This window comes from Podarcis raffonei, chromosome 10 (assembly GCF_027172205.1).
Source record: "Podarcis raffonei isolate rPodRaf1 chromosome 10, rPodRaf1.pri, whole genome shotgun sequence".
Taxonomy (NCBI): Eukaryota; Metazoa; Chordata; class Lepidosauria; order Squamata; family Lacertidae; genus Podarcis; species Podarcis raffonei.
In genome coordinates, this window is record NC_070611.1 from 49,397,357 (window position 1) to 49,685,714 (window position 288,358).

Genomic DNA, 288,358 nt, shown 5'->3' on the forward strand with positions numbered 1-288,358 from the left:
TATTCTGACTGCTGGACTTTGGTTGTGTGGCTTGACCCCTGGTCTTTGAACTTTGAACTTGACATACTGACTTGCCGCCAGGTAGGCCACTAGACAACCTTGGGCCAGTCACTTCCTCTGTTTAACCATTTGTACAATCCTGGAATCTTCCTCTGGCTCTCCTACCAGAAATCAGAGCCAAGCACTCCTTGAGTGTTGTGGACAGGTTCTTCTCTCATCATCTTAAGCCTAAACCAAGTGATTTCACTACCCCAGAAAGTCTTTAGTCACCAAGCCACTATGCCTTCATCTCAGGTCTTCTTTCTTCTTCCTCAGTCTTCTTCCTGTTACTGTCTTACATCCTTTTACTGTCTTTCTACCAAAAACACCTACCAACAACAAACAGACACTCTCCAAACAACATGGACTGACCGTGACTGACTAGTTCCATCAAATATTCACTTCTTCTGACTTTAGTCAAGCCCCAACCAATCACACAATGTAACTGAAAATTCTAAATCTGTGGTGGTAACCAATCAAAATATGGATACTTTCTATCCTTCTTTGGTATAATGAGAGTTCTCTCTCCAACCCATCCTCAGCTGTCAGTTAAGGTCTCCCAGAGACAGTTAAGCCAACTTCTACCTGACCAGACAGAATAATTTCCCCATCAAATACACTTCAATTAGAATACTACTGACAAAATGTATTACACAATAGCCATTAAACCCCAATTTTTAAAATTCTGCTGAAAATTGCGCTTCAATGACTGCTGTTTACTACTGAACATGCAATCTGCAGAAAAGATCACCTTGTGGTGCAAATAATTTTGTGTGGGTGATTTCAAGCAGTAAATTGGAACAAGCCCCAATCTAGATTGAGAGCACATTCTGGATCAGAGCCACAAGGCTGCTTTTTTCTTCAAAATGAAAGTGGCTAGAAAGCGTTTTTTTACAGAAAGCGTTCATATCACATGTTGCTTGATCGTATGTTTACATGGAAAAAGGAAAACAAGACCCTGGGTTCCTACAGAAAAAAATATCAACTTTGATTTAAATAAACAGCTTTTAGTCTTTTACTACAATCAAGTGGTATTTAGTTTTTTTTAAAAAATTAAATTTTTTCCCCCTTGAAAAACCAGTCTAGTGCTGCTGTTTTTTTACTTTGAAGTGCTCTGGCCAAAGTCTCTGTAAATTGGGTGCCACTTCTGAGTGCTCACACCTTCAAAAATTCACATTGTAAGACAAACGGTCTGCCTAATATTTCACAGCAAAACTAGTACTGATAATTAAATGTGTGGAATGGGCAGTTTGAATGAAAAAGGTCACAGCCAACACATTTCCTGCCTCAGGGAGTACAGGCATCAAAGCCTGATGGCATAATGAGGAACACAGAAAAATTCTGCCAAAGCTAAATGTGATTGCCAAAGATATGTAATTTCAAGCAAAGCTGTATATGGCAAGTTGTATTACTCATGCACCTCATGGGGTTGCAAACTGACTCTAACCACTCAGGAAGTAGACAAATGTCATTGTGGTTGCTCATCAAACTCCGCATAAAATCTGAACTTTCACAACAACAACAAAAAAGATTCTGGGGGAAAATTAAGCCATTTGAAAACAGACCATTTTCTTGTTTACTACAAAGTAATCATTTGGAATCACCAGGTTAAGGAGGCTGTTTGACAGTTACTATATTTGCCATTACACCTTTGGGACAGGAAAATGGAGAACTTACAACAGTGACTGTGAATTGTGCTTTTGTAACTGTACCTGGCACAGATGTTATTGAATTTCTGCATTTTAAAGATACCAAAATGTTTCCTTTTTTTAAAAAAAAGATCCAGCAAAAGTAATGTGGCATGTTTTTCTTCAAGGTTGCATCTGTCTGTAAGGATTATACTTTCACCTATTAATGATAAGACAAATGGCATAGACTTAAAAGCAGCATGAGTCAAACTTGCTTCCCCCCCCCCCCAGATGATGCTTTTACTGCAATTATTGCACAGGTGTTATTCTGCTGTTGCATAAGATCCAAGTCACATGCAGCTTGTGCCCATAGTTCGTGAGCACCCAGGGACATGAACCCAGAGACAAGATCTGGACAAGGTGAGGGCAACCGAGAGATCTCAAGAGCAAGCAGTGTTTGTCAGCTCTGTCCAGGAATCTGATGCAAAGGAGAAGCGGGACAAAGGCAGAAACAATGAGAGAAGGTAAGAAGAGACAAAGGTGAGAGAAGTAGCCTCAGCTTTCACAGCGTATGACAGCATGGCTAGAGGGGCAGCAGAGCTAAGCTGCTTAGGAAAAGGGCTACAGGTAGTCCTGGAATGAGAAGCCCGCTGCTTGCCATCCATCATCCACTCTGTGCTGCTATTACAATAATGCCAGAATGGGAAACTAATGGCAAATATTTCCCCAAGGGCCTCTATCAACCATGGTTCACCACAAGCAGATCTCCATTTTTGAACATGGTGCACACTTCCTTTTTGCTCTTTATGTGCATGTGGAATTGTCTTCCCCTGGGCTTACCTCCCAATGTTGGAATGCAAACAAGGGCGGGGGGAGTTGTAAATAAATAATAGTGGGAGTGTCTTTGGGCATATGCAAAGTGCAACCCTAATCATGTCTGCTTGTAAGTAAATCCCACTGAGCTCCTTGTTTAAGAGTGTTTAGGAAGCACTGCAGCCTTAGTCTGTACAAATCTGGGTTTAGGATTAATGACTCCCAAGCCAGCAAACTTCAGCAGTGGAACCCTGCCTCCTTTTAGAAAATATGTGGAAGCACCTACTGTTATATCTAAATAAATACTCAAAGGAGCATCTTTTCCTATATCAGCTTGCCTGTGCGTTAGTATCTGTGGAGGCAGCTTCACTGCAGGGTGGGGGGAGTTTTTCAGTCTAAGGGCCACATTCCCTAGGGCAGGAATTTCCAAACTTGGGTCTCCCAACTGTTTTTGGACTACAATTCCCATCACCCCTGAACCAGGAGTAGGGGCATATCCCAGCGTTTGGCAGGGCCAGAGGCAGAAGCGGCTGGAGCAATGAAAGTAAATCTTACCTTTGTACACTGGGCTAAGTTTCAACGCACACTCGTGCAAGGGCCAATTTCAGCTAGGCAAAACCAACAAGGATGGCACAAAGCAAGAGTCAGTGAGCAACGTGGCGTGAAGAGTCTTACCAAGGGCTGGATAGAGGACAGGGGTGGGCCTGGGGCTCCTGTATCCACACCCCAGTTAGGGGACACTTACTCCAAGGTGCTGCAGGAGTGTTTTCTCCATGATGGCACCCAATTTGTGGAACAACCACAGGAGCTGATATTTTGTGGAACAACCACAGGAGCTGATATTTAAGCGCCATGTTAAAGCTGACTTATTTTCACAGGCGTTTTAAGTGCTTTTTTTTTTTTTAGTGGGCGACGGTTTGCTTTGCCTTTCAGTCGCTGTTTGTTTGTGTTTATCCTGACGGGGTCGCTTTATGGTTTCGTTACATTGGGGTCGCGCGTAATTTATTTCGTCTCTCGGGCCTCAGCCCTGATGAAATAAACACAGAGCCTCTCTTTCAAACAGAGCCCCGCCGCCAACCTCAACAGGGGCGGCGGCAGCAGCAGCAGCAGCAGCAGCGGGCCTGGAAAGAAGGAAGGCCGCCTTTCTAAACGAGGCAGCTCGTTTAACACAATTTCCTAGCGCGGGGCTCCTTGTCAAGCAGCTGGGAATAAATCCACAAACGGTTGTTTCCGTGAGCAGAGGAAACGAGCTCGGGCACTTCAGCACATGGGGGCGACCCGAAAGCCGAGCGTCGCCTGGCGTTTATTACTGGGGGGCCCCTTTCCTCCGGGTCTGAGGGAAAACCGACTCCCTCAGGCAAAGCCCTCCCTTCTCCCGCCCAGCCAAGAGGCCTTCAAACGTCCGAGCCCTCCAGGACCTCTCCCAGGCCCCGCCCTTTCTTAGAGCCGTGGCCCCGCCCACCTCATCCCATTCCCGAAGATTGCCGAGCGGGGGAGAGAGGAGGAAAGGGGTGGGGGTCGCTCCGAGTCGCGTCCTCGCTCCCATACGGCGTTTCCGAAAATTACCGAGGGGCTTCGGCCTCTCCTTTCTCCTCTCTCCCCACTCTACGTCTCCGGCGGAGACGGCTCTTGCTGCTGCGCCTGCCGCCAGCACCGCTTCGCGCGTCGGTGCGCCTTCTCTCTCGCCTTCCCTTTGCTTGGTTCTTTTCGGCGCTGCCCGGCGGGCCCGAGTCGGCGCCGCCGCCGCGCTCTTTGGGCGCAGCCTCGGTCTCCCGCTCGCGGGCTCCGGAGAGGCGCCGGTCCCGCGCTCCCCCTTCACCTACTCCTCGTCTCCCGCTGGTCCTGGCCGGACCGGGCTGGCTGGGCCTTCAGCAGCGCCGCTCCAGCTCCAGCTGCTGCTGCCGGGCTTTTTCGAGGGGGCGAGGACGGCTGCGCTTCCCGCTTGGGCGGCCGGGGGTCCGGCTCGGATGGCGGACGGCGGCGCCCAGCACCAGCAGCTCGTGCCCGGCGTCCCAGCGCCGCGAGGGATCAAGCGGGAACCCGAACTGGAGCAGCCCATGCCCGGAGGCGACGGAGCCGATAGCGGCCTTAGTAAGAGGCTGCGGACCGAGGCGGAGGTGGACGGAGGAGGCATGCAGGTTAGCAGGGAAGGCGGCGGGGGAGGAGGAGGAGGAGGAGGCGGTGGCGCCACCCTAGACGGCCGCCTTACCCCCCCCCTTGTGGCCTTGAGGGGCGCGCTCGCCCGGGCGCGGGTGCGTTTGTGCGCGCGCGCACGGGTCTCTGCGCGTGAGACTGGAGGGTATCCTGTCCCTCGCCCCCACAGGAGTGCGTTTGTGCGCGCGCCGCTTTGGGAGGATGCTGGCCCCGTTGACCCCCCCCCCGTCGGGCCGGTGTTAGGATCCTAGGCATAGCGGGGTAGGTGGGAGGGTGGGGAGGAAAGCTAAGGGGCTTTCGCAAACGTGGAGGGCCCAGCAGGGGTGTGGGCAGGGTATCCTGCAGCTCCGTGGTTGGTCTGGGAGGGCAGCTGGGGGAAGCATATTGTGGTGGCTTGCCTCAAGTGTAACAGCAGCAACAACAACATCAACAACAACAACATCATCACCATCAGTGTGTGCGCAAAGCCTTTTTGCTTGTCAACCTACGTGTAGACCGTCACGGTTGACACTTGCAAACGAGCATGCATTGCTGGTCTTCGGTTTTAAAAAGTGAGAGGAGGGCCTAGAAAGAGACGAAGTTTTTTTGTTTTGGATCGCACCCATATCGGCAGTTCGAGGCAAACAGCTTTTCATTTGGATCTGTTCCACAAGAAAGTTTATTAGGCCTCTCCTTGCTTTGTGGAAGAACTGTAGAGTTTTATGAAGTGGCTCTGGATATTTTGCTTGTATCTGAGGTTGCAATCCAATTCAGGTTTGCCTGGGAGTAAATGCACATGCCTAGGATTGCACTGTATGGACTTTATTTTAACTCTGGGGCTGTCAAAGATAGCTGCATGGTACTCAGGTTTTAAACTCTTCATAAAAAATCATTTGTTCATCAAGATGTTGTACAGCTTTCACTCACACTTGTCACTCACCCAGATAAACTAGTATACCGCTCAGCTGAAGTGTAAATGCAACTTAGATATGATCAAGCTTGCCCCAAGAATAGCCACCCTAACCTGGATGTGACATACAGACTGCAGGTGAAGTTACTCCACTGCTTCTTAAGTATTCACTTCAGGGACATTCATTCATCCATCCAGTGATAGAGGAGGAAACAATTACCTTGAGTTTTGTGGTAATCTACTAGAGATGCCAGTCTGAAACCTCAAAAATAAGGGAATGTCTACTACTTTGGTAGTAGTCATTTACAGTTGTATTGAGCTATGATGCTCTGAGATGGGGGACTTTTGTTCTAATCTGTGGAGTTGTACTGCTGTAGAACAAAATGTGGTCCTTAAAGAAAAGGACATCTTTTAGAAATAGGCTTATATGCAGCCTTATTTCAGAGTCTAGTCTGGCAGTTCTATGCTTGCAACCAACCAGAGTTTCTCCATGACCGTCCATGGGAGAAGAAATGAATGTTGTGTGCTGGTAGAGTTCTTTTTTTTTTGCATTACTAGCAGTGGGGTGCTACCAAAGTATGAATGGTTGTGAATTGCAGGCACTGATGTCTGTTGTAGATGGAGAACAGTTAAAGTGACACAGGAGAAATCAGATACATAAAATTAACAAGCTGCTGGTGAAGGAATAGTACTATATTGCACAGCCGTCCTTGATATGACTAATATTAACTATATAATGTACAAATACATTCTGCATAAAGTTATTAAAATGTCATTTTACAAATGTATACTTGTACCAGTTTTCCCTCCCTCAATTTGTTTAAGGATTTGGACTCTTTCATTTATTAGAAAGCAAAGAATATCTTTATAATTCAATGGACACAAAGAACTTCCTGTTTAAATCCCTAGATTCATTCACATTTCATTTCTTTCGCCAATGTACCTGATTTGAGCCACGGGACACATTGGGCCTTTGTCTGTTTGAGCCATGAGACTCATTGGGTACTCCAGTGCTCAGCATTGATTACAGTGGTCTAATATAGACTTAGAGTCATCCTAACCAGGCAGATTTGTCAGGGGGTAAATTACTTTGCATCCTAACTGCTTCTGGCCAGGGGGTGTGTAGTAAGGGTTTTTTTTTTGGGGGGGGTGCGTGTGCAGTGTAGACTTTCATTTTCTGCCTTTCCATTGATTCCTGTGCACTGAATTTAATTACACCCACATTTTCGGCTGCTGAGTTTCGTAGAGCTCTGTGCATCAGTGAATGGAGTTAGCATGCAGCATAACTTTGGTTATCCCACTTCTCCCCCTTAATGCAATCCTTTTTTGCCCTCTACACTGGTGTAACTTCTGCTGATTTAACTTCTGCTAGCAGGGCTTTCCCTTAACAAGTATGAGTAGGTACCCTGGACTACGTCATTGATGGCAGCCCGAATCATGGATGGCAGCCTATTTCCAGCTCCAGCTAACCTGTCTCAGCTATTATATCTGGGAGTTAGGATTGCACTATTAACTTTAAAATGAGGTGTTTGTTTTCTATTGATAAAATATAATCTAGGCAACAGGAGGACATGCTAGCTTAATTTGTGCCTATCTCAGCTATTTTATTTCTGGGGAAATGAGTGGCAAGGTGTCCCTCTTTGTCTCTTTCTCCTGAAATTCTCTAGCTGTTGTTTGCACAAAGGCCAGCACAAGAACTGCAGTGGTACCTCAGGTTACATACGCTTCAGGTTACATACGCTTCAGGTTACATACGCTTCAGGTTACAGACTCTGTTAACCCAGAAATAGTGCTTCAGGTTAAGCACTTTGCTTCAGGATGAGAACAGAAATCGTGCTCCGGCGGCGTAGCAGCAGCAGGAGGCCCCATTAGCTAAAGTAGTGCTTCAAGTTAAGAACTGTTTCAGGTTAAGAATGGACCTCTGGAACGAATTAAGTACTTAACCTGAGGTACCACTGTACCTGCCAGAAAACATGCTGTGTGTCGGGTGGTGGGCCAGAGGACTTACTTTCTGGTAGAACTTGGGGCCATCCTGTTGCCCTTCCTCAGAATCAGATTTGCTAGCTCAGAATGGTTGCAGTCTGCTATTTAAATCTGCAGGTGAGGATAGACTCCTCCATCCTTAGTAAGCTAATCTGCATATGAAAAAGTGCAGTTGTTTCTCATCATAGCTACCTAGACAGCACCTGTAACATTGCAGGGAAAGAGAGTACCTCTTTAGTGAAGGATTCACTTCCTAGCAATGAAACTTAGTTGTGGTCTCCTAATCAGTTGCCTCCCCTCACTTGTTCCTGGGGAAAGCAAGTAGATGCAAACTCCCTTCACTGATGATGGGAAACAAACTGATGTTTGGGTTTTTTAATGTATAGGAAAAATACAGCTGGTTATTGAGAGAATGAGGAATATCGAGCATGTATTAATAGGTAATCATTTAGTATGCAAAAAGAACTTGCAGTCTAGCCTAGCAAGTAGTCTCTGAGCCAGATTATATTCCAAACCCCAGACTGACTTTGAAAGAGAGTTCCTGGCAGAAGATCACCCAATGAGCAAATCCAAAAACTCTTGGTTCACGCTAAACTCTTAATAACAGACATAGTATGAAGTGATATAGATTGACAGTCTAATAAATTAAGAGAACACTTCATCCAAATACTGACCTATAATTTGTGATATCTCTTTGCTTCATGCTGCTGAGTAGTGTGTTCTTAGTGTACTGTGTGTTGGATTACATTATGCAGTAGCAACTGCTTGGATCAGACCAAATGCCCATCTATTCCAGTATCCTGTTCTAACAGTGACCACCCAAATGTCTTTGGGAAGCCCACAAATGGGAACTAAGTGTAATAGCATCTTCCCTGTTTGCGCTTTCCAGCAACTAATATTCAGAGGCCTCTGATTCTGGAGGCAATACCGAAAATAAATTGTCCCTGAATATAGGCCACACCCCCTAAAAGAAGATCTCTTGGAAACACACACACACACTTAAATTCTCTGCCAGCACCACATGGTACTCTTTAAAATCTGAAAGAACACATGCAGCCTCTAGACTTGTCTCACAATGAATAACTAACCAGGCAGCCAGGGCTACCTCTTGAGAAGGGTGGGTGATCCTTTGCAAAAGAGCTGAAGTTCCGTGCAGTTCCCAAGGTCTCATATTGATTCCTGGCTTCTCTACTTATAAGACTGCAATTGTAGGGTGCATTCAGGATTATATAAACCAGATTTTGGGGGAAAGTATGGCCTATATTTAGGCCAGTATGGTATATAACCGAAGTGACTTAATGAGCCATTGATAGCTTTATGCTTGAATATACATAGATGGAAGAAACAAGCACATCTTTCGGTTACTTTTTGGGTATGGGTGATTCTAATTGTTACTTAGCTTGTATTTGCAGTTGTATTATGAAAATGTTTGTATAGAGGTGCATCTAGTAAATTAAGAGGTGGAAACTTGAAAATTGCATCTGGAGGAGGGTAGAAAGCGTTTTATCTCTTGCTGGTGCCCTTTGTTTCTAGAAACTTTGTAAACCTTTATTTTTTAAAAAATTGCATTTTCTTCTCTGGCCACATGTTTTGCTTAAACTATTTAGAGACTATGAGGTAAATTGTTTTAAAAAGAGAATTGCTGTGTACACTTCCTTCTGATCTGCCAAGTTAGGAAAATACTCTAAACTGAAACTATTCTTTACAGAAATGTATTACTTTGCTGAGTGCTGCTTGGACAAGAAACTGTGTGCTTGATGCTCATTTCTGTTGCTGACACTGTGTTCCACTCTTTGAAAACTGTGTGATTTATTCATTGCAATTTGATGTTTTCTGCTACAGCTCTTGATTGCCTCTATGACTCTAGTTGGTGGCCCCAAGTGGATGTTCATTCTCTTGCACTAATGTTCCATTTAGCTTCTGGAATTTGTCCCATTTTGTGTGATTCTCTGTTACCTCCTGATATGCAATTAGCCACATAATTGTGGAATCTGTTCCGGAAGTCCGTTCGACTTCCAAAACATTCAAAAACTGGAACCGAACTGGAACTTGGGAGCCAAAACATTCAAGAATTAGGCTGTTCGACTTCCAAGGTACGACTGTATAGGACACAGAATGCTTAATTAACACAGAATCCTTGCTCACTTCATGTGCAAATGAGACTTTAGCATCATGTTGTATCAATCTGTTTCATGCAAGCAAAACATGAACAGTTCTAGCAAACTGTAAGAAAACTGTAGCAAGAGATTTAAGTTTGCAATGAATTTGAAATTTCTCAAACTGGAACTAATATCCTATGGCAACTATTTTAATGTAACTTTTCCTTTGCCTCCCATCCAATATATATAGAATATCCCTTGGGCCTTAAATGTCGCAGTAGCCCAGTTTTTCTTGCAATACTGGAAAAAAATAATATTTACAGGTATGCAAATATGTCCATGATTGTGGCCTACCTAATCACATTTTAGGAGTCTTTATATTACAAAATACACATTTTAGCATCCATAGGAAAAAGTGACTTTTGTTTTGATTTACAGTTTTTAATACTGAACATATGAAAACTTTCTTTTCAGGAAATCAGAAGCATGTCCAACATATGTAGTGGCATGTGTATGAGATGTATCATGCTGGAAGTAGTATTCTGTAAGTCGGGGTAGCCAATGTGGTTTGTTCCAAATGTTGCTGGAGTTTTAACTCAGTTGCTATTGCCAGCATGGTCATTGGTTAGCGATGATGGGAATTGTAGTCCAACAACATCTGGAGGGCACCACATCGGCTACCATTGCTATAAGGCATACCCTGATGCTCAGGAGTCTTAGAAATTTTATGGGTTTGAAAGCGCTGTTTTTATCTCATCATTCCGGCTCGCATTAAGAATAATACCTTATGTGTTAGTTAGTCCAGACAAATTTCTCCAGTTTATTCTTAAGGGCATACTTTTCAGTTCTTTATGTTAGGATTCTCTGTCTCTTGATTTCTTCTCCACATGAATTGCTTTGTGAGGGTAAAAGGCATACATGGACAATCAAGTGGAGCCACTGTTCCCCCATCACCTGCTATAGTCAGTTGTATGGGAATGGGAAAAAAGAAGGAGAATCGAACTCTTCACTAATGTGCCATAGTAGTTATGACATTGGTAATGTTGTGTTCAAAGAGATGGAACAACAATAATGATACAAATACTGTCAGAAAATGATTGTGTGTAAGAGAGAACCCATTCATTGTGCGGTATCAACTGCAATTTCCTCCTGATCAGACGCTTCTTACAGCCTAAATTGTGGAACTCCGTCTATTACAACTCACTTTCCTGGGGAATACAGACCTCACCATAGCCATAAATACCTTGATAACATCGAGATTGAATTACTGTAACATCATTTATAAGGATGCCTTCCAAAAGAATCCAGAAGAATTGATGTAGAATGTAGTTTGGCTTCTCATAGGAGCCAGAGCTTATGCTCACATAATACCCATATTGTGCCATCTTCATGGGATCCCTCAATATATTTTTTGCATCTAATCCAAAGTGATCGTGCTAGCCTTCAAAACTCTCAGTATCTTGGGGACTGCAGTATCTAAAATATGCTGTCTTCCATATGTACCTATCCACATGCTTCGGTCCTCAGGGGAGGCCCTACTTTCTGTCCTGGCTCAACAGAAGTGAAGTGGTGGGAGAGATTCTTGCTGATGGCATCTGTATTCTGGATGACTTTGCCCCATGAAATTTAGCTTCAACCCCTGTATTTCTCTGCTACTCAAAAGGACGTTTTCTTGAGTGGTTGCTCTGCATTTTGTTTTCCATTAAGGGGTTGTGTTGCGGATATTTTTTGATGTTATTTGTACAGTGTGTTTAATTGTTATGATGGTTAGCTGTCTTGAAGATCTTATTTTGTGGACAAACGTTTTTGGGATGCATTTTAAAAATATAAACCAGTAGTTAATAAGAATGCATATGCTCTACAGATGCTGTGATAGGTTTCTGACTTTGTCTATATTTATCACAAAGGTTACAGTGGGTTGTCATTCCTACTATCCTCTGTTCGACTAGTACCACAACATTTTGGTGGCTGATAAACAACAACAACAATTTTGCTATACAAATGTTGTTCATGCAGTACACGATTTACTTTAATTTTCGGGTCACAACAGAACTCTGAAAGCAACAATTAGGTGCAAGAGGCTAATTTAGAGGCAGTGTTGCAATATATCTCATATGTTTCATTCTTTATCCGTTGCAGCGGCAGACAGCTTTAGGCAGTTAGGGTTTCGTTATCTAATCCATCTCTGATCAGCCTGGATAAACCCTGTTTGGCCAGTACTGATCTTGTTAGTGGGGTGGTATAAAGCTGCTTGAGCTGGGATTGGAGCAAATCGGATCATGGCTGCTATATGAATCCAGGACTTATTTCTTGCAGCCAGGGATGAAGAGGGAAAGAAATAGCTGCAGCATATTGACTGACCATTGAAAGTGGTTTCTTTCAAGCTGTGTTAAATGGCAGATTACGCTGAGGAGGTTTGGGTGAAGTCATAGAGAGTCATCCACATGGTAATCCTAATGCTATTTTCTTCCCAAGGGATAGTGGAAGTGCTGCTCTGGTATTCTATCCATGCATAATCTAGTTTTGCATTGTCACTTCACTAACACTGTATATGCACATAGGTGCAGGTAGGTTGATTGATATGCATTCATGGATAAGGCACCACAGTTTGCAAAACGATTTTGGTGCACATGTACAAATTGCTGTGTGCAAAGCCGTGTTTTTGCATGCCAAACCAACCAGAGACAGAGAGCCACAGAAGGACTGTGCAGTCTTCAGGATTGTTGCCATCTTATAATATTCTCAGCACTCTGGGGGCCTGCTGTGCTGAAATACAGTGGTACCTCAGGTTACAGACGCTTCAGGTTACAGATTCCGCTAACCCAAAAATAGTACCTCGGGTTAAGAACTTTGATTCAGGATGAGAACAGAAATTGCGTGATGGCGGCTGCCGCCGCGTGGCCCCATTAACTAAAGTGGTACCTCAGGTTAAGAACAGTTTCAGGTTAGGAACGGACCTCCGGAACGAATTAAGTTCCCGAGGTACCACTGTACACATATGCATGTATGCTTACATCATCCTCCACCCCATTCTGGAGAAGCAGTTTCTTTTAAAAATGTATTTGTTTATTTATTTAGCCAATTGTATACTACCCTTTATCCAAAGACTACAGGGCGTTTTATAGCATAATAAACAACATAAAATGCATGCTTAATAATATCCATGAAATGTAGAAGTTGAAAACATTTATATTGGTACAGTTTCTAACAAGCATGATCATCAAATTCTTCCTAAATTATTTAAGTCACTGATACCCTCATCCAGAAGCCTGCTGCAGAAGGCGTGTCTTCATCTGTTCCCTGAAAGAAAAGAATGATGTGGCCAAGTACTTATCCACTGGGGAGAGAGTTCCACAGAAATGAAGTCACCACTGAACGCATCATTCCAAGAGTCTGTGCACTAAGCACTAATCCTGCACCTAGCATGCATAAGAGGTCTGCAAAGGTTTTGTGGGTTCCCTGTATTTTCTGTTCATATTGGAATGTATGAATTTGCCGTTTGTACTTGGTTCCATTTACAATACAGCATTGGCTGCATTTTTGGTTTCTTACTACAGCTTGCTGCTGTGCCTTGCTACCTGCTGTGCCACATGGGAACTGATCAGTTCAGTGCTTAAAAAAACAACAACAAAATAAACACCCTCTCTTGAACTGCCCTCCTTTTCTAACTTCCTCATAAGTCTCAAAAGCTTTTCAAAGAATTGCTTGTGTGAAGAAGGGCTTGTTCTTGATTAAAAAGAAAATGAGAAACTGGAGTTCTTTTCATAGTTTGTGCACTGCTCCCAATTCAAAGCACAATTGTTGGTTAAATGGCACTGGTTACGAAGGGAAAGAGTTTTGGGCCTTGCCATGTCCAGTATTATGAGTGGTACCAGAATCACCTAAACTTAAGGATACACTTCAGCCCTGTGCACAGAGTTACAGGGCCTGCTGCCTGTATTCCCCCCAGTTGTGTTGCTGCTACCCGTGACTCCTGATAACTAAGAGTATTGTGATACTTTAAACATCAACAGATTTACACAGCGTCTAATCCCCAAGTGACGGGCTTTTAGTCTTAAACCAAGCGTAGAGGCCCTGTTCCTGAATGCAGCAGACTTTGTCTAGTATACCTCAAGGCATACTTAGTGGTGACTGATGTGTCCAGGTTTTTTCCTTTCAGATAATGGAAGATGCATTGCCTAGAGTCTGTGGACCCAGGCCTAGTGAGGGGGAAAGGAAAATGGGCTCGAAGGGACAATAAAGGTGGCCGGTAGGCAGCAGTTAGGCTGGGGTTGAGAGATGTTGGAGAGCAAGAACCTGATTGGTTTCTTCCCCATATGTGCACTGTAGCCTAATCAAATTGTCAAATTGATGTTTGATTGTACTACAGGAAGACTAGTGAAGTGGGACATAGTGTTACATGATGCCTTTTTACAGAATAGGTCTGCCCTCTTTGAATTCGCTTGCCTCTTGTCTGTATAGTTTAGTTTTCACATGATGATGATACAATAAAAAATGGAATATTTTGCCTCTGTAGTGAGGAGATCCCTTACATTAGTGAAATGATGAATCTGTATGTGGCATGGACCTGAAATCTTTATTATTACACAACGCTGTGTTTATTGCACGATGAAGAACAACCTGCATGTTATATGCATGTTTATTCTCTCTGTGAAGTGTATGGTGATAGCCACTGCTTTCAGTATTAAATCTCCAGTGCTTGAATAAAATGTTTGCTGAGCAAACCGTTTTGTTTTTTTCACAAAAATGTTTTCATTTTCTGTTTTCTGAAGACTGTATATCTGCTTTCTGTTCAATATATGAGTTGGATATCCTGAGGCTCGATAAAACCAGGGCTGCATTTATACTAAGGTTACCAGACGTCCCCATTTCCCGGGGACAGTCCCTGGATTTACAAATCAGTCCCCATACAAAATCCGCTGAAGCTGAAAAGTGTCCCCCGATTCATTGAAAAATATCTGGTAACCTTAATTTATACTCCATAGAGAGAGGAAACACTCAATTTGTACCAAGGGTATTAAAATGTGCAGGCATAAGACACTGTATAAATTAACCATGTTTGCATAATCTAAACCCGCTCCTTGGTAGTGAAAAGTCAAAATACTTGGGCTTTTTGGCAAGTATTGAGAAAATAGGAAGAGTGAAGGGTACAGAGCTTGAGGAAGAGGGGGTCAAAGAGATTGAGGTGTTGTTGGGCAAGTGCCTTATAATAGAAATGATACCACATTGGGAACAAGGAAGCTTCACTTAATTACCTGTGGGACAAAATAAGTTATGTGTTGTAAAGCAGCCTAATTAATAGGCAATCTTAGTTGATCAGTCTGTTATTTAACTGATAAAATGTAAATACGTTTGCATCTTACAGAAACCCTAGTACAGTGGTACCTCGGGTTACATATGCTTCAGGTTACAGACTCTGCTAACCCAGAAATAGTACCTCGGGTTATGAACTTCTGCTTCAGGATGAGAACAGAAATTGTGTTCTGGCGGCGGGGCAGCAGCAGGAGGCCCCATTAGCTAAAGTGGTGCTTCAGGTTAAGAACAGTTTCAGGTTAAGAACAGACCTCCGGAACAAATTAAGTACTTAACCCGAGGTACCACTGTATCTGTGCTTTTTGAGATATTGAAGGAAGTCAGACACTGTTTGAAGGAAAGACTATCTTTTAATATTTTTTCACTCCATATTGCAGTAATAAGAACCTAGGAGAGACTAAAAAACATAGAATCCAAATATATATGACTATAACTTATAGCCCCACTGATTAGTTTGTCCTCAACAATGATTCTGACTCAACTAAAGCTTTAACTGATACTGTTTTCATGCACAAACTTTCAAGTTTAAAATGAACCATTAACTATGATGGTTTTTCTTTAAAAAAAAAGATAGTGCCCATTTCCTTATGAGCATTTTGCTAGAATGCAGCAACTTGCCTGTTTTCCTATCAGTTCTGTCTTCTGCCTTTTGTTAAGTTCTGCAGTGGCGTAGTGTGTGGGGAGCCACAGGGGTGGTTGCCCTTGTCGCAAAATTGTTAGGTGCACAGAATTTCAACACCGGTGTTGCGTTAATACAGCTGCGCTCTTCCGCTGCTGGACTCCATTGAAAACGGCTTCTCCATGTGAACCAGATGCGATCTCTTGGGTGATGTGGATGCAGTTAGGCAGTTGAATGTTCATGCGTACTCCATGCATGCATTTCCCTCCCTGCTTCCCCCCACCGCATGGCCCCGGGCACTGGTAACCCATGCTATGCCACTGATGTTCTATACTCACAAAGTCTCTCTCTCAAAAAAATACTTGTTCACATCTCCATTTTGGCCTGAGAGAACAGCCTGAGTGATTTGTGGGTTTGAATTCAGACTTCATTCGCTGCTCTTTCCCCCATCACCAGTAATTGAAGCTGTGCTCAGGACTTTCATACAATCATGCATCTCCTCCACAATTATCAGCCACAATATAATCACTGGTATAGTTGCTGATAATGGTGGAGTTGCACAAGTCTGACAGCAATAATAATGCTAAGAGCTGGACAAATTATAAGTGTAGTGTTGTTGTTTTTGTCCATTCCTGTTTGTCAAAGTGTTTGTGCTTTTGTCTAGTTGATTAAAAAAGTTATCAGGACCCGCCTGACTTGTGACGGGCTGATAAGTAGGTATTTGTGATGACTCTGGCAATCTTTAAGTCTTGCTTATTCAGATACTAGATTATTACACCTTATGTGCATGCATAATGGTCTCCTTTGAGTGATTACATCTAAGGGGTAAGAAGAGCATCCAGTAATGAAGTGAGTGGGCCAATTAGAGGCAACTAGTTCCACTTCGATGGAGCGTTTTTTGAGAGCTCCATTTTATAGTTGCATTGAAGTGACTCTGAAGTGCAGTTGTCATGAGACAATGCCACTGCCCAAGGATTAGAACTACAGTGGTACCTCGGGTTAAGTACTTAATTCGTTCCGGAGGTCTGTTCTTAACCTGAAACTGTTCTTAACCTGAAGCACCACTTTAGCTAATGGGGCTTCCTGCTGCTGCTGCTGCTGCCGCCGCGCCGCCGGAGCATAATTTCTGTTCTCATCCTGAAGCAAAGTTCTTAACCTGAGGTACTATTTTTGGGTTTGCGGAGTCTGTAACCTGAAGCGTATGTAACCTGAAGCGTCTGTAACCCGAGGTGCCACTGTACTTTGTTGCATTCTGAAATTTAACACATTCTCTTCTCCTTTTCTATTTTTAGTACACTCACTTCTAAATTCAAGGCAGCGCACAGTTGCTGTTGAAGACATTTGAGTTTTGGTTTTCTTGGTGTTTTAGATTCAAGTTACGTTATTTGAGAGCAAGACAACTAAACTTTTCTGTGTGTATGTGGAGGACCTGTCCCCCACATAGCCCTTTTCTCATTTTAAATGTAGGGAGAGGCCTTTATACTCTAAATTTCTATCTGTGCAGCTAAATATTGATATGCAGCTGCAGCAGAAGTTTCCACAGGCTTTACCTGACAGTTGCCTATATTTCATGGTGCTTGTTCTCATTTTGAAATCTATCCAGACCTTTAGGGACCACTCACATTAGGATGTGGTGCTTGTGTAATGGTTTTTTTTTGGGGGGGGATTGTGACAAATGCTTCTATACGTAGATCATTTGAATGGTGTATTGGCCTAAGAATTGGGCATATTCATTTTTAATAACTGTAATATTAGGATATCTCCAGTGGTGCATATAGCATTTACAACTTTGGTGTCTTCATTGGGGAAGATTTATATCAGCATTGATATTGCTGTTTATGTAATCTGGTTGTTAGAAACTATTTTCATATCTAGCCTGATGGTGGAGCACATTTAAAAAAAAAATTTTTTTTTACTTGGGTGTCATGTACATAATAGAACTTGTACCATTCCAATCGTTTGAGCACATTCTGGTTGTTTGTTGATATTTTCCCTCTCAGTGCAATTAATGTATTGCGCAAGACGTATCTGAGAAGTATCTTCTGGGGATGGTAATTAAAAGCCTAGTGGATTTACACACCCCCTCCCCATTATGGCCGTGTCAGGTTTTTCCTATGGTGCTTGTCTGGAGCATAACAAAACTGCTATTTAGAGCTGTGCTATAAAAAGCAGAAAAAGAGCAGTTGGGATGGGACCCACTTGCTTTCTTTTCAGTATATGCTCAGGTTCCTTTCTGTGTTACAACAGAAGTGGACTAAATAAAGTGCCCTTATGTAATGTCCCTCTGTAATATCAACAAATTTATCTTTCCCTAGAGGCTTTTCAGGTCCTGAGATCTGAACTCAGCTGAAACTCTTCCTGCAAGTCAGGGATGCAAAGGCTTTTTTAGGGGTTTGCTTATTTTAGGAGGCATTTGCAGATACATAGAGTAATTACTACCATCAGGGAGTATGCCCAGAAGTGCTGACCCAACAAGGACTCACTTAGGTTTTATTTAGTATCATGTGGGATAGTCGGAGACTGTAACTATGATGGCAGGCGTATCATTTGGTGTCTGTGGTTAGGGAGTGGGTGGGGCTTCTCTGCACTTAGCCCTTCCTACTTCTGATGGAAACACTGAAAGTGTATCTTAGCTTGTAGCTTTTAAATATTTCCCTCCTCAGTCAGATACGATGTAGTCAGGAGCAGAATATGCAAACATTTTCTGTGTGTGCCGTTTCTCTCTCTCTTCTCTCTCTTCTCCCTACTCACATAAAGAAAATTGTTACTGTTTCTGGGGTAGGAGGATATCTGCTTTTGAAAAAAGTTCTGCGTTCTTATTTGTGTGTTCCACGCAAAACGATTGGTACAGACTGAAGAAGCAAGATGCGTAACTTCTGTTAATGTTTTGCCTCACATTAATTTTTCAGGAAGGTAGGGAAATCTTGACATGGCATAATGCCGCGACTACTTCTGAGTCTTCCGAACCAGGAAGTGGCTTTTTGTATCGACTTATAAGTCTGAAAGAGTTCTGCAAAGCAAACTAATGTAGTATTTCCTGTGGTTTGTTTCTTCCCTTATGAAAACTGTTGTTTCAGGATCATACAGGGAATTATGAATGAAATTGCTGAATTGTGTTCTGTATGAGGAACGGTTTTTAAAATGATGACTTAGATCACTAAGCAGATGCCTTCCTCTTAAACAGTAGTTTTGAACAGACTTTTCCCCTTCGTAGTTTACAGATAATTTCTAACCCTGACTGGGTCAGCGGCATGATGGAATGGTGTAGCCATAGCTTCATCCACAGCACTTTAGTTCATCCCAGCTGGGGGCAGGCTAAACCCTGCTCTGTGCTATGCTGTCCGGGGAGCTAGTGTAGCAGTTGGTTCTGGATTAGGCCCAGTGCCACCAAATGATGTTTATGGAGCTGACTCCAGTGGATCCCAGGCTTTCAAGGCTTTCAGTCCTTGTGCACCTTGCCCTCTGGTCTGCACTAAGAAGGTACTAGATTATGTTTAAAGTATTCGAGGCTCATAGGTATACTGTATTTGGGGGAACAAAAGCAATCATGTTATTTCTGTTGTGTGGCTAAAACAGAAGAACCACCAACTTTTGAACAGGTTGCATGGTGGTGAACACCCCAAGTGGATTTTTTTTACAAACCCCTGTTATGTTCCTTTTTTGTTCTCATGACTGATAGGCAGAGTTGCATGTATGTCTTTCTGTTATTTGTTTGGGCATCACCTCATTTTCCTTCCCCCTTTTTATAACTCTGAGACTGGGTTTAAATCATAGCAGAAACTACTCTCTTACATTGCACTATCTATTATAGCTGGTATGATACAAAGCTCTGGTTATTCAGCATCTCCAGTAAAACTCAGCATACAGCAGAGTGTTCCCGTCTTGCTACTGTTAGTTCACCACTGCTGATGTTAACAACTTAAAGAGCTTTGGGTGACTATAGGTTGTTAGTGATATTTTAAACAGCCTGCTCTTTAACTTCAAGGGAAATTGCCTGGCTTGATAGGGTATTTAAAATGCAGTCCTAAGTTAGAAAGTTTGATATTGATAATGCAAATGACAATGGTGTAGCACTGGTACATAGGGCATTTTCAGAAATCTTGCTAATATCTACTTTCTTTTACAGAAGTTTTCACATTCCATTGTTTGGGAGAAGGCAGAAGAAGTGTCTCTAGATCTTTTATGTCAGGCATGTCCAAAGTCCATTTTGGGGGCCTAAACAGCTTTGGTTGGCCCTCACACATATTCACTTCATAAAATCTGACCCTCTTTGAAAAAAGTTTGGGCACCCCTGTTTTATGAGCTTCTTACTTTGAATTCTTGTTCTTCATTGGCACAAGGGGCATCTAACTTGGTGATTATGTAGACATTACATTTGAAAGTGGGTTAACTCTTACGGTCTCTTCATGCATTACAATGAAATGACTGCAGACTCTTTGATTGAGATAGTACCTCATGCTGTTCCATGTCTCAATGCTGAGTAATTTTTTGTTTTTGTTTTTAAAAAAATCCACTTGGTATTTACTGAATAAGTACTATTTGCTCTGGTTCAGTATGACTTAAGAATGCAAATGTTGTATGGATGATATATTGGCTTCATAGGGTCCAATACCTCTTTGTAAACAGAGGCTGTTTGCTTACTCTACACATTTTAAAAACAACAGTGTCTTATAGAATATGTTTATAATTTGCTCTCACTGTACCTTGTATAGAAAAGAAAGCATTTGTCTTTTCCATAGTTGTTTTGCTCACCTTTGAATGCTAAACCTCTGACCTTGCTGTGGATGTTGGTTTCCCTTCCCCCTTACAGAGCCTATCTGTAGTGCTGTCACTGCTGGCATGCATGTGCTGTCCTTGAAAAAGCAGATTGGATTTATTAAAATCATTGCCAGTTGCTATGGCAGCCATTGTCACTGTGGGCTAATGGGAAAAGGCAATTACTGCCATGCATCCGAGGAGATTTCTGAGACAGGAGAGATTGAGTATCCTCAGATGATTAGCTGTGTGATTGACAGACTGACAGTCATAGAGAGCAAGGGTTTGTGTGCACATGTATGTGTTTATGTAAGTGGCTGGACATGTCATCTGCTCATAAGATTTGGCCCATATTGTAATATTTTTCAATTCATGGGTAAATCCCTTTGGAAGATTCACATCCATCTCTTTTAAGGTGTGGTGCCAGTCATTTCAAGCTTGGGTTTTCTTTTAACCTACAGATAATTTGTTCAACTGATGTGCCTCTAGATTGTAATTGGAAACTTACTCTTAAAAATAGAAACTTTCTGTGTTAAACTTATTATTTTGCCTGTCTTCCAATTCTTGCTATTTCTAATTCTCCTCTCTGAGCTGCTGTTCTATTTAAAGCAAGGTGTGGATGTTGATAAACGTTTATTCCTATTATCTTACTGTGGAAATAATAGGTTGCGAGAACTGAGGTTAGCACAATATATTTTGGGCATTTGAACAGGCCACTAATAACAGTTTTCTCTTATATGTATACAGGCTTTGGCATCGTGTCTTATTACTCTGTGTATAAAGCACGTTGCTCTTTCAGTCGAGATCAACATTCTTTGGTTGTCTGATGAGGGAGATTCCATAGCTTGCTTTTTGATGATTAAACAAAAACAGAAGAAGCAGATATAAGGCTAATAGAAAACATCCACAGAAGCCCATGTAAATAAACACTGCTGTAAATGATTCAAGAAATAACTCTTGCAACCTAGTGTTTGTTTATTGAATTTATATACTGCCCTTATGCCTAGGGATCCTTGGATCTTGCCTGTTTTCACACACTATTACAACTTCCTTTAGAATTCTATCTGTGATATTTTATCTGCGCAATCAGGAACCAAAAAGTTGTCTTGAAAAATGTGGCTTTTGAGCTGTCTGGCCCCAAAACAGCAACTATATATTCCGTTTTGGCGAATATAGCCCTGGTTTAAGGAGCCATTTGGTGTCTAGCTTATACATCTGAGTTTCTAACACTGAATGAGTTACAATATTAAAACATAATATTAAAAGCAGTTTAAAACAAGCACATTTGTTCCCTAAGTGATTTTATGAAATAGTTTAGGCTTTGATGATTAAAGTGGCATAGAAATCCTGTTTGTTAACTAACTAACTAACTAACTAACTAACTAACTAACTAACTAACTAACTGACTGACTAACTGTTGAGTCTAATGTAATTAATGCTGCTTAGCAAAAGAAAGCAACAATGATTCACACATCCTGCCTGTGAATAGATACTACTAGCAGCTTTCTTATGTTGGTAACTTTCTTGTTATAGAATCCAGATCAGCCTGCTTAGGCAGTGAGGCCTTCATTAGAGGCTTTCTGAGATGAGTCTGGTGATGACTGACTATAAGGCCTCATTTATGAATGTGCTTTCTCTGATACCATTTTGGCACCAGGAGACTAACTTTTTTTATTCTCCTTGAATTTTTAAGAGTTTCAGTGCTGACATTTGCTTTGTCTCTATCTGTCCTCCTCCTGTTCTGTCTTGGTTGTTTTCAGATTGTTCTTTTTCACTTTTTTAGTTAAATCAACTGACAGCATTTTAAAATTTAGTTAATCTATTGAAAGGTACAGTACATATTTAGCATATACACATTTAAGTGGCTCATTCTAAGGTTTCAAACAATCCATTTCCTGTTGGGGTTTTTAAAAGTCTGTTCAGTTTTTCATCTTTACTCTCTTCCTGCCCACCCAACCCACTGTATGAATTTAAGAATTTCCTCAGGATGTGTTTTCTGAAAGAGAGACAGAGGAAATACAGTACCTGAAGTTGGTATGGAAGCTCACTTCTACAGGTTTTGCTTTGCAAGGACTTCTTAGTGTTTACAAAATGAAATCCAGAGTCTTTTTTTAATGAACTGAAACAACAAGCCTTTCAGGCCTTGGGCAAATCCTTGTTTTGCCTTTTCAGCACTTAGGAAGGCTATGAAGATGAAGAATAGGCATTTTAACTTAGTCTTTCTTCGTCTGTACCTTCAGCAGCAGTTCTCTCTTACACACATTACATATTTGACAGAAATTAGGGAAGTTTTCTGTATGTGCATGATATGCACAAGAATGTGTAGAAGAGTGATTTCTTGTATCCTGACAGGTAGAAATAGGAAAGTGTAGGTTACTGTCTCACGTTTGGTGTTACTTTGGTTTTATATACTCATCAATGAATCATTACGTTGAATTGTCACTGTGGGTGTGAAGAATTTCAGGCTAGCGGATATGTGGGCTGCCAGCAGTGATTCAGAACATAGGGCACAAGTGTTGTATTTACCTATTCTGTTGTCCATGCATATGCCTGCCTTATCTAAAAGGACATAGTTATGGGGTGTTCAGGTAGTGTGTTAAGCTTACTAAAGTTGTTAACTAGGCTGGATAAATAAGGATGGCTTTGTGAAGAACTCCAGCTTATTTTTATGACATTAGTGGGTGGAGGAGAGAGAGTGAAATGGATCATATATTGGAGCTGGTGTTTACAGCCACATATTTCTATCTCACCGTCATTGGATTTAAAAAATGGTCTCTTCAGAGCCACAGTAGAATTGGATGAGTCATTCAAGCAACCCAGAAGGCAGGATTCACACAGTAGCTGCATACATATGAACTGAAATCAGCTGAATAAGGAAGGTGAAAGTAACTATCTGAATTTGGGATCCCATTATAGGCTAGACGGAATTTCCCATGTATGAAACATTGATTTGTAACAAAAGAGATTTTGAAGATCTGTTCATGTTTATTTTGGGTGTGTCAGGGAAATGAATGTTTCCATACACTCTAGGATATTTGAATGTCCAAAACTTACTATTGCAAGCATTAACAATCAACTACAGTTATGGCTAGTTCACAAAAACAGAAGTGTTAAACCTGTATCTAAAGATAGCAGGTGAGTAATCACGTGGTTGAATACATCCCTGCTCTTTACACACACACACAATTTTTTTTGCCTTCCCCACAGAGGGTTGCCTGTTCTTTGCTGTCTTTTTGGCAGGCTTGTTTCCTTAGATCGTTATTGTTAAGCTATGTTTTTATTGCTACCAGCTTTAATCTGCTGTTTTCTGTTTATTCTTTTGTTACCAGTTACTTTTGTTTTGTGTTCGTAAGTAAGCCCCTTGGAAACATTTTTATTGAAGGGTAGCATAGAAATTTTAAAATAAGGAGAAGCCTTACCAAAGGTTCTTTCTAATAAGCCACTTTTCTTTGTGAAGAGATTTTTTTTTTAAAGGACGAGTAATAAACTGTTGTAACATGCTTTGTAACATGTCTCATGTGAGGAATTGAGAAGTATGTTCGAGCAATGTAAAGGAAAATCCTGTGTTTGTTAGAAGTCTAGAAGCACTTCTTGCCCTGTGCATATGTCACCCCAAAAGTCCCGTATTTTTCGCTCCATAAGACGCACCAGACCATAAGACGCACCTAGTTTTTGGAGGAGGAAAACAAGAAAAAAAATATTCTGAATCTCAGAAGCCAGAACAACAAGAGGGATCGCTGTGCAGCGAAAGCAGCAATCCCTCTTGCTGTTCTGGCTTCTGGATAGCTGCGCAGCCTGCATTCGCTCCATAAGACGCACACACATTTCCCCTTACTTTTTAGGAGGGAAAAAGTGAGTCTTATGGAGCAAAAAATACGGTATGTTTCAAAGCTGAATGCTTGGGGGGGGGGGAGAGGAACACCAGGCAAGCTTGTTTTCTCAAAATATGGCCCTGTTAAGAATGGCTGAGGTGTGGTGAAACAAAAACAGACATCTTAATGGTATTTCGGGTTTCTGTATCTGGCCATAGATTGTCCTGGGGGAAATAATGTTAGTTAATGTTGGATTCTGGCTTGCCTTAGCAGTACCTGTAAGAGAATTGGGGCATGTGAATTATTCACTAATCAGCTTGCTGTTCATATTAAGTTTCTGCTGTGGCTTTGGGGCATTTTGCCAGACCGTGGCATGATTGATTTCATTGGTTCCTTTGAGAATAGTATTTTGTGTGCCTTGAAAATGGGGGAAGGTAGCCTGCTGTTGGCCAGTTTGAGTGCAAGGACTACTTTTATTTCCACCAGTTGCTCCTAGCTCACATTTTTTTGCAAATCCTTCTTAACACAAAGCGAAAATTCAGGGGGGGGGGGTTGTGTTTGCTTTTAGGCTGTCTTAATGTTCTCCTCCTTTACCGTATTTTTCACCCCATAAGGCGTACCGGCCCATAGGGCGCACCTAGTTTTTTTGAGGGGGGAAATAAATATATATTTTTTTTAATTTCCCTCCCAGGTGCGGGGCTGGGGCGGGGGAAGCCCGAGCTTCCCCCGACCCCAGCCCCCAGAACAGGCTGCTATCCGCTAGCCGTGGGAGAGCTGCGCGAAGCTGGAAGCCTGGGGCGTGCTGAGCTCAGCGTGCCCCAAGCTTCTGGGTGCAGGCAGCTCTCCGCAAGCAATGGGAGAGCAGCGTGAAGTCGCGCAGCTCTCCCACGGCCTGCAGATAGCTTCCTGAAGCCTGGAGAGCGAGAGGGGTTGGTGCGCACCGACCCCTCTCGCTCTCCAGGCTTCAGCGAAAGCCTGCATTCGCTCCATAGGAGGCACACACATTTCCCCTTCATTTTTGGAGGGGAACAGGTATGTCCTATAGGGCGAAAAATACGGTAGATCCTAGTCTTCTTTGAACATCTAATGAAGTGATAATCCATAATATCCAAAGTAACCTGGAAAAATGATTTTAGTTATTGGATAGTAGAAATGGAGGAGGGTGCCTTTCCTTTCCCAGAATACGACACTTATTCCAGTTGCATCACAAGAGATACCTCCCTGTAATGTATTTGATTTTTAATTCTGCCTGCCTATTTGTGTATAATACTGGTGCAGTGATGATTAAGCTGCCATCTGACAACTATTACAAATGAAAAAGAGGGAAATCCTTATCAGAACAAACAATGGCAGATACTAATTTGAGACTTGGCTTGTTCTGCTGTCAAGTGTATCTATATTGGCTCAGCTCATAGAAGGGCAAAGCAATTGATTCAGGCCAGAGTTGACTGGCAAACAACTCAGTGAAATAGAGCATGCACAAACTTAGCAGTATCTATCTATTACTAACCACACCTCTAGCCTTTTCCTTCAATATGTGATGCAGTTGCACTGGAGCTCTTCCAAATTGTTTGCCACCATCATACGACCGGTTTCTGAAAGAGCACTCAAATCACAATAGTAGTCTATACTACAAGACAGTTTAAGGGTCTTGGTATTAGGTAGTGCAGGTAAAATGTTGATGATTGTGTTTAGATTTTGCAGAACTCTTCATGCAGGAATGGGCTTGGAATAACTGCTGCCACTTGGATTCACATTAGTTAGGAATTTAATGACCAGCAGCTAAGAACGTGTCTAGTCTAGTGAACTGACCAGTATTTGAAGCAGGGAGTTGTAGTTTCTTCCCAGTTTAAATACACTGAGTTGCCTTCTGTAATGTCTACATCACTTGGGCTGTAATTTAAGAAAAAGTCACCTAGAAGACTTGAAATATCTCCCTGCTTTATGGAAAAGAGTCTGACATCCAGGGCTATACTCATTTGAGAGAGGGAGTTTGGTTGTTGTTTTTTGTGATTATGTTATATATTTTGTGTTTTTATGTTTTAAACTACCCTGTGATCTTCAGATGAAGGGTGGTATATCAATTTAATAAATAATAAAATAATAATTTAATACAGAATGGCTGATCCAATTTACCTGTTCAACGTCTGCATTTCTAAAAGGCTTGTAAAAATTATTTGGGATTCCTAGGGCATGGGGCCTGCTAGAGAGAGTGGAAACTTCAAGTCATACCTAATGTGCAGTGGAATGGAATGGAATGAGACATGCTTGGAATATGACACCTATATTGTTAAAGTGTATTTGGCCACTATCCATTTGTAAATATTTTGTGAATATTTTTGGAAGATAGAGCAAACCTGAACTAAAAAAACAACAACAGCCTCAACCATAATCATTCGATTCAAACAAAAACTTTAACTGTTTAACCAAATCTGAACCATTACTTGAAAGTTTTTGTTGAATCCATACTGAACAGCAAGTGTGAATGCCTAGCTACTGTTTAAAAATAAGGGTTGCTGTGAAAGCTATTTCCTTCTGAAATGCCCATGCAATTGAATTATTGAATTAATTACTATTATTATTATTTTTAAAAATCTCCACCTACTTTTAAGGAGAACTCAAGGCATCTAACAAGTCAAAACACCAAAATAGTATTTCAAATATAAAACAATCCCTGGTTAAACCCAATCATATAAATCTAAAACCAGAGTATTGATTTTGACAGCCAGCCATGCAACTTATTTTTAAGTATTGGGGCATGTGCAAATCAGTGTGGTTGTTTTCCTGTGTAAATGAGTCCAAACCTTACATGAATTGATTGGGGCTACTGACTTGGAACACCTTTAAGGTGTAACTGCACCCAAATCACAACTGAGTGGAATAATTGAATGATTTGAGTCCCTTAAATACTAGTGAAAGTAAAATGTGTCATGCTTTGCAGGCAGAAGCTGTGAAGAAACATAGAGGTCATTTCTGTGTGCAGAAAAGCTTGTGGTTACTTAACATGGGTGTTACTTCAATAAGAATGTGACTATTGTGTTTGCGATGATAATGTATTCAAAAGTACTTGTATAACCATGAGTCCCTCCATAGTAAGGTTTCATTCAAGCATGAGTGGGAGCACACACTTTGTGGATGGAGCACCATCAAAAATGGACTTGGAATAGAGTGAGCATTGCTCATAGCATTATTCAGCAACCTGTAAGAACCCTCATGCAGGGTGCCGATGTGTCCCTATGAGCTTATGAGAGAATCAGTGTGGAAGATTTATTTTTTTTAACTTCTACTATTAAAAGAAATCATATATGTGCCAGTGACTGAATTAACATCTTAAGCTTCTAGTCTTATCAAAGAAGATTGCTTCCTCCATAAGAGGATTTCCCTATAAATCCTCACATACTTCAGCAGCTAAATCTGATTTCCACAATGTTCAGAGCTATGTCTGGTTGTGATGTATTTTTTAAAACATATTTTCAAGGACACAGATGGAAGTGGAAGAAAGTACCAATTTGTCTCTGAAAACCCATGGAGAATTGGCAACATCCATTCTTGCTAAATTTCCCTGGTTGATGACTTGGCAGTGAACTCCCAAGTGTCAGTGGCTTTAACTGATGAAAATGGTCGTTTTCTTTTGGCTGCATCTGACCCTGACACTGATTAACCATGGAAGTATAGCAGAGAGTGAGATCCTAGTTGAGGTCATGGCTGCTGTTGACAATCCAGTCTTCACTGCTGAGAACTTCCTTCCGGTTCACTTTGTCCCTTTGCCTTGATCATGTTGTCATATTTCCAGCATAAAGAGGGGTCTGAGATGCAATCTGAATACACATAGAATCATAGAATTGTAGAGTTGGAAGGCACCATGAGGATAATCCAGTCCAACCATCTGCAATGCAGGAATATTTTTTGCCTAATGTGGGGCTCGAACCCACAGCCCTGAGATTAAGAGTCTGATGCTCTACCAACTGAGCTACATGATTTGTATTTGGTTGGCTTCTTAGAGAATGAAGGTAATTTGCAGCATAAGGAAGATCAACAAATAGTGTATTGGAGAAGAGTTTTTTTTCTCCTACAATATGAGGAAGCAGGTATTGTGTATATCAGCCTTTGCCAACCTAGTGTTCTCTACATGTTTTGGACTACAACTTGCAGTGGCTGGCATGGCTGTGTTACCTGGGGCTGATGGAAGTTGTCCAAAACATCTGGAGCACACCTAGTTGGTGAAAACCGATATATGCACAGTATGGCATATGGTAACTGTGATTCAACCTCACAACTGGACAACTGTAATGTGCTCTATGTGGTGCTTCCACTGGATTGGGTTTCACCTGGCACAGAATGCTGTGCAGCCCCTGAATGCAGACTTATTACACCTGTGCTGAGGGAACTACATTGGCTGCCAATCACTATTAGGCCATGTTCACAGTCTTGTTAACTTATAAAGCCTTGAACAACTCGAGACCTGAAGAACCAGCTACCCTTATATAGACCTATAAAATCACAGATCATCTGGGAAAATTCTACTGCACTCTGTGGTACTGGACTCTACAGAATATCCTCAGGTGGTAACTCCAAAACTGGAATTTTCCTCTATTGCCTCTGCACTGTGGACTGCACTTCCCCCTCCTAATATTTTTTTAGAAGGCAAACTTCTAGGAATAAAAGATCTAATAAACACCTATTTTGTAAAGGTACATGGTGGTCATGCCTATTGGTTATGGAATTTTTTTTGGGGGGGGGGAGAGTTTCCGGCAAAATCCAGGCAATGACACAACACATTGAGATTTGCATTTCTGGTGGCAACAAGGACTTGAAGTAAAGAACAAATTTGACATCCTTTGGTAGCAGTCCACCTAACAATTTCTCTAGTTTGGTGAGCCATAAAAGGAGACTACTAAGTTAGTCTTGGTGGGAAAAAATAACCCATACATTGAGAATGGCAGGAGGACAGAAGAAAGTGGACAAGTTTGTGTTGGTTTGGTATGACTTTTATTAGTATGACTAGGGATTATTACAGGACACAGTCATCTCAATATGCTCTGATCTGAAACTCTTGAAAATATAATGCTCAACCCCCAGGTCCAGCAAAGAAACATGAATAAATTCTTGAAACAGAGAAATACATTTATATCTTCATAATATGATTACTCTGGTTGTACATAAGCTTCTGCCCAATAGTGTAGGCTCTTTTTTTGTACCTTGTTTGTTTATAGTTAAAATGGATAAAATAAACAAGTTACTGATTTGCCTTGGCTGGCAGCTTCATCTTCCAGCAGGTTCAATAAGAGACTAAGGGGTAAACTGTTATTGACTTTCTGCTCACTAACAGAAAAGAACTGAGTGAAAGTAATTGTGGACCTTGGTTGGATGTTATCCTGGGATTCATGATGCTGAGGAAAGGCCAAGCTGAGCCTTTCAGACACACACAGGACTTTCGGAAAGCTGAATCCAACAAGTTTTAAAAAATAACTGCTGGATAGATAACTACATTCTGGAGCTTGAACTCTTCCCTTCTAGACTGAAGAACTGTGCTGTCTGTGTGAGTGGAAGAAACAAACAAGTTGAAAGAAAGTTCAGCTCTCTAGAGCTTTGAATCAAACTCTTGGCCATGCTTACAAAGAACTCTTAACAACCAATAAAGATTTAATGCTTGGGTGTTGCCCAGCATTTTGGTTGGCTGCTATTGCCATGATGCGTTTTGGCTGCTCCATTTGGGTGTAGTTTCTGCTGCAAATGTCTCTAAATCTAATTTAAGAGTGTCTGTGTGCACATAAGTTAATGTGCACATGTGCATTTCATCCGAGAGACTAGTTTCCCCTCTCCAGTGAGCATGAAGTATTCCAAGATGAAGTACACCACTGTGAACATGGAAGGCTTGCAAAGACCAAAACAGTTACGTTTTTGATGTAGGGAAATATTGCTTATCTGGAGTCAGTCTTGAGGTGTGTGTAAACTTTTAATTTGCATCTTCTTTTTATCTTTAATAATAATTTTTGAAAGATGCTATAGTTCCCATGCTGTACTGATGCTCTTTTCACTAGAAGAAAGTAACCTAACTGCATACTGGATTGACATTTGCTTTTTCCTCTTATTTTATCATCTCACAACAGTCCTTCTGAACTGAGGGTCATCGAAAGTGACTTGAGCAGTACAGGGTGTAGTTTTCTTTCATAGACTCCTTTGTTTAGAAGTGCAAGGAAAGCTTTCCAGGAGGGAGTGGAGTAGGCCAGGCATAGTGGTTTTAAAAGAATTAGTGGCTTTTGGGAAGGGACTGAAAGCATTTTGGTTTTAACTGATTCCAGATGTTGCTGCTGGAACACAAAGCCTGCCAGTGTGTCTAGGGTGGCGCTTACTGAGTGGGCCTCCTGAGCGTTTCCTGTACGGCCCACAATCAAACAAACCTAATCAAAGCCAGCCGTTGCTGCTGGAACTCTCATGAAGCCTTCCTCCTTTTTCCGGTGCTCAAAGATATTCATTTCTTTAGGGTGTTTTACTCTAGTTCTTTACCATATTTTGGAGGGGGGAGGTCTTCCCTTACTATAACCCATTGATAGGACTGCTATTTAGCCGAAAAGCACTGGTCAGTATTACAGTTAAAATTCAGTTTGTGCACATTGTATGGGAGAGGAATTAAGTCTGCAAAATGAAACTGATAAGCATCTTAGATATTTTCCTGCCATATGGGAGCAACTTCCATGTGGCTGAGGGAATGTTAAAATCAGGGCTGGCTAACCCCCCCCCCTTTTTTGCCTGAAAGCTGCATTCATGGTTTACCAACCCTCCAGAGACTGCATGCTCAAATGGCCAAAATTCTCATGCACATTTCACATGCACACAAGACACACACAGGCACAACCCCACCACCGCCACCAAGTTGATCCATTCAGAAGAGAGGAGTTAGTGCTCCTCTCTGCTCATAAGATGATCCATCAGATAACTTAGGCAGCATATGATTCTCATCCCAGTACTTTGTTTTTGTGTTCGCCTTCAAAATTCGTGGAGTCTTGGGGACCAGAAAAAAATACAGATGAAGCCCCAGAACTACAAGTTAGCCACTCTTAGTTGAAATTGTCTAACTGTAGGACCGGACCCAGCCATGTGGGTCTTCCTGTCACTTTCTTGACTCTGCATTGTCTACCACAGTGCAGTGTAGCTTCCAGAGCAATGCACTGAGAATATTAGCGATGACTCCAGAATTAGGAAGGCTTTGGCAAGTTATGTTCCGAGACTGCTTTTGTGCGGTCAAGTGGTTGTATTAGTGTTAGACCAAGAGAGCACTGTATGGCCTTGTTAGCAAATCCATGTAAATCATAGTTAGGCTTAAGTATGGTTTAAAGGTGAATACACAGCATACTGGTGTATGGGGAGAATATTGCAGTCACTTTGCTTCTTTGCCGCTCCTATGGCAGCCAAAGGCAAACTTGGCCCTCCAGATGTTTTGGGACTACAACTCCCATGATCCCTAGCTAACAGGACCAGTGGTCAGGGATGATGGGAATTGTAGTCCCAAAACACCTGGAGGACCGAGTTTGCCTATGCCTGTCTTACAGCTACTGTGCTGCTGGGAGCTCAGCCGTGATTTGTCTTAGTGAGATATCTGAAGCTGGGTTTGTGGTTTGTCATCCTCCAAATAGACTGTGGGTGGTAAGTCAAGAATAAACATTGTTTACTGCTCATGGTTTGTTTGGATGAATCATGAGCCTGGGTTTGGATGCAACACTAAGCTAAACCATGGCTTAGCTTCTGGTAGTGCTGCAGCAGCAGGCATGGGGGACACACAAAGTGGTTGCAATATTCTCCCCATGCACCAGCACACTGCACATTCACACTTAAACCATAGTTAAGATGACTGGTGGTTTAATCTTCTTCATTCGTGGGTTTTCCTAATATGGAAAAAGAGTTGTGGAAAAAAGATATTAAAAATCAGAAAGTGTGCCACACAACTCATAGTAATTGTCGGGTGCAGATACGTAATCCATTAAGCAATTTAAACTTTTAGGTTGTGGGTAATTTTTGTGTGTGCCTGGTAACCTGCCAGTTGACAGTGTAAAGAAATGACAGAATGTCTGAAATGGAATAGCCATGTTTCAAGCCAGAAATCTATAGTATGGGCTGCAGGCCATAAACTATCCCCCTTTCTCAATTTTTGTAGTATTTCCCCAGATGATAAAAATAAATAAATCTGGCTTTTCTGTTTATCTTATTGACCTCTCTTACTAGCTAGGTATTTCTGACATGTTTTGCCAAGGTAAACTGATCCAAATTACTGTAATTCTGATATGAGCAGAAAGCTAATTTTGCTCATCTCTTTGCTATCTCATTATAAAGAAAAAATCACAGACCTGGTACTCTAGTATGTAAATTGAAAATACATCTAGTTGTCTCTTACCATTTTAATCTGCCTTTTCTACCTTCTATATCCTTGACCTCTTTTTAGCTACTGTTGATGCTTTATCCAGTACTTGAAAGTCTTGGAATCAAGCTATTTAATTGTATTGCAGCTTGTATATTCAGCTATTGAATTTGTTTTAGTTTTTAGCATGAGGGGCATCCATATGATTGATTTGGAATCCTAAAACAAAGTGTGGCCTGTCTTATAAAGAAAATTAACACAAATCCTTCTACTTTGCTATTGGATTGGGAATATATTGGTGTGTGGTGTGCACTATATTTTGCTTGAGTTTGGTTTTTTACTAGGCTGGGAACACATCAGTTCTATATAACAGTTGAAAGTTTAACCAGTATAGGTACAGCTGCTCTAAAGAAGCATGCTTAAAATTGCCACCAAATGTGTGCTTTGTGGCAAAATACCTTATTTTCATGGTGATCTTCAGAAAAACTAGGAAGAAATGTCCAGGCTTCCTGAAGCTGGAGTGTGGGGGCAGGAGAAGTGTGTGTGAGAGTTCTCTCTGTATATTTATACAAAACCATGCTGAGAAATGGGTGTGGACAGGAGCTAGGAGGTGGTCACACTGATTCTTTTGCGAGTTGTTCATCTGATCCAGAAAAGGATGTCATGAGGTTGTTGATTTAGATTTATTTACTTGGAAACATATTTCATTGTTTTTTAAGATCCCATACTCAAAAGTATCTAAATTTAGCTCTGGTTACTGTTTAGAAGAATAACTTTCAAGGAGACTGAGAAGCCTTGTATACTGCTCTTTGGGCTCCCCCTCCCCCTTTCCCCTGAAGGGAGGAGCTGGGGTTGCCATGGAGATTAGAACTTTGTGCAATAGCAGCATAGTTTAGAATTCCAGGAAGGAAGAGGGAGTGATGTCATCAGATCCCTGTTCACTACTGGTTTGTTTGTCTGAAATAAAGCAAGTTCAGTTAGTCATGGAGGAAATTGCATATATTTCTGAAAATTAACAATTGTATCCTGAAGCAATATTGTATGAATATCGTGAACAGAGAATATAAGCTTGCTTCCTTCTTTTTGAGACAGAGGCTGGGAACTGCGGCATGGAGGCTTTTCAGCTCCTTTCCGCTGCAGCCCTGTATCCCGTGATATAATGAGGTTTAGAGCCTTAGGAAGCAGCACCCAGTGAAGTGCAAGGGGCAGCCAGCCCAGCAAAAAAGCAGCTGCAGTCTTCTCCCTATCCTTGCCATTTTTAAAGAAATGTCCTTAGGAAGAACATTTTATCATGCAATTGCACTCTCCCTTCAGAGGCCTCTCCCAGAATTCTCTGAGAGGAAGCAAAGCTTTTTCAACCAAAATTAATGGTGTTGGATACATGAGTCTGCTTTCTCAAAAGAGCTGAAGAAAATGGGCATGACAAGGCCTGGGACTCTTCCAATGGAACTTTAGCACTTATTGTCTCTTTTATGAATAAAAATGTACATACCAAAAAAACACACCCTGCTGAGCAAGTGAGATGGTAGCTGAAATGTAATTTGCAAAGTACAGTGGTACCTCAGGTTACATACGCTTCAGGTTACAGACTCCGCTAACCCAGAAATAGTGCTTCAGGTTAAGAACTTTGCTTCAGGATGAGAACAGAAATTGGGCTCCGACGGCGCGGCAGCAGCAGGAGGCTCCATTAGCTAAAGTGGTGCTTCAGGTTAAGAACAGTTTCAGTTTAAGTACGGACCTCCGGAAGGAATTAAGTACTTAACCTGAGGTACCACTGTACTTACTTAGTGGAGCTCTAATTTGACCAGGTAGTTTAGGTTTACTCTATGAAGATGGCATCCATTAGGACTTGGTGAGCATCAATGCCTTTGGAGCAGCCCTGTTTAAGTTTATAGATTTTAGAGGTAATGTTTGTTCACTGCTGATGAATGTCAGTGGTTGGGTGAGATAACAAAATTAAATATCAGGCAAGGGATAAATTGTTGTATGCTAATACCATTCAGGACACTATTTATCCTTCTCACCAAAATCCCACCCAGTAGAAACCTATGCTTTAAAGAATTTCAGGAAATTCTTGATATTTGCTAAACTACCCTGTGAAAAAGGTTTCACTATTGTAGAGTAATGACAGAGTGTGTCTCACTATGTACTTCTGTGTGTACATGGCCCACAAATAATATAAAACTGCTAATAAATTGTGTCAACTGGGCCTCTGGGGATTGGGTGCATGATAAAATAAATGTAATCATTAAGATACAATCTTGTTTGTTTTGTTTTGAAAAGGACATCTAAAAAAACTGATTCAAGTTGATTTACAAAACATTAAAAACAAAACAATATCCAAACAACAATTCCCCATAATAATACTGAAACCATCCTGCCTCATAAATATAGCTGAGTAATCACTGGCAACAGAACCAATTAACAAAATGCCCATAAAATGTTCCATCAAAAAATCTGGGAGCAGAGAAAGGTCTTACCCCATAACTGAAAACATAGCAGTGCAAACCTCACTGGGAAGAGCATTCCATAAATGGGGCCCACTGTTTCCTGTCTCGTCACTATGCTCTGAAACTTTTTTGGAAGAATTACTCAGAGGAGGGCCCCAGGTGCTGATTGTAGGGTATTTATAGGTTCATGACAAGCTCTTCTGTCAGGTACTGGGGTCCTGAGGAATGTTAAGCTCATTTGTTTAAATCTAGCACTTAGAATTGGGCCTAAAACACATAGACAGCCAGAATGGGTACCATGTAGTCAGATTGTCTGATTGCCATTATGAATCTGGCTGTTGCATTCTGCATTGGCTGCACTTTCTGAACCATCTTCAAAGGCAGCAATCTAACCAGGAGGTCATCAGACTCCTAAAACTAGGTTATCCCTGTCTGCATAGAGCAGGGGTGGAAAACCTCTGTCCCAAAGGCTACTGTAATTTAGTTGGACTCTTGGTAACTACAGCCAAAATGCTGATTGCAGCTTAATGGCATGCTCACATCTCCAGCTGAACAGGTATATAATGAAGGACAGTATGTTGCTACAATATAAAAAGTAACTGAAATGGAGTGATTAAGAAAAGGAAAATAAAGCAAAAACCAGCGGGGTAGACTCTGGTCGCCTTTTAACTATATGAAACAGAACTCGATGTAGAACAGTGTGAAGCTTCTCACTAAGCATAGTGAATTTATGAGCATAGGTTTATGCTGTATCTTTCATGACATTTTATATAACTTAATATTGTTGTATATTAAGAGTAAGATTTTAGCGAATGTTGAAAAACCGTGTGGGAATGATTAGTGCAGTCAATGTAAAATCTTGCATGTAGCAAACTTTAAATCTCTGTGCCCTTGTTTCTCCCCCTCTTTCCCCTTTCAGATAGGAGAGATCAAATAAATAGAAATGCCCTTTAGCAGTAAAGAAAACAAATAAATATCCCATGGCAGTCTGATTTCATTCTAACTGAATTCCTCTGTAAATGGCTGCTTGTATGCTTGTAACAGCGGTTGAAATACAATTCAGCTTTGGCAGAAGTGAGCCAGGAGGGAATTGAAGTTAACTGTGGCATTGTCTTGCTAGGCTGTGTGATTGTTGTTGGAAGGCAACCTGTTTCTGGTGTTCGCTGTGTGTGGTGTGTTTCTTTGCCCCTGAAGAGCAAGGAGAATTACATGTTCAAATGGTTAATGTTGCCATTTTCTCTGCTTTCCCTCTGTGAAAGTTTCCTTGAGTGTATGCAGTGGAGTGGGTTTTGCTTTGGGCTGCCCTTCTGCTTCCTTTTTCCTTTTGGGATCCCCTACTGACTGACAGGGATTTTCTCTGTACTAGGTATAAAAGGATTGTTCTGCTGCCCTCCTAGGAGTTTTAACTCTTTGTAACAGTTTCTCACCCTGCTTCCTTTCGTTTCCCACAATAGCAATTCCTGTAGAGAATAATTATTCAACAAGAGACACCACCAAGTTGCTGACCTGTAAAATTGGCAGCACCAGAGACTTCCTGGGGAAACACCACAGCTGCCAGGAACTTCCCCCTTTCCCAATAGAGTGTGAGATTCAATTAGTGTTACAGCAGAAGTAGCAAGGAGATTGGAAATCATGTAGAACCATTTTTAATAGGGGGGAACCCATTTTCTCTTGGACTTCATTCGACTTATATTTTAACTGATAGCCTTTAAATGCCCACTTTTCTCCTTCTTGCCTAAGTAAGGTGAAGGTTTTTGCTGTCTCTTGTCACTTATTGTTCAGCAATATTCCCAACTGTCTAAAATGCAGTATGAACTTTTGTTCTTGAAACTGCTGGAACAGCCAGACATCACTTGACATTGTCATGAAGACATGTTCATATGCTACTATAGAGGCAAAGTGTTATTTATCGGTTCCCTTTCTATATTATTATAGGCTTTTTCTTCTTTTTTTCTTAATAGATAGCCTCTCTTTTCCTACATTTTATCAAAATGGATAATATCTTCTTTCTTGCAGAATGAGCCTCTGACTGCCAGTTATCATGGGTATCCAGGAAGAGACAGTCAGGTAAGAGTTACTTTTGTTCCCCTTCAACACTGTTGCTTGCTATCCCTATATAAAGAGTGTTTTGTCAGGGTCTGTGATTTTAATATTCCAAGGGGTGGACAGTAGCTCCATAGGAGGAAAAGGGAATGGCTGGCTTTTCCTTCACATGGATCAGGTCTTTGAACCCATGTCCTTTCTGGGCTTCTGAAAGTACACCATAGCAGAATGTACTTCTTTGCTGACTAGAGAACAGGAGAGAAGACAGCTACCAACACCATTGCTGGGATAATGATGACATGAGAAACTGTGACCATGAATGTGGAAGTAAGTAACTATGTGCTATGGCAAGGGGGATGTATTTCCACTTGGTTGTGAGATGGGGTAGCCTTGCAAGAAGGTGAAGCGGAACAAGAGGCTCCAGTAGCTGCCTAAGGATGAGTGAGAATGAAGTAAGCGGCTGCTCAACAAGGAGTCTTTCTGGAGCTCCTAGGGCAGCTGTAGAGGATCCTGGTGTAGAGATGGGATGCTGGTGTTAAATGAAGCTCCTTCCCTATAGCTGAGGCTCTGGTGTTTCTTCCTTGATTAGCATAATGGATCATTTTCTTTGGCCAAAAGGTAACCCATCATGTTTATGGAATATCATCATTTGGCCTATGGCTGATTGAACATCAGGACAAGTTACAGTGGTACCTCGGGTTACATACGCTTCAGGTTACATACGCTTCAGGTTACAGACTCTGCTAACCCAGAAATAGTACCTCGGGTTAAGGATGCTTCAGGATGAGAACAGAAATTGTGCAGTGGCTGCGCAGGAGGCCCCATTAACTAAAATGGTGCTTCAGGTTAAGAACAGTTTCAGGTTAAGAACGGACCTCCGGAGTGAATTAAGTACTTAACCCGAGGTACCACTGTACTATGTATTCTAGTCCAGCAACAGCAAGAATTTCAGGTGAACCTGTCCATGAAATATGCTGGTGCCCAACCTGGATTGCAGCAAACAATTATGCATTGATTTTCAGTTGTGGAATGACTTGTGAGATTTGATGCCACGTTGAATTCGCAGGAGGCTCTCAGTTCCTCACATTCCCAGAGCGTAGCATTCAACAAATTCCCCTGACACCTCAAGAATGTGGAAAGATTGCCTTTCATTAACCCAAGAGACTCTCTGATGCTGTTCAGGTGCAGCAGCAACTTTCTAGTGATTGATTGGTACCCCCCCCCGAGTATGCATTAGCTTATATTGATTTTGATACTGCCTGTCCTATCAGAGAAGACCTCTTGAAACATGTCAAATGGCTTAGAGGCCATTCCAGGCATGGGACTTCAGATTAACCTCCAGAAAAAGGACACTGAGTTCAAAGAGTTGAAATATTTGGACCCTGCAGCAGAAGGAGGCACTCTTGAGTCTTCATAGCACTTCTTTGAACAAAGAATGTCCTATAGGGCCACCTGGAAGAATACCTTGATGGGGATCGTAAGCAAGCAATTCCTATGAAAATGATAGGAAAGAATTCTGCTGTCATTGTGATTTGCTGCCATTGCCAAGGCAACAGCTTAAGACAACCAGCACATAAAGACAGGAAATGGTGATGCCCATCACTATGATGATGGGAATGCTTTCTTGCATGTCTGCAGGATGAGGCTAGGCAAGGGAAGCAAGAGCTTAGAAGCACTAGGTGACTAGCCACTGATACTCCCTGGAGCTTTAAACTTATTGCATTATTGTTCTGAGTCACCTGGAAGATGACAGCGGTGACACAGAAGTAAGATCCCGTTTGTTAAGCAGTTCATGCCCGCTTTTCACTGATGGCTGCCATAACACTAGCTTTTCTATGTAAAATCCATTTTAAAATTTATGGTAAATAAGAGAACTTGGAGCTTTCTGCCAGTACTTACTCCTAATAATTTTAGATGCTTTTCACATAACCCTCAGGCTTATATTTTAGGACCATGTATCATGGCATGGAAAAGGGAAAGGGGAATAGAGACTAAATGTGACACATGGCTGTAGGAAAGGGTAAAAATTTAAAAAGAATGGTGAAAGATGGGGGACAGGATTTTAAAAAAAATGGTGAAGGAAGTGCCAGTGTTGTTGAGAGTAAAGCCACAACACTTGAAATAGACTACCTGAACCAGTGAGGGTTGATAGAAAGGCAGCCTGTTTTCTTTAAAAAAACCATCTACCCAGCTAAATAACTACATCATTTAACTCCTTGCTGATTCCTCCTTAACTACCTGTTGATAAATAGATTGTTTACACAGGCTTTACTTCCTTCCTGGCTTCCTCTTCAAGTTTAGTCAGTATGAGATAAAATGTGTTTGTGTAAACTTCCTGGCTCCATGTTAGCTCCATGTAAAACCTATATTAGAATGTCTTGGTTTGCCTTGAATAATAAACCTTGAAAATTTCTTAATCCTTTCAACCAGCGAGTTTACCAGATGGTTTCTTTCTGCAAAAATGCTGCAGTATCTTTACCAAACTCCAACAAATGTGACATTAAAATACTAACTAAATCATATAGTTTGTAGGTGAGGGACAAAGCACAACTACTTAGTGACTGATATTATTACTCTAGTGGCAGGAGTGTATTCATAGTCAAGTGAGTAGTAATTAACAGAAAGAATGGTCAAAGTACGGAGAGCTTGCCTAATGCTGATTAATGTGTATATACCACCCTGTCAAAAAAAATCCACAATAAATGTATTTGGACAGAATTAGAGAGCTATATAGAATTCCTCGAATCCACTTATCCTGCAGCACTGCTTATCATTGGAGGAGACTTCAACGCACGTATGGGTGTTAACGATGTTAACTTATACACCCGTTATAATCTTTTATTCTCCATTCCGGGTCGCCCAACCACTGCCACAGTGTCCTTTCTCTTGGCAGATCAAGATGAGCAGGTGACAGCACAGGTTGCAAGGTTTTTAGCTGGGGCAATTAGAGTAAGATCGACTATTTGACTATTGATTCAAAACCCTAAAATGTATTTTATATAATTGACTTTTTAATTTCTATTCTTTGTATATTGTGTTGTTGTTTTATTGCTATGGCTGATGACTGACGCAAATAAAGATTCATTCATTCAAAGAATGGTTGTAGGTTGAAGAAGAACATTTCCATGATCAAAGGTTCTCTCAGATACAGCTAGTTATTGGAAAATAATGTGCCCACAACCAGTGCACCTTATTTTCACTCTGATTAATGTTGCTGCTGTATATTGGGTGGAGCTGTATCTCCCCATGTTATAACAGGCAAATTCTGGGAGTTATACTGACAAATTGTGATTTGAAAAGGTATGGTTAAAAACCCCCAGCAACTACTGTTTTTACTGTATAGAAGAACTTTAAACAGTATATCAACTTTTGAAGTCTGCTCTGGAATCTTACTACCATAAGCAAATGTCTGGTTTCCCAGTATCATGGGGATTCTGAGTCTGTTCCATGTATATGATACAAGAAGCAGAACTGAAGACTTGTAGTTAAAACTGTAGTTTGATAAATAATGTGTGTGAAGATTGACTCCAAGTAAGAAAGTTGAAAACTATTATAGTTACATGCCAGGTGTTCACTTACGACAGCCTAAGAATTATTTAGAAATGTACTGAATAATCTTATGCTAAAATATAACTGTATGTAGTAAACACTATGTAAGAGAACAATAGGAACTCTTGAGTAGCAGATGAATATAAGAGCTTAAGAATTGTCTGTCTGAATGAAACCAAAAGTCCATCTGTTCCCAGTATTCTGTTTTCAGCTGTTGCCAGACACAGGGATAGGGAATAGAGATTCTCTTCTCTCATTTCTCTCATCATATGGAAAACAGGGGTCTCATGCCTCTGAACATGGAGGTTCTGTTTTTTTAAAAAAAGCTTTTTCTCATTAATAGTTTATGTAATGTTTTATTTTGGAATGTTGTATTTGATGTTTCAAAATATTATAATAATAATAATAATAATAATAATAATAATAATAATAATAATTTATTATTTATACCCCGCCCATCTGGCTGGGCCTCCCCAGCCACTCTGGGCGGCTTCCATAAAAACCAAAAATACAGTAAAATATCACACGTTAAAAACTTCCCTGAACAGGGCTGCCTTAAGATGTCTTCTGAATGTCAGGTAGTTGTTTATCGCTTTGACATCTGCTGGAAGGGCGTTCCACAGGGCGGGCGCCACTACCGAGAAGGCCCTCTGCCTGGTTCCCTGTAGCTTTGCTTCTCGCAATGAGGGAACCGCCAGAAGGCCCTCGGCGCTGGACCTCAGCATCCGGGCAGAATGATGGGGGTAGAGACGCTCCTTCAGGTATACTGGACCGAGGCCGTTTTTGAGTTTTTTTCTGAAGAACAGGTGGTATAGAAATAATAATAATAATAATAATAATAATAATAATAATAATAATAATAATACAGTGGTACTTTGGGTTAAGTACTTAATTCGTTCTGGAGGTCCGTATTTAACCTGAAACTGTTCTTAACCTGAAGCACCACTTTAGCTAATGGGGCCTCCTGCTGCCGCCGCACCGCCGGAGCCCGATTTTGGTTCTTATCCTGAAGCAAAGTTCTTAACCTGAAGCACTATTTCTAGGTTAGCGGAGTGTGTAACCTGAAGCATGTGTAACCTGAAGCGTATGTAACCCGAGGTACCACTGTAATAGTAATAATAATAGGAGGGCCTTCTTGAAGGTGGCTTCCTCATTATGAAATTCTCTCACTAGAGAGACTTGCCTAATCCCTACTTTGAGAACAAGGATTTTTCTGTTTTGTTCTAGTCTCCCAGGTCCTTTAATATTAATTTAATATCCTGTTGTTATTCTTTATTAATCATCCCATAACCTGGCTATCTGGACAATGTACAATGGAAGCTGAAAACAATGATAGCTGTAATTACAATGATAAAAGGTAACAACGTATGTAATATTATAAAAAATGCCACAACAGAATCCAGCACAGGACTTGGTTTAAAAAGCTAGTAACTACATTCAAATTCACCTTGTCATATGCAGAGTTAAAAACTTCTCTTAAGAGCTAAAAACGTAAGAGTTGAGAGCGATACCACACAATAAGAACAGAGACATTTTATCTGTATCAGCCTTACATACTGCAGAAGTAACTTCACTTTTAAATGTCACTTTCCAAGTTGATCCACTTTATACAGAAATATTTTTCATGTCTTCTATGGGTCCGACTTTTGACTGGCCTTGAGGTGCATTTAGTCTCGCTTGACTCTTATGTGGATTCATTTCAGTCTTGGCTTTCATTAACAAGGTTTCAAAGCTTTTAACTAATCTCATTGGGAGCTTCTAATATGATAGCAAGTTCTCAGTAGCCACAGGAGAGATCTGATGGGATATAGATAGCCATATGTAATCTATCACTAGGTCTTGTGCCATGTGGGTGGAGTGCAGCAGACCGAGCTATCTTAAATTAACTCTGTATTAGATGAAAATGTGAATTAAGGTAGTTATATTTTTTCAGAGCTCCCTGTCTTTCTTTTGCAGCAGGAAGCTTATCAGGAATAGCATATATCATACTAGATTTACTTGCTTTTTCAAGTGCAAGTATAGGTTTGGGAAACATACATGCCCACATTTCCCCCCAAGGTAAATTAATTTTGAACAAAACTTTTATATGCATTGTTGGTCAGGTTTGTACGGCCATTTTATTTATTTTTTTAAAGGCCTTCAGCTGTGTTACCACCAGGGACCCCAGAACTTGGAGCTTTCATTTTTTTAAAAGCAATTATCTAGCCATCCTAGAAAGTTATGAAGCAAAATGTGCAGGCACCCTTCAAAGTTAATATTTGGGAAAGGAGCCGGTGCCTCTGCTCCCACCTGTCAGAGTTTTCAGCCACTGAATGAGTCAGAGATGCAGTTGATAAAAGAGTTGCTTGGACGCCAGGCAATAGGAATCTGTGGGGTCATAAAGAGCTGTTGTTTCTCTCGCTTTTCTGCTTTTCTCTTATTTTCTAGTCTTTCAATACACACATTTGCTTCTCTTACTTGTTGTTTTGCTGCCTGCCAGCCACATGGAGCAGTTGTCAGGCAGCAACTTGAGAGGTCTTTTTTTTAAAAAAACCAAAACCCACATGTGTCAATTGAAGTGAGGGAAGAAGCACAGGAATCACATATCACTTGTTTTGCTCCCTGCTGGCTATTTGGAAAGTTGACAGGCAGCTGCTTGAGAAATTTTTTGAAATGGGGGTGGTGAGGGAAGAAACGTGGGGATCTTCCTATTGCTGCTGTGTTTGTTTTGTTGCCTGCTGACAAGGGCCTCAGTTAATATTGGTGGTGGTGGGGGTTTGCATGGGCGGGGGGAAGTTATGGCAATCCTTTCGTTTCTGCTCTATGCCTTACAGCAGGGATTGTTTCAAAGTTGTTTTTTGGGGGAACCAAACCAGTGCAGAGGCACCATCATTATTAATACAACCTTTCCCCTGATAGTTCTGAAGTTGTTTTGGGGAGGGGCGTTTGAGAGGAACATTGTGTTAACATTGGCCAACAGCAGGGATTGTTTCCAAGGATGCTTGGGGAGGGAAGAGCAACAGCAGAAACCTTATTATCCTGTCCTCAAACTCATCTAATTTAGAGAAGCCTGTAGATTACATTGACCCTCCAACATCACACTAGTCTGGGCCAGTATTGTTCAACTATTGCTCTGATAAGTTTTTAATGTATTTTCTGTGTATTTTTCCTTACATTTCTGATCCTTTCCATTCCACAAAGATAGTAAATAAAATAAGATAGAAATACTAACCATCCAGTCATGTCTTTGCATGGCTGCTGTTGTAATTCAAAATTATCCCTGGGTTTGATTATCTTTTGTTTTCCAGCTGTAATCTACGGCAGCACATCAGCAACAGATAACATAACAACCATACTTAACAGTGTCCCCCCTCCCGCCAAAAAGAAAATGATCAAACCCTCACCCCCATATTTTTGAACTGTTTTATGTTCCCATCTCATTCAGTTTACTGCCTTTTCGGAGATAGCAGCCATTTTATGTTAAATCACATCCATGTCAACAGCCATTTTGTAACTGGCTTCTTTCACACCTCAAAATTCCAAGCATGCTCCCAGACGCCCCAAAATTGGCAAAAGCGGGGTTTTTTTAAAAATCAATTATTATTAAAATCAAGGGTAGCTAAAAAAATAGGTAAAGCACATAGAACGTTCTGGATGTCTTACGAAAGCTCTAGAAAGTCAAATGGAAGGTGTCAGCCTGATGTCAATAGTCAGGGAATTCCAAATTTAATTTAAATTAATGTAATGTAATGTACAGTATCTATATCTATCTATGTATCATCTATCTATCATCTATCTTTAAAAAGCTCCCTCGTTTGCACATTCAGAGAAGTTCAAAGAGGAACATTGACAGTATTTCAAAAATATTTAAATGACTTGGCATTCCTATTTGTGATGGTGGCTGTGAGTTAATAATGACATTTTGCCACTCACAATAAAGTGCAGCATTTTAAACTGTAAAAATGTCTTTTATTTAAACAGGCTTTTCGCCACTAAGATTATTGGTTTTTCTCTGCTGCTCTGTATTTCAGTCTGAACTAAATTATGTTTTAACTGGCTACCACCTTTTCATTTTTTATCTGCCATTAGCTATTTTTCTTTTGGTTTATTTTGAAGGTGCTTATTTATTTTGTATTAGAGTTTATAGCTAGGCATCTTGGTCATTTTTATGGAAAGACAGGATATAAATGTCATGAACAAATAGTTATTTATCTGAATTTATATCCTTTTCCATCCCAGGATGACTCCTGCCTGGCTTTTAAATGTCCCCAACCCATAACTTCCAGAGACCAAATGATCTCAAATAATGTAGCAATTGTGCAACACTGTTCTCTTCCCTACTGTAGTTTCATCTACTCAAATTAAATCCAGTCTCACCAACCTACTTCATTCTCTCCGCAGAGTCATATTTTCCTTCCATCCTAATATCCTAATTTCATCCATTTCCAAAATATCTAAAATAGCATATTCACAACCATTCTGAGAGGCAGGTTATTGGCTACATTTTTTAAGGTGACAAGCAGGTTGAGAATCACTCATGTAATGGCCCTTAGGACATTTCAGTCTATAATAGTATTGCAGAAATACTACCATAAACATTACCTGGAGGAGGAAAAAAATATTCCCTTCTGACTTGTAAAGAAAAGGGTCAAGTGTAATAAAGTTAGATTCTCATTGTGGTTTGAAAATACACTCTTAATAGATGAAAATACAATTCAAGTCTCCCGTTATATTAAGCAGAGAGTTGTATGTATTCATGACTGATTCATAAGAACTTTAAAATGACTAGTACTGTACAAGGTAGTTGGTCATAAACATTTTCCTAGGAAGAGAAACTATATGAAACTTGTTTTTCAATAGCTTAATTTGTTTTAAGGCCCTACTTGATTTAAAAGCTAGAGAATTTCTATATTGGAGGATATATTAAAAACTTTTTGAGTGACCACATTTCTGCGTCTTTTCTGTCTCTGAAGTTTGCTAAAATCTCAAAGTTGTCTTTGTCATTTTTGCAAAGAGGGTACCTTCCGTCTCACTATGAATGGTTAGCAATGGCAAGAATAGAACTTGGGCAGACGCTCTCCAGATTTATTTAGTTCTGTCCATGTCACATGCATTGCCTTACAAATTTTGTATGTGGTGCTTATTATTGTAAATTGCAAATTCTGCTAGGTGATACCTCTTGACCTTTTGTTAACTGAATTGAATACCCTCTAGTGGAGGAACCTCATGTATGCATGATACACAACAAATTTATAGGTACATAGAAAGCAGCATTATACCAGATCATATTCTTGGTTCATCAAGTTCAGAACTGCCTACACTGGTAGAAGCTCTCCAGGGTCTCAGGTAGTGCTTCCAACCCTAGCTGCACATGCCAGGGACTGAACCTGGAACCTGCAAATCAGCTGCTCTACAGCCTTCCGCAAGAAAAGTCGGTATGTGCATTGGATTTAAAATTGTTCCATATAAGTTTTATCGAATTCTGAAATTACTTTAAGGTGCTTCATAGAAGCAATTAATAAATGAAATACAGTGGTACCTTGGTTCTCGAATGGGTTAGTTGTCGAACAAATCGGCTCCCGAATGCCGCAAACCTGGAAGTAAGTGTTCCGGTTTGCGAATGTTTTTCAGAAGCCAAACATCCGACGTGGCTTCCGCTTGAGTGCAGGAAGCTCCTGCAGCCAATCAGAAGCCATGCCTTGGTTTTCGAATGGTTTCGGGAGTCAAACAGACTCCCGGAATGGATTAAGTTCGAGAACCAAGGTACCACTGTATATATATTTTTAAGAAAACAAAGAGAATGCCAGTTTCATGTCTCTGGTTCAGATGTTCATATCTAGTATTCTTAATAGTTAGGAAATTTTAGGTAGATATAAATCAGGCTCCTCAGGCTTAGCCAGTGCTCCCAGTATTCTTTTATGCTTATTTTGTCTTCCTACATTGGTCCTTTTACTTGGTTGGAAAACCCTTCATTTACTGCAAGAATCTAAAACATATTGAATTCTCCATATGACTGTACATTTCTAGATACAGAAAGACTCATAGAATTGTAGAGTTGGAAGGGACCCCGATGGTCATCAAATCCAACCCCCTGCAATGCAGGAATCTCAACACACAGTCCCCCATCCAGTAGGAAACCATACTGAACCCTGCTTAGCTTTGCAAATGTTCCAGCAGTTTTATTGCTACTCCACGAACTGTGCAATTGATTAAGGACACAGTAGTGGCTGAGTTTTCAGTTTTAAAATCTCTTAGTTCCTACATGGCCTACGTTTTGGGAAGTAAAAAGAAAGCACCTTGATCCCATGTCTCTTTAATGTTTGGGAAAATATAGATGCATTCTGTTGTGAATGGACTTCTATTTGCCACATGTCCAGAGCAATATTTGTGGTTGTGACTATTCTTTGCCATGAGAGGGCACTCATTGCACAGGAACTGCACAGGGTCTACTGGAAACAGATTCAGTTCTAAAATAGGCGTCTACAAGGATTCATGAGGGGGGAAACAAGGTTTGTGCACTGTGGTAAAGACAATAGTGTTATTTCTGTTCTGCAATAGTATGTCTTGGCTATTGGTGGAGGGCAGGAATATGCTAATAACATTGGGTGGCTGCTTATGTGATAGGGTAAAGGTAAAGGTGCTCCTGACCGTTAGGTCCAGTCACGAACAACCCTCTGGGGTTGCGGCTCTCATCTCACTCTATAAGCCGAGGGAGCCGGCGTTTGTCCACAGACAGCTTCCGGGTCATGTGGCCAGCATGATTAAGCCGCTTCTGGTGAACCAGAGCAGCACACAGAAACGCCGTTTACCTTCCCGCCGGAGTGGTACCTTTTTATCTACTTGCACTGTGACGTGCTTTTGAACTGCTAGGTTGGCAGGAGCTGGGACCGAGCAACGGGAGCTCACCCCGTCGCGGGATTCAAACTGCCGACCTTCTGATCAGCAAGCCCTAGGCTCAGTGGTTTAGACCACAGTGCCACCCACGTCCCTATATGATAGGGTAGCAGCTGAATTTGGGAATGGGCACTAAAATTAGGTAGCCTAGTAAATGTGATTTGAGTACATACAGAAAGAAAGAGTGGGGGTTTGGTGGAGTGTTGAGTAAAATGAGTATTACCTGTGGGAAATATGAGGGGGAAATGCTTGTATAGTGAAAAATTACAAAATGCTGCTTTCCTAAAATGAGAGGAAAAGGTGCAACAGGCTCTTCTGTATCTTGTGTAGAGATGATGACTTGGAAACATTATTGTGGATTTATCGTTGCCTAAATACATATTCATCCTCCCCATTACACCATGTAACGTTTCTGGTGATTTTTTTAAAAAGTGCTTTTAGGCAGCATCTGAGGAAAGCCAAAACTAGTTTCTAGTGCTATAGCTGCATGTATAGTTGCATTTTCTGTAAATTAAGGATGCAAGTATACCCACTTCACTTGGATGCTTAGGTGGGGCATGGCCAAAAACAGGTTGGGAACCTAGAGATATCTCTGTGAATAGAAATGCATTACTGTTCATGCAAAGTAGCCCTTCCAAATCCAGTTTCCCAGATCTACTTCAGTTCTCCCATGCCCTTATGCCATTCCAGGGGGTCTGTAGCCCTCACAGGGTGCATATGGGACTGTAATCCGGGAACTATTCCTCCCTCTCTTCCCTTGATCCAACCCATAGTGTTGTGCTATTCATATGAACAGTAGGTTGGAGAACATGAATTGTTTTTGAAACAAGTCTTTCGGCAATCTTAAAACAGTTGTTTGAATCTAAATTGCAGCAGTAATACTCTTTGGGATGAGTAAGCCTACAGTCTTCCATTGGAAATGACAAAGTTATATTAATGAAGGACTCTTGTAGCTGACATGTGTTTGTCCAGGTGCCTGGCAGCTGGGAGGACAGAGTGATGTCTTCATGACAGATGTCCTGTAGCCTCCTGTCTTATCTTTGTCTAATATAATATCCAAGGGAAATATCCAGTCCTCTGAATCTTGGCTTTTAAAAATTGTATGTGCTTCATAAGACAGGAGAATATGGTCCAAAGATAGCAATGTTGACAGTAAAATATAAAATGCTTTTGAAATCTAAAGACACAGAAACAGCAAGAAAATTGAAATAATAATTGTGGTAATGTTCATGTAAATATTTTTTTTAAAAAATGAATGCAACTCTTTTAACATTCTTTCTCTTTTAGCTTCTGCAGTATGCACAACACACGCACTCCAGACTTGCTCTTTTAAATCAGTTTCATCCATCTCTTTGGAAAAGGTTTTTTTTTAATACTCAGCTTTATTGCTGGGTTGTTCAGGTCCATAAGGAACAGAACACTATCCTAAGATGACAATGTCGGCTGTCCCTCTAGCTGCAAAGGTAGTTTTGTGCTTAGTTGTCTGGCTTTGGAACTGGGAATCCCCACACTGAATACCATCTCAGTTTATCTAAAATATTCTAGCCAGCCATAGCATCCCAGTTAGGATTTAGCAGCTTTTGCTTGTTGAGCTAACGCAATTGCAACCAATGGACTCAGTCAGTCTGCTGGATAAACAAATAGAAGGAATTGGGAAGAAGTTCCCTATTACCATCATACACTGCAGAGCATATGGCACTCTAAACATTATAAAGCAAGAACAACAGAAATTTACAACTTCTGTTTGTTTCTCACCCATCATATCTCAGGGGTGCTGGGCAGCTAATGATTTACAAAACAACAACAACAAAGTTTCCTGTCTTGGAGCCACCTAGTAAGGCCAGGATAGAATTGGAGAAAGACAGCAAATTGTAAAGTTCTTTCTCCTCTATTCTGACTGTAATTTCTTAGAAAACTCAGTGACTTAACTTGGCCCTCCTTCACACTTGAGAAGCCAAATCTTTCCCCATAAAAGAGCAATTTATCGTCTCTGCTCTATCCCCTTTTCACAATTCCTGGATACAGTGGGATTCTCGTGCTTTTCTGTAAGGAGTAGCAGTTCAGCCTTCCTGCTAGCACTGGGATGAATACAGAGGAGGAATGAGACAATAAAAACTCCCCAGTTTTTTCCACTATTCTGGCAGCTACCTGTAGAGCAGTAATAATGGTTTGGTAGCTTCTTATTGGAACAGAAGCTGGAATCTTCTTCCATTGCAGATGGCTCAAGTCTGTGTTGAAGACTTGTGTTCATTTAAAGTATCAGCTGTTCCTTTTTAATTGGAATGCATTTTTTGCTCCACAGATTAAATATCTTGTTAGGGTGATATGGGTGGGTTTATATTCCATAGACTGTGGTCTAAAGCACTAATTTTCTGGCATTGGAAAAGTTCTTCCTTTGTGGCTAATATTAATTGCATGCTGGATTGTGTGCTGCAAAAAAGATGTAATTAGAGGATAACGGCTTTCTTTCTAACCAAGGTCAAAGTCTCTTTCTCCCAAAGCCTTTGGTAAAAGGAACAGAATCATCTGACAGCCTAAATGAAAACCTGAGCAGATGCCATTTTGCTATTTACCAAAGAAGGTCTTGTGACCTGTGCAGTCTTCCACCTTCCCTTTCAGGAATACAGCCAATCATAAACAAGTGACTTTAGTCACTGCCACCACCCACACAGAAGATAGCTTTTTCGTTTTTAACGGTTTTTAACTGTTTGAACTCTTGTTGGCCCTTTATGGTGATGAACTGCTTTCTGTTGCCTAAAAAGTCCTAGGTTGTGCTTGCATTACTTTGTAGCGTGGCTTTTTGACAAGAGTGTGAGGACAGCTGTAAAATTATAACGGGGAAACTAAAATGTAACTGTCAGGTTATATCTCCTAGCCTTTTATCTTTCTTCCCTATTAGCAGCTTAGGAGCTTGGGGCACACGTCTTTACTTCTCTACAAAGCCTTAAAAGGAGCCATTTAACTTCTACATTTAGATAGTGTACTGCATCTAGACATCTTAAAGCCCCTTTGAGGTTTTTTGCTTGCTAAATGTTCAATAACGAGTGATATGGATATCTTTCATCAAAGTAGCATTTCTGTTGTGAAAATATCTCGGTTTCTCAACACTTGAAACATCAATGTGTTGTGACTTGGAAAATATAACCCCCTTCTGCAAGTAGTGCTTCTATTTCACTTACGCTGTTGGAATGTGGTTGTGCAAGTGTCATGAGTATCTAGTGGATACCTGTGTTACTTTTAATTAATGCTAGCACAGCTCTTTCCCCATATCTTGCCCTATAAACCTAATTGTTTAGAAGTTGAACAGTTCTCTGTAGTGCTTGACTGTAGTAAATCTTCTCCTCCTTTCTTTTCTTTTCTTTCTGGCAAACAAAAAATGATACTGCAATCTCATACCAGTTCAATGCCTTTAAAGATGTGTGTTTTTATTCTGTCATTTGAAATTTGTTTTCTTCCTTGCACGTTTCATTGAATAAAAGAATATATTATATTGATTGTGAAAATTCAGACTTCTACCTTCACTGTTCTATGTATTTGATAAATACCTGTTGTGTTTGTTTGAAATTTAACTTTGCAGGCAAATATATTCCTTTCTTTAAAGGGTTTCTCCTCTCCCTTTGGTCTGTGCAAATTCTTCCTCAGGCACCAGTCTTTCTTACTATTATGCCACTCTGTAAAATGCCATTTAAGTTTGAGAAATTTTTTTAATTAAAAAAAATCAAGCACTATATAAATTTTGTGAAATAAATAACATAAATTTGATGTTACTATATAGATGAATTATGCATACTTTAAACCTGTGCAAGTTTGCTAATATAAATAAACTGACACTTTATTTCTACAACACTTCTGTAACCTATTGCGAAGACTCGGTAAATGAATTTTGGAACATAATTCTCCCCTCCTTTCACCTCCATGTTCAAGGCTCATAAGGGTCCTTACAGAACACTTAATTCTAAGCTATGTGTAGTAAAAAGAATGACAATAACTCAATCTAATGTAGACTGAACATGTAGAATCTGTTGAAAATGGAACCAGCCAGTAATGGAAAGTTGTCCTCTACTCTTATCATAATGCTAATACAGTGGTACCTCGGGTTACGAACTTAATTCATTCCGGAGGTCTGTTCTTAACCTGAGGTACCACTTTAGCTAATGGGGTCTCCCGCTGCTGCCGTGCTGCCGCCACACGATTTCTGGTCTCATCCTGGGGCAAAGTTCTTAACCCGAGGTATTACTTCTGGGTTAGCGGAGTTTGTAACCCGAAGTGTTTGTAACCTGAGGTGTTTGTAACCCGAGGTACCACTGTATCAGATTTGAGGCAGCACAAGGAGAGGGTTGTGTTTCCTTCTAAATGACAACATGATTGCTAGCAAGGCTGGCCCAAGGTATTTTGGTGCCTGAGGCAGAATAACAAATGACACGCACCTTGAAACCAATGTACACAATATGCACTGCCAGCCAAGCTATTTTGGCATCTGAGGCAGAAAAATATCACAAACACCTGTGCCTGGCAGTGAAAATGTAGTAGTAGTAACAACAACAACAACAACAACAACAACAACAACAACAACAACAGCAGCAGCAGCAGCAGCAGCAGCAGCAGCAGCAGCAGCAGCTAGCTAGCTATTTGCTGCTTTTTCATGACACTCAAAATCTGCTGCCTGAGGTGGCTGCTTCACTCTGCCCAATGGGCAGGGCTATCCCTGATCCTAGTTTATAAAGCATAGTGTCAGTAAACAAAAACAATAGATTTTGTATACCATCAACCAAGATGGTTCAGAAGCTGATTTTTAATTATGCATTAGATTTACATATTGCTTTTCCTTCAAGCAACGCAGGATGGTGTACATTGTAGCCCCTCCGTCCAGAGTGAAGTAGGTTAAATTCAGGGGTTGTAATGGATGCTGTAGCATGTTGGAGATCATTTCACAATTGATGCAGTTGTGGAATAAAAGTGGAAACAGGATAACTTATGACAAATGTTGTGGAAGCAGCATGGTTAGAGGTTTTGTTATATATGGCACTTGGCTTCACTGACTTACTCATTTATCAAGCTGAAATTTGTTACACTTACAATCCAAGCTACTCTGATTGCTAGCAAAATCTAAAATGGATACTTTTTTACATCTCTCCCAACATTTATGAAGTCTGCTTTGGTTTATCAGATTGTCCTCTATAACATGTAACACTATTTATCTGTGTCTTCTAGTGTATTTACCGTTGTATGGCCATATTTTTATCAGTGGGATTAATTTTTCTTCCGTGAAAGATTTGCTGGAAACTTCCCTCATAGAAAGACATTAATCTTCAAAGATGAAGGAACCTTTTTTAAAAAAATATTAATCATGCATATATTGTTGCAAATGTAGTTGCTTTGTTTGCTTTTATTTACGTTACAGATGGCGCAGGGCTTTGTCACTTGTTCGGTGCCAGATGTACATTTTTTTCCCACAGAGGCCAAAAGTCTGCAATGTTGCCCCCCTCCCCCCAGTTGTGAATAAACTTTGATACAAACTAGTTTAAGAGGACAGCTAGATTTAAGCTTTGGGCCCAAGCTCAGAAAAGCACGTGGGGATGTGCGTGTCTTGAAACAAAATTTTAATATATATAGCTTTGTTACTCATTTCTCTGTTACTTGCACACATACACCCTTTGTGGGGTGGAGGATAGAGAGGCAAGGTGTGAGGAGTGGTGCAACAATATAATCCTCATACCCTTCATACATAGAGCAAACTCAGTTCTCTTGATTGTGGATCCTTATGTGGCCAAGGCAGCACCATCCGTGTGCAAGAGGAAGCAGGTTTGAGGGAACCTCAAGGTCTCTTATGTTCCTCTTATGAAAGACCTTGAGGTTCCCTCAAACCTGCTTCCTCTTGCGCACGGATGGTGCTGCCAATTGGATGCACATAAATCGGTTGTTGCCTGTATGTTCATACCCTAGTGCAGGTCTAAATTTAGTTAGAATAACAGTACCAAGGATTTTTTTTTTTAAGTGAATAGGAAGCAGCAGCATACTTCTCTTAATGGTTCATCATCTCGGCAGCGGGATTTAATCGCTGCTCATCTGCTGATGAGCAGCAATTATATCCTGCTCAAAACTACTGTTTGAAGCAGCTCACACCGTTCTCCTGCGGGTGGACAGAAGTGCCTCCCTCTACCCCCTCACAAGAGAAGTGCTAGCTGCTTCAAACAGTGCTTTTGAAAAGTGTTTTAAGGCAGTCCCCATGCAAAGATAGAGTGACCATTGCACTAGGCTACATTGGACTACTTGGACTCAGTGTTTGCAAGTGATAGCCATGGGCGGGATTTCTCCACATCACTGCTCTTGCTTCCACCAAGCTGCTGCATTTTGCAAACAGTTGCAGCGAAGTGAAGAAGCTCTGTTTGCTGGCCTCACTTGCAAACTCCACCCTTGTTTTCCCCTTCCCCCATCAGTGATGGGGAGCAAAGAAATTAGCAGTTTGGCAGCCAAATGCTCAACTTTTCAAAGCGCCATACATTGGGGCATGTCCCCTGTGGCATTGTTCCTGCTACATGTTAAGACCATGTAGTATATATTAAAGGAGGCATTGTGGAAATTCCAGGTCATGTCTGACAAAGGAAGGATGTTTCAGGGTGCTTTAGGCAAACACACACACACACACACACACACACACACACACACACACACACACACACAATGTTTGTAAGCGAAGGTTTCCCTTTTATGCTCAGTAAGCTGTTAATGAAAATGCTCACCATCAATGCTGATCAAAGAGCGTGCTCCTACTAGCAAGAATATCTATGCAATTTAATATGATAGATTTTGTGGGTCGGGTTAACTTATGCCAAATGATGTTTGGGGGAATACTACCTGCTTTCAACCTTAGTCTATGCAGAATAATATGAAGGATTGCTTCAGTCCCATCAGGTTGATACTACTTTTACAAGAAAAAGCGAGATCTTGTGTGTTACAGCACTTTCCTTACTTGTTGGCTTAGTGTTTCTTGATTTTCTTCTCAGTTTTGTTTTGTTCCAGGATGTCTTTTCTAATTATGAGGACTATAAAACCGGAACTGTTTCATGAACACATGGTGTTATCTCTACTATCTTTCTGATGAGTGACACTGGAGTAGCTCAGTTGGTACAGCATGAGACTCTTAATCTCAGGGCTGTGGATTTGAGCCCAACATTGGGCAAAAGATTTCTGTATTGCAAGGGGTTGGACTAGATGACCCTTGTGGTCCCTTCCCTTCCAACTCTACAATTCTACAATTCTATGATTCATATATCCTTATATCTGAGGCTCAGCATCAGATTTCTAGATTGCAGCCCTACTTTGAAGGGAACTGAAAAGCAAGTTTAAGAGTGCATTCAGAGTTCTTAAAACATGTTTGTATACCACAAAACAACTATTAGAACAAGCCCACTCACCTACCCTTTCCAAAGACATGAAGTCAGATTATATTGGAGATTACATTGGAATACTTCCTTCCATAATGTGACCACTTTATCACAGGCCCACCACATGGGCTAATGTGAACCCAACATTGTGACCCCCTTCAATATATTTTCCTTTGTCAAGGCTGAAACTGATTTGAAGGGGTATTTGCCCCACATGGCTGCCAGTCTGCCTCTCACATAAGTCACAGCCCATTAGCAGTACCCATGTATATTATTTTATACAGTTTAGAGACCAGCCAATGTCCGCCCTTCCTGCTGAGCCCAAAAACCTTTTGAATAAAGTGAGTTCAAGCCATCCCTGGGTGGGCTTGAACTGCCAACTTTCTGGTTAACACACTAACCCATTGCTGTTTTCCATTTTATAAAATGCAGCGAAATGTAGCAGAAATTCCAGATAGGAAGCCAAGTTTTGAACAGGATTTGTTAGATTGTGCATATTTGCTATCTGGGGCCTTGCAATCTAACGTATGTCTCCCTCTGAGGAGGGAAGCAAACCTGTTTCTCCTGTTTTCTGGAGCAGTAGTTTGAAATGGAATTAGTGAGATGAGGTGACACTTGTCCTTTGGGCACTGGGGATGGGATTGAAACAGTGTGCTACCAAAAGGCCTGTTGAATCTTGTCTTCCTGGTCCTGCTGTACACCTCAAGAATGAGTGTCTCCTTTTATGGCTCACTTCCGATAATCCTGTTGAAACTGTGGATTAAGACGTGAGCGCACACTGCAAGAGGCAGCTCTCCTCAACTACTTCTAAGCAGAGAAGACCCCAGGGCATTTGGAATCTGGTGTTCTCCTTAGAATTAAAAGCCAGCCCTGGTACTTTCTTTTCTTTTTGGAAGGCTGAAAACCTTTTACCACAGAGTAATTTCTAAAGCAAAACGCAACCTTTTGTTTGTCTTTTGCATTCTCCTCTCATCGCGCCACAATGTTTTCCCCGTCCATCTCCCTTGGTAGCTCTAGGGCAGATTGCACAGACTATCCTCTTAGCTCTAAGACTCTTGTGGTTTGTTCTGTGCTTTAACCAGGTGAGTAGCAAATTCACAAATACATATCAATAGTGAATTAAATAGCTTTTCTGTGGTGACTACTGTTGTTGACTGGGGTAGGCTCAGCTAGGGTGTAGCAACACCAGCAGACTGGGCCGTGTGCTCTAGGTTACTTTATAATTCCTGTATAGGGAGCTGGGCTTTAAAAGTGCTGGAGAGAAGATTTAGCTTCTACTGACCTAAGAGAGTGAGGTTTTCATTCACCTCAAAAGAAGCTTTCTTTTAAAGTAATTGCACTCCAGCATTAGGACCTGGCTTGTGTTTACTGCTGACCCCACCCTGCCTTGCCTTTTTCAAGAATCTGAAGCAGCGATTGTGTTTTTAGAAGCAGTATGACAAGAGCGAAATTCCCCAGAGGCAAATGCAGAGTGTGAGCTGTATACACACCAGTACAGACAGACACACAGGGCTGGGAACTCCCAGAGAGAGGGAGGGAAAAACGTAAGCAGGAGAACCAAGTAAAGCAGGAGGGGGGGAGGGGGAGAGCTTTTAACTGACCTATTTTGATTCTTCTCCCATCCTCCACCCACCTACCCAAAAGCACCTTGGTGACCACGCTTTGTTGACGCCTCCCTGGGATCCGCTCCCATCAACTGCTGGGTTGGAATTGCCCAGACTGACATGATGTACCTCTGGGTGAGTAGAGATCTGTGTGAGAGCTTACACGCTTTGCACATATAAGGAGTGGAAAGCTGAAGATTCTGTGCAACCTTGTGCAGACTCCTCTTTTGGGCTTTGCTCTCTTTTTTTCAGCCCCTCCATATGCCAGGTATTAGTTGGCCCCTATTTAAAAATATGGAGATGTGTAATTAAATTATTGTTGAGCACAGTGCTTTTGGTGGAGAGAGCAAGAGTGAGCGAGCAGGAACTTTACGAACTGCCATATTCTGGCACCTGTAGGTAGGAGAGACAATTTTATTTTCTCCATAGGTGTCAAGCAGTGACACAGATTCTTCTTAGGTGGGTATTTTGGTGTGACTGGTGGATGCTACTAGCCAAGAAGGGGATTTGGCAACTGAAATGTAGATAATGATTGAATTCTAGCCAAGGAGGAAGTAATCAAAGGTAAATTGCAGTAGTTGTTGTGCATGTGGTCAGAGGCTGGATGCAAGGACACCTTGTCTACAGTGATAGAATTACCAGAATGGAACACACAAATGTGCAACCTTTCTTCAGTTAGCTGATGCTGAATTACATAGGCAGACTTGATTTGTTAGAGTAGATGGTTAAGTTATAAATAGATAATTCAATGCGATCTGATCTTGTTTTTCAAAACAAGCTGAGTGGGGAATACCCTGTTCTCCAAACTTGGTCATTATTTCAGTGCGGCAATCTAAATTTTGTATCATGGAAGTTATGCTGCTTTCAAAATTAATTATGTGGTGTGTAATTTCCCCCTTGTGAAACATGTTAAGCATTGTTTAGCTTGTTATAAGTAGTCATAGAACTTCTGAGTCTTGGTATTGGTATTGAAGTAAAAATTACACGTAGATATAAAGGTGTTCAAAGGGATTGCACAGACGTTTAAAGCAAAGAAACTGAAAGGCACTAAGCAGAGTAGAATCTGAACGGAAGCCTGGTTTCTGGATCCAAATAAATTCTGGAATCACAAAAAAGCATAGTGTCAATGAATGTGATGCATGCCAGTGTAAATGTTTCCAACTTCTATAATTGATTCGGAACTTAACATTTGGGTTTGTAGAACTTTACCTCACCCCCCCTTTTTTTGCAAGGTGCAGTGGGAGGAGCAGAGCAAGAAAGGAACTGGAGGCCTCAGGGTAGAGGCTTCAGGCTTGAGTTGTAGAAACATAAGATAGTGAAACTTTTCCTAGATATATTTCAGCCATTGGCTGCTTGGGTTGCCAGTTTTTTGTTTTACTAACCACTTCTCCTTTGCCTTTAAGTGGAACTTGATTTGTAGACTTCATGCTTATCAATCACCCTGATGCAAAAACCTAAAAAAACTGCTAATTTATGCAGTTTTAGGCACTGCACCAGGAAAGGTTATTCTTCCTTTCAGCTCTCATCCTATTAGTTTGCTGTATACATGACTGCAACTATGAGGGCTAGAAATTTGCTATTGTTAATATAGTAGTTGAGATTCTCCATATTTATGTAGTAGTTGTCAGAACGTGTGAAGCTCATTATGAGTAGAAGTAGAGAACCATACCAGTCTTTACCACAATGCCTGTAACTTTATTTGGGCACAAAAAGGCTGGCTTTGCTTTATAGTGTTCTGTAAAGTGTCACATGTATTGATGGTGCGATTTCAATAATCCAAGAATGAGGAATCAGACCTGTGATCCATCTTATCTCTACATTTTGTCTTTTGTTGGTGGCTTCAGTTGTGTTGCATGACACTAGTGATACTAGTTCTCTATTGTTAGCTAGTTCTCTATTGTTAGCAAAGGTTGCAAAGAACTGCTTGCGTAGGCCATTGGAAAGTTATGGTGGTTTCTTTGAACAGTAAATCCCAATATCATATTGCAAACTGGCTTTCAAACTTCTTAGTTTTAGAAGTAAATTTCCACTTGTATAGAATCATGGAATCATAAGTTGGAAGGAATCCAGAATATCATCTAGTCCAACCCCCTGCAATGCAGGAATCCCACCCATAACCACCCCTGGGTGGGCTCAAATCACCAGCATTCAGGTGAACAGCTAGGGTTCTTATTTGAACTCAAGGATCCTTTCTGGAACTAGGTCCATTGTTGTGTTGAATTCTAACCAGCCATCTGCCATGTTAGGTACCTGGTCCTACCTGGTTCTACAGCTGTGCAGGGCACCTGGAAACTTTAGAGATTTGAAAGGGAAAATCTCCCCCTTTTTCCCTTGATGGGTGGAACAAACATGGTTCTGCTCTGTTTTCTTGCAGTTACCTTATTGGCACAAAGTTACCTCTAACAATGATCACATGGCTTATCTACTTAGGAGAGGAGCATTCAGATGAATCTTGTTCCTGCTGCCCAAATCAGACATGCAGAATCCATGTTTCCCATTTTGAGGTTCTCTTGGAGAGCATGCTTTACAAATTTCTGACACCTGTTAACACAGATCAGTATCTGACTATCCACTGACTATGTTGCTGGGTGCTTAATCAGTTTCCCAAGTTTCTGTCTCGAAGCCATTCATGATTATGAAGTGGTACAAAAATGGAGACTTCAAGGACCCATGCGTCCTTAGGTCTGGCTAGGTATTCTCAGGTAAGCCAAAATGAGAGAATACAGATGACCTTTCCTTCAGCACCTCAGGCATCAGCGTCTTTCAATCCACTGCTGTTGGCTGCCCTACCTTCTTTTATAATGGAGGTAGTAGCTTCTCCAAATCGACAGTGAAAGAGAGTACCAGTCCTACTGGTGCATTAAGGCCATGCCTACAGCATTTAGAGTCAAAGGGCGGAATTCAATATCTACTAATATGATTGCTTTGTTAGTGCAAACATTAAGCAGTAACAGAGGCAAAAAGGATTGCTTAAAGAAAAAAGGAAGATAGCCAGCATGGCCAGTTGTTAAAGGATGGTGAGAGTTGTAGTCCAACATCAGCTCACTCTTCCTGTAATGTAAGGATGCTTTCAGACATTGAGTGATATCCAGTGTTTGTCATGTTCAGAATAGGCCTGTTAAAATTGATGTACATAAGTCATTTGATTTCATTGGGTCTACTCTGGATATGACTAATGTTGGATATCACCCACTAGGTCCCCTTCATTTTTCCAGCAATTGCTTAGATACACATGTAATACCTGCATACCATGGAGACCATTATGCCTCTGTAGAATGTATCATTGTGTCTTCAGTCTCAGTACGATAACTATGGTGTGCATAGGGTTGTTGTTGGGTTCTAAATAAATAAATAAATAAATAAATTCTGCCAATCACAACTAGCATTTTGTTCTTATTAAATTTATTTATTTGGTTTTTCAAATTAAAATTTTACAGAGATATATCAAACATAAATCATAAGAAACAAGATTCCAAGGAATCTCCTGAACTTCCATCCTCCCCTTTGTGGGTCCTATTATTAATCATTTCCTCCTGCATCTTTTATGATAATCCAAATCTTTTACCTCTTCCATTATGTCCTGAATTCCACCTTAAACTACAAGTGATATTCCAATCCTACTAACAATTTTAACTGTTTACAATGGTCTTTAAGATAAGTTGTAAATTTCCCCCATTCCTTATTAAAATTTTGGTCTCCCTGATTTCTGACTCTTCCAGTCATTTTAGCCATTTCAGCATAGTCCATTGACTTCATCTGCCATTCTCTGGTAGGAACTTTATCTTCTTTCCATCTCTGGGCCAGTAAACACAACCAGCATTTTGAATAAACGCTCCAAATGTATAGTCCTGTGTGATGTAGATAACATTGGGCTAGGAAGACTGCTGCAGAAAATATTGGACAAAGTTCAAATCTGTACTTACTGGTAGTTCCGAAACCTCTTTCAGCTTACTGTACCTCACAGGGTTGTTATGAGAATAGAAAGTGGTATTGATCATGTACGTTGCCCTGAGCCCCATAAAGGAAGGGGAAGTTAAAAATGTAATTCTGGTGTAACAATTTATTTTCCTCCCAGTTTTTGAACAAGCAAATAAATCTTTGTGCAAACTTTTCTAGCTTTTCCTTTCACATGCACATTCGTCAGTTATAATAATTTCTTTCCTCAGTGCTCTGTGAAATGTAGCTTTGGCTTAGATGTGCTGCTTTGTTCTTTAAAGAAGGATAGTAAAAACATATTCCGGGAGTATCTGCTTTGCTCTGCTGTAACCTTTTCATTTACATTATCTTGTATGTGAGGCAAGCTCAGTTCTGAACATCTTTGGACTGCCTACAATATTTTCTTTCTCACTCCCCTTAGTCTCTGAGCTCATCAACACCACCCCCCAGGGGACTGGAAAGCGAAGTCTGCCAAACTGGGTCTTAGCAACATCTTACTCACGGTGCTGTTTCATTTGCCCTTCTGCAGAAAGTACCATTAGTAAAATGAATGATGATTACAGGGAGAGTTAAACAGAGTGCAGCATGTAGCCATCTGTGACTTTGAACTTTGCACAGGCTATGTTTAGGGTACTCTAGCTCTGAAAATATAGTACGGTATGGATATTTGTTGTGACATGGTATCCTAGTTGGTCAGGTAGGGATGCATATATTTCCCTGTATTTCTGTTGCCAAGTGAAATTCACAACAGAAGCGTTTTATTTGAAAGAAAATGGTTTAATAGACCTTTCAGAGTAAGGATGGACAATCATCTATTCCTAGTATATACTGAATACTGAAAAAACAGAGGAAAACCATTTTGTAGCAAAGGAAGAGTTTTATTGTTCATACCTCTCAAGCCAAGATAAGTTATTACTAGGGTAAAGTGGATAAACTATGTAACGTCGGATATTTTTAATAATTAGTTTGCAAGTGAAGCAGGTTCTTTTACATGGTCTTTCTACCATTTTGCCACAGTTTCTACTCACACACCACCCATTCATGATACTTTTACTCGTCTCCTCAACTCCTTTTACCTGCAAGCTAGAAGAGGCCCAACTGCAGGGAGCTCTGAACTTGGGTCATAGGAAGCTGTCCTAAATTGCGTCAGACCATCTTGCTTGATATTATCCACGCTGAGTGGAAATTGCTCCTCAGGGTTTCAGACAGCCCTATCTTGAGATCACAGGGATTGAACCTGGAACTCTGCAATTAAAACATGTTCTATGCCATTGAGCTATGACACTTCCCAATCTTTCAAGGGAATGGACTGCAGCCTTGCTCCTTCTGGCTTCTGCTTGACAATGATATCTGACAAAGATGCTGTTACATATTGCAGGCTTTCCCTACTGTCCATCCTGTTAGAAGCCACCCCTGCAATGACTTAAGCTCATTTTTATGCTTTCATGAGAGCCATTGCCTTTGCTATGTCCAAAGTTGTCTTGAATGGGGAGGTGGGGGCATTAATCTAGTGCTTTGAGAACATATACTTTGTCCCCCTGTGCCTACTAGCCTTGAGTGAATGCAGAACAATTTATTTGCATAACAATTATTATTTTTTAAAAGAGAAAGTATTTGTGATAGGAACATTCATTAACTTCATATTCTCTTCCTTCCCCATCTTTGCTGCTCTCAGATACCTGTTCAGATTACTGGTTTCTACTCTGGGGAAAAGTTAAAGAGGAAACTGACTGGTTTTGTTTTTGTTTTTTTCATTGCTAGGCACATTAGAGGCATATATTGATATTAGTATGCACATTGGTCACTATCTATTAGTGCTATTCAGAGTAAACATAGTGTAAGGACTTAAGGTCACCATGCTCATTAATTTCAGCGGGTCCATTCTGTGTAAGACTAATGTTAGATACAGCCCTTTCGTTTTTCAAAAACTGAATGCGGTAACTTCGAGAATGTGTTGGAAATCTTTTTATGAAATAAAAGACAACCCTCCAATATGCCATTTATTTGATTTTTTTAAAATATAGTCAGTAGATGCTATTAGTATCCTGCATGCCCAGTTTCAGCTGTGGATGCCTTCCTCCCTCCCATTCATTCTGAGGAAATCCTGTCAAATTTGCCATGACTGTCTGGCCTTGGTAAGCCTACTGTGTTTTTAGATGTTTGGCCAGATCATGATGTGCCATGTCACTGATTTCTGTGAACTTGTTTCATATCCTTTTCCGCAGGAGTGTGCCTGTAGTTGGCCGTGTTATGTCACAAATCCCGCCTTGTCACCGTGGAACTCTTTTGCTGTTTAACTACGGTGGTGGTAGTGCAGATGCTGTGCATTCAGATACAAAAAACAAAGCAGCTCTCGATTTAATCCCATTATGTGATGTTGATCTCAGGACCACTGGACTCTTAGTTGGATTCTGGCTTTAATCCTGTAAAGATCAATCTTGCCCGTTGCGCTCTCTCTCTCCTGATTTTAAATCCCTCTTTAATCTTGTTAATTGCACCAAGCTGTTTTCCTCTTCACCAGCCTAACTGTGTTATGCCTTCACAGTGTTGTTTCTGACCTGCTTTCCCCTTTGTTCTCGTAGGAATAAGGAATATGGGTTTTATAGACGCTGGTTTAGTAGCACCCTAGTAGCACCCTAGTGACCAACTCACGTCACTCAGGTTTTGTATTAGATGATTTGGGTCATTGCAATTAACTACTGTACCAGAAGGTTGCTTAGTTCAGTTGATACCTTGAAAAGATGGGTTGATTGGTCACTTGGGTTGTTCCTCTGCCTGAAGAAGGCAATGATCCTGGAATATTAGAGCTGTTTCATAAAGCAGTGTCTTGAAATAAGGTGCTTTCGGAATAAAATGATCTCAAGAAGAGACTATTACTTCATTGACTGATAGTTAAGAGTTCCCATAAAGATATTGGCAAAGCACATAGATCCCGGAATGACATACCTCAAAAGTTTGGCAGAATTTCAGTTCCTTAAATTGACGGAGGGATGGGGGGTTGACACATGTTTTTTTGTTTAAAGGTAACCTTAAGAAGAGAATAGCAGAAGATGCACATTCAAACGCAGGGCCTTTTATTTTCCATTTTGTTCTGTCTTCCAGCCAGAAAAGCTTGAACTTCCTTTTATATTAATGCATGGGGCTGATTTTTCACTGTGACAGATGGCTCCTACCAGGCAAGACTTAACATATTCATTTTAGTATATTCCATAAAAAATGGTGACTGCAGCAATAATAAGTAAGCAAAGTTTTTGTGTGAGATCAAACAAAACATCTCTCATCTACTGTTTTTGGTAATTCAGTAGGAAGTGATAGATCAGTTCTTAAACCAATCAGTACTGAGACTCATATAGTTCCGCCAAATTAAGTTCCTCCATCTATCTGGACACAGACTATTTCATTTAAAATAGAATAAATCTGGCTTTCTATATTGCTACATGTTGGTGGTTGTAATCTCCTAGTACACAATTCTGCCTACAATGTGTGTGAACAGAGAGCAATATTGTGTTCATTTTCATTTAAAGGGTACAATCTTTTTTGAGACTGTTAGACTTTGGGCGGGGGGATGAGGATTGCATCCTCGTTTCCTTTCTTCCTAACCTTTAGGAACTGGAGTTTGGTGCTTTGGTTGGAGAAAGATTGTTGTCTGCATCAGCCTTGTGTGATCCCAGCAATTCTTGGGTTAAGGGAATTGCATTTGGGGCAACATAGTGAGTGCGTTTCAGTTCTTTTTGTGTTGCCAGTAGCAAGAAAGGGGGAAACTTTTGATTTCTAATCCGCTTTAGAGGAAGCTCCATATCAGGGCCGCACAGAAACATCCAGTCAAGCAGCTCCTTTATCATAAAGGGGATTTTAATTAAAACTGTTTTCGCATTATGAGCGGAATGAACGTCAGTGCCAGCTAGTCCTGTATTGGGCATTTATCTCCTTCAAACCACATTACCCATAATTGCTACATTAAATCAAAGTTGGAGAGATTAGAGGTCTGAATTGGGCAGGCAGCTGGTACCAGACTAGGGAGCTCCATACTGCTGAGTTGTTGATATGGGGTCTCCTCCTTCAGAGTATAGATGAAGAAATGACTGTGGCAGACTTCAGGTGAACCCAAGTCTCTTTTTGTAGGACGGACGATTGGGTCATAATCCAGAAAGTGTGACAAGCTACATGTCTGAAACATTCCAAACGACTGTCCTTCATCTTAATGTTTTTGTCTGACCTCATTGGGGCATAACAGACACAAGTTGGGGTCCTGGGGGTGGGATAAAGGTGAGAAAATTTTCTCTCCTCCGTAGTGCAGGGTTCGCTAAACATTTTGGGCCAGTGGTCACATTTGGAATTTTGAAACAGTGCCACGGGGAACAGCCAGGACATGGCTGCTGTAAGGACATGCCATAACACAAAATGGCTGCCATCTCTAAATGAGCGGAATAGAGACAGAGGACTGCAAAACAAGTACAGGTATGTCCCCTCCATCAGTAACCCCATCAATGGATCTCTTTGCATCTCTCCTCTTCCAAATGGAAAGGAGGGTAGTTGTCCAGTCCTGGAATCATTGAAATGTGGACATGTTTAATGGAGCAGCTTCAGTGTTGGAAGAGGCTGAGCATGTGCGAGCAGGAACTGAGCAGGAGGAGCAAACAGTGCCATGTTTATGTTTTAGGATATATTTTATGAGAACTTTTGCTGGTGCCAAAGTAGGTACAGGTGGGCATAGTATCGCTCACTATGCACTAGTGTTCAGCACTGGGGCTCAGGCAGTCATCCTCAAACCAACCACTGGAATACATGGAGTATATACATTGGAGAAAATGCCTCCCTGCACTGTAGGTGAGTGGCATTGAAGCTGGCAGTGCACTAAGTAGGCTCTTTGAGCACCCTACTCCTCACTCTGAGAATGAGGTCCTCCTTCTTTGAGAGTGAGGAGTTGTGGTTGAAGTGACCATAGTGAGCATTTGCACTGGCAGTGAAAGATGTAAAATTTATTGAAGTTAACAGAGACTTCTACACAAGTGTTTGCCAGTGTTTCGACAATATACATTGGTGGCAGTACAGTCCACCTCAGCTACAATGCCTTGCTGTGAGAAAGTGCCCCTTCCTGAGGGTGCTGCATTAAGGGGCAAGGATGGTACATGGAAGTAGCAGAGGGAGTAGTAGTAGTAGCAGCAGCAGCAGCAGCAGCAACAAGGGAGCAGCAGGCAGTAGCAGGAGGAGGTAATAGGTGACAAGGATGCATGGAGGAAAAGGAGGGAGTGCAAGTGACAGCAACAGCCCACCTCAAGCAGTGCACTGTGTCACACTGACCTTGAATACTCTCAGCTATTAATATTGTAGGTCACAGTTGGGTCTGAGGCTGGTTTGGATTTCGAGCCAGAAATTTCCCATACTGCACACCCTTCAGTTACAGAAAAGGTCAATCTACTTAAATGGTCACCTGAGACCCTATTGCAGTCCAAATACACTACTCAGTTGCATGCATAATCCTTCCAATCCATTGACTTACATGCAACCGTTTCCCTCATTTTTTTCACTTTAAATAAGACCTTGCTACTCTCTGGTTGTTGCTTGGTGGGCATATTGCTGTCCAGTCACAGCTAAGCTAAAATCATGGCTTTCTCCTCTCTTTTCTATGGGCAATTCACTTTTACCTCTGGGGAAGAAAAGAAGGAGGAGGATTTAATAGAAGAAGGAAATTCCATCTCTAGACAATAAAGCTAGAATTTATTATTTCTATAGACCCAACAGCCACCAACATTATGTAAGATATTGAACCTCATAGGTTATTGCTAGGCCTTTTTGGGTTGTTTTTTTTTTAATGCTTATCATTTATAAGCTTGTCTATCTCTGGGGAACCACTTGAGTGTGTAGAAACTGCTACCTCATTTTTTGGTGTTGCCAATTCATTTTCAAACATCCTATGTTCTCTATTAAAGGAACTGATTAACACTACCTGTTAAATGCACCCCCTGCATCCTGAGTTCAGGAAACTTGCTTTCCTATAAAGGTCACTTCTGGAATTGGAATGTTAGTTTGTGATTAAACCTCATTATCTGCTCATCCCCCTATTTTTTAAATATAGTTTATTTCCTGCCATCTGTGTTGTCTTCTTCTGGCCTCCTGATAGACAGCAGAACATATTCCTTGGTCTGTGCTCTCTCCTGCCAAATCCTGCTCATTAATGCCTGTTTTTCTAGATATCAACTTCTGGAGAGGACTTAAATTTTGTATCCAGGAAGTACCTAGGTACCTCGAAACCTTTTGACTAGTTGTTGAGTAATAAGATGGATTTGTTCATGCGTGCTTTGAGCATTTTGTCAAAATACTGAAATAAGAGCTGGGTTGTATAAGCAACCGTTAGAACATTCAAGTAGGCAAAAGCTTAATTTTAACCCTTCCTCTGTCTTGGCTAGCTCAGTCTTCCTCAACTTGGCATTGGACACCAACTCCTATCAGCCCAGTGAATAATGCCAGGAGTCAAGGACAATGAAGGTTGCAGTTGAAAACATATATGTAGGGCACCAGGCTAGGGAGTGAGTGCCATTTTGCTAAATTGCCACTTTTTACTTTGGCAGAGTTTCACACTCATATGTCTTCTAGTTCTCAAGGTAATGTGTGTAAACTACTGTGGCCCAGTTAGCACATAATGCTAAGCCAAACCATGACTAAGCATCTACAGGCAAAAGGGGGCATTCAGAGAGAAAACAACAGCCAGTTTGCTCCTCCTCTGGCTTGCTGCCCAGAGCTAAGCTTAGGTTATGACCCAAACTGGTCATGTTGTTTCTCTATCTCCAAGCAAGTCACAAGCTGTAGGCAAAGTTTGTTACTGGATTATTGCTTTAAGTAGATTTCTTTTTTGGGGGGGGAAGGGGAAACCATGAGCCCAGGTTCAAATGTAATGCTAAGCCAAACCATGGCTTAGCTCTGGGGTGGTGCAAAGTGGCCATACTTGCTCATTCATGCTTAGCCATGGTTTGGTTTAGCATAAGATGTGAATTGGCCCTATGTATAGCTAAGTTGCTCTTTCAATTTTTCTGTTTTATGTATTGCTATTTGTATTTTATTTCTGTTACAAGCTACTTAGGATTACATTTTGTAGGAAAAATGGAGCATATTTTAAAAATAGAAATAAAACATAATATTAGTAAATCAACTTGCACACTGCAAGCAATAGACTGTTGTTCCTGTCTTCTACAGAAAGTACTCCCTCCTCAAATCTTTTACAAATTTATCTGTTGTTCTTTTAAAATTATATAAGCTATGGTGCATCATCACATTTTGTAGTAGTGAATGTCATAAGATTGTTTTGCCGTTTCTGGAGAAATACTTCCTTTTGTCTGTTTTCAGTTTCATTGGATGAGCATTAATTTTGGGAACATAAGTACTTAGGAAGTTGACTTACACCAAATCAGACCAGTGGTATGTCTAGTTCAGTACTATCTACATTGACTTGTAGTGACTCTCCATGGTTTCCACCATGATGCAAAGATAACTTTCCAGGTTAATCATTACCAGTTTCGATTCATGATCAGACATAAATGAAATTATGTGTGTGTGTGTGTTTGTGTGTGTGTGTGTGTGTGTGGAGAGAGAGAGAGAGAGAGAGAGAGAGAGAGAACATGAATATCCTGCAATACTTTACATATTATTTCCCATTTATCCAATTTGAGATACATTGCAAGTCCCACTTTCCAAATACAATGCACTCCCAGGAAATCATTCATTAGGAAAGCGTTCACATAACGAGCTGACGATTTCCATTATTTCCTATGGGAACATTTCTAATTTGTGGTTTGTCTTCTCTCCCTCCCTCCTTCCATGGTTTCTGCCGGAAACTGCAGCAGCCAATCAGCAAAAGACAAAGGAAAATAAGATTTGTCCTATTTCTCCTGGTCCCTGATTTCTCCAGGCTGTCAGTAATTTGTGGAAGGGATTCCAAGCACATACCAGAACTTTAGGCTTTTTAGAAAGCCATGGATTTTTTTGTGGTTTGAAAAGTGATGGGGAAATGCATTGAGTAGTGTGGAAGACTTCAAAGGTTTTGAGTCTCACAGGCAATATATCAATGGAAATTATTTATGACAACTTGCAAAGATTACTCATGTGATAGCTGGTATGTGTTACTGACAAGAAATGGATTTATGTGTGATGGTTCTGAATGAAGAACTCATTGTTGCTATAATGGATTGTATCCAACTAAGTTCTACTCATAGAGTAAAAGATACCCCTGACCATTAGGTCCAGTTGCGGACGACTCTGGGGTTGCAGCGCTCATCTCGCTCTATAGGCCAAGGGAGCTGGTGTTTGTCTGCAGACAGCTTCCGGGTCATGTGGCCAGCATGACTGAGCCGCTTCTGGCGAACCAGAGCAGCTCACAGAAATGCCGTTTACCTTCTTGCCTATTTATCTACTTTCACTTTGACGTGCTTTTGAACTGCTAGGTGGGCAGGAGCAGGGACCGAACAACGGGAGCTCACCCCGTTGCGGGGATTTGAACCGCCGGCCTTCTGATCAGCAAGCCCTAGGCTCTGTGGTTTAGACCACAATGCCACCCTCATAGAGTAGACTCACTGATATTAATGAACCTGTGGTGGTGATGTCAATTAATTTGAATGGGTCTACTCTAAGTATGACTAACATTGGATACAACCCATTGTTTCCAATCCAAGCTGAATATTGAAGCTTCATGAAAACAATTCCATACTTTTTTTTAATGGCATGGTTGCTTTATATTTTGGCAAATCAAGCATATGTTGGAATACTGCTGTTGCTGTCAATTTTCTGATGAGAGAAACAGTGCTGAAAGAATTGAAAGCAAAATCCGTTGAACAATAGTTGCAGAATAGTATGCTCATAGCAAGAGTTCAGGGAGCAAGGGTGGTACTGAGAGCTTGTCCTTCGTTTTTCTTCGGCTTTCCATTTGCCATCAAAGAGTTCAATAAGCCCCCAGATTTTGGGAAACTGGGCACACAGGCTGTTTAAACAGTAGAGTATGCAAAAAAATGTCAAACCATGGGAATTGGGTTGGGTTTTTTTTGCTTCTTTTAAAGAGCACAGTAAAAAAAAAAGTATATTGCTTCTGTTGTTGAAGGTATAATTTCCACACCTCGCTATTCCCTTTAGGCTACTTTCAGCCTTCTAAGAATTACTCGCTGATCTCAGGTTACAAGTGACACACATGGCATGCATGGTTCGAAAAGCAACTTCTGAACCTGCTGGTCTTTGTCAGATTAATTTAGCATCTGTCCATGTCTGTTAGAGCTCCAGCATCCTCTTGTAGGAATGTGTGGATTTGGAATGGTACAAGGAAGTTTTCTAAAATGGGAAGAGCAGCTGGCTTTTCCAGACCTAGCCCCCTTTCTCACCATCTCCCATCCCCTATGCTGACAGTCAGCATTAATCCTCCTAAGTTTGACTGGAACAGCTGAGAGCATGCATCCTGCATAGCTCAAGGCCTCTTGGTGGATTCAGATTGCTTTCTTTCCTCCTCTCTTCCTTTCTCACTTCAGTTCTGATTCAAGCAGCTGTCTCTGTCTGGGTTAAATGCAGAGAGAGAAGTGTTAAATGATACGATCATATATTTGGTTATGTTAAAAAAAACCAACCCCACAAAAAACTTCATTGCAGATATCAGTGTAGCCTCTCTCTTTTCCCTCCCTTTGCATCCTCAAAAAAGAAAGGGGGGGATTTGCTCTGCTAATCCCAGCACCTGTCTCTGCCTGGGACAGTAAAAAAAGCAAAAGCAAAAAGGTCTGGGGGTGGAGGGTAACACAGCCTCATATACTTTTTTGCTGTCCCAGATTGTGTTCCCTCTGACGCACCTAGTGCCCAGAACATATATCTCTTTGGCTCCTATGTGCTTGCTTGCTTTCTCCCTCTTCGCCCATTACTGCATTCCGTTCTTCCTGATTGTCATTCTGTGCTTCTGGGAACTGCAGGAGAATTGTTCGTCTTCAGTTTAGGATTCCTAACTTACGAGGTTCCGTTCGTTTATGTGCGCCTTGGTTTAGCTGTGCTGGATCTCAAGGGGAGGGGGAGGCAGAAAGGCTGATCTGAAGCCATTCGGGCAATTCGTGTATATTTTCAGCTGAGCTAGTATCAACCTGCGTATAGACCCAGAGGCCTGAGCCAAGTATTGCACAGCACTGCCAGGGACCTGTGCTCAAGACTGCAGGAGGGGAGACGCAGACTCAGAGTTCCCGTTTCTTTGTCTGCCTGGTATACAGTTGGAGAAGCCTTTGGCTATGTATGGTGTATATTGCATGGATTACCAATACCCCGTTGTCCAGGTAAGTAGAGAAAAGATCACAACTGAATGTTGTTCATGTTTCCAGTTGTACATTGTTAGCTCCCTGCATTGCTTTGAGAGTAGGCTGATATTTTTCCAGGCTCAGCTGTTTTGGTTTATCCAGATACACTTTTTCAAAAGTACTGCATTTACCTTTTGCTGAAGTTGGCATCTGAGTTGAAAGCTTGAGGATCAGAGTCTTATGGGAGAAATTTACATTTTACGGAGGAGGTTGTTCCTGATATAAATTCCAAGGATATATATGTGCATTTTTAAGGAGTGAGAAATTATTAACATTAAAATCCACCATATGGCATTCTTGAGATTTTCTTATTGGTTGATGAGTGCTGCATCACTAAGGAGCATGTGACTTGAAGATACCTCCTTTCTAGCTCCAACAACCAGAAGAGTGATATTTCTATCTCAAACTCATTCCTAGTGAGCTGATGTGCTATAACTATTCTGATTCACCTTATCCCTCACTACAAAAGTCCAGTGTTAATGTCCTGATAAAAACAATGTGAAATGTATTTGTTCTTGTAAGTGTTTCAGACATTTTTAAGAGCAAGAACAATAATAAGGATGGGAATGTTTGATAACATTCTCATTATTTTTAATAACTTTCCCCCCCCTTTTGGCAATCCTAAGGCTTAGTCAAGGTTCTGGTATCCTAAGCCTCTTTGTATGTTGAACAGACATCATTTTTAGAAATTTCCTGCTCATATAGCAAGTCTGAGAATGACAGCTTTTTGTATTAATAGGAATGACCATTCATTTTGCTCCATATTATTTCGAATAAGTATTATAGTAGCTGATTCTAAGGTGGCTACTATATGAACTGCCTTTAGTTACCTGGCATGTTTCTTTCTGGGGATTTTTCTTCTTTTTCAATGCCACATGTGACATGCTGGTTTTATTACAGTCGTTACTGTTAAGGCTCCAATCCTCTACACAGTTACTTGAGAACAAATCCCATTCAACTCATTGGGATTTACTTATGAGTAGATATGACTGGGACCACAATGTAATTTTTTGTTCATCAGAATTGTCACTGCTCCACAGTAAGGTATTGACTCCTGTGATAACAGTTTTATCTCAATTTAATGTGTAATCATTGTGAAGAACTGGGCCAGAAGAACTATATATTTGTACCACGGGAGAGGTTCTAAAGTAATCAGTTGGTATTTCATACCCAGCAAATAGAGAATAATTTTTGCAATCTGATTATATCTGAGAAGACCAGGCAATCACCTATTATGTCATTGTGTTTCTGTTTTTATATTTCCCACAGAAGTCAATATCTGAAGTCTGTCTTGTATATTTTGATAGTTATTGGTAGCAGTTACACACACTTGAATAGTGGTGATAAAATTTACGCTTCATGCTTTAAAGGGACGTGTTTTTAACCATTTCAGTGATTATGTTATCTCTGCATTCCTTCTATTTGAAACTTTTAGTGCATTGGATTTTCCATATTTTAGTTCTTTCTTTTACTGATCTTGAAGCTGTCTGGAATGATTAATCACTGGTGTATGGAGGAGTGAAGTTTTGAACAACCTTCACCATTGTGTAAATAATTGGGTGATCAGTTAATCTTGAAGCATTTTTAAAGTTTAATACCAGATTTTTGCATATTTAAATAATAATTCTGACATGTTCCCATCATCAGTTAGATCTCTGTTTTCTGCTGCTCAAAATATACCATCTGCCTAGACCCAGAATCCACATCCTTCATAGTATTTCAGTTGTGATTGCATTTATTCTTAGAATGCAGAATTGTGTGTTTCTGTTTAGGAGTAATGGAGTACTTCTATTCAGAATGACAAAGTGCTTGATGAGCTCTTGGGCTACAGCTTGGAATAGAAAGAATTCATACAGAAGCATATGGAAGACTTCTGGTAGACATTATCTGTAATAATACGACCGACATGCAGAAATATGAGCTATAAGCCTGTGTCTTTGTTCAGAAGATAAATTAGTATATAGGATCTTGTTAGACTACTATGCGCTTAAGGTCATGTGATTCTACATTAAATGTATCTCTTGGTTGCCAACATTTATTCTAATAAATGTGCTTTGTGTACTGTATTCCTAAATACAGATTGGAGAAATGTAGATAATTTACATTAAAATGTAAATCTTATCCTATCCCTGTGAAACCCTTCATGAATATGGTTAAGAGAATGGGTTTATTACCCAAAGCAGTTAAAAATAGAGAGCATTTCCTTCAGCACTCCTGATATAATACTAAATGCTGAAAGTATCCAATTTAAGGTTTGGTCTGCTTGCTTGTGGTGAAGGGACGCGGGTGGCGCTGTGGGTTAAATCACAGAGCCTAGGACTTGCTGATCAGAAGGTCGGCGGTTCGAATCCCCGCGACAGGGTGAGCTCCCGTTGCTCGGTCCCTGCTCCTGCCAACCTAGCAGTTCGAAAGCACGTCAAAGTGCAAGTAGATAAATAGGTACCGCTCCGGCAGGAAGGTAAACAGCGTTTCCGTGCGCTGCTCTGGTTCGCCAGAAGTGGCTTAGTCATGCTGGCCACATGACCCGGAAGCTGTATGCTGGTTCCCTCGGCCAATAAAGCAAGATGAGTGCTGCAACCCCAGAGTCGGTCACAACTGGACCTAATGGTCAGGGGTCCCACTTCCGGGTTAGCGCCATCGGCTAATGGTGGATTCCCTCCAAGCTCCGGAGGGAATCGGCTCCGCAGGAACCGGGTCTTGCCGCTGCGGCGACGCGGGGACCCTCAGAAATCACAGGCGCTGAAGCCTGTGAACTTGGTGACTCGGCGGGCACCATTTGCGCCCCCCCAACCCGCGAAGGAGCCTTTTTAAAGGCTTCGGAACGGGGGACGGGGTGAGCGGCGCGGTGCTGAGAGTCGACTGCTTCTCCTGCGGAGTGAAGCCGCATGCCATGGTCGGAGAGCGCTGACTTCTTCTTGTGAACAATTGGACTCTAAAAGCAACAACCCGTGAGTAATACAGAAATTGGATTTGTAAAGGAAATTTTTTTTTTGAATTAGGCACGATCGGGGAAGGCGCAAACAGGAAGTCCGTCTCCCCGTCTTATAAATAATCTAAAGCAAGGACTAGCTAACTAAGGTCGAGAGAATTTCTTCTTCTTTATTGGGTAAAAGACATTAATTTCACGATTTGGCAGTATAAGTAATAAGTATAAGTAATTTCACTGGAGGATAAGAGCTAATTTTGAGAGCTGAAGTGCCACCCCCCCCCCCGGACCCGGGAGTGATCCGCGAGAGAGCCTGTTGAGGAGATATATAAGAGTTTGACAGCTGTCAAATTAGCTGTCGAGAAGGAAAAAGAGAACTTTGTTTCTGCTGTCTCTGCTGGATATATTTGCTACAATTTGGTTATATTTTGTTGAAAACAAGGAAGAACTGATACAAACTAACTTGATTTTTGGATTTGAACTGGAAGGAAGATAAAGTAACCAAAATCCCTCTAGAGGGGATTTTGGAACATTACAAGAATGGCTGAAGGAGGAAAAATTCAAGCTAAATTGGACAGAGTGTTTCTTCTCTTGGGAAAGTTACAAGGCCAAATTGATGTTTTGGCTACAAATGTTGCAACTCTGGACTTAACAGTAAACAAATCCATTGAATTTGATAAGGACTTGACTCATGAAGTCCATGCAGCTGGACAAGAAGAGAAACTTGAAAGATTTGAGAGTGTGGAGAAAGAGATATATGTTGTTTCTGAGGAAAAGGAAGGAGGAGATGTAATGTTGCAGATGACAAAGGAGAGCCAGAGGCCTGACATGATGGCTACAAAGGAAAATAAGTACTAGATGATGAAAATCTGTTTTGAATTGAAGATTGAAGAATGGAGAGATCTCCTTATGTGGAGATCTGAAGACCTATGGATTACAAATTTGATTAAGGTGAAAGTTGGAGCTTTTGGGACATTTGGACTTAAAAGGAGTAAGAAACAAGATTCAGGCTCCACTTTTAAGTATGGAGGTCTGGCTGGAATAAATATGGACCCTATCGGGACAGAGCTTCTCCGAGATCTGGTGTTTAATATTAAGGACTACCAAAAAAACCGGCAGAGAGGAATTGAGAGAGAATTAAGAGCCTCGGACGTGAGGTCTCCAGGCTGATAGTAGACTAAGACTGATGGACATTTGTTGGGGATTGAAACCGGGAAAGGGTGGGGTGGGGTTTGGGAATCCAAAGGGTGCAGAATTATAATCTGTTTTTTTTATTTTGTTATTAGTATGAAAATTGGGGAATTCATGGAAGGGAATTTGGGTCGACTTTAGAAAAAAGTTTTAAGAATGAGCACTGATGTTTAAATACTGATGTTTATAAGTTAAAATTGTTTTTTTTAAATGAATTAAATATAAAAAGGTCAAAAACTGGGGACAAGAACTTTTTGAATTAACAATTTGAATTGGAATATAAGAAGGGGAGGTGTGGGGAAGTCAGGGAAATATGTTATTGAAAATAAGGATTGTAAACTTTATGTGTTTTTAACTTTTTTGTTTTTTGTTTTTTTGATTTTTTAATGTATAAAGGTGAAAAACTCAATAAATATCTTTTAAAAAAAATGGTCAGGGGTCCCTTTACCTTTACCTTTACCTGCTTGCCTGTATTAAATACACTGTTTTTCAGACTTTTTTTGATGACCCATCACATAGCCACCACTGTTGCACACGAGTAAATACCTGAAATGCAGTCTGAGAAAGCCTGCAAATATAAAAAAGATGGTTAGCTCATTGGTATGAACAAGTCTTGCAGGCCTTCGCATTAGCAGGCCTAAGGAGGTTGGTGGGGAGAGAGAGGAGAACGTTTAAACACAAAGATTGCTTGAATGTGCCAGCAATAGGTCCTCCACTTTTCTTAAGAGGCATATACATTCTAGCTGCTATGCTACGAAGGATCTTGCCTTGCATTATGCATAAATCAGCTGGGTTCATATGTTAAAGACGGGGAATCAGTAATCAGTTATTAGTTCATGTATTTATTTTCTTACATTTATATCCCACCTTTCAAATGGAGTACGGTTACCAGACGTCCCCGTTTCGCAGGGACAGTCCCTGGATTTACAAATAAGCCCCCTGACAAAATCCATCTATTTAGTAGGAAGTTGAAAAGTTGCCCCCGGATTCATTGAAAAAAATATGGCAGCCTTGTTATGGAGCCCAATATGGCATACGTGTACAGTGGTACCTCGGGTTACATACGCTTCAGGTTACATACACTTCAGGTTACAGACTCCGCTAACCCAGAAATAGTGCTTCAGGTTAAGAACTTTGCTTCAGGATAAGAACAGAAATTGTGCTCCGGCGGCGCGGCAGCAGCAGAAGGCCCCATTAGCTAAAGTGGTGCTTCAGGTTAAGAACAGTTTCAGGTTAAGAACGGACCTCCGCAACGAATTAAGTACTTAACCCGAGGTACCACTGTAGTTCCAAGGTGATCACCCACCAAACACTAACCAGACCCAAACCTACTTAGCTTCAACAAGGTGTTGCCCTCATGTGCTTTCAGATTATACCCTGAGACCAGTGGGTACCTGTCCAAGCTAGGTGTGGAGTATCTGTTCTGCTGGTAGTGCAGAGCTCTGAAGTGCATGTGGTGTGATGTGATGAGGTAACACTCCCTTCCTATGAGAAGAAAGCTGTACATAACATTATTGGCACTACCTGAATTTGTTCTAACTTACTAGCAGAAACATACTTGGAGCTGCACTAAAAGGCTAAGATTACCCCCTTTCAATCTACTGATTATTTTTTATTAATAAGACTTCTGCACTGCCCTTATCATTCATGGCCTCAGAGCAGCTCACAATAAGAAAATAAAACCAAAGGAATAAAAGCAATAACAATAAAAAGCAGTGGATAACAATTGTCATGGGCAATTGTTCAAGAGCTTTGGGTGGCAGTTGGGCCTTTTGTCGGGTTCTTCTTCTTCTTCTTCTTCTTCTTCTTCTTCTTCGTTATTTTCTATTCTCCCAGTAGAATTTGTAGATTGGATATAAGAACTGTGTTCAAGAGTAGTGGCTGATTATGGATTGGATATCTTTTAGGAAAGCTGCATTGCTGAGAAGTGCCCTTGAAGGTCTTGAAAAAAACACATTGGGCATTTCCTGTGTCGTGAGGAAAGTTTACTGTTTTAGAAATGATACAAATGTGCATTACCCCTTTACCTTCAATGTTTTTATTTCTTGTGTTTAGTGCTCCCCCATTTTTGCCTTTGGCTGTTTGTTAGTAGACAGTAGATTTAAGAGGGATTGGCATTAGGTTAAAAGTTTGGAATATGATTATATTTTTGTTATCTGCACTTGAAATTACTGTCCTCGTGCTGATGGACTTCACTGACACATTTTGGGGAGTTCTCAGTTATGCTGCATCAATGCAGGTGAGTCTGATGCTATGGGTTTTGTAACTCAGACTGTAGGGAAAATATTAATGAAGGGCCTTTTCATCAGAAATGAAAACATATTTTTTTTTTAATGTCCCCAGAGAGAGAAGGATCAAATGGCTTTATCTCAAATGAGCTTAATAAACGGATTTCTTTGATTCTAAGCACAGGAGGAAAATCAACATGTTAAGGTTAATATTATTCCACATGTTGTAAACAATGTAGACTGTGATTCCACAAACCCACATGTTGGTTTGGGAGAAATAAATCTATGCTGTCGCTATCCTAGTCTACCTGAAGGCCAAGCAAGAGGTTCAGAGTTGCCCTTAAAATTGCAGTTTATGATGAAAGTGGGGTGATTTAGCCTTGCTATAACTGTAATAGACCCACATGCTTTGCATGAAGGAAGGGCTTGGGAATGCAGACACAATAACTTCCTTGAGCTTACCTAAGCTAAGGACACCCCACCTCTGCAATGATGAATTCTCAGGATGAACCTATCTGGGATCAGGTCATTTCTATACAGTATTGGTACACAAGGATTTGTTTGGGATATCAAAAATTGGTTAAGAAACCGCCAAATTTAATCAAATAGGAGTTTGTATTGCGACCAGTTGGGGAAATTTCCCATCTCCTTACAAGATGTACTACAGGCAGCTAAGAAACATGGATTAATGTAGCCTTTAGTTCTCCATATACTTAGCTTGCATTCCATTATTCTTTCTGCTCGCAGAACATGAAATCTTGGCACTTACACATTACTTTTATGGTGACAGTTGTTCTCCAATGATAGAAATTTAAAACCTCTCTCTTCCCGCCCCCAGTTGTAGACTAATGAGTCACAGATATCTAGGCCTTGCCATTCATTACTAAAAAGAATTACCTGTACTGTAGTCAGAGACATACTTGTGCTATTTTTGACAGATTTAAATTTTATACAGAAGCCGATACATTAAACATAAGTACTCCATCTTCCTTCTCTTCCTTTCCCCTCTGTGGGTGGGCAATGTTGTAATATGGGGGTGGAGATGGTGAAGATAACAGATGGTTGTAACTTTTGTAAAGCATTGTTAATCACAGTCAAATAGGGAAAAAACAGCCTTTCTTGAAGACCCAGATATTATGTTAATTCCATATTCTGTTGTTCCATCCAAGTGGCTACTTTTGAGGGAAACACATGGCTTTTAATTAGCCGAATCTATGTATCGGAGAGACATTGAAACAATAAATTTAGTCAGTATAGCCTAATAGTGTGTAATAGACTGAGCTAGGAATCAGTCCCTGGCTCATCCCTCACTTCTGCCATAAACTTGGTAAGTAGCATTAGGCAAGCTGGAGATAGAAGAGACCTGGTGTCAGTGGGTGACATCTTTGGGCTGTTGGCCCTGCTGGAAATCCTGTTTTGGGTCCTCTTTTCTCTCATTCTTCTGATGAGCATCAGGTGGCAGTCATTGCAGTTGCCCACCATGCTGAATAATGCTGTGCTGCATCATGGAGAATTAGTGTTGTTTCCCCATTGCTCATTGGAAGAAGCAGTGCTTGTTAAGCCTGCCTACCTATCCCCTATCTGGTGTGAACCAAGTGAGCTACCAGAGGGAAGGCCATTGACATTATCCTGTTCTCTGGTTGTTATGGGGACACTCTTGCTTCTAAGGACTGTCCCTTTTCTCTTCCACTTCCTGGGTGTGAGACTCAGAGAGGGATGTGGAGACAGTTGCTTCATGGGCAGAGGGATGTTGAGTTGGAAAGGAGGAGAGTGGAAAAGTAGAGAAGAAAGATGAGACTGAGAGAAGGAGGGTGGCTGTGGAAGGGAAAGCCCTTTGGGGGAACTGTCACACAGTGACAGGATTTCAGAGAAAGAGAGAAGGGTGCCCACCCACCACAGGCTCTTCCATGGCATGACCAGCAAGTGACCCCCAACAGACTTACAGCCAATTGAATGTGACCCTCCAAAGAAGAAGTTTCCCATCCCTGGTCTAAGGAATAGATCTATCCCAAAGGGAGTGTTAGCTGCATGGCAGATACTAGGGCAGTGAAATTGGTGGTCTTGCTCTTTTTGTCGTTATACATTGGACAACAAATTTTTTTATTAAAGGATTGGTAGGAAAGGGGAGTGGCTTTGAACATGTGAACATAGAAAGAGTGAGTGTGAAAGCTGAGTTGCCTTAGTTCAACATACTGGTGTGTCTTTTTAAAGGTGTGAGGGAGCAAAGCAATTAACAGGATGCTATGCCCTTGGATATTTTTGGTGCTCAGTTGATGGCCTTTACCACTCAACCCCCCACCCACCACAAACCCTGCATCTTGTGAGTTTCTTTTCCCAAGCTTGAGTATAAAAATTGCTTCCACCTTGCTTGTTTTTTACTTGTGAATTATCTAGCATAGTGCTAAAAGCTACTATAGATTTATATACTTTGACAGAATAAGCACACACGTCAAGGCTGCCTGTTCAGATGCAGGCTTTTCTTTAGGATACATGCTATTCATCTTTTGAACAGATGAAGGCAGAGTTGTGATGTGTAGGGTCCCCCCCCCCAAGAAACAATTATTTATAGAGACAATCTGAATTTTACCTCCCAGTGTGAATCACATCACCTTTGTAGAATTGACTCTGTGGTTCTTTCCCCCTAAATTTGTTGTTGTTTAGTCGTTTAATCGTGTCTGACTCTTCGTAACCCCATGGACCAGAGCATGCCAGGGCCTAAATATTGTGTTTTACCAACAGGTCCCGTGCAGCAGGTTTCATGCTAGTATTTTTGCCACCGTTATCTGTAACTCCATAACTTTCAGACTAGATTAAAATTCATGGGGTTACCTTTTAATAATGCACTTTCATTGGAGTTTGAGTCTGAGTATGTTTGCTCGTTAGGCAGAGCTGAAAATAGAATATATCTCAGAGAGCACTGCTGTTGATGGAACTTGCACAGCACTATCCATTCACATCACCATGAGAGGCATCTCTTCAGTGAAGGTGTTGTAGAACCTTTTGATTTAATGAAGCGTGTGCTTGTCTTCTTCCGCCACTACGTACTGGTTTCCCTCCAAAATGGCCTCGGCCGATCCTGTGGATGTAGTTCTCACAGGGTCATTAAAACAAAAAGAGATTGTGAAGAGCTCCAAAAGGACCTCTTCAGGCTGAGAGGTGGATGGGAAGTAATATAGCAAAGGCAAATGCAGTTCAATGCAAACAAGTGCAATATTATGCATTTTGGCACACACAAAAATTAATCTTAATTTCACATGGGGTTTGAACTGGTGGTGATAAGACCCTGGGGTTGTAGCAGATAGCTCAATGAAGATGTCAACTACCGCGGTGTGTGGTAGCTCTGAAAAAGGCTAATTCCATGCTTGGGATCATTAGGAAAGGAACTGAAAATAAAACTGCTGATATAATTCTATTATAAAAAATATATCGTTCAACTGCTTTTGGAATACTGTGTGTAATTCTGGTCACCTCACTTCAAAAAGGATATCGTAGAATTGGAAAAGTTTAAGAAAAGGGCAACCAAAATTATTCCTCTATGAGGAAAGGTTGCAGCATTCGGGACTTTTTAGTGCAGAGAAAAGGCGAGCAAGAGTTGACACAATAGGAGTTTATAAAAAGAGAAAGAGGAGAGAGAAAACTTATTCTCCTTCTCTTATAACACTGCAACATATATGGCCGTCATTGGAATGTTGGAAGTGTCAGGGCAGATACAACGAAGTAGTTCACACAGTTCATGGTTAACCTATGAAACATGTGGCGGCAGCAGTGGCCACCAGCTTGGATGGCTTTAAAAGAGGATTAGACAAATTCATGGAGGAGAAGGTTATCAATGGCTACTAGCTGTGCTCTGCCTTTATGGTCGGAGACGGTAATGTTTCTGAATACCAGTTTCTGGGAACTGCAGGAGGGGAGAGGGCTCTTGTGTTCACTTCCTGCTTGCAGGTTTCCCACTGATGTTGGCCACTGTGGGAACAGGATGCTGGACTAGATGGAGGCAGGGTGGGGCAGAAAAAAAACATGAACAGAGCAGAATGGCTTCCTAACTGCTTGGCTGCAGCAGCAGCCATGCTGCAAGCACACACATTATGGGGCATTTGTCTCTCCACCCCTGTCCCCCCCCCCCAATAGTAAAGGTAAAGGTACCCCTGCCCGTACAGGCCAGTCTTGCCAGACTCTGGGGTTGTGCGCCCATCTCACTCAAGAGGCCGGGGGCCAGCGCTGTCCGAAGACACTTCCGGGTCACGTGGCCAGCGTGACATCGCTGCTCTGGCGAGCCAGAGCCGCACACGGAAACGCCGTTTACCTTCCCGCTAGAAAGCGGTCCCTATTTATCTACTTGCACCCAGGGGTGCTTTCGAACTGCTAGGTTGGCAGGCGCTGGGACCGAGCAACGGGAGCGCACCCCGCCGCGGGGATTCGAACCGCCGACCTTTCGATCGGCAAGCCCTAGGCGCTGAGGCTTTTACCCACAGCACCACCCCCCAATACCTAATCATAAATTGCAGGAGCAAGTACAAAGAATGCAGGAGGAGCCATGTGGAGGAGCCAGCTTGTGGTTTACATGCTGAATGCCCCTGATTTGAATCCAGGGCCCATCTACAAACTACAACAGGAGGGAATTGTGCCCGCCACCATCCATATATTCAGGCACACCTCAGCTGGTCAGCAGGACTGTTTCATGGACCGATAGCCTGATCACTGCATGAGCCAACTAGCACTTTTGGCCCTTTCCCCCTGACCTTAGTATTTCTCCTCTGGTGGTGAAGCTGATCTTGTGTCCTACTGCCTTGCTACACTTGGCGTTCACTTCTAATGTTTCTTGCTTGCCTGGGTGGAGGATAGAAGGGGCAAAGTGTAGAAACCAGCCCACTGTACAAAAGGTATAATTTGCATTTCTTTGTTCCATCTACTTTTCCTTTGGCCCCACCTATTGGTGGCATATGGTCCCTGGAAAGTTGTGGCCCTTCAGGATGAAAAATGTTCCCCACCCCTGGACTAACTAGACAGTGCTCTCATCCAAGGAAGGAGCATAAATGTAAAATGGTAGTATGTACAGCATTTCTGTTGGTTGCATTTGCCACTATTTGGAGCCGATTTCTAGCATCTGTAATGCCTTTTCCTACTTCTTTCTGCTGGTATTACAATATGTGGTTGCTCTGCATGTCATTATTCCATAGTTGTAGGAAATGGTGGTGGTGTGGTGCAGCCTGAGGTTTTGATACTGTACATTAAACTAGGCGGAAAGCAGATATATGAGGGGTGTGTGTGTGTGTGTGTGCGCACACCACACAAAAAAGAGTATTTTTCTGCTTCCTCTACTGAAAAAACGGTGTTTGGATGAGAGTCCCACAGATTGCATATGCATCAGCTTTGTTTTTTAAAATAAATTTTCATTACTTTTGCCCTGTTTGAGCTCCAGTGTTCATAATATGAGCTGCTTTTTAAAAAATAAAATAAAATTAATAAAAAACTTTTTTGAAAAAAGAACCAGGATTCCCTCTGGGGATGTGCGCATATATCAAGTTACTAGGGTAACTGTAATTCTGGATCTAATACATAATCAGATACGCAGTATTTTTTTCCATGGAGCCAAATAAACACAAAAGAGCACGAGAATACAAATTATTATTTATTAAATTTCTATACCGCACTTCATCCAAAGATCACAGGGTGCTGTACAACATAAAAACACAAAAAAACCTGTGGTGGGATGCTGTCTTTGTATATTTACAATTCTGATTTAATATATTTTTTTAATTGAATGCTACCAACCGAGCTCTAACAGTATGGTGGCATATAAATGTAAGCAAAGAAAGCAGAAGCCACAGTCAGGCATCTTCTTGGGGGAGCCCTGTAGCCATGTTCATTTCAGCATCAAAAACTATATTGGATAAACCAAAACCACACCAAGCAAAACCATATTTTCCGGGGCGTTTGCTTCCTTTCAGATTTAAGCGCGCTCTCTCTCTCCCCCACATTGGCAGTTCTCTTTCTCTGTTTATTAATATCACTGGGCTGGAAGAAGCTCTGCCTTGAGAGAAGAGAAAAAAGCAGCAAAGCCAACCGCCCTAATGGGCGCCGAGTTCAGTTAGGGTTTCATCTAGGACGACATTGCCCGTGTCCAAGGTGCGCGGAGGTGACATTGCAGGTATTCCTTTTGTGTAGAAGAGAGTTCCGCCCGCCATGTGCAAGCGTGCAAACCCGGGCAGCTGGAAGGGCTTGGAGCTCTTTTGTTACCCGGAGCTGTGCTGTCTACGCCTCCGTGAGTGGATCGAGGCTCTGGCGCCCGCCCGCGCTTCCACCGCGGCCCGAGTAATCCTATACCCGTAGGCGCGCAGAGCTCGGAAAGAGGATGCCAGCAGTATCCCAGAGGCCCCTCTGCTTGACTCCGAACTGGCTCTGCAAGCGTCCAGGCGGGGACGGGGGACGGGGAGGAGGAGGAGGCGGGCCTTGGCTCTGATTAATTACCTTAGGCATTCGGGGGAGGGACTTCCAGCCGCCATCTGGCTGAGATATGGGAGGGAGCTGCGGAGAGGGCGGGCGGGGGAGAGACAGCCAGAGAGGAAGAGAAAAGAAAGGAAGAAACACGAGAGAAGAAAGGGAGGAAAACCAGGATCAAGGGGAACCCCCCGCTCCCTCTGGGTCGCCATTCGGAGACGGGGCGCAAAGCAAATAGGCAAAGGGTTCTGCCACAGCCCCACCTGGCGGAAGGGTCTTTCTTTCCCCTTTCTCCAACACCTCCCTCCCCCCGTTTTGGTTTATGGAGAAAAAGAAAATGGTCACTCAGGTAAGGCTGCGTTTCTGTGGTGCTGCTGCCTGCGCCGCGGCCCCTGCCATCCCCGCACAACTCCGAGCACGGGGAAACGGGAGTGTCTTGCAGCGGCTTCGCCTCCTGCAGGGGGGGGGAAGAGCAAAAAAAATAAAATAAAAAATGGTGCCTTCTTATAACGTTCACTCTAAGCTGCGGGAAGATTGCCGTACATGGGAGAGAGTGAGTGTGTGTATGTATGTGTGCGCGCAGCCATCCCTGTTCATTCTGCTCCATAGCAAATTCCTGTTTCCTGTGCTGTGCAGCTGCAGCTCAGGAAAGACCCTGTGGGGATTTGTCTACCTCTTTGTCTTGGCTTGGAGGGGGAGGGGGGGAGAGGGACTGCAGAGGTACGGAGGGCTTTGCTACCAAATTGCAATGGCACGAGGGGCTTCCTTCTCCCTAGGGTCCTGGTGCAGTTTGCATGAGGCTACTAGAGGATTGGATTCTGAGTTTCTTTTCAGAATGAATCGCTTCCATGCTGGCATGCGTTCCTTTCTTGAATCAATAATACTAGGTTTGGGGTATTTTTTTGTTTGTTTATTTATTCATTTGTTCATTCTTGCTCTTAGCAGCTTAGGTTTCCTCCGGGAACCAACTAATGATATGTAGCAGTATGTAGTGGCCATAGTGCGATATGATCCTTGAGGTTCATTCTGTTTTACTCATCAAATCTACCTTCTCTTAACACCCCACCCCCTGCATAGCAGCGGTGCAGTGGGGGGCATACGCAGGTCTTCTTGCAGGTTTGGCTGAACCTGCATTTTAATGACTTCTCTGGGACAAACAAAGGTAAACACCCCCCACCCCAACCATTTCCCCAGGTGTCTTGTCTAAGCTGAATGCTCTCCAAGCTGTGAGGTATGTTTCAGCTAGGCATAGACACAGGAAGGCAGCTGCCTATAGCGTTGGCACTGAAGGCAGGTGAGGATTTCTCAGGGAATTTGCCCAGTGTTGAAGAGCAGTCATTTTTCCTGCTCAGCAGGGGATGTTATCTGATGCTGCTTGTCATTTAGAGCCTTGGCGAGTGGGAAGGAGGTATTTTTTGTTTTTAAAGAAAGCATGGAAATCTCCCAAGTTGACATAGAAAGGTAGTATAGGAATTAAGAGAATTCAACAAAGGGGGGGGGCAGTAAACAGAGGAGGTCAGGAAGCAACATCATTAGAGCCAGACTTCTTTACTGTTTGCAGTTATATAATGCCCTGCAGTGCCATGCAGAGATGGGTACCTTTGGGGGGGATATTCCCAAGGCAAATTTTTTTAGTAAACTTTTAATCATAAATTTGATACATTCTTTGGAATCTTGCATCATTTGACATGTAACTTTTGTAACATCACACATATATGCATCACTGTTATTTAAAATTAAATCTCTGTTAAGCTTTGATGAGATCATGCATGACCGACTTCAGGGAGCACTGTATTCCAGATGACTGGCTCAGAAGGAGGTTGCTACAAGCCTGGTACCAGCTTGACTTCTTCAGCCCTCAGACTTGCATTGATTTTAGTGGTTCAAAGGCCGGAATATCTAGCCATTCATGGGCCCATTGCAGCTCTTCCTCTTTACTACAGACTCTCATTACTGTATTTATAATCTTTTTAAAAAATCCAGGATACTTGTATTGGGACAAATAACAGTTTCAAGGGATTCTCTGGGACAGGCTTCCTCCACCTGCTGTACTCCAGATATTTTGGACTACAACTCCCATCAGCCCCAGTCAGCATGATTATGGAGACTAGGGCTGATGAGCCTAAAGCATTTTGGCAACACCACATTCGGGAGGCTGCCCAGCAACATCATCCAAAGGCCTTCTCGGTATTTTTGTTGTTAGATTTTTTTCTTTTCAGTGTAGCTCGTGTTCTTATATAATAAGCATTGTTAGGCATATGAAACCTGGTGTGTGCTTTATTTAATGTGTGTTTAGCTCCCCCCCCCCCCACATAGGCATTGTGCAGTGTATGTATGGTTCCACATTTGTATAGCTGCTTTTCGTAGGTCTGAACTCATGATTAACATATAGAACTGTCCATGAAATCCTGGAGTAAAGATAGGCATATGTTGATATTCTTGTCATGTGCACAGAAAGTGAAAAGGCTTATAAGCTTATCAAGGAAGCTTAGAGGAGTCCCACATGCATAGGCTGAGGAAAGTCTGTTCTGTTTGTCCTAGAGAAAAGAGAGAAGGAAGTAGAAGCTGATATTAAGACTCAAGAAAGGCCATTCTTAACTAGCCTTGGCTTTGTGACCCTAACCTTAGTGTACATAACAGGGGCATGGAACCTATAGTCCTCCACATATTTCTGGACTACAACTCGCATCATCCCTGAGCATTGGCCATGCTGGCTGGGGCAAATGGGAGTCTAGGACCACAGTATACAATATATAATTTCCAATTTGGTTTTGAACGTTTGTGCCATATTTATACTTTAATTGCACAAACAACCTGATAAATATAATGTTTATCTGTAATCCCACATTAAGAAAGCAGTGTTTTGGTTGAATGAGTTAGCATGGCTGCATGAGAGAATGGACTTCCTTGGTTCATCCAAGGTGCTTTTTTTTTAACCTTTAGGACAGCTTTCCCCAACATGATACTCTCCAGATGTTTTGGACTATAGTTCCCATCATCCCTGTCCATGATGACTGGATTTGATGGGCTTTGTAGTTCCAATCAACTGGAGGGCACTGTGCTGCAAAAAAGCTTTAAGGTGGCATTATGGAATAATTCCTGAAGGTGCACACATTCTTGTAATCCAGACTTTGGCTGTTGTATTCAGAACTGCTGATCACAAGTCATGTCTCTATGGGGCTTCGTTACATCAATTGCTTTTGGAGTCTCTTGAATGCATCAGTTGCTGGAGCCTCATGTACACAAGCATTTTTGGTTAGTATTATGACACCAGCTAGATTGGCTCTTTTCAGAGTATGTTTCCACGAGCAAGAACCAAATTAGTTGCTCTAACCATATTAGTTGCTCTAATTACTTTGGTGAATGGGATAAGCTTCTGCGTCCAAATATGTTCAGATACTTTTTTTTTTTTTTTGGTAAGAGAATAGTACCATTTGCCCAACATATTGGTGGTGTACTACTGCTGGTATAAACAGTCTCTTCTGGGGATGTGTGCTCCAGTGGGAGAGGATGGAGTGAGTGCCTCTTGGTTCACTCCTGTACAATATGGTCATATGTCTAAGACTAGATTGAGAGGCAGTAGGGAAGTGTTACAGAATCTGCCACATGCACTCGAAACCGACAATTTAATTTGTATTTCTGCATGTACAGTGTGTTAATGTATAAGTACACTTCATCAGTGAAGTACCATTAAAATAGATGCAGAGAACTGAAGTTGGTACTAAAATAGCATTTGTTGGCTGGAATGCTTTAAAAATAAGAGCCCCATGTTTCTAATTATGTGTGAAACCTTCGTCACAAAAGTGCCCCAGATTTGTTCCTTAGGCCTCATTTAGGTGAATTTAGCCTGAACTCAGCCCAGATAGTCCTGCAGATGAAATGGAAAGTGGAGAGAGAGGGAATTATATATGTTAAAGGAGTTTCCTTTTTTTGGCTATACTTTGAAATTACTAGCGTCTGGAGAACAAAAACGCCCTCCCTTTCTTTCTTGGACAGCCCAGTGCCTTGCTGGCGTTTTATTCAGTATCTGTTTCCAATCAGAGATGAGAAAGAGGGGGTAGGTACTGTACTGAGCTTCCAGGAGAACGGAAAAGGGTGTGCTGCCCCTTTAAAGCTGTTCAGCAAGCCCATGTGGCAGTAGCCCGTTCTGGAGTGTGTTCCTGTGCAATGAATCACTCATTCCATTGTCTGCTCCCCCTCCCCTCCTGCTTGGAGAAATGGAGTCTTTCACCTGGGCTCCTGCCTGCTTACAGTCCCTACTCTTTAGGTAGGGGGAGGGGATGCTCCCTGTAATTAAAAGCAGACGGGGGAGAGCTGCTGCTCCTTTCAAAGCTATGCCGTGCTGAATGAGCCGCAAGCTGGGGAGTGGCACTTCTGCCCTTCCTGGTGGGGAAGAGGTAGTAGCATTCCAAGAGGGTAGGGCGGCTGGCATTTCTCTTTTCTGGAAGTTCAGGATCTCCTTGAAGGATTATTTGTCTCCATTTTGTAAGCCCTCTGAAATGATTTGACTCCATTCTGTCAGCGGCACCCCCCCCCCAGCTCTCCACCCCCATTCTTGGGGTAGGGTGGTGGGGGCTCCAGCTAGCACCGTTTATGTTGGCATGTGCTCGACTAGCTGCGCTGTGCCCAGAACTCAGAGAGGTGTTGGTTTTATGGATTTCAGACTCGCTCCGGTTTTTTGGTGGGTTTTTTTTTTAAACGAACCAGCAGCTGCTTCATATTTTCCAACCATTCTCTCCCCCCCTTTCCTTTGCTTCCCCCTCCATTATAACCCGTTCCTTGCCAGGCCCCACGCCAGCCTGTGACAAACAACTGTAGCCAGACACTGCAATCCCAGCCTGCTTTTTATAAAAGCACGAATGGAGGAGTTCCTTAAATGGAGATTTGATTTAAATCTGAGCAGCGTTCTGCTTGGCAGTGTTCTGATTCATTAGAGGCTGTGTGTGCTTACCATCCCTCCATCTTCTCCCTTGCCCATATCTGTTTTATGATCTTTCCCTGCTCACCCTAGTCATAGCCAGGCCAGTGAATGCATCTTTGTTAACCTTACAATGGGATTAGGGTGGGTGCTGTATGTAGAATGGGGACAGTTGCAAGGGTGATGGTTACCTTGTACTAACCATAAGCATTCTCTTATATGAAATTATCTCCTTTGTTTATACTTAAAATGCACACATTCAAGACAGCTGCTGCTCCTCCCCTTGCAATATGTTGCAGGATTATTCTCATTCTCTGCCTGCCAACACTACAAGTAATGTATTATATGCTTCTCTTATTCTTTCCCCCTTCTATAAGTTTCCCCTTATATCTGCTAACACTCTCAAGCACTTTCCTGTGTTACAGTTCACCTTTTATGGGTTATCCACTTGAAATAAGGCCTTTCCTGATGCAGTTTCATTTTCCTCCCTTGTTTTGATGGCAGAATTCACACTAATCTGCTTCCTTCTCAGTAAAGATTGTCACTGTCAAACCATCTCATTGTCTGAGTTTGACCTTCAGTCGACTTTACCAGTGGTCCCTGGCATGGCATAGGGTTTTGCTAAAAGTTAATTGGTGCTATAGCGTGTGGCATGCATTGTTTTGAACCATCTGGGTTTATATCTATTCCATGTGCTACAGGGCTCCCTTGTGTAGACAACGTTGCCCCCCTTTTCTTCTTGTTACACTAGATCTTCCTAATGATCATACTAGTTTGACTTCATCTTTTAGAAATGTTTAGATATTGTGGTTAAGTGCAGGCGATTGACTTAATAACTTAAATTCAAACAATCCAGCTGATTTCGGAGAAGTGTAATAAAGGCATACTTGTGCTGCTGGGAAAAACCCATACCTGCAGGCCACTTTTCTAAGAGGAAATGAACAATAGCACCCTTGCCTGAAATGTAGGGATATATTAAAACCTGTTAATTGCAGCTTGAAGAAAACTACTTACAGGTGGCCTAGGCATGCCAGATCCTAGAGGGAATCCTTGAAATCCCTCCTTACTGGGGATTTTTAAACTGGTCTGGATCTGGACAGATTGTTTTATGCCCTTGTTGCTCCATAGTATCAGGAAGTCGGAAGCTGCTTTTAATGAGCCTAAGCTGGGAAGTTGTATAAAGGGGAATCTGATACACCAGTGCCATTTGCTCAAATCTGTGTCCCAAGAATAAGCCGTAGCAATTTAATAGATTTCTAGTTGTGGAAATATGGTAGCTTAGAAAGATAGAGCTCAGGACTGGGGATTGGTAGATCAGGGTTCTATTTCTGGCTGTTTCGCTGGAAAGTCTATTGCAGCCATTAGATTAATACTGTTGCAAACATGTAAAGTATTGGTTCGATATCCTTTGAAGAAGAGGTCCCAACATGATTTATTAGCTTAATGGACTGTGGAGAGTTGGCCAGAGTCATTTACAGATAAAGGCACATGATGGCTCCCTGTGGAAGCGCATCTTCTGGCTATACTGATAAAAGCATGAGTTCTTCATGATGGCTGAGATTACAGTGAATTAATACTGTGCATCTTCTAATTGGAAAGCTTGGCCTGCTTGTGAGAAAAGTAATTGGAGGACATGATATGTATATGTGGGCATTTCTGACCAATAGGGAGCTGATCTGCTGTCAGCTGCAGCTGCTTCCTTCTTCCTCTCCAGCTTCTATGCTTTTTTTGCCATTTCTTTCTATTTGCCTGGTTGCTTCAATATATTTTCATCTTAAAAAAAGAAAAAGAGAAATGTGTATGTGCCAAGGTCACCCAAATTGTCTAAGTCAAGTTGACTTTAGTTGACTCTGTAAATTAAGAAGTGTGGAATTATTACTCTGCCCCCGCAGTTTCTGTGGCGTTACCATACATTGAATGCACCCTTTCAAGCATAATATTTGCACTGACATTCCCAGAAGCTGCTTTTTAAAATGGATGCAGAGTTCTTCAAGCTGCTGAACTCTTTGTTAATACCAAGTATTCTGACTGAATGGGAGTAAATCATAGAATGTAAACCTGTGCCTGGAAAATCACCCCCTTCTCCACTTGTCAAACACAGCCCTTTTCTCCCCTAAAACGTTTCCCTCCAAATTTCTTCAGCAAAGCCACTACAGTCTTACCTCCCACATCTTTTACTTTGGTGAACCTTCCCCCATTCTCACTGCTACCCTGAGGGATGCTGTGGTTTTCTAGCCAAGCCATATACACCCAAGTCATGATGTTCACGCAAGATGACAGGAGCTGCATTAGGAGTGCAGAATTACTTCCCAGGCTGTATGAGCTAGTTGCACCTTATGAGTTGTTATTGCAGGGTCAAACATTCCCTGGTGTGGGAATTAAGGGTTTTCTAACCCTGCCACAAGCAATTGTTTAATTGTTTTTCCTTTCTCTGGGTTCTCTTTAAAGTGCATAATGACCCTATACTGGTTGATCTTGCTGGTGTCATGTCTGCAGGGAGAATGGACTCTGTCAGCTGAGTTATTAGTTCTGGCTTAGTTATGCTCTTCCTTGGCTTAGTTAGGCTTTGCTGTATCAGCTAGAGAACACTGACCTGCTCTACTCAAACTTGAAATAATAATCCTTCTTAACTTGCAAAAGAATCCATTATACGGTAGCCACAGAATACAACATTAGTTATTTAAAAACTAGAGAGTGTATAGGAAGGCTATGGTTTAGTCTGCAATACAAAGGTGACACCAACATTCCCCAATCTGGTGCCTGCAAAATGATATGGACTACAAATCCCATCAGCCTCAGCTAGCACAGCGTTGAGGAAACCGTACACAGAAACTTAGTGACTGCTTCACAACAATTGGTTTCTGTAGCTCAGGTGATGGAGCATGAGACTCTTAATCTCAGGGTTGTGGGTTTGAGCCCCACATTGGGCAAAATATTTCTGCACTGCAGAGGGTTGGACTAGATGACCCTTGTAGTTCCTTCCAATTCTACAATTCTTTGGTTTTTTTCTTCAATATCTGCCACAACCTGATAATGTGCAGGGCGTGATGTGAGACATACTTGGGAGTAAGTTTGTGCACATGCATGTGTGTTCAGTGCACTTTTTATAAAAAGAAGTCTTTGTATATTTTATGGAATGCTAAGTCCTTTCCAGTGTTTCTGACAAATCACTTTAAGAAGCATGTCAAGTCAAGATCAGTAATCTATTGTGGATTGATAGTGAGAGTATTTTTTTTTAATCCTATGATGACAGTAACAAGATTCTGCTTTAGAGACCGTATTCACATATAGATTTTTGGTCTGCAGCAACTATCTTTGGTTGACTTTATTTTTGTTGGAGTTTTGGGGCACTTGGAGGGTTTAGTGAGTCTATTTAGTTATTTACAATTCAGTTAAAACATTTTAATCAACTATATAGGTTCTCTTGATGGGTAAGCAGATTTTAAAGCATTTTAAAATATTTTTTAATAGCATTGCTTATAAAAACTGCAGTTAAGAACCATTTTAAAAGAGGTAAATCCCTCATCTATTATGATGCCTTCTGTGACATATCATCTAAAAACAAATTTCTTAGACCTGTTGTTTTTCTCACGTGCAGAATTAATTAATTAATTGACTTCAACTCACAAAACTAATCAACTAAGATTTATGTAATCATTATACAGTCCCTGTTATTGTTTTGCTTGTACAGGGTAGACTGAACCATTGTTTTAGCCAGTTTTGCTTCAGTTTCTAATCACCACACCTCCTACATCAAAAAGTACAATTCTTAGCACTTTTCATTCTCCTGTCTTGCATCAAAACTGGACGTAACACAGGTAAATAAGAATAAATTGGGTTAAAAAATCTGTCAGCTGTAAGGTGCCCTTTCCTCAGAGTCTGGGTGGCAGCTTCTTAATACAGAGGTAGCACATAATCTAAGGAAAGGGAACTGGCACATGGATTCAGGTCTCATTTTGTATGCAGTAGAGATGCACCTATGTAGATTCAAAGGTGAGAGTGGGAGAAGGGAGCAAAGGGGATGATCGCATAACCAGATCGCAAGGTGATTCTGATGAGAAGAGGAGAGGAAAAACATTAGCGCAGTTAATGGGAACTTGAAAGAGATGTAGGGGAAGAATGACAGAATCAGTACAAAGACTCTACCAGCATAGAAAGAGGTGATTTTAATATTAGCACTGTGTGAGAGTGTCATTGCACCTATATATGTTGTCCTTGAAAATTTACTGAAGCCATAATCACACATAGCATTAGTAGTGTAGTAATCCCACCCCTGTTGAGTTCTCTTGCACTGGTAAAGTATTTATATAAATATTGGACCCATGTGGGCAGGGACAACAACATGAATGTGATATGCATGTGTGGCAGTACATGGAGACCCAATTGTTCCCTCTTTGTTGTACCATCCATAGTCCCAAGTCCTCAAAGAGCATTCTTCTGGTCTACACAGCTGTGGTTGCTCCCCTGAATGCTCATCAGAAAGCCAGGTCTCCACAGTGTTAGAAACTCAGATTTATAAGCTAGGTGCCAAACAACACCTTAAATCTAGGTTACAGTCGCCACAATGGAATTTCTGTTCTCTAGGGGGTTAGACTAGATGACTCTCGGGGTTCCTTCCAATGCTGTGATTCTATGATCCCAACTACATTGCTTGATTTTAGCTTGTTCTTACAACAGTTCACATGTCCTGGTATGCAATAAGGAGAAACAAACACAGTGGAAATTGAAATTGTATTAACCATGAACTAAGACAAAAGTTTTTAAACTGTCGCTAATTTGTAACACTGTGCACAAAGGGCACATGAATTGTCATGTGCCGGTATGAGTACTTGTATACACACATGGAAAACAGCTTGCTTCCTATATATTAAAATATATATTTTATTAGGCTTGCAATCCTTCTAGACTGTTCCCTACATTTCAGTTGGTCCATGACAATCTCCTAATGAATATCACTGGTGCAGATGTGGCTATTTAATCAAATTTAAATGAACAATGTGCAGAAAGTATGTGTTTTTCATATGTGTATGTGTGTATACATGTGTATCTTTACCTCTTTTAAGATTTAGTACAATAAGAAGCAGAAGGTCAGAAAAATAATAACAGATATCAAATCATAGCATGACTCTCTCTTTCCACATCAACACTTTTTTAGGACTGCTTCAAACATCACAGCTGTTCTATGTGGTTAGCAGTGACACGTGAGAAATTGCGTGCAAACTACATAAAGAATACCATATGTGATTCCACTATTGGCTGTGGCTTTCCAGAGTTGGAAATGTAGCAAAATAAATGCATGTGTGATCATTGCGTGGAACAGTTGGCATGTAGCTTGCATGCAAGTTCTTAAGCAGAAGTGCTTATCCTGTAGGAGTTAATGTCTGAAGAAACTCTGGGAGAATGGGAAATTAGGGGTGAAGATTTAACTCTCTGATTTGGGGGTTTAAGGTACAAACTGGGAAGAAGGCTACAAATAGAAGACCATTTTCCAAACCCTCAAGAGTAGAAGAGCAGGAAGCCAGGGGTGTGTGTTTTTCAGCACACAGTGCTGTTCTTTTTCTTTTTATTGGTAACAGGCAGTCAAAAAGTATAGAGCAGTTGTTGAGGTTGATGTGATGCAGATGATGGGAAGGAAAATGGCCCCAGAATGCAGACAATGACACTGTTTTTGAAAATCATACTGAGTTTTCCTCACTGGAATGAAATGTTTCTGTTTTTGTGTGAGAGAATGAATCTTTCTTGAGAGTCTTAGAATTCTCAGAGTGTTAGGTACTGATGGGCTAAAGAGATAAGAGCTATAGCTAGATGATAGGTGGAGACAGTGCAACAGCAGTTTCTTTTTGTTTTCTTCCCCATAGATAAGGAAGCCTATTAGTCCTTTTGTAAACTAAACTCCAGTGCAGAAATAGTGCAGCTCTGATGCGGGGACTAAAATTACTTTGCTCCAATATAAATTATATGCACATCTGGCAAAAAAAGAATTCAACAAGAGGCTTAAGTTGGGAGGACCCTGAGGAATAACCTGAGTGGGATGGTTGTCTGAAAAAATTAGGTATGCTTTTGTTATTTAATAGTAAGCAGTGAATCGGAAAGGAATAGCCAGTGATTAAGCTGTGAAATGCCATCCGATATCTGGATATGAATTGTATTTATTTGAACAGACGGCAGAGGATTGCAGTGACTTCAAATGAGAAATTTTCTACTGTACAGGGTTACTTTAAGGTGTCACACATCTTTCCATATGACGATAGTGCCCGGCAAGATCTTTAGAAAGGAATTGGTGATACACATATAATGTATTGTTGAATGAGTAACTTCCAAGTTCATTATCATTCTGGAAGCTGGTTCAGATAAACACTAGAGTGCTTGACATTCATAAGCCAAGTAAAGAAAAATGGGAGTCCTCTGAATTGTGTTATTTATTCTTGCACTAAGGAGAGAGAAAAATGGCATATTAAATAATTTTTTAGATGAGTATGTGACATATTGCACATATGAATAATTGGTTTAAAGGTGTGATCAAATTGCTTCAGTATTTAATTCACCTGTAAGGAGATCTTCACATACACCTAATTTGTTAATTTTTCCAGTTACCTGTCTAGTATGAGATTGTGATTAATTCACCATTGCAATATGTGTCTTTGCAGAAATATATATGCATATATATAAAACCCAGTAAATACTCACTTTTCCTATTCACTGATACTCCGAATTCTGGCTGCTGCATCATATCAGATCTATAGCTTTATCTGACTTCCCAGCTCCTTCAGACATTTTCAGTTCCTGTTCAGCCTTCTCCAGACTTGCCTCCAGCATCCATAGCAACTCCCTTTATCCCTGCCTTGCACAAAGTCTGTTCCTTTCAGTTCCTGTATATTTCCCCAAATAATGTGCTTTGTTCTGAAAGCTTTGGCCACTTGGATCTCCCTCTTGTGCTCCAGTTTTTCATGAACAATCGGTGTGTAGGCTGAGAGAGTAATGCGTCATTGCACACAGAAAAGCCCTCTAAGTAGTAATATCCAGTCACAATGGCATAGGGGCCTCTTCAGATAATATTAGTGAAATGCATGGGACTGCCCTTAAAGATGTCTCTTATGTTTCAGCTGCTGCAGAATGCTGTGCTTTGGAGAAATAATCATTAGCATTGTCACACTGGCTTTTAATTAGCATCCAAGTTCTTCATAGATTGGGACCCATGTACCTGCCTCTTTCAGTAGGAGCCTCCATGATTTCTGTGCTTCTGTTCTGTCTACATTTCTTGATTGAACGAAAATAAAACATTGGCCACAAGGATTAGAGTCTTTGGCTATGAAATGAAGTGCAGTAGAAGGCACTGGGTTGGTTTGGCACTTGTTTTTCTCCCTCTGTGTGTGTAGCTGCTACTGATTTTATATTGTTTTCATTTGTTTTTATATGAACTGTTCTGTGTTGTGAAAGGATGGCACATAAATGTATTAAACAAAGTTTTAAAACCTCCTTGTAATTTTATATTGGAATGGAAAAGGAATGTTTGGATACCAACCCTTCTGTCCCCTCCCATCTCTCCATTGAGGATGGAGGAATGCTGCGTTAACTTAAGGACCTTGTGTTTGTTTGAGTTCAGGGTCTGTCAGTTTATTTGGTGTTTGAGGAAGGAGCGGTAAACTCAAGGCCTGTTCAACATTTCTCCCAATCTCAAATCCAGGGCGCATGAAGTATAATTTGAACTGGAGCCTTTTACTTCTAATCACTTCTATCCATGAGGTCTACAAATACAGAAACACTTACTAGGTTGGGTTTTAGTATGCCTGGAGTACAGTTACTGCTAGGGCTTATAATTCATTTAATTGATCTTGCAGTTTTTAGAAAATGAAAGGAAAATGTGGTGTTTCTCTTATGAGTTTGGAAAAGGACATGCAGAATAACAAATGGACATAACTTTTTCTTCTAGCAACTGACTTCTAATGAATGCTCAGGTAGTCTCATTACCTTTAACCTTGATACTAAAACAGGACATTTTTGCTGGCAGCCCCATGTAGTGTCTAATTCCACCCTCCGTCATAACCATATTAGAGGGTTACTGTGATGCTTAAACACTGATCTGAAAGAATCTGATATACATACATTAAATAAATAAGTTGTCCTCTGCCTCACCGTAGGCAGAAATCTGTTTTTCTAAAATCACCCATTTTGAAGTGAAGGAAACAAAGAGTGCTTCAGTAGCTAACTTGATTTACTAAACTAGATCACTCCCTTGAAATTCTAGAATGAAAGGAGTAGTATGCCAGTGCTATAAAATAAAACCAGTTATGCAAAAGACATAAAGAAAATAGGCTCTTACTAATAGGAAGCATGTAGCATTTTTTTGTCAGAAAGCTTTTCACAAATGTTAACTTGCAGAGCGAGAGAATTACTGTCAGGTGAACAACAAATAACACAGTGTAGGAAGAGAAATTGTTGGGGGTGGTCAACGGACTTGCCTCTGGGTTAAGTGGTTCGTAATCTGGCACAGAAGGCTGCATTCAAGATTTCATATTATTAAAAAATGAACCTAACCTTTGGGGAGGAACCTAGTAGCATAAAGATGATAGAAATTAATATCGTGTGGCTTTAATATATCTATTCTTTTGGATTAAAAAGGTGAATAATTTGGGTGGAGGGGAGTTGCTCTGATGTTTCCATAGAAGTGGCCATGGTAATATAATCAATTGGTGTCTGTTCCACAATATGGTAGGGCTGCGTCTTCCAACTCTTCCTTCAGCGCATTGCTGGCTCTGCTGTTTGGAAGGTAACTGAAGCTGCAACAATCACACACTGTTGGATTTCTCAGGTGCCCAGTGGAGGCTTCAGAAAGGAGGGGGCATTGGACAAGATGCGGTCGTGGCCTTCCAGTATTAGTGTATGCTTTTATCCTAATAGAGTTCTTATTGGGATGGCTGTGTCCTGAAATATTTATTGGCCTGTTTAAATATTAAATGCCATGAAGGCCGTACAGCATGATGGTAATTCTGGTGCCTCAGGAGATAGATGGGTCTGCATGTTGGCCCTTTATTATCACTGGAGGAAACATATTTTGCTACTCTTCTTTCTGTTACCACCCAAGTAGTACCTTAATTCATTTCCTTTCACCCCAAGGCTCAACTTTTCTGTTAAGACCCCCATCTTAGTACATCTGTTGGTTAACAGATAATCTTGTTTCCAAACCTGTATCCTGCGGTTGTGTTGACTCACTAAGCTAGCCTGTGAGCTGTAGCTCTTGCTGTCTTGGCAGCAGTTAGTGGAGTGGCAAGATTCAAGGAGCAAGGTGAAGCATTAACAGTGAAATCTCTTCTAGGATTTCAGACTTTATCATGAAGCTAATTATGCCTTATTTTGTATTTAGTTGGGTCTCTTGGGTTTGGCTAGAGTGCGTAGTGGCATATATCCCAAGCCTTTGCCTGCTATCGCCAAGTTTAAGACCAACTGTGTACAGTGGTACCTTGGTTGTCGAATGGCTTGGCTCCCGAACAAATTGGCCCCCGAATGCCACAAACCCGGAAGTGAGTGTTCCTGTTTGCGAACGTTTTTTGGAAGTCAGACGTCCAACGTGGCTTCCCCAGCTTCTGATTGAGTGTAGAAAGCTTCTGTAGCCAATTGGAAGCCGCACCTTGGTTTTTGAATGGTTCCAGGAGTTGAACAGACTCCCAGAATGGATTAAGTTCAACAACCAAGGTACTACTGTATAGGAATCCCCACTGTGTTCACAGCAGGAAGGGCTTGGGTACAACACTATAAAATCATCGTGGTCAGTAGAGCCTCCCAGAATCAAGCACTGTCATAGTAGACACTCGGAGAAGTAGACTGCAGCTAGATCAGCTGCTGACTAAAGAGATTTATCATAATGTTAAAACAGGATTAGAATGTTCTAATCCCGGTTTAGCCATGAAAACCTACTGGGATGCTGTGACTTATCATGCAGATGGACTAAGAAGTGCATCAGATTGTAAACATAAATTGTTTGAATTTATGGTGGTTTCTAAAGTGAGGGCTGGTGTGTTGAAGAAGCTATCACAGATGGTCTTTTGGATTCAGGAAACAGGAGTGTGTGTCAGTTCAGCTAAGTCTTTTGAGGTTGAGGCTATGCCTAGATTGTGTTCTTGATTGTACAGGATCTTTCACAGTGATGTAGGTTTTGGATGCATCAGCCTCAGTTTCCAGGGTATCTATATTCCAAGGAGTGTGATGCTGTTTATCTGGAAGAAGTCATTTGTATCTTTGCTGCTTTTGAAAAGAGGCTGTTGAGGATAGCTGTGGGGCTTCGTATAGAGGTCGTTCTCAGGCGAAGTTACATTATCATTGCAGCAGAGCTGCAAACTGTGACAGAATTGCCAGATAAGCTCAGTGACCCTTACAAGTAAGCATTAAACCACTTTAAATATGCATCCATGTTGAGAGTTTGTACAAGTTTAACAGAATGAATTGTCACCAATGCAGTTGAACTAAAGTTTTTTCCTTGTGCAGAAACAGGACTGAGGGAAAGGCCTCGATAACTTCTGTTGGGATTATCTTCTCTGGAAGTTTTCAAGGCCTTTCGGCTGCCATTAACTAAGTAGTATAAGTACAGGTCAGTATATTTCCCCCAAATAGACATTTGATGCTGATTTTGTGTTTCTCTGGCAATGTATTTGCAAAACTGTGTAACCTTGAACTAGCCATACTTTTAAGGTGTACAACATCAGAAAACTGAAAGGAAGGTATAGTGTAATAAAAATCCACTAAGTTAATGGGCATGACTTAAGTAGTTGAATACCACCTATACTGTTTTAGAGTAAGCCCACAATTTACGCACATTTAACTTGTGTGCATTCAGCTTTGTATGTGTGGCAAAAGAATAAATAAATAAAAGGGGGAGGGGTTCTGAGGAAAATGACCTTGGTAAACCCACCTGCCATTGAACCCAGTGTGTTTTGGCTATACGTGATTTTGGCTTTTGGCACATTCCCCAGCGCGTAGCCCCACATAAGTTGCAGGCTTACTGTACTCATTCCCTCAAAAGATGAAAAAGAGGGTGTCCAAAAAGCTGCTTTCCCAGCTAGTGGTGGAAGAAATTACAAAGGATATTAAGAAAACAGGTAGAATGTGAGACAGATTTGGAAGCTAAGTTTTGTTTGTTCACTTAAAATAGTTATTAACAACCCTTCATCAGATGATTCTAGGGCGGTGTGTGTGTGTGTGTGTGTGTGTGTGTGTGTGTGTATGTGCTTTTTACATTCTGCCACTTAATTTATTTTGCCCCTTTTGGTTTTTATGGTGTTTGCATTTGTGCTTACATTAAGACTCTTTCTGGTATGTACAGGGATTTTAGTTTAAAAAAATAAAAACAAACAAACAGTTGAATTGTGTGTTTTATTCTAAAAGTAGGTATGTAAACTGCCCAGAGGACTTAGTTTATCAGCAGTATAGAAATCTTACTACTGCAACTGTTCTCATAGCATATGCATACAACAGTATCAAACTCTATAGTAAACAATAAGATAAAAGACTGCTTAAAAGCTTAATACCAGGGAGCAGAGAAGGCAGTTCCAAATAAGGCATCACAAGAATGCCTGGACAAATGGAAATGTCTTATTCCAAAGTCAGGATACTCCCACCAAAAAGGTGCTGACCCTTCTGACCACATAACAGAGCTCCATTAAAGGTGGTGCATAGACAAGGGCATCTCAATATCAGAGCAGGCTGGCATGGGAAGAAGTGTTCCTTTATGTATATGGGTCCCAAGGCTTTTAGGGTTTTAAAGTACAGTAAATTTGTGTTTGGAAGCAAATAGGCACCCAATTTAATTATTTCAAAATACCGTATTTTGCGCCCCATAGGACGCACCTAGTTTTTTGGGGGGGAAATAAAGAAAAAAAAATTATTTTCCCCCCAGGTGCGGGGCTGGAAGAACCAGGTCAGGGAACAGCGGGAAGGCATGCTCCGCCTCCCCGCTGTCCCCCGAGCTTGTGGGGCTGGCAATGGGGAGAAGTGCGCTGAGCCTGGGACTGCAGGCAGCTCTGCGCAGCCATCGGGAGCCGGACGGGACTTCGCGCCCCGCTCCCAATGGCCGCGCAGAGCTGCGCTGAGCCTGGGACTGCAGGCAGCTCTGCGCAGCCATCGCGAGCCGGACGGGACTTCGCGCCCCGCTCCTGACGGCCGCGCAGAGCTGCGCTGAGCCTGGGACTGCAGGCAGCTCTGCGCAGCCACCGGGAGCCGGGCGGGACTTCGCGCCCCGCTCCCGATGGCCGCGCAGAGGTGCGCTGAGCCCGGGACTGCAGGCAGCTCTGCGCAGCCATCGGGAGCCAGGCGGGACTTTGCGCCCCGCTCCCAATGGCCGCGCAGAGCTGCGCTGAGCCTGGGACTGCAGGCAGCTCTGCGCAGCCATCGGGAGCTGGGCGGGACTTTGCGCCCCGCTCCCAATGGCCGCGCAGAGCTGCGCTGAGTCTGGGACTGCAGGCAGCTCTGCGCAGCCATCGCGAGCCGGACGGGACTTCGCGCCCCGCTCCCGATGGCCGCGCAGAGCTGCGCTGAGCCTGGGACTGCAGGCAGCTCTGTGCAACCCTCGGAGCCGGTCTTCATTTTTGGAGGGGGAAAATGTGCATCCTATAGGGCGAAAAATACGGTAGATGTAATATGAACAGCACTCACTGACAAAGTGTTAAAGCTTCTGAGTCATTTCACCATATATAAAGTATGACACTAATCCAGTGTAATCCAGGTGGTAACTAGAGCTTGCTTCACTGTAGCAAGACTGTCCCTGTCCAAGAGTGGGTTGACCAACTAAATCTGGTAAAAGATGCATTGACCTACCAAGGCCACTTGGGCTTCAATTGACAATGCTGGATCAAGAAGTACAGGCAGTGATCATTTTTCATGTGTTTGATTGGCATGTGACCGCAGATGCGCACAGTTTTTGACCCTGGGTGGGCTTATGTGCACTTCACCAATGTGCACAATGAGCTGGAATGCAACCCTTGTGCAAATGAGGAGTTGCCTGTATTTCTGAACTGCATGCCTCTTCCATGGTGTGTGTGTGTATGTGTGTGTGTTTTGTTATTGGAGAGCAGTTACAGTCTCCACCTATCATCCCTTCCATTGCCCCTCTATGACAAAGATATGTGGTATTGTTTCCAGGGAAGGAGAGTGATTGCCTTGGGGTAGTTTAGCTCCTATTATCCCTTCTGCTTTGTGCTGCATTTTTGTTGTGCTGGGACTGATGCATATGCCTCTGCATATGCAGCCTCCAGCAACAGTAACATGGGAATGAAAGCTTTAGAAACGGAAGACTCCAAGAGGAGTGAGGCTTTACATAAAATGTGCTACGTTGCACTTGCATACCTTTCCCCCAGAAGGGAAACCGAGTAATGTCTGTCTGTAGAGCCCAGGCCCACATCTTTTTTTCAAGCTCAGCAGCCCTTTCCAAGACATCCAACACTCACCAATTAATTCCATATGCTTATCTTCCCCCCTCTTTCCCACTCCTTCCTTTCCCCACCTCCTGTTTTAACTGGCTGCTGATTCTTAAGGTTTCTGCCCAATCCTTGATTTTCACTTGGAGTTGCTCTCTATAAAAGTAGGAAGGACAGGAGGACAGTCCATGCTGGTTCTAGAAACATGAAGAGATATAAATGATTATTTGATATATATGAAATTTAACAGATGCAGTGAGTACTAAGGGGCTCTTTGTTCCTCACACCAAAAGATAACACAGAGCCTAGGTTAAAAGAATCATATGAGACTTCCAGAGTTCTAAATAATCTATTGATCCTCTATCAGGAATTATCTTTCCCATTAATTATTTTAAATCTGTCATAGCATTTGTATATCTAATCATGTTTTGGAGATGCTGGTCCATACCAGATGTTGACCAAGAAGCTCTGTGATCATTGATTGATTTTTGGATTCATTAATTGATTGATTATTGCATTTATTCCCTATGTTTCCTTCAAGGAGCTCAAGGTGCTCAAGGTTCATCCCCTCACCATTTTATCTTCACAACAACCCTGTAAGAAAGTTTAGGCTGAGAGATGATGACTGGCCCAAGGACAGCCAACGCACACCATGGCAGAGTGAGGATTTGAATCCTGGTTTCAACACACTAGTCCAACACACTAACCCTACACCACCCAGGCTCTTTTTGTAAAGAACCACAACTTGCCTATTTCTGTACACAATTCCTCATGTTATCATCTTTTGTTTTCCCAGTCTTGCTTTGTGGCTATGATTTCTGTTGGGACTTTGTTTTTTGTCCAGTGCTTGAAGATTAGTAATACACAAGAACTATGGAAATGCCAGATTCCTAAAAGTAATTTGTATGAAGTAAGGGTTTGTCCAGTTAAGTTGTGGAATCGAGTTGTGGTTGACCCTGACCTATTACCTGGATAGGTTATAACCCCCTAGAACAGGCTGTAGTACTGACACACATTCATCCTGGAACAAACTCTTCCTTCTCCTCTGTTTAATTAAAACTGTAAACATTTGGGGACAGGGACCCTGCTGCTTCTGTGTTCAGTACAGTTTATTGCACACTGTTGAAACTAAATGAGTAATAGTGACTTCAACCAAGCGGTAGATGTTTTGCATTGGCAAATACCAGAAAAACTTTTCAAGGTTTGGTCGTGGTTCCAAGGAGCCCCATTGTATGGAGAGTCAGTGTACTTCAAGAAGTACATAAGTTCATGGAATCTTTCTGTATAAATGTTGAGGATAATGGCAAAAGATTCCTCTTTGTTCTTACTGTATCTGGTTAGTATTATTGCTGGATCACAGTGAAGAGTGCTTCCAGCTACCTATTATTTGAAGTGATTAGTAGTGCTTTGGTGACAGGCATGTAGACATGTTAGCATGCCAGATGTGTGAAAGTTGTACATTAAGTGCCACCCTGGGCTCCTTTGGGAGGAAGGGCAGGCTATAAATTTAATAAGTAAAGTGCCTCAATCTCCATACTTGTTACTGCTAGTTCTGCCAGGATCAGTATGAAGGTGGTTGGCGGGCAAAAAACAGCCATGACACAGAACAAAAAATGATAGTTACAAACTTCCATGACAACAGGTACCTCTTTTGTGCTGAGAAGCTTCATTGAGGAAAACTGCGTTTCACCCCACAAAACAAATTTTCTCTTGAATTTTACCCGTATGTTTAGATTTTTAATTCCCTAGAGGTTTTCTAGCAAAATGAACAGAAACAAATATACAACAGTTGGTTGTGCTTCATGTGAAGATTATGAGTTGGTAGACAAACCTTGTGTACGATGCAGGTAGGGGAAAACTGAGCGCGCTGGAAACAGAAGGTTGGTTCAGAGAGATGGCATCCATCAAGGGCAGGGCAGCTTCTCAAGCCATTCCAAAACTAGCTCATGTACCTTAGATGCTGAAGACACTTCCATATTTATAGACCAGTGGGTTAGTATCTGGAACCATTCAAGACTTCAAAATGCCTGGGGCCCAATGTTGTTTAGGTAGAAGGCCTGTATGGGGACTGAATAGTTAATAGGTTGGGGCTCTTTTGAGGGAGGGAGTTTGTTTCAAACCCACAGCTTTATTTATTTGTATTTGCTCTGATTTGCCTTCTATTCCAATGACTGTTGGCGAATTACAGCAACTGCAGAGCAGCACAACTTCCCCCCCTAAAAACATAGCACTTTCCATACATTTTAAAGCAAGACTCATTTTTAAAGTATGACTCATGGCCAGTGAATTAGTTTAAAGGAGCTACCTTTAAGCATACGTGAGCGCTGGAGATACTGATGAGAAGAGAAGGTTATTGAATTGCCATTTTCCATCCTGCCATGTGAAAGGTGGTGATAAGACTTTATATGTGCAGTAACTGAATGCTAGAGCCTCGTGGCCATTGAATTAGGTCATGCATTTCTTGAGGTGGGACAGAGTTGATTGCAACTTTTGTTTGTCAGGCGACAGATTGAACACAAAATTCCAATCAGAAAAACAGAACAAACTGCAACATTATCAACTGTGCACAGAGCAAATAAGAGTACATTTCTGCATTTCCCCCACATTTATTCCTTTTAAGAGATGTTGATTTTGTGATCACCAAATTTGATTTCTGAGCAGAAACCTGATGCAAACCTGTATATTTATGTGTCGCTAGTATTTCAAGGGGTAGGGGCAACCTGGTGTAGCTGAAGCAGAGATGACTCGGATGCATTTATTTGGACAGCTTCTCCTTCTTTCCAGTCTGTACTTCTGATACTATAACTGCAGTATTTCAAATATTCATAGATACCTTCACTTACAGTTCTGTTAACTAAGAAGTCAAAGATATGGGAAGAATAAAACTGATTGGATTAAACATTGACTTGAGTGATGCCCAACTGCAAAGATTCCACTTACATCATTATAGGCAGCATCAAAACTTTGTGAAGACTTGCACTGTTGCTTTATTGTTAGTTTACTACTGGAATTATACTGCAAAGTGCTTCTACCATGGTTTGAGGGGTTCAGGATTTTCCTTTAAAGACAAAATCCTAGTATATATGGCACATGGTTCCGCCCCCCTCCCACTTGAGAAGATTGGATAAAACAAGGCAAAATAAAAATGCTAATTCAAATGATGGAAAGTATCTAACCATTTTAGTAATAGTTCTGCTTTAGTAGCACAGCAGTTAGCCAGCACTTTGCTGATGTGTAGGCAGAATGAAGACAAGTCAAACAAGATTGTCCATAGTAGAGAGAAGTTGTTGGAAAAGGATAGTACGAACTGAAGAACTGAAAGAGAGAAATAGCCCATCTTAAGAATGCATCCTAACTTTCCATGTGCACATCTGTCTTACCTAGTATTCGCTAGTGAAATGTCCTTCTCTGCAAAAGAATAAAAACATAGCACCACCACTGTTGTTGCACCTCTTCTTAACAACGTCATGTTACATTTTGTGCATTAACTTCGACTATAGCTGCAAACCTTGATTTGTTCGGAGTGAGGTCCCCCATACATTCTCAGTGCTTCTTTGGTGTAGGAAAAAAAATCAGGTTTTTAGCAGAAATTGGCTGTAGAAAGAAATACTGTGTAAGAAAGAAATAGAGTGTAAGGGCTTGTCCAGACTTGTGCTTGTTCTACTGCTTTCCTCTGGGAAAATCTGATATTTACCACTGAATTGGAGCAAACATCAATCTGGTTTTCTGGGACTGACGTTTGTTCCAGTTCAGTGCTAAAGAGCAGGTTTTCCTGGGGAAAGTGGTGGGGAAAATGGAAAATTTTAGGCATCACTAAAACTGCTTGGTCCCGTACTTTCTAGGCACAGGACAACTGGAAGTGTAGATGAGACCTAAGTGTAGTTGCAGACTGGTTAGAACAATCAATAAATAAACTATTTTCCTTTACATTTTTTACTTAGAGTAAGATCACATTAATAGAATAATAATTTTATTATTTATACCCCTCCCATCTGGCTGGGTTTCCCCAGCCACTCTGGACGGCTCTCAACAGAGGACTAAAAGCAGAATAAAACTTCGAACATTAAACAATTCCCTAAACAGGGCTGCCTTCAGGTGTCTTCTAAAATTCAGATAGTTGTTTGTTTCCTTGGCATCTGATGGGAGGGTGCCACTACCAAGAAGGCCCTTTGCATGGTTCCCTATAACCTCACTTCTCGCAGTGAGGGAACCACCAGAAGGCCCTCGGAGCTGGAGCTCAGTGTCTGGGCTGAACGATGGGGGTGGAAACGCTCCTTCAGGTATATTGAGCTGAGGACATTTAGGGCTTTAAAGGTCAACACCAACACTTTGAATTGTGCTCAGAAACGTACTGGGAGCCAATGTAGGTCAGGTTTTCCCTCATAATTTTAAGCAAGGTGAAAGTGCTATGGAATGTATACTCAGTTGAAAATTGAAAGGGTTTTTTTGTTCCTTATTTTATTACTTTGAATGGAATATTGAGAGCACCATTACACTGTATGTATGCATTTGATGTGTGAGAGAAAGTATATAAATCTAATCGATCCACCAGCTATGTCTCAACATTTAGTTATTAGTTTTTTAGTTCAAATTGTAGAACAGTTGTGAGAAACCTGTGCCTCCCACTTCAGATATTGCTAGACATCATTTCCCATCATTCCTAACCATTGACCATGCTGGCTGAGGCTGGTGGGAGTGGCAGTTCAGCATCAGCTAGAGGACCACAGGTTTCCCACTCCTGCAGTGTGAACAAAAGGAAGTTGGGGGAGGGAAACCTGTTTCATATATAAGCTAGAAGATACCACTGAGACTGGCAGCTGGAAAACAATTATATTGGTGGCTTAGAAATGCAGAAACAGCACTTTACGTGAAGGTAGAAAACATGGTGTTTTTGTCCTGTAGGGATTCAGTAAATAAAACTGGTCGTCATTGTGTAGGCTATCTGTATGCCTTCTGTGCGCTGCTATCATTGAATGCCCTTCTCCTTCTCCCTGCTACAGGCATGCATGATCACATGACTCCCAGGGGACACTGGCCAGATATGCTCGTGTCAGAACAAATTTGGAATTCAGCCAGTATCGGAATGACCTGGCGTTAGCTAGATGTATTCTGAATTTAACATAGTTTCATTTTGCCTAAAATGAGAGTTGCAGGCAATTTGATAATGCACAGAGAACGTTTCCTTAGTTCGTTTCAAGCCCTCTCCTGCTTCTGCATGTGTTCTTCTGCAAGACTATTTTGTACAGTGGTTCCCTTTGGAGAAAACCAACAGTGATCCTCTGTGCTATGCTAAAGCACAATCTCCCTGTCTCTGGGTTATGTTTCTCAGTGTTGCAACAAGCTGCGCTGCTTCAGATCTGTGAGTAGGCATATCATTTGCATCTACACTGAGGATGCTTTATCCAGCCTGCTGTATTTTTCATAGTAGGTGTACGGATATGTATTTTGTAATATATGAAGGGCATTGCAGGTATGCAGTGAAGGAACAGATAGGTCAGTTTCCTCGTCTCTTTTTCCTGCAAAATAGAAAACATTCTTGTTGTCTTTCATATGGTACAAACTACATGTTTGTTTTCCAACCCTGAATTTGATCTTTTTGTTGGGGAAAAGTAACTTATAAAGCAGTTCTGCAAATACAGTACAACCTAATCTCTCTAGGTTGCCAGAGGGAAGAACGTTAAAAATACTGTAGTTAAGCAGAGTGCAGTATAACTAAGGGCGATGTGTGTTCCGGGGAGGGGGTGGGGATCTTATGATGCAGCCTTTTTGGGATGGTTCCCCCTGGACTCCTTGTTTCTGGAAAACTAGCATGTCAATTAGAATAGCTCCAGCCCCCCCTTTTCCTTTTATTGTGGAGAACTATTCAGACTGAAAGTCCTTTGCCATGTTGCTTGGTGACACAGTTCCAGAAGGGCTATACCATATGATGATAATTTAAAAAATCATCATCATATGGTATGCCACCAATCAGATGGGCAGCATATATAAACACACACACACACATACACACACACACATATATTATACTGTTGTTATTATTATATAGAATTGTATAGTTGGCCATCTAGTCCAACCCTGCAATGTAGGAATCACAGCTAAAGAATCCATGACAAATCAGCAAACTACCGTATATCCTATTCTTCGTTGGTTTCAGCCAATTTTACCAGCATGGGAGTCAACATGTTTGCTTGTATCTTTCATGTGTGGCATTTTCTATGGTCCTCTCCGGCCGGGGAGGGTGTGGTACAAATAAATTATTATTATTATTATTATTATTATTATTATTATTATTATTATTATTATATTGGACAGTGGTCTGGCTCCTAAGTAAGTGGGTACAGGACTGCAGTTGGAGGCTTTTCTATTTCCTGACCATTATGTAGCTATCAGGGCCAGTGGATTTTTGCTGTGGTCCATGAATTGGAGAGATGAGGCCTACCTCTGATGTGGGCAAAGGCAAGATATGTCCTTGATTTGCTGCAAGGAGTTTTGTTCTCCTTTGGCAAATGTTGACCCCAGTCTTATTTTTGGGTAAACTGATCCAATTTAAAAGTCTCTGTTCAAGAGATCTTTTGCCTTTCTATGTGGTTCAGATCTAAGGCAGAAGGATTTTAACTAACTGTCTAATCTGAATTTAAACCTTAACATCCTTTTTATGTTCTCTGTGCAGCAGAGTCATTGTAAATGACTTGTGCTAGGGCGGGAGCCTTTTAGCGTTGTCTCCTCACAACTTAGCATTAAATTCTGAAGAATACCTTGTGCATTCTCCTGATTTCAGTATGCGGACTCTAAGAAAACCTCTTTTTGTTCAAGAGTGCATGTTGGGTGATGGAAATCATGTGCTTGAGAAAGCTTCATCATCATTCTAAAGTGCTAGAACTCGGCTGATGTTCTCTGGGTGGCTTTTAGCGTATCTGTTTAATAGCTGTCAAACATCTAATACATCTGAAGCAGCATTTGTGGGAAAGTGCTACTAGAAGCCCAGTGCACTGGCATGGCAATCTCTGTGGGTTACCACAAATTGGGATGAATATAATTAATGCATTGTTTGAAAGTAGTGATGCTTATGATTAGGGGAGAGAAAGTGCAGTGTTCTCAACGCTGCTGTTCATACCTTCCTCTCTTGGAAAAGCAGGCAAGGAGTGCCATTACAGTAAACTGGCACTGTGATTATGTGTTTGATTTCCGTTTGGCATCTTCAAAGCATTTATTTCTAAAATGTGTTCTGCTGTCTAGTCCAAAGGTTATATAGCTTGACAATAAAGCACAATTGATCCATGGAAAAGGTTCAGTAGCAGTTATGTATCTCCAAGGAGGAGGGGAAAACTCCTGTTTTGACCTGCAATCGCTCTCCCAGGTGTGAGGTGTGGGCTACCCATGACCCTCTAGGTGTTTCTGGACTTCAGCTTCCATCATTCCTGACCACTAGCCATACTGGGTGGGATTGATGGGACTTGGAGCCCAAGAACTTCTCTACCCAAAGGCCACAGGTCACCTCCCCTGCTGTAAACAGCACTGAGTTAGATGGGCCCAAAGTCTCAATTCAAGGCAGCTTCTTATTTCCTAAAGTGTTTCTGAAGAACCCCAGAATTTTTAAAAAAGATAAAATATGCCAAAACGCAAAACGTAAAAAGGTAAAAATTAAACATGAGGTGCACAGAACCATTACAGTTAAGCAGTAATCTAGTAAGACCAGTACACTTTATAAAAACATGTAAAAATCTGCTAAAACCAACCACTACCACATCAGTTCAAATACCTACCTAACCTGAGGATTTTAAAAATGCTTTCTAAAGGTCAAGAGGGGTTCAGCCTTATGAGGCTCGACAGAGGGAAGGTTCTACTGAGGCTCAGGCAGTTTTAAAAGGTTCGGTCAAATGTTAAGGTTTTGATTTGTTAGAACAGCAAAAACACTTCAATCATAAAAACAAAATGTTTTTGTTTTGTTTGCTTGTTTCATTTTGACTGCTGCTATGAAGATTTTTGTTGTGAAATAATGAAGTCAACTTAACTAATATTATTTTTTAAAAAAAGTTTTTATCTTTGGGTGTCATTCTGAAACTCCATTGTCATCTTACAGTTGCAAAACTAAAACTAATTATTTTAAACAAATTAATATAGATGGTGAAATTTTGTTTTATTTCTACTAAACTGTTGCAGGGTAAGGGGTAAGCAGTCATTACAACCGCCCTTGATGACAAGGACGCCTTAATGCGTGGTAGTGAGTTGACTCAGATGGCAGGGCACTTTATTCATCAAATAGGTGGAGGTGCTCCTTAAGTAACCTTGAAACAATCTACCTTGAGCTACAGTGAAGGAGGGATGGTCTGCACTAGTAAACAAAGAATGTATCAACTGATACCCATTCTAAAGTTTAATGAGATGTCAGGGTACAAATCTGCTCTAATATTCTGCAGTTTTATTTTCCTCTTTTTAAAAAAACAAAAACAAAACTGCAACAAAAACACGCTTTGTTCTGGTGCCATGAGTAAGAACCCAGTACTTCAGTTTGATAGAATGCTTCTCTGCAGTTAATAGGATTGTGGGGGGTCTCTTGAGCTTGAAAACTTGATCTTATCACTTATTGTTACACATTAAATATGCTAAAGAAAATGCGTGCAGATGGTTTCCAGGAGACAAGATTGCTTGCTTCTTCAGGGAGTATGTGTTCTTGTTGAGGAATGAAAGAGAACTTATCTGGACCCTTGAAAGACTGTTTGTTGAAAGAGCTCTTTTTGGGGATGGCATTATTAAATGCTGTTTTCTTTTTCACTTGCAGGGTAACCAGGAGCCGACAGCCACTCCTGACACGATGGTCCAGCCATTCACAACAATCCCATTCCCACCTCCCCCACAGAATGGGATTCCCACAGAGTATGGCGTACCCCACACTCAGGACTATGCAGGCCAGACCAGCGAGCACAATCTGACAATCTACGGGAGTACACAGGCGCACGGAGAACAGAACACGAACACAGCCACCACACAGAATGGATCTCTTACGGTATGCGTAGCAAGGCTGAGCAGTGCAGTGTTACTTATTTCAGATGTGAATGCCTAATCTCTCGCATTTGTATTTTTCCCAAACTGCATAGATAGGACTCTTGTGGCAAAAACTAGACATTCAGTCTGGCCGGTGGGGTGGGGAGTACCTTTGCATTCCAAGCTTTATTTTTAATTTCTCCCCATTTCCCTGACAAAAGCTGTGATGACCAAAGGAGAGCATTGGAAAGAGAACTGAGAAGGGCAGGTGTTTGTTATTCATCTGAAATCAATCAATCAATCCAGGCTGAATGAATTAAGAGGGTGACAGAAAAATCAAGCCAGCTTGTTTTATTCTTAACTAGTTGACATGCCCTCCAGTCCACTTTCATGTGGCTGATGGGCCCTCATATAGGGGCCTTTTCACACCCTGTGCCCCCTTTCGGAGACAGGAGTGAATGCAGATGGGTCTGGTTGGCACCAGTGTGAAAGGTGCCTGTATAACCAGTGTGGCTTGGACATGATGGAATCACGATACCCAAGGTTAACTTACCTGCAAATGTGGGTGTCCAAACCCTTATTGCCCCTAATCTGATGCAGCTCAGTTCCTCTCTGCCAGAACTGCTTGTTTCTATTAAGTAGGATAAAGGGACAGAGGAGGTGAGGAAGATCCAATCTTCACTCAAAGGGACACAAGGAGACCTGTAAGCTCCTCTGTGTTTTGTTCAAACTTTAAATGGATCTTTTAAAAGAATGGACTGCTGGATTTGGTGAGCAGACCTGCCAATTGTGGCTGCCTTTGGTTGTTAAGAATAGGACCATTTTAGGGGGGAATTTCTAGATTGGGGTGGTGGAAATGAATCGGTAGAGTTTGTTCCTCAGAATGACATAATGTGGTGAAGATTTGAGGGCAGCACCATGATGGAATTGAGAAATGATGTTGTAGACAAGACTCTTGGACTGCCACAAAGCCATTTACTTTTTTCCCTTTTTGACATAATTCTGTAGTCTCGAACTGGGCAATATGCCTGCGGATTATCTAAACGAAAAGCTTTATCCATCTGTTAAGCCACTTGTTAAGTCTTAACTTCCTAATAAAGAGCATTATGGTGGGAATCTTGGGTGCAAAGGATGGATTTAATCTTTTAATGCTTTCAGTTTTCTTGTAACGTAGCTGGCTAATAGCACACACACACAGCTCCCAAGTAAGTCCTACATGAGTGCAGTGGCCTTGAATGGAAGGATATGATTGAAAATACCAGTTTGAGGTGTATAGAGATGCTTAGCATTAGGTAGCATTTTGTCTTTGGTGAGCAGGTGGCATCATGGATCAATACCTTAAAACATTGCTTAAAATAAAATTGCTTAAAATAAACAGTTGACTTGAAAAAGAAGGCGTTTTGGCTCATAAGGTACTAAACTAACTCATTTAAACCTAATGCTCTCGTTGGAAGCCAAATCCAGATGCACTTAAAGTAGGGCAAAGCATTATTGGTAGCTATAACAAGTCCTGCCTAATGGTGTAGAGTCATACTATCTGCTCCCGAGCTTGAAAGTACAACACAGTCTTAGATCTTTTGCATGAAAATGCTTGATGTCTGCAGTGTGACAATGGAAGATATGAATCCTGCAAATGAAATGGGATCTCCTGTATGCCGGTTCTGAGCTGCCTCTATGCGTTTATGTTGATTTCATCTTTGTCCAGACGTTTATTTAATTTAATACAATGAAGCAGGGAATGAATAATGGGAGCGTTGACCTTAGTCACCAGCTGCTGCCAAGCCTCCTGTTCCTCTTCCATATTAGGAGGCAATCTCAGTGTACTGCATGAAAGAGCACTGTGTCTCATCAGCTAATTCAACTGCTTAGAGAACTGGTGAGAGTGAGGATAGGAGCCTGCACATGTCAAGTGGTGAGCTGAGGTGATCAGAATGACAGCCTTTAAAAAAGATGACAGTTGTATTTTGGTGAAGTAGTGAGAGTCAAGCTTGTTGGGAGTCCACAAAGACAAGAAAAATGCTTGTTGGAGCCATCACTGAGCAGGGTAAAATATTCCTCCACAATGGAACAAGCATCCCCAAGGAGGTGTAGAATCTCACCCCCCTACAGCATTGATAGTGCTGCTGTTTACAGCTTGTTTTGCCATTCTTTTGACCTATAAACCTTAAACGGTTCAGGACTGCAATCATTAAAGGACTGCCACTCTCTATATGAACCTACCTGGACCCTGTTACCATCATCTGAGGCCTTTCTTAATGGACATCCTACATGGGAACGGGGCTTTTCTGTGGTGGTTCCCTGTTTGTGGAATGCTCTCCCCAGGGAGACTCACCTAGTGCCTTCAGCCTGATGAGATTTCACCTACAAATTTTGCTGTAGGGGAGGGAGAACTCACAGAACTTGAAGGCTCTGAAGGAGACTTGTCTGAAATATCTCCATAAATTGTTAGGCTTTATTGTTTTGGCTCTTACATCTCATGGTTGTAATCAGTGCAATCTAGTGTGTGTAAACTGCACACGTGCAGGAAAGCTATTCGGGGGTGGGGTATAGGTTTCCAGTTTTACCCTTTGGGATGATGGCATTGTTTCCTACCCTTTAGCCTAAGGCCTTGTCATGCTGACTGTTTTCCCTATGGCTGTTTTACGCCAACCCCAAATAGAGAAAGAGTATCACAAGAAAACTACACATTAGGAAAACAGAATTTGCGCATCTCATTAATTCAGCCTGACATTCGTGTTGGTCTCTCTAGTAATGTTTGGACCCTTGGAATGGAAATTGGCATAGTCCCTGTATATCCTGTGACTGCTATACCTGGCACTGGGGGAAATCCTTCTTCTGGAAACACCATAACTGTTCCTTAGCTGCCTGCCAAATCATATTTATCGGAAAAACAATGGAGTAGGTGAGATATATGATGGATCGCCAAGTCTGTAGCCTCGTAACTGGTTGAATTTCTGCTTGGTTTTTGAGCCATGAGCCCATCAATCCCACTGGAAGGATCTTTTATATGCAGATCTAGGTTTCAGGCACAAGTAGTAGAGCAGATCTCAAAAAGAATATTATTGCAGCTTCCCTTGCTTCATATTTTTTATCACATGATGTAGGGTTGTGGCTTTCAGGTTTAATGCCTCTTCAGCAATCTTTGCTTTGGAATTGCTCTGCCAGGGACAACTCAGCTTTAATTATTTTTAAGAATGTGGGACAATTTATCTCCATTGGTAGAAAAAACCTTGGATAACCACATCCTGAACTCTTTTGTGGTGCTAAAATGTTTTTGTCTTGTATCAGATCTGTCACAAGTTCTCCATTTTTAAAATGTTCCTTCGGTAGTTAAATATGTGCCTGGAATCTAAAGTCCCTAGGAGCGAGTTTTTAATTTCCCAGAGATCTTTCCAGAGCAACACACTCTTGGCTCAAATTGTTTGACTCAAGATTCTGTGCCACGCAAATAGGCCTTAAAAACACAGGCCTTAAAAACACTTCTCAGCCAAGATTACAGAGAACAATGAGCGGGCCAGCAGTTTCTGGAATTACCCACTTATAACCTAAGCCATGAAGCTTCTTCAGTCCTAAAGCTGCCACTAAACAGGAGCAAGTCTTTCTCTAAAGCAGGGTGATCCAACATGGGAGCCCTTGCTAAGTTCCACGGATTTCCTGCCTCATTAGGAAAGCTGGTGTTTCAGGGGATGAAGTAGGCAGTCAGCTAGTGGGCTTTTGGCTGGGGCCAAGAGCAGAGGGTAATGTAGATGTGAAGCCTTTTCTCTCCTCCCCCAATCCATCAAAGTCCCCTGATTTGAGCTGTGGGGGGAGGTAAGGAAGTGGCTGGGAATCTGGTCAAGTGCCACCTGCTCCATATCTCCAGGCCAGGCTTTGCCTGGGCTGCTCTACACAACCAACGCTTCCTTCCCAGCAGAGATTGGGGTGCACTTAGGGAAACGAGGGCTGGCTAGCTGGTCCACCTTGGAGCTTGTGTGCCTTGGAGTTGGAATGAGGAGGGCTGCTAGAGCAGGAGCGAAAGGGCAGTGAGCCTGGGATTAGCTTGGCTCTGGAGCAGGAGGGGGAGGTGTGCTCTGGAGCAGGAGGAGGAGGAACTGAGGAGGAGGAGGCAGGCAGGTTGCAAAACCGCCTCCAGTACTACTGGTTCCTCCTCTTTGGGGTCGCCATCGTACCTCTGGCTGGGGTGGCACGAGGAGTGTGGAGCTCGTCTGCCTTGTCCCTCGCTACCTATTGGGCTCTCCTTGGCGCTTTAACCCTCTTGACCCAGATAATAGCAAAGTGAGGCCATAAAGTCTTGTATCTTCCTGAGATCCTTGACAAAAGACTTAGAGAGGAAGACCTCAACACATCCTCAGAGGCACTCTTTTATCATCTGTTTGTTTGTTTAACCAGTTATGAGTCTTATTTCAGACAGCCTCATATCCCAATTCCCCTCATGAGGGGGGAAAATATGATGAAGAGGAAAGAGAAGCAAGGCCTGGTGAGATCATGTTAAATCCCTATCCCCTATCCCCACAGCCACTCTCCTGTATTGCTCAGACAACCTCTGGTGCGCTTCCGACTGAACAGTCTGAAAATGCACTCGGGCTTTATCCCTGGACTTCGCATTGCCCTTTCTGGTTTGCTCCTTATTTAGCACGTTTCCCCATTCAATATTCTCAGTTAGAAACTCTTCCAGTGTGGGGCATTGCCTGGATTATTCTTAATACAGGTCATTGCTCCACTTTAAAAAAACAGCCGGTTGTCCCCCCCCCCCAACTCCCTCCGACCCCAGTTTATTCACTTTAGAGGTGAGGGGTGGGGAGTCAACTGCAGACTAACCCAAGATAACTCCACACCAGGGCTGTTTGGAGGATTTCTAGGGGAGGGTAGTCCAGCATCGTACACACTTCTTCACAGGCTATGTTTATTTAATGGCTTCACAAGAGGCTCCACTAGTCTGACTAGAAGCCTTCAAAAATATTAGTATTAGTATTACTATTATTTGTATATTCCCAGCTTCTTTATTCTGTCAGGGACTCAATGTATTTAATTCTACATATTCAATTAAATATGTTAATTGTGTATATTAAATAATATTAACCATATTGCAAACACTTTAATTTGCAATGTGGAATTTAAATTCAGTGTGCAGCCTGAGGGTTCTGTGCCAAAATACTCTTGCAGCCAACTTACTATTTATTAAATTAGTATACTTTGTATAAAAACAACAACAACTTTTTATATGCCACACATCTGACTGGGTTGCTCCCAACAAAAAATAGTAAAAACCCAATCCAACATCAAACACTAAACACTTCCCTGAACAGGGCTGCCTTCAGATGTTTTTTAAAAATCACAAATCTCCTTGACATCTGATGGGAGGGCGTTCTGCAGGTGAGGCGTGACTACCAAAAAGGCCCTCTGCCTGATTTCCTGTAACTATCAGAAAGCCCTCAGAGCTGTATCCCAGTGTCTGGGTTGGACGATGAGGATGGAGGTGCTTCTTCAGGTATACAATGCCAAAGCCATTTAGGGCTTTAAAGGTCAGCACCAACACTCTGAATTGTGCTTGGAAACGTACTGGGAGCCAACATAGTTCTTTTGGGACTGGCGTTATATGGTCTTGGTGGCCACTCCAAGTCATCAATCTAGCTGCCGCATTCTGGATTAGTTGTAGTTTTCAAGTCACCTTCAAAGGTAGCCCCACATAGAGAACATTGCAGTAGCCCAAGTGGGATATAACTGGAGCAGGTACCACCCTGGTGAAACAATGTGCAGGCAGGCAGGGAGGGTCTCAGCTGGTGTACCAAATGGAGCTGGTGAACAGCTACCCTGGACACAAAACTGACCTGTGTCTCCATTGACAGCTGTGAGTCCGGAATGACTCCCAGGCTATGCACCTGGTCTTTTAGGGACACAGTTACCCCATTCAGGACCAAGGAGCCCCCCATACCTGAGCTCACCTCCTCTAAAGTATCTATGCCCAATCTTAATGCCTGAATTTTTTATCAGCAGTTGTAGTTTCTGTGTAGAGCTACATATTCAGTAGAGAGCAGGGTTTGGCAATTCAAGTCTCTGCTGAACATGTAGTTCTATCCTCAGTGCCATTGTTGGCAAAGCTTCTATTTCTGAATTAGCTGTTGCATTTAATCCCAGTGTTTAATATCTGGTAACTGTTTATTATTTCCATCACAAGGGTACATAGTTACCATAGTATACTCTTCTTATATGTGCCTGTTAAGTTAATCATTCAATCACTGGATGAAGCTCTAGTTTCCCATCCAAAAAACCCTTCAATATGTTTGCATTCCCAGCAACTCTGCATCACTGGCCTACTAGTTAAATGTCATCTTGCAGCCAAGACAGAAACATTCATTATCCTTCTTTGACAAGCATCTGGGGACAAACAAGCTCAGAACCTATGTGGTTACTATTTTTAATATAAACAAATAAAGGGCCCCTGGTTCCCTCTAATGTGTACTCCTTGTAATTCTGAATTAGTTTGTATACCATAAGATATTTTGATGACTATTCATATATTGGAAAATCTGAAGCACCCCATGGTGTGCTTAGCAGGCTGCCTTGACAGGATATTTTTCTGCACCATCTGGTCTAGGTATATAACCATCCATCACAGGTCTGTTTGTGAGAACCCCAAAAAATTGGAAGGGGGAAAGAAAGCACGAAATACAGAAGGATTTGTTAGTAGTGGGGGGTTTTTGGGCGGGGGGAGGGTCTTCCTTTCCCTTTCCCACATCTTCATAGTAATTCAGAACATTAGATCAGTTTCTTATGATGAACACCACAGTCAAGAAGTTCCCAGACTTGTCTTCAAGGGAACTTACTGTGCTGAATTTGACATCAGAATAATTGCAAAAGACAGCAGTAGAATGCTTCACTCCAGCCTCAACATTTTTAATCATATGTCTGTATGACATTAACAGAGACTTCTGAAATCTAGATTAATTCACATTAGTCAATGCTGGCTTATGCACAAATTCCCCCTCTCTTCTGCGGTCTGCTTTTAAGTATAGCATACTAAAATCTGTCAGCATGATTTAACTATGGTTTCTGAAAACCAGGATTGCCCCAAATTCTGGTTTGCAAATCCACCTTAAACCACGGTTTAACATCATGGTTTTAAAGCAGTCCTGGTTTTCACTAAGCCTTTTTTTTATTTTAAAAAACCTGATTCAGAAATCATGGTTGCAGCAAATCATGGAGACCAGGAGATAATGCAAGCTAGTGGTATGTTCCTGATCTGCAGACCATGATGTAAAGATTAGGTGTTGTCTCTGTTAAGAGGTTGACTTGAGAGTAGAAATTCAGTAACTTGCAGTGGAAATCTTTCTACAGTATTCTCAACATTCAGCCTATTCTTGTAGATATTCCCCCTCTTAATAATTTCTCTGTTGTCAGCTGTCCATGGCTGAAACTTCTCAATTAAGCTGATGCATGTGTATCCTTGTAATTTGACAGTTATGATCCCATAAGTGCAAGAACTGGCAGTAGCTAAGGTATAGATGACAATGTTTGAAATAGATTCCTGCAGGTTTCTTAGGATTATGAATTGTATGGATGTCCAGAAAACATCTCATCTAGTTCTGTCATCTGTGTTTTAGTCATCTCTTTTCAGAATGAATCAGTTGTTCTGCCAGGAAGCTTTGTCTTCTTAAAGCAAAGAATAGTAACACAATAAAATTAAGTGAGGGAAATGTATACTCTGCCCTATCTTCAGATCACCCATCTCATTCCTGAGCTTCAGGCTGCACAATATTTTGGTCCTAGATGTTCTGACTAATAAATAATGGTCATGCCAAATCATATGAGGGAATCATGATGTATAGGGGTATTATCCAAGGGGGAGTAGACTTGATACGCCAAATTTAATTGGTGATCTGCAATGACATTTCAAACTGGGCCTCCAGGCTACAGTGAACTTAACTTGCTTTGCCTCTCTCAGCCGATTTCTTCAGTTCTTTCCGGTTTCCATGCTATGTCGTGCCTGTGTTAAGAACTTTGTAATGTGTGAAGCAGCACTCATAACAACAGAACACACTGGAATTTGATTGGAGCAAGATACAGCTGTTGGCAAACGCCATCTGTTCTTCTTCGGTTAGATGTGATTAACTCCCAAACATTCTGACTCCTGCACCCATATTTTCTGTAGGCGGTTATTCATAAAGTACCAAGGAGAGAAAAGTAGTAAATGTGTGACAATTTGTACAGGGTACAGGGGGTATTGATTGCTCCAAAAATGCAAACACTTTTGTTTGCATTTCCGGTGCAATGATTTAATGCATTGTTGCTTCCCTCCTCCTTCACATAACACAGCCTTTCCTTTAGGCATTGCTTAATTGAGAAGTTCCGGGGCTCAAGCTTAAGTGGAAATCATTGTCTCTGACTTCAGAGCCCTTCCTCCAATGAGCAACAGCAAGTAGTGAGGCAAAAGCACTTTGCATATGCTCACAGCCACTTTCCATATTCTTGTTCATGGCCACAATCTAGTCAAACATTTGGAATCTGCAAAATAACTTTTGATTCATCTTTGCATGCTATGATAAGCAGTCACCTTTCCATTCAGTTTTCTTAATCTGGCCACTACATTAGCAGTATCTCAGCAAAAGGCTTTCTGTAGTTTTTCTCCACAGTGTGTTTTAGTGACCTTCCTTCCTTCCTTCCTCTTTAAAAAAATTAGGGAGCTCTCATTTATCTTGTGCAGTGTGAGTGAGGCTGTTGGACTGGGCTTTAGGGGCCCCACCAAGTGGCCAGAGGCAGGCACAATGTCTTGGGAAGCAGGTGACACCCAGGATGCACGATATCACCTCAGTCTGTCCTGCCTTCGAGAAAGCAAGCACACGTCTGTCTTTGATTCCTGTTCCTTTCCTGTTCCTCCCGTTTTTTCATTTTTTCTATGGTTTTTCCCATTCTTTATTGTTACTTTTAGCTATTCGTTTTTCTTTTCTTCATTTTTCTCTATATGCTCCTGTCACCATTTTGGTTTCTCCTCCCCCACTCTCTTGCTTACCATCTTGCTGCTCCTATCCTCTTGTTTATATATATGTGTGTGTATGTTTATAGATATAGATATACAGTGTGCTTACAACTTATGCACATTTAACTTGTGTGCTTTCAGCTTTATGTACTTGGCAAAAAAATAATAATTAAAAAGAGAGCAGAAACGGGGCAGATTTCCTGGGAAAAGGACTTTGACAATCCCATCTACCATTGACTCCGATGTGTTTTGTCTCTATGCAATTTTGGCTTTAGGTGCGATCCCTAGATGACCCTTGTGGTCCCTTCCAACGCTACAATTCTATGATTCTAGGTCTTCTTTGCATTCCAGAGGGTAGGACCCAAACCACTGGAACCAAATGACAAGGGAGATTCTGACTAAACACCAGAAAGAAATTTCTAACAGACTACCTCAGGAGGTGGTGGAGTGTCCTTCAGTGAAGGTTTTTAAACAGAGGTTGGATCTATCAGGGATTCTTTAGCTGTGATTCCTGCATTGCAGGGGGTTGGACTAGATGACCATTGGATCCCTTTCAACACTGCAATTCCATGGCTTTCCTGAATGTGCTTTATTTTACATGGGGTCCCACCAGACACAATCAAATTAAAAGAGTACACTGACGGACTGCACTGTAAAAACCATAAATTTGGTGCTTGTCAGCAACACAAAAACATTCATCCAAGGCATGGATCCTTAAGGATGTTCATTATTTTTACGTAGGATTATGACAAAATCACGAGTGAATCACATAACATAGCTGTTGACCAGGTGACCTATGATGTGGTGGTGAGAAACCTGGGGGGGGTGGATTTCAAGACTATCCATTTTACTGGATCCAGCTTGTGAGTGCATGTGTGTCCCTTGTCTCACTAGCTCACTCACTCCAGTTCCCCAGATCACCCCATTTCCCACCCTATCGTCTAGGCAAATCTTTTTTTTTTTTTTTGGTCCAGCAGCCTTGAAAAGTAGTCAAAAATGGAACTGGGAAGGAGCTTCACTCTTTCGACTTCCTGCTTCCGTTCTGTGTTTCTGGGGGGAGAAAGATAACCACCTTCACTACCTCATGATGAAGAGGACAGTGAGCAGCGATGGGCTCTACATGGACTAACTGTGGCTCTCCACATTTTCAGGCAGTGTTTTTTCCTCAGCCCTGCCTGTATAGTTGCCAGTGTCGGTCTACATGAGATTTAAGTCTGATCCAGTTCCCCTTTCTACCTCAAAAGGTTCCTGGTTCTTGTTCTCTCATGCTGTCTCATCTCATATCTGCCATCCAGCAGTTTGCCAAAATAGCCTGAATTCTGGGGGGGGGGGAATCTAAATATTACAAGCAGAGTGCAGAATATTTAGCGAGTGGTTTCCCCCCAGATATATTCTGAAGAGACTAATTTTGTTGCAGAGTCTGACTAGCCATATGCAACCTTGAGAAAAGAAAAAGCTGTATCTTATAATGAGGCACTGACAGAGAGCTTGCCTGAAGGAGCCGAAACTTCTTAGTGGAAGATTAGTTGTTTTCTAAAGTATATACATTAATCAGCTACACTTGAGGTGGTTTCTCCTGCCAGGCCACTGTGTAAGCTGTCTTCAAAATAGATCAGAAGGCTGGGTCTATTATATTCATCATCTGTCTAGTGAACAATCACTTAAAGTGAAATTAAAAACTGAGAGGCAGAAGTCAATTTTTATAAAAAACTTAATTTGTGGTAATCGGTGTTTTATTATAGTTTTAATGACCTCATAAAGAGTAAGGTGTATTCTGGCAGCTCTAATGTGATATTTTAATCTCTGTGGAAGTCTGAAGTTAAATGTACCTTTCAGAAGTCTGTCAAGCTCTGAGGAGTGAAATGTGCACTGGAAATCTGGAAAAGGGAGGCATCCCACGTTCCTCATATTTGAGACCTTGGCTTTCTTCAATATACAACACAACATTAATTGGGGCACAAATTTCAGCTTCTACGTAGTCTTATATTTCCATTGGTATGCAGTCTTTAGAAGTTATTCCAACAGAACTGGTTGGCTTCTTCTGTATAAATGTTATATCAAGATTAGGTCAGGCTGTTTAGAGCAGGGATTCTCAAATCCTTTTGTAATTAGCCTTCCTCAGTCAAAATCACAGCTTGTTGATTAAGACAGAACAGAGCCTTATTTGTTCATTTGTTTATTGAAGGAAAAAATTTATCCTACCTTTTGGCTTTTGAAATGTGCTTTAGACAGCTAACAATCCAAGCCAGGGCATTTAAAAGCAAGATGATGATGTTGGTAATTTTTTTGTTTAATTACTAAAAAGAATTTGGGATAGGACAGCAGATAAAATGAATAGTTAATAGACAAATTTAACTTGTTCCGGAATAGGTGTCTTAAAGTGATGCCAGAAAGACATCAAGGAAGAAACCACACAAATATCTTGAGGCAGGGAGTGCCACAACCTGGTGCAGCCACAGAAGTGAATCTTTTGTCCTCGCTGCCTCTGATTAGGAGCACCGAAAATAAATATGGCAGTATACACCCACAAGATGGTTATGGGGTTTAGGGATGCAAAATTTCCCCCATGGGATTAAACATTGATTGCTCCATTTACTCCTCACGCTAACAAGACAAGGAGTGAGGAAGAGAGCATAAGAAGACCCAAATAGTCCTCATTTTGTTCCCACAGTGGCCAACTGGATGGATAGGAGAAGCCCACAAGCTGCTGAGGAGTGCAATAGCATTCTCCCAATCATGTTCCCCAGCACCGCTATTTAGAGGCATACTGTGTCTGGTACTCGAGGTAATATATAGCCATTATGGCTAGTAAGGTAAAGGTAAAGGACCCCTGGACAGTTAAGTCTAGCCAAAGGTGATTATGGGGTTGCCGCGCTCATCACACTTTCAGGCCAAGGGAGCCGGCGTTTGTCCACAGACAGCTTTCTGGGTCATGTGGCCAGCATAACGAAACCAACTTCTGGTGCAACAGAACACCGTGACGAGTGCCAGAGTGCACGGAAACACAGTTTACCTTCCTGCCACAGTGGTGCCTATTTATCTACTTGCACTGGGGTGCTTTCGAACTGCTAGCTTGGCAGAATCAGGGACAGAGCAATGGGAGCTCACCCCGTTGTGGGGATTCAAACCGCCAACCTCCCGATCAGCAAGCCCAAGAGGCTCAGTGGTTTACCATGGACAACCATATCTTTCAGGAATCTGTCCACTTCCCTTTTTTGAAGTCAGTTTAGTTGGTGTCATCACTGCAAATTGTAATAGCAAATTCTGCAGTTTAACACTGCAGCGTGTGAAGAAGCACTCTTTCTCTCTCTTCTGTCTGTCCTGAATCTCACACATTTCAGCTTCATTGGATGATATTGGGTTCTAGGGTTATGAGAGAGAGAACAATAACACACCTCCCGATCCACTTTCGTCACACACAATACATAATTTTATGCACTTCACCTTTTAAGCTTATGTAGTGAATAGGGTCCTGCTGCCAGGCCCAGTATAGGTATCCACTGGGAGAGGTTTGGGAGGAGCAGGGACATCCCCGCCAACTATTCACACCACCCGTGGGAGCCCTGTTACACTGAGAACCACCAGTTCAGCCATGTTCCCAGTTTACTCACTCTGTCTGCACCCTTTGTAACCAGGAGCGGGAATGATGGGCCGTATGTCTGTGGCCATCTGGAAGGCTGTGTCAACTTGCCAATTTCACCATCTGCTGTAAGCTGCTCAGAATTTGGAAATTTGCATTAGCCGTGCTCCAGAGTGCAAAAAAAAAGCACTTTAAAGAGAGAGACCCCTTGGACCATGGGGGGAGAAATGATATCCAAGGGTTGTTTAGGGAGACTATTTCCTAGTGGTTGTCTGCACAGATGATAGATGTGATGTCATGCATTCTGTCCTCCTCCTTGGACAGTTTTGCCCTGGGGAGTAGAGGACTCTGACGAAGTCAAAAATAAAACTGCCAAACAGCCTAGTGTGATTTAATCACAAGCCAGCTGCATTGATTCTCCCCTCAGGGTGCGCCATGCATTTGTTTGGAGATAATTTTGTCAGTGTAGTGAGGAGGGAATTGGAAGCCACTGTAAATAGTATACTTGTGATGTGATCAGGTGTACCTTTGTCAGGAAACTCATGTGTGTATTTGATATTTGGGGCTGGTTGAAATTGATTCTTGGTTGAATGAAATTAGTTTATCCCAGCTGTTTGGTGTCTTGTTTTGCATTGTGTGACTGCAGATGCTCAGATGGAGTTTATGTTGCATTCATTGCCTGATTGAAGCAAAGCTGAAAGCTGCTCTTGCTTTGCTCAGCACGTTGCCTTGTGAATGTTTGCTGCTAATATGCTTTTGTTTGTCCTGAAAAGCTTATACACAAGTCCAAGGTCATATCTGGAAAAGAATGAGAGAGAAAAAGTAGCAGCTGACAAATAGAGCCTAGTGGTGCTGCTTTTAAGAGTGGCTGAGGGACCTATTTCACCTCTTTTGGGAATTCTATAGTCCTTATTATCTAGCTTCAGTTAAGTCACATGAAAGCATCATTTTAATATTTTGGAGAACATAATTTAAGTTGATGGGTTCTGATAATGTACCCTTTCATACTAGATTCTTAAAAGTAGATGTTGGCACTGCAATAGATGGTGATAAATGTTGGATTTTCGTACTTGTCGCATTTTATAGAATTGTAGAGTTGGAAGGCACCCAAGGGTGATCTAGTCCAACCCCCTACAATGCAGGAATCACAACAAAAGCATCCCTGACAGATGGCCATCCAGCCCTTCTTTCAAGGAATTCTGACTTAAATGTGCACTATCCACCCTTTCTTTCCTTTACAGCCTTAGGCTGTAAGATGCTGAAAAACCAGAGGCCATCCAGTGGGCTTCGTAGTTCAGCCAGGGACTTTGAAACCTGTTTTACTAAATCCACAAAGAACCAGCAGCTCTTCTTGAAGATAATTTTTTATGGTTTTAAACTTACTTTTTTAAAAAGTGCATAGCTAAGCATGCAAATTTCTTGGAATATATTGGTTGATATTCAACTAAATTTTACCCACAGTAGACTCATTGAAATTAATGAACATGGGAGGTCTGTTCTGAGTAAAACTTAGTTGAATACCACCCCACCCCCACATTAACATAATTGTCTATTAAAATAATTGGAAGCATATCAAAACCTACAAAATAACCTTTCATGCTTCTAATGATGAAGAGGAGTTAGCCTGTGTTGTAAACAAGAAGAATCAGGCATGAAGTATTACCGTAAGTCACCTGCAAACCAGCAAGTATTTCATTGTGCTTTCCTTAGCTGTAACTGCGGTTAAAAACTGATTAGATTATTATTGATTTCGCTTTGCTCCTGCCAGAACACATCAGTCAGCGAACACGTTTTTTCAGACCTCACCAAAACTGGGTTCCCTAATGGTGCAGGTTAACCATGTCGTAATAAGGTTTACACAAAATCTCCTGCAGGAAGGATTCAAACAAAGATTAAATAAGGCTTTCTGTCTCTTTCCATGTTTAGAGCCTTTCACCATGTTTAGGTCCCAGTGTCATCTGTAATGCACAATAAGTTTAGAGACGGTACATGCAAAAGAGCATGGCACACAATGGATCTTTTGTTCTCAGTGGATTTTAAAGTAAGTAAAACACCTTAGAAGTAAACATAAGCCAAAAGCTGCGCTTCAAGTGAGGTATTCTGATGGTTATCTGAGACGCTGCCCTACGAAACTGGATTGTTATGTTGTTTACGAACATGAGCAAGACACTGTTCTTCATTGTAGCCTTATTGGTAACAGAGAAGGAGAAGCAGGATGGAGAACTAATTTACGTTATGAAATCCTGCTAATAACTAAAGGGTTGTCTGCACTTCAGGTTAACTTGCTGCTGTTCAGTGAAATGTCGGCTTTCATGGCTTATAGCACTTGGCATTGAGCTGCATGGTCCTTTGCACCCTCATAATAATTGTATCCTACACCCAATTTTAACAGGATCTTACAGTCATGGGAAAAAGAAAGTGCACTCTCTTTGAATTTTGTGGTTTTACGTATGAAGACATAGTAACAATCATCTGTTCCTTAGCAGGTCCTCAAATTAGGTAAATACAATTTAAGATGAACAACAACACATAACATATTACACTGTCTCATGATTTATTTAACGGAAATAAAGCCAAATTGGAGAACTCATGTGTGAAAAACTAAGTACACCCTTCCTGCTTCCATAGGAATTAAGTAGCAGACAGCTAATCAAATGCCCTTGCTTAATTGATCATCAGCAAGTGTAAAGGTAAAGGTACCCCTGACCATTAGGTCCAGTCGCGGATGACTCTGGGGTTGTGCGCTAATCTCGCTTTATTGGCTGAGGGAGCCAACGCTTGTCCGCAGACAGCTTCCAGGTCATGTGGCCAGCATGACTAAGCCACTTCTGGCGAACCAGAGCAGTGCATGGAAACGCAGTTTACCTTCCCACCAGAGCGGTACCTATTTATCTACTTGCACTTGAGGTGCTTTTGAACTGCTAGGGGGGCAGGAGCAGGGACCGAACAATGGGAGCTCACCCCGTCGCGGGGATTCGAAGTGCTGACCTTACGATCGGCAAGCCCTAGGCTCTGTGGTTTAGACCACAGCGCCACCCGCGTCCCTTTCAGTAAGTGTACCCATCTCTATAAAAGCCGAAGTTTTAGAACTTTGCTGGTCTGGAGCATTCAGGTGTGTTTTAACACAGTGCCAAGGAGGAAAGATGACCAATGCTCTTAGAGAAGCAATTGCTGCTGCCTATGAAACTGGAAAGGGTTATAAGGCCATCTCCAACCAATTTTAAGTCCATCCTTCTATAGTGAGAAAGGTTATTCAGAAGCGGAAAACCTTCAAGACAGTTGCCAATATTCTCATGAGTGGACGTCCCAGCAAATCACCCCAAGGTCAGACCTTGCAATGCTCACAGAAATTGCAAAAAAAAAAAACCCCAAGATTTACATCTCAGGGTCTAAAGGCACCAGCATGTTAAATGTTAACGTTCATGGCAGTACAATTAGAAAGAGACTGAACAAGTATGGTTTGTTTGGAAGGTTTGCCAGGAGAAAGCGTCTTCTCTCTAAAAAGAACATGGCAGCGCAACTTAGGATTTCAAAGTTGCCTATGAGCAAACCACAAGACTTCTGTAACAATGTCCTTTAGACAGAGAAGACCAAAGTGAAGGTGTTTGGCCATAATGCACAGTGCCACATTTGGCAAAAACCAAACACAGAATATCAGCACAAGCACCTCATACCAACTGTGAAGCGTGGTGGTGGAGGGGTGATGATTTGGGCTTGTTTTGCAGCCACAGGACCTGGGAATCTTGCAGTTATTGTGTCGACCATGAACTCCTCTGTATACCAAAGTATTCTGTGAAGCCATCGGCCCGACAGCTAAAGCGTGGCCGAAATTGGGTCATGCAACAGGACAAGGATTCCAAGCACACCAGCAAATCTACTGCAGCATGGCTGAAAACAAACAGAATCAAGGTGTTGCAATGGCCCAGTCAAAGTCCAGACCTCAACCCAGTTGAAATGCTGTGCGGGACCTTAAGAGAGCTGTGCATAAACAGATGCCAGCAAGCCTCTAAGAACTGAAGCAACTTTGTAAAGAACAATGGGCCAAAATTCCTCCACAACGATGTGAGAGACTGATAAAGTCCTACAAAAAACAATTATTTCAAGTTATTGCTACTAAAGGTGGTTCTACAAGCTATTGAAGCATAAGGTGTACTTAGTTTTTCACACATGGCTTTTCCATTTTGGCTTTATTTCTGTTAAATACATCATGAGATGGTGTAATATGTCATGCGTTGTTCATATGAGGTTGTATTTACCTAATTTGAAGCCCTGCTAAGGAACAAATGATTGTTATTATGTCTTCATATGTAAAAGTACAAAATTCAAAGAGAGTGCACTTTCTTTTTCCTATGACTGTATATAAATGTGGCCATATATAAATGTGGCTTGGCTTGCATCACCATGTAAGGTCCATTTAAGAAATGAAAATTTGGCATCTTATAAGAGTTACAGTCTCCTTTGGGGGAATCAGTATAAATGTCGAGAGGGCAACAAAAGATTTGATTGGGAAGAGAGACAGTGGAAGTAGTTGTTGATGAGAATAATTTGCCACCAGATGTTGGAAGCAGGGCACCTCACAAACCCACTTGCTAGACTGTAAAGCTGTAGCTCCTGTGTAAAAGGCCTTTTACTGTCCATTAAGGCAGCACTGGTATCAAGAGAAGCACAGCCAGTGAAAAGGAGAAATATGATGTATTACTGCTAGTGGCCCTCACGGCTTCTTTACGTCTGGCAGCAGTTGCACGCAGTCTCAGGAGCAGTGGGGTAGCAAACTGATGCAGTAATGCCAGCAGCAACCGCTCTATGGGGTTTTAAAAAAAATGGACCCACGGATGGCATGCACAAAAAACTCCCATTTCATAGAAGGTACACCAGGCCCTATATAGCCGTTAGTTGTGAGATGATGGTAAAATAAACTTGAACTATTTAAAGCTAGAATGGCATAGTGATCAAGAGAGAGAGTGTTACAAATCAGAGCACCACAGCTAGAATCTCACCTTTGCCTTGCAATCACTTAAGCAAGCCACATTTTCTCAGCTTGAATGCCCCCACCTGCAGTTTGGGAATAATACTGATCTACCTAACAGGGTTGTTGGAAAAAAACAATATGTAAAATGCTTTGACTGTCCTAAAGTGCTGTATACGTGCTGTGTACTGTTGATTCTGTTTGCTATCATTATAAACTTGAAATGTTGACGTGTTGAAAGCTAAATGCCAGTGGAAGCACGCCAAGAGGATTTTAAAGGTAAGAAAGCAGGACATGTCTAATATGGGTGCAACATTAGATCCATATATTAAAAATGCCACAGGTTGAAAGTAGTGCCTCAAGAAAGGTTCGATCTAAAAAAAATTAAAAGGTATCTACTTCTGCAGTAAATGTATTGGCACAGTTATTCGCTCTTCTTTAGCTGTATCTGTTTCAATCCACATCCAAATTACACTGATGCAAATGATCTCCCAATAACATTCTCTGTGGAGATTCTCTTACTGTTTTTGTTCTTCTCTCAACCATTGCATGAACAAAGGATTGCTTGTTGAACTTTGCTGTTATTATCAAACTTACTTTAAAGGTGCTCAGATACTAGGTCAAGAAGGGTGGTGTAAATACCTGAGACATGAACTGATAAATGGATGAATCTTGGCTGGAATTTTTGTGATTTCTTCTCCACTTTTTATTTTTATTTTAATTAATTGCAGCAGACAGAAGGAGGGGCACAGACGGATGGCCAGCCGTCACAGACACAAAGCAATGAGAGTACCGAGAGCAAATCTACTCCAAAGCGGCTGCATGTCTCCAACATTCCCTTCCGCTTTCGGGATCCTGATCTCCGGCAGATGTTTGGGGTATGTCAATATATCCTTTAAGGAACCATAGGGCTGTATCGCTTTCTTTCCGCCCTGCCCCCCCCCCGAAGGTTTAAAATGAGTAACAATTTAAAACATAAAACATAATATATTCTCATGAGCCCCCACCCTGTTTGGGTGGGGGGTGCCTCGGGACTGCAGTTTTTTCCCTTCAAAGTCACCGCAGTCTAACAGAGAAGAATTAAGTACACCTGTGCCTCAGGTGTGTTCAGTTGGTATAGTGCAGTTCCCTCAGGGGTCTGGATCCGGTTCTTTGAGATCATACAAGGAGGATCCAGGTGGTGTGAATATGTAACTGGGAGTTAATGTTTTCCTTCTGAAGGACACATTCATTTCCTGAAAATGACGTTCCTCCTTAAGATCCAATTAAAAAGAATATACCCTAGTTTCAATCTTGTGGCTTTGGGATGGTGGGCTTTCAGGCTGCAAGCATGTTTGAGCCATGTCTGTTTTAAACTACCAACCTGAACCTGATGGTTATTAAATTTCTAAACATGTAGAAATACGCGTCATGTCAAAGAGAGGGGGGGGGAGAGAACAAATATTTGAATGTCATACACTTGGATTTCTAAAATGTTGGATTTCTAAAATGTTGGAAAATACTGAATTTCTAAAATACAGTTGATCAAGTTGCTCACCGAAGGTTGAGAGTGTAAGATAAGAGAGAATGATTAGCTCAGGGTCACCCACTGAGCTTCACAGCTTAACCGAACTTTGAACCTGGGTCTCCCAGTCCTAATCTGCCACTAACCACTACACAAGAATGGTGCCCACTGGACAGTACAGTGGTACCTCGGGTTACAAACTTAATTCGTTCTGGAGGCCCGTTCTTAACCCCAAACCGTTCTTTTGCTAATGGGGCCTCCCGCTGCCACCGCTCGATTTCCGTTCTCATCCTGGGGCAAAGTTCTCAACCTGAGGTACTACTTCCAGGTTAGCAGAGTTTACCACCCGAAGTGTTTGTAACCCGAGGTACCGCTGTAGTGAGGAGCTACAACAGTAAAGTCCCAGAAAAGGATGTCTCTGGAGAAAATTGCTGCTGCTGCTCCTGTCTACAAATTCCGTATATCAGACAGATAAGATGACACACCCATGATGAAGCTGGGTCAGAGGAGTAATCAATTTAGATTAGCATTCTGTTTACAGCATCTAGGGGGTCACTGTTGGTAGAGAAGTTCATGAGTTGGGCATAGTGCTCTGGTCTTTCCTCAGTTCCTAGCAGTGTTCGAAGCTCCCGTTGTACTAGGCACATTTTGTGACAGGGACTTTGATTAGCCCAAGCAGCGCCTAAGATTTCATATTAAAACTACAGAATGGAAGGAAAGGAGGACATTTTTCTGCCTCCCCACTTCTAGCTACTCTCTCAAGGCTGGAGAAAAGACCCTCTTAAGAAGGACTAGACCATGTGAAAAATGAACATAACATTTTAGCTGCAGATCATTCATTTTCAGCTTTACAAAAGAAGCGTGCCTAGCCCATAACTTAGGTTTAAGGTGCCATTTAGCTCCTAGCTTTCATATCTCAGTTTCTAACACTGGTTCCTAGTTCTCAGGATCTGGAAGATAATAGTTTGCCTTCTCAGAACATATTTTGGGCTGCTGTGACTGATAAGCCTAAACTTTTATATTTTTGTCTAGGTTTTTTGACCTACAGCAGAAATGAGTTATGCCTTATATTCATGATTGACATTGCAATATATTATTGTGAATATATGTCTTGGGGCTGCCTTGTGTGTTACCAATAGTCACTGTAAATTCATATGCCTATAAGGCATGGGCAGAATATAGTCTTTATCTGACTTTAGGGCTAGCATTTCAAAGCATGACATATTCTTTAGGCTGTCCCAAGAGTTAGTGCATTCACAAGTGAAGGGCTGCATTTGGAAGTGTTTACAGTTCTGATTTCTATGTATCCTTCATTCAAGTCTCCACATTCTGCTTAGATGACCAAACAGAACATTGCACTGCTAAATGTGTATTGAGCTTTACAGTCCTTTGTGGTGGAGGAGTCTGATAATATAATTTTCTTGACTCAAATGAAACGATATCAGAATTAGGAGATTTCCCCAAGGAAGGCAGATAAACAAACCTCCCCTATACATATACAGTGGTACCTCAGGTTTCATACGCTTCAGGTTACATACGCTTCAAGTTACAGACTCCACTAACCGAGAAATAGTGCTTCAGGTTAAGAACTTTGCTTCAGGATGAGAACAGAAATTGTGCTCCGGCGGTGCGGCGGCAGCAGGAGGCCCCCATTAGCTAAAGTGGTGCTTCAGGTTAAGAACGGACCTCTGGAACGAATTAAGTACTTAACCCGAGGTACCACTGTATGCAGCTCTCCCCACTCAGTTGCCAGATCCTTAGGCTCAGAACTATTAAATTTCTGTGAACAATTTCATGTGAAATACTGCAGCAGGCATAGAAGTCTCACTTCTACCACACACACCCTGCTCCCACTTTAAGGAAATACAACTAAAAGAATGTAGACAATCTTTTCAGTTCCTCAGCATTCAGAAAGCAAAGATTATCTGCCACAATGTTTTCCAAATTTTTGATACCAGGGGACATAGGTTTGAGGTTGGGGTTTTTTAATGCAGTAATGTTGGGGAGACATTTCACTCTTGGCCTGCCAAAGTTACTTATTCCCCCATCTGTCACATTGGTTATGTGGCACCCTTACAGTTTGCCTGATATTGCCTCCCAGTTCCCTGTTCACCTCATTGGTCAGGGCTCAAGGACAACACCGTGCTTTTTTATTTTTAGCAATAGTGATACCTCTGGGATTTCTTTGTGACTATCGGTTGTAGCTTAAGGATGAGTCCCAGTGCATCCTTACTCCCTCTCAGGCTGAAAACAGTGATTGTATAAAGTGGTATCTCGGGTTAAGAACTTAATTTGTTCTGGAGGTCCGTTCTTAACCTGAGGTACCACTTCAGCTAATGGGGCCTCCCGCTGCCGCCGCACCCCAAAGTTCTTAACCCGAGGTACTATTTCTGGGTTAGCGGAGTCTGCAACCTGAAGCGTCTGTAACCTGAGATACCACTGTACTGGTAAAGAGAGGGGATGAAATTCATTAATTTAATGTTCTCTGTCTATCCTAGCCATCACCTGAAATTCTTCTGATAACTATGTGCATGTTTCATGGAGCCTTAAGGTAGCACATTACCTTTAGCATTCACAGGTGGGAGGAAAGTCCTAAACCAACGCCCGAACAATGCCAGATTACATTAGACTAGAAAAATGTTTTGCAATTCCCGTCTCCACCAAATTACTGGTTACCATTTACCGTCATTCTACTTAGGGTAAATGTTTTGTCTGGAAGGTTATTCCAGTGGCATAAAAGTAAAAGTGCACATGAACTGTGGTGCCTGTGGGTTTCATCTTTCCTTTTACTTAATTGGAAGCTTTGGTTTTCCTGGCTCTGACTTCAGCCACAGGGATAGAGCCTGCTAAAACTGCTTTTTTTACTTCTTAGCCACACATGCGTGTGCATGTGCCATTTTGAAGCTTGGGGTAGACTCTACACTTGGAGCAGGGAAGCAATCAGAAATTCAGTTCTGATTTCCTGCTCGTACAGCATTTCCGAACAACATAAAAACAGTCTGGAACTATAAAATGGGACAGTGAAATATTTACGCTAGTTGTGGTGTTCTTATTATTACTACTGCTACTGCAGTAAGAGAGCTTTCCCTTGGGTGAATCATATTAAACGAGCCCTTTATCCTGTAGGGGACCTATGATTGCAGCTTCTGCTGTCTGTGGCTGAATATCCCACCTCCCAGCCTTTCCCAGTGTCAGGTTTGATTGTTTCAATGTCATCTATGAAAGACTTAAGGCCTTTGCCTCAAGTGAATTTTCCAAAAATACATGAACAGAGAGAAACTGTGTAGTTAGCAGGAAAATGGGCCATGAGAGAATATTACGTGGGAGGAGTGAAAAAGTCCCTGAAGGATCCAGCAACAGCCTGGAGGTCAGCTTTGCCCTGGAGCATAAAGCATCAACTTACGTTGTCATGCAATCTAAAAAAGACCATCAGGACTGACAATGATGGCTGATCTCAAAGTGCTCTGCAAATTTTCCACAGCTGATTTCCAAAGTCTCAGATGTTCCTGACTGTAGGCGAGGAGTCACAATTAGTTGTGGTAAAGCAGGACTTCTTTGCCACCGTGTGCACACAGTAGCCACAATTATGTGCTCCTACCTGTGTTCACTATGGGACTTGCACACCACCTATACTTTAGTTGTCATTGGGCTTGTTTCATTGAGAAAAGCTCCACAGAAAAGCAAGGGGCCAGTTAGTCTCTACAATGTTGAAAAGCACACCTAGGAATTATATGGTCCTTTCTATCTTGCTATTCCATACTGAAACTAGGGCCTTGATGGGAGCACCAGCCATGTTGACTGGAAAATCCCCTAGAGCATTTAAGAATCCCTTAATTCCATAACTGTGGAATCATTCTGTCTGGGCCCTCACCTTTGCAGGGAGTTTTCACCATCATCAGTACAGACTATTCGGTACTCTTGATTGTTCCAGGAGCTGCTTTGTGGCTTGGGAGCCAGAGGTACAGTGTTACAGTGGTTCCCCTCATACCTGCAGGGATGCTACAAGGGAATGGCATAAGCGGACTTCTGTTCAGTCTTTGACTCTTGAGCTGTGAGGTCCTGCAGGGTTCCCTCTTGTCTCCCATTGAGGTTAGCATCTGTATGTGAAGCTGTTGAAAATGGCTATCTAAGGATTTGGAGCACAGTGTCATCAGTATGCTCCATACTGTTTGAAGCAAATGCCGGATCAAAGCCTGGAGGCAGGATTGAGTTCAATGAGGGCTAATAGACTAAACCATTGTAAGATGGAGGCAGTGTTGGTGAGTGGTTCTTGTGTTCAGGAATTGTTGTTCTAGATAGAGTCAAATTGTTCTTGAAAGAGCAGGAGGTAACTGTTAAACAAGTAATCATCACCATCAACTTCATTGTTTATTGAACTTATTAGTCACTTTTTATGAAAAGTAAACTCAGATCAACAGTACAAACATTAAAACCAATAAAAAACTAAAACAAAATGAAAGCTAAAAACATTCACATACAAAAAGGCAGTTTTAACACATCCCACTCACTAAAGGCGGCCACAATATCTAAAACTTCAGGTTGAAAGCCTTACTGAAAAGAAATGCAAGCATCACATTAATGCTTGCTTTTTTATTTAAAACAATTACCCGGGAGCAATAATACCTGAGTTTTGATTTTTTTAAAGGCAAAGTAAATTATATTATTATTATTATTATTATTATTATTATTATTATTATTATGCAAACTATGACTATTTTATTTAAACTCTTGATCAAATTGCTTGCAAATTTATTATTCATCGCATGAAGCAACACTGTTCTACCCATTAAGTATCAGTCCTTGTTTTTGGAAAATTTAGGGTATTATTTCAGATAAGTTCTGTTGCTTAGTATCTTTGCATATGCACAGAGTCAAACAGAAACACTTGATTTCACATGTATAGTGGTACCTCGGGTTACATACGCTTCAGGTTACATATGCTTCAGGTTACAGACTCCGCTAACCCAGAAATAGTACCTCGGGTTAAAAACTTTGCTTCAGGATGAGAACAGAAATCATGCTCCGGCAGCGCGGCAGCAGCAGGAGGCCCCATTAGCTAAAGTGGTGCTTCAGGTTAAGAACAGTTTCAGGTTAAGAACAGACCTCCGGAACGAATTAAGTACTTAACCCGAGGTACCACTGTATTCATCTGTCTGTTGGGATTTATAAATTTTGTAGCATAAAATGTGGGTTGCATGACCAAAGGTTTGGGAATACGCTCCTCCTAGGTAGTGTAAAATTTGTATTTATTTGCAGGCTGATACGTTCAGTCAGTATATGAACCAATTAGTATATATGCTTGTTCAAGAAATATATGAATTTAAAAATTGGTAAATTGATTCATTTCACTCATTTAAATCTGACTTCTGCACTCTTATGTATTTAAATCATTGACTTAATTGCCCTGATTTAATGTAATCCACCCTAGGATGCACTTAAAATTCTGGTCCCAGGTGTTCAGAGCCCTAAGGCTTAATGATGTTTGTTGACAAGATATACAGACAAGATTTGTTTTTGAGAAAGCTGTGTGAAAATACAACCCAGTGTCTAATAAAACAAGCTAGGATCCTATCTACGACTTTCTTAACTTACCTTTGGAAATATACCATTTATTTGACTTGAAGCTAGCAAGAATTGTAAGCTGTTTTCACACACTTGAGACTATTTCAGTATTTACAGGCTGTGTGTCATCTCAGTTATTTTTAAAACTTCCAGTCGTACCTTGCCTTGCTGTGTGGACTGGTCTATTGTAGAGGAAACAGTGTACCCTGCCTCAAGCGAATGAGAGAATCAGAGAATTGTAGAGTTGGAAGGGACCACCAGGGTCATCTAAGGAGTGCACTTATTAATCTGAAGATTATAATGATTCAGATGTGGAGCTGAAAATAGTTGCATTCAAAATTTGCTCCATTGTATTGCTGAAGTGATGAATGGGTAAATTTGCTTTTGTTTTTGTTGTTGCCAAATTGCTGCTGAATGGTCTCCTTCGAAACATAGGTCCCAGCTCTAAGGACAACACATTAAACCCACTTTATGGGGCTAGCTGTTGGGGTCCTGCTTTAAGCTGGCAAGACAGCAACTAGCCCTTGCCAGATAGTATTAAAGGCATAGGGACACCCCCCCGTGGGGGGATCAGGGGACTGAACTATCTAGCTACTACTTTCTTACTGTATGAGTTCAATGTCTAATTCAGCACTGTCCAAACAGTGAATACTGCTGGCCTAGTTAGTTCAATGCCTCTAGGGAAAGTCATGTTGTTTACTGTAAAATTTAGAAGAGTTGACAACAAGCCGGTAATAGTTACATTCAGATGGACAGGGAGTTTGGGGGTGGAGAGAGATATAAAGCTTATAAGACAGGCAACGGTGACCTCTTTTTATTTAATTTTTGTGTGTGGCTATGACTCATACATTTTGAGTCAGTCAGTTCTGAAATCATTATGCTTAATGAAGCACCATATGCTCATATCCCCTTTGGATAAGAAACGAGGCCTACAATTACTCGGTGGGATTTACTTCTGAGTAGACATCTATAGAATTGCACTGTCAGGATGGAGCTATATCTGCAGTGTCCTTACATATGTTAAAGAAAGCATTTTTTATTAGGAGAAACCTGTTTTTAATGCCTGTTGGGGGTTTAAGGGGGAGTATAGGAAGTGTGGCTTGTTTGAGTACAAGAAGAGTTTGGATTTGATATCCCGCCTTTCACTCCCTTTAAGGAGTCTCAAAGCGGCTAACATTCTCCTTTCCCTTCCTCCCCCACAACAAACACTCTGTGAGGTGAGTGGGGCTGAGAGACTTCAAAGAAGTGTGACTGGCCCAAGGTCACCCAGCAGCTGCATGTGGAGGAGCGGAGACGCGAACCCGGTTCCCCAGATTAGGAGTCTACCGCTCTTAACCACTACACCACATTGGCTCTCTACAAGAAATACAAGAAATAGCACATAGGGTTGAGTTTAATGGAGAAGCAATTTAAAAATGGCAGAGCCACAGCAGCATCTGGAAGTAGTGCAAGAACTTATGAATGCCAAGGGGGCTACTACCATAGCATTCATTTGCCCTGTAGTAACCCATACTGTAATGCACTAAGAGAGAGTTTCTTAGTGCATTACTGTGTGGGTTACTACAGGGCAAATGAAGCATCTGGCCTCCATTGGTTCAGCTTAATGTGATGATTAGAAAGTTCATCAACACTCCTTTAGCTGAGGGAACTTGTTAGTGGTGGAATTCAACTTAAGTTGAATTAAAAGTTCCCTTATATATGGCTAGAGAAAGGCAAATAAGGAGGCTGGAAAGCTCACAGGAAAGAGGTCCCATGAGGTAGGGAAGCTAAAAGGAAGAGGAAAAAGGAGCAGGGTGACTGAAGAAATGGTGCAAAGCATGGAACGGAACAGAAATGAAAAACCTGAGGGAAAGGAACGGGGGAGAAGCCTGAGGAAAACATAAAGCTAATGGAATTGGGTTGGCTCTGAAAAACCCATACAAAGCCTAAGGATACAGGCACATAGGAAACTGCCTTATAGGGAGTCATGCCATTGGGTATGCGCACTGCCTATTTCAGGGTTTCAGGCCAGAGACATTCCCAGCCCTGTATGGAGATGCCAGGGATTAAACCAAAGCCTGCCAAGTAGGTCTTCTGCCACTGAGCTACATGTCAGTATGTCAGATGGAAGGGAGTTGATAGACTAGCAGGACATAGCTGACTTCCCATGGTAAGCATAAGGATGCCAAGGGTGATTGTCTCTCTAGTTTTGTGTTAGGTCATGCCTGCTGTGGCAGCCAGTTTGTGACTGGTGCTCACAGCGCTCTTTCAAAATCCAAAATGTGTCCTGGTCCATAAAGTTTGGTGACCCCTGCCATAAGGTCTCCAGGCAAGTTGCAACATACTTAATGTAAACATAACTACTTTATACTATCTAGACATTCATTTAAAAAAACACAACACACACACAATTCATAAAAATATACAAAACTATCTTCTCCGTAATAGCCACAAGAAGCTTTGGCAGCATACTGACAGCCCCAAAACCCCACCATGATCTTAGTTTATCGGAAAGCCCGAGGGGAAAGGTAAGTTTTTAGCTGTCACTGCAAAGATGTCAGCAAAGGTGCCAATCAGAATTCATTAGGAGAGCATTCCACAGACAAAGAGAACCACAACTAAAAAGGCCCTCTTTCTTGTCATCATCCTCCAAGCCTCCTTCAGAGAAGAGCCCTGGAGACTTGTCCTTCTATACACATTGTAGTTCTGTCTCTAACAGTGCTTTCCACCAGTTTTCCTAGAACTGATGCTAAGCTAGCCAGCCTAAAATTTCTGGAGTGGAGTAGCTGGAAAAGGAGGATGCAGGAAGAGAGACATAGGTCCCCTCACACTCTCACCACCCAACAGCAGCCACCTGTTCCTTCACTCTCTTGCCCCAGAAGCAAAAGCTTTGAAACATTCCCACCCATGTGGTGTTGCATGCCTCCACTTGTTCTCTGCGCATGTTAAAGCAGTACCACCCATGTGGAAGAAGCCAGTATCAGTTGACTCTGGGAACTGTAAGGTTTGCAGGAGTACCCCCCCCCCGCCTCGCCCCGCCAAAAAATATATATCTGAGTAAAATATCCATAAAGCTGGGGGGGGGGCAGATTCCAAAACAGCATAATAAGGACCGAGCATGCTCTGTGACCCTGGCTTGCTGACTAACTGCTGGGGCGGAAAAACAGAAAACCTGTGGGTGGCAGAATGCAATGGAGTATCATGGAGGGGGAGGGCTAGAGTGACTGGAATAAGAGCACTCCACACCACAGTGCTTTGTTGCCCGTTGCACTCTAGTCCACAAAAGCTTATGCCACAATAAATCCATTCATCTTTAATTTACCGGAACACTCGCTGGTTTTGCAGTGACAAACTGAACCTGGCTCTGCAATATCTTAACCTGGAATGCGAATTGAGATTGCTTTTATAGATCTCTGCTCTTGCAACTAACTCAGGGCATATTAAGTAGTCAGCAGCTTCAGCTAAAGTCCTACTCAAGCTTTTGCCTCAAAAGTATGTGGGCTTAAAAGTGAGGAGGGGGCAGAGTGAACCAGCAGCCCCCACCCACATCTTACCCCCCTGTGCCCTGCTTCACACCTTTCCCGTGTTGAAAGGAGAGATCTAATTCTTAGTGTGTTCAAGTGAACAAGCCTGGAATCCTCCTCTCGATTGGGAACCCCGATAATGCAGTGTTACTGATCATGTGCATTTAGCTGAATGTGCTTAGAAACTCCTATAAGCTTTTCCTCACAGTGAAAGGCGATCTGGCTGGGGATGGAGACAGCATTTATCCATCCATCCAATTAATTTATAGTCTGCCCTTCCTCACGAAAGACCCTAGGATGGTATGGTCATGCATCTCTGTCCTCTCTCCCCCCCCCCCTCTTGCCAACATGCTTCTGGGTGGTTCCTGAATAGGGTTTAAATAAAAGCTGACATCCAGAAGAAATTCAACAACTGAGCATTCTTAACTGCATATTATGAAAGGAAAGTTTGCTAGTGAAATGAAGATTTTCTTAGAAAGGAGGATAAATGCAGTAGCTGACAAGGGGTAAATCTTCTCTTCTGTCTTTACAGCAATTTGGCAAAATCCTTGATGTAGAGATAATCTTTAATGAACGTGGCTCCAAGGTAAGTTTTGTTTCTATACCCAGTTTCTCTCTTTCTCTCCCCTCTCCCCTACCGCCCCTGCCCCAAGTTGACAAGATAGGACAGCTTCCTGCATAGAGAATAATGCAGAACAGGAACTGGTCGTCATGTAACCGCCTAAAAATTGCCATTCCTTATAATTGCAGATTTTGAGTGTAGCCAATATATTTCTTCCCAAATCCTTTCAAAATATTCCTTCAGAAAGATCAGGCACCCAAAATTTCTAGCCATAAAGGGTTTACTAAAGCTATCAGAGTCAGATTTTCCTTTGATTTCTCAAAGTTCCTGGTGTTTGGGACAGATGGCTTCTGTCCATTTAAAAATAATAATCTATGAATAAATTATATGGGATAAGAGCTTTCACAGGCTATCTTGTGTGAAAGAAAAATTTCCACCCACTCTGCTAGCATAATGGACCCTTCAACATTGAAAAAATGTTGGCTTTTAGCAAATTACGGTATCTGTATAAGCTTCTAATTTTCTGGAACAGCTACTTGCGTAGCTATTCAAGATGCATCTGAATGATAGTTTTTCAGGCTTACTACTAAGTGAACTATCTAGAGAACAAATTGCAAACATTATGGTCACAAGTGCAGCAATTTTGAGTGATACTTGTCCTAACTGGTTCTCGTCATGAAACCATTGTCCCCTCACTGAAGAATTGATGTGATTCTCTCTCTGCCCAGTAGGTCCAGCACTGGAATAGCAGGGAGTGTTGCAGGTCAGGAGCAAGGTGCATTGGCAGAGCTCTGTGGGGGAAGCTTGCACAGTGCATGTCTATACTCTGCTTGACTTAATCAATGCTAAGTTTTCCACTTTTAATTAAAAATGAACATCTGTCCCATCCCCCCACCCCATCACATGACAGTTCAAAGGTGTACCGCCTAGTATTTTTTTATATTAAAAAAACCATGGCCCAGTATAGTAGAGCCCCACTTAGATTTTTATATTTGGGTTCAAATTTGCATGTTGAAATTCATTTCTATGTGTTATCTGAAAACCAGAAAAGGGATTATTTTAAAATATTAACCACTATAATATTCTGCGTACCTTCGGTAAATTCTGTAAACAGAATTTAAACCCTTCATGGCAAATGATCTTTGAGCTCAGTTTATGAAAGTTTAAGATAACATAAATGCAGCACAACATGTGTTGAACTTGTGGAGAGATGCAGAACTATAGTGGGCTGCATAGAGCCCTTTATTCCTTTATCTATTTCACGTGTTTGCCTGATCTGAGAACTGGAAGGGATGCAGTGCTTGGCTACTGCCCTTCATTAGCCATAGGCCACTTGACTATTGAGAAGAGTTAACAAGCTGCAAAGAGAACCACAGGCATTTCATTTGTGTATTGCAGCCTCCTGCAAAATAAGCACCTTCCCATTGCAACTCTCAATAGAGCATGAGCAATCTGCTGTGGTTGCATCTCTAAATATATTTCTCTGCTCTCTGAAGTTAGCATAGGCCAAAATTGTTTATGAATTAGTGGTGCTTTAGTTGTTATTGTCAGCCTTGGGGAAACTGACTCCCATATACAGTCTCTTTTAAATGCCTAAAGGATTCAAAAGCAGCAAGCCTGTCAGAAAGAACAATGCACTTATCAAGGCCTTCATGTGACACTGTGCTTTAATTTTATAAACACATGTGATAATCATACTCATTTTATATAAACTTACATGACAGTCTCTGTTCTTATGTTCAGAATCTTCTATAAATCACGGTATTCTAATTATGACTATTTAACAGTGCAGCCAAGAAAGCCCAAGACTTCTGGTTTTCAGTTAAAACAAGAGCTGTTAGTTATGAATTATGGGTATTTGCCCCTTTTTCTTTCATCCAGGCAATATTTAGCCCAACTAGTTTCTCCTATATTTGGTGGTAGAGTTTCTAACACCTGCCTGTCGAATTCACAACAGTCTTTTATCAGTTGGCTCCAAGCTGGGGCCTGATCTCTCAAAGATGGTGAATAGCTTCAGTGAGACTCAGGAAACTCTCAAAGAATGTTTGTTGGTTATATCACGGAATATTGAATTGGGACGCCTGGGATTTGCCCTTCTTTTTAAAAAAACAAACAAACAAAAAACAGTAGCTTAGAATGCCCAGTGGTGGAACACAAATATTTCTAGGGCCCTTTCACTTGTCACCACTCCCCTTTCTTCTGCAAAAAGTATGCCAAAACTTGAATGCCTTTCTCCTACCCTGTGGTTTCTGTTCTAACCTAACGATATGGAACCTCTCTCCTCCTCTCTCTTGGGAATCGGAAAGCAGATGCTCCTGCTGCCTGCATTGTGCTGTGTTCTCAATATTATCCCTCCCTCCCCTGGGTTTCTAAAGGGTATATTTTTGAATATGTATTTGATAAATGAATGTTAAAAAGGTGAATATGTAAAATCCAAATCGCCCTAGGTGTGCCCCCATCCAGTAATTGGGAAGGTCCTCCACGGGCTGAGCATATCTTTATCCCTTCATAACTGTGGCAAAGGTCCTCTGCCAGAATTGTTCCAGTGTTGTGAAATTTTGGGAAGTTTCTGAAAAAATAAAAATGCATCTTACCCATTGGTCCATCCGAGATGAGATGATAGCTTTTCTTTCTCTTGTTAAGCTGACATGCTAAGAGAAGGTTTCATGCATGTGTTAAATCTTATTAAAAACTGGCTCTCACTGGAGAGAGCCTATAGTTATGCACACTTTTACTGTATAAACATTGATTCTTCACAGGAGCACCAAACATTTGAATTATACAATATGCACAATTAAGGAGGAGATTATTGAAAGATCTCTAAGAAAGAAACCTTTTGAACAATTGAAATAAGAGTTTCTTTTGTTTTTAGCCAAATGTGCCTCATAGTCTTAGTAATTTTCATTGCGCTTGTTGCACTTCCCCTGGTAATGTGCCTACCAGAAATCATAGCCATTGTGTCTTAAATGCTGGTTTGTTCCAGTTTGCCAGTGAAAACACTTAATTTCTCCTCCCAAATGAATATTTTGGTTTCCATGAGAATAAGTTTGATTTCCCCCAGTTTACTCTAGGTTTTGAAAAATCCAAATTTGTTTAGATCTAGAACACTCAAACTTTGTGATAATGAACCTACTCAAGTCAATACAACAATTAAAGCATCCACCTATATTTAATTGGAAAGGAAAAGTGTGTTGATATTCTGTACCCTGGTCCAGTGAAGATGTAAGTTGGCAGGGTCAGGTAATTGAATCTCCCCCTGGTAACTATAAATGAACAATAATTATTTGACTTTGGAGAATCCTTTCTAGTGCTACATATTGTACAAAAAGTGCATGAGAGACTGGCAAGACACTGTTAGCACTACTTAAAATAGTAGCTTGAGAATCCTAGGTTCAACCTTTGTTTAGGATCTGTACACATGACACCCTACTGTATGTATATTGGACCAAACCAAAAATATGTATGTGCAAGATACATGACCCTGCTGGACTACTGTTCTGAATATTCAGATTGGTCTATGTGTATTTCATGACCAGAGAATGACTAGTAGGGATGCATTGTGTTCTGATGGCTTAGCCTTGCTCAGTAAAGGCTGTGGCTTCATAAAAACTGCTGTGCCATGGTTGCTGTTTCCATGTTATTTGGTTTCTAACTATGCCTGAGAATTACATGGTTGCCTTTCTGCAGCTTATTGCATGCATCAAATGACAGAACAGTTTACCTTAATTACTGATAATTTGATGTAATCAGGCAGTATAGCATGTGGGGCATAGGCATGTTTACGCTCAAGTCATTTTATAAAAAAATTAAAGCTACAACAGATATGTTGTATGTCTCTTTACTTACGGAAAGTATCTAGTACAGGGAAACAAGTGATCTTGCACTGTTCTGCTCAGGGGTTTTTAATTGGGTTGGCTCAATAACAGAACTTGTTTCGTTGTAAATTACTTTGGGTTGCCCTAGGCAAGATAAAATGACTGACAAATTCAATAAGCAACAGTGATAATCTTCCCTCATCATACATCTAAGCTGCATTCTAGTTTAGTCAATATTACCCCTGAAATAGATATAATAAAAACAAAGAGTCTTGTAGCACCTTAAAGGCTATAAAATTATTGTGGCATAAGGGTTTCTCTCTGTCAAGGCAGGAGTCAAGAGCAGGTCAGCAGTAACTCACAAGGTGCCAGTGAAGTTAACTGTTTATTCCAAGAAACAAAACAATTCAGGCCTAGTGAGTACAGTAACCCTTCTCAATAGATCTTGCCCCAATGAGGCAGTTGCAAGGACTGAAGGTCCCCACCTTCCCACACCTCTCTGTCTTCTTTTCCCCTGGGTCCTTTCCAAACAGTCAGAGACTCTGACTCCTTGTCTGACTTTGCTCCACCCTCTTCATACCTCTTCTCCCTGTGACCAGTCATTGTTGTCCCACCACCAATCTCCTGGTTGTGAGCCTTCTTCCATTTGGGGTTCCCCAGCTGGTGCCTCCCACCACCATGCCTCTGCATCCAGCTAGTCCATGACAATCTCTCTCTGACCCCCCCCCACAAAGAAATAGTGGTGGTGAAATTGTAAACGGTGAAGTTAACAACTGCTTTCTTTGAACAAACTACTGTTGTTAGCGTAATCATCTCAGCCAGAACTGTTCTGCACTTAATCTCCATCCGACCTCACTGTTTAACAATTCCACCTTCCACAGTTCGTATATGTTACCTGTAAATCAGGATAAAGCTTTTTGCATCTGATGAGTGGATCGTAGTCCACAAAATCTTATAGCAGGGATTTATTTATTCCCCTTGTTTCATAAAATTTATACACTGCTTGACTCTAAAATTAAACACTCAAAGCGGCTTAGAAAAAAAGCTAAAACAATAGCATTATCAATAAGAAAAATGAACAACTATAGTTTAAAACTTTCAAAAAGTTAAAATAACAATGGACTAAAAAGCGATTAAAACTTCCATCAACCATGGTGCCCTTGAGGGCTTTCATTGACGCCCTTGGGCAGGTTACCCAATCTCTGAACTTGTATTTAAAAAGAAGTGTCTAGTCCTCCTAGAAATAAAGTTTCTAAAGAAGTAAAAAAATATGCAGGCACCTCCTAAGCGATTTCTGTGAGAAGAGAATGTGTGTGATGTGGCCATCTTGTACATTTTCCTGGTACTAAGGAATGATCCCTGTTGTTATTAGACAGCAACACCCTTATGAGTGAGTGTGAGTTCCACTCACTTCTTATAGCTGACTTCTTATGTCAGGGGTGGGGAGTTTTCCTTATTTTGTGCTGTGGCATGCCCCCTTGCCAGCCATTTTTTGACTGGGGCCCTCAGTACTCCCCAAATTCAAAATGTCCCCACTGTTCCAAAAAGGTTGGTGACTCCTGGCTTATAACATTAAAAATGTGTTGGTCTTTACGGTGCTACAAGACGCTATGGATTTTGCTGCAACAGACTATGCCCCTGAAATAAATACGGTGAAGTTCTGCTTCCCTCACTTGCAGATTTCAATTGTGTTTTTATATTCTGTTAATGTTAGGTCTGCATTAGCAGAAGCATTTTTCTTTGATTTTGCAGTATTCACATGTTATCTTGCTTTAAGCTGATGCAACTCTGTCAAGCCCCAGTGTGTTTCAGAATTATTTCCACCACTCTAATGAAATAGCTTTACAGCAGCACGTAATTCAATCAGTGCAATGCAGTATTAGATGGGAGTTCCAGTCTTTTCACTGCAGATCTTGGAAAGTAGGATCCTTACTTTAAATGGCAGTAGGGTTTCCTTTTCTTCCCCTCAACCACCTGGAACTTCATGCCAATCACTCATCTCAGATGGATTATCAAGGATGGCTCAAGATGCATATAAGTTTTGGAAGCAAGTAACCCTAATGCCTGGAATCTTTTTGACTATTTATCCAGGCTTCTGGCTGTTGACTGAGTCTTTAAAGTGTGTCTGTGTATATATAGATATATTTTAAAAATGAAATTATGGAAAATCCGTCCCAACACCATAAGATAAAGATGCTGCTTCTGAGGTGAATGTTCTAAACATAATAAAAAAGGGTTAACAATGCATGAGTTTCCAGGGGCTCCGTTTAGTTTTCTTTGGTTTTTGTTTATTTTTGTTTATTTTTGGTTTTATTATTATTTTTTCTTAATTTCTGTGTTCTGGCCACACCCAGGAGAATCGTCTGCTTTTGATTTCTCCCTTTACGGTTACATGGTAAATTTTCTTTCTCATTCTTCAGAGATGGAAACATTTTTAAAAACTCTGTATAATTATTATTTTTACACTGCTCATCCTGTTGCTTGTTATTTATTGCAGAATCTGAGGCCAGACTAAAAGGGTGATGGTTACTTGGGTGTCTTTTGGGTCCTTGAACAGCTCCTTAAAGAAAATGGGGTGTCCCTGGGCTGCAGGTGGTTTCAGGTTATAGGAGATATTTCTTTATGAGCATTTAATAATCTACAGTTGCATTAGTTGGATAATTTTCAGCCAGTAACAATAAAAAGTAAAAAGCAAGTGTTGTTAAAAAAAACAGGGAAAAACCCACGCACAGACAACTGAACTTTAAAATTGGTAGCAAAGCCAATCAAAAATAGGTTAGTAGTAATACTTTGTAATATTATATAGCTTTGTGGATGCATAGTTGCTGCCTTCCTTCAACTTAATATTTTCTGTGATGTACATGGACAATCTTCACCCAATAAAGGAATGCATATATTTTACTAATTGAGATGTCCTTCAAACATCACAAAATATCAGTTCTAAAGAAACTTATTCATGCTTATGGACAGATATTTTATGCTGTTTGGTGTTGTTGTTTTGTTTTCTTTAAAGCACAAACTAATAACAAATTAAAACAATTGCAGTGAAAAAAGTTTGTAAATGTGACAGATGAGTATGTACATCTGTTTATAATATGTGATTCCTGCTCCTCCTCCAAGGACTCAGGAACCCATTCATTAGACTATCCTATTGGAGAAGATTATCTCATTGTGTAGATAATAGTGTTCTGTTGTGAACCACCTTGAGATCTTCGGGTATAGGATGGCATACTAACCAAACCAAACCAAACCAAACCAAACTAAAAACTAAACTAATTGTATTCATTAAGTTCCTAGTGTATGTGTGTTTGGCCAGATAGCTCATCTGGAACACAGAGATTAGATTGCCTCCCCCCAGCTAGCATATCCTATATATTCTCATCTTCTTAGCAAAAGCAAGTTCCCCAACAAGCAGCAATTCTTGCGTTGAAGGAAATCAGTCTGTTTTCCTAGTAGGATGGAATGTGACTGGGGAAGCACTAGAGCAGAAATAGGCTTTCTGAGAGCAGCCTCCAAGGGGCTGCATTTGGGGGGGTGGGGAATGGATTTGCCTAAGAAGGTAGAGTTGCAATTGCCAGCCACAGAACAGCTTCAGAATTGACCACATGTCTGTCTGGGGCCGAGAGGGCAGGAGAATGGGGAGAAGCTGCTGGCAGCACCCTCAGCCCTAACACCTTCAAAACATTGCATGAAAGTTTGGGGTTTGCATGTCTGGATAAGCCTTTTTGAGAAGAATTTGCTTAAATATCCAGTAATAATATTTTTGCTGGAGAATCCAGTGACCCAGTTTAATTTATCAACTGATTTTTTTAAAAAAATCTTTATCCCTTCCTTCCCATGAATAAGCTTCCCATTGAACTCTACAAATACAGGGCAGGAAACCCAGCTGTGAAGCAAAAATAGAGAAATAAATCCTTCACACAGTTGCCGCAGGGATGGGGAAAGGCTTGAGCCCTAGCAGGTTCTCATTATAGCATCTTCAAGAGCACTTTAAAATGATGACCCACTTGCTACTTTAACTTAGTGAAAAATTAAAATGGCTCTCTAGCCACGGCATCTCATGTTTCATGTAAAGCCAAGGTAGATTTTCCCCTCAAACTATGTGTAAGTGTACTACTCCACCTAAACAGTCTTGGGCAAGTCTACTCAGAAGTAAATCTAGTTGCATTAAGTGGGACTTACTTCCAGGTAAGTGTGTACAGGATTGCAGCCTTCATTACCTAGGTTCCTGTTTCAGTATCAGCAGTTTCCATTATAGTTGACATATACTTTGTCCTTCCTGTTTCTGGGGTGAAAGAACTCGAAAAGATTAACTACTACAGTGTTTGAAATGTGGCTGTAAAACTGCCACGATGATATTTTATCTAGCTATGGGCTAAGCCAAATCTTGACATTCTTGTGAATGGAACAACTAATGCTCAGACCACACTGCTGAAGCTAAATGGAAGTAGACTTGAACAATTCCTGGAGAGGAGACCAGTGGGATCCTCACCTACTTCTGAGTTTTCTAAAGGAAAGTAAGCTATAAATAAATAAATCATTTCAGCTACTATTTAGATGTTATCATTTTCTACTAGCTTCTCATTTAATTAATTTAGTCTTCCTAGCTTGGTCCCTGTGAAAGTGTTGTTCAGCCCCATTAATGTGTATCACAAGTTTAGAAAATGGTCTGCTTTGTGACCGAAATATGGAAAGAAGTGGATTAGGTGAAAGAAAGTTAAGCTGTCCTGTGCTAAATTAGGTGGCTATCCAGTTCTTCAGATCAGTCCCAAGCTTCTGTGCTCTTTCCCATGTAATAGATTCTTTCCCCTCAGATTCAGTAGTTGCCCACTTAATGATGATATATGCATATTCTGCGGCATTTCTTTAAACAATGTTCATTTTACAACTAAATGTAAGGATTTTGCATCAGGAAAAGGAAATGTAAAGCGTGGACTGAAAAGATAAACAGATCAATTGTGTAGCCATGTCCAGTTGCTCTACCATTATAGGAGCATATACAGTGGTACCTTGGTTGTCGAACTTAATCGTTTTGGGAGTCCCAAAACCATTCGAAAACCAAGGCGCGGCTTCCGATTGCCTGCAGGAACTTCCTACACTCAATTGGAAGCTATGTCGGACGTTCGACTTCCGAAAAATGTTCGCAAACCGGATCACTTACTTTCGGATTTGCGGCGTTCGGGAGCCAAGCTGTTCAAGTACCAAGGTACCACTGTATAGTGCAAAGCTTTACAGTGTGTGTGTGTATATATATAGAGAGAGAGGGGGGGGGGTAATATCATATAGGTATGTGGTAATCAATAAAAGACGAATCCAAAACTGCAATGTCTGCAGAGCTGCTGCAAAGGGTGTGACTTTTTTGCACAGCATTAAACTGTTGGACCACACTCCCTTTTTGTAGTGGCTTGTTCAAAGCACCTGCATGTGTGTATCCTTGCCTTGCCACAAAGAGGCAACTACTGAGAATGTTGTAGAGTCATGCCTTTGTGAGGTTCCACGTGGCAAGAGGATTTCCAACTAGGATGTAATAAATTTTATTCCGTCAAACTAGGAGCTAGTTTACTTTTCAAAATTTGTCTCGAGTAACTGTACTTTTTTTGGTCTGGCCTCAATTGCTTTATGTTTGTTATTATTTTAAATCTGATTACAACTTTTTTTTATTAAAAAAAAATTAAATTTATTTCATGAAACATGCATGAACCAAAAATGTGACTCTAGGAGAGTATTGCTAAGTTGTGCTGATGTCAATTTCATACTGTGATATTTTTTTTCTCTATTTATCTAGATATCAGTATTTCAATATATAACGATGTGCATGTTTTCCCCCCTTCTCCCGCTGCATGCAGGGATTCGGGTTCGTAACTTTCGAGAATAGTGCTGATGCAGACAGGGCCAGGGAGAAATTACACGGCACCGTGGTAGAGGGCCGTAAAATCGAGGTGCATGTCTTCAGTAATTCAATTTCTTCTTTATATTTATTCTTTTGTTTCTTTTTTTGTGTCTTGCCTCACTTATTTCACATTTGGATTCCTGTCTTGTGTGTGCGTGTGCGTGTGTTTGTGTCTCTGTGTTTTTCACTCCCCTGCCCCCCTGCACTGAGGTGTATAAAAATAACACACCCACCCAAATATATATCTATATATGTTTTGTTACTTTAGGTATTTTTCTTTTTCTCCTTTCTCTTAAGTTTGTTTCCAACCCACTCCAAATTTTTGACCTTCTGCTGTCTTGATTTTCCTTTGCTTCAGTTTATGAGGCTCCGACTTTTTATTGCCAATCCTGATCAAAACTAACGAAAAGAGCACTGTCCAATTTGTAACTTTTGTGTCTTAACAACAAAGAAGGGGGCCAGCCAGAATCTGCCCTTTTCCTCAGAGGCCAGTTCTCCTTCATATGAGTGTGACATTACATGAATTGCAGGAAGGGATTGACAACACAGGAAGAAACTTCCTTGGGCTGCTAGAATAATTTTTCTGTAGATGATTTCAGTAAGTAAATATACACTCAAAATTAGCTCTTACAATGTGCACAGAGTTTGATAAATGTGAATAGTTGTTATCCACATGGGAAGTAACTGATTAATCAGTGGGGAGAAAAATATATTCCCTCATATTGAAGGCTAACTGGCCCCTTTCTCTTTTCCCTCCCTTTTTAAGAGAAAAAAGTACGAAATATAGGGGGGGAAACTTAAAGCCGCCGTTTTGAGTAAGATGTCTGCATATTTTGCTTTTTTGTTTTGTTTTTTTGTTTTGTTTTTGTTGTTTTATTTCCCTTTTCAATGGTTTAGTGTTTAGGGCCCTTCACTTGACTCACTCTTTCCATGGTAACTATACACAATGCTGGCGATGGTACGAGTTGGCGGTAAGTGAAACAAAAGTGCTAGAGGAGAAGCTTATTTCTTTTCTTTTTTTTAATGCAAAACAAAATTAAGAAAGAAAAAAATCCATCTGCCATTTCACATTAACACTACAAAATGTGATTTGACTTGTTGTCCCCCCCCCTTTCCTTTTCCCCTTCCCACCCCAACCCACCCACCCCTTTTTATTTTCAATGCTGTTGAGTAATGCCGCCTGGACTTTGGATGTACATACCGTTTTGTATAAGTCTGAGCTGTTTGATTACTGACTTCCTGGTGATTTCCCTTGCACATCTTACTCAGAGTTACTGAACTCCAGTTTGGCTGGTTTTTATTAATGCACCCATACCCTTCCCCTCCTTATTCTCTCCCTGCCCCCTTTTTCTTTTCTTGCTCTGCCTCTCTCCAAACCTGTGATTGTTTTTCATTTTTCCTTTCTCCCCTTGCCATTTTTTCTTCTTCACTCAGTTAAATGCAGCTGTTGGTCTCTCTTTGCTGACTGGTGGTTTCTGATTGGTTTTGGCCATTTTTCCTTTAAGTGCTTGTATTGCACTCTGCTGTAGCAGCTGATTTCAGGCACTCGCTCCATCTTAATGATTGTCTGTGAGACCTCTCCTCTCTCTCTCCCTCCCTAGCCCCATTAATCGATTGTTGTTGTTGTTGTTTTTCTTTTTTTATGTGTGTTTTAACAGCATGCTCTCAGTCTCATCGTTGTTGTTTCCCATTCTTTTTAAATGTATGATGTTTATACTGTTTGGGGGCTGAAATTAGAGTAATGGGTTTCCAGGCTCCCTTCTTCCCTGCCCGAGCTCACTCTTCTGTTAAACATTAGAGGGCATCTAAGAATCGGCCTTGTGGCTTTTCCTTCTGTTACGGCTTAGGATTTCGAAATGTCACTGATTCTAGCTCAGCCTTCACCCTCTTTGCAAGAGCTCTGAGGCTGTGTCTGACACGGGGCTGCAGTAATTTGGCTTTGCCCACCGCTCCCATGTTTTTCCAGCACCATTTCTGCTGTAACACACACTTGCTGCAGTGCTTAGATGGCTTGGGGCTATAAAGAGCTCAGAAATGAGGGTGAGTGCACTACGAAATCAGGAGACACCTTACCAGTTTCTAAATGGTGTTTTTTTTTTGTCCTCGTCTCAAAAGTCAGCAATTGGAGATGGGTGCGTCAATATCTCAGGATATCCTGAAACTGGGATGTAGGCCAGGCAGCCTTGCTTTAGGAATCCAGAGTAGAGGGAATTAGTCCAAGGCACCTGGGATATCCAAGCTCTCCTTCCGCCTGAATAGATGTCTCCTCTGTAATATTAGTAGGCCACTGCAGTTCAGTGAAAGGCTACTAAAATATGAGACAGAAGGCTACTAAAATATGAGACAAAAGTTGTTTATGTTCATTACTTCATACCAGTCAAGCTGGACGTGGAGAAAATAGCAATAGGGGGAGTTTTTGCCCTTTGGATCAGTGAGCATCAAATGCCCAGTTCAGTCAAAGGTAGCAGGGATGCCTGAGAAAATGTGCTCTTTTTGGCCTTTAATGCCAGAATTAAAATGCCAGAATTAGATTGGTTTGCAATTTTAATATTTAATTTAATGGCAACCTGCAAAAGTAAAATTAAATGTGCTGAATTTTTAAACAAGTTTAAAAAAACAAAAACACACACAAGTTTTCACCATTTTCTCTAAAGTCCTGTGCTTCCTCCCCTCTTCCCCCCTTTCCTCCTTTTTACTTTTAGGTTAATAATGCCACCGCCCGTGTGATGACTAATAAGAAGATGGTCACACCGTATGCAAACGGTAAGAGGAAATTCTGCTAATAATAAGCAAGGTTTATGGGGGAAGAGCTAAGCTATTGGGACTGTTCTTCCTTCCCTGGATTTCAGCATAATAGAAAGCTTTGTTGGAAGAATAGCATCTTCGAAATCTTTTGTGACTGGCGTGTATAGACACTGAAGTAAGATGCCCGTTTTTCAAAGCGTAAGAGAGGATGTAAAAGTAAAGGGACCCCTGACCATTAGGTCCAGTCGTGGCCAACTCTGGGGTTGCAGCGCTCATCTTGCTTTATTGGCCAGGGGAGCCGGCATACAGCTTCCGGGTCATGTGGCCAGCATAACTAAGCTGCTTCTGGCGAACCAGAGCAGCACACAGAAACGCCGTTTACCTTCCTGCTGGAGCGGTGCCTATTTATCTACTTGCACTTTGATGTGCTTTCGAATTGCTAGGTTGCCAGGAGCAGGGACCAAGCAACGGGAGCTCACCCCGTCTCAGGGATTCAAACTGACGACCTTCTGATCTGCAAGTCCTAGTCTCTGTGGTTTAACCCACTGCGTCCCTAGTAAGAGAGTACCCAACTGCAATTATTTAATGGTATCAGAATTAGTTCTGAGCAAGGAAACTTAATGTTAAATATAGCTTAACAAGTCAAACTGTAGGGAATAACAAAAACATTGCCCTTGCCATTCCCTGGTAAATTAGTGAGAAATGATCAACATGAAAAGTTCCATCACTGGAAGATAGTAACTGCGGTCTGATATGTGTGTACAAATGATAATATTCATGTATCAGATTTATTAGACACTTGTTTGCCCAGCAGCTTCCTTCACCAAACCTGCAAACTGCTTTTAGAATGGGGAGGTATTTAAAAAGTGGACCCAATATTTAATAGTGGGAAAGTATGCGGACAAGGAAAGGGCCTAACAAATACACATGCAAATCTGTAATTCAAAATAAAAATCTTTCTCTTCCCTTATCCCTCATGCAGACCTTTCCACAAAGACCTTGGGAGAAATCATAAAATGCTAGGTTAGAAGGGTGAAGTCCAGTTTTGTCTGTCCTAGCAAGGTTTACAAAACCCACAAAGAAGGAACTTGCCCGTTGACTGCCAGTCTCTTTGTGTGAATTAACCTTTCCTATAATGCTCTTATTTGACCATGTCTGTGTTACACAAAAGCTTATTGCCAAATACTGTACCTGAACAACATTTGATAATGGCAACGCAACTGTTTCAGCACTTGCCGTTTAACTATACTAATTCTCAAGAGATGGCATGAAATGAAACACATGAACTTTGATCTTCCTGAAAATAATTGGTGTTGACCTAGTAGTCCATAGTACAACAGCCACTATAAAAGCACTTGTGGGTGGCTAAAACAAAACTGGAGGCAAAAAGGTCCAAATTCTAAGCCCTGCTGTCTCCTAAAAGTAGCTCTTGGTCTGGCTTAGTCACCATTAAGCTCAATCACCATTAAGTGAGAAATGCTAGTTACCAATTTGGGTTGAATAACAGCATGTTTTAAACAAGGTTCATTGAGAAGGGTGTATTTGCTAAATCTGTATGCTGTCTGGTTGGATAGGGATGGTGTTTGTGTTTTTCACAGAATTGTAAAAGCTGAGTTTTCATGCAGCTGTACATTATCTACCCACATTCTTGTGCTAAGCCCTTAGTCATATTAGCTTTCTTGTTGTGACAGCACAGAGGCTTTGTTCCAAAGGTGTGCTATATATTATAATGCATTGCACTGGCAGGTTAATTAGTTATGCTGAGATGATATAGCTGCATACCCCTGCCAGTAGCCTAATATAAATTCTCAAGAATGGCAGATCTTTGAAGTGTAAGTAACTTTATCAAGGAATGAAAATGGAATCTTGTAAAAAACTACAGTGAAATAGGGGTTACTTAGGAAATATGCCTTTGTGGTTCAGTTATACGTTCTCAAATAGCATTGCGAGCACCCCCAAGTTAAAAATAAAACAATGATTTTGTGCATGTGCACATATAACTATTTATAATCTGTATAAGAAAGCCAGTTCCCCACATTCATCATACAGTGGTACCCCGCAAGACGAACGCCTCGGAAGACGAAAAACTCGCTAGACGAAGGAGTTTTTCATTTTCTTAGCCGCTTCGCAAGACGCATTTCCCTATGGGCTTGCTTCGCAAAACGAAGCTTGCCCCGCAAGCTCCGGGGATAGCGGGGAAGCGCAGCGCGCCTTCCCCTCTCCCCCCGGACCCCTTTTGAACCAAGGGGCAGCAACGGGGAGAAGCGATTCTCCCCGCTGCCCCTTCCCTTGCTTTAAAACAGGTTCGGGGACAGAGGGGAAGGCGCGCACGCCTTCCCCTCTGTCCCCGGAGATTGCGGGGCAGGCAACAGGGAGAAGCAATCTTCTCCCCGCTGCCCCTTGCTTTAAAACAGGTCCGGGGACAGAGGGGAAGGCGTGCGGAGCTTCCCCTCTGTCCCCGGACGGTCTCCATAGGAACGCATTGATTGATTTTCAATGCATTCCTATGGGAAACCGTGCTTCGCAAGACGAAAAACTCGCAAGAAGAAAAAACTTACGGAACGAATTAATTTCATCTTGCGAGGCACCACTGTACTTACTTTCATTACATAAGGGGGGGGGGGAGAGACCAAAGCAAAATTCTGCAGATGAAAAGTTAGGGCTGGCTCACTTCTCACTGGTTCTCATTTAAGTCCTATGAGACAAAGTAAATGGGCTGCAATCTGAAGTACAGCTTTTCCCATGTAAAGTAGTGGCGGCCATACAGTGTGTCACTTGGAGGCAAAGAAACCCTAACAGCAGGTCTTTACAGATAGGAACTACAGAGAAGCAGCCAGAACCTGCAAAGGCCATTGGCTTGTGTTCTCCGTCCTTTCGCTACACTGGTTAATGGGAGAAAGGACAGATGGCACTAGCATTCTGCACTTACAGATTGAACTAGAAGCGATTGGGGTAGGAGCTCAGATGTGTTTACTGCAAATGCTCTTGTATTCATAGGAAGGCTGCCTCACACTTTGTGAACCATAGACAGAACTGTGTTCTACCTGCACTAAAAAGAAATTTGTTTTCCCCCCCCTGCATCTAATATAATAATATTGCTATAAGGAACTACTTTGTACTGAGCTAGAATGGTAATGGCTCTCTGAGCTCAGCACAAGCTTTTTTTCTCCAGCTGTGTTACCTGCTAATAATTTTTAATTGGCAATATCAAGGATGAGTCATGATTGTAGTTCATGTCCTCCAATACGGAGCCACAGCTCCTCCCCACAAGGATGTACAAGAATTCCCTCACATTGAATTCAATCATTGGTCCATCCAGTATAGTACTGTTTACATTGAATAGTAGCAGTTCTTCAAGTCTTTGGCTGAGAGCTTTCTTGATGTTAAATATGGAACATTAGTGTGCTTTATTATACAGGTGTGGCCCCTCAATGGTAGCAGTATGGGACTGTGTGGGTTACTGATATATTCCCCTCCTGGCCTATAGCAGTACATCATAAATGTACTAATCTAGCATAAAAACCAGCCAGAATCCAAATTCAGATTTGTACTACTATGTGTATTGCACATGGTTTGCACAGCTCTGACCCATAAGTTTTCATTCAGTTTATAGGAACATAGCGAGTTAGCAGCTGATCTCTGTTACATTATTTTGTTTGTTTGACTTTGCTTTTCGTTGGGCAAATATTTAAAAATGCCATTGCAGAGATATTTTTCATACCCTCAAATTCAGAAGAAAATGTTCAAGAAAAGAAAATATATAATAATTAGAAGAATAGAATCGTAGAGTTGGAAGGGACCACGAGGATCATCTAGTCCAACCCCCCCATGAGGCAGGAATCGTTTGTCCAACACGGGGCCGAAACACGTAACCCTGCCTGAGCCATGAAGTGTACTTGGGCATTATGTTCTTGGTTGGTTTGTGTCAGCCCATTTTGACCTGATCAGTTCATGGTTTGTGTGTTGATCTCAATTTCGCTTGTCAGTATAGCATCGCTGGATTGGGCTTACTTGTGCCTCTAGTGAATGAAGGCAGAAGGCACTCAGCTCCTAGGCAGGCCTTGCACACAGCAAGCACAAGAAAGGCCAGCACAGAGACTGCCTGCCTGCTCGGCCTCCCACTTTTCTGTCCATTCCTAACAGCAAGGGCCAGTGGACTGGCTGCCTGGCCTCCCTCACCCACTTGCTTGCTTACTCTGAGGGTGCCTCAGCTCCTGACAACCATCAACCCCTGGCTAGCCCTAGAGGCACCATTTGCCTGGGGAGCTTGAAGCCAGGACTGCTGCAACAGCCGCACAAGCATTTGGGAGGCAGAGTCACAAAAGGGCATCGAGGGAGGGAAGGAAAGAGGGGCAGAGGCCAGTGTTGCCTTCAGCACCCCTGACTATCATTCAAGGCACCCAAGGGTGCCACGGCACACTGGTTGAAAAGCACTGCCATAGGCCAAGTTTCATGTGAGACCACTCCAGTGATTTCTTCCACAGCAAGCACCTCTGCATTTCAATTCGTCCATACCAATGGAGACCGTGTACTGGTGGACAAGGGGTGTTACCCTCCGAAAAGGAATACCTTTCAGAAATCCCCCAAATACAACCATTACATTGGATGCCAGCCTGCATGGCGAAGGGCAACTGGTCCACATATGGAGAACCAGTGTCTCCCACCAACATTCATCTCCACAGTTCTGCACTCCAGACACCTGTCTACAATCCACATCTACTGGGCGACATGGAGGGCCTTTCTTAAATGGACCAGGTGCAAGCAAGTTCCAGCAGAAGCCACCTCCAATCCCTGACTTATTAGCGTTCCTACAGGAAGGCCTTCAACAAGGGCTCAATCCTAATACGCTTAAATACAAGTAGCAACCATTTCTTCTATTCTGACATGTCTAGATAGGCTCATTCTGGCCACTTACCCACTGGTAAAACACTTTCTTTGTGGAGCACTTCTCCAGTGTCCTCCAGTTGTTTATCACTTTCCTTCCTATAATCTTCATAAGGCACTCTCAGCTCTCCATCACTGCGTCATTCCATCTGAAGTGATCAAACTTTTTTACCCTATGCCATCCACTTTTCTTAATATTTTGCACACTTGTTGAATGATCAAAACTAAGTTTAAATCTAAATCTTAATTTTTTATCTATGAAGGTTTGAAATTTCAAAAATTAGAGCTGCCTGCAAAATTTCATATTGCGATCTCAGTGGGATCACATTAAAAAAAGGTGTACATACATGTCTGCCTTATTGGGTTTTATTTAAGATAAATGGGTCTTCTTGGAGTAAAATATGACAGAGTAAACAAGACTTCAACTATAATATCAGTTGCTTCGGGCATTTCTTTAGAAAGTTATTCAGTTAAAAGGTGTCTGTAAAGCTAGTCAGGCTTTTCTCTTAACAGTGTGATCCAAAACCAAGTGATAGCTTGCTATTGCATGATAGAATTAACGATTTGAAAGAATTCTTGTTTGTACATTTCATTTCATGAAGTACAACAAAATACATATTTACATATATACATAGTTCTGATCATTCAACAATTGTACAAAATATTAAGAAGATTGGATGACATGAGCTAAAAAAGTTGGATCACTTGGTATGGAATGACCCCACCCACCTTTGAGCCACTGAAACAAGTTCACTAGAGGCATAAGTAAGCCCAGCCCAGTGATGCTACACTGGAAAAGCAAATCTACCCTTCAGGTAGGTACAATGGTACTCCTTTTTGGTAGAGGAGCTCTGAGGCAATAGCATCTCCAGTTTAGCACAAGGAATTATAGTGCAGAAGTTCAGAAACTTGTACGATTCTAACCGACACATGCTGCATGGCAGCAGCAATCATAAATTGACACCCCTGTAGTTTATATGCCTAGTTTTAGAGGTGGCCCTCTCCAGTTAAGTCAATGTGCAGTGCATCTGCACCAAATGCTAGCTCCCACAACTGCATTGTGAGCCAGATCTATTAGGACAGGCATTTCTCTTGTTCTTTCAAATGTTCATCATCACACTTAACACTGGGAGCTCACCACCAGGTGTTCAGAGATCTCAGGCCTCAATTTCACAAATCGTTTGTTTTGTTCTTATTGTAAAACAGCTTGTAGTAGTCGCTTTAGACTTCATCTTTTTCATTTGCTTCCTTACTCCAACCATTACCTTAAAAAGAATAAAGACTCATACTTGAACTGCAGGACGTAATTGCACATAATTTTTACCAGAAGGAATCAGTTGATTTTCTGCTTTTTCCATCTATGTCCAGAATGTGAGAATTTGGGAAAACCTAGCCTGCTTTTATACACAGCAGCAATCTGCATGGAAACTAGAGGGATGCACCAGAAACTACACTGCATATATCAAGCTGTTTGCTCTTCCCCTGGGGTAGATCTTGATGCTCCCTCTGTCTTTATTCTTTCAGGTTGGAAGCTAAGCCCTGTGGTTGGAGCAGTGTATGGCCCTGAATTATATGCAGGTAGAAAACGTTGATGCGTCTCTTTCTGCTATTTAACTGCAGTGGTGTTTGTTTGTGTTCTCAAACTGCTGTTTCTTTATAACCTTTTTACATTTTTTATTCTTTTTAAAACTAAATTAGCATCCAGTTTTCAAGCAGATGTCTCGCTGGGCAATGACGCTGCAGTGCCCCTGTCAGGAAGGGGGGGTATTAACACTTACATTCCTTTAATCAGTAAGTAGCCCCTATTGGCCCCTGTATTGTTACTGTGCTTGAGTAAACAGTGATCTGTTAGCCCTCTTATTTTCAGTCTGTATAATATGTACTTGAAAGGATGGGCTTTGTTAGAAAGTGACAGCACTTCTCTGGGCAGTGGCCGTGACCCTTTCCATCTTGCAGCACACCTGCAAGCCTGCTTGTGGCTGGGCTTGCCCCACGTTACAAGAGTGCTGTAAATCATGAGGGAGGAAATGTGCATGAAGGAACCAATTGCTTTAGAACTGAAGAAGTGAAACAGGCCACACTCCAAAGTACATATTATTCAAGCTACTAAACTGCGAGTCCATCGCAGGCCCCCTTGTGGCATGCGCCTGGAAGCACCTTGGGTTGGATTTGTGCCTTGTGACTGACTGGCGCCTTCTGGGTATCATCTGTCATCGCCTTGTGTTCCCAGCTGCCTTCTGAGGTTTAGACATGTTTTGCCCTGAGCCAGTTTACTCCAGCATGAAGTGTAATAAAACAGGGCCCAATATATACGAAACCACTTAATGGTCACCTATGCCGGAAGGTGGGCTCTTGGTAAACTGGCACATCGTTATCAATTTTGGCTGCATTACAGGAGATTCTTAGGTCCCCTCTGTACTTAAATTGAGTGTGGGAAGAATACACACACACAAACATGCACACATACAAAATCTCGTCGTCAGCCCACCAGTTTAAGAGGCTCATAATAACAACAGACTTTTAAAGCCCGCCCGCCCGCCCCCAGTATGTGGAAGAGTCACCTGCCTGTATAAGTGGCAACTCTCTGTGCTTCTCGGACTGTTTCTAACCAGACTGCATGGCATTCTTAAAATGGGGTGGAGGAGGAGGAAAACAGTTTGCAGTTTGTGATGAATGAGGCATGACACAGCATTAATCCCTTGCATGCCAGGCCTCTCTGCAACCCTGCCTCCCCTTCAAGGCCATGATGTAGCGAGAGGTATGCAATGTCATTGGGGCTCAAAGCATGCTCCTTTGCAGGACAGGTGCGAAACATTTCTCCAGCTCTGGAGTTGCGTATCGTTCTAGTCAAAGATGGCTGTGGTTAACTGGGCGGACGTAGTGATCCTTCTCATATCTTTCCTTGTCTGTCTGTCTTCACAGTTCCCGGCTTCCCTTACCCAACTGCAGCCACCACAGCAGCCGCATTCAGGGGAGCTCATCTGAGGGGCCGAGGGCGGACAGTGTATGGCGCAGTGAGAGCAGTACCTCCAACAGCCATCCCAGCTTACCCAGGGTAAGGGTTGGAAATCAACGCGCAGTTCTCCGCAGAACCTGGGAGTTCTGCTGAACCCCTAAAGAGGGGGGAAATTGAGACATGATGGATGGTGAGAGTCAGGATATGCCAACACCAGACCACTCTGCACCCAATTGCCTCTGGAAAGGGAAGTCCAAAATCTTAACATTTGTGACTGGGAAAAACTTTAACCGTCTTTTGGCGGTGCATCAGTGAAGGGCAGTTTAACGTTTCAATTTCGCTATCATGTGGTAGCAGTTCGGCTGCATTGGTAGTAATATGCCTGTAAGAGTTAAGGAAAGGGTGTAGAGTCTGGAGTGAGGCAGCTTCTGCACTCTAAAAGTCTAGTATCGTTGTTATCCAGGAGTGGCAAGCATTGCTTCTCAGTTTCATGGTATTCTTCCTGGAAACAGGACACAGACATTCAGTTACCCACAATGGATTTGCTTTCTTGGTTGGAGACATTTTTAGAAGAGTTAAAATAGAGATCTATCAAATCTTATTTTTAAGATAGGATAAAGGAAGGGCTGAAAAGTGTATAAAGCGAAGTTTTTAAAAAGCAAAACGAAAAGCATTGATAGAAAGTGTGTCTTAATGTGTGGCCTTACTTCCTTGGCCTTTGGTTATTTCCCATAGTGTGATAATGAATCTGTAGCAACCAGCGGCTCTATTATTTAAAAAGTAAAGCAGCTCGCACCTTTGAAATAAAAGTTGTTGGTTTTTTTTAGCCTTGACAGGATGCCAGAAGCTCAGACATTTTTGTTGTAAGAATTCACTTTGCACCCCGAGGAGGCTGCTTTGTCTGTAATGCTGTTCTCCAAGCATCTTTCACAGATTAAAATCCTTCTCAGAGGAAACTTGAGCAGGAAGAGAAACCACCTAGACAGGGCAAGTTAGAGCCTGTTCCTCTCTTCCTCTGACTGGGAGCAGTTATATACCAAATTGCCTGCTGCAGAGGTGGGCAATTGTAGCTGAATAAAATGCATGTAACTTGGCCAGTGGCACGGAAGGGAAACACTGGGAATGGAAGTAGGAAAAATGGGGAGTCTGCCTTCTTTTGACCTTGGCTCTGGCACTGCCTACTACTAGCATAGATTATAACTGAGGAAACATGGACCTCAGCAGAAAAAAGTTCTCCATTCCTGGTCTGCTGTCATAGTGATATATAGGAATGCTCTGGGTCATGGTAGTTCAGTTGGAACATCTTAATAACTAACAAGATTGGATTGCTGTGCCCAGAATTTAAAATGAGTTAAGGGAAGCAATATGCAGTTTCCAGATTTTCATTTCTTTTACAATAGAAGATGGTATAATCATAACTTGCTTACTGTTCCACTCTCATTAGTAGCAAATACCTGTGTGGAGCATCCTTCTTGATCTGTACAGGAAGAATTTCTAGAGCAGTCCTCTGATATTTCCCCCATGAATTAATCCTGTAGTATCCCTCTTGCACTGATTCATGTGTAGGTCGTTTGCTGTGCTTGTTATCCCTGATAGTAACGGCTAGAATGTTCCTAGAAAAGATGCTGTCCCTGATAGAACGTGGGAGAACATCTTCAAAATCTCAATAAGATTTAAATTGAACATTTAAATCCAGCGTAGTGTCAGAGTTCCGATCCAAAATGGGTCTCAGAATATAGATAGAACTGTGTCTATTCAAGTGATGTTAAATTATACAGTGGTTGGGGAAAGACAATAGTAAGCAAGCTGCTCCCTAAAACTGCCCATAACTGTACTAGTTAATTTTGTAAAATTGACCAATAACTCGCCTTCTGTCGTGGTTGTCATCAGGAAACTCCTATACAGCCGATGACAAAGAAAGAGTTTTATTTCCTTCTGGCAGAGAAAAGAGAATTTTTGATGGTACAATTTGTCTCAGTATACTAGGCCAGGGAGGGAGAGACAGCTTTGCTAGTGAACCAAATAAGTTTCTTTTTCTGAGGGCATAATCACTTGCTGCTAGGTACTACCTTTTATTCCCTCCCCCAAGTGTTTTAAAATGAACCTTTATAAGAGCTGAGTGTTTTTATCCATCTAGTAAACTGTTGAAATTTAGCAAACCACTAGATTCTCTGCAACTCATTCTTATACAAGGTGTCGTTGAAATAATCATAAACATACTTTGTTAACAAGATGGATCTGATAAACTCAACCCAGCAATGAAAGGCCCCTGATTTTCTTCCTTGTAGTGGCCTTCTTCTCACTGCCGAATCAGTGTTACTTTCTTTGTTAAGTTAGTGTCATCAAGCCTGTTTGTCCACATCAGCTGTGTTTTTGTAGATCAAAGTGCCACTTTGTCCATAGGGAATGGATTATGACCATAATGAGACTGGATACCACCTGATCACTTAAACTTTCATCACTGTAGAAGCCTGGTGATCATAAGGCAGACTTACAGTCAAGCTATACTGGCCTTGTTGTTTGTAACTTCCTGTAGGTGGGTATGTTGTGATCAGAGTGGGAGAATCTTGGCATCATTTTGTACTCCAGTCGGCATATGGAAAAAATTACGAGTAACACTGCCTCCTTCCTCCTAGCCTGTGATAACATTAACTGGTAAGCCAGAGACATGCACCCAAGGATCTCATATATGGAGAACTAATGCTTTTTAATATGAGTGATTTAGCATACAGCTTATCCAAAGGAACAAAGCAGGAGAAAGCTGTGCAATGCTAAAGCATGCATTCATAACCAGGGCTGTGGCAAACCCTCTTTTCCTTCCTTGTCCTCCCCTGGTCGCCTGGCCTACCAAAGCAAAGTGCTTTATACTATGAAATATTGGAGTAAGTGTTGGGGCTTTCATGTCTCCGGTTTTTCGCTTCTGGAGGTGCTGGGAGAAACTAATTAGTGGCTGTTAGATGAGAACTTCTGTTCACCTAAACTCTCCAGGTGCTTCTCTCTGCTCTGGAATGTGTCGTTACTATCAGGGATTCCCCTTATTTTTCAATTTTTGGACCTTAGATCAGCCACCTAATTATCTCCGCTTTTGAAAGCAATGCATTGTGGGTATTTCTTTCTTGGTTACATGTAGCTGTGCCTGCCTGGATCAAGAGTTTATTTATTTGGATTTTCCCCCCCGCCCTGAGGTGTTAAATCAGTACTTTTAAAGTACTTTGCATGCTTGTGTGATCAGCCAAATCTTTTCGCATGTCTAATGTACAGGGTATATAACAGGTGATGTATGGATATCAGAAAGTGATCGCACAAGGGTGCAAGATGCATAATTATACGCAACTTTTGGTGTGCTTCTGACCTAGGTGGACTCCAGCCCTTGATGAACTACTCCTAAAGAACTTGTTGGTACTATCTGAAGCCCATTACATGAAGCCAGTTTGTCCATGTGTTTTAGAGGGTTAACTAAAACCCTGGTCCAGGTTACCAGCTAGAAGCAAGGTTTCTCAAGTCGTGTTTCTCATCTTCAGGGCACTGGGTCCTTTAAAAAGAAAAGAAAGACAACACACTATTTTGTATGACGATACAAGGATTGTTCTTTCCCCATCCCCCCCTTTGCATACTGTCTCCCCTTCTGCCCTGCCCGCCTGCATGCTGTGGAGGATGACATGGAGCTGTCTAGCGTGCGTGCGCACACACAATCTCTTGCTGATTTGCTCCTGCCCGAAAGCCCAGGTTATGGTTTCATACATCACCTGCCTGTGTAAAATGCATGTGCATGCTGCCGTCCTCAATAACCGGAATGTGTTTTCTGTTCTTTTTGTTTTGTTTTTTTGTTTTTGTTTTGTTTTTGTGTGGATTTTCTGCAGTGTGGTTTACCAGGACGGATTTTACGGTGCTGACCTCTATGTAAGTACACACACCGGAACCTTTTCATACCCAACCCCCCTGATAAGCCAGCCTTTTTTTTGTTTTGTTATTGTTGTTGTTGTTGATGTTTTTAGTTTGTTTTTCAAATATAATTTACTTTGATTTTCTTCTTCCTTGTGGATATATACATTTATATATTTAAGAATGCAAGCATGTTTCTCTGTCACTGCACTTGCCCCTGGGCGCAAGACCTGCTGTGCCTCTAGGTTTTCTAACCATTGCCAGGGTCAATTTACAAGGTTGAGTGTCCTCTTCACACAGGTACGGTATATGCTGCTAATCAACCTGAGAGATGATTACCAAATTAAAACTTCTTGTCTGTGCATCTCCAATTGGCATAATTTCAACCCTAAAATAAAAAATGAATAGATAACAGGATTGATTTGGCCTCAGATCTTTCCTTTCCATCACTTCTTTACATTCCCCCTCTTGGGACCTTTTGAAGGTTTTATTGAGGTAGGGAACCTAGAGATCTCAAGGTTTACAAAGCCTACACAGTGTAGAAATGTGAATGCTAAGCCTTCTTAGAAAATGTTTGCCCTTGACCAGTATCAGGGTAACTTAAAGGTAGCACATTGCTCCTTCATTCCCTGAATATAATGGTACCTTCTGGCCCATAGTTTGTTCTCTGTAGTTCCCCTGAACAAAAGTGTTAGGTAAAAGGTCATCATCCTACTGTACCTCTTGAAACTTTTCATTACCTATGTGATGTCTTGCATTCCCATGTGATTCAAGAAGCCAGCCTGATCCACAGAATTTCTTGGACTCTGATTTACATGTGCATCTCAGGCAAAGATCAAAGATAACTGGCTCATAAGCAGAATAACTAGGGGCGTACTTTCTCTCTCACTCACTTTATAAGAGAGGTTAAAATAATCCCCCCATATGCATCTGCTGACAATAAAACTTAGCCCAGTATCACCCACTTTGTATTAATTTGAATAGTGGCAGCAGATGTACAGCTTTGATGTCACAGAGACCTTGTAGTTAGGACAGGAGAATGTTGTATTTTTCCTACTAAAGAAAATAGCCTCATTTTAAAAAATCATGTCATTGTTTAAATGTATCCCTTGGTGATGGATGGGGCAGCCTTCAGTTGCTTCTGGTCAACGTCATAAGGTGACATTTGCCCTGTGTAGGCTAGCTACAGCAAGTGTGATACTCTCTGGCTAATCATAGAAAATCCTATTTTGATGGTGATATTTCAGCTCAATGCAGGCATCACTTACTTGTGGATCTTATGTACGCATTGCTTCCTACCTTGGCCAGATTCTGTTATATGTAATTTGTGTAGAAATTCAAAAGGATGACCCTGGGTTTCCGCTAGCACTCCTAAATTGCTGTCACATACAGAGGAGACAGCTGGATACTAGTCATGCAGTGAGGAGACAAGCAAATGAATAGCATCTTTTGCTTAGCATCATCCCTTGCACAGCCAGAGATGCGAATGACAAGAAAGGTGTCAGGTGTGGTAATTTCCCCACTCTTGTTGAAAGGTTTTTCCCCCCAACCTGACTTGTTTTTGGCAGGCAGCTATTTTAGTAGTATATAGAATCTGCACGCCTCTTTTTATTGCATACCCTTGGCACTGAAATATGCCTGAGGCCTAAAATGGCTTTGATGGGTCATTTAGCTATAGACAATGTAGATTCCATACTTTTGTGGGGTTGAGGAAGAGAACAGAAGTAGAGTAAATGAAGTCTCCCAAGGTAGATTAACCAAGCTTTTCCCATTGCTTTTCATTGCCAGCTGAACTGAAATGTATGGCTACATCTCAGTCATATCTTCTGAGCAATCTGCTTTCTGCTGTCTTAATTGGCATGAATCAAAATGAGTGCTGTTTACTTGTAACAACTTGCTAGCTATTCATTTTCCTGCCTCTGGGAAAATAGCTATTGTAAGGGGAATGACGAAGGTATCAGTGTTGTGTAGCTGTTCTAGGAAGGTAGTGAAGGAAACCTACTGGACTGCAAAGTCACCTCCGTGAAGTTTAGATGGTGGCAACAAACTGAAGAAGGAAGAGAGGGAATGATAACAAAGGCAGAGAAGAGCAAATAGAGAAAACTGGCTTCTCATTCTGTTCCCAAATTTTACTGTCCTTTTTTCTGTTCTCCTCTCCCTTTTTTTTCCTCTGAGGCAATCATCCTGCTTAGCTACTTTGTTTTCATGATAAAGGCTATCCCACAAGGTTTATTGCTTTCTGGCATTAAAAATGCAGGTAACTAGCCCCAGGGTGCAGAGGATAGGTATAAGAAGTAACAGCTTCCATTAGCATTGGTTTAGTTTGCAAGAGCAGCTGACTTAAAAGACCAACTGTATATATGAAAAGCGTGCTTGCATCCTCTGGAAAGAAAAGGCTGGTAAGCCCTTTGGGCTTTTTGTGTGATTGTTTCCTTCCACAGCTGTGTTTTTGAACTGCTCTTCCTGTGTTCTGTTATAGAATAGTCTTACAGGAACCAATCATTAGCGCTAAAATACCTCAGGTAGGAGTGCCAGTGTGACCTGCCAACCAATCAGATTGTGGATTGCAGTGAAAAAACAACAACCTTGAATTAATACTAACAGTTCCAACATCAAATTAGAGATGGGAACAGAGTCTTTTTTTTTTTAAGGCCAACATACATTTGTGAGCATGTGATCAAAACTCCAGTACATCTCAGTGCTGCACAAACCATACATTCATAACAAATAGGGCAACTTTCCTAAACCAAAGCAGAAGGCTAGCAACGAGGCAAGTTCCTTGATTTGTCACCCATACACAACCAGTGCAGCAGAAGCACATTTTTATTCTCTTTTTTTCTGTTCTATAATCATGCTTCATACAGGGCATACCTGCTGGCTGTTTTGCAAGAAAAACCTGGGCATTGGTTAGATCCCATTCTGTTATCTGTTACTTAGTTTGGAAGTAGACACTTGAATTTGAGGGAGGGAAAGAAAGAAAGAAAGAAAGAAAGAAAGAAAGAAAGAAAGATCAAAACAATTGGCTGGAGTTATTTTCTGAGATTTGGCAACTGTCAACAGCATAAGTGGTGTCCTGATGGTGCCCTAGAGACAAGAAGCTGGTTCATGTAATAGAATTCCAGCAAATGTCCTTTGCTGCTTACTCTGAGGGATTGTTTCTAGTTCACGTAGTCTCACATTTATGTTGTGTTACAGAGTATTGTTGTCATCTCAAGATTTTGATGCTATGGCTCTGGTTTGTCAGGAAAGTTACCACCACTAGCCAGCTTTAAATACATTTCTGAAACTCCCTAAAACCTTATAAATGGGATTAAGTGTCCCAGAGAAGGTGCAACGCTGTATCTGAACATGGCTTAAGCTAGTTTACACTCAGTGTTTTTCTCCACAAAAGCAGTCTCGGCTTTCCCAGGTTATGACCTGACAGCTCATAGGCAATTCCTGTGGTCGCAATAGGTTGCCCCACCCACTGCTGCTACATTCATAGGAATTGCTGCTGTCATATGCAGATGGTGTGACCTCCAGTTCACACGTTCTATTTTTTTCCACATGGGCACATACTCTGGAATGGTCATGACTGTGCGCATGGAAGAAAGAATGTATTATGTGCAGCTTTGACATTGCAAGGAATCTATGGCTATTATTTGAAAACAAAAAAGAACTAGAAGATGGTGCTCAAGTATGCCAAAACCTTAAAGCACCAGTATCTGCAAAATTCTTATAGCATCATTGTCTTGAGGGTACAGTAAGACATGACAAGAGGAGAGAGGAGCAGAAATCATATTTTGGATCATGGTTGTAGTTGGTTTGTGTTTCTCTGCAATGTCATGAATATCAGTGTGTGATCAACTCTGGAGCCATGTAGTTTATACTAGGCCTTAAGGGTTCACACTGCAAAAATAATCACAAGAAGTTTGTGTGTGTAAAAGCATGGTCCTTATGTTCATATCAGACAATTCTTCAACTTAAAAGCTTCTTTGCATATTGATAAAATGATTGCATCATTTTCTGACTTTTCTATGAAAAGCATTTGTCCCATACACTTGTAAAGTGAAGAAGTGTAAAAAGTTAACATGGCAAAGTTATGACTGTACCCAAAAGCCCCTATAATAGTTTCAGTATTCACTGAAACTTTGGTTTGGCTGAACTAGTGTTTGTATTGCTTTAAAAAGGTACTTAAACCACAGCTGTTTTGTGGGGGATACTCAAAAATCCAGAGAGATGTTTCATTATGCCTTTGGTTGCTGAGCTGTAGTTTATATTCCTGCTTTTTCAGTTGCCCTCCATAAAGCAGAATAATTGAGCTTGGTGTATTTCTGCCACATTGCTCAGGATATCCCATGTGACTGATAGATGAGAACCCTACAACCCAGGTTTGTAGGGCTCCTTATGTATACATGGGATGGGAAAGCATAATTAAAGACAGCTTCCCACTTTGCTAAAGCAGCACCTGTCCTTTCTGCTCTCATTTATACGACCTCATGCTGAAGCAGATAGCCATACAATGTGAAGAGCCTTTCCTTTACCGTACATTTGCTCATTAAGGAGCCACAACCACATTGCTTCCCTCCCCTGCCTTGCTTCCTCTTTACGATAGAGGCTTTGTTTATGGCAGAAAGGAATCTGGCATCGCATGCTCACAGTTAAACTCAATTGGTTTGGAAGGTGATGACAATGCGGTCCAAGTCCTTTACCTAATTGAAATTTGGAGGATTTGGCACAAATCACCTAGAAATTGAGATTAAATAATTTTAAGCATATGCTCATTACTGCCCAGCTGCAGAGAAATATAGAACAGCTGGTCATGATCTGTCCCTTTCACTGGTTGACAAGAACACTCAATATTGCTCTTAAGGCTGTCCTGTGATGATTAGGGTTATTTGTGAGTAGCTGCAGAGAAGTGTAAAATAATACTTGAGGGTAGGAGGTGGGAAGAACAGGATAATCCTATGTGATCTAGTCAGCAGGCCTCTTCTGGGAGAGCCGTGGACATGCCATAATTGTAGGAGGGTGATGTTTTGCAGGGTCCCCTATGCATGCTCTAAGGAATTTCAGATAACTTCAGAGTAGTGCAAACGTCCAGAAAGTCCTGCTGCGTGAAGAATCTTGCACCAGGATTTTACATGTCTGTTTCACAGACACACATCTAAAACATTCCTATGGTCTGGAGAAGTAAGTTCATTACATTTTTTTTTCTTGTTGCATTATGACCTGCTAAATTTCAAGCAAGCACCATCAACACAAACAGCTACTTGTACATGCTCCTTCCTTTTCAGTGAGGAGCATGTTAGAGATTCATTTAATCCCAGCTCTTGACTTCATTCAACACATCCATAGTAAGGATTTGCAGTCTTTTGCATCAGCACTGATGCAGTCATTCACACGTACACATCTGCCATTTTGTATTAACAATTTCACCTCTGCATAAGTGCATGCTTACCAGAAAATACACATCAACCTTTTAAACTTCATTTTTCCAATGAATTATTTTTCCTTTCCCCTCCATTCATTGTGCAGTCAGCTGAAGAAATGTTAAGATCTCGCTCTAAATCTCTCAGTGGAGTCTCTGTTCCCTTCTCTGATATAACAGATGGGTTATTGCTTGTTATAATTATTAACATTTGTGGTGTGGGTCGGGGTTAGGGTGGGGATGGATTTATTTATTTATTTATTTATCTATCTATTTATTTATTTTGGGGGGTGTATATGGGACTTGTTTAAGGTATGCAATGTTAACTCCAGTGGTGACTGACTGTTTCCGTAATAGCAGGTCTTTGTGGCTGCACGCTCTAGTTATTGAGGCTGTGTACTTCACCAAGCTTGTGGTAGAGTCTAGGGCAAACTGCTGTCCCAAGAGAATGCTGGGATAGATAGAACTAGCCAATATCAGTCTGAACGTGGTGATTTTGCTGGTTGTTTTTAGTTCCAAATGTCGGCATGCTTAGTTTTCATTTTCTTTGTCAAATTTGATTAATAAATGTTACACCATTCCCTTTTCCCACCCTGATTCCGCTCTGTTTTATTCCTTTACAAGAAATGCAAGTTAAAGAGACTGAAATGGGGAAAACCTTTCCTTCTTTTCAAACTGCATCTTGTCCTCATGTTCACAATCCTGCCGAACACAACTGATTATCTGAAATGTCAGTGGAAAAATATATTGGGAAAGGAGCGCGCTGGGCACATTTTGAGGCAAGCTGCTCAGCCGTCACTGTTGCCAAAGACGGAAATGGCTAAATCTGAGCATGCCTGAATATCAGATGCATTGGTAGTTCTGCAGCCTGATTTTCGAAAAAGGAAAGAAAAGGGATGATTGCTGCGAATGTGTATCAAAGCTTACTTTGATCTGCTGTTCACTGTAAAATTCTCTCTTAGCTACTAGTGAGCAGCACAATGGGATTAACAAAGAATTAAAACAGAGCTACTGTGGGAGGCTTAGTGTCATGTCATTTCCCTATTTAGGGAGATGCAATAGAGCAATTCTCCACTCTGCTGTAGCAGGGGACTATTTTGGTGCCTATTTTTGGAATTACCTTAATGCACCATAGATAGGTAAAGCAACTTGCATGTGAATCAGGGAGAAGGACCCCCCTTCCCTCGAATAGAGCTTTGAAGATTAGTCATTTCCAAAGGGTTTGTACACTGCAGAAGTGGAACAACTGAAAAATTTGCAATATTTACTATGAGCTTCTCCACCTGTAATAGCTAGATGGGGAGGAGATACTATTGTGTTCATACTGAATTTGCATTCATAATGAATCTGTTCCATACTTCTAACACATCTGCATTCTTTTGTTTTAGGCTGCCCTCTTCCTTGCACCCCCCCTCGAAATACAGTAACTCCAATAAAAGACAGAAGTATAAAATTAAAATTACAATTGTCCCTGCACAGCTATGGATACTATGCAATAGATGGGACAAAACATGCACCTGGCTTTTGCAGCCTTGTGGTTCACTTCATTAGGTAGTAGTTGCCATTTTGATCTCAGAGAACCTAAAGTACAAGTGAGGTGAAATGGCATATTTTTATTGAATGAACCCTAGGTTGGTTGCAGGAATGTTAGTATTCTTTTTAGTTTTTCCGAAATCTTTTGAGTTACTGGAATTATTGGGTTATTGGCATAATGCAAGTTTGAGAACCCACACAATATCTTCTTTATTTACACAGAGGATGTTTAACTCAGTGACAGTAGTTTCAGGCTTCATGATTTGCTGTTATAATTTCTGTTCTGTATAAGCCATTTGAGTGAATGTTGAGATGGAACTTTTAGAAAAGAAGGTCTCTCCATTCCATGGGACATCATTTTCAAGCTGTTTTTACATCATTTGTCTTAATTATGTCATTGGTCCAGTAAAATTGCAATAAGAAGATCAATTTTATCAATATGGTAAAATAAAAACATGCAATAAGAAGTTTCCTTCTAATGATTGCAGTGGGGACCTAGAACATGCTAGTGCTTTTAAAAGTTAAATTGTATTCCAAGAACAATTAAAATAAAATAAAAGGTCCAGCAACGAAGCATAAATGTTCCATAAAATCATATTGTACAGCTGAGCCGCGCATTAAAAGAAAACTTGATTAATGTCTCTTCATAATGTCCTACTCTTAAGCAATATTTACTAATATTAGTAAAACTAACAACATGTGGCTGTACAACATGAAGACTTGAACTGAGTCCCTCTTTAAAGACTTCAGGTTGAGACAGGCAGGCAGTTTTGTGCAAGGGAGAAGTTGGGAGTATGGGCAGGTAGTTGCATGAATGAGAGAAAATGTGGTTATGAGGCTTGGTAAGGGGAGCTTAAATGTGACTAGCAGCAGATACAGAGAATAGATGGGGTAGTGGTAGTCCAGGAAATGGTTTATAGAAGGTGTAAAGGATTTGTGGAGGGTTTAATGGAGGGGTGAGGAAAGCATGCTGTTTTTCGCTGATGAAGACTGTGTGTTACAGATATGGTAGTTCATAAAAGATAAGTAGAGGGTCTTACAAGCTAAGACTCAGTCATAGTCTTTGTCCTAAGCAAGAAAGTGCTGCTGCAGAGACTTAAGTGGGAAGACTTTGGCATAGCAAGAAGAGGCTGGAAAAAGCACACACAGAGAGAGGTATTCTGAATTGACTGAAGAAATGGGGGAGAATGAGATGGCAGGAAGGAAGTCCATCCATATGAATGGCACTTTAGTTCTTTGGAGACACATAGGGTTTGATCTTAACAGTCTGCTTTTGAGATTTCATTTCAACATGCATTTTCATGTATAGAATTTGCCTCTCAAATGTTGACTTTACCTTGTACATGTGCCTGTAATGATGAATTTCAGGCCTCCATCCAATTTAAGCAAACCTACTTGGGGACAATTCTTTTCGTGTGTGTGTGTGTGTGTGTGTGTGTGTGTGTGTGTGTGTGGCGCCATGCAGCTTGCATTATACATTTGCTGCCCTTAGAGATGACTCTGTTGGTTGCTTGTCTCTTGGGTTATCTACCCTTTCGGTTCTGGCTAGCCCAGATGATCAGGGCTATGAAACTGGTTCATGTGCATCTTGATGCCTCTCTTGAGGATCTGGGCTTGAAACTTTCCCTTTTCCTCAACTAACAACAATAAAGTAGGAGAATCTCTTGAGTTATTCTGCAATATTCTGGTTAAAATGATAACCATTTGTGACACTTGCTCCCTCCCAAGGAACTCTCTTTACCGTGGTTATGTCATGGGGTGGGATGACAGCATCTCTCTTTTTGTTTTTCTTGCTGATTCATCCTCCTGCAGAGACTACCATAGCAGAGTCTCTTCCATCCGAATCGTCTGACAAGAGACGTGTGATGCGGAATTTCCCCTCCGCCACTTGGGGGAAGGGGGAAATGACAAAATATGCAAAGGGGTTGGGCAGCCTCTTATGATTTAATGTGACATCGGAGTCGATGCAGTTTGAAACACCACCTCTCTATGTGTTGTATGTATGACTCCACTTTGTTTGAGGGGACAGGTATCTATAAAGTCAGTTCTCTTCTTTCCTGCAGGGCGGATATGCAGCCTACAGATATGCACAGCCTGCTACCGCAACGGCAGCCACTGCTGCTGCAGCCGCTGCAGCGGCTTACAGCGATGGGTATGTAAGGAGGGGGTGGTTCCGGTGTATCTGGGGATCAAAGGGTATTGTTCCATCCCAGCCCTCCATTGCCCCATGCTTCCCAACACACCCTGGATGCAAACTTTAAAAGCACCACTTCCAACTGGGCAGTGTAGCTAGCAGCTGTTACATGGCGAGTGCGTTCCAAGCATATAGTTCCGCATCATCACTTCCTCCCTCTTCCAAAAGAGGCAGCCAGGCTTTGTGTCAGGAGCAAAGCAGCCAACTCTGCTCCTAGTCCTTTGACAAGGCACTGGCCTTTGCGATTGTCACGTGTTGGGTGCCGGAAAGGACAATGGTAATTTGTGCAAGGGTGCATTAGTTTATATTGCTTGCGTTGTGGATGCCACGCAAGTTGTACTCACGAAGGAGAACAATAAACAGGCCCAGCTTTAGCCCCACTGGTGATGAGCCTTGCTGCCCTCATCCTGTGTCCTGGACCAGATGTGGGATGGAATGGGAAACTCTGCAGGTACTGAGAGAGAGATCTCAGGGGTGGGTTCTCATGTGTTTTTGTGAATAGCTGTCTGTGACTAAATAAATGGCTTGTCACTAGATTGTGGCCAGATAGTCACTGGGCAGCATTGTGAAGTTGCAGCAACCCAGCTCTATCCTCCTTTGAATCCTGATCTGCAGTAGAAATTACCAGACCTTTCAGTCCCCATGACGGATAGTGCTTGGTGCATGGTGCATGGTTCTTTTCTCCAAAGACCAGCAGAAATGCAAACCTGTTGTGTTATTGCTCTGTGTTGATTGCAAGAGGCCACTATAAAAACATGGTGGTGTGGATCAACCCTCCTAGTTCATCACTTTCCTTATTAGCTACCAGACTCAAAATGTCAACCTATTAAATTATTACTTGGTTTGTCATTTGAAACAGGCTGTTTACACATCTCCACCCCTGCCCCCTGCAAGTCCTGCATGAAGCAGCATGGGGGGGGGGGACGGGGACAGAGAGGAATGGCAGCCATTTTGTGGCTTCACTAGCCATCAGCTAGTTTTAAATGGATAGGAGAATATTCTTTTGCGTGCCTCCATTTCTCTGCTGGTGGCATGGCTGCAAGTTGTCAAGTGGTTAAAGATCCTTGGATCATAAGCACTATATGCAGAGCATTTTTTCATAATTAAGAGTGGCTTACAAAGTAACAAAGCATTTGCATTGGAAGTACAATTTGTGTAACTTTCGCTCTTATTCTGTACCTTTTACTTCAAGCTCCCAATGCACAGCCCTGTTTGGCATTCCTGCAGCATGTGCCTGAATGCCACCTCTTTTGCATTAGTGTGTGCTCTGGATTTTGGGAACCCACTTAAAGTGGGTGTCTTAAGGTGCCAAGCATGATGTCTGCCTCATTCCTTGCAAGACTCACACTTGCCTGCCTGCCTACCTACCTAAATGATCAGTTATAGCCATTTTATGGGTTGCAGGATTAAGGATTTCTTGAAATCTAAAATCATGACCCTCTCATGTTGAAACAAAAGGCAACTTGCTTGCTGTGGGCAAAAGCAGTCCAGAATGACTTTTTTTAAGGACGAAGTTTTAATTTAATTTTACTATTTGGGTGCTCGTTATTTCTGAGCATTTAGAGTTAGCAGCCCCGTGTATCAACTCAAGAATTCCTTCTTGAAATAAGTTGCCTCTTCGGATATGGAGAGCTGAGAAAAGGGACCATACAGCTTCCTTTTTCTCTGATGAAGCAGATGTCTTGTAAGCCTGTGAAGTGACTTTGCCCCCTTCCCCTTCTCTTTCTTCAGTTATGGCAGGGTGTACACAGCAGACCCTTACCACGCCCTTGCCCCTGCCGCTAGCTATGGAGTTGGCGCTGTGGTGAGTATGTCTTTTCTCTCACATTCACAGGTTTTTTTATTTTTTATTTTACCAAGAGACCTTGGCCTGCAATAGTGTCTCTAGATAATGTCATGGGTTGTAAGTGAAGCATCAGAAGTACCGTGTTTTAAACTGGATATTGGTTTATTGAGTTGTGTCTGCCAGAGGGGCTGTGAATTATTCCTAATGGTTTGTTTGGAAGCTGAGCTATAACAGTCCCCAGCTTCCTTTATTTCTGCTTTCAAGCATTCCCAGGTTTTTCTACAAGTAGTCTGCCTGCTCATGATCTTCCATTCCTTGAGAGCAACTTTCGGTTTAGCTTCTAAGTCATGTAGACTCAGCTCTGTATGCTGGCTCCCAGAGATCCATGCTGTGACGCCCAAAGGAACTGGCTTAGCAACCAGAAGGGCACAGACCAACAATAAAGAAGAACTAGGAGGCTAGAAGGGCAGGGTCTGCCGTTGTCACAGATTGTCTGCTCTTGATCTAAGAAGTGTAAATGGGGCGTAATATTCATAGACGCATGCTGGAGACTGCCACCTAACCACCGTCTTTCCCCTGCCCCTGTCTGTTATCTTCTGCAGGCAAGTTTATACCGAGGTGGCTACAGCCGATTCGCCCCTTACTGAAGTGACATGAGCCCCCTGCAAGTGGGACAGCCCCCCCAGTTCATGAGGCCTGGCTATTGCAATATTTACTAGTAGAGGAACTCTATAGCAAGAAGAGGAGGAAAACAAAAGAAAAAAAACGAGAAATACTTTTTTATACCTCACTATGTTCTTTGAATATGTATTTTTCCTTTAAATTTCTGCCTTTAATTCTTTTGTTCCAAAGATTGTGCATTTTTGGGGTTTTTTTGGTTTTGTTTTTTTAAAAACTGTGGTAAACATAATGCATTTCCATGTGTGTATATGCGTAGCTTATCCTACCAATCATAAAAAGAAATGAATAGTGCTAAGGAGCACCATTAGGAACCAGTATCATGGAACTAAATCGGGAACATGCAGACGTTTTATTTTACCTGGGTCTGGTGCCTGAGGCCTGCGATACACAAGGAATAGCCCCCCTCCGCCTGCAAAGGGCAGTGCTGATTGGCTGCAGCTGGAACCTGCATGCTGTTTGGAAACACAAAATGTTCCCTTTTTATCATCACCTGACAAACATGGGCTCAGGACAGTTCTAGAAGTGTCAAGATTTTAGAGTTTTCAAGACAAGACTCCTCAAAACTGCCCAAAGACTTCGTCTGTTAATGGTTTTAGGGGGACAAGACTTGAAATACATTTATGATCTTACTGCTTCTATACATAAGGCCCCCCTTTAGTGATTAACGTCCACTACCAAGGCTGTCCTTAGTTTCTTTCACTTGCTATGGTCTTCCTCTCTTCCTGTCCTTCCCCTCTTTTCTTTTCTGGAGGAGCAGCAGATGTGGGACAACGACTGCAGAACTTGAAGCCATGGTGAAGAGTTACATCTTCAATAACAAGGAATCTGATGGCCATGTCGTGCACACCCTGAAGTTATAGAAGAATGATTGGGGGGTGGGGGAGCTTGCACCAGTGCCACTCTGAGCTAATCATTCACCCAGTTTCCAAGATCCTTCTTCTTTTCACCCTAAGATACTTAGCTTTGCTGCAAGTATGCCACCAAAAAAATTGCTTGAAGAGAAGAATATGGCCTGGATTATGAACCTAGAAAAGCAGCAGAGGCAGTGGGAATGATATTTTGTGTTGCAAAACTATACTTAAAGTAATCCTTGTGTAGCTTCAGCGTCTGGGGACAAGCAGAAATATATTTCAAAACACGATTTATAAATGGAAGAAACTTCTGACTTATTATGTAACACAGAGCCTTTAGTGGGTCATCTTCTGCCTCTCTGGAGAGAAATCTGTGTCCATACTGCTCAGCTTGGATATGAAGTGCAGGTTGTGAGGTCTTCAAAAAGACTCTGAGCCCAGGGATCCCCCTCCTTTACATTTTTTTAAAATACAGTATCATGGAATGTCCTTTTTATTATGCAGTGGGTTATCTTGTAAATTGCTATAGAAGCATGAGTGTGATGACAAGCAAGCCTCTGCTCCCAGATATCTGCCGCCAACATTTGGAAATTAAAAGGGGCAGATGAGGTCCTGCTTTGCCCTCTAAGCTTTCTTGATTCTCTCAGCACCTCTTGCAGACTCTCTGCAGTTTTGTCCTGAAAAAAACCCTACATGTTAGAGAAGCACAATTCCCTTTGGCTCCTTGGCCTGCCTACATTGGTACTGGGTGACCTTTCGCCCCTGAAAGGGCAGCTAGGGGTGGACTTGTAGCTGAAGCCTTCTCAACTTCTGCCATCATCTGCTCACCACCAGTGATGCCAGCTTAGGAACGGAGACACCTTGTTGCCGCTATTGAGGAGGTTCGCTGACCCAGCCTACGCATAACTTGCATCTTCTGCTCCCACTCCTGTAGTGCCCTCTCAGCGCTTGCCAGAGAGCACCAAGGATGCTGAACAGGGTTCCTGAAGCAAGAAGGACAGAGGAGATCTGAATTAAGCTAGAGACTCTTAACCATATTGATTCTCCGGAACAAGGCGACACCAAACTGCCAGCCTATTGGCCACTTTTTGTTTTCGTTTTGTTTTTTGTTGTCTTGCTTTTCAAGCCAAAGTTTGGTTTGTTGCTGTTTATGACAATTTCTGTTGGTTTTTGTATATAAATATTTTAGTTAGGCTGAAAATATGGAATAGGAGAGTGGGGTGTCAGGGCTAACATGAAATCAAGGAAAAGTAAGAGGAAGGTCAGGTTTTACAACTTGCATAAATTTTCTAGTGTCATATTCTCCGGAAGTCTGTATCCATCACAAAGTGGATTGGGGGGGGTGAGTCGGGGGGGGGGGTTAGGATCAGGTTCCTGCTAGGGGAATGAGACACAGCAAATACCTCTGAACTGCATTACCAGCCACATAGGAGGGGAGCCTTCTGTTAGCATTATGGAGAAAAGATGCAGTTTGCATATAGCTCTCTTGCATTTGAAATATCAGGTGGTTTGGATGCAAATGGATTTTCCAGGCTATGTAATTCTTCCATTAAGGAATCTGAGCACCACTGAGTGCTGGTCATGAAAGGCCAAGTGGACCTACTAGCACATCCCATTATAAATAATTCCTGGTTTGAGCATCGGTCACCTTGGCCTTTATCTGAGCTGCTGTGCATGCCCTGAAATCTGATTTTGATCAAGGCACTTTCCTGTTAAACAAAAGAACAAGGCTTCCCCTCTTCTGTGCTCGTCAGTGATGTCACTTTGACAATACATTCCCATCTACAGGTATCTCCGAAGCCTCAGAATATCTTAACGAACCGGTCTTGTTATATTGCAGCTTTTTAGTAAGATATTATACGGTTATCCTTCCTAGAGTGGCTGCAACACCTTTATAGATGTGGGTACAAAGTTAAAGCTTTGCAGGTCTTCCTAAGAGCAACCCTCAATACTAGAATAGATGTGGAGGAACACTTCAAATTTCAAGGGTAGAAACCAAATTTAGCCAAAGTATCCTTTGCTGTGTCCCACTCCTAAAGAGGGAGTTGGAAGGGAATCTGGGAGATATAATGCTGCTTGTCAGTGCTCCAGCATGCCAGCATCTGAGAGATCCTTAGCTCTTTTGGGGTTGGTGGGCAAGGAGACTAAAATAGGGTGTTGCCGGTTTGCACTGGTTTTAACATAGGAAAGCGAAAACCCTAACGAACAAGGTGAAGAACCGGTGTAAAGGGTTTTTTTGTGTGTGTTTGTTTTTATTTGTCATGCTCTTGCGAATGTCAAACATGTTTGTAGTATACACCAGTGTGACTTGATTCTTTGTTGCATAAAACACTATTTTGATGATGATATTGTCTGAACAGCCCACCCTTCTCTGCCCACTCCCTGCCTCCCTTTCCTATTTTGAAATTGCTTTTTATTCTGTAATGAAAAGAAATGAAACCTCCAGTTAATGAGGCAAGCTGATTTCTGGTTGTCGAGTAAAACTGGTCTTTTCTGTGTATTTTGCGGGTGTTCTTCTCCTTCACCCTCCCTTGGTCAGTTTAATCCCAAGACACAAAGTGCATCACTCCTGGTTCTCCTCTGTGAAGCAAACTGCAGTAAGATGTCAGTTTTCAGAGCTGTCTGCCATAACTAACGGTGACGAAAGAACACACTGGGAATAATGTAATCCTCTCCAGTAACTTTGTCGAGTTGACATTTCCAGGCTGTGGCCAGGTACATATTAGGAGGACTTCCAGATAAATTGAATCTAAACACTGCCAGTTGAGGAGGACTGGAAACTGAATAAAACAACAACTGCTCCTCAGCAGTTGCCATCTTTCCTGCCAAGGTCCCCCCCGCCCCAAAGCCGTCCACTGGAGTATTCATTTGGCTGGTAGTCTTCATCATGCCACTTAGCTAATAGTGTCCCCCCCCCCTCATTTTTGTTTTTTAAGGAATGATTGGAAGCATCTTGCTTGGTTTTCTCTCTTTCAGTGGCGGAAGATTGGAGTCCAGTTCTTGCTGCTTTAATAAGCAACTTGTCAAGGAATCTAGTTATATACTCAAAATAGTCATGCATTGCAGTTTGGGCAGCTCACCCTGCCTACAGTCTAAAAGAGATAAAAGTAATCCTGGAGATATAATTTGGGTTAGTTTGTGTTTTTGTTTAAAAAAATAATAATGTGTAAATAGCTGGGGCAAAACCCTGGCCCAGTGGCAAATGTCAGGCAGGACTGTAGGGCAGTACCAAGACAATTTAGAGTTTACTAACTGCCCGAGTTGATTTAATACTTGGGAGTTTTTCAGTGCAAGGCCTGAAATGCCCCAAACTGATTTGCCCATTCTTGCAGTGTCTCCTGCACCTCTCCCTTGCCAGATCACCTTGGGACATAGGATGCATTGTAGTTAGACGCTCTCCCCTCCTCTGGATCAATTCCCAGGGTGCCCAAGCTGCTTGTCCAGGGTCTCATTTCCCTGTTGACACTGGAGAAGTAGAAGTCTCTAACATCCCTACCCCTGCCCCCTGGTTAAGTATCATATTGTACAGTAGCTTTCAAACCATACAGTATTCATTGGGTTACTCTTATTATTATCAAGTAGCTGGAATTGTGAAGGTCGGAGTAGTTAGATCTTTAGCTTTTATTCCTTTTTTGTATTACTATCCATGTGTATAAATTATTGATCATGTTGCTGGCTTTTATAAACTCTAAGCAAGGGAGGAGCCCTTCTTCACCCTTTGCAAATGGTAATGAAGCACTGTTTTTAAATAAAAGAGAGAAACACCACTCCTGGACTAAAGTGTTTTTATTCAATAGATTTCATATACGAGTCCCCGCTTCCTGTTTCCATTTACGACAGTGATGGGGATCCTGCGCCAATGGTCAGAGAGGATGGGAGTTGTAATCCAGCAACATCTGGAGGGATTTTTCTGCTTTGATCTAAAGAGCAAATCCGATCCCATTAAGGAATGAATTGTGAAGCTCCAAGAAACCAGACCTGGACAAAATGGACAAGCATACAGTACATAGAGGTTTTGACAGAATGCCAGACTATACAATCAAAATAAATCAGAGATGTTTCTGTGATGATTCAGCTTGCTAATTTTTGATGCTCTGAAACATCTGGCATTTCCAGTTTGGAAGGAAAATAGAAAATATGAGAGGAAAGAGGTGCAGGGATAGAGGAAACATGTTTGTTAGCCATTGAGATATTTAGTGGTTTGTTCCCTAGTATCACTGTAAACCATATCCTGGTCTTTCCTTTTTTCCGAACCTTTAGACCAGTGTTTCCCAACCTTGGGCCTCCAGCTGTTTTTGGACTACAACTCCCATCATCCCTAGCTAGCAAGACCAGTGGTCAGGGATGATGGGAATTGTAGTTCAAAAACAGCTGGAGGCCCAAGGTTGGGAAACACTGCTTTAGACAACAGCGCCATCAGCAGTTCAAAGTTGAAGCTTCAGTATCATTAAGGATACTCCCAGGATTTGAACAAAGCTCTAGTCTCCTTGGTGAAATCAAGGTGAAATGAGCTACTGTTGCTGTCCCTACCACCCAGCATTGTGTGCCTCCCTGTTCACTGAGCCTGGATGTCTGAAATGGCTGCTCACATGGGCTTCCATTCAGTTTGAAATTCTTGGGCAATCAAGGCCTCATGTGGACGCCTATGCACATAGAGCTCTATATCTTCAGACGCCCATGCTCAACATGAGGAAGTTGGGTGAAAGCAGCAGTGCCACACCATTAAATCTGCACACACAACACATGAAAAGGCTTCTTGCCTGACTTTTGTTAAATGCTTTGCCAAGTTATCAGAACCTTGATGAACTAAATTCCTCATCTGGCACTGGTCATTGGCATCTCTTGAATCCTATTTCCTGTGTTTCTGGGCAGAATTAGACGACTGCCATTAACTTGACTCTTCAAACTATCCTTTCATTATGGCATTACACCATTGGATCCGAGATGCTGAGCTGGTTTTCAGAAGCCTTTTCAAATCTCATTGCTGCAGTAGATTGACTGCATATGGTGGGGCAGTTGCAACTATGTGAAGAACAAATAGTGAAGAGTCTAGGCTTCAAATGGTAAAGCATAGGCAAAGCACTGGATTCAGAAGGACCCAGGATCAGTTCCCAGCACCTGCTGTTCAATAGTCTCAGGTAGCAGGATGGAGAAAGGCCTTTGTCTGAGACCTTTGAGAGCCATTTGCATTACTGGACCAGAAAGACCAATGTTCTCCCTCTATGTGGCAACTACATGCGATCATGTCTGACCCCACATCACAATTGAAATATGGAGCAACAGGAATCTGGAAATGCTTGTCTCATTGCATGTGAGGATGATACAAATAGCTGGTTATCCGCATTTGCTAAGATTGCCCTTTATTGAGATGATAAACAGCCTCTGTGTCTCAAAACAGTTAAGTGAATCCACCTCAGCACTTAGCAATGACTACACGGGGTATGGAGATCAGCAATTCCGAGGAGATTTATGTCCTGGAAAAGCTTGGGAGTCAATCCCCGTGCTCTCATGCATTTAACCTCTTGCAAACAATTGTTGAAGGTTAATGCGTTTACATTTTGCAAGGTGGTCTGAGATGAGCAGGTAGAAGGTACTTTCAGCTATAAAGTATTAGTCTCTAAAACATTAGCATTTTGCAAGTAGATAAGCCTAATAACTAGAAAGCAAGAGCAAATTACACTCCTGGAAACTGCTTTTAAAGCAGGATTATTTTTGCAATTACCAGAGATATTGCTAGCCCATCCTTTACAGTGTGCACTGGGCTTGGTAGCAGTGCCACATGGTGGCTGATTAGATGTAAATAGAATATCCTTCTTTAGTTAATAGTTTGGGGTCAGTGACAAACTTGGGTTGGAAGAAGACTTGTTGGATCAGTCACTTTGAGAAAGAGCATAATACAGATGTAGCAACAACAAAAAAGAGATTTTTTTTTTCAAGAAACCTAAAGCACCATAATTTGAAACACAAGGTTATGGATTAGATTGCATGATAGAGCCTTGATCCAGCAAGGGAGGCTCCTCCACACAAGCTCAGACTACATGGTACCGATTCAGATCTGAAATTCATGGTAGCCATCGTGCATTTTTGAGCCATGTGCCTTTTGATGGAGAGGTGCACCCCCTTCTGGAGCTGCAAATCTTTATGTACACTGATTGCATGTGAGCAGAGCAGATGGCATAAGCCAGTTGAATATCTGGCTGCTTTCACACTATTTGTCTTTTCTGTTGTTGAATTTGTGAATTCGATTGGTGTACATAATGCAAATTATGGTGCATTTTAAATTTCAAATAAGCTGCTAGAAATGTGATGTAATTAAAAATTGTCTGCTGGGATTATCATTTGAAAACCGTGTGTGTGTGTGTGTGTGTGTTTCTAAGAACACAGAAATACAATTAGCATTTGATCCCATCAGCTGTTCTCTAATATTCCTTGGGAAATGTAGCTTCCATCTCTGTACTGGGATTTCTACAAGTCAGTTGTAGCCTACTCCATGGTGTACTGAATCACAGAATTGTAGAGTTGGAAGGGACCAGGAGGGTCAGCACTCTGCCTCTTATTGCCAGTCCAACATTAACCATCAATTACAAAAATCCTTGCTCTTTTACTATAGTGCCTTGTTTTTATCTGTAAGCAGTCTTAAGTCCTGTCAGGGAAAATGGTGGGGTATAAATTACTACTACTAGTAATAATAATAATAATTTGGAGACTTTTTCTGTGCTGTGTGGCTGTATAAACACAGTGAAGTGCAAACACCAAGAGAAATGCTTTATTCCTAAACATAGTATTAAATAGTTAAAGCTATGGTTTTCCCAGTAGTGATGTATGGAAGTGAGAGCTGGACCATAAAGAAGGCTGATCGCCAAAGAATTGATGCTTTTGAATTATGGTGCTGGAGAAGACTCTTGAGAGTCCCATGGACTGCAAGAAGATCAAACGCATCCATTCTTAAGGAAATCAGCCCTGAGTGCTCACTGGAAGGACAGATTGTGAAGCTGAGGCTCCAATACTTTGGCCACCTCATGAGAAGAGAAGACTCCCTGGAGAAGACACTGATGCTGGGAAAGATGGAGGGCACAAGGAGAAGGGGGCGACAGAGGACGAGATGGTTGGATAGTGTTTTCGAGGTTACCAGCATGAGTTTGACCAAACTGCGGGAGGTAGTGGAGGACAGAGGTGCCTGGCGTGCTCTGGTCCATGGGGTCACAAAGAGTCGGACACGACTAAACGACTAAACAACAACAAAGTATTAAATATTATTTTTGTTTTCCCTAAATTGATAGAGAAACCAGCTTTTCTTCCTCTGAAGAAGCACTGCCAGTTCTCAATATGTGCTATACCAGAAGGCAGAACTTTCATCTGGGAGGCTGTGATAGTTGGCTCTCTTGTTGCTATGAGCAAATCCATGATCAGAATTGTCTGGAGACTCTGCAGCCTGTATCTTCTCTCCTGTGTGAGCCAGGGCAAGCTGTCAGACTTCCTGGCCTTTATTCCCCCCCCCCTTCATTTTGCTTGCTTTAAGGCATGCTGAGTGCTACACTCTTAGATTAAACCAGATTTTTATTAATGGATAGAAATATAAATCACCCAATTCCATTTTGTCTAGAAACAGCCAACTAAACGCACTAATTTTTGATATATTTATATAGTACATCCCTACGGGCTCAAACGGTTTGAAATTACATAGTCTTTAGTTCTTATGACCAGACTAGTAGTAACTTTATATTGCAGCCGGAGGCGGGTTGAAGTTTTACCTATTTTAAAAGATAACTATGACACCTTTCAGTATTCAGGCAGCTAACAATATGAATTAAAACTGCATGTAACAACAAGCACCAAGTAAACTAGCGGTAAAAGGAGACTAACACATAGCAATTAGCAGCAACAAAAGAAGCAAGACCAGCATGAAAATATTATCCCCTAAAGCAATAGAGTCCTGCACCTTACAGTGTAGTTGTTTTTTGCTGATGGACAGAACAATTCTAAATGATGCCAGGGAGGAGGGGAATGACAGGGCTGGCTGAAGCTTTGCAACCTCATGCCAGTCTTAGCGGAAGGTAGGATGGAGGGATTCCTCCATTTTTGCTGTGCCAACTCCAGCACAGCACCATAAGTCTTTGGATCTCAAGTCCAAAACCTCTAGCATTCCACCGCAAAGTGGGCCTTTCTGCTGGCTACTACCAGCCAGTGGCAGTTTCCTATTTATGCATCTAGTGTCTTAAACCTGTGGCAGAGAGACATGGGAAGCAGCAGGGCCCACTCTGCTGAGACACCACCTCCATTTGATGCCTCCTCTCTCTCAGCTGGGTGGTCATTATTAGAACCATCAGGTATAGCCCTGCTTCCAGTCACCACCCATCTAATCTCTGAAGATGGGGACCCTTGGAAGAAGGCTATTACTTAAGATCTTAATGGGCAAGTTCATGTGAGAATAGACAGATCTAAAGATACTGGAACACACCTAGTACATTCACAGCTGAGGGAAGCTCAGTAGTTCGAATCCGCGCAACAGGGTGAGCTCCCATCGCTTTATCCCAGCTTCTCCCAACCTAGCAGTTTGAAAGCATACCTGTGCAAGTAGATAAATAGGTACCACTGCAGCAGGAAAGTAAACAGTGTTTCCATGCACTCTGGCACTCATCACGGTCCTCCGTGTGCCAGTAGCGGTTTAGTCATGCTGGCCACATGACCCGTAAAGCTGTCTGTGGACAAATGTTGGCTCCCTCGGCCTGAAAGCAAGATGAGCGCCACACCCCATAGTCGCCTTTGACTGGACATAACTGTCCAGGGGTCATTTACCTTTACCAAAGAAGTCACAGCTGAGCAGTCGGTTGAACCGAAGTCTCCCAGTTCATAGTGCACGCTTTTAAGATTTCACTTTACCAACTCCCATGCTTAAATTCTCTTGATTTCTCAGTTATGCGTCAACTCAATATAAATTAGTTGTGTCTTTGCTTTTTGAAAAAATAAAAGAAATGCAGCCAAATTATTTAGGAATAGCCATTTACAAACTTGGGGAAGGGATGCAGATCAGTGCTTTGCATGCAAAAGCTCCAAGGTTCGATCCTTGGCATCTCCAGGTAGCCCTGGAAAAGCATCTGCCTGAAACCCCAGAGAGCCATTGTCTTGTCAGTGTAGAGACAACACTGAGCACAATGGACCTGGTATGCAGCAGCTTTCTATGTTCCTCTCCCCCTTCTTTTCATTTTCCTGCCCCACCATCTGGCTTTGCTTCCCACACTTCTCCAGGGCCACCACCGCGTTTGACTCAGAGGCATGACATGGTATGCTGCCCATGCTCTTAACAGCACAGTGGTATTGGGCAAATAGCGTATAGTGTGCCGTCTCCAAGTCTCCTGGTTTGTCTGCATCCACATGGAAGGAATTTGCTTTCCATAAATATCTCACAGAATTGATCAGCTGTGCGTGTGAAGCAGTTGACAGCTGTCCCTGGGGGACCCAGCATCTTTTGAGCAGAATGTCCCAGCAACACCCCCTGTATAAATGTGGGGATGCAGCCGCCTTCAGTGACCCATGGGTATTCCGAGTGGTTTTATAAAAAATGCTACAGCCAGCCTTCCTTGCCTATATTGGCTGTTCTCTCAACACCTTCATTGTTTTCGTTTCAGAAATTTTATCAGATGTACTCGGTGACTTGGAAACTTGGGAGTGTCTCTTGGGAGCTTAAAAGGAAATGAGTCCAGTTGAAGTAAGGAAGGAGCACTTAGTTTCCTGCTAAGTTAAGCCCTTTGTCTCAGCGCCGGATTAACATATAAGCTAAACAAGCTATGGCTTAGGGCCCCACTCTCTTGGGTCCCCCCAAAAAATTAAAGGGGAAAAAACCTGGATGTACATTTCCAATTGTATTTCAGTTCAACAATTACTTGGATAAAATACATATTTTGTTATGTGCAAATGGCTTTATTTATCTATTAGCTCCATAAATTACCATATAGCATACATTCAATACAAAAAACAGCAACAATTTGTTGTTGACAAAGGACAGCTGGACATATAAAGGGCCCCATTACCTTCAGTAGCTTAGGGCCTCATCAAACCTAAATCTGGCCCTGCTTTGTCTTCTCCAAGACGTGAAGCCTGGTTTTATGCAATTTATGCTGATAAAAGTTTATGCCATCTGTGACTGATACTATGAACATCTGCAATTTGTGTTCTTCTGTTTACAGCTATCATCATCATCATCATCATCATCATCATCATCATCATTATTATTATTATTGCTACAGAAGTGCGCCTCCTCCTAAAACTAGGCACTAAACTTAAGTTGCTGCCCCTGAACACTAGTAGTGGACTTGAAACAAATCTCCTCCTTCAAGGGATGCTACAGCCACGTGTTTCAAATGAATATGGCCAGCTGAACAGACTACTTGGTGGGGAACTCCTGCAAGCACTGAGCTATGGATGAAAAATGCTGGAGTACAGAGTTAATTCTTGTTCGCACCAATGGACTGAGATCAGATGGTGAGAGTTACCTGTGAGTTTCATGCTTTCCGCCTACAAAGAAGCGCTTTCTTGTGGAAATCATGCAATGCTGTGGTGCTAAAGACTCACAACTCCCACCAGCCTCGGGTAGTATGGGCAATTGTTAGGGGTGATGGGAATTATAGTCCACAAACATTTGGATTGTCTTCAGTGTTTCCTGTGTATAGTTCTGCTAGCCTAACCCTACTTACTCTGTTCTTCAGGACGGTTTCTGCTTCACAACTCTTTGTAAACTGCTTAGAAGCCTATTTTGGCATTAAGCAGCCTAAAAATATAAATAAATTTAAAAAATCTCAATAATACCAATGAACTTATCAAAACATGATTTTATTTCCCCCCAGTTTTGAACAAGTTTACAATGAACATGTTAAAGGACATGCTGGGAATATCATTGTATTTTCTTACTGTTCCCAGTCATGTAATTATTTGTTTCCAGTGTTTGATTAGCAAGTCTTCAGCTAAAGCCTTCAGCATGACAGACTCCAAACAGTAGATCATTAATAAAATCACAGTAAAATACATTGCAGCGGACAGCCTAAAATAAATTATCGGCCCAGAACCCTCATCTACAACACCTTAAAGACCTGATGAAAGGTTTTTCACCAGGAGTCCCATCTCCCCGCCCCGCCCCCCGGGCAAAAGGCTGGGATTTTATTTTATTTATTTATTTTTTAATTTTTTTATTGAATGTTTTCACATAACAAATTATTCCAACAAATCATCTTCATTATATTTCCCCCCATTTTCCCCTCCCCCTCCCTACGACTTCCCTCAGCTCCTCTCTCTGATTTTTTAATGATTTTTTTAATGAACTGGATTCCTTGGCAGGTTTTGAATAAACATGCACAAACATTGTTGCTAATATAATAGATAGATAACTTGAGAATTTTTACATTTTTATAACATGCAGAGAATAATTATTTTATTTTCAATATGCTTTATTTAAATTTGAAAGAAAATACAAAGATTAATATCAGGTATCTTTTTACCAAACTTAAAAAACTAATCTAAATAAAAACACGTATCAGAAAGGAAAAAGGAAAAACAAGATGAAAAGAAAAAAGAAGAGAAAAAGAGCATCAAATTCTTCATCTGTATGTAGAAATGTATTCAAGACATCTACTCCAAGGTAACAGCCAGCAAATCTACTTTCTATAAACCAGTATTATCTTAAATCCTCAAACCCAGATATCATAAGTTCATTTTCTGTTTCATGCTAAAATCGTGTAAGAAGTTTCCAGTCTTTAGTAAATGTTGACAATGATTTTTCTCTGATTAAACACATAAACTTTGCCATTTCAGCTAAGTCCAATAATTTTAACAACCATTCCTCCACTGTAGTTAATGATTATTCTTTCCACCTGTGTGCACTTAAAAGTCTCACTCTGTAATCATATACTGAAATAACGTTTTATCATCTTTTTCTAACTGTATATCCTTAAGTCCCAGCAGGAGGAGCTCTGGTTTCAGTTGAACATTAACCTTCAAATTTCTCTGTATTCGTCTATGCATTTGTATCCATAATTTTTTGGTTTTTATACACTTCCACCAGGCACGATAAAATGTCTGGGGAATTAATTTTAGAGGTGGGGCACGACGTTAGAATTGACCTTGTTTTAAGCACTGTTCTCTAGCTATAGTCTGAACTGCTTCTCCAAGCTCCCCAATGATCCCAGAAACGGAAAGGTTCAGTCCCATTCTTCTTTCAGTTCCATGTAGAACTTTGTCAGGTTCTGCACCATCTCCTCCAACTTATTAGCCTTGGCTCTGAGCTCATCTGCCTTTTCTGTCTTGGCCCCGTTTGACAAGTCTATGGCACCCTTAGTAATGAAGTAAGCATCCACTGCAAGAAAAACCCCAGACGCCACGGCCCCTGCCACTCTAGCAGTCTTGCTCGCTGCGAGGGCGGTTCCTTTAAATGCCTCATCGACCTGATCAATCCCCTTGATTGCACTCCTGGCTACGGTCCCTACTGTACTTGCTTCCTTGGCCAAACCCTTCAAGGCAGGATTAGTGCTAGCCACTGCCAATGCCTCTACATTTGCTGCAATGTCTGTCGCTTTGTCAACCACTGTTGGAATGAACCTAGCAACAGCACAACTCGAAGTGATTGCCGTTTTGGCTACTTCCAGATTAGCGTTATCTGGGGGCAGTTGAGACTTGAAACCAATTTTCTCGAGGCTCAGCGCCATTCTTAGGCTCTTCTCACATTCGTTTATCAGTTCTTGCGATTTTTTCTTCTCCATTGAATGAATAATGCTCTCGGACACACCAGCAGAAATGCCAGTTACTCCTGACGCTATCCCTAAGCCCATGCCTGTGGCTGTCAGGATTAAACTTGCGCCTGCTGTTACAGGGGTCAAGGCCAGTCCCACGATGGTCAGGATACCAGAAACTGCACTTGCAGAGCTGGCAGTAACGCTGGCAATGGTGCAATCCTTATGGGTCTTGTCAATGTCGTCTGCCCTTTCCCGAAGGGATTGGATGCACACCTCAATCTCTTTTTTCTTGTCAGGGAATTCTTTGAGAAAATGAGCAATAGCTTCATCAAGAGCTTTCTCTGAAGGCATGTTTCCTGCATTTCTGCAAATATAAATACATATTAAAAATGGGGCTAAAAGATAGGTCCCCTTCCCCCCCCAAATTTCCTGCATCCCCTACAAATCTGTGCTTCCTGAGAAAGCAGACAAAAAACAAATGTGTATGATGCATATACAGTGGTATCTCGGGTTACATACGCTTCAGGTTACATACACTTCAGGTTACGGACTCCGCTAACCCAGAAATTTCTAGGGACGCGGGTGGCGCTGTGGGTAAAAGCCTCAGCGCCTAGGGCTTGCCGATCGAAAGGTCGGCGGTTCGAATCCCCGCAGCGGGGTGCGCTCCCGTTGCTCGGTCCCAGCGCCTGCCAACCTAGCAGTTCGAAAGCACCCTCGGGTGCAAGTAGATAAATAGGGACCGCTTACTAGCGGGAAGGTAAACGGCGTTTCCGTGTGCGGCTCTGGCTCGCCAGAGCAGCGATGTCACACTGGCCACGTGACCCGGAAGTGTCTCCGGACAGCGCTGGCCCCCGGCCTCTTAAGTGAGATGGGCGCACAACCCTAGAGTCTGTCAAGACTGGCCCGTACGGGCAGGGGTACCTTTACCTTTACCTTTTAACCCAGAAATATTACCTCGGGTTAAGAACTTTGCTTTAGGATGTGAACAGAATTCATGCTGCGGCAGCAGGAGGCCCCATTAGCTAAAGTGGTGCTTCAGGTTAAGAACACTTTCAGGTTAAGAACAGACCTCCAGAAGTTCTTAACCCGAGGTACCACTGTAATTACAGAAACACGTAGAATTCAGTATTTTAATTGAACATCTCTTATGGAAAATCGTCTATGGCTGCAATTCTAAAAAGTGGCGGGGGCTGCTAACACCCCTTGGAAGATGGGGAAAGGGGCTGCCCTCTTTTTCCTCTGCACAATATTCCTGGTCTGCAGGACTCAAAACAGGATCAGATAATAATCTTTCTCCATTTATTCATCTGGGAAGTGTAAAGCCTCCCACTACTTCTTTTTTTCTAGTTTATCTCTCTCTCTCTCTCTCTCACACACACACACTTTTCAAGTTTATACATTTCACTAATTTTGCATTCATTTTGACATTTCAAAACTTGACTTCCATCCCCCTCTTTCTGCAGTTCCTTAAATTTATTCTTCTGCATATCCACATTAACTTAATTTGCTCATTTATTCATCTTCTTTAAATACAGACTCATAACACTGCAGGTTGTTACAATAATCCTTTCAATATTTTTATCTGTTTATAATTTATCTGTAAATATTCAATTTACATTCAATTACAATTTACATTTACATTATTTTATTTTAAAAAAAATTGTTATCTTGATTTCTTATTCTTCTGGTAAGTTTTGCCATTTTTGCAAATATTCCATATTTTTTTGTATCCATTCTTCCTTTATTGGGACTTCTGCTTCTTTCCATTTGGGGGCAAGTAACATTCTTGCCGCTGTAATACCATGCATGAATAAGTTTCTATACATTTTAGGTAGTTCTGCCCCTATAATTCCCAAAAGAAAAGCTTCTGGATTTTTTTTTTACAAAAGTTACTTCAATCATCCTTTTCATTTCATTATACATCATTTCCCAGTAAGCTTTGACCTTACTACAAGACCACCACATACGATAAAAAGAACCTTCTTTCTCATTACATTTCCAACACTTACTTGATTTAGATTTATACATTTTTGCCAACTTACTCAATGTTAGATACCATCGATATATCATTTTTATATAATTTTCTCTTAGACCATAGCATGCTATAAATTTTATATCCATATTCCACAATCGTTCCCATGCTTCCATATCTACAGTCGTACCTTGGAAGTCGAATGGAATCCGTTCGGCTTCCAAAACGTTCAGAAACCAACGCACAACTTCTGATTGGCTGCAGGAAGCTCCTGCAGCCAATCAGATGCCCCGTCGGACATTCAGCTTCCCAAAATAGTTCGCAAACCATAACAATCACTTCCGGGTTTGCGGCATTCGGGAGCCAAAGCGTTCGAGAACTAGGCTGTTTGAAAAGCAAGGTATGACTGTATATTATGACCAATATCTATTGCCCAATGTATCACTGAGGATTCTGGGAGATGCTTTGGGCTCCTTTTATATGCAATGAACAAAGGTAACAATTAGAATACTGGCAGCTTGAGAATCACCTTTGGAATTCTGACATTCTCCAGCAGCAATTTGGGCAGGTGCCTCACAGTTATTAAATGGTAAATCCGCTCTTCTCAGCTTGAGTGTACTTTAGTCTGGAAAGGAAAACAACTAGATAGTAAGGATGAAGGTGAACCAAGATAAGAAATCTCCCAATGAAACTAACTTCAGTAATATCATTATAATTCTTACAAACATCTGATCTTCATACTCTAGCCATGTCTGTAAGCTCTTAGGACTGAGCTAGAAAATACTTTTGACCAAAATTTGCATTTTTTATAAATATTTTTGCACTACACTTCAGTAAGAGTTGCCGTGGTACATTTTCGGGGTGGGGTGGGGGGAATGCAAATACAATTAAAATGCAAATTTATTTATTTTTATTTAAACAATTTATATACTACTTACCTACAATGGTCTCTAGGTGGTATGCAAACACACAACACATAAAACTGTTTAAACCATAAATTCAGACTTCAATTAAAATGCCTGCTAGATTTTATTTTTTTAAGTCATTGGAAGTTCAGTAGGGAGAGAGCTTGTCTGACTTCAACGGGAAGGAAGTTCCACAAAATTGGACCCACAATAGGAAACTTGCAGTTCCTTATGCATACAAGCCATGTATCCAAGCTGTTGGGGATCACTAACTGTGGCTTCCTCCAAGATTTAAATAATCATAAAAACAAGGGTGGAAAGCAGAATATTTTTAAAAATATAAAAGGAAAGGAGAGGGACTAGCAGATTTAAAATTATGTCTGAAAAAATAGGAAAGCAAATGTTTTTCCTGGTACCAAAATGACAATGGAATCTGTGGTAGGTGGAGAATGTGAACATACCATAATTGAGGTGCCAATCCTCTGTTCCCCACCCACTACACCACATGGGACACAGGCAGTCCTTCAAGTATCTTGGCCCCACAATGAGATACGTTTTAAAGGTCAAAACTTTTAAAATTGGGTAATTGAGCCTACAGACTGACTGGAAACATAATCATGTAACCCAGACTCCCCCAGCTTGGGGGGCTCTATATATGTTTTGAACTATATCTCCCTTCAGTCTCAGTAGGTCCAAAATGCTCCCCAGGTTGGAGAAGGTTATGTAACCCATTTAACTAACTAGTACAGTGGTACCTCGGGTTAAGTACTTAATTCATTTCGGAGGTCCATTCTTAACCTGAAACTGTTCTTAACCTGAAGCACCACTTTAGCTAATGGGGCCTCCTGCTGCCGCCGTGCCGCCAGAGCACGATTTCTGTTCTCATCCTGAAGCAAAGTTCTTAACCCGAGGTACTATTTCTGGGTTAGCGGAGTCTGTAACCTGAAGCGTCTGTAACCTGAAGCGTCTGTAACCCGAGGTACCACTGTATTTCAGCCCAGTGATATTTCCCAGGCAAAGGAGGGAATGGCAGGGCTATTCTTTGTCTCTGATGTTCTTTGCTTTATCTGTTAAGCCATTTGCAAAAGCTGTTAAGAGGGAATCCTGGCTGGCATCTCTTTCATTTTTGCAGTACAGTGGCACCTCGTGTTATGTACCGTCCCCCTTACGAATCCTTAAGGTTACGTGCTCCCCTAACCCGGAAGTAGATGCCCCTTGTTGCGACCTTTGCCCCGGGATGCGAGCAGAAATCGCGCTCTGGCAGCGCGGCAGGCGCCATTAGCGAAAGCGCACCTCATGATACAAGCAGTTTCCAGTTATGAAAGGACCTCCGGAACGGATTAAGTTCACAACCGGAGGTACCACTGTATGACATAACATCTGGGTTCAAAGGTAACTTGCACAAAATCAAGAATTAAGCCAACCACTTTTTCTCTTAGGATTCAGGAATCTATTAAGTATGCCAGTGAAAATGTTTAAACACAGTATGAAAGTACCTAGGAGGAATCCTCATTATTTCAAACAGGGCCGATCTCTTAGAAAACAATTGCATTAAGCTAATTAGATCTATTAAGGAAGAGTTTAAAGAGTGGGGGGAAATTAAAACTATTGTGGCTCATGCAAATCCACACACTTAAAACGGTTGTGTTGCCAGAGCTCCTGTTTTACTTTCAATCTAAACCAGCGATAATCCCTAGGAAATTAATTAAGAATTGGCAGAAGAGGACTTCCGGGTTAGCGCCAGCGCTGAATGGCGGATTTCTCCCGGAGCTCCGGGAGAGATCTGCTTCGTGGGTTCGGGTCTTGTTGCTCACGGCGGAGCAAAGACCCTTAAAAGTCACAGGCGCGTAGCCTGTGAACCGGAGACTCGGCGGGCACCTTTGCCCCCCCCCCGACGTTGTGAAATAGCCTTTTTAAAGGCTATAGATCAGCGGAGGGGTGCGTGGAGCGGTGCTGAGAGTCGCTTTCACCCAGCCTGCGAAGCGAAGCCGCGTCGCCATCAGCGGAGAGCGCTGACTTCTTCCGAAGATTTTGGACTAAAAGAGAGCAACTTTCCGTGAGTAGGATTGAGTTTGCATTACAAATTGGACGTCAAAATTAATGAATTTGGGCACCGAGACGGATAAGTACTAAAAAGGAAGTCTGCTTACCGTCCTGCAGCAAGATTAAAGCGAAAGACAGTGAAGCTGTAACTTCTGACAGGAGCTTTTATGAGCTAAGAAACCCAACACCAAGTAAAGAACTCCCCCCCAAAAGGCAGGGGAGGGGGGGAAGAAGGCTTTAAAGGGATTTCCTGCCTAATTTAAAGGAGATTGAACTGATTACCGCTGCTTATCTACCTGGGGGTCGGACTGCCGGAGGAAAGACACCGGCTAAGGACGGTTGCTACAAATAAGGTTAGAAGTAACTGACATATAGACTTTGGTTACTCTCAACTTGAAACATTGTATTTGGTTACATAGTAAGTCATTTGCAGGACACTTTTAATTTGGATCTTTTACAAAGTAAGGGACTTGGAGGGCTTTTGCTTTTTGGAAGTGTGGGAACAATTTAAATTTCAGAAACTGATTTTGCGCCCTCTAGAGGATTTGGTCAGCTTCAGGAACTAAGTGGAATTTAAAACCTGAGAACTTTTTATTGTTGACAGTTTAAGACTGTGGGAATGACCTTGAACGAAAGACTTTGTTATGGCAGATGGTAAACAGAAAGAAGATCCACAAGAAACAACTTTGAGATCTGGTAGACAATACAAAGTGGACTCTTCTATGCAAAGAAGGGCCTCTGTATCAGGGGCCCCGGGAACTGCAGCTGCAACAAAGGCAAGAGTGAAAACAATGTCTTCAGAAGATGCGTTTACAAAGGCCTTGGGAAAAATAAGTGATTCTTTAGAGGAATTAAAGAAGCAAGGTGCTGAAACAAATAAGAAAATTGAAGAAATCTCTGGGAAAATTGATCTGAATACAAAAAGTATAACTGACCTTGGAAATAAAGTGAACTCTAATGCAGAGGCAATTGGGAAACTATTGGAAGATTCATCCACAACGCGAAAGATAGCCGAAGAAGCTAAGGAAATTGCCACTGCTGTTGAAGGGAAACTTCCACCGGTGTACAGGAAATTGGATGAGTATGATCTGACACTTTCAATGCAGGATATGCAACGCAAGGAGAAAAACCTAAGGATTAGACTTGTGCCGGAAAAAGAAGGAGACAACTTGGTGGATTATTTGACAAAAGAGTTTTCTGACTTTTGGAAGCAAGATTTGAAAGAAGAAGAGCTCAAAATTGAGAGTGCATTTAGGTTGGGAACAAGGCAGAAGAAGAATAGACCCAGAGACTGCTTGATAACTCTAAGATCCAAAGAAGAGAGGGATAAAATATTGAACCTGCATTATCAAACAACCCTTCGGATTGAGGATTCTTATATTGAGATTTTTAAAGACATCCCTAAAAGTATCTTGGATGCAAGAGGTCCTTATAAGGATTTGGTGACACTACTGAAGAGGAACTACATACTATTCAGGTGGGAGTTTCCCCAAGGCTTGTCTTTTAAATACAAAGGCAAGAAAAGAAGAATAAAAACAGTGAGCGATAAAGACAAGTTCTTGGGAGAACACGAAGAAGACCTACAGAAAGAGACCCATCCAGGAGAAGGACATCCTTCAAGATTAGACAAAGACACAGAACCACCGACAAAGGACGAACAACAATTGGGAGCTGTAGGAGGAATTAAATAACCCCATCATGGCTTTGCAACTTCTAACTTGGAATTGTAATGGTCTAAACAACCCCCGAAAAAGAAAAAATATATTTCATGCTTTAAAGAAAGATCATTTGGACTTGATTTGTTTACAAGAGACCCATGTGACAAGAGCACATAGAAAATTGTTAACAAATAAGAGACTGGGACAAGAATTTATATCTTCAGATAAAGTAAAAAAGAGAGGAGTGGTGATCTACGTAAAGGAAAATTTGCAGCCGAAACAAATCTTTAAAGATGACCAAGGAAGATATTTGGCAATTGAAATTCAATTTCAAGGAGAAAAATTTCTGATAGTGGGGGTGTATGCACCAAATGAAGGGAAAACAGAATTCTTTAAGAAGTTGCATGAGACTTTAATGGACTATATGGACTATAAACTGATTATGATGGGAGACATGAATGGAGTAGTTTCAACAAATATGGACAAAGCACAAAGACAGGTAGTCACAAAAGATGGAAGACTACCAAAAACTTTTTTTGAAATGACTGACAATATGGATTTGATTGACATTTGGAGAACAAGACACCCACTAGAGAGAGAGGGAACCTTCTTTTCTGAAGCCAAAATGACATGGACTAGGATCGACCAAATTTGGGTGACTAGCGGTATGGCGTCGAATATAAAGAAAGTGGAAATCTGCCCAAAAACTCTCTCCGACCATAATGCAGTAAAGATGGTGATGAAGCAAACAACAACTGGCTCTTTCAGATGGAGAATGAATGACACCTTATTTAGAGACGAGGAGATCTGTAAAAAGGCCCAAAAAACCCTGAAAGATTATTTTGAAATTAATCTAAGGACTAAAGTAGAAAAAAGAATAGTATGGGACGCATGCAAAGCCGTGATGAGAGGGTTTTTGATACAACAAAATACATTAAAGAGAAGAAAGCAAAATGAGAGGAAGGAGAAAATTCTGGATAAGATAAAAGAAGGGGAAAGGAAATTAAGATTGAAGCCAAAATCGCAAGAGATTCTAAGAGAAATTAAATTCTACCAAACACAATATATGGAACTGATGAATCAAGAAATAGAATGGAAAATTAAACAAATGAGACAGAAGTCTTTTGAATCTGCAGACAAATGTGGCAAGTTATTGGCTTGGCAAATAAAGAAGAGACAAAAACTCAACACGGTAACAAACTTAGAAGTGGAAGGAAAGAACATATGCAACCCAGTAGAAATTAGGAATTGTTTTCAGAACTACTTTAGACGATTGTATACACAAGGGCCGCAGAATGAAACAGATATACAACAATTCCTCGAGAAAAATGGGCTGAAAAAGATTTCGCAGGAAAGTAAGACAATTTTGAATCAGGAGATATCAATACAGGAAATAGAAGATGCCATTCAAAACATGACGTTGGGCAAATCACCTGGACCAGATGGACTGACTTCCAAATATTACAAAGTTTTGAAGGAAGGACTTATACAACCTTTGAAGGAAGTCTCTAATGAGATCATGAAGGGGAAAAGGGCACCCGATACGTGGAGAGAGGCCTACATTACACTTATACCAAAGACAGAGACTGAAAAGACCCAACTTAAGAACTACCGACCCATCTCCCTACTAAATGTGGATTACAAAATCTTTGCTGATGTTTTAGCAAAGAGACTGAAAAGAGTTTTGATGGAGGAGATTCATGGGGACCAAGTGGGCTTTCTCCCGAAAAGGCATTTGTCGGACAATGTAAGGAATGTAATTGACATTTTGGAGAAGTTGGAAGTGAATATAAACACTAAGGCTGTTTTGATATTTGTGGATGCCGAGAAAGCCTTTGACAACATTTCTTGGAGTTTTATGTTGAAGAACCTCCGGGGGATGGGGGTAGGCCAAGGGTTTGAAAATGGTATAGGTGCAATATATTCTGAACAGAAAGCAAAATTAATTGTAAATAATGTTGTAACAGAAGAGTTTAAGATTGAAAAAGGGACACGACAGGGGTGCCCTATTTCCCCATTACTTTTTATATCGGTCTTTGAGGTTTTGCTTAATATGATCAGGAGGGACCAGTTGGTTAAAGGCATTCAGGTCGGAGTCAAACAATACAAATTGAGAGCATTTGCAGATGACCTGGTGCTTACATTACAGGAGCCAGAAGCTAGCACGAAAAGAGTTTTGGAAATAATCCAAGAGTTTGGTCAATTGGCAGGATTTAAATTGAATAAGTTAAAGACTAAGGTATTGGAGAAAAATCTAACACAGATTGAAAAAGAAAGGTTTCAGAATGAGACGGGGTTGACTGTGGCTAAAAAAGTGAAATATTTGGGTGTGAATATGACAGCTAAGAATGTGAATTTATTTAAAGACAATTATGAAAAAACTTGGACAGAAGTGAAAAAAGATCTAGAAATATGGTCAAACTTGAAACTTTCCTTGTTAGGTCGAATTGCAGTTATAAAAATGAATGTTTTGCCAAGAATGTTGTTTTTGTTTCAAACATTACAAATAATGGATAAAATGGACTGTTTCAAGAAGTGGCAGAAAGATATATCTAAATTTGTCTGGCAGGGCAAGAAGCCCAGAATAAAATTTAAGATATTAACGGATTCAAAGGAAAGAGGGGGGTTTGCCCTGCCAGACTTTAAATTGTACTATGAAGCGGCAGCTTTCTGCTGGCTAAAAGAATGGCTGCTTCTTGAAAACACAGACATTTTGGATTTGGAAGGATTTAACAATATTTTTGGGTGGCATGCATATTTGTGGTATGACAAGGTTAAAGCGCATAAAAGTTTCAAAAACCATATTGTCAGAAAAGCACTGCTGAATGTCTGCGGCAGCAGGAGGCCCCATTAGCTAAAGTGGTGCTTCAGGTTAAGAACACTTTCAGGTTAAGAACAGACCTCCAGAAGTTCTTAACCCGAGGTACCACTGTAATTACAGAAACACGTAGAATTCAGTATTTTAATTGAACATCTCTTATGGAAAATCGTCTATGGCTGCAATTCTAAAAAGTGGCGGGGGCTGCTAACACCCCTTGGAAGATGGGGAAAGGGGCTGCCCTCTTTTTCCTCTGCACAATATTCCTGGTCTGCAGGACTCAAAACAGGATCAGATAATGTTTTACTTTCAATCTAAACCAGCGATAATCCCTAGGAAATTAATTAAGAATTGGCAGAAGATACTGAGTGAATTCATGGGGAGTAGCGTCAAAGGCCAACATCTTAGGACAGGGATCTAAATGTCTCGAAACAAGTGCAGCTCGAAATAATTGTGCAGCTCAGCTACAATTTGTTCATTTCTTACTTGATCCATCATGTCAAACCGAATGTCAGGCTTTAGGGGGGAAATGGACCTAGAAAGCTACACCCCAGAAAGCCTCCAAACTAGTGCCTGCACAGGTTTTGAACAACAAGTCCCATTAGCACCAGTTGCCATTGTTTGGGTAATTCAAAACATCTATAGCAGGGTGTGCAGAACCTCTGCTCTGCAGGCTAAATTTGGCCCAGCGTGAGTCCTAGTTTGACCTGTGAGGTCATTTCCCCCAAACCACGCCCACCTGCTGCACACCTGACATCATATGTGATGCCATGTATGGGGAAGGTATGAAGGTGAGGATCTGTATACCTCCATACATCATAAGATTGCAGGCACAGAATAAAATACAGGATAAAAACAAGTAAATAAGTAAAACAAAACAGCAAAACAATACCCCCCCTTCCCACAGACACATTTAAAAGGCTGCAGAATATTAATCAGCCAAAGTCCTGGTTGAAGAGGAACGCTTTTGCCCGGTGCCTAAAAATATATAATGAAGGCGCCAGGTGAACCTCGCTGGGGGAGAGCATTCCACAAACAGAGAGCCACTACAGTAAGGTAAAGGGACTCTTGACCATTAGGCTGACTCTGGGGTTGCGGCGCTCATCTTTCTTTATTGGCCGAGGGAGCCGGCGTACAGCTTCTGGGTCATGTGGCTAGCATGACTAAGCCGCTTCTGGCGAACCAGAGCAGCACACGGAAACGCTGTTTACCTTCCCGCTGGAGCGGTACCTATTTATCTACTTGCACTTTGATGTGCTTTCGAACTGCTAGGTGGGCAGGAACAGGGACTGAGCAACAGGAGCTCACCCTGTCGCAGGGATTCGAGCCGCCGACCTTCTGATCGGCAAGTCCTAGGCTCTGTGGTTTAACCCACAGTGCCACCCACGTCCCAGCCATTACAGTAGGCATAGGCAAACTCGGCCCTCCAGATATTTTGGGACTACCATTCCCACCATCCCTGACCACTGGTCCTGTTAGCTAGGGATGATGGGAGTTTTAGTCCCAAAACATCTGGAGGGCCGAGTTAGCCTATGCCTGCACTACAGAGAAAGCCCGTTATTGTGGTGCCATCTTCCAGACCTGACATGGAGAAGGCACACAAAGAGGGGCCTCAAATGATGAAGGCAGAGGCCAGGACGGTTTATATCAGTGCCGACTTTTCTTATATTCCATTTCTCATACTCAGGGGAGGGTGTCCATGCTAATGTCGTGAAAACAGCAACACATGCCCAGGAGGAAGTTATCAACAAAATGGTGGTGAAGTTTTTAGAAATATGAACACAACAGAAAAAAGGGGGGGGGGACTAAGCAAGAAATTCCATAAACAGCCCTATGACTAATGATCATGTCCAGTCAGCACAGAAAAATTACTGTCATTTAAAGGGGGAAAAAAGTAAAATCAGCAGGGAGGGGGAACGGAATGGAGTACTCTGGGGGAGGGCATGGCTGGCCTAATTGTACAGGAGCTCATACTTCATACTGTAGCATTTTGCTGCAGGCCCCACCTGTAAGTTTCCAGCAGAGTAGATGTGTTAGTTTGTTGTGGCAACAGAGTCCTAGCACCATAAAGACTAGCACAGTTTATTACAGACCACAAAACTTAATGTCATAATATGTTTTTCAAAGTGCCACAAGACCTTCTGTTATCTTTGCCCTACTTGTAGCGTCTTTACTGCTCGGTTTCAGCCGTGCGGCATTTTGTAGCCACTCTGCCACATGCTCCCAGGCCCAGCGCTGGTTTTGAGTTGGCAAGGGGATTTTCATCACTCATTTACACTGACATCATTTTTATTTTATTTTTTATTGAAAAATAACTAAAACAACACGTCTGCCCCCTTTTTTGTAATGTACACAGTATCTTTTTTGTTGTTCAGTTTTGTTTCCTACATGGGTACTATTTACTGTTTCTTCTTTTATTGTGTCTTATCTTACTCTGCACACTTGTTATTTTGTACTATTTACACTGGCATTGTTGACCAGCAATTCTGGTGGCAGAATTGGGATGTGGAAGAGGACCAAGAGCTTTTGTATGATGGCATGTTCCCCTCTGCTCCCTTTCAACAGCTCTCATTACAGGTTACATATAAAAGTATATTATTATTATTATTATTATTATTATTATTATTATTATTATTAATACTGCCATTCATCCGAATAGCACAGGGAAGTTTACAACACACACACACAATGAATCACTTAATAAGAATAATAATTTTAAAAAACACTTTTAAAATTTCATAGGTTGTTTAACAGCTTCCCCTAGAAGGTACTCTTAAGGAAGTGAAAGCATTCACTAGAGCCCCCTGCTGGTTGGACGCATCTGTCCTTAAGGCTCTTATTGTTGACCGTGAAGGAATCTGTATGGAAGAAACGAGGAGTTGGAACTGAATTATCCCTTGTGGGATAAACAGCAAAAGCCCTGAAGCAGGATGGAATAATCTGGGCTGGGGCTGGGTGTGGTGCAAGCAGGAAAATGCTTCAGGATATATCATTTTTAATGGAGCATGAGGGACCAGGGCCAGGCTGCATGTTTCATGGGAGAAACATCACAAGTGGGAGGCCTTGGCATGAGTAACAGGATGGGCTTCCGTGGCGGCTATGCAGGCACAACTACGTTCCCAGCCTCAGGCTGCTGGAATCAGAAGACAAGAGAAGCTTCAGCATCTGACAGAGGAAAATAGAGGTAAAATAGGCACCGAGGAAGTTAAACGAGGGAGCCACACTTTGTTTCCACCAAAGAAATGTGGAACTCCTTGTTTTCCCCCGTGTATGCCGTTTCTGAGCATACTCAGCCATATACACGTCCTCAGTGCCATATATTTCTCCTCTTCTGTTGTTAACTCAGCATCTCACGCAAAATACTATCATATTTGGAATTACGAAATTCAAAGAGCATTGTTTTGGCCTTAAAAATTAAAGTTAGGGAGAAAAGCTCCAGCTTTGGTTGATAACTCAGTACACATAAACAGAATGCACTCCCCCAACCTGTTCAAATAATGTGGAAATAGTTACTGCATTTATTAAGCAGGTGCAGTTTGATATTACATGTGTAGCAATGAACTTGATTGCCAACCTAAACTCTCCCACCAGCCTGTTCCACTTGCCTATAACATAGATGTGGCACCTGATGCCCTCCAGATGTTGCTGGACTACAACTCCCATCGTCCATGACTGTTGGCCGTGCTGGATAGGACTGGTGAGAGTTGTAGGCCAATGACACCTGGAGGGCAAGAGATCTTCTCTCACATCCACCAAGAACCCACAGGCTGCAGCCTAGGTGTTCCTAATAAAACAACCACAGTAGCTCACAGGTGCCACACCTGCCGATAAGGAAGCTGGAAGTGGATCAACTCACCAACCTTTTTCTCAGTTTTGCTGCAGGAAAATGAAAGCTATCTTCAATTCTCTCTAGTAACCTTCTCTCTCTCTCTTTCTCTTTCTGTCTCTCACATACATACACCATCCCTCCCATCCTTGGTAGCTGCTGATAGGAACAAAGGAAAGACGAAAGCAAACACACCCAAAGGGCTGCTCTTTTTGACTGTAGCCCAACCATCCTCATCTGCTAAATTCGGGGTACAGGGTGTGGATTCTCATGATGCCAAATTGCACCACCAGCACACAATAGTAAGGTACCAGCAGGTTTGGGGGAGTCACAAAGTTTGCAGGAGGACCAAAAGCGACAGACTAAGCATGCGAAACGAGCACGGAATCTCGATTTGATTGTTGGAGGGGAAACAACAAAGCTGTGTGTATGTGTGTGGAAATGGGGTTTCCAAGGAGGAGGCATAGCTGGCTGGCGCAATGAAAAAGAACAAACCATGGGCTCTGTCCGGCAGCGTTTCGTGGCAGGTTCCCCTCATCTCCCAACTCTCGGATTGCCATGCAATTCTCCTCGAAAACTTATTAAATATGCTATTAGACTCACCTTTCTGTCTTCCGACTGCCTGTTTTCTACGACACGGTGGCTCAAAGATGTCAGAGGCAGAGATGAAGGGAAACCGAAACTGAAACGCGGGCGGACTTCGGGCTTGTCGGGACACGTGAACACGCGAGAGGAATTCAACGGCAGGAGATGTTTGCCGTTTGGACGCAGGGAGGAGAGGGGTGGGGGTAAGTCCAGCAACAGAAGCTCCGTCGACGGTGCGCTTGTATTTGTTTTGAAAGACGAGAGGGTCCCCGCCAGAGCGCGGGGCGAGCAAGAAACTAAGTTGAGAAGGGGAGGAGGCTGGTGGACGAGTTTATGAAGGAAGAGCCCGGGGATGAGGGGGGATGCGGAGAAGAGAGGCTGCCTGTTCGTGCGCAGTCGGAGGCGCGCGGAAAAGCCGTGCTGGGGCACAAATGGGCATCCAGGAAGACCCACGGATTCCACAGGAGCGGCCCTCTTGCGGGGAAGTCGCTGCGGCTCCTCGTGGCGAACTTGCGGAGATTGAAATCCCAATTTATTCCAACAGGAAAACCCGCCATTCCCCGCCCCCCGCGCATTTCCTGACAGCACTTCCAACAATTGTCCAGTAGCACCTTAGAAACCAACTAAGTTTGTTCTTGGTGTAAGCTTTCCTGTGCATGCACGAAAGCTTATACTAAGAACAAACTTAGTTGTTCTCTAAGGTGCTACAGGACAATTTTTTTTTAATCTTTTGACTGCGTCAGACCAACACTGCTACCTACCTGATTCAAGAACGCAGTTTAATGTTGCAAACTTACTGTTCAGTCTTTTTCAGACGGATAGTGGCAAAATGATTGTAATTGCTTGCTTGCTGTATTTTCCATGGAAAAATGCTCAGATCAGCTATCCCTGACCTTTTCCCCAACAACAACAACAATAATGTATTGTTTATACCCCACCCATTTGGCTGGGTTTCCCAAGCCACCCTGGGCAGCTTCCAACAAAATATTTAAAATACAATAAAACATCAAACATTAAAAACTTCCCTAAACAGGACTGCCTTTTCAAATGTCTTCTAAAAGTCAGGTAGTTGTTTATTTCCTTGACATCTGATGGGAGGGCGTTCAACAGGGTGGGCGCCACTATCAAGAAGGCCCTCTGCCAGGCTCCCTGTAACTTCACTTCTTGCAGTGAGGGAACTGCCAAAAGGCCCTTGGAGCTGGACCTTAGTGTCCGGGCTGAACAATAGGGGGGGGGGGGGGAGAGCAGGCCAACTACCCTGTGCAGAGCTAGAATGTGGGATCCAAATAAACTCAATAAAACCAATCACTTAAAAATGCTCTAAAACGTTTCAGGAGGGAGGGACCTGGAAAGGGCTTTAACAGATATCTCCATTTTGTTATAACTTACCTGTAGGAGTAATGGACACTAATAAGTGACTTGGAGTGGGTAGTGATATTGAAACTCTCCGATTACTTGGCCGCATAGATAACTCTCGTGCTTGGTGGAACTTGAGCAGTTCCTGTCCAGCCCTCTGAATTCTTGTTTCTCTTACTATTCTTATTTTTTCCAGATGTTGGGAAATCGCCCATTATACTGAGGGTTGCCAACACAGTTAAAGCATCAGAAGGAAGGGCAGATCAAACGCCTGGAAAAACAGTATTTACAGCCTGCCTAAATACTGTAAAAGAAAGGACCAACCAAACTTCACAAGGCAGGAAGGAAGTTCTGCCTTGTGAATTAGAAAAAAAGAGAAAAACTTACTCTGCATCCCAGCCAAATTTGTCTCTGAGGCAAGCCAGATGGTGAATGCAGTGAGCAGGCAGGCTTACATGGAAGGAGGTGGTTCATCAAATGTCCCGGTCCTAAGTCATTCAGACTTAGTTGCTTATTAAACCAGCAATTTGCTTTGCACCTGGAAAGGAGCTCCAAATCCCAGACACCAGGGAGCTCTCCTCCTGCTGCATTTTTCACCCCTTGCAACTTCCAGACCTGCCCATTGGGACTGGTAGGGCAGAAGGCTGGGAGACTAACAGCAGGTGGCGCCAGAGTCAAGTAGTTTTCTGCACTAAGCCAGTTTCTACACATGCCCCTTTCTATCTGCACCCAGGCAACCAAGAGGCATTGTCAGAATTCCAAGGACACATTGTTGTTGTTGTTGTTTAGTCGTTTAGTCGTGTCCGACTCTTCGTGACCCCATGGACCAGAGCACGCCAGGCACCTCTGTCCTCCACTACCTCCCGCAGTTTGGTCAAACTCATGCTGGTAACACATTGCAACCAGGTAAAAACACTTAAAGAAGCACATGTCAGACTAACCTGATCTCGTTTTTTGACAGAATTACAAGCCTGGTAGATGAAGGGAACGCAGTGGATGTAGCCTACCTTGATCTCAGCAAGGCATTTGACAAGGTGCCCCATGATATTCTTGTAAAAAATGCGGTCTTGACTATGCTACCACTCAGTGGATTTGTAACTGGCTGACTGACCAAACCCAAAGGGTGCTCATCAATGGTTCCTCTTCATCCTGGAGAAGAGTGACTAGTGGGGTGCCACAGGGTTCTGTCTTGGGCCCGGTCTTATTCAACATCTTTATCAACGACTTGGATGATGGACTCAAGGGCATCCTGATCAAATTTGCAGATGACACCAAACTGGGAGGGGTGGCTAACACCCCAGAGGACAGGATCACACTTCAAAACGACCTTGACAGATTGGAGAACTGGGCCAAAACAAACAAGATGAATTTTAACAGGGAGAAATGTAAAGTATTGCACTTGGGCAAAAAAAATGAGAGGCACAAATACAAGATGGGTGACACCTGGCTTGAGAGCAGTACATGTGAAAAGGATCTAGGAGTCTTGGTTGACCACAAACTTGACATGAGCCAACAGTGTGACGCGGCAGCTAAAAAAGCCAATGCAATTCTGGGCTGCATCAATAGGAGTATAGCATCTAGATCAAGGGAAGTAATAGTGCCACTGTATTCTGCTCTGGTCAGACCTCACCTGGAGTACTGTGTCCAGTTCTGGGCACCACAGTTCAAGAAGGACACTGACAAACTGGAATGTGTCCAGAGGAGGGCAACCAAAATGGTCAAAGACCTGGAAACGATGCCTTACGAGGAACGGCTAAGGGAGCTGGGCATGTTTAGCCTGGAGAAGAGGAGGTTAAGGGGTGATATGATAGCCATGTTCAAATATATAAAAGGATGTCACATAGAGGAGGGAGAAAGGTTGTTTTCTGCTGCTCCAGAGAAGCGGACACGGAGCAATGGATCCAAACTGCAGGAAAGAAGATTCCACCTAAACATTAGGAAGAACTTCCTGACAGTAAGAGCTGTTCGACAGTGGAACAGCGGAGTGTGGTGGAGTCTCCTTCTTTGGAGGTCTTTAAGCAGAGGCTTGACAACCATATGTCAGGAGTGCTCTGATGGTGTTTCCTGCTTGGCAGGGGGTTGGACTCGATGGCCCTTGTGGTCTCTTCCAACTCTATGATTCTATGATTCTATGAAGTAGGCCTGGTGTGTAGGTGTATGGGCTGGGGAGAGTCACATGGGTCAGATAAGAGAGGCCTGGTGGGCAGCATTGCTGGGCTTGAGTTTCTCCACATCTGCCCTAGACCATTTCCAGAGGTTGCATGATATAACCTGTGACTCTTTAAGGAGGCAGAAGCTCACCGTAAGACTCCCTTGGCTGGCTTGATGTAATTTGTCTGAGTGACTTAGAAGATAGTTCATCCAGCTGTTTCCACTGGGTGCTGTGTAGGCCAATTTGTTAACTAACGGAAAAGATTTTATACCCTGCCTTTCTAGCAGTGTATAAAGGCAGCAGCAACCACAATCCATAAAAGCAGTGTTACAGGATGATGTTACAGCAGTAAAACAATTACAGCTATAAAAAGCCAGGGAAGCCCTAACCCAGTAGCAATAAAAACTGCAGAAATCAAATCAAACAGCGGAAACACCTAGAGTAGAAAAGCAAACACAATACTTAACTAGCAGAACTAACTTCTAACCCCTCACAACTTGGGTAAATGGGGCAAACTTTTGCCTGGGGCAGACAACAAAGATGGCCCCAGGCCAAGTTTAATAACTGGGGTGTAAGTGCTTTCTCTTGAATTGCCTCCTGCCAAAATGACAGCGCAGGGAAGTTATAAAATAGCCTCCTTAATGAACATGTTGCAGTAGCCAGGTCTGGATATAACTAAAGACACGCCATTCTGTGCTAGTGTGTTTACTGGGAACTCGACTGCTTTCATCGCATCTCATCCAGAGAGGCCCTGAGGTAAATCTGAGATGCAGATTACAAACCAGATTCCAGTCTTAAATGGAACATGGGGAAAGGAACGGTGCATTGCATCAATAAACAGCCAGTTTTCTTATTCCCCAATAATGAATGGGTTTCATTTATTTATGAAAAAGATGCTCCTATCAAATCACACCCAAACATACATGATTATTAAATAATAACTCTGAAACTCTTTCAAAATATGTAAACAACACTTGGAAAATAAATCTGAAGTTTAAAGCTGGAAAGGCAAGCTGTTCCTTGAAAGACAGCCCCACCCACGGGAAATTTGTTCAGTAGGAACACCTTCCATACTCAATGCCACTTCACACTTCTTTTTAAGGGTATATTCTGCAACATGCCATTGATGCAATAATAATGCATTATTGGTTGGTATGTGTATGTATTGGAGGGTCCATCCATCCATCATTCCATTTTATTAGTTGTGATGCCTCCCCAGTGTTACTGCAATATTGCCATCAGGGGGGTGGTGTGGAATCTTGTGTCACAATGTAGCAAAAGCAGAACAAACCCTGGAATATTTGTGGTATGATAAGTTACAGGATTGCAGCAGTACGGGGCATGCACCAATTGGAAATGAAACAATATGTTCACCCCCCCCCCATTTTTGCAGGCACAAACAGTGGGATCATGTATAACTCTCCCAATACCATCATGAGCACAAATCATCATGAATGCACAATAAAAAGAGCACTTGGAGAGGCTGTCAATGTTACCAGCCATGAGTTACTAATATAGACGACCAGCTTACCGAGTGGTTAATGTGGGCAAGACTTACCGCCTCATAAGGCCCCCAAACTTGAATCGACAGCAGGGCAAACACACAATCGCACACAAAACATGCTTTCATTAATTCAAGCAACCATGCAGATCTATGGTAGAAAATGTTGACACATGGCAAAATGGGCATCTGTATTGGGCCAGAGTTTCTTGAAGAAATGTGAAGTAGATAGCTGCAAGCTATAAAAGTCAGAAACGATTCCACATATTTACCACAACCAAATACAGACTAATAGAGAATTGCCTAGTTCACGCACATGCCGTCTGTTTCTTTGCTCACTCTGATTCGCACACAAGGCCTTTCATTTCCTCATAGAGCCTGTCAATATGACGAAGTTCTTCTTCCAGTTTGCTAGCTTTCTTTCTTATCTCTGCGGCCGTTTCTGCCTTGGCTCCCTCAGTCAAATGTTTAGCATCCTGAACAATGCCATAGGCATCGAAGAGGAGAAACACCCCAGTTGATGCAGCACTCAGCAGCCTGGCCCCTTTGCTCATGGCAAGGGTGGTTCCCGCAAAGACCTTTCTGGCATGCTTGGCCCCTCGGATTGTACCCCGGGATCTGCTACCTGCAGCAGTGACTCGCTTTGCTAAATCCTTCAAGCCAGGATTGGCTCGGACTTGCTTCAATGCCTTTACATTCATTCTGATTCCCTTCACAGCCTTATACAGGTCAGGAACTTGACCGGCAACATTGGAGACAAGTTGTTTCATGTTTTCCCCCACAGCCCCGCTATTTGGGGGCGATCCAAAGCAGAAATCAGGATGCATTGCCTTTCTTAGACTTTTCTCACATTCATTCACCAGTTCTTGAGCTTTTTTCCTTTCCTGTGAATTATTCACGCTCTCATATAAGCTGGCAGAAAGGCCAGTCGCTGTTGCCACTGCCCCTAAACCGATCCCAGTGGCTGTCAAGATCAAACTCCCACCTGCTGTGATGGGGGCCAAGGTGAGTCCCAAGATGGTCAAGAGGCCAGAGGAGGCACTGGTAGAGTTGGCAGCAATGCTGGCAATAGTACACTTCTTATGGGTCTGGTCAATGTCATCGGCCATTTCCCAAAGGCATCTGATACACTTTTCAATCTCTTCTCTCTGGGTAGGGAATTCATTCAGAAATCGGGCAAAATATTCACTGTCTCTTTCTTCCCAAGGCACATCTTCTTCCATTCTGTCAAAAATTAAAGTAACACATTTTAAACACACACACACACACACACACCTTTTGATTTTTAGGAGGGCTGCTTTTGCACAAGTCTGTCTGAAGTTACTTCTGGATGGCCTGCTTAATGAGCATTCAGTCTGATTTGTTTGCAGAGATTAGATGCTGCTGCCCATTTAATGAGCATTTGTTTGGATTTGTTTGTAGGGACAATACATTATGCATCAAATCAAGGGTTATCCCACACTTTCCAGTGCCTTTTCCAATCACTTTCCATATCACAGAAGTCTGATATTGGGGGGAAGTGGGTTTGTTTTGCAAGAGCTCCAGATCAGGTGGACAACACCACACCTCATTGCATCATTTTTGTTTTTTGAATTGATTATAGAGCCAGGCAAGCCCTATCAAAATACACATCTGAGTGTGGATGCCCCATGCTGCTTGCAAGAGTAAGATGATGACCACTGTCAAATAAAAGGAATGTCAGAGTCGCAAATCTGATGCCAATGAAAAATATCAAGCTCTGCTACTGCTTTGCCATAGAAAAGTAGTTACAGATAAATAGCTAAATAAATGTCATTTCTGATGTTCGCTTTCTATGAGTATCCAAGTATAAATTACACATGTGCTTCATCAAGTGAAGGGTAATTGCTTGTAGAATTAAGCTTTTCTCTCTTTTAAAGCCTCAGGAACAATTGATGGTTCTTTTTCCAGCTGCCGCTCTTTTGAAAAGAGAGATGCTCACTCCATAATAATTTATGAACATCCCCACACAGATTGGTGAGGCTTTGTTGATTTACTGAAGGCAAAACTGAAGTCTAGGGTCATAATTTTCCCCCCTCACCCACCAAGGCGTGTTTGCTGGAACTTTGCAAATGTGGTTGAGATTATACAAGAAAGGCAGTGCAAGAAATGGTTGTGTTTAACTTCTTTAGTAAGGTAAGCGTTCATTACTCTGGAGAACAGCTGCAATCATAAAAATGCATATTGCAAGCACCTGCTGTTTTTTGTTTTTGTTTTTCCACAAAAAAGCCTGGTGTCTCCATAGCAAAGCTTTCCTTGCAAGAAGGATAGGAATGTAATGACCTCATGGAAACATGGAGAACTCTAAAAACTACTCAACCATTTCTTTTCTGAGAAATGCTCTTTCAGGGCAGTCCTACAAAAAATGGGGTTTTCTCCCATATGTGGGAATATTATACAATATAGACTTTTATATATTTTCTAAAGCAATAGTCTGCCCTAAGTGGCACACAAACTTGTTTGGAAAACATGGATGCATCTGAGGAAACATTGGTGAGGGTAGGTGGTGTGTGTGTGTGTGTGTGTGTAGAGAGAGACAGAGAGAGAGGAAGGGAGGAAGGAAGGAAGGAACCTGTGTTCTACTATGTGAATTTAGAAGTATTCTAGGTGGGTAAAGGTAAAGGGGCCCCTGACCATGAGGTCCAGTCATGACCGACTCTGGGGTTGCGGCGCTCATCTCACTTTACTGGCTGAGGGAGCCGGCATACAGTTTCCAGGTTATGTGGCCAGCATGACTAAGCTGCTTCTGGCAAACCAGAGCAGCGCACGGAAACGCCGTTTACCTTCCCGCCAGAGTGGTATCTATTTATCTACTTGCACTTTGACGTGCTTTCAAACTGCTAGGTTGGCAGGAGCAGGGACTGAGCAACGGGAGCTCACCCTGTTGTGGGGATTCGAACCGCCGACCTTCTGATCGGCAAGTCCTAGGCTCAGTGGTTTAACCCACAGCGCCACCCACATCCCTATTCTAGGTGGGACCTGCAACAAAATATTTCAGTGTATCTTACCTCTTAAAAGGAGGGCAGGGCATCTATTAAGCTCTTCCCTCCAAGCAGAGCAGTTCCAATTTCCCCATCTTTACTGGGGTTTCCCCTGAACCACAGAACATTCTCGGTGTCTTCAATGGGGCTATTTGGTGGCTCTTTGCAGGGGAATCAAAATGTCCCATTTTCTCGTCCTCCTTTGCAGGTATGTGTGTCTGCGTGACATTTTCCTTTTGGGTAAATATTTATTGTTACTTATTCTATTGCCATGTGTTCTGCTTTTCTCACAAGGTGGCCAAGGTGACATGTACATGGCAGTAGGCTTCTGAATAGCAGTTGCTGGGAACCCCAGGGGGGAGAGTGCTACTGTGCTTGGATCCTGCTTGCAGACTTCCCATAAGTGTCCCATAAGGCCACTGTGAGAACAGGATGATGGACTATCAGATAGATGGTCCCTTGGCCTGATCCAGCAGGCCATCTTAGTCTCTTATACACAGTGCACTCGCACACAATTTTATTCTCATTACAACTCTGTAAAGCAAGGGTCGGCAAACTATGGTCTGCGGGCCGGAAATTCTTCACATAGGATGCTTAAAAATAGCAGTAATTGCTGTTGTTATGCCTCTTTTAGACACCAGTATTACCCTAGTCAACTGTCCCTTTCTACAAAGACTGCTAAGACAATCTGTCCCCTCTCCCAACTTGTTCTGTTACTGGGAGAGATTGTGCAGGTGGATCACACTTATCAAAATATACAGCTAAGTTTGGATGTCCCAGGGCGCTTCCAAGAGTAAACAGAGTGCATTCTGGGATATTAGCAGGGAGTTATATGCCTGGCAGAATAGTTATCAGTTCAAAGGAATGTCAGAGTCACTCAGCTGACGACATTCGTGGAATACATGAAGAAATGCTTTGTTATGCTGCAGAAGAGGCAGTCCCCGCAAAGCAGGCATTTTGATGATCTTGGTCTTCCTGAAATAGTGTAAAACCCAAATAAGGATTGTTGTAACTTTTAAAAAAACAACTTTTAAAATGCCACACTTCTGAGTTATTCCACCTCCTTGCTCTGCACGTATTTGTGTAAGCACTTGGTTCTTAAGAGATTAATTGAGCTGAAATTAATCCTGTAATCCTCTCTAAAGTGGGGATAGGAAAGTGGTTCAAGACCCAAATGGGAGGAAGCCATCAGAAGGTAAAGAACACAAACCTAAAAGTAGCTTGCTAGGCCCTGGATACCACGGAGAATTAAACGCCACTCTCCAAAGCTCAGCTGGGCAGCTTTTTGTTGAGTTCCCTTTTGAGTTAATTTGGACCAAACTGAAAGAAGTGGGGAATTAACTGAATGAATGAAGTAGGCCAGGATTCCACAACAAAATGAGTCACATGCACAGAAACATCCCATAAAGACCAAAGCCCAATAATGACCAAGGCTGAGCATGTAACTTCAGATAAGACCCTCAAATAGGTTTCATCTGGATTGAGCCTCTGAGCCTCTGAGCCAAACCGCCCTTCACGGAATTCTTCTAGGATGTACTGCCAATGTCTGCATTTTAGCAGTTTATCTAGCATCCTTGTCCTGCCACTGCTGAAGTCACTTCCCCTTGCTGCCCACATTTCGAATTCATTGCACCATAGATGAGGAACGTGGGGCCCTTCAGTTGTTCAGTTCCAGCTCCCATCAACCAGCATGACCAACAGTTAAGGATGACAAGTGCTGTAGTCTGACGGTGCCTGGAGGGCCCCAGGTTGCCCATCCCTGCCCTAGTCTTTGGAGAAGAAGCATGTGCACGAATGTGCCAGATCATATGGCAGTATAACAGTTGCCAAGAGATTCCAGCACAGGAGCAATATACACAACGAATAAGGAACTTGCATCTTTGTCACACAGAGGACTGCCATCTGACAGCCATTCTGATGGAGGACTGTGAAATAGGACACACAGCCACCCTATAAAGTGGAGGGTGGAGATGTTTGCCTCCATTTCATGCTATTTTCTAAAAGTGTCTCCCTACCCAGAGTAGCTGCTGACAAGTCTGTAAAGTAGACGTTTTTATTACTCTGATTGTTTGCTGCCTAATGACGTTAACAGTTTCTTTTCACTTTATGACTGGGAGTAGCCATGTGGTGTTATCTGCTTGTGTAGTTAAATCTGCTAAATGCTTTTTCAAGGAAAAACACCCCTGTTAAATGCTTTTGCAATCATGGCCAATGATTAACACACCAAACAATGCTGAGAGTGGCAAGCATATATGCTATTGATGGGTTACCTCTCAAGTTCGGCCACGTTCTCCTTGCAGTCTTCACCTTCATCAAGGAGATTTTGCAGCTCTTCATAATCTAGTCTGTCCGGCCAAAGTTCTGCGCTTCCCATGGTGTGGTTGTCGCACTCAGCATCTTCTAAGGTAAAGGTAAAGGGACCCCTGACCATTAGGTCCAGTTGTGACCGACTCTGGGGTTGTGGCGCTCATCTCGCTTTATTGGCTGAGGGAGCCAGCGTACAGCTTCCGGGTCATGTGGCCAGCATGACTAAGCCACTTCTGGCGAACCAGAGCAGCGCACGGAAACGCCGTTTACCTTCCTGCCAGAGTGGTACCTATTTATCTACTTGCACTTTGAGGTGCTTTTGAACTGCTAGGTTGGCAGGAGCAGGAACCAAGCAACGGGAGCTCACCCCATCACAGGGATTTGAACCACCGACCTTCTGATTGGCAAGTCCTAGGCTCTGTGGTTTAACCCACAGCGCCACCCGCGTCCCTGCATCTTCTAAATGAGGACAAAAAGGAATAGCCAAAGCCCTCATTATGCAGAGGGTCATCACAACCACATTGCAACTTACAAAGTCTAGGAGGAACTATACGATAAAAATAATAAAAAATAAATCACAGAACAAAAGGCTCTGCAAAAAAAGCACACAAATAAAATCAGCAGAAAACATAGTGGCTGAAACCGTTCCCAATCCACATGAAGCACAGCAAGGGGAAGTTGGGTGCAAAGACTGAAGCCCCCAATAGATTCTAACTGAAGGGTGTGGGAGAACAGCAAGGCCTTCCCCTGAGAGAGGGTAGGACTAGCCAGCTGCAATTAGAGATGGGGGATAACTTTGATTCAGTTTGCATTTAAAGGCAAACCTACCTAATTCACTCTTCCAGAAGCAATATGGGAATCAAAACACAGCCATCCTACAAAATTTGCATTTCTCTGAATTTTGCAAAGCAGTTTTCCAGCCAAACAATGCTTACAGACATGCATATATTGGGAGAAAGTCTGCATGGAAGTTAATGTATTAGTGAAAATTATTTACATTGGGGAAAATTGCTTGTAATAATAATCATCCTCATATCTGTACCTTGCCCATCTGACTGGGTTGACCCAGGCACTCTGGGTGACTTCCCACAGATATAAAAACATAACGTGTACATTAGTCACAACTGCATACAAAAATAGGTTTATTAGGAGAAATTCACAATAAAAAGCTGGTGAATTTTCATGAATATATATATTTTTAAAAGAAAATAATCACATATTGCTGCAGAAATGAGGAGACTGGAAAATGGAGAAAATGAGGGAATCAAAACTGACAGGCCCCTTCATTCTGTAGCTGCAATTCTGATCAGGAGAACATCACACTGCAACATTTCATTGCAGTGCCCACTTGTACTACTAATAACTGACTCTTCCTCATACTCTCTGCACAAATGGCTTGTTTGCAACAGAGGAATGTTTGTGAAACCCTGCTGCCTTTGACATGAGTCAAACAGGATCAGTGTGACAGGGTGGGGCGACTCAATCTCTCTGGCCCCAGAAGGTTGTGAACATTCACACCCTCCCAGTCTAGGCAAAGAAAATAATCAGAACCCCAGCAGAAAGACAAACATAGGAAGATTCTGTACACCATGTCAGTCTATTTGCCTGTCCAGCCCAGTATTACCTGCTCTGACTGACAGCAGAGAGAGCTCTTTGCCATCACTTCATCCTTTAAAGAAAATGCCAGGGATTGAATTTGAGCCCTTCTGCACCCAAAGTATCTGCTCTACCGCCCCTGAGCTAACCCCCCCCCCAAGATACCTACCTTCATAAATCCGACATCCTTCAGAGGTCATTCTTGGAGGAATCTTGTGACGAAAACCTCTCGGCTTTGGTATTTTTCAAGCCTGGGAAGGGCAAAAAAGAATGTAGAAAATGACAACGAAGGCAGATCATTTCGAAATCTCAGCAATAGCTGAATTGTCATCGTTACAGTTCCAACCATTTTTAAATGTACAGTGGTACCTCGGTTTAAGAATTCGTTCTGGAGGTCCGTTCTTAACCTGAAACTGTTCTTAACCTGAAGCACCACTTTAGCTAATGGGGCCTCCCACTGCTGCTGTGCCACCAGAGCACAATTTCTGTTCTCATCCTGAAGCAAAGTTCTTAACCCAAGGTACTATTTCTGGGTTAGCAGAGTCTGTAACCTGAAGCGTCTGTAACCTGAGGTACCACTGTAATTGAATTACTGAATTCAGTTTTAGCCTGGTCTCTGCATTCTTTGCACACATCTGAACCTGGAGATTCCTCACACTCAAGCTGTATCTGTGAGGCGTAGGAACACAAGAGAAGTCCTGCTGGATCAGGCCAGGAGCCCATCGAGTCCAACGTCCTGGTCTCACAGTGGCCAACGGGATGCTTGTGGTAAGGACCTGAGCACAAGAGCACTCTCTCGCCACCTTGTGGCTCCCAGCAGCTGCTATTCAGAGGTACACTGTCTCCAACAGTGGAGGGATAGCAGACAAACGGGGGAAAAAATAAGTTTTAACTGTGATGGTGGTGCATAGGCATCCTAAGACGAATAAATCCTAAGGTTATGGAGGAACTAGATGAAAGGCTTAAGACTAGGGATGGAGCAGAAATTTGATCCAGTTTCCATAAAGGTATTCACATTTTCTGAAACAGTATGCAAACCAAAATGCAGCTATCTGAAATTGGCCCTTATCCAAATGCTGCAATGCATTTCTCCAGCTGAGCAATGGACTTACTTCTGTGTAGACCTGGTTAGGACCCCTGTTCTCTGTAGCTTTTCTCCCCATGGAAAACCCTCCTGTCAAGGCAACACCAAATCTGTTTGCTGGCTGTTAGTTGGCAAGATCAACAGAACGGGACCCAGACAACCCTCTTGGGCTTACCTTTTTGATTTGCCTGGGTGACTTCTGCTAAACTGATGCGCAGAGCAGTCTAGCAGTAGGTGGAGGAGGTGTGTTCCTGGTTAATAAGTAGATGAGAATATTGACATTTGCAGTTTGCACAAACAGCAGACAACTGAGTGTCATCAGAGGCCTCTCAGGCATAGGAAGACACAGTAGGTTTGAAAAATACAACTAGGCTGCCAGTAACAGCCTCCTTAATACCCGTAGGGTCGAATCTGTCATTCTTTGAATCTTGAGTTTGGTTCTCCACATTTTCACACTTTTATTATTTATTTATTTTAAAAATAGCCTTATGAAAGTTCAACAGCATTTAGTGTGAATTTATCCTAGTACACACATTTTTGTATGTGATTTCCCCTAATATATGCACATGACACAAAACAATTTCCTTGGTATAATGGATATTTGTATGTTATCTTCACTAATATATGCATACTTTTTAGTTATATGCATTGTTGTACACGTTACTTGGCTAGAGAACTGCATTGCAAAATTCGCCTGAGTGCAAATATTTGAAAGGGTTTTCAGTTCACATAGTATTTCCGAAAGTGCAAATCAGGTAAGTTTAAAATCAGGCAAGTTCACCTTGAAATGTGAATGGAATTAAATTTCTCCCCCACCCCTAAATAGCAATCCTGCAGTAAAAGGGGGAGGTAGCTACCATATAGCCTGCACATATGGCAGTTCTTGTGACTACCAGCAAATAGAGGCAGTGTGGTGTAGTGGTTAGAGTGTCATTCGAGAACTATGGAGACCCAGATTAAAATCCCCTCTTCATCCATGAAGTTCACTGACGATCTTGGGACAGACACCCACCCTCTGCCCAATCCATCTCATGGGATGTTGTAGGATAATATGGAAAGGGCAGTCATGTATGCTCCAATGAGCGTGGTTTTTACTGGGATCGCAACCCAAGGGTGAGGAGGGTTAAGAACCTCCCCCTTCCAAGATGATAAAGACAGGTCCCCGGAGCAGCAATGAGGCTTGGAAAAATACACTTCAGTTAACACCAATGGGGACTCTCCTCGACAAAGCTAAATGCAACACAGGGAGTGGTGGTGACACAATGTTATAAAGATCACACCTGGGGAGCAAAGGGTTCAGCCTTCCTTGTGCATTTTATATCTGTGGGGGTCCTGCAACTATAGTTAAAGAGGCAAGGAAACGGACATAGTTGAATGCTGTGCATTTAGCGCAAGGGTAGCCAATGTGATTATTGAACCCCATTCCTATCAGCCCCAGCCAACATTGCCAATGAACTGGGCTTTGTGGGACTTGTAGTCCTGAAACTGGCAGAAGAGGGTTCCACGTTGGCTACCTCTGATTTAGCACAACATGCTAGGTTGCAGGATGGAAGGATTCCCACGGAGACAAACTTGCTCATTTAAGCAACCTGCGGGGAGAAATAATCTCCTTATGAATGTTTCTGTTTAAACCTTGAGCACAAAAACCACAGCAAGAGTCAAGAAGATAATCCCAAGATGACGTGTGCAAGGGAGGGCGATTGCGCATGTGTGCGTGGGAGAGCCCCATTCAAAAGAAAAAAGGAGAGAAAATGATGACATATCCAAAATGAAAAGAATCCAGTTCGGCCAAATTATCACTGGTGTGCTAATTTTTCTTACAGAGCAAATTGCCAGACTTGTAATTACAGTACAGTAAATGTGTATGTCATGACTCTGTGAGTAATTTCCATATGTGAGTGGGAACAATGAGAAATGCAGTAAGCTGCTTATATAATACACCTCTTTGTTCCGAAACGTATTCTGGCTGATCAGACAAGTGCTTAGGCTGTATGCAGCATGCATCCAGCCACACTGTTTTCCCCCAGATACTTGGGAGAGATCCTGCAGGCCTCTTAGTAGTGAGTGAAATGTCTAGAAATGAAAGGGGGTCGAGTAGAAAGTGTTGTGAATGTATGGAGGCAAAAGCTGAAGCGGTTTCAGCTGTGCTTATCTGTAGCCCCACTCAAGCTAGAATATGGCACTGTAAAGGTCTGGGGCATGAATGGCCAAGCCAAGAGGAAATAAACATTGACTTTAGGATATGGTGGGGGTGGGGTACACACCTGTTTTACTGTCAAGGACTGCATTGCATTGGGGTACTGGTAGTAACCTATTGATAGACCTTGCAGCTTGGGTGAATTGGATTGGAATAATCACTTATGATTTATGGAGTTCAAAGGCTTTATTCATGCAGGAACTATTTACAGGATGAGTGGAGAGAGAAAATAGCACGAATCTAGTCTGGAGAGAACAGCAAACAAAATGGCTCAACTTTTTAGAGGTGGAGTTAACTTAAGCATAGTTAACTTACAGACATGTGCTGGCTAGATTACTACACACCAGGGCTTCCGGTCCTGCCTGCCTTAATGGAGGCAGCGCCCACCACAGTGGGGGATCATCAGCGAACGAAAAACAAGGATGTCAGAGGGTAAATCATCCTTGCAAATTCCCCCCAGGGATGGGGGGAATGGGCTTCACTCACAGTTTGTCTTGGTACCTGGCTCTTGCTCCAGCATGGAATGGAATGTGGGAGGCAGGGAGGTGCTGAGTGCAAAAGTACTTCACCTGGCAAAACCCCTCCTACGCCACCATTAAGAAGCAGAGGTTCTTTATTTAATTGGATCTTTAATTGGCTTTAAAGTACCGGTGCATGATGGAAAAGGGTTGTAACAACATACTGCAGAATATACCAGCTACATGGATAAAAGGTTTGAATTGAGATAAGATTTTCTTTGGCATGAGAGTTGTTTGGGGAGAGGGAAGCCCACGGTTTGTTTATTCTAAGCTTCTTTTATATATATTTATGACTTGGCAACTCCCTTCAGAATATAAGATATTTACAAGCGAGGAAGGGACATTAGAGTAATATTGATATTAACAAGCAAAAATGGAAACTGCATGTGATCTGAAATGAAGAAAGGAGGGGGAGGGGAAGCTCAAGTATGACTATGTTGGAAAACAGAGTAATTCCCCTCAGCTCCGTTTAAAAACAACAGACGAGGAAAAAGAGACCAAGATTTTTGTGTGCTGTTGACAGAATATAATCTAATATAAGGTTTAATTGGGACATAAATCTCTTGCTGGAAGGAAAAGAATTAGGGGGCTGTGATAAGAATGCTGCAGAGATTCTGGGAGTTGGAAAGGAGTATTAAAATGTAAGTGCATTTGAAAACTGCGCACCTTTTCCTAGGCTGAGGAGAAATTGGCGAAGATCTGTGACATGTTTTATTAGTGAAACAGAATGGTTTCTAGCAGACTGTTGCCTGTTCTGAGACATTGAAGCAAGGGACGGAGAGATAAGACCTCTGAGAAACTTTGAGATTCAGTTCTGCCCCAAGCCATGATGGGAGAACACAACAACTGGGAAGTGAAAGAGACAACACTGTATATGGACAGAAGGAATCTCCATGGACATAACAGTTTTCACACGTAGGGCAGAATAAAGATAATAGTTTCAGTTCCTCACTTGAAGCTTTAGAAATATATATATTGTAACATCACAAATGGAAATCATTAGTTTTGTAGCTGTTGACTAAGGAATTATTATTATAACTGAAATGTAACTGACATTAATTAAGATTATGGAATGGAGTGATATAAGATCGGAAATGCACCTGAACCACCATGCGGGGAGCCACTTTAACTAAAATGTATTAATTGGAAGTTGATTGGCATTTTGATACTTGAATAATTTGGGAATTATAATTTGGCCATTATTGAGGGTATATTGGAAAACTAATTAAAAATATATATATTAAAAAGATTACTACACAAACAGTGCCCTCGCTTGTTTAAACTAACACATGCATTAACTAGAAGTTCAGGAGAAGGAAATGTATTTGCTTTCCTCCAGCATCTATCAAGGGCTGAATGCTGGAAGTGGACAGGGCCAAGGTCAGTGGGTGGCAGGTCTTAGAACCACAAGTGGGAATGGTCCCTCTTCTCCCCCCTTCCTGACACCCCTTCTCAGCCTCTCTGTCACGCCTTTCCTCCCCCTCCCCCTTGCTAGGGGAGGGATATCTTTTACCAGAGGCCTGAAATGATCAGTTGAAGATGGCTATTCTACCCTCCTCTTTCCATTCCACCATACATTTTGCATCCCTTCCCAATTTCCCCACTTCCCTTCTCCCACCCCTCCAGGCTTCCATGTCCCCCTCACACTGTATAAAAGGAATCTGAAGGTTGCATAAAATCAGGCCAGAAGCAGGTTGTCCAGTCCTGCCTTAGGAGAAGGCCAACTGATACCACAATCATGAAACGTATATCTGAAGGAGCGTCTTCACCCCCATCATTCTGCCCGGACACTGATGTCCAGTGCTGAGGGCCTTCTGGCGGTTTCCTCACTGTGAGAAGTGAGGTTACAGGGAACCAGGCAGAGGGCCTTCTCGGCAGTAGCACCTGCCCTGTGGAATGCCCTCCCACCAGATGTCAAAGAGAACAACAACTACCAGACTTTTAGAAGACATCTGAAGGCAGCCCTGTTTAGGGAAGCTTTTAATGTTTGATGCATTACTGTATTTTAATATTTTGTTGGAAGCTGCCCAGAGTGGCTGGGGAAACCCAGCCAGATGGGCGGGGTATAAATAATAAATTATTATTATTATTATTATTATTATTATTATTATTATTATTACGTGGCTCCGTGCCCCCTCTGGCTGCAGGGGGAAGTCCTGGGTGTGTGTGTGTGGATTCTCTTCATCTCAGGCCAGCCGAGAAGCAGAGTGAGCTGCAAAGAGGAGGAGGGACCGAGAAATCAGCCTTTGCTCTGGCAGCCCCGCTGTGTTTCCACGCTGGGTGCAATGTGAGGGGCATTTCTTCCTTTGCAGCCAGCAGGGGAGCTGCCAAGGGGAGAGCAGAGCAATCCGTGCCTCCTCCAGTAGCTTGCTGTGTTTTTAAGCTGGAGAGCACCAAGCGGTGCTCAGGTTTGTGTGTGTGCGTGCTTCTCTCTCCCCTCCCCAACCAACGCAAGAGAAATGAAAGGGATATAAAGGAGGCACGAATGCTTCTTAGTAGCAGTTGCTGGGAACCACAGGAGGGGGAAGAGGGCTCTTGTGCTTGGGTCCTGCTTGATGGCTTCACACAGGCATCTGGTTGGCTACTGTGAGACCAGGATGCTGGACCAGATGGGCCACTGGCCTGATCCAGCAGGCTCTTCTCATGTTCTGACAAAGAACATGTGGAAGGATCAAAATGTCAGGAGCTTCTCCTACACTTGAGTAGGACCCTGGCAGAGACACATGCCCGACTGGCATGTTCCCTCCCTCCTGGTCAATCATTTGAGAGCTTCAAAAGCTTTCTTCTGCCCGAACATCATAGCGATCGACGCCAACAGACACCGGCACACTTAGGGATCCGCAGTGTCTTTGCAGTTCGCATGACAGACCTCAGCAACTCAGCATTTTGGCTAATCTACTTTATTTACATATACAGTGGTACCTTGGGTTAAGTATTTAACTCGTTCCGGAGGTCCGTTCTTAACCTGAAACTGTTCTTAACCTGAAGGACCACTTTAGCTAATGGGGCCTCCTGCTGCTGCCCCGCCGCCGGAGCACGATTTCTGTTCTCATCCTGAAGCAAAGTTCTTAACCCAAGGTACTATTTCTGGGTTAGTGGAGTCTGTAATCTGAAGCGTCTGTAACCTGAAGCGTATTAACCTGAGGTACCACTGTAAACACACACAAACGGAGCACTGCAACATGGCTCTGTCTCTCTCTAGCATCAGACAGCAAAGAGAAAGAACAAAGGACAATAGTCCCACTTCACGGAACACAGTAACACAAACATCCTGTCTCTGCCACTTCCCACTTTGTGGAGTCAAAATATACACCGTCATGTGATAGACAAAAATCCCATGACTGCAATCATGGAGCAGGAATTCTAACACAAAAGACCTGGAGAGTTGGTCTGGGCTTGTGGGAGGGAGGAGGTGTGCGCAAAGGTACTGGATGGGGAGCATTTTAACCCTGAACGATTGGCTTCAGATTGTGGGGTGGGAGGGAGAGAAAATGTCAATGGGTGGGGGGGAGAGGGAGGGGGGAGAGAGAGCGATGAGAGGGGTGGTGGTGGTAGAAATAGAAAGCGAGAAGGCTTGTGGTTCCTCAACAGATTACCTAGATGCAGTATGGTTAGAAGAATTTATGCTGGCCATAATGGACTACTAAAAATAGCTACCATTTTCCTACCATTCCTCCCAGGTAGAAATATTAGGGGGCTTTTCACATTTAAGCTTCTATTGCATACAAATCTGCCTCGAAGGTCTGTGCTACCCAGTCTCATTTGACATGTACACATTTGCTCAGGGATAATTAATGTTAACGCTAATAGCAATTCGCATCTTGTTAATCAGATGTTAATTAGCCCACCTGCTACCTTCCCTCGCTGACTTTCCATCAATCTGGATAGTTACTCTGCACTTTACATCCTCCTGGTTCATAGAGGTGGATATAGAACGACTGTATTGCTTCCAGTGTCTTATTCTAGCTCTGCAGCCTTTCCTCACACCACAGGGTGCAACCATAAACATTCTTTTTGCATAGCTCACTGGCGTCATAAATTATTTTAGGCTGAATTTTGCATTGAACGAAAATGAGTCTGCACTTGCTACAATTCTCCCTTAGGACCACCAGATGGCAGTAGATCATGCACAACAGATGCAAGACTGGGATTAGCAGCAATTAGACAACAGCCTGTGGATATTCAGCTTCAAGACTGTTTTTAGGGTACCTCTAAAGTAGCAACAGGGAACGTGTGGCCCTCCAGACTCCAGTTCCCATTGCCCCTGACCATAGATCATGGGCTAGAGCAGGCATCCTCAGCCTCGGCCTTCCAGATGATTTGAGACTACAATTCCCATCATCCCTGACCACTGGTCCTGCTAGCTAGGGATCATGGGAGTTGTAGGCCAAAAACATATGGAGGGCCGAGGTTGAAGAAGCCTGGGCTAGAGTTGATGGTGGTTGGAATCCAACCATGTATGGAGAGCATGTGTTTCTTATCCCCGATCTAATAATTTCTACTGCAATTTCACGGGTAATCTAGATCTAGATCAGTAGATCTAAAGTAGATCTAGATCAGGCCAAATCTGGAACAAAAATCCAAAGAAAACGTAACTTCCTTGCCACCAGTATTTATTCCTGACCCTGATGTTTGGTTATCCCCCGCCCCACATGGGTCACAAAATGTTATCAAGGCCCCTGTGTTGGGTCCAACATAATATGATCCTTCTGCATTTTGTTGGCCTCCAACTCCCATCAGCCCCAAGCAGTGTGGCCAATGATCAGGGTGTGTGTCTGTTTTATTGGAGCTTATGTCCCCCTCAGGGCTATTGCCCTCACATCCTGCTTGTGGACTTCCCATGGGCACCTGGTTGGCCACCATAAATGGAACTAGAGACTCTTTGCTGTGATCAAGCAGAGCTCGTCTCACGTTCTTAGTATGATCATATCTCCTCTGCCATGCAGCCATCTGCCATCAATTTCTGAATGTACCCACAGGACCTGCCCTTCCCAGCCACCATAAGTTACTTCAGTATTCTTGTTAATATGCAGGTTTTCCCTAGGCATGTGTTCAATGTAGTGCTACAAAGCTGTCCTATCCAGGATTTCCACCTGGCTAATGGGACTTTTCTTCCCATGCGTCCTTTAAATACAAACTTTTTCAGATAACTAAGTTACATGGACAAACAAAGAAGAGAATTACGGTTTTCAGTTTCTATATTCACATATGATATACGCAGCAGTTAAAATCCTTTCTACAGTTCAGTTTTACATCCTGAATCTGATTTTCATTGCAAGAACAATCTAATAGATTCATTACATTTTCAATCATTGGATCTGTCAGGGATTCTTTAGCTGTGATTCCTGTATAGCAGGGGGTCAGACCCTTCCAACTCTACAGTTCTACAATTCTATGATTTAAATCAGGCATAGGTAAACTCGGCCCTCCAGATGTTTTGAGACTACAGTTCCCATCATCCCTGACCACTGGTCCTGTTAGCTAGGGATGATGGGAGTTGTAGTCCCAAAACAACTGAAGGGCCGAGTTTGCCTATGCCTGATTTAAATATATTTAATACTGGTGTCCCCACCCCTTTCTAAGGAAGAGGAAATGTTTTGCAGTTGCTCAGTCACTGCAGAACATGCTACTGAGGCTTGCTAATCATGACAGAGGCACCTGGGCAACTGGCCTCGGAGAAAACAAGAGGCCAACTGTGGTGTTGGTTCAGGAGCGGGAATGCAGATCTAGGCCAACAAGTACACAAGGTTGATCTTCCGTTGTCTTATACCTCTGACAGTTTTCCACATTCACACCATACATTTAAAATACTACGATACCACTTTAAACAGTCATGGCCTTCCCCCAAAGGATTATGGGAGCTGTAGTTTGTTAAGGGCGCTGAGAGTTTCCCCATGTCCTCTCACATAGCTACAGGCCCCAGAGCTCCCTGGAAAAAGGGATTGATTGTTAAACCGCTCCTGGCATTTGTAGCTCCTTGAGGGGAATCGGGGTCTCCTAACAATTCTCAGCAGCCTTAACAAATCACAGCTCCCAGAATTCTTTAGGGGAAACCACGACTGTTTAAAATGGCATCATAGTGCTTTAAATGTATGGTGTGAATATGGCCAGTGACGCACAGTTGGCAAAAATACACAGGATGGGCACTCTCGCTCTATCAGTCCTTGTTGAGAGAGCACTCAAGGACAAGTGGGTGCCTGCTGAAGAACATGGGCAATCTTGGCACACTTGAAACTGTAGTTCTGAGGGCAGGGGACCAGTGATTGAAGTTTTTATTTTTAATTAAAAGTAGCTGCAAATCTCTGGCTTTTCTCTGAGCAAAGGCTCTGACATAGTGGGTATTTACCCATTTATTCATGCACAATTTTCCTCATCAAATGTTGCTATTAGCTCCTTCTGTGTGTGTTTGTGAGTGTGAAGTATCTGTAAGCTCCACACGCCACAATAACGCTAGTAGCAACTTAGGGTCTGATTTAGGTATGGGAAAAGGCACGGTGGGATGGGAGGGAACCATTTAAATGCACACTACCGAGTGCCGCTGTGCAATCTGTTGTTTGGTCCTCGAATATGCGACTCAAAATTGTGGCATCTCCTGTGTTCTCAGGATGGAAACTGAGTAACAAGTTCTTGGCAGTGAACCTTGGCGATGCCCTTTCTGTTGGGCATGGGATCTATGCCAGCCCAGTACCAGACACAGCAATTATTTCATCTTCTGGGCTTGCCACAATAGCACCTGACTCAAAAGAGAGAGAGAGAGAGGGAGGGAGGGAGGGAGGGAGGGATTGACCAGAGTGACCTAGACCTGAGCTGTCAAATGACAGGTGCCAATCTGTAGGTCAGCTTCTTAAGCCCACAGATCTCTCCGCTTGCAATTCATTTGAGGAAGGACACACAGGCTGCTTGTATCTATTTAGCTGAACTGCTCACTTTCCATTGTTTCCTGAGCGGCAACATTATGGGGCTCAGTGATCAGGAATGGCAGAAGGTCGTAGACATCTGGGGGAAAGTGGAACCAGACCTCCCTGCTCATGGGCAAGAAGTTATCATCAGGTAAGCAGAAGCCGGTGACCGAAATCTGAGAAGCAGCTTTCTTGCGAAGTTAGCATAGTGGCATTTTTAAGAATCAGCTTAGGAACGTGGCAGTTTCTGATAGTATGTGGGTGGAACAGAGAGAAAGACAACTCTGTAGATAAATCTGAATGCTTTAATTCCTATCAGCCTTGATTTTTTTTATCAGCTTTTAAAATAGATCTCTACTGCTATAAGATATAGGTTGCTTTTGTAATTGACATTACTGACTGAATCATTAACACATAATAAAAGAGGATTAGAACCATAGTTGCATTAATACTTCCTGAATGTCAAACCAATTGAGGTTCTTGGAAAAGGGCACAGAAAATTGTCCAGATATATGGGATGCCTCCAGACAGTTACTATTTTGCAGGAGGGATTCTAGTGCATATTGCATATTTACGTATGTTTGCAGTTAATGGACTGTGTGGCCCTAGCACAAACATATCCACTTTAAAAATGAAAGAAAACACAATTTTTTTGTGGCTAGGAAATGCATTGAAAAATGTGGGATGAATGAATAACAGAAAAAATTGAAAACACGCCACGTTAGGATAGAAAAATCAGAATGAATGTTCAATAAAAACTGGGGATAGTCTAACCACTGTGCAAGCTTTGTGCAAGCAAAACAGGAGGAAGCCATGGATCCAACAAAGTAGCTGTAAGTAATTTCCTGAGGATGAAGTTCCACTATTATTAGCAAAGATGCATTGGATGATTGGAATACCTGTAATGAAATGGAGCTAAGCAGGGCGAGTGACAAAAATCTGGGGTTAAAGGAAAGATCCTGGTTCCATTGGCATTGGAGGCAATATTGACATAAAAGCTTAAGAAGAGCCCTGCTGGATTAGGCGAAAAGTCCATCTAGATGACATTCTGGTTCCTCATCATGGCCAGCCAGATACAAGGTGACCTCAAAGTGGTTTACATGTGTTATTCAAAGACTATAGCTCAGTGGTGGCACATCTGCTTTGCATGCAGAAGGTCCCAATCCCTGGCCTCTCCAGGTAGCTGAGAGAACCTCATGTCTGAAACCTTGGAGAGCTGCTGCCAGTCAGTGTAGACGGTATTGAATTAGATGGGCCAAGGACCTGATGCGATATGATGCAGCTTCCAATGTTCCTGTGTGCCTAATCTGAACACCAGAAGTACAAATCCTAAAATGCCATTTAAAACCACAACAATAAAACAATTATAATCAACAGAGGAATAAGACATTCTTACTAGGCTATGAGTGATCGCCAAAGAAGAAGAAGACCAAAACGGACAAGGCAAACATGGCCTCTGAAAGCCTGGGGAACAAGAGCATATTTGCTATAGGGCAAAATCCCAATTGTGTCAAAGTCTCTAGACAGAGGGTTCCCTAGCTGTGCTGCAACTAGGAAAAAGGCCCTGCTCTGGGTCCCTGTGTGACGGCCTACACCTACAGTCATCAGTGGGACTGTATGTATCCCCTGCCCATTTGTTCTCAGGGTTTGGCTTGTTGAACTGCAAGAAATATCTAAGTTCCAAGTTGTTAAGGACCTTGAATTGGGCCTGCCTGGTAACATATAGGTAGATCCTGCAAAACTGGTGTTGCATGCCATCGTGCAGAAGTGCCCATTAATATGGCTATGTGGCTGCATTCCTCACTAGCTTCAGTTTTTAGGCTGTCTTCAAAGGCATATGAATAGTTGTTTAAACAGGGAGATGATTTCAGGGTTTTTTTAAGGGCTTTGGAGCATTTCTCTTCCAACGAAGCTTGGAATGTGGCCCCATTAAATTGCAGAAGATTCCCAGCAATGTTATTCGAATGACATTCTGAAGATTGAAACTCCCATTTTCCTATGCTTATACCCAATTTCAACGACTTCCCCATGCCTCCCTTTTCTGCATCCCTGTATTACTTTTTTTTTCTTATACCCAATTTCAAAAACTCCCATTTTCCTATGAAGGGGTTACTTTCACACTGTCATAATTTCTCAGTTACTCTGATATCAGGGAACATAAATGACACAGGTAGCTATGGGTTCTCTTACAGGTGGCATCTTTGATGGATAGCCAGTTTGGATAGTCAGTTTAATCACCGCCACTCATTTACCAGTACTCTACATTTACTGGGCTATTCAATTCAATGGTTTCAGGATGTTTCAGAAGCACCCAGAGACCCAGGAGCGCTTTGACAAGTTCAAAAACCTGAAGACGGTGGATGACATGAAGAGTTCAGAAGAGCTCAAGAAGCATGGAACGACTGTCCTCACAGCCTTGGGCAAAATCCTAAAGCAGAAAGGGAACCACGAGGCAGAACTTGCACCCCTGGCACAGACCCATGCCAACACACACAAAATCCCGGTCAAGTATCTTGAGGTAGGCAGCCGTGTATGTCTGTATGGGGGGTAGTGGAATAATGCCCTTGACTGACCAGGATTAAAGCAGGAGAGAGATGGGAGGTTCTTTTCTGCTCTCTCTGTATATACAAACATTGGGTTATAGGAACTTGATTTCTACTGAGTGAGAATGTTGGTCCATGTGTTCTCCAGAGTTTCAGACAGGGAACTTTCCCACTCCTTTTGTACTTGGTTTCGGTTGGTAGATGTTGGGTTTCTCGTAAAAAGCCAAAGTAGATCCAAAAAGCCCACCCAAATGTATAAAATAACCTTCCCTGCTTTGATATTTCAGACGTACTTTCTTTGAAAGCTGCCAGCTTTACATTTCTCTTTCCCTCCCATTCTTTCTGCACAGTTCATTTGCGAAATAATTGTTGGCGTCATTGCTGAAAAACATTCTGCAGACTTTGGGGCTGATTCGCAAGCGGCAATGAGGAAGGCCTTGGAGCTGTTCCGCAACGACATGGCCAGCAAATACAAGGAGCATGGCTTCCAGGGCTAATAGGGAGCATGGGAGGCAATGTTCCCTTTCAGCAAGGATGGGGAGCCTGTGTGTGACCCTCCAGATGTGGCTGGACCACAACTCCCATCACTGGTGAGGGCCAAAGGGAGCTGGAGTCGAACAACATCTGGAGGGACACAGGTTCCTCATCCCTGTCACGAAGAGAAACAAAGCAGCATGTTTTGGGTGTGTGATCAATCTAGCAGAAGAATATTCTCCTTTCCTGGCAGAAAATTAGTTTGGCACCAGCTTGAAAAAAATATACTCACTATATAAGGCTCAAGTTACACACCATGACAGAAGACCTACATCTTTAAAAGAAACCCACTCGTTCATAATATTATTATTGCTATTATTATTATTATTATTATTATTATTATTATTATTATTATTGCCTGCCCTTCACCAGCAGGTCTCAGGGTGGGTTACAGCAGTTTCAAAATTGAAAATTAAAAACAGTTAAAACAGGTTATAAGTGCAGGAATAGTGTAGGCCCAGAAAACACATGCATTCAGGGGTGCCGACTTGAATAAAATATTGTTTGGGGTAGGTAAGCATCTCCCTGTATCAATCATGATCACAAGTTGTAGCACGCAAATAATTTGAATGACAATGACCATCAACTTTTTTTGGGGGGGGGGGAGTAATTCCTTCAAATATTTTATTGGGAGGGGGGAAGGGACCTCGGCACTTAGGAGTTGGGTCCTATGCACACATCTCAGATGTGAAAAGCCAGGGTAAAGAGGTGTACCTTCAGCATTCGCCAAAAGCTCTATAGAGAAGAAGTCATGTAAAGTTGAAGGTTGGAAGTGAAGTTTATAAGACCAAATGGATGTGTAGGCATGAAATGCTGAATTATCTCATGCCAAACACTCTTACTGCCCAGTGGTCTGTCCACCAGAGTCCTTTCCTCCTCCAGCTAGGCCCTGATGCCAACCTCTAACGATCCTTTTTTGCAAAAGGTATGGTCAGATAGATAGTGGGTGGGAAGTTCAAAACCCCCTGACTATTGGTTCTTTAAATCATACCGTTGCATAATATATGAATGGTGTCAGAAGGTCTGTCACTGTAATGTGTAGCTTGGGCTGTCAACTGAGGCTTCTTTTTTTTAATCTTCAGCACGAATCATTGTAATTTTGGGCTTAGTAGAATAAAGATTATATATAACAGAGATAAGTGATGGTTGCCTTTGTTAAAAATCCACTGAGATATTATCCTCCTTCTGATGTCATAATAGAGAAAGGTTGCCTTGTAGTTAGTAATAGCTGTGAAAAAATGTTGGGCGAGGCTGTTCAGAAGGCGGGTAGAAGATAGGGTTGCCAGTTCCTGCTTAGATTCAGTACTACTTGCTGTTTTAATAACTTGAGATAGAAAGACTAGCAGGATTTGCTCCCGGTAGAATTTGTCCCTGGTCCACCCTCCCACTCACCTTCTTTGCCTGCTGTACCAAACAGGATCCCAGTTCCATCTGGCAACAGATGGGAGAGGGAAGGGTGTTGCGAAACAATGGATGACATCACTAGGTCAAAATCTGACAGCCCCTGTAGAGAGGAATTCCTGTTAGAACTGATTAACTGATTATTCTTAGACTGAGCAGGGGCTGGGGTCAACCTATTGTAAACTTGTTCTAAGAAAGTTGCAAAATGGCTGGGGGGAAAATATGTGGGTGGGGTGGACCAGCATCTTGGTGCCCGTCTGCATGTGCCTTCAGAGAGAACTCACATTTTCAAGCAGCAATTCTTTTTCTGCAACCATTTGATGCAGAAAATTGTGGATATATTCAGATATTAATCCACAGATTTGCCCGTTTCTGGTAAACCAGGAATGGGGTGTGTGATGTTCCTTGCAAGACTTACCTTGCATGGTCTTGATCCTGCAGGTCCTGCCCACATCCTTGCCATTCACATGTGTCCTAATGATGTCATCATATCATATGATGTCACAGTGCTCAGGGAAGGTTGCCATATTAGGGATGCTGGAGCACCAGTTCTCTGGCATGTCTACACTACTAAATCCCCAAGAATGGCCATCAGGTTACTTGGGGCTATATGAGGCAAAGGTAAGTGTTCATATCTGCCTTAGGTGGATGAGAGCTTTGGAAAGCAAGCAACACTGAACCCTGAGGAATAATAGTTAAAGCTGTCACTTAAGACATTTTAGCTGATTATCCATATGTATTTCAGTCAATTGGTTAACAGATGAGTAAACTGTATACCTGGATATGGATAAAAACAAGAGTTCTGTGGTTATAAACATACTTTATTTTTTAGATAACACATGTATGTACTGTAACAGTCCCCATCTTAGCAGAAGCATTTTCTCCTGCTTGCAAGACAACACACTATGCTTTTTCTAAGATGGCACCAGCTGGTTGTGTTATTTTTTGGTTTGTAATACTGTATTAAAAATAACTTGAGCATTTTATTTTTAAAAAATCTGGCCAAAGAATTGCAGGCACCCTTTAGCTGATCAAAAGGGTTTTAACTGCTTGACCAAATCATCAAAAAATAAAATAAAAATGCAGCCCTGGGGTAGAGACTTTTCAGTGGAATTGGTTCTGAAAAGACAGAGAAGCTCCATTAATGCAATCTCATGCATGTCTACTCAGATTAAGTTCCATTTAATTAAGCTGCAACCCTATACCTATTTAACTAGGAATAAGTCCCATTGAAATCAACTGGGCTAACTTCTGAGTAGACATGTAGAAGAACACGGAGTCAATTTTCAAGGTCTTCCATGCTGACCCTGCTAATGAAATGTAAAAGTATCTCTTGTATGTAAAAGTATCTCTTCCCCTAATCCCTGCGAGTTGCTACACACTTGAGTATGTGATACACTGAATGGCAAGTGGTGTGTTTTTTTATTGAATAAACCCTATTTCCTCAATGTCTGTGTTTTGTTTCTTATTTAAAGAAAGCCCAGGTGCGGAGCTTGGAAATTTATATGTACAGATGGCAAGTTTAGAAAGAATTGTAATAATTTGAATAGAAACACTATGCATCTCACTATTGTGACCAGTTGACTGCATACGCCTGCTCAGTCTGCTGCTCTTGATGGACAACTTCAGAGTCCCTCTTCTAACTTTGTAGACTTTAAAAAAAACCTGTAACCCAGATTTGGACCAGGTGGCCCTTCAGAGAGATGACTGTTTCAATAGAGGACTGTCTTATGGCAAGATGGACACGTCACCATAATAAAAGAGGTTGGGCAGGAGAAGGAGGAGAGAGAAACAGCAAACGCAACAACAAGGGACTTGGCCACACTTCCTCTGGTCCTCCTGCTTTCCCTTAGGGAAAATTGCTTTTTAGAGCTCAATCGGAGCAAATGGCAATTTGGGTTTTCCCTGGATTGTCATTTGTTCTGATCTGTCACAAAAGAGCGGAAAGGAGTGGGAAAGGTGGGAAACTGCTTAGACCCATGCTTTCTAGGCACAGCAAAGTGTCGACAAGCCCTAGACCTTAGTTACAGAGTTCTTGCAATAACCAACCAGAATGGAAAGAGTTTAAGGAGAGGAGGGGCCAAAAGTTGCTGGTCTCTGAGCAGAGGCAACAGACAGGCCTGGCAGCCCCCTCTGAGAAGTCAGGGGCTTGTCTAAGGTCCAGTTTGAGAATAGGATGCCGGACTAGATAGGCCTCTGGGTATGATCCTGCAGGGCTCTTATGCTCTTAACTAGGGTGGCCATATTTCAAAAAGTGAAAATCCGGAGCTTTTGTGAGCTGTTTTGGGCAAAATCTCTTTTTGAGCTATTTCTAAGGAAATCTGCCATAATTGAGACTTCCAACATGGATTACCAGACATCTGGATTTCCCCGGATATTTCATCGATTTCTGCCTGGAAACTGTTTCTGATTGCTGTGTTCAGGAAATTCCTGACGTATGGCAACCCTATCTTAACAGGCTTGGCAAAAAAGATTCCAGCTGCCTCTCCAAAGGTGGTGGTGGTGAGAAAGGAAAATAAATATCAAACTGCAGAATGCCTTCATTTCACTTGATCTGTTGTTCTGTGTAACTCAGAGGCTTGCATATTTCACCACTGACTTAACTCAGTTCAATAAAATTGTCACCTTACCTTTTTTTGCATTCCAACTATTCTCCCAGTCACTGCTGACAGAAGGCGGGTTTTTGCTATGCTGTTTGTTGCTGAAGGAGCTGTGCCTTAAATAAAGATCTGCTGTTGTCCGCTCGACATTATGCCATTCCCTGAATGAAAAAACAACTGCTCCTTGTGGGTGTAGGCCTTGGCTTGCAAGCGAGCTAAATTCTGCACCTACAACAGTTGCTCTTGTCAGTCTGAATGGGGCAACCGCCATGTAAGAGTGACTATATTAAGAATATTATACATTGTGAGCAGCAGGGTTGCTTGCTGTAGTCCTTGTTGTATAATGTGGAGGTCAGCAGCTGTTTTTGCAATCCCCTGCTCCTCCTCCATATGCTCAGGGCTGGATTAACCATTAGGCTAAGCCTGACCACTGTGTTGGCAACCTCAAGGCTGGATTACTGTAATGTGCTGCATGCTGGGCTGCCCTTGGGCCTGGTTTGAAAGCTCCAGCTGGTGCAGAATGCCGCAGCCAGATTGCTGATGAGGGCATCTGGCTGACAACGTGTGACACCATTGTTAAAGCATCTGCACTGGCTGCCTATCGACTACCAAGCCAAGTTCAAGGTCCTTGTATTAATTTACAAAGCCCTGAACAACTTGCGTCCAGGATTGTCTGAACCCTTTTATTTGAGCTTGAGCTCATCGGCTAGAGCACCATTGGTTGTTCTCCAAATTTGTGAGGCTCATTTGACAACAACAAGGGAGCCTTCAGTGTCATCAGCCCAATTTTGTGGAATATTCTGCCAAGAGAAATTCAGAAGAAGAAAAGCTGAAAACTTTTCTATTCCATCAAGCTTATGCACACAATTAAGAATACATAGTATTGTGGTTTTTACTGCCTTTTAACAATGCTTTCATTATACTTTATGGTTCATTACATATTGTTACATTCTATGGTTGTAGCATGAGCATTTTGGCCTTATTTGTACCCCACCTTGATTGATCAAGGGTGGTTTAAAAATGGCTTCATAAATAACAAAGAAACAACTGTGTCCCTAAAAACGAAATTATTCTGCTCGTTTCTCCTTCAAGACCCACCCAAATAAGCTAGTTCGGAGGCACCACAGATGACCTCTAAGTGTGGCTCCAGTCCATTTCGAGATCAGCTTCACAGGCTGGGATAGCTCTAACATTGAGTCATGGCTGGGCAATTAGCCAGATTTGAGATTACTACAAAGTCATAAAGGCAGCAGTGGAAACGATTGTGTTCTCTTCTGCACTTCAGTTAGCTTTTGAATAATAATAATAATAATAATAATAATAATAATAATAATAATAATAAATTTTATTTATATCCTGCCCTCCCCAGCCGAAGCTGGGCTCAGGGCGGCTAACAACAATCAAAATAATCCAACATTCTAAAAACATTCATTATAAAATTAATTAAAATCAAATTAAAATCAAATTGATGGCAACCATTAAGCAAAATTCTGTGCAGATTGCCAGAGGAGGGGGTCAGGCTGCGCCCTGACCAAAGGCCTGGTGGAACAGCTCTGTCTTGCAGGCCCTGCGGAAAGATGTCAGGTCCCCCTAGTCTCTTGTGACAGAGCGTTCCACCAGATTGGAGCCGCGGCCGAGAAAGCCCTGGCTCTAGTTGAGGCCAGCCTAACCTCTCTGTGGCCTGGGATCTTCAGGATGTTTTTATTTGCAGACCGTAAATTTCTCTCTTTTTTAAAAAAAAGATATTTATTAGGGTTTTACAAAATGAAAAAAGAAAAAAAGAAAACATACAAATAAAAAACAATTCCATCTTTCCATCACATTCTTTCATTTGCTTGATTCCCGGACCTCCTCAAACCTCCCTTTTTGTATTCCAGTTTAATTTGTTAGTTCAGCAAATCCTTCCCCTCTTTACTTATCCTAATCTTTAATCTTAAAATAATGTAACATTAAATTTTTGTCTATTAATAGTCCAATTTTTTCATACTCCTTATAGCATTATTGCTAAAAACCACATAACTTTTCATCCAACATCATTCTAACATTCATTAATTTTGCAATATTTCTGTAAATAGTCTTTAAATTTCTTCCAATCTTCTTTCACCGACTCTTCTTCCTGGTCTCGGATTCTGCCGGTCATTTCTGCCAATTCCATGTAGTCCATCACCTTCATCTGCCATTCTTCCAGGGTGGGTAGATCTTGAGTCTTCCAATACTTTGCGATAAGTATTCTTGCTGCTGTCGTAGCATACATAAAGAAAGTTCTATCCTTCTTTGGCACCAATTGGCCGACAATGCCCAGGAGAAAGGCCTCTGGTTTCTTCAGGAAGGTATATTTAAATACCTTTTTCATTTCATTATATATCATCTCCCAGAAAACCTTAATCCTTGGGCACGTCCACCAAAGGTGAAAGAATGTACCTTCTGTTTCTTTACATTTCCAACATTTGTTATCGGGCAAATGATAAATTTTTGCCAGCTTGACTGGGGTCATGTACCACCTGTATATCATTTTCATAATATTCTCTCTTAGGGCATTGCATGCCGTAAACTTCATACCTGTGGTCCATAACTGTTCCCAGTCAGCAAACATAATATTATGTCCAACATCTTGTGCCCACTTAATCATAGCAGATTTCACCGTTTCATCCTGTGTATTCCATTTCAACAGCAAGTTATACATCCTTGACAAAATCTTAGTTTTGGGCTCTAACAGTTCTGTTTCCAGTTTTGATTTTTCTACCTGGAATCCAATTTTTTTGTCCTGCTTATATGCCTCCATTATTTGATAATAATGAAGCCAATCTCGCACTTTATTCTTTAGTTTTTCATAACTCTGCAATTTCAATTTGCCTCCTGCTTGTTCCAAAATTTCCCAATATTTCGGCCATTTGGCCTCCATATTGAGCTTTTTCTGAGCCTTCGCTTCCATCGGTGACAGCCACCTAGGGGTTTTATTTTCAAGTAAATCTTTATATCTTATCCAGACATTAAATAGTGCTTTCCTGACGATATGATTTTTAAATGCTTTATGTGCTTTGACCTTATCATACCACAGATATGCATGCCAACCAAATACATTATTAAAGCCTTCCAAATCCAAAATGTCTGTGTTCCCAAGGAGTAGCCATTCTTTCAACCAGCAAAAAGCTGCTGATTCATAATACAGTTTAAGGTCTGGCAGGGCAAATCCACCTCTTTACTATGCATCCGTTAAAATTTTAAAATTTATTCTGGGCTTCTTGCCCTGCCAGACAAATCTAGAAATATCTCTCTGCCACTTCTTGAAACAATCCATTTTGTCCAAAATTTGCAATGTTTGAAACAAAAATAACATTCTTGGCAATACATTCATCTTTATCGCAGCAATACGGCCTAGCAGTGAAAGCTTCAAATTTGACCAAATTTCCAAGTCTTTTTTCACTTCCACCCAACATTTTTCATAATTATCTTTAAATAAATTCACATTTTTGGCAGTCATATTAATCCCCAGGTATTTCACTTTCTTAACCACTGTTAAACCTGTCTCATTCTGAAACCTCTCTCTTTCATTCTCTGTTAATTTTTTCCCCAAAACCTTTGTTTTTAGTTTGTTCAATTTAAATCCAGCAACCTGACCAAAATCTTGAATCAGTTCCAAAACTCTTTTAGTACTAGATTCTGGCTCCTGTAATGTCAGTACTAAATCGTCTGCAAATGCTCTCAATTTATACTTTTTAGCTCCGACTTGTATACCTTTAACCAACTAGTCCCTTCTAATCATATTCAGCAAAACCTCCAGGACTCAGTTTCTGTTTTCGGTATAAGTGTAATATATGTTTCTTTCCACGATTCTGGTACCTTTTTCCCTTCCAGTATTTCATTACAGACTTCTTTTAAAGGTTGTACTAACCATTGTTTTAAAGTTCTGTAATATCTTGAAGTCAGCCCATCTGGTCCTGGAGATTTGCCCAATTGCATGTTCTGAATGGCATCTTCTATTTCCTGTTCAGATATTTTACAGTTCAACATTCATTTACTTTCTTGAGAGATTTTTTGTAATCCATTTGTCTTCAAAAATCGATCTATATCAACTTCTTTCTGTGGCCCTTGTGTATATAATTGTTTGAAGTACCTCTGGAAACATTTTTTAATCTCAGTTGGGTTCTGTATGTTCCTTCCTTCCACTTCTAAATTTGTAATAGTATTTAATTTTTGTCTTTTTTTCATTTGCCAAGCTAGCAACTTCCCACATTTATTAGCTGATTCAAATGTCTTTTGTCTCATTTGTTTTATCTTCCATTCTATTTCCTGAGTCATCATTTTCATATATTGTACTTGGTATAACTTTATTTCTCTCAAAATCTCTTACGACTTTGGTTTTGTTCTCAATTTCTTCTCATTTTCTTTTATTTTTTCCAAAATTTTGTCTTTCTTCTTATTTTGACTTCTCTTCTTAATTGCATTCTGTTGTATCAAGAACCCTCTCATAACGGCTTTGCTTCATAGAATCATAGAGTTGGAAGAGACCACAAGGGCCATCAAGTCCAACCCCCTGCCAAGCAGGAAACACCATCAGAGCACTCCTGACATATGGTTGTCAAGCCTTTGCTTAAAGACCTCCAAAGAAGGAGACTCCACCACACTCCTTGGCAGCAAATTTCACTGTCGAACAGCTCTTACTGTCAGGAAGTTCTTCCTAATGTTTAGGTGGAATCTTCTTTCTTGTAGTTTGGATCCATTGCTCCGTGTCCGCTTCTCTGGAGCAGCAGAAAACAACCTTTCTCCCTCCTCTATGTGACATCCTTTTATATATTTGAACATGGCTATCATATCACCCCTTAACCTCCTCTTCTCCAGGCTAAACATGCCCAGCTCCCTTAGCCATTCCTCATAAGGCATCGTTTCCAGGCCTTTGACCATTTTGGTTGCCCTCCTCTGGACACGTTCCAGTTTGTCAGTGTCCTTCTTGAACTGTGGTGCCCAGAACTGGACACAGTACTCCAGGTGAGGTCTGACCAGAGCAGAATACAGTGGCACTATTACTTCCCTTGATCTAGATGCTATACTCCTATTGATGCATCCCAGAATTGCATTGGCTTTTTTAGCTGCTGCGTCACACTGTTGGCTCATGTCTAGTTTGTGGTCCACCAAGACTCCTAGATCCTTTTCATATGTAGTGCTCTCAAGCTAGGTGTCACCCATCTTGTATTTGTGCCTCTCATTTTTTTTGCCCAAGTGCAATACTTTACATTTCTCCCTGTTAAAATTCATCTTGTTTGTTTTGGCCCAGTTCTCTAATCTGTCAAGGTCGTTTTGAAGTGTGATCCTGTCCTCTGGGGTGTTAGCCACCCCTCCCAGTTTGGTGTCATCTGCAAATTTGATAAGGATGCCCTTGAGTCCATCATCCAAGTCGTTGATAAAGATGTCCCAGATTACTCTTTTTTCAACATTAGTGTTCATATTTATCTCAAAATAGTCTCTCATAGTTTTTTGGGCCTTCTTAATCACGTTTTCATCTCTAAATAAGGTGTCATTCATCCTCCATCTAAAAGAACCAGTGGAAGTCAGTTTCATCTCCATCTTCACGGGATTATGGTCAGAGCAAGTTCTTGGACAGATTTCCGCCTTCTTTATCTTTGGAGCCATTCCACTAGTTACCCATATTTGATCGATTCTGGTCCATGTCATTTTGGCTTCAGAGAAGAAAGTTCCCTCTCTAGCCAGGGGATTCTTTACTCTCCAAATATCAACTAAATCCAAATTGTCTGTCATCTCAAAAAAGGTTTTCGGTAGTCTACCATCCTTGGTGACCACCTGTCTTTGTGCCTTGTCCATGTTTGTTGATACTACTCCATTCATGTCTCCCATCAGGATCAAATTATAGTCCATGTAGTCCATTAAAGTCTCATGCAACTTTTTAAAGAATTCGGATTTCCCCTCATTTGGTGCATAAATTCCCACTATCAAGAATTTTTCTCCTTGAATTTGGATTTCAATTGCCACATATCTTCCTTGGTCGTCTTTAAAAATAAATTTCGGTGATAATCTCTCCTTTGCATAAATCACTACTCCTCTTTTTTTTACTTTGTCAGATGAAATAAACTCTTGTCCCAATCTTTTATTAATCAGTACTTTTCTATGTAACCTAATCACATGTGTTTCCTATAGGCAAATCAAGTCCAACTGTTCTCTTTTCAATAAATGAAAAACATTTTTCCTTTTCTGGGGGGAATTTAGACCATTACAATTCCAGCTTAATAGTTGCAGAGCCATAGTGTAGTTACTTTATTTTTCCTCCAACAGCGCCAAGTATCTGTTCTTGATCTGTCGGTGGCGTCACTTTCTCTGAACCAGGTAATCCAAAAGATAAGTTTTCTATGTCTAATATTCCACTTTCCCGTGCTCTTGGCTCTTTCCCTATTTCCGCTTCTTTCTGCAAGTCTTCACGGTCTCTCAGAAATCTATCTTTGTCGTCCAGTGATCTTATTTTTATCTTCCTTCCTTTGTATTTAAAGGACAAGCCTTGAGGGAACTCCCACCTAAAAAGGATTCTGTTACTTCTCAACAAAGCGACCAGCTCTCCGTAGTTAGACCTGAGGTCCAAAAGATGTTTCGGGATATCCTTAAAAATCTCAACACTTGACTGATAAATTTCCAAGGTCTTTTGGTAGTGCAAATTCAAAATTTTATCTCTCTCCTCTTTAGTTCGAAAAGTAATAAGGCAGTCTCTCACTTTATTCTTCTTTCCTCCTCTTCCAAGCCTATATGCGCTTACTATCTTGAATTCTTCCTTTCCCAAATCTAGTTGCCAAAAGTCTATAAATTCCTTAGTAAGAAAGTCAGCCAAATTCTCCTTCTCAAGTTGAGGTACAGCTCTGATCCTCAAATTGGTTTGTTTCTCCTTCAATTCAACCTTGGAAAGCATCAAGCCGTAGTCGTCCAGTCGTCTGTGTATCGGTGGTATCTTCTCTTCAGTGGCAGTTGCTATCTCCTTTGCTTCCTCAGCAGTCTTTCGAATCTGAGTAGATTCTTGAAGCAATTTCTCAATAGCCTGTGTATTGGTATTCACCTGCTGTCCCAAGTTATTTATGCTTGTAGTATTCTGGTCAATTTTTGCCGATGCCTCAGCTACTTGTTTATTTGTTTCAGCCACCTGTATATTTGTTTCAGCTACTTGCCTGGTTAAATTTTCCAATGATTCATTAATTTTCCCTAATGCCAAAGCTAAAACCTCTTCAAACGACATTCCTTTTGACTTCGCTTGTGCTGGTACAGCCCCTGATGGTCCAGATACCCCAGAGGCCCCAGATGCTGATGCTCTTCTTTGTGACCCAATGTCCGTGCGAATTCTGCCAGACCTCAATATTTTCTCTTGAGTCGAATCTAACTTTTCTTTCCCGTCTGCCATACCACTCCAGGTAAATCCAAGGTCGCTCCCACAGCTGGGCTTTGTTATGAAGTGGAAAATTCCCTGGCTCAATTATTTTTGTAACAATGTCCTACTTCCTCTAGGGGGACACAGTTGCAGCCAAACTTGTAACTTTAAAAAATAACTTTTTTAAGTCCCCCAGTTCATCAAAAAAGACGACTGTATCAATTCCAACTATTTTAAGGTTACTCTAAAACCAGGAGAAGTCAGCCAGAAACACTGTATCTTTTTTTTGCAGAGTTAGCTGTCAAAAGCAGTTTATTGCGTGCCTTTCACAATGCGGCATTCATTTTCAAGGCAGTCCATTCCCAGGATCTAAGCAGTGGATTTCCAATTCCTTTCCCCACTTTCTTTACAGGAAAATAAAGTTCAAATCTTTTCCCCTCCTTTCCTGCAATCCGGAGGGGAAATCTTCTGTCTGACGTTCGGATTTTGACCCTTTTAAAAGTTACTTTCAAAGTTCTAGCTCACAGTCTCTTTGCTTTGTTCTGTATACAAGAAACGGGAAGCAGACTTCCTGTTTATACTTCCCCTGTTTCGGTGCCGAATTTGCTAATTTCCTTTCCTTTATAATCCAATTTAATCCTACTCACAGGTAGTTGTTTCTTGCAGCCAAATTGCCCAGGAAAAAGTCAGCGCTCTCCGATAACGGCTGTGCGGCTTCGCTCCGCAGAAGAAGCAGTCGTCGCTCACAGCACCGCGCCACTCTCCCCGCTTTGCTCCGGAGCCCAGAAACAGGGTCCCTTCGCAATTTGGGGGGGCGCTAAGGGTGCCCGCTGAGTCGCACGCTCACAGGCTTCACCCGCCTGTGATTTTAAAATGGGTCCCTGCTTCGCCGCAGCGGTCAGACCCGATCCCACGGAGCTGGTCCCTCAGAGATCAGAGGGAATCCGCCATTATCGCTGGCGCTAACCCGGAAGTCCCTGCAGACCGTAAATTTCTCTGTGGGACATACCAGGGGAGGCGGTCCTGTAGGTACGAGGGTCCTAGGCCGTATAGGGCTTTAAAGGTTAAAACCAGCACCTTAAACCTGATCCTGTACTCCACCGGGAGCCAGTGCAGCTGGTATAGTACCGGATGAATATGATCTCACAGCGAAGACCCCATAAGGAGTCTCGCCGCGGCATTCTGCACCCGCTGGAGTTTCTGGGTCAGTCTCAAGGGCAGCCCCATGTAGAGCGAGTTACAATAATCCAGTCTGGAGGTGACCGTCGCGTGGATCACAGTGGCTAGGTCAGGGCGAGAGAGATAAGGGGCCAACTGCTTAGCTTGGTGGAGATGAAAAAATGCCGCCTTTGTTATAGCTGTAATCTGCGCCTCCATAGAGAGGGAGGTATCGAAGATTACACCCAAACTCTTAATGGCACTAATTGCACCCCCGCAAGGGATGGGAGTTGCCCCCTCAATCCCATATCGCTCCGTCCCAGCCAGAGGACCTCTGTCTTCGAAGGATTTAACTTCAACCGGCTCCCAGACATCTGGTCAGTGTGTCTGGGGTCGAGTCAGGATGGCCATCCATGAACAGATAGAGTTGGGTGTCATCGGCATACTGATGGCAACCCAGCCCAAAACTCCGGACAAGCTGGGTGAGGGGGCGCATAAAGATGTTAAAAAGCATCGGGGAGAGAATCACACCCTGAGGCACTCCACACACCAAGGAGTGGCGCGATGACAATTCCCCCCCAAGCGCCACCCTACTATAGACCTATGAAAAAAGCAGGACATAAAATGGTGCTGGCTCAGACGAGCAGCATTGTTGTGCACGGGCACACACGCTCAAACATACTGCAAGGACTATAGAGCTCGGCCATGAAACTCATGGACTGAAATGCATTGGCAAAGTTTTGTGTGATTCCCAGGGCTTGAAATGTCAAGTGGAAATAGAAACCACCTTCATATTCCCTAAACAAGGCTTGAAGGCCAGTTCTCACATTACTTGAGTTGAAGGGAACACTCTCAGCACCGTGCCAATGAGTTAGCTAGTTTAAGCGAGAAAAGCAAATGTTATTTTGTGAGACGTAGATGAGCAGAAATGTAAACAGAGGTAAATAGGATGTTGTCTCTCAAAATAAATGCTTAGAAACAGAAGCCGGGGCCTCCTGGCAATGTGTCTGGATGCTTGCTTTGGTTCAGCAGACCATGTGTTGTCACATTTGACCTTCACTCCAGCAGCCCTGATCCTGCCTTGCTCTTCATTGATCTCTGGGGACCACTAGGGCATGGGTAGGCAAACTAAGGCCCAGGGGCCGGATCCGGCCCAATCAGCTTCTAAATCCAGCTGCGGACATTCCGGGAATCAGCATGTTTTTACATGAGTAGAATGTGTGCTTTTATTTAAAATGCATCTCTTGGTTAGTTGTGGAGCAGAGGAATTTGTTCATTCCCCCCCCAATATAGTCCACCCCCCACAAGGTCTGAGGGACAGTGGACTGTCCCCCTGCAGAAAAAGTTTGCTGACCCATGCACTAGGGCTGCTTTCTTACTCTTGGTACCTGTGATCTGCAAAGACTGGTCCTAAAGCAACACTCTGCCCTATGCTCCCTGCACCCACTTGCCTGAGAAATTCCAGGAGCAGAATGATCCAGCTATGGAGAAAGGGTGCAGAATCTCTCCCCCCCTCTATTTTAAAATTAAGGCCTGGGGTCACCCAGCGAAGCTGAATGGTGAGAGATTCAGGACAGACAAAAGGAAGTAATACTTTTTTTGCCACAGCACACGGATGACCTATGAAATTTGCTTCCACAAGATGTGGTGACAGCCACCAATTTAGATGGCTTTAAAGGGGGATTAGATGAAATTTATGAAGGCTAAGGCTATGAATGACAACTAGTTAAGATACCTCTGAAGGCCAGTTGCTGGGGCACAGCAGCAGGAGAGGGGAGTGGTGCTCATGTCCTGTCTGGGGCTTGCCGGAGGGGGCTGGTGGGCCACTCTGTGCAACGGGATACTGGACTAGATGGGCCTTTGATCTGATCCCGCTGGACTCTTCTTAACTTTCTTCTTACTGCAAACAGGTCATTGGCACAGGCTTCTTATGCAGCAGATTTCCTCAGGAAATGGTTAAATCCATATTAAGTGGGAATAATTATACAAACAGGCATTTTGATACTAAGGACTTGTAGATATTGCAACAAACAAGCAAACCTGCATGCATGGAAAGCAGCCATCACAAATGAGCCCCCATCTGGAAGCAACCCAAGAAAATTGAGCAACCCCCACCCCCTTGTTTTATCTCATTTTTGTGTTGATTCCTGTATCTCCTTTCTTTGGTCCCTCTCATTTCTAAGAGGCATTGATAGACCTATCAAGGAGGCAGTGAACTCCATAAATAACTTAGAAGAAGAGTTTGGATTTGATATCCTGCTTTATCACTACCCGAAGGAGTCTCAAAGCGGCTAACAATCTCCTTTCCCTTCCTCCCCCACAACAAACACTCTGTAAGGAGAGTGGGGCTGAGAGACTTCAGAGAAGTGTGACTAGCCCAAGGTCACCTAGCAGCTGCATGTGGAGGAGAGGAGACGAGAACCCGGTTCACCAGATTATGAGTCTACTGCTCTTAACCACTACACCACACTGGCTTTTGTACAATGAAGGACTTCATCCCCCCACCCCCGACTCTAACAGGCAGCCACTCGCTTTCCCTCAGTTCTGACTATCTTGCTTATGACAGAGAATGCTTTTTGCTGTCACACACTCTGTACCCATTACCTGATTGTTAGAAACCTCCAGAGGTGCCAGCTTGTGAGGGCGATGGCCGTGGGCCAACGTCGTGTGTGACATCATGCTCCTCCACCTCTTCCTGGTGCCACCACTGGCTGTAGGCTGCTCCCATCCCCCTTCCCCTGTACAGCAGGAGAAGGATGAGAAGGAGCCGGCGAGTGGAGCCACATCATACTCGGCTCTGCACTCGACTCTGCACACAGCCTTCTCTGCCTCCTCAACATTGTGGTCCCCCAGCTCCCAAAAGATATTGAGAGGGCCCAAAGCTGCTCAGCCCTCAGGAACTGGTGCCCCTAGAAAACTCCACACTGTTCACCTACCTGCCATTGCCATGGAAAGGAACTGAGATTGAGTCCTCTGTGTTCTTATATGCAGAGCCGTCTTTCCCATATGGTGTAGTGGTTCATTGCGCCAGGGCGCTGGCCTCTCAGGGGTGCCCCAGCGAGTGGGGGAGCTGCGCGGCTTTGCCGGCGGCCTCCCCTTTCCCTGCATGCCTGTCAGCTGTGCCCCATCAACCATATTGCTGACGGGCGTGCAGCTTGCCTCCCAAGCTTCCATGGGAAGAGAGCAATCCCCGCAGAGGCTTAGGCTGGAAGCTGCACCCTGCCAACTATATGGCTGGTGGGTGCGCAGCTTTCCTCCCAAGCCTCTGTGGGGATTGCTCTCCCGCAGTGGCATGGGGGAGAGTTGCGTACCCCCCGCATGGCTGGCAGTGCGCAGCTTCGCGTCCCCCCTACTATCCATGGTAATTTGGGGGGCGCTGAGCAGATATTTGCACCCTGGCGCCACATCTGCTAAAGACGGCCCTGCTCATATGAGTGGAAAATTACTGGGCCTGAGTCCATGAAGTATCTCAGGCCCTGACTGTTGCCTACGTGAGAGCTGCCCTGTCTCTGCTCCTCTTTGGATATCTTGAGAATGGCTGATATGTTGGCGGAGTTCTGTTCATTCTCATTTTCTGCCTGCATTGGATAAATAAGTATAAATAGACTGAAGTTGGGAGCTAGGCTGAAGAGGGAGAACTGTGTCAGTACACGGACTGCAATGCAAGAAAATGACAGCCTTAAATTGTTTGACTAGGAGGGCTAAGTTCAAATCCCTACCCATCCACGAAGCTCACTGGATGACCTTGGGCCAGTAGTACTCACTTTGCCTAGCTTACCTCTACAGATGGCCATAACTTTCAATTTCAGTGCTGTCCTATAGCAGTGTGGACCTTCCTAAGGAGCTTTGACCCTCAGGTTTGGCATCAAAATGTGGGGTGAGTCCTCTTGGGACCAAATCCAGCCTTGACAGTTTCGCAAACCATCTTGTGGTGCCAAGGTTGCCCTAAAGTGATTCTGTGCCTGCAGCAGAAAAGGCAACTTGTGGCATTGCTGTCCCATCTGCTTGGTACAAGACAGGATTCCCCAGAAAGTCTGCTTGCACAAGCCTTGATGAAATTAATTCAAGCTGTGCATGTTCATTTCAATGGGGCTTGCAGAGGAGAACTCCCTGATGGATTGGCCCAATGCCTCCAACCTTACTATTTCTATCCCTTCCTATTCTGCTACCCACAACGACACACCCCAAATTAATTGGCCACTGGACCAAACTTTGTGTTAGAGATGCCTCTGCCTGATTCTTAGCAACATACAGCAGGTATATGAGAGTGCAGAATGTTGGAGCACATGTTTTTCAGGGTATATATTTGGATACACAGCTCTGCCCCAGAGTTTTTAATCACAACAGCATTTGGAATAAGTGACATATAATCTCTTAAAAAACATGTTTTTCAGCTATTCATCTCAGCAGTGTCTTGTGGAATTGAATGCTAATTGCATCGAGCATAACCCTTCCTCCCACCAGTGGTTTTTTAAAAAGCCTTTTGTAATTCTCAAGAACTAGATCCACTGGGAATAACAGCCCACTTATTATGGGCTTGCTGCAAACACCCTGGACCATTTCCTCTACGAGCTGCATTGTGCCTGATGGGGCTATGCAGGGGAGAAGGGTGAGTTCCATTAGAGAAGAAGAAATTGCCCTTACTCTCTTCCCTGGCTCTTCTATAATGCTAGAAAATGCCCTCCTCTAAGGCCTAAGAGCATAAGCACAGCACCACTGACTCAGTCCAAAGACCTATCTATTCCAGAATCTGTTCTGCATGCCCATAAGCAGGATAAATGTGCAGACAGCTTTGATCCTAAGCAACTGGATTCAGAGTCTCTGATTCTGGAGATAGTACATAGCCATCATGAATATTAGCCCTTGATAGTCTCATCCTCCATGAATTAGACCAATCCCCTTTCTCATCATATCTGTATATCAGGGATGGGGAGCCTGTGGCCTCCCAGATAGACTCCAACTCCCATTAGCCACAATTAGTGTGGCCAATGGTCAGGGATGATGGGAAATGTGGTCCAGCATCATCTGGAGGATCGTAAGTCCCCCACCACTGTCATAATTTTTTTTTTTATAATCTTCTTACTTCCACTGTGGCCTGCTTACCCATGCATGCCTCTAATCATTTGTGCCTGCACCCTGTGCAATAGTTTCCAAGGCAACTCTCCAGTTGCCTTGTTAAATATCCCAATTTTTAGGGTCTAGCCCATCTTTCAGAACAACTAATGTTTAGAGTGAAACTGTATGTATGACTACTCAAAAGAATGTTCCATTGAATTCCTGGCCATGCTCCCAGTAAAGTGGACCTAGGACTGCAAGCTTTCTTTCATTCATTCTTGCAAACCACTCTGGGAATATGATTGAAGGGAAGTATGAAAATACACATATCAAACACACAGTCCTCAGAACTAAATATATCACCAAATTAGAGAAGATCCACAAGTCCTTAGTATGCTGTTCATGCGAAATTTGGATCTGACCATTTTATTAATAACTACACTAAAAACTAAAGTCTTTAGTGGTAGCATAAAGCTGATTTTTCTGCAGGAGAGAAAGATAGACAAAGCTCTCAGCCATGAACATATTTTTAATTAGAACAGATTTTATTTGATCATGCAATTAATTCCATGGGTCCATTTACCGGCAATTATGCTTCAAAACCTCAAATTAAACTGTCCTTTCAGGAACTCAGAGGAAAGAAATGAACAGGTTTTTAGAGTGAGAAGCTCAAAGCAAACATATTTGTTTATTAGGTGTATTTATAGTCTTCCTTCATCAAAGTAGGGTTCTTTAACACTTACTATATGGAGAAGCCATTTTAGAAATATTTTCTCATACATGCATTATCAAAGAGAAGAGAGAACAACAGGGCAGGTTTTTGTTTTCAAGTTACAGATAAAATAGCTCAGTTGATTAGAGCATGGTGCTGATAATGCCAAGGTTGCAGGTTCGAGCCCCATATGGGACAGCTGAATATTCCTGCATTGCAGGGGGGTTGGACTTCGCTAGATTATCCACAGGGTACCAACTCTATGATTCTAAGTATCTGGATGCCATTTCTGATGCTATTTGATTGATATATTATTATTTATTATATGAGATTTGGTCAGAGTGGTCCCTCCTTCTACAAAATAATCAAGGCAGCTTACAAGCAGGAAAATATCAGCAAAAGAAATCAGCAACCAGTAATTTAAAATAGTATGTGGGAACCCCTCCCAATCTTATTTGTTTGCTTACTGAGGCTGCAACCGAGAGCAGAAGAGCTGCTTAACCCTTCCCCTCCCTGCCATTTTTGGGGCTCTAAATTCCTGCCCCCAGCTGCTTTCTTGCCTGCCAGGCAAAAGGTATACGGCTGCTCTGAACATTTTCCCTCAAAGGAAGAAAAAGCCACTTGGGGAGAGCCTCATTTTCTGTGAACCAATGGCAAAAGGGGAAAGGGTTAAACTGCCTCTCCCCTTCCAAGTCTTGGTCTGAAACTGGCAAAGGGAGAGAGGGAGGGAGGGAGAGAGACATTGGTCCTAACCAATGTTGATGACCTGGTTAGTTGGGGTAGAAGTGGAAGGATCATTAGGCGCGAGTGATCATGCTCTTCTGAACTTTACTATACAGCGGAAAGGAGCAGCCAAGCATACTAGGACTCAATTTCTTGACTTTAAGAAAGCCGACTTCATAAAACTTAGGGAAGTGCTGGGTGAGATCCCATGGAGAGTAATACTGAAAGGAAAGGGAGTTCACGATGGCTGGGAGTTTGTTAAGAGGGAGATAGTAAAAGCACAACTTCAGGCAATACCAATGAGGCGGAAACATGGAAGGTGCCTAAAGAAGCCAAGGTGGTTATCTAAAGAACTTTTAACTGAGTTAAGATTAAAAAAGGATGTGTACAAAAAATGGAAAAGGGGGGAAACCACCAAAGAGGAATTCAAACAAATAGCCAGCACGTGTAGACACAAAGTCAGAAAAGCTAAAGCACAGAATGAACTCAGGCTTGCTAGAGAGGTTAAAAGCAACAAAAAAGGCTTTTATGGGTATGTTCGTAGCAAAAGGAAGAACAAAGAAACAGTGGGGTCACTCAGAGGAGAAGATAGTGAAATGCAAACAGGGGACACAGAAAGGGCTGAACTCCTCAATGCCTTCTTTGCCTCAGTCTTCTCCGATAAAGAAAACAATGCCCGACCTGAAGAATTTGGAGCAAATGATTCAGCAGAGGAAACACAGCCCAGAATAACTAAGGAGATAGTACAAGAATACTTGGCTAGTTTAGATGTATTCAAGTCTCCAGGGCCAGATGAAATGCATCCAAGAGTATTAAAAGAACTGGCAGATGTGATCTCAGAACCACTGGCAGTCATCTTTGAGAATTCCTGGAGAACAGGCGAAGTCCCGGCAGACTGGAGGAGGGCAAATGTTGTCCCTATTTTCAAAAAGGGGAAAAGAGAGGACCCAAATAATTACCGCCCAGTCAGTCTGACATCAATACCAGGGAAGATTCTGGAGCAGATCATTAAGCAAACAGTCTGTGAGCACCTAGAAAGGAATGCTGTGATCACCAATAGTCAGCATGGATTTCTGAAAAATAAGTCATGTCAGACTAACCTGATCTCGTTTTTTGACAGAATTACAAGCCTGGTAGATGAAGGGAACGCAGTGGATGTAGCCTACCTTGATTTCAGCAAGGCATTTGACAACGTGCCCCATGATATTCTTGTAAAGAAGCTGGTAAAATGCGGTCTTGACTATGCTACCACTCAGTGGATTTGTAACTGGCTGACTGACCGAACCCAAAGGGTGCTCATCAATGGTTCCTCTTCATCCTGGAGAAGAGTGACTAGTGGGGTGCCACAGGGTTTTGTCTTGGGCCCGGTCTTATTCAACATCTTTATCAACGACTTGGATGATGGACTCAAGGGCATCCTGATCAAATTTGCAGATGACACCAAACTGGGAGGGGTGGCTAACACCCCAGAGGACAGGATCACACTTCAAAACGACCTTGACAGATTGGAGAACTGGGCCAAAACAAATAAGATGAATTTTAACAGGGAGAAATGTAAAGTATTGCACTTGGGCAAAAAAAATGAGAGGCACAAATACAAGATGGGTGACACCTGGCTTGAGAGCAGTACATGTGAAAAGGATCTAGGAGTCTTGGTGGACCACAAACTTGACATGAGCCAACAGTGTGACGCGGCAGCTAAAAAAGCCAATGCAATTCTGGGCTGCATCAATAGGAGTATAGCATCTAGATCAAGGGAAGTAATAGTGCCACTGTATTCTGCTCTGGTCAGACCTCACCTGGAGTACTGTGTCCAGTTCTGGGCGCCACAGTTCAAGAAGGACACTGACAAACTGGAACGTGTCCAGAGGAGGGCAACCAAAATGGTCAAAGGCCTGGAAACGATGCCTTATGAGGAACGGCTAAGGGAGCTGGGCATGTTTAGCCTGGAGAAGAGGAGGTTAAGGGGTGATATGATAGCCATGTTCAAATATATAAAAGGATGTCACATAGAGGAGGGAGAAAGGTTGTTTTCTGCTGCTCCAGAGAAGCGGACACGGAGCAATGGATCCAAACTGCAGGAAAGAAGATTCCACCTAAACATTAGGAAGAACTTCCTGACAGTAAGAGCTGTTCGACAGTGGAATTTGCTGCCAAGGAGTGTGGTGGAGTCTCCTTCTTTGGAGGTCTTTAAGCAGAGGCTTGACAACCATATGTCAGGAGTGCTCTGATGGTGTTTCCTGCTTGGCAGGGGGTTGGACTCGATGGCCCTTGTGGTCTCTTCCAACTCTATGATTCTATGAGAGAGAAAGAGAGAGGGAGAGGGAGAGGGAGAGGGAACCCAGCCCAGGGAAATTGGCTTGTATGTCTCTTGCGTATGGTTTTATTTGGCCTTGGCTCATAGTGGCTGTGCTTAACTAGATTAGGAAGTAAATTGCTCTTTGCAGTAATAAAAGTAGAGACAGAATAGTATAGTATTGGTTATGAGCAAAGAAAAAACCAAGAAAAGCCCCATAGCTGTTGCTAGAAAGCTGGTGTTCATTTTGGCTGCCTTCGGCTGCCTTCCCCACATTTGAGGATCATTTTCTGGCTTTGCTGTGTTACAGCTGGTCAAAACAAAGAGCCCGAGAAAGTGTGACGTGGTTTATACTTTTTGCTTCACCCTTCTGGTTCTCCTTTATTTAGCCTTCTTTCCCAAAAAAACCCAGCAGGCATTTGAGACAACAAGGGAAGCCGCTATCCTACAGTCGCAATCAATCACTCCTTCTTAGGCATCGTGTCTAAATCCAGGTAGCATGGCTGCCAGACCTAAGCTCTGAAAGCTGCAGTTGGTCTCCAGATGAGAGCTTGAAAAATAATAACAACCACAGGAGAGTAGGTGGGAGCCTGTGTGTACATATGGACATGGGTCTTTCTCTGTGTGCGTTTGCAGACCCCCCCTGCTCCAAAAAACCCAGGTTGCTAGGGGGAGATTTGCATCCTTCCAAAAGCCTCTGTTAACTTCAGGTGGTTAAATGTAAACAGCAAACACCTTTAAAGACTCTGGTGAGGGCAGTCACTGCAGGGAGCTCACTTCATCTTGCCAGGCACTAAAATCTTTGCAGTTTTCTTGTTGTAGAGGTTGGTGATAGAAGCAGAAACACCTGCTCCTCTCTTGTTAAGGCTGCACCATGGACTCCTACTGCATTACTGGCCAGAGGCTGGGAGCATTATACAGTGGTACCTCGGGTTACAGACGCTTCAGGTTACAGACTCCACTAACCTATAAATAGGACTTCGGGTTAAGAACTTTGCTTCAGGATGAGAACAGAAATCGTGCGGCAGCGGCATGGCAGCATCGGGAGGCCCCATTAGCTAAAGTGGTACCCCAGGTACCCCCAAGAAGAGTTTCAGGTTAAGAACGGACCTCCAGAATGAATTAAGTTCTTAACCTGAGGTACCACTATATTGCTAACTGCTAGGTGGCTCCAAAACAATTACGAAGGCATAGCTAGAATGGCCACCTTGTTTCAGGCAGGCTGTCTGCACTCTTGACAGGAGCAGAACAGGTGGGAAATTCAACCGGGGAGAAGAGTTCCCCATTGCTGCATTTCCTTATTCAAGGGGAAACCAAACCTGTTGCATTTCTGCCTGCTGCCAGCACAGGAGCCCTGCAAGGCAGCAGAGGGAACTCACCTCACAGGGGGAAATTGGTTGTAAAAATGCATAGGTAAAGGGTAAAGCGACCCCTGACTGTTAAGTCCAGTTGCAAACGACTCTGGGGTTGCAGCGCTCATCTCGCTTTACTGGCCGAGGGAGCCGGCATACAGCTTCCGGGTCATGTGGCCAGCATGACTAAGCCACTTCTGACAAACCAGAGCAGTGCACGGAAACACCGTTTACTTTCCCACCGGAGCAGTACCAATTTATCTACTTGCACTTTGAGGTGCTTTCGAACTGCTAGGTTGGCAGGAGCAGGGACCAAACAACGAGAGCTCACTCTGTTGTGGGGATTCGAACTGCTGAGCCCTAGGCTCTGTGGTTTAGACCACAGCGCCACCCATTAGGCAAAATTGCATACATAAATGCATATATTGGGAATAATGGCTCCAAAAATGCATACAAATGTTCATGTGGACAATACACACACACACACACACAAACTGCAAATATATGCAGAAATGGGGCAAACTGAAGGTAAGTTTTGAAAAATGAGAAACCAAAACTGATAAGATTCACTCATCTCTAATTTAGAGTTCTGCATTAGATTAAGGGAGCAAACCTATAGCAAGATTGACCAGGATGAACAAGTTAGGATCCAGCAGATCTCCAGCTAATCTGGGAGGTTTCCAGTGCAGCTGGAGTACACTGGAGTTACTCCCTCATTCTTAGCTCAGCTGGAGACATGGCAGCATATCTTCCCCATTCCGTTTGAGCCTGATGGGGAGCTCTGAAAACTGGGCATTCTGGGGCTTGGAAGGGGCAGGACCAGGGTGGGGGGCTTAGGCAGGATCCTAACCCCATTGGGCTTGGTCACATGACCTGGCAACCCAATGTAAAATGGAAAAAAGGGTGACATAAGTCAAGCACTGTTTTAAAGGCTTGTTTTCCCTCTGCCAGGCTTTGGGCAGCTCAGCCAGCCAAAGCCCCACTTCTGCACGATGTCTGGGTTTGGTGTAACTTTCCCTTGGTTTCCCGGACACTGGATTGCTTTGCCCTGACGCCTTGTGTATAGGCTTGCTCCCTAAATAACTGAGCAGTTGCTGCTCTTCCATGACAGGGCTGGCCCTGGTTAGGTTACATAAATGCAAAGTATTATTACGGCTGGTTTTTGCAGATGACGTGGCTCTCCGTGTGGGCATAGCTGCTTTGTGTGTGATCTGAAACCTCCCCCTGCCCTGTCAAAATAAGGTACTGCATGATGCCCACACTCTTTTCTGAAAACAATAACCGTAACACCTGAATAGGATGAAGAATATCTGCTTAGCCTAAAGGAAAGAAAAATAATTAGTCTCTAGAGACTCGGTGTGTGGAAAGTATTTGCATCGGTTCTGTTGAGTTGCTGGAGAACGTTTCTGTTATGTAATGTGTCTTTTCCTATGGGTGGATGAATAGCGGTCAGAAAATAGACCTCACCCCTTTTACATTAACCCTGTCTTATTTCTGTTTAACTAGACAACCTTCAGCAACAACCCATCTGATCTTTCTGCCTTGCACAGCAGCAGCTACTGCAATTATTTTTTAAAAAATTAAGTTTTCATCAACTAAATTTTTGTCTGCTGCTGTTGATAAGAGGCAGCAACCCCCGGAAAATGTTTAGGGAGCATGTGGGGCCCCCGAGGAGTTTGCCTGCCACCTCACACTCAGCTGCCCTACAACTGGGGGCGGGGAGGCAGCGGACGGACTGTTTGGGGCAGCGCAGAGCCTGTGGGCACTCAGGCCACTGCATCACTCCCAGGAGAGATGTGTCATTCAGGCGCGCTGCGGTGAGTGCTGCCCGGCATTTTGTCACACACCCCTGTGGTGACACCCAGGGCAGACCACCCCCACCGCACTCCCCTACCTCCGCCCCGGCTAAGCTCAACAAGGGCAGTGCCTTCTCTACACAGTGAGCTCACACCTCAGATTATATAGATCTGTACGCTTCGAAAAGAAGATTGCACTTTCTGTGCCTGCAGATTAGGAACTGAGGGAACTGACCACAAGATGGTATCATTGTGCTTTCTATCTAGGCTGGTCAGAATAATATTTCAAAATGTAAAGAGTTGAGTATACAGTATTTATTTAACAGCCGGCTGTAAATGTTAAGAGCCAAGGTTCTAAAATAAAGGGTGTTCATTATGTTCTGAAGGGCTGTAATGGTCTGAAACATCGAGAGACATTCCTTTAAAATGTGCTAAAATTAAACAACTTCCTAGTACACACTACTTAGAACTAGGCCCGTTATCCGTATCCCAAACCTCATGCAACAAGTCTGAAAGCCATTAAGGGAGATTTCATGTTATATTTGTAGCCGTCAGGGAGCCTCAATGCTCTAGTGAGCCACAGTTCATATGCTTCTAATAATCTGTACACTCAGGAACTGCAGGAACCAGAGTAGAAACAACCAAGACTACTACCTAAGTTTCGATTCTCCATGCTCTATCTGTAACTGTGCTGCGACTGGCTAACTGTGGAAAAGGAGAGTGTAGCTAACAGGCTTATGTGATCTAAAACACACCCTGCAACATCCCACTGATCAAAATTGGGATGCTCGTTTTTTCGGTCTGAAGCTCTTGTGGGAGCCAGGTGACTCACAACAGAGCGCAAGACCAAAAAATGAGCATCTTTTGGTCGGACGCTCTGCCCTGAGCCAGTTGACTTGCAACACAGTTATGGACCAAAAAACAGGACATTCCAGGATCCGATCAGAATCTGTGATGGCTTCTGTAGTTCTGGGGTGTCCTGCTTAAACCGGGACAGTTGAGGAGTATGCATGAAGCACTATTTACATACGTAGCACATAAACAGCTCCAGCTTGCATATGTTCTTATGAGATCTCATATAGCTGATCTGATTTGCCATTTCAAACAGATCCTCTCCTCCTTGCAAATGATGGTAGTTGCAACCTCTACTCTGTGTATGTTCTTCTTTCTTTGCTAAGTGTTTATAGAAAGTTTATAATGGATTCTCTCTCATTCAGTTCCTTGCTGTGTTGCTATATACTAAGTTCCAGATGGAGTAATTTACAGTCTTCATAATATTCCTGGCATAATCCTCTCTCTCTCTCTCTCTCTCTCTCTCTCTCTCTCTGTGTGTGTGTGTGTGTACACACCCACACACCCAAGTTTAACATCATTTCTGCCACAATGGAAATATATTTAGCTGACAATAGCCATGAGGGCAGCCAATTCCTGTGCTCTAAGTTTCCATCAAGAATTATCTTCCATATGATGCATCTTACATTTGCTAAGACTTTGCACTGAACTATGCAGAGCATTCATTTTGTTTGCTGCCTTGGACATGCCAAACAGAGATGCAGCCTATAACTCTGAACAAACAAACAAACCTCCGGTAGCAACCAGATCCGCAGTCAACATTCTTACCTCTCCAGCAGCGTCACATTCAAGTCTCTTATGACCTTGCTTCGTGAACTTGGCTTTTCACAGTCATCATCAATCATAGAGTTGGAATGAGTTGGGCCACAAAGATGAAAGGACCAGCTTCAGCCCTTAAGCTGAACCCATCCTCTGTTAATAGATAATCAGATATGTAAGAAAGAAAAAAATAAAATGGAATTTCAGCAGGTGCAGATTTTTCCCCCAGCTCTGCACACTACAGCATGACATGTGGCATGTGCCAGATTTTCCCACTTCTGCTAACTATTAGAAACACAGGATGTGAGCACACTGTTGCATCTGATTTTCCTAGCAGCTTGTCATAAGATTTAGTTAAACCCAGGTTGGGAACTTTCTTCAGGCTAAAGGCCATATTCCTATGTGGGCAACCTTCTGAGGGCCACATGCCAGTAGTGGGTGGAGTCAGAGGCAGAAGTGGGTGGAGTCACAAATGCAAATGTCATGCTCGTACAGTAGGGTAGTTTCTACACCTGCACACCCCTCTCATTCCAGACAACCATGGTGGATTCTTAGATTTCAAGGACACATTCCAAATGGGCAAAAGCACTCAGAAAATATGAGGAAGGCGTGATGAGGAATGTGTCCTGGGGTCAGGAGGTGTGGTCAAGGAAACAGCATGGCCTGGACAAATTCCCAAGGGCCATATAGAGAGGTTTGGGGGATCACATTTGGACCTTTGCCTTGAGGTACCCCCACGCCTGAGGTAAACAATCTAGGGTGGTGAAAATTACAAGTCAAGATAAAAATCATCTCCCGGTAACTGCGCAACTGTACCTGTGGCCAGTTTCTTTCAGACTCCAAATACACACAGTATAAAGCAAGCTAAATCCCAAAGCCCTCCAGGCCTCACCCCCCAATTTCAAACAGTTAATAGCCATACATCAAAGATCCAGTCCTCCCACGCTTGTTCCGTGCACTTAATAGAATTGAAATTATAATAAACCCAAAGCTGGCTAAACTGTTTATGAGGTGTTGACTGGCTTTCAGGCACTCACATGTAAACACCTTGTATTGGACTGCAATTTCAGTTGGGATCATTCCTGCTCATTACTTCTGCATCAGAAAAAGCAATGCAATTTACAGTCTGAATGATAATGCATGCAGCCAGCTCGCTAAAATCACCACTAATTATCTAGTGCATTGTTGCCAGATCAGGCTCGTATTCTTGCTGAACAAGATCAGTTGAAGTTACAGATGGGGCTAGCTCAAGGTATTTTGTCACTGTATGAGAGATACAACTTTGTTTGCCCTCCACCAGCCATCTTGTATGCTGAACAACATGATGCTGGATCATGGTTGGTGGGAAAGCTAGAGTTTCCCAGGATACTGTTTTCTTAGCTCCATTTTTAATTTCTAAACTTACACTATCAGTGTCATGGCTTCGCAGCATTACAACAGTTCAAAAGTCAGGCCTCAGCCCAGCATTTGTTTTCAATGTCAGGATTCCTGGACTCTGTTCCTGGAACATATTGTTATGAGACTGAGATTGGATTAAATGATGCACAGGGTCCCATCTCTGAGATTTTACAATTGAGATCTAGAGAAGAATGACTGCTAAAATGGTCCATCTAGTTTCCTAAATAGGCCTGGCCATGTCTGTCAAGGATCTTCTTTGTTATGTAAGGTAGCAGTAATTGCTACTGTTGGCATCTGTCTGTCTCCAGAGACAATAGAATGTGCCTCTGCCTTCAGTAGGGTGAAGTCAAATTGCTGCATTAGCAGCACCAAAGTGGCCTTCCGCAGGGTGCAGGCCTGGGCAGTGTGTATGGAGGTTCTGGACTGCCCAGATGACAATACCTCCTTCTCGGCCTCGCTGATGTGGTCCAAAGGAAAGCAGAGCAATACATTTGGCACCAGCTTGGCTCCAGGAGCTGCTGGAAGGAAGCGTACAGGGAGCCATCCAACCATCTCAGGGACTCCCCTCTGGATTTTTGTAGAGTTTACTCCTTTGCCTTTTCTTCTTCTGAAGATGTCCCACAAGGAAACAGTGGGTTAGGACGAGAGTTTTCCTTCTATATGGGCTACCTTCCCAGGTTGGTCTTGTCAGCTCAATCCACCAGAGCCTGTCTTCTCATGCAGGGGAAGTTACTAACTCACCAAGGCTCTGAGACCCATTGACTACCCTCACCTGGTTTAGCTGGTCAGTTGAAGCAGTTCCTGGGGTGTGGTCCCAACTTCTAGGAGCCACAGGTGAGAGCTGAGTTCAGGGTGGGAATCAAATGTGGACAAGCTACCCCAGAAGAAGCATGATATGTCCTCCACCAGACATACTACCCCTCCCCTAACACTTCATACACCCCAACAACTATAGCAATTGCTTTAGTGCCACAGAAACTGAGTAGCTGGCAATACTTCTGGAAGGTGAGAGCCAGTATGGCAAAAGAGGGCATGTCTTTCTTTCCCCTTGCCAGGCTGAAGGTGTGTGAAAGAGAACAATAAATGGCAGGTTTACATGATCAATATAAAAATATATATAATATTATATGATAAATATAATAGCATTGTGGTAGCCACTATGTTGCAAGCAGTAAGCAACACTGCAAGGACTGAGTCAGGTGTATTGCTAACCAAAGCTCCACCAGCAAAACCATGGGTCCTCACACACACTACCATACCTGGTCCTAAGAAGAAGCTGTGCTTCCCTGGGCAGAAAGGGCTCTGTCGCCTCCTTTTACAGCCTTTCTTTCCAGCCAGTCGCCTCCTGCTGAGAGGGAAGGGCTGCTTTGCTGGCAGAGTCAATGCATCCCAGCAGTGAGTGGCAGGCTCGGACTTTTGCTGCCTAGGATGCCAAAGACCTTTTGGCTGTTGGTAGGAGGAGAGAATAGAGCTTTTTGCTCTGCAGCTTGAGACTGAGCGGCTGCACACCAGTGGGAAACAGCCTGCTGATGAGCAGTTGCAAAAACTCTTTATTATTGTGCACAGGCTGCCTCAGTGGCCTTTTTATTGTGCATTTTCTCGACCGCTATTGTGCGTCTATGGCACTGTGCAGACCTTGCAATAGTGGCAGCGTGCTGATTTCAGGCAATGAGATTAGCGCTAATGCTGGGCTGAAGTATTCATCCCTGTGATTTTCATACATTTCAGGGGGGTGGTGGAGTAAAAACACTGCCAAATGCTGAATTGATTTGGATCTGAATGAATTTTAAGAGTTATATGTGTGTGTGTGTGTGCATTGGATACCTTTAAATGCAAAGTTGCCGAGGTTCTCCTATCAGATTATGCACAAATCTTGCAGTGCAGTTTAAAAAAATACACAGAGAGGTTTCTTTTACAGGAAATATATTTTCAGGAAAGTGCAATGGAAAGCATACAAAAACTGCCTTTTAGGGGATGAATGCAGATAAAATCAGTATAATTAAAATGCAACAGTTTACGGTAATGTTTCTTCAAAAAATGGAGTGGGTATCAATATGTTTGCATGAATGTGAAATTGTCAAGAAATGGAAAAAGTATCCTCCACCCACCCACTCACTCCTAATTTAAATGTAAGACCCCCTTGCAAAAGTTCCTAAAATTGACCCTGAAAATCTTTGAATACCCCTTCACCACATTCACATAAGAGGAATGCATTGAAAACTACACTGAAAAACAAAACAAAAACCTAATAGGAAGAGGAGCAGTGGCCATTGCTGAGCAAGGCTGCTAAGCAACAGTGATACGTCTTCCATCGTGAAACATCTTCCTGCTGGGTGACTTGCCAGAGGACTTTGTAAGAAGTTGTTGAACGGAGTTAGGGAGTTGCAGAGCAAGTTATCCCAGAGTTAGTTAGGGAGTTACTGCATTAGAGAATTATTCTGGTAGTTAATGAGGGCTCATCCACAGTTCTGCTGCCCCCAGGAAAACCTGCTGTTTACAGCTGATTTGGAGCAAACACCAATTGGAATGTTTGCTCCAATTTAGCGCTAAAGAGTGTGTTTTCTGGGGGACAGCAGTGGGGCAAAGGCAAAACCGGTCAAACATGTGCCTAGAAAGCACAGGAGAAGTAGAAAATCACCTGGAGCCTTGGTTTCTAGGCATGGGCAAGTGAAAGTGTGGATGAACAGTTACAGCATCAGCTAGGGAGTTATAGCATTAGTTAGATGGTTGTAGCATTGATTAGAGCAGGAGGGAACTAGATATAGAAAATCATTACATCTTTTAAAATGTTAGTAAGGATTTCTTAGTGGTTTCTGTATTCTGATTCTATCACTATCCATGAAGATTCAGAATTAAAGGAGACCATCTCACCCCATTCGTGGCTGGGTTATTTTCAAAATATTATCCTCAGGACCCATTTAAATGTCCATGAAATGGTTTTTTTTCATTTTCTTTTATGGGTGCATTCTGAACAATACCATCTCCAAATCTGGGATGATCTTTCAACAAGATGTTCTCAGTATATCCAGCTCCTGACTGCCTTTTTCACAGATAATGACAGCAAATTCACGTCAAGCCTGGAGGTGTCTTTAAAGATTGGTTTCTTTAAAGAAAAGCAAGCCGGGGGACTCTGCAAAGATGGAAGAAAGGAAAATCAATTTCTAGCATTGATGACGACAGTGTATATAGTCCAACCCCTGGCTTGGAAGAAGGTGCTGAAAATCTGTGTTGCTTTTCGAGAGACCTGGTGCCCTTGGATTGGATTGAACTGGCTCTGATTTATCAGCAGAGGAAATGGTGTGTACAGATATGGAATTGTTGTGAGGCCAGTGAGAATTTGGCTAAACGAGTAAGAAGGAGGCACATCTCTGATTTAGGGAGGCTTAAACGGCCTCCCATTTGAAGCAAGTAAATAAAAATTTATTGTTTGGCTTATCCATTCATTCACAATTGAAGGGGATAAAGGAAAAAGAAAACCTAGCTATCTGAAGAATCAAGGAATCATGAAGCCTGGAGAAAAGGGACCACCAGCTGCTCCCCCACTTATTTTGAAAGTCTGGCACTTAGAGTCGCTGTGGTGCAGTGGTTAGAGCAGGGGTTGCCAGTGTGGTGCCCATGGGTGGGTCACATATGCCTGCAGAGGCCTTCTCTGAGGTCTGCTGGGCCCCTTCCCTCCCCTCCTCATGCCGAAATCTCCCTCCTATGCCTTTTTAAGGGTGGGGGAAGGTAACCACGTGCCACACAAAGGTGGCAGTGAGCAGGACGTGTCAAGGGTTTGCAGGCTGCAGCAGAAGTCATAGAATCAGAACTGTAGGGTTGGAAGTCATCCAGTCCAACCACTTGCAATGAAGGAATCACACCTTGACAGATGGCTATCCAACCTCTGTTTAAAAACTTCCAATGAAGGAGAGTACAGCACCTTCTGAGGTAGCCCGATTCAACTGTAGAGCAGCTCTTACCCAATCAGAAAGTAATTTCTAATGCTTTGTTGCAGTCTCCTTTCTTGTAGTTTCAAGTGCCATGTTGGCAGCCTCAGACTTACTCATAAGAAGCACTCATGGCAGATACAACCCCAACAGAAATGCTTTCATATTGCCACAGAACATGATTTCTTTGACTGAAGGTTGTGCAAATTTTCTGTTGCGCTTCCGGCATTTGGAAACTGTGAGCAGGATTAATGACACTGGGCTGGACTGTATTTAATACGGCGTTTAGAGCTTATTAGAGCAACGGACTGGAATAGGAGAGATTACAGGGCCAACGCAATACATTTTGTTGCGCAAGGCAGAACAGAATAGCAATGAGTATGCTTTCTGTTTTGGCATGTGGGGGACCAATTATTATTATTTTGGTACCTGGGGCATAAAATCCTACAAGCACTCATCCCTGGGAGTAAAAAGGACAGCAACAGTATATCAAACAACTAGCAGTTCTGCTGCCCTTTCACGACACTCAAAACCAGCTGCCTGAGACAACTGACTCATGCTTCCTAATGGTAGGGCCGGCCTTGTTATCATACAGGACAGGACAGAACAAAACCACTTTTATCTCAGGACTGGTTCACATTTGCACAGGCCTCACTTGATCTCTCCTTCCTTGACTCCTGGATGCTGGTTCTGTGAGCTGACTCTCCTGAAAAGCATTGTGTTTGGGATTATATGAAATACCAAACATCTGTTGGTGGCGTCTAATCTGTGAGGGCTCATTTCCACGTGGAATATGTAGCACTTGATGCCCCTGCTTGAAGCAACCCCTAATTGCTCCCTCCTCTATACCCCAGTCATTGTAAGACAGCACTCCTGTTTTAACAAGTGCCCATTCAACCCGATTTGTCAATGTTGCTTGAGCTGTTTGGGCATGTGTGGACACGAAACTTTTTAAGCTCTTGATTGTAGAGACAAATAATCAAACACAATGGCTGCCATATTTAATCCCACAACCCACATGGTTAGCCATTTTCTCCTCTTTTTCTGTGTAGATATTTCCCACCCTTTCCTCTCAGGTGGAAAATGTTTTCTGTGCCTCTGCTCTCTTTCTCTCCCACCTACGAGGCGGTATTTCTCAGGTTGCAATGTGCAGATTTGGTGTTTCTTTCCCCCCTTTCTTATAATACTTATTGTTTGCACTGGCTGCCTCCACTTGCGGCTTGAGTGACACTAATCAGCGGTGTGGGAGGGAGAATATTAACAGTGCAGTGCCTGACAAATCTCACTCATGGCTGAGAAGGGACCTTGACAAATAAATGAAGGATATGAGGTCTGTTTTTCCAGCATCCACAACAACAAAAAATGACTCACTCCATGTGGAGAGACGGCTGCAGACAAACGATCTCAAAAAGAATGGCTCCAAGGCTGTGTACACACCATACATTTAAAGCACACGCCCCACCCAGAATCCTGGGCATTGTAGTTTATCCCTCACAGAGCCACACAATTCCCAGCACCCTTTATGCAATCTATGCATTATCAACTGAATATCTGGCATGTAGCCCTTTTTAAGAGAAACAGCTAGAACCGAGGCCAGCTCCTGGAGAGCTGACTCAAAGGTGTGGCCTGGCTGGAGAAGTTGCTCCCAGGCCTCATCAAGAATAAAGGGTAATTTACCCTTAAGTCAGCTTGTAGTGTCTGTATGAACATCTGAGAATGGGACACTTAACAGTTTATAGAATTCTTTATGGGGTTAAGGTTGGAGAAATGTGCTTTGGATGCGTTTGAAATGTATGGTGTGCCACCAGGTGGCGCATTGGAAGATGGCCGACAATAACATCTCTCCGACCCATACGAGGTAATTAAGAGGCTGCTATGGGAAGTATGCAGTCTTCCTGCCCCCCCCAAAGGAGATGCCTTGCCAGTGGTGTCCATAACGCACCCCCGGATTCGAAAGAAGGGGGTGCTGGTCACTTGGCACGAGCCCTCGATGAGGTCAGCTCTTCCTGACGCCGTTTCCAATCAGCGCGTGCTGGTTCGCTTTAGCTCGAAAATATAATTGGAAACATATAATTGGAAAGAAGGTAAAGCACATACATCAAGCAAAGTTCAGGAGATAAGACTGCTGATTAATGGATCTCTGTGACCGGAGCAACGGATGGGACAAATAAATCAAGTGATGAACCACCATTAAGAGACTGGTATGTTTGGAGTGAAAAAGAGGGGGGGGGGTGGAGGAAAAAACTTTTATTTTATTTGCCTTATGTGAATATTAATAACCCTCCACCCCAGAAAGAAGATCGCTGCGTTTTATTAATCACAAGCAGGAACCTAAGAACTGTGTGGAGTGGATTATAGCTAAAGAGATGATTGGTAAACAACGGAGAACGGAGGAAAATTTTATGATGCAGTTTTAAATGGCGTCTCGCTAAGACAGGCATGTCTAAGAAAGACGGGGGGGAGGAGGATCAGGACTATCGGAATGTGAATGATGATTGGAATGTGATCTTAACCTGACAGAGCCCTCCTGTTATACTTGGCAAGCCTGAGAAAATTAAAGGACAGACCGAAGATAAACTTTTTATGGAAGCGTGGAATGGCGGCTGTCCCTAAGTGATATGATCTTTGGAGAGTGTAAAACCCACACAGAGGATGTCTGTCTCTAATCTGCTTGTGAAGATTATCAGAGATCGCAAAGAAAGGAATATATGATAACAACAAGAAGATGAAGAAAGTAATAAAGAGACTATCTGGATTGAACTGGATAGAAACTGTTTAATTAAAGCAGCAATATAAATGATGCTTGGACCCCCGCTCAGAGCTTGTTGTATGGGTACCCCCAACAAAATTTAAAAATCTGGCTGTATAATTTGGAACTAATGTGATTTGGAAATAATGTGATGTGATTGGCCTGTTAATAAAAAATATTTTTTTAAAAAATGAAATGTATGGTGTGTACATGGCTCAAAAGAGTGTATTGCCTTTCAGCCTTAGTGAGTTAAATTAATTCACCCATGTGTAATCAACACACACACACAGAAACCTGGAAGCCCATGGTACAAAAGAAAGGAGAGACTTGTAGGATCTCAAATTATTTCAGTTGCGGATGGTACCAATGATCTGCTTCATGTTTTCTTTTTCAAAGACAATGCAGCAGACATACAAGTAAGGCACATGAGGATCTTTGTTTGGGTCCTGATTTTCTTTTCCTGTAAGAAAGACAGATGACCATATAACTATATCTATCTATAGCTATCTATCATCTATCTATCTATCTATCATCTATCTATCTATCATCTATCTATCTATCTATCTATCTATCTATCTATCTATCTATCTATCATCTATCTATCTATCATCTATCTATCATCTATCTATCTATCATCTATCTATCTATCTATCTATCTATCTATCTATCATCATCTATATATCTATCTAATCTATCTATCATCTATCTATCTATCATCTATCTATCTATCTATCTATCTATCTATCTATCTATCTATCATCTATCTATCATCTATCTATTTATCTATCATCTATCTATCTATCTATCTATCTATCTATCTATCTATCTCTATCATCTATCTATCATCTATCTATCTATCTATCTATCTATCTATCATCTATCTATATCTATCATCTATCTATCTATCATCTATCTATCTATCTTTCTATATCTATCATCTATCTATCATCTATATCTATCTATCATCTATATCTATCATCTATATCTATCTATCATCTATATCTATCATCTATCTATCTATCTATCTATCTATCATCTATCATCTATCATCTATCTATCTATCTATCATCTATCTATCTATCTATCTATCTATCTATCTATCTATCATCTATCTATCATCTATATCTATCTATCATCTATATCTATCTATCATCTATCTATCATCTATCTATCTATCTATCTATCTATCTATCATCTATCTATCTATCTTTCTATATCTATCATCTATCTATCTATCATCTATCTATCTATCTTTCTATATCTATCATCTATCTATCATCTATATCTATCTATCATCTATCTATCATCCATCTATCTATCTATCTATCTATCTATCATCTATCTATCTATCTATCTATCTATCATCTATCTATCTATCTCTATCATCTATCATCTCTATCTATTGCCTTTCCCAGCTTCCCTCCAAGGAGCTCAAGGTGGGATACATGGTTTCCCTTCCTTCTCTCCATTTTGCCCTCACAACAACCCTCTGAAGTAGGTTTAGCTAAGGGGTCATCCGATGAGCTTTCATGGCTGAGTGGCGATTTGAACCCTGGGTCTCCCAGGTCCACTTTAACCACTATGGCACAGTGGCTCTCAAGTGAAACCTCCACATAGGAATCACATTACAGTTATCGGTCTGATCCAGGGAAGGTTTTTCAATACTAAGAAACTTAAGCTTAAGTGTATGGATCATATTCTTATGAACAGCTCCCATAGCCTTTGTCACTATGGTTTTGCCCACCAAAAGCCCACCTTGGATTTGGTGAAATGAGGTTCATGTTTCTCAATGGCCCAGGAAGGCCAGTTTAGGAACATAGGAAGGTGTCAGACCCTTTGCTCCGTTCACTTGTGCTTAGCATTTTCTACAGGGGTTTCAGACAAGAGTCTTCCCAAGCCTTACCAGGAGATGACTGGGCTTGAAACTAGCACCCTCTGCATGCAGAACAGATGCTCTGTCACTGAGCCATGGCTTTTCCCCATGTCACTGTATGGGAGCTAATTGCTAGAAGATGGTTTATTGTGGCAGGGATCTCTTTGGAATGTTTTGATTGCAAAAGGCTATTGGAATTTGAAAGGTTATATATCCATTCTTCTCTGGGCTGATGGGAAGGAGGGATCGAGGAGTTTAGCATCTTAGGCTTCAGGGTGTCTCTCCCATGTGCCTCTATCCAGATGTCCTTTTCATTGTGCATTCATGAGGATATGCGCTCATGCTGGTATGGGATGCTGAACCATGACCCCTTTCCCATGCTTTTGCAAAAGTTTCAGGGCAGATATTGAAGTGCAGGTGGGTTCCCATGAGACAAGACACAGTGATAACAGCAATAACCTTTTATTGAACTAATAGAAATAGACAACAGGGGCAAAGAAACTGTTTATATACATTTCTGAAGGCCTGGGCCACTCCCACTCCCAATGTGATTGGCTGTCTAAACTTCCAAGCTGTGAATCATAACTCAGAGTTTAAGGGCCAATGGCAGAGGTCCAAATCCTGAAATGTTCTTTGATTGGATATCATGTATTGAATCAGAACACAGGGGTTCAGAATCCTTCGTCCAGTCTCAAGCTCAGGCAAACACAGACCACTGAATACATAACAGATATACAGCTTTGATTCCAGTTGGTGCATGTGTCCCATAGCTCCCTTCTGAAATCCTGTAACTTTTCATACCACAAATGTCCTGGGCCCTTTTTGTCCTCCTTTTGTCGCACTATTTGTTGCACCTCCAGACAACAATAATTTGGTGACATCAAGGAAGCATCACAGAATTAAAAAAGTAGAATGATTCATGGACTGTCCTGTATAAATCCATCACTCATGCACTATTATTTCAGCAACAACATATTGAAGGATACAGTATACCTGTAAAAAGAATCCCATCAGTCTGCGGGGGCCTTGGATATTGAAGGTACAGTTGTGGATCTGCTGCATGGCAGGAGTGTGAATGTTGATCGGCTTCACTCATGTCCTGCCTGAATAACAGGAAATCAAATAGTACAAAAATGCTGTAAGTCTTCACTTGGGGCATTGTAGAGCATTTATTTAATAACAGGCTTTGTATTTCTGTGCTGTGGAAGTACAGTCTGAAATAAGAAGTAATGGGGTTTTCTTAATTTGAAAGGTGCAAGAATTAAAATGTGCTCTATGGGAACTTCGTGTTTATGTTTGTCTGTCCAGCTCTACTTGCTTTTTCTGCTCCTTTTCGCAGGAGACCCAGAACATCTGCTCTTAGCAACATGACTAGCAGGCACTGAAAAATCTCTTCTGTTAACATCACACACTTTGTGGGGGAGTGTATGAATCTTCTGAAGACAGGAGTGACAGCGAATGCTAAACATCAAGAAGATAAGTCACCTGCCAGAGAGGACACAGTGAAATAGCTTTTTTGATGGCTTTATATCCAATGTGACTTTAAAGAAGGAAGGAAGGAAGAAGAGATTTAACCAAAGGGAGCAGGAAAACAATCACTTTGTCAAATTTTCTTTTTTGTTTGGCATGGTGCTTTGTTTCTTTGCTTGCTTCTTTTGGGGGGGGGGCTGTCTGCTTTGTTTGTGTTTTATTTGTTTTACACCATGAAGGTAATTTTGCATGCTTGGTGTGTGGGTTAAGTTGTGAATTTTGCCTGTTTTTCTTCTTTGAAATGGGGATATTGTGGTGCCCAAAACAGTTTCTTAGATTTCCCAATGTGCCCAAGCACCCAAAGAGCTTGAGGAGCCCTGTAGACAATATGCTCCAGTGTTTTATAGAGAAAAATAGGAAGGCGTTTATCACATCCTTATTCTCAGCCCAAGACTTCTCCTTCCTACAGTTGTATATATTTCCTCTGCAATCATGTGTTTTCTGTTGTTTTAAAAGCTAATGATGTTTATTATTCATCCATGGCAAGGCAATACCTTTACTAGGACCAGTAATGTGAGTTTTCTGTAAAATTCTGATTTGGAAAAGAAAATTCATGTGCCAATTATAGCATTTTTCCCCTAAACAAATTATGCATAAAAAAGAAAACCTGTGCATGTTTTCCCAATGCAAATTAGGGTAAATTATGTAGGAAATAATCAGTTTGCACAGGGGGGAAAATCAGATGCCTTAGAGAACAATATTCATTCATTTATGGGGCTCGTGGAGGAGCTTATGGGTAGACATGGAAAGCTATATCAATTTCGGTTCTCTCAGCTTCTCATTTTTCCAATTTTCTATTCAGTTTTCCATATTTCTGCAGCAATTAGCAATATTTATTTATTTATTAAAAAAAACCCACCCTCATGAAAATTCATCATTGTTTTTGTGTGAGCCTCTTCCTAAAAATCGCATCTTTTTATGCAGTTTTGACTAATTTGCAAATTCTTGCAAGCCATTTACGCAAACAGAATATATGTTATTTTCACTAACGTATTCATTTTTATGAACACTTTCCCCAAATATATGCATTTTCACAAACACTGATTGGTTGAAAAATTGGTTGAAAATTCTGATGTGCGGATTTTGAAAGGAGGGCTGCATTTTGGTTCTAATGTTTCAGAAAGCACAAATTAGATAGATTGGCTTCTAAATGTGAACTGCATCAAATTTCTCCCCCATCCCTACACATGAGTGAGGTGTACAGGCCAGCCCTATCTTAGTCCCCAATGATATTTGGAATATAGCTCTTATTAGACCTGCAAGATCTGCTTATTCAGAGGCAAATGTAGGACCAAACAAAGCACATCGCTCTCTCTCAAATCACTTCCACCTCTCTTAAAAATTAGACTCTATTAGTCACAACTCTATTCTGCCTTCAGAAAATCTCCATCGCTTTAAATGCCTCTTCCCAATATTCAGTGTTTGTTTTTCCTTTTATTCCCTTTTAAAATAAAATTCTGTGTTTATTTGCTTGGACAGCCGCCACCAGAGCTGGAACAAACTGTCCTTTTGCATATGTGACAGAATAGCTCTGGCACTCTGTATGTACAAGCTAATGAAAGAATGAGCTGCTTCGCACGCCCCTCTTTAACAACAGCCATCTTATTCTGCTTTAATTGCCTCGTGTGTTTCTATTAAGTGTTTGAATTCCAAAGCTGGCTATGCACGGTGCAAGGCAGATTAAAGCTTCTCAGTGCTGCAAACTGCACTTGAGCGCTGCAGTGTTTACAATCTGTTCCCACCAGTGTTCTAAAATGAGACCTGGGATGTGTGAATAGTTTCAGCCTCGACTTGCAAGTACTTTCAAGCCTCCTTGTTTAACGAATGTTTAGGGAGCCTGCTAAAGCTTCACACTGTGTTTATAGAGCTCCTGTTTCCTTCAGAACTACAGGAGAGGAAGTTCAGCAGATCTGTTCCCCCGGAGCTTCTCTGCTGGACATATAGAACATTTGTTCTGTGTACAGTGGGTGGGGAACGCCAAAGATTGCTGCACTGTATTCATCTATAATGTTGCCATTTCCTAGGAAAATAATACACCTCTGAAATATTGTGGTACAATGACTTGTCAGCTACCTTGAGTTCCTCAAAGAAACAAACAAACAAAAATCAATGTATCAGAAAGATGATAGATGACAGACAGACAGACAGATATAGATAGATAGAGGTGCAGGTCACATTTCTGCCACATTCAAACAGCAGTATTTTATCCAAACCCTTGATTCACTTTACTGGAGGATGCTTGGCTTCAGCTGAAGTGTCCCTCTGCCTCGCTCTGCTGGGCTTTGCTGCTAAGGGGTCTCCATTGCCACAGAGGCGCTGGCTGAAAGTGCAGACAAGTGGAAGTGGCAGTAGCCAGTGAAAAGCTGGGGTGTTTCTGGCTTGAGGAGGAGCTAGAGAAGAGGCCAGTTTTGGCTGGCCAAGGATCTGCTGGGTCCTTAGTTGGTCCAGCTACTGGTGAAGGTCCAGACCAAGCCCAGAGCTGATATGTACAGCAAAAAATCCTCCCCCTAGCTGGGGTGAGTAGCAGAGCTGGACTGTGGCTATGGCACTCCATTAGCCCTGCTGCTCCTGGCCCGGAGTTTGGACTACTCCCTTAGAACACAGCATAGATCTTCTTCTTCTTCAATTCTGGGGATGGAGTGGTTTTATGATTGTCCCATGGGCCAGTCAGCCAGTACTCTGCACAGCCAGTTTCTGCTGGAAGCAGGAAGAACTGATTGCTGTTAAACTCTTACAAAAAGGTATATCTCTCTCAAATGATAAGGGTTTCACAGCAGGCTCACTGTGCAAGCTGTCTATAGCTTTACAAAGCCTTCATTCCCCACATCTTTTCTACTTCTTCTCCCTCCTTCTCACCAAACATACATTGTTGTTTTTACATTTCCCCCTGCACCTATTTTTGTCTTCCACTGCTTCATCATAGCCCCTTGCAGTTTGTCTTTCTATTTTGAAAAAAGTGGTGGGTTTTTAATCTCTTCAAACTGTCCACAGAGTCATTTCGTTCAGCCTGAGATGCATCAATTGTTTGAGACAAATCTGCATAAATCATTTATCGGAGGCTTTTGAATAATGAACAAAGGATACCTCTAAGCCTTGCTCTGTAAATAATTGATCCAAGAGGCTGGTTGCTGCAAAGGCTTGCTAAGCTTCGCTGGAGATGCTTTCAGGTGTCAGCTGGAGGTAGTCTTTCTGAGGGGTTTCATTTCTCAGGATGCTGCCAGACTGTCACTTTTCCTGGTGGGTTTTGACTGCATACCAGCCGATTCAGGTTGTACAACTGATGGCACTCTTCTGCGAAAAACCCCCCGTTTCCTCCCCAAATAGAACTTGTTGTGATAAGGAAGCGGCCCAGAAATTTCACCAAAAAGTGTGAGATAACGCTTGCTTGATGCCATGGCATATAACCTGCCTGCAAACAAATCAGAATTATTTCATTAAGTGACCAGAACCAATGACGGGCAGAACCAACTAACTTTAGCATTGCTATCAGCCAACCTGTTCCCAAAGGTAACTCAAAGACTAAAGGGGATAAAGCTGTCAGGCAGCGTCACCCCCTGGGCTGGTTGTAAGTAAGGGCTGGTTGTCGTGAGAAGGCAGGCAGGCAGGGTCTGGCTGAAGGCAGAGTGAGGTTGGCCTAATGGAGGTTGGTCTTCATGTGTGAGAAGCCCCCTTCTCCCATCGTTGGCATCATGACTCTCCCCCCTAGAGGACTCTACCATATAGAGAACTGTTTCTGTTTTTGGAAGTTGCCAGCCCCTCATGATGTCAGCAATCCTTACAGTAATCCTCAATCTCATCTCAGAAGTATTTGCAAGTCTACTAACTGGTAAAATAGCTTCCATTAAAGGATGACGAGAGGTTAAGACCGAGTCTCTTTTGACTCACCATTTCTCATCTATTGTTTCTGTTCTGTTTAATGTGAGTTAAGCATGCTACAATAAAAAAACAAACCACCAGAACAGTCCCTGCCTACAGATTTATACTTTGATAAACAATTTGATAAACCCAGTAATGTCAAAGCTGGGAACATCTGGGAGAAAGGCCATCTAACTCATCACTATCATTAAAAATAAAAATAAAAGAAGCCAGCTCATTTATGGGCACAAAGTTGATTCAACGTTATGTTTTAATCCAGGTCTGGGGAACCTGCAGCCCTCTGGGTGTTCGACTACAGCTCCCATCATCCCTGACCATTGGCCATGCTAGCTGAGGCTGATGGGAGTTGGAGTATCGCAACATCTGGGCGACCACTTCTGTTTTAATCTAATTTTAATGAAGACACTTTCCTTGGGGGAGAAAATTCCAGCTGGATCTGGGTTGGGTTTTTTTTGGGGGGGGATCATTAACTTTGTGTACTCTCGTTATTTCATATACCATATCCTAAAACCCGATTCCTCTCCTTCTTTGGCATTTTCAACCACTTCAGATATTTCTGTCATTTCACATTGTTTCCTTCACTCAGACACTGTGGAAGCAGCTCCTTCATATTTAGCTCCTTGTAAAGAAACAGTCCCTCTCATCCTATAATATTATTTCTGTTGCCCTTCTTGTGTTCCCAGCCTTCAAACTCAGATTAACATTACAGTAACATGATGTTCAGTACCCAAGGCAATGCTCCAATATTGCAGTTATGAGTTCTGAATGGGCTATTATTGTGCAACTGATGTATACTCAGGGATTTGTGGCAAAAGTTCTTATTTTTATTTTAAGGTAGATGCCATGCTATGGTTTTCTAGGGTTCAAAAAATAAAACAGCTAGTATCATCCTGCCTTTATGTATATCAGTTGGTGTGACTATGTGTCCAACTTTACAGAAGTATACTGCCTCTGACAGGGGCGGTACAATGAAGCCATGATGGCTACCTCTGCTGTTGAAGACAGTGTGCCTCTGAGTACCAGTGGTTGGGATACACAACTGGGGAGAGTCCTGTTGCACTCATGTCCTGCTTGCAACCAGTTACCTGGTTGGCCACTGGACTAGATGGGCCTTTGGTCTGATCCAGCTGGTTTCTGTTCTTATGTCCGCTGTTTCTGAAGGTGCCCTCTGTTTGAAAGGTTGCCCAGTCCAAGTCCAGTTTAAAGATCAAAAGCCCTAAGAAGAAAGACCAGGGTCCTTGAAGTTGTCCATCAATACTTAGCCCCTGGACAGCAGACTGAGCAGACGCACAGATCACATGGCCACTATGGGTGAGAGGTATCATATTTCTCTTTAAATTATAGCCATTAGTTCTAAACCTGCATTAATTTGAATGAGTGTATGTGTCAGGGGCTGGACTGAGGAGCAATGGTGGGGGAAGCCCGCCTTCTCCTGAACCTTCCCGAGGAACAGGAGGACAGTGTAGATTTAGAACAGTGGTTTGCAGAAGGTCATAGTTCAGAGGCTGTAGAAGGGAGAAGCTGGGGAATATAGGGAGAAGAATAGCAGGAAGAAGAAACATCAGGGGAGAGACAGCTGACAGACTCAGTGTCCTTGGACAGCATTTCTGACCCCCCCCCCCAGGACCAGGCAAGCATTGAGGGTAGTAGAACAGATGGCTCAGAGGCAGAAAGCTCAGACTAGCCATTGCAAGGGTGATGTAGAATAGGAGAGATGGAGGGGGTGGACTTTATTCGGAGCAACAACATTATTTTAGGGAGGCTGCATTCCTTTGTCTCTCTCTCTCTGTGAACTATGGAATAAATTACTTGGTAAGAACTACTCTTGTTTATCTGCTTACTGGCTGCCACCGGGGGGAGGGATCGGATTCCCTGAAGCCTGGCAGTATGTATGTCCTCTTTTGTCATTCGTTTTGGTGATTTCCTCTTTTTTTGGCATTGCGCAAGTGACCACTCCAAAATCAGCGGTAGGGTTGCCTGTGGAATGCTGCATGCAGTTTTAGTCATCCCATTTTAAAGGGCATTTCATGGAGTTGGAAAAGGTGCAGAAGCAGGCAAACATTATAACCCATGGACTAGAACCAATGAGGCTTTCATTTGGCTAAAGTGTTTGGGGACTTTTTAGCTTAGCGGAAAAAATACAGCTAAGAAGAGACTTGATAGAAGAACATATAATTATGCATGGAGTGGAGAAAGAGGAGAGGGAGAATGTTTTCCTTCCTCTCTTATAGGACTAGCACTTGCCACTTAATGGCATAATTCTCCACATTGTGTGTGCATGGTCCTGAAAGCAGTGTTGATGTAAGCACACTCTGCACATGCACAGATATTCTAGGGCTGAGCATTCGTGCTGGAAACATAACCCAAGGCTGTGCCCTGCTGAGATGAGGCTCAAATTAAAACCTTGCCCTTGGCATCATGCCATGCCTCCAAGGGCTGGTCAGAACTGAGCGCTTGTGAAATTGCTTTGACCACTGGCTGCAAACGTATACAATAAATCAGAGAGCTTGCGATGAAGCACAAAAAGACATAATTTACAGCCCTTGGATACAGTGGAGGAAAAGTCAGGCTTACATTCCTACAAGGCAGTGGGACAAGTGCAAGCTTAAGAGAGCTTAAATGCCTGATCCTTTCTATGCGAAAACGGGTAAGTGGGGAGATTTACTCTGAAAGAAGTCCCATTAAGTTCAGGAAGGCTTGCTTCCAGCTGTTTGGCAACAAGCAGTCCAGCAGGGAGATGGGGAACAAGGTTTAATCTACTTTCACAACAGCTGATAAGTGTGAGTGTTTATTTTTAAAGCATTATGAACCAGTATCATGGAGAGGAACTGTGTAAACAGCACCCAGTCCAGTTCCTAGTTCATCATCCAGCTAGGAATATTTACTTACTACATTTTTATCTAACCTCTTCTCTCAAGACCTAGTGACAATGCACTTGGTTTTCTCCCCCCACCCCATTTTATCCTTATTATAACCCTATGAGGTAGGTTAGGCTAAGAGTTTATGAATAAGGTCACTCAGATACATAACCTGACAACGCATGTCCTCTAGCTGAATCAAGATGGACACTTTGGAATCAGGACTGTAAAGAAAATGGTGTCAAACACGCCCCCCCCCCCAATTTCATATATTTCATAATACTGGAAGCCTCATTGAATTAACCAGGAACCAAATTTTAATCTACAATTAAAGTGTTAGTTGTTTGAAGCATACAAATTTAAAATTGCAGCCCTAATTGCAGCCCATTCACACACATACAAAAGTAAGAATTGTTTTCAGTTGTTAATAATAGGAAGCACAAATGACTCATGCATTCTTCACCAATTGAAAACGTCTGAAGACACTCTAAGGGGCAATAGATAAAACAGCTTGCGCAGAGCAATCATTTTGCTTCTCACCTGGCATAAATAAGGCCACTGATCCAGTCATCACTGTCAACTAAGAGATGGTCTCTATGGAAACCAAGGGGAAATATCTATCACACCTATCAGTCACCCATTTAATGGTTGCTTCAAGGACCCTTCCCAGCTCCCGAGGGGGATCTTTCAAGACCCTTCAACCTTCTAACATGAAAAAATGTGTAATCATTGCTCATTTGTGTTGCAGGTAAATAAGACATTTCTCTGCAGGGAAGTGCTTGTTTTGGAGATGTCACAAATCCTCCAGCATTCCATCAGCACTATATTGTTCATGGGAAATTGTGATTTGTTCTGCCAGCTAGCAAGACTATTGCAGTTTGGCATGCTATGTGGAGCGCAATTGCATAAGGATGCTAGAGACGTCCATTTGATAATGTTGGTGATGAGTGTCATAACTTCCCTGCAGAATTATGTGGAGTACCCCTGGGCTCCACAACCATAGGACAGCTGCTTCTCACCTTTCTTCCTTCTTTTCTGCCGCAGGCATCCTTCCAGAAATGGTGTATAAAGAGCCATACTATATGGCGTAAACAATTGTACTGGACTGGGAGAGAGGTCATTTACCTGTTCTGGGTGGGATTGCCCTCCCTCTGAAGGAGCAGGTACGCAGTCTGAGGTTACTCTTTGGTTCATCTCTGTCACTAGCGGCCCAAGGGACCTCTGTAGTCAGAAGTGTTTTTTACCAGCTCAGATAATACACCAGTGGTAACCGTTCCTGAATCCCAACAACCTGACCACAGTGGTCCATTCCTTGGTAACCTCGAGGCACTTTGGGTGGGGCTGTCATTGTATCTGGCCTGCAAGCTACAACTAGTGCAGAATGTAGGAGCCGGACTGCTCGCAGTGCTTAATGTCACAGCTGACATGTTATTCCACTGCTGGGACCTCTACACTGGTTGCCAGTTTGCTCCTGGATCATGTTCAAAGTGCAAGTTAATTCACAAAGCCCTAAGCAACTTGCGTGGCAATACCCGCCCCCTCCCACAGATGGAGTAAATAAAGACACCGGACACCAGAATTAAGGTTAATGGGCGAAAATGGCCACAACTTTATTGATTACAGGTAAGAGAGGTATTGGCTTTAGGCATTGGCCCTAACAGACTATCCGGTCTAACCGGGAAGGGTTAAGCACCAACAGGGGGAGCCCCCGAGATGCACATCCCTGGACGCTCCCCAAGGGGTTACCGCTCGGGGGCGCGCTTTAGGCCCTAGCCTCCGTAGGTTTCGGACGAGGCGACACCCCCCGGAGTCCTTTAACGAACTACCCTTCGAGATTTGGGGGAGGTGATGGCGTTCCTCCCCCCCGACTTCATTTGCATAACAATACCCCTGCCAATGCCTAACCGCCAAAACCGGGAGTTGTGACGTTTTGCTACGAGGTAGGCGAAAAAACCAAGTGGCTCCAAAATACTGCCAATTAGCCAAATGGAAAAACTCCTACCAGGCCCCTTGCGGCGACCAGCCGAAGCCCATAGCAAAGTCCGAATGCAAACCTAGAGGGCGGGTGGGAGGGAAACCGCAGCTGCTGCAAGAAAGAAAAGGGGGCGAGGCAGGGGTGCACTGACCTTAAGTGCACCAGGTAAGCCCGCCCCCAGCGCCAGCCGATTGGCTGGCGCTGAGGGTGATGAATAATGATGAGCTAGGGAGTCCCTGAGTCCCTCGGGGCTGACGCCAGCCCCGCGAGATTGTAGTTGGGGGCGTGAGCCCGCAACCCCACCCCCTCGTGATGTCGGGAGTGTCTTTGCGTGGCAATACCCGCCCCCTCCCACAGATGGAGTAAATAAAGACACCGGACACCAGAATTAAGGTTAATGGGCGAAAATGGCCACAACTTTATTGATTACAGGTAAGAGAGGTATTGGCTTTAGGCATTGGCCCTAACAGACTATCCGGTCTAACCGGGAAGGGTTAAGCACCAACAGGGGGAGCCCCCGAGATGCACATCCCTGGACGCTCCCCAAGGGGTTACCGCTCGGGGGCGCGCTTTAGGCCCTAGCCTCCGTAGGTTTCGGACGAGGCGACACCCCCCGGAGTCCTTTAACGAACTACCCTTCGAGATTTGGGGGAGGTGATGGCGTTCCTCCCCCCCGACTTCATTTGCATAACAATACCCCTGCCAATGCCTAACCGCCACACGAGCCAGGCTCGCCGCCAATACCCTCAGACCTGTAACCAATCCCTCAGCCCCTGAAAAATGTCCGCCAGCCAGATATCGTTACCGTCATCGGTAAGATGTACGCCATCCCAACGGTAGAGTGCCTCATTGCCAAAACGGATGCCTGGGTGCTCAATGACCCGCCCACCCATTGCGTTCACTCTACGCGCGACCGAGCGCTCCAGGATCCTCCTGGCTCTATTAACAGCCACGGGGTTAGTGGCGTCCCGCCAGCAGCGCCTTTCGAGCAGAGATGACCATAAAATTGTTAGCTTAGGATGGGAGGCCCTCAACTCCTCCAGGTCATTGACAATATTCCACATTAAGTCCACCCCCTTTCTGTAAGCGAGGTCGTTCTCGCCCAGTTGGATGACCAGCGCATCTGGTGGGCCCTGTACTGCAATCTTATTTGAGACCGCTGGGCGGAATTCCTCCCAGCGCATTCCCCGACGTGCCATCCAGTAAACTTCAACATTGCTGGGGAGTTGGAGATTGACGCGACATCCCTTAGCGACCGCCCGCAGACTTGCCCAGTGGACAATGCTGTGGCCAAAGATCCAGATCCGCACAGCCCCGACATCTGAAAACAAGAGAGCAAGAGAGCCAGGTCAGGGTGGGGGCAGATGGGGGAAGGGAAAACACACAGAGGGGGGTTAGCGTGATTTTCGAATGTAACCCCGGTAGGCATTCGACTTCCACCGTCCCATGTCCATTATCCTCTCTGCTGGTAAACCCATGTGGGCGGCGGTGGTGGCAGCCCCGATACGGAAAGAGTGTGCGGCGTACTCCTCGGGCGGGAGCCCGATGGCCGCGATCGCCTTCCGCATGACCCTTGTGAATTGGTGTTTAGAAAGGGGAGAGCCATCTGCATGTATGAAAAAAGGGCCGCTAGTTTTAGGCCTTAAACACAAAAACTTTCTAGCATCCTTAACTGGGCAAGGGCCGGCCTTCTGGGTAGCCTGCAAATGTACTAGGGCCCCTCTGCCAAGCTGGTCAGTCTTAGAACTGCGGATCTTCAGGACTACCTCAGAGCTGGACAAGGACACGTCATCGGAGAGGAGCCCTCTGCCGATACCAATCGACTGGCCTTCACAGACCACCTCTCCTACGCGTAAGGCGCCAAAGAAAGCGAAGGAAAATGCTGTGGAAAATAACCTGGCCTCGTACCTGGACCAGCAAATGACCCTGAGTTTCGCACGTATTTGCGTAAGTATGTCTAAAGTTATGGGACGTCTGCTGTCAGAACTAGGGGGCTGCGATCTACGCCAACCCTCCAGCATCTTCCGCACCACGAAATGTGCACAAGGGTCGACTGAGAACAAAGCTTTGGAGAAAAACGATATAGCCGCCGAATGAATATTGAGAGTTTTGGGGGCCCGGCCTAGGTCCCGAAGGCGCACGAGGTATTCTGTCACCTCTGACTTAGTTGGGGGTCTTCCTGGTTTAAACAGCCCTTTTTTTTGGCGGAATAATGTGAAGTCTAACCACGCCTTGTTATAGGATCTAAGGGTAGAGGGCGCCACTGCTGACAATACTCCCTTTATTGCTTCTCGTTGCCAATACTCCAGAGGTGCTCCGGAAACGGCTGCGGTAGCTGCTGCGCATCCGGCGCCAATGAGCGAAAGCGCTCCATCTGGAAACGAGACAAAGCGTCCGCAATGTTGTTATCAATCCCCGGCACAAATTTGGCTGAAGCGTATAAGTTTAATTTAAGGCAGGAAAGGACGAAATATCGTAGCAATGCAGCAACTCTAGGGGAGCGAGACGATTGTTTATTCAGCACAGACACCACCGCTTGGTTGTCTGTCCAGAAGCAGACCCGGCGATCCTTAAATTGTTCGGCCCAAAGATGAATTGCAACTACTATCGGGAAGAATTCTAAGAATGTTAAATCACGAAGAATGGGTTTTCCCTGCCAAGAAGGAGGCCATCGCTGGGCGCACCACTGCCCTCTAAAGTATACACCGAAACCCAGGGAACCTGCTGCATCTGAATGTACTTGGAAGTCAGCCCGGAGGGCCAAGCTGTCTTGCCAAAGAGAAATTCCATTGTAGACATCCAAGAATTGGAGCCAGACCTGGAGATCAGATTTTACAGCCTTGGAAAGGCGCACCCTATGATGCGGCGACCTTAAGCCAGCTGACAGTTTTGCCAACCGACCGCAAAAGGGGCGCCCCGGGGAAACTACTCGGCACGCAAAGTTGAGGTGACCCAAGAGTGACTGAATTTGTCTCAGTGTGACCTTCCTCAAGGGTAAAAGCTGTGAGATAAGGTCTTTCAAGGCCACCAACTTCTCAGCAGGCAGGCGGGAAGTTTGTGCCACTGTGTCCAACTCGATGCCTAGGTAAGTCATCCTAGTGACCGGGCCCTCCGTCTTCTCGTTTGCTAATGGGACGCCCAGCTCCTCCGTTAAGGATTTGAAGGCCTGCAGCAAGGCCGTGCAGTCAGCTGCGTTACTCGCGACCAGGATAAAATCATCCAGGTAATGCCCCACCCCTTCGGAACCAGTTCTAGATTTCAATGCCCATTCGAGGAAGGTGCTGAAAGTCTCGAAGGCGGCACAAGCTATCGAGCACCCCATGGGCATTGCTTTATCAATGAAGTAAGAACCCTGAAATTTGAAACCTAGCCAACGATAGTCCTCCGGATGAACTGGGAGGAGGCGAAATGCGGATTCAATGTCGCATTTGGCCAGGAAAGCGCCCCTACCAAAACTCCTGACCAGCTTCACTGCATGATCGAAAGATGCGTATTTCACCGTGCACAGTTCTTGGGGAATCGCATCGTTAACAGAAGCGCCCTTGGGGTAGGAAAGATTGTGTATTAGCCGAAATTCCCCAGGTGCCTTTTTTGGTACAATGCCGAGTGGTGAAATATGCAGCTGATCAATAGGCGGTACTGCGAATGGGCCAGCCACCCTCCCCGCCACAATCTCTTTCTGAATCTTCTTCATAGCGATATCAGGTCTCTCCAAGACCGACTTCTGATTGGGGGGGCAGCTGGAATTGGGGGTACATGCTACAGGAATTCTGAAACCTTTGGAGAACCCATCCCCTAGGAGAAGGGCGGCTTGTCTATTAGGATATAGGTTTAACAGGGTTTTTAACGGTTGGAGCTTGATCGGTGAGCGGGCTAGGTCAAGGGACAGGTTAGTAGCGATTCCCAAGTGCTCCTTGAGTGGGTCCTGCTGCGCCAGAGGGGGCACCCCGGTTACCCTGCTGGAGGTGACCCCTGCCGCCTCGAAAGGGCTGTTGTTTACTCTTGTAGCAGTTAACGGCCGGGAGGTTGCCAAAACACTTGTCACATTCATGCAAGTACTTACAAGCGGTGCGCTGGCAAGCCCCCTTATTGAAATCCCAGCATTGCTTTCGCTGTTTAGTGTCCACCTTACCGGATTTGGCCTGGTTGAGAGTTTTCTTTTCGATGTTAGGCCCCACGTGCTCCATCCAGTAGTTATTGTCCCTCTGATCCCAGCGCGTGGATGACAACAGCGAGGCATTCCTACGAAAGTCCTCGTCGTACGCGATGGCAGCCTCGTCTCCAGCTAATTCCCGGGCCCTTCTCACGTGCGTCAGATAAGATGCAAGGTGCAACCCACGTTTTGGATAACAACCTACCACTATCCCCATGAATACCTGGTAGCCATTGAGCCAGTTCTCGAATGTCCGCTCAGCCCGCGGGGACCTATATCTCTTCTTACCATAATACCGTTTTTTCTCCCCTTTTCCCTTTATTTGTGCCGGCGGCAACAGAGTAAACATGTCTATATAGTCCCCATTCAATATCTTATCCCTCTTTCTCTTAGAAAGGTGATTGCCCAGGATAAAATCAGTGGAGAGGTGAGTTGAGACCTTAACATCCTCTACCAGGGCCCCGTCTTTCCATTCAAGAGAACCGTTAAAGGTTTTTCGGTGTGAATTGGCCCTCCTCTCATGAACCCACAATGGAACGCCGGTCTCTTCACCCTCCCCCCAATAAGTCTCCATAGGAGCATCACTATCTCCCTCCGAAGAAGAGGTACCTGTGTCGTCGTCAGAGTCGGATGGATCGCTTCTCTTGCTCTTCTTGGATACATGTTTCTTCTTCGCCTTCCGCTTCCCTCCGCGGGAGCTGTTGCCTTGCGGTGCCGGATCATTTTCCGAGGTGGTAGCTTGCTGGGGAGGTAGCTCCTCATCGGAGGAGGAGCCCTCCGAAGGACTTGGCTGGGCCGGAGAATCCTGAAAAACACTAGGTACGCCAATTATCTGTTGGCTAGAATTAGAGGGGGCTGCCCGCGGTGCTTTGGGCTTAAGCCCCGAAGCCTTGGACTTCTGCGACCCGGACCTAGTCTTTTGCGCTGAACCCTTAGACTTCTGCGCGTGTGCAGTTTGGGAACGGGTTTGAGGGCGATTGGCCTGACCAGCGCCCTGATGGGACGTGCTCGCCGAGGCCGCCGAAGGTCCAGCCTGGCCCTGTTGGCTGAGGGGTGTGTCCGGAATGCAATCCTGAGAAACCTCCTCTATATTTGGATTTGGGACAACCGGAGGGCTGCATTGTGCGTAAAAGGTTTGGATCGCCGCAAAAAACTGGGCCAAGGCCTGGGGATTACAGGGCGCCATGGGCACCAGCGCACTACCCGCCTGAGGTAACTGGGGGTTGCCCCTGTTAGCCATGTTATCAATCTCGAGCTACGCGTGAGTGTATGTGCGTGTGTATGTGTGTGACAGTCAGAGATGGCCTAATTAACTGTCTGAGATTGCGTATGTTCCAATAATCAAATGCGCGTGTTCTATATGCTAAATACGACTACAGTTATTGGTAGTGTGAAATTTTTATTATTTACTAAATGTATATTAATAATTTTGTATTATTATTATTTTTTATTTAAAAAATTTTTTTTTTAAACTTCTATACTATTTATCTATGTATATATATGTATTTCTGATTTTATTTATTTATTTAATCTAACTAATATTGTTATTGCTATTTTTTTTTTTTAATTCAAGTATTTATTTTTTAATTTTTTTTTAATATATATATATATTTTATATATATGTATATATATATATATATAAATATATATATATATGTATCTAAATAATTTATTTATCTAATTATTTATTATTGACCCTCTGCAATCCTGGGGAAAAGGCAAACCTTCTAAGAGTCTAGCGTTAGTTTCCAGAAAATTAAATTAAATCAACAAGGGCCCGAAGCAATGACGCAAATCAGTGTACTAGTTGTCAATATAGATACAGCAGCCAGCTGAATTGGAAAAAAGAGGAGGGGGGAGAAAGCCTGCAGATTTTAGAGGAAAAACCGGTTAAATGCTACCCCTTTTCACTGAGAGCGCTCTCCGATAGGTACCAGTAGAGAGATGCCTCACTCAAAATGGCCGCCGGGAGGGCCCACTAGGACGCCCAAAATGGCGACCGACGCTGGCAGCGTGGAAGCGCGGCGGCGAAAATGCTAAAAAACAAAAAAACAAAAAACAAAACAGTGACTGCCCCCAGCTGTAAGAGTAAAGCGAAGAAAAGGACAGACTTATTACCCGCCGCTGTAAGCCTAGGTCTTATTTTTAGTTAAAAGGTGGCAGCTTAAACCGGTGGGCCTGGGTATGCCTCACCTAAGATGGCGGCTGCCAGGGACCACGTGGTCCACTCAAAATGGCGCCCGCCCGCCTCGTTGCCAAGGCAACCCGGTAGAAGATTATAATACCGCCCAACTGCAATCACCAAAATAACAAGCGACCAGGGGAACTAAAAGCTGGGGCTTATGCACAACACGATCTACCCGTACCCTGAGACCCGGGTGTCACTGGGGAGCGGTCGCGGCCGGCAGCGACTCGAAAGAGCGGGCGCAATGGAGAAGGTCGGTTTACCCGCTACCTGGCGGCTGATGAAAACAAGGAAGCCCGACCTCGCAGAAGCAGCTGCGGAAAATCAAACCTTTCGTGAGCGCTGAAGCAGCTCACACAATGCCAATTGTCGCGGCCGAAAGCAAGGCTTCGTAGATCGAGCGCGGGCTGACCGCTTCGGATGCGGCGGCTCGAAGATCTCGGCGCTCGAAAGGGTGTCCAATCGGTGGAGGCTGCTTCTGCTTGTAATCCGACTGTAGCTAACAGTACCCCTCGCACTTCCCACGCAAAGGAGGCAGAAAATAGGAGAGGAAAGGAGGAGAATAGAGGGAAGGGACTGAGAGGAAGCAAGATCGCAGCAACGCAAAGGTAGATCCAAACCGCAGCTGCTGCAAGAAAGAAAAGGGGGCGAGGCAGGGGTGCACTGACCTTAAGTGCACCAGGTAAGCCCGCCCCCAGCGCCAGCCGATTGGCTGGCGCTGAGGGTGATGAATAATGATGAGCTAGGGAGTCCCTGAGTCCCTCGGGGCTGACGCCAGCCCCGCGAGATTGTAGTTGGGGGCGTGAGCCCGCAACCCCACCCCCTCGTGATGTCGGGAGTGTCTTTGGGTCCAAAATATCTTAAGGGAAATCTGATCACTTACAATCCACCTTGACCATTGAGATCCTCTGATGGAGTATGTCCCTGAGGTTTGATTGGCCTTCACTAGGGACTGAGCCTCAGTTTGGCAGGCTCTGACCTCTGGAACTCCCTGCCTGTAGAGGTTTGGCAAGAAACATCCCTCCCTTCACATGTTTTTTGAAAACTATATTGTTTAGATGGGCCTTTGCAATATGAATTTTCTCTTTTTAACCAATCAGTATTTATTGATGTTTAAAGTGTCTGTATGGTGTTTTTTTTGCTGATTTTATTATTATATTTTGTATACCACCTCAATATGTTTTTTAAATGAAAGTGTGGAATAGAAATACATAAAATAAATGCACCATCCATTCTTTTCATAGTGCTTTTTTTTGGAGATTTTGCTCTCTAAATAAACTTCTGTTTCTTGTAGTGCGCTTCTAGCAGCGAGGAGAGTTGAGTGCTTACTCCCGTAAGCCAATTTTCTACACTCTGCGATGCATGTGTGTAAAATGCTTAGCTGGTACCCTTTTAATATCTCCCCCACTAGAAACAGAGAAAGAAGAAATCTAGCAAAACATCTCCCCGCAAACCAATTTCCCAGTCGGTGCTGATAGTAGTAGGACCGTGATTCCTCCTTGGCAGGAAGACTTGTGGTGTGGCATGTTTCCAGGCCACAGAGCACCTGCTGAATAAAAAAAAAGCCTCTCATTGGAGTCTACAACATTTCTTCCACTTCTCCATCAGAATCTGATTTTCTGAGCCCATCAGGAGACCCATCTTGAGACATTGCCCACCTCTGCTTTAGTTTACCATATTATATTTTGGAGAACATGCACAACATCTGAGACACAGCTAATAAATAAATCAGGTTTATTTGGAAAGGAATATAGATCTATATTAATGCAAGTTTTGAGACACCTGAAAATAATAGAGAAGGTTGCCATGGCGCTAGAAACCAAGCAATACTGTATTTTACATTTACGAGGGAAGGAGTGTTCAGAATCATGGAATCACAGAACTGTGGAGTTTGTAGGGACCCCAAAAGTCACCTAGTTCAAACCCCTGCAATGCATAAGATGGGGGATATTTGTATGTTAGGGGCTACTACCCTTAAGCCTCTGTTACCAGTCAGACGGCAGAGGGAATATTCATTCAGCATCAGCAGAACTTACAACGTTAAACAGTGTACACACAGCACTATTTACATATATACAGAATATGAGGTATAGTAAAACACAGGAGGTGTCAAATATTCAAGGGCTGGTACAACGTATCAATCCACGTTGTCTACAGTGTCAACACTACTAAGACTGAAGTTCCCCCTCATTGCATTCAATCACATATACTCGCACACACACTACAATGCATACCCATGTCTGAGGTATTTTTTTCTTAAAATGTCTGTTTTTAGTGCACACAGTTGCGTCAGCACACTGAATTAGCAAAGGTGAAGTGGGAAGAAAGAAGAGAGCTGTGGGCAGAGGACCTCCACATGGGGACAAGAGAGAGAAATAAGAAGAGATGGGCCTGGTGTCCCATTCTTAAACCTGTGGCAGCTCTCTGTTCATGGTGAATGGGTAGCCAACTTCTGCAGTACGTCCGAGGCATGCAAAACACCATGTTCTGCTCAGATAAACATGTCCATTATGAGCAGAGAGCTGTCATGGGTCTAAGCAGGGAAAGGAGCCACTGTTAAAAGGGTGTGTTTGTGTCATGTCATCATGCAGTGGTTCTGAGTGAAATTTCCCTCCTCTTTACAAAGATCCTCCAGGTCTCAAGAGCCACTTGGGTGCTAGATTTTAAAACAGGGCTTGAGTGACAGACAGGTCTCATTTGGACATGACTATTTTTCTCCGCAGGAATCTTGCTATGAACAGATGGTTTTGGCAGAAGCAAAACCGTGGGTTTTATGCTGTTTTTTCTTTTTTTTAAAAAAAGAGAGAGATGTTTTACCAACTTAAAAGAAAACCCCATTTGCACACACTCATTCAGTACACCGGTGACCCCGCTTCAGCGAATATGATTTAGAAGACAGTCACATCCTAAACTAAACTTCACACCTTATATATTTTTGTCATCCTGTGAACAAGATCCTGTTATGATAACATTTTCCAGACATTTGAACACTAGGAACACTGGGGCCAGTTGCAGGTCAGTCCTAATCATGCCAACTTGGAAGTAATAATCATTTTACTTCTCCAAATTTTATGCTGTAGTTCTTTAGCCAGATAAAATGAAAATGCATATATTAGGGAACAGCATGAGCAAAATCACATACGTCTGTGAAAATAACTGACAAATACATGTTAAATTTGGGGAAGTGCCTGCAAAAATGTATATACTGGGCAGAAAAACAATAATTTAGGCAAAATACACAGTAAAATGAAGGTGCATTTTCATGAGGCCTATTTAAAAAAAAATGTTGCAAACTGATGAGAAAATGTGGAGAACTGAACTTAAGATTGGAAAAATGAGAAGCAGAGAGAAACTGAAATGGACAGACTCATCCATTGCTACCTGGGAGTCAGATTGAACTCAGTGGTGCTTACTTCTGAGTAGGCATGCATCAGCCTTGTTAGTGTAAAAAAAGCTGGTGTTGGCCACTGGACAGATCATACCCACGGTGGTTGTATACAGTGGAGTATAGAACAGAAACATTATAAGATAATTGGAATGGGAGGCAGGTGGGATTTGTAAATAGGAAATAGTAAAGTGTCCCAAGTATATGTATATATAGTTCTTTCAAAGAACAGAAAATTGAATGAAGCAAAATCACATGAAGCTGTCAGATGTGCTGGTTTTTTTTTTACAGTACAACAATTTTAGTTACTGTACACATTATGTAACTGGAAAACAGTTGGCATTTCCAGATCATACTTGCTGATTAGCTCACATTTCAGTTAAAACAGACAATCTGCCATCTGGCTGTTGCTTGAGAAACAAAAACAAAGTTAAAGCTCTAATACAAAAGCGACATTTGCATTGACACTATGAAGAATTGCCACTGCCACAAAAAAAGTGCATTTCTCCCCACAACTTCCAAATGTTCAAACATCCTTCTGACCTGACAAATCCAGAGATCCATGCCTGCCTTTTATATATACAGTTGTCTTGGAAGTCACCACAGAACCAAGACAGGACACTGAATCATGGGTCTTATTTCTGAAGAGACCTGGAGGAAAACAATGGCACATGTTCATCTTCTCACCAAAGACTGCCTACTGCTTGATGATAACTCAGCACTCCTACGTGGGGCAGGCCAGACCCATCCTGCACTAACTCCTGGTATAATGCTGAGCTCCGGCCTTCTTCACACGCCCCGTTTATCCAAAGAAGAAAATAGAAAAGTAGTTTTTAAAAAGAAGAAGAAACAAGTCACAGGTGCTGGGCACGGCAGTCACCTGCCAGGCAGCTTCAAGTATTTACAATATTTCCCTTTAAGTCACTTCTTTACACAAATGGTGCGGTACTTTTGATGAAGTGGTTTCAAGCACTGCTCTCATGAGTGCTTGCTACTGTCATCACCTGTAGCTCCCAAGTCCATTAGGAACTTGCTCCCGTCAGCCATTTTCTTTAAGGCACTGCACGTAGTGTATAGACTCCATCTCAGCAGAGCTTTCTTCACTGGATAGTGCATTTCTCCCTTTCTCTTGTTTGCCCTTCTCTGAGGACTTTGGATTTGATGTATTTCAGGTCGCTGTTGACACTGGGTCGGCGAGCAAAGGGGGAGATCATGCCATAGGCATCTGTCTCTTTGACCCTGTGCATCCGGAAGGATTTTTGGTGGAAGGTGTCCCCATACTGGACAGAGATCTTCCTGTGAAGGGCGGGACTCATCTCATGGGGCAGCTTGGCCATGCTGAAAAGAACGTAGAACATCTCGTTGACGTTGGTGTTCTTCTTGGCCGAGACTTCAAAGTAAGCACAGTTCTCATCGCTAGAGACCAGCTTCTCCGCTTCCTCAGAGCGAACTTTGCGGTAGAGTTCACCATGATCGTTTTTGTTGCCACAGATCACCATGGGTAGGTCACCTGTTTCCTTGGTCTTGTTCTTCAGGCAGGATTTGACTTCAAGGATCTGCTGCTGAAGCCTCTTGACCTCATCAAAGGACTCTCTGCTATCCAAACTGAACACTAAGATGAAAACGTCTCCTGCAATATTTCAAGAGGGGGAAACAAATTAAGCCAATCCGTTACAACCTCTCTTAGAAAAGATAATGGAAAAGTCGTACACAGCAAGGGATTTGTTTATCCCAACTATATTAAGAACATGAGAAGATCCTGTAGGATCACACCAGTAATCCATCTAGCCCAACATACTGCTCCCACAGTGGCCAACCAGATCACTATGAGAAGCAGGACCTGGGTGCGAGAGCACTTTCCCTTCCTGATGTTTCAACCAACTGGTATTCAGAAGCATACTTCCTCACTCTGTGATATAACCAAACATATGGTATAACCAAAACATTTAGAGAACCTGTGTTTGGATAAAAGGAATGCTATTTACAGAGCTTTCATTGTAAAGAATGGAATGAATTAAGATGGCATGGATTGTTAGTAAAATAATGTTTTATAACAACATACTGACAGGTCTATCAAACTTTTGCATGTGTGCCAAAATCCTCCTCTTGTCCCCCCCCCCCTTTACTGGGATCGCATGGCTGTGGTGAGATCTTGCCAGAACCCAGAAGCCTCCATAGCCATATCTCCTTGCTTCTCTGGCAGTGGGGGTGGGGCAGCGGGGAGCACACCTGCAAAGGTGCTCCTTGGATTCTGCTGCCTGAGGCGGCTGCCTCAGTTTGCCTCATGGATGGGCCGATCCTAGCATTATTTCATTATCTGGATACCTGGTTTTTCTTACAGTTTTGACCTGACCAGACTCATTTCTGTTCTCAGTGGAATACTAAGGTGGGCCCAGAGAGTTATTATATCTCACTCTGTGTTTTACATTTTCTATATACAGCCAGTGAGATGATGATGATGATGATGATGATGATGATCATCATCATCATCATCATCATCACCCCTTTGAGCTACAGACTCCCAAGCCATATCACAGACTTCTCCAGAAACTTATTTCAGTTAAGAGCTCCTTGCCATGTTGCACAAGGGCTCTTTGTTCAGGAAACCCAAACCGTTCTTGGGCACAGGGAGGTGGCTGAATTCTGTGGATCCCAGCTGGCAACTCCTTGGAGATGGGAGTACAAAGATAACATGAGCCAAACCTTGCAAACAGGCATTGCAAGCACCTGGGACTGATTTGAACCCCTGCCTCTCCTTCCCCAAACTGATGTGCATTGCCTTGGGTCCACTAGGAGGAGCCCCTGGTAACCCCCTCCTCTCACACACAATCACACGTCTAACCTGTGAGTATGGAAAGTCTCCTCATGGCAGGGAACGGATGGTTCCCAGATGTGTCCAAGATGTCTAGCTGATACATATCACCCCGGATGTTGTAGACTTTGCGATGGAAATCCTCAATCGTGGGTGTGTACTGGTCCTCAAAGCGGCCATTGAGAAAGCGCGAGACGATGGAGCTCTTGCCCACCCTGGAGGCTCCAAGGACAACCATGCGGTAGGAGTTTTTGGCTGGCACGTTCAAGGTGCAGTTCCCACTGGACATAGTCTTCATCATTGCTTAGATCTGCACAGATAAAAAAAAAAGAAGATACGGTTTTATCGTCAGCATGAAAAAATCAACAGCAGGAACACCAACCTGGTGCCTTTACCAGGAACTACAAATCCCATCCTCGCTGTCTATTGGCCATGCTGATGGGAGCTGTAGTCTGGGCTGGGAAAGACTGGGCTGCAGCAAACTAGGAAATGGCTACAGCAATATATACAAGCCACCAGAATAACAGAAGAGTAGGTCGCCTACACCCGGGGAAGCTGTTTTGTTGTGTTAAAAAAGAATGGATTTTCTAAGCAGCAAAAAGGAAGCTCAACAGGGAAAGCATAGAATCATAGAGTTGGAAGGGACCACAGGGATCATCTAGTCTAACCCCCTGCAATGCAGGAATCCACATTTTGCCCAATGTGGGGCTTGAACCCACAACCCTGAGATTAAGAGTCTCCTGCTCTACTGACTGAGCTATCCCATGCCCTATAAAAAGTGAGTGAGCGAACTGATTATTCCACAGCAATTGCCTGCGTGGAATCGGCCATTGTCTTATCTTTTGCAATTCATGAACAGAGGGTCCCAGATGAGAAAACAAATGAGAGAATGGTTACACAAACAGAGCGTAAGCATGCCAGTCATTGAAAACTACAGGGACTCTTGAGACTCCAAACACATCTTTCATTCACCAAACATGTTGCATGACAAAAAGGAGAATTAAAGCATAGTACTCCATAAAGCAAGGGACGCAGGTGGCACTGTGGGTTAAACCACAGAGCCTAGGGCTTCCGGATCAGAAGGTTTGAATCCCTGTGACGGGGTGAGCTCCCGTTGCTCGGTCCCTGCTCCTGCCAACCTAGCAGTTTGAAAGCACACCAGTGCAAGTAGATAAATAGGTACCACTCTGGCGGGAAGGTAAACAGCGTTTCCGTGCACAGCTCTGGTTTGCCAGAAGTGGCTTAGTTATGCTGGCCACATGACCTGGAAGCTGTATGCCGGCTCCCTCGGCCAATAAAGCGAGATGAGAGCTGCAACCCCAGAGTCGTCCACAACTGGACCTATGTTCAGGGGTCCCTTTACCTTTATCTTTACCCCATAAAGCAGTGGTGGGGAACCTGGG

At 42.5% G+C, this 288,358-nt stretch overlaps 5 protein-coding genes across 25 annotated transcripts in view; 2 read left to right on the forward strand and 3 right to left on the reverse strand.

Moving 5' to 3' along the window:
* Positions 1-4,081: 4,081 nt before the first annotated feature.
* Positions 4,082-179,729, forward strand: RBFOX2 (RNA binding fox-1 homolog 2). Of its 14 annotated transcripts, none has more exons than XM_053404786.1 (14): positions 4,089-4,618; positions 36,924-36,974; positions 110,485-110,709; positions 128,942-129,085; positions 139,309-139,362; positions 149,000-149,092; positions 151,746-151,806; positions 158,197-158,250; positions 158,371-158,463; positions 159,595-159,727; positions 163,489-163,528; positions 172,514-172,602; positions 174,376-174,448; positions 175,033-179,729. In XM_053404786.1, exons 1-14 carry the CDS (start codon positions 4,448-4,450, stop codon positions 175,075-175,077), a joined length of 1,326 nt encoding a protein of 441 aa, XP_053260761.1. In that variant the 5' UTR covers positions 4,089-4,447; the 3' UTR covers positions 175,078-179,729. The 14 variants fall into 14 exon arrangements, with proteins under 14 accessions (XP_053260768.1, XP_053260767.1, XP_053260761.1 ...); XM_053404785.1 differs by having other exon boundaries at positions 4,094-4,618; positions 128,939-129,085; XM_053404793.1 differs by lacking the exon at positions 158,371-158,463 and having other exon boundaries at positions 4,082-4,618.
* An 8,421-nt stretch (positions 179,730-188,150) lies between these two features.
* LOC128421928 (apolipoprotein L6-like) lies at positions 188,151-203,130 on the reverse strand. The gene is made up of 3 exons (XM_053405271.1): positions 202,507-203,130; positions 191,183-191,278; positions 188,151-189,045 (listed from the first exon to the last, which is right to left on the reverse strand). The coding sequence occupies exons 2-3, from the start codon at positions 191,197-191,199 to the stop codon at positions 188,151-188,153; spliced, it is 912 nt and encodes a 303-aa protein (XP_053261246.1). The 5' UTR covers positions 191,200-191,278; positions 202,507-203,130.
* Positions 203,131-207,603: 4,473 nt separating this feature from the next.
* Positions 207,604-232,354, reverse strand: LOC128421927 (apolipoprotein L2-like). Of its 7 annotated transcripts, XM_053405266.1 has the most exons (5): positions 229,994-230,477; positions 215,659-215,734; positions 214,569-214,650; positions 212,767-212,896; positions 207,604-208,721 (listed from the first exon to the last, which is right to left on the reverse strand). In XM_053405266.1, exons 3-5 carry the CDS (start codon positions 214,597-214,599, stop codon positions 207,833-207,835), a joined length of 1,050 nt encoding a protein of 349 aa, XP_053261241.1. In that variant the 5' UTR covers positions 214,600-214,650; positions 215,659-215,734; positions 229,994-230,477; the 3' UTR covers positions 207,604-207,832. The 7 variants fall into 7 exon arrangements, with proteins under 7 accessions (XP_053261241.1, XP_053261244.1, XP_053261239.1 ...); XM_053405269.1 differs by lacking the exons at positions 215,659-215,734; positions 229,994-230,477 and adding an exon at positions 232,206-232,352 and having other exon boundaries at positions 212,767-212,893; XM_053405264.1 differs by lacking the exons at positions 215,659-215,734; positions 229,994-230,477 and adding an exon at positions 232,206-232,349.
* Positions 225,018-231,023, forward strand: MB (myoglobin). The gene is made up of 3 exons (XM_053405272.1): positions 225,018-225,248; positions 227,393-227,615; positions 227,991-231,023. The coding sequence occupies exons 1-3, from the start codon at positions 225,154-225,156 to the stop codon at positions 228,135-228,137; spliced, it is 465 nt and encodes a 154-aa protein (XP_053261247.1). The 5' UTR covers positions 225,018-225,153; the 3' UTR covers positions 228,138-231,023.
* Positions 232,355-282,475: 50,121 nt separating the features above from the next.
* Positions 282,476-288,358, reverse strand: part of RASD2 (RASD family member 2) — a 10,869-nt gene continuing 4,986 nt past the window's right edge. For both annotated transcript variants that reach the window (XM_053406046.1, XM_053406047.1), the window contains exons 2-3: positions 286,986-287,265; positions 282,476-285,773 (exon numbers count right to left, since the gene is read on the reverse strand). In XM_053406046.1, the coding sequence (XP_053262021.1) occupies positions 285,244-285,773; positions 286,986-287,256 (801 nt within the window). In that variant the 5' untranslated portion in view covers positions 287,257-287,265 and the 3' untranslated portion in view covers positions 282,476-285,243. The remainder of the gene's footprint in view (positions 285,774-286,985; positions 287,266-288,358) is intronic.

Bases quoted from the DNA above. Each gene is read 5' to 3' on its own strand.
- LOC128421927 (XM_053405264.1), bottom strand. From the start codon at position 214,599: ATGACCTCTGAAGGATGTCGGATTTATGAAG. The intron at 212,897-214,568 runs GTAGGTATCTTG...CCTTTACCTTAG, and splicing joins AGGATGTCGGATTTATGAAG to AAGATGCTGAGTGCGACAAC. The intron at 208,722-212,766 runs GTAACCCATCAA...AATTTTTGACAG, and splicing joins AACGTGGCCGAACTTGAGAG to AATGGAAGAAGATGTGCCTT.
- MB (XM_053405272.1), top strand. From the start codon at position 225,154: ATGGGGCTCAGTGATCAGGAATGGCAGAAGGTCGTAGACATCTGGGGG. The intron at 225,249-227,392 runs GTAAGCAGAAGC...CAATGGTTTCAG, and splicing joins GGGCAAGAAGTTATCATCAG to GATGTTTCAGAAGCACCCAG. The intron at 227,616-227,990 runs GTAGGCAGCCGT...CTTTCTGCACAG, and splicing joins TCCCGGTCAAGTATCTTGAG to TTCATTTGCGAAATAATTGT.
- RBFOX2 (XM_053404785.1), top strand. From the start codon at position 4,448: ATGGCGGACGGCGGCGCCCAGCACCAGCAGCTCGTGCCCGGCGTCCCA. The intron at 4,619-36,923 runs GTTAGCAGGGAA...TCTTTCTTGCAG, and splicing joins TGGACGGAGGAGGCATGCAG to AATGAGCCTCTGACTGCCAG. The intron at 159,728-163,488 runs GTAAGGGTTGGA...GATTTTCTGCAG, and splicing joins GCCATCCCAGCTTACCCAGG to TGTGGTTTACCAGGACGGAT.